This window comes from Perna viridis, chromosome 1 (assembly GCF_037379345.1).
Source record: "Perna viridis isolate PV_CMFRI_1.1 ecotype Kerala chromosome 1, ASM3737934v1, whole genome shotgun sequence".
Taxonomy (NCBI): domain Eukaryota; kingdom Metazoa; phylum Mollusca; class Bivalvia; order Mytilida; family Mytilidae; genus Perna; species Perna viridis.
The window spans coordinates 20,071,452-20,352,320 of NC_142445.1; the positions used below are offsets into that span (position 1 = coordinate 20,071,452).

General features: G+C 34.6%; 7 protein-coding genes, 1 long non-coding RNA gene and 2 pseudogenes across 12 annotated transcripts; 5 read left to right on the top strand and 5 right to left on the bottom strand.

The window, feature by feature from the left end:
* The first annotated feature begins 11,987 nt into the window (after positions 1-11,987).
* Positions 11,988-13,165, top strand: LOC148627678 (uncharacterized). The gene is made up of 2 exons (XM_088564676.1): positions 11,988-12,188; positions 12,622-13,165. Exons 1-2 carry the CDS (start codon positions 12,023-12,025, stop codon positions 12,822-12,824), a joined length of 369 nt encoding a protein of 122 aa, XP_088420802.1. The 5' UTR covers positions 11,988-12,022; the 3' UTR covers positions 12,825-13,165.
* An 849-nt stretch (positions 13,166-14,014) lies between these two features.
* Positions 14,015-25,513, bottom strand: LOC148627679 (paired box protein Pax-2-B-like). The gene is made up of 5 exons (XM_088564678.1): positions 25,143-25,513; positions 21,871-21,908; positions 20,420-20,640; positions 19,755-20,127; positions 14,015-14,589 (listed from the first exon to the last, which is right to left on the bottom strand). Exons 1-5 carry the CDS (start codon positions 25,166-25,168, stop codon positions 14,273-14,275), a joined length of 975 nt encoding a protein of 324 aa, XP_088420804.1. The 5' UTR covers positions 25,169-25,513; the 3' UTR covers positions 14,015-14,272.
* Positions 25,514-41,259: 15,746 nt separating this feature from the next.
* LOC148627680 (3-hydroxyacyl-CoA dehydrogenase type-2-like) lies at positions 41,260-53,584 on the bottom strand. Its single transcript, XM_088577013.1, has 5 exons — positions 53,504-53,584; positions 50,928-51,092; positions 47,771-47,935; positions 41,958-42,195; positions 41,260-41,505 (listed from the first exon to the last, which is right to left on the bottom strand). The coding sequence occupies exons 1-5, from the start codon at positions 53,525-53,527 to the stop codon at positions 41,315-41,317; spliced, it is 783 nt and encodes a 260-aa protein (XP_088433139.1). The 5' UTR covers positions 53,528-53,584; the 3' UTR covers positions 41,260-41,314.
* Positions 53,585-53,816: 232 nt separating this feature from the next.
* On the top strand, positions 53,817-90,448 carry LOC148627681 (ataxin-10-like). 2 transcript variants are annotated; one of them, XM_088577018.1, is made up of 9 exons: positions 53,817-53,962; positions 57,539-57,898; positions 59,963-60,130; positions 61,647-61,724; positions 63,454-63,595; positions 83,618-83,726; positions 84,519-84,694; positions 87,457-87,520; positions 90,148-90,448. In XM_088577018.1, the coding sequence occupies exons 1-9, from the start codon at positions 53,853-53,855 to the stop codon at positions 90,330-90,332; spliced, it is 1,392 nt and encodes a 463-aa protein (XP_088433144.1). In that variant the 5' UTR covers positions 53,817-53,852; the 3' UTR covers positions 90,333-90,448. The 2 variants fall into 2 exon arrangements, with proteins under 2 accessions (XP_088433144.1, XP_088433147.1); XM_088577021.1 differs by lacking the exons at positions 87,457-87,520; positions 90,148-90,448 and adding an exon at positions 87,157-87,246.
* A 16,361-nt stretch (positions 90,449-106,809) lies between these two features.
* On the bottom strand, positions 106,810-164,046 carry LOC148627682 (protein Wnt-7b-like). 3 transcript variants are annotated; one of them, XM_088577030.1, is made up of 5 exons: positions 127,322-127,595; positions 127,128-127,148; positions 124,719-124,948; positions 119,260-119,531; positions 106,810-108,049 (listed from the first exon to the last, which is right to left on the bottom strand). In XM_088577030.1, the coding sequence occupies exons 1-5, from the start codon at positions 127,393-127,395 to the stop codon at positions 107,567-107,569; spliced, it is 1,080 nt and encodes a 359-aa protein (XP_088433156.1). In that variant the 5' UTR covers positions 127,396-127,595; the 3' UTR covers positions 106,810-107,566. The 3 variants fall into 3 exon arrangements, with proteins under 3 accessions (XP_088433156.1, XP_088433162.1, XP_088433166.1); XM_088577036.1 differs by lacking the exons at positions 127,128-127,148; positions 127,322-127,595 and adding an exon at positions 163,645-164,046; XM_088577040.1 differs by lacking the exon at positions 127,128-127,148 and having other exon boundaries at positions 127,322-127,592.
* LOC148627683 (uncharacterized) lies at positions 120,266-124,948 on the top strand. The gene is made up of 3 exons (XR_015921347.1): positions 120,266-120,354; positions 121,638-121,718; positions 122,118-124,948. It is a non-coding gene; the product is annotated as an uncharacterized LOC148627683 (long non-coding RNA).
* A 17,871-nt stretch (positions 164,047-181,917) lies between the features above and the next one.
* LOC148627684 (uncharacterized) lies at positions 181,918-185,744 on the bottom strand. Of its 2 annotated transcripts, none has more exons than XM_088577048.1 (4): positions 185,625-185,744; positions 184,510-184,733; positions 182,571-182,896; positions 181,918-182,080 (listed from the first exon to the last, which is right to left on the bottom strand). In XM_088577048.1, exons 2-4 carry the CDS (start codon positions 184,660-184,662, stop codon positions 182,026-182,028), a joined length of 534 nt encoding a protein of 177 aa, XP_088433174.1. In that variant the 5' UTR covers positions 184,663-184,733; positions 185,625-185,744; the 3' UTR covers positions 181,918-182,025. The 2 variants fall into 2 exon arrangements, with proteins under 2 accessions (XP_088433174.1, XP_088433181.1); XM_088577055.1 differs by having other exon boundaries at positions 185,631-185,705.
* A 4,090-nt stretch (positions 185,745-189,834) lies between these two features.
* LOC148627685 (ras-related protein Rap-2a pseudogene) lies at positions 189,835-191,061 on the top strand (annotated as a pseudogene).
* A 42,146-nt stretch (positions 191,062-233,207) lies between these two features.
* LOC148627686 (uncharacterized) lies at positions 233,208-235,026 on the top strand (annotated as a pseudogene).
* A 5,530-nt stretch (positions 235,027-240,556) lies between these two features.
* LOC148627687 (ras-related protein Rap-1b-like) lies at positions 240,557-241,831 on the bottom strand. The gene has a single exon (XM_088584453.1). It carries the CDS (start codon positions 241,589-241,591, stop codon positions 240,557-240,559), a length of 1,035 nt encoding a protein of 344 aa, XP_088440579.1. The 5' UTR covers positions 241,592-241,831.
* Positions 241,832-280,869: the final 39,038 nt, after the last annotated feature.

Consider the following 280,869-nt stretch of genomic DNA (forward strand, 5'->3'; position numbering starts at 1 on the left):
ATACGGTTAGAACTAATTAAACATTGTTCTTATGTAAGCAAGCCTGACTACATTTTTTATTCTACACTATGATGTCATTGAGGCTGGCCTGATGTCCCCAGATTCGATACTTTTCTCTCAAGTGGATGAAAAGTGTCTGCTCCCAGCCACTAGTTCTGTAACCATGTGGTATCAAACAGAGGTGGATACTGCCCATGCATACAAAAAGATTACATTTCATGGAAACACACACACACACACACACACACACACATATATATATATATACCAAAAATTAGTTGCTAGCCGGAAAAAAAACAACATTTGAAACATATTTTAAGCATAGTGAAAATAATTAACAAAGTATATACCATCAATTTTGTATGAATAATTTTTTGAAATGTTTTAAAAGTGCAAAGAAAACTTTAAAAAATGCCTTTTACTATCAAAATAAAGCCATACGTTATCGATATTAATCAAATGATGTCAATGCAAGCATGCACAAGTAAACACATTTGTCTATCCCACGTACCTCATTAAATGCCTAAGAAGTCAAACAAAAACGACAATTGAGAAGTCTTAATAGAGATCAGAATATAAATACATATATAAAAAAACAGCTAAAAGCAAAAAAGAAAATATTTCAATGGTAAGACAACATATAGTAAACTCAAACATGAAAAGTTATGCTCATAGAAAATTAAAAAAAAAAATAATCATATGACTTTCAATTTTTATCAATATATAATATAAGTGATTTAAATCTCAGGTTCTATATCATGCGAATATAACAATAATTTTATAGGAAATGTTAACACAAAGGCTATTTAGACTCATTTAATAAAAAATGATAACATATAAGCAGTAAAAGTCATTGCATGGACATATTCGCGTAAGTAGGGAAAAAAACTGTTTTTGTAACCGCAGCGAAACAAATAGTCTTGCAAGTAATCTAACCTGCTGGTTAGAGGTCATGTCTTTTTTCACATAATTTTTAATTAAATTACCTTCCAACCAAACTTCATCTACGCACTTATGGCCGAGGTCATGCCCAAGTCTCTTTCATCCATCTGATAAAACTATGGGAACATGTTCCGTCATCACTTTCTCACGCCATTTCAATTTTCGGTACTTCACGATTGAAAAAGTGCCTAATTTGTAGTATATGTATCAAATAACTATTTTAATGAGGAAGAAGTCACCACTTTTTGTCTTTCTTATTATTATTATTATTATTATTATTATTATTGTTGTTGTTGTTGTTGTTGTTGTTGTTTTTTTTTTTTAATTTATTTATTTGATTTGGTGATTATTGTAATCACTAAAAGTAAAACTAACAAAAACTCAGGTCCCATATGTATCCCTAGTTTAGATAGGAAATATTTATGATCATATCTAAACTTGTGATCGAGGTCCTATTATAGAAATGTAATCATATTTGAACGAACAATTAACTTTTTTTAACAAATACATAGGAATACATTAACTAGATGTTATTTTTTTATTCCTGTTGATTTTGAATTTTGAGTTTATCCAACGATAAACCTTTGGTTTTAAAAATGTTCTGAAAAATCTATGTATGTTCGCAAGTTCCACAGACTTGCTAATAAGGCGTCAAGTTCAAAATTGTGTCACCTTTCGAACATCGAAACAACATCCAACCTTTTAGAAAGTCAATATATCATTAAGACTTGTATATTACGTTTTACAACAATAATAAATTGAGTTAAATCAGTTAAGTTGAATTCTACCGACAAATGTTTCCTTCAATTTTATTTCCAATACAGAAAACTATGTAACCAGTTATTTTCTCTACACTTTTCCTACCTCGTTTAAGCCCCGTGCAAGTCCGGGTGTTAAAAGAATAGGCCTGCAGCAGCGCTAAGCTTGTCGTAAAAGGCGACTAAATAGTGCTCAAAACCCAGGCCGGGGGCTAGGGCTCTCTGCCCACAGAGCAACTGAGATGTGTGCCCCAGGTGGTGGAATGGGGTACCCCTGGCGTGTTACATGCTGGGGTTATCAGGTTATAATACGGAAAACCTGACCGCAAACCATAGTTGTGCACCGTGTTGGGAAAGATGCCACGTTCCTCGCACGTTAAAGAACCCTACTGTGGTATTCTCCCGGAGTAGGAACCATAGGGCTCCGCCACAGGAGGCTAAATTGCCCGACCCTACCCACCTCTCCCTATTTCCAGTGGCAATCAAAATTTGTCGACCCCATTGTCCTTGTGTCCTATCCATTTTTCATTTCATCATCATTTCATGTTCATTTTATCACCAATTTCATGTTCATCGTCTGAATATAGCTGAAATATTGCTGCTCGGACGTTAACCCCCAAAAAACGAAACAAATCTACCTCTTTTATTACTTTTAATCGGTTTTAAAAAAAAGAGAGAAATACTGAATGTATATACTATTATAAAAGGTGACAGAATGTGGACTTAACAACCTCTTCATAAATACACAATACTCCTGCAAACATTCTTGAGAAAATAACATTCATAAACATTTACAATTCTTTTGGACTTGAGAACTGTGTTTGACTAAGTAATACATGTATCTGTTTTGAGATAAGTTTCTTCCATTTCTCACGAAATCCTTTTCAGTAAAACACCATTTTGCCAATGCCAAAGACAAGTTTAATTTCCTGACTGTACCGTTTGATTAAACAGTAAGCCAAAATGACTTTATGATGAGTAGGAAAACTCTGAATAGCAATTTTTATTCTTACGATATAGAAGCAAGTGAAATACCAAACAAATTATGAAAATTGTCGTATGTTTTGCAAGTTAAAGAATCACTGAAATGTTGTGGATTCGCCAAAAAAAAAAAAAAAACAAACAAACAAAAAAACAAAAAAAGAAAAAACGCGTTTGGTTCGGGATTTTATTTTCACGAATAAACTGCATTTTATTGTACCTCTAATTACGTTAACAGCTCAAATGTACGAAAATACAGAATCTCTTCATATTTCGAGAAAAATATTAATAATCTAAAGCGAAAAACAAAAAACAAAAAAGTACAAAAACAAAGAAAAAACCCCAAAACTATAAGTAAATATAGAAGAAGGTTTTTAAAAATGTTTATTTTTTCTCAAATATAAATACAATCGTTTTTTAACCATATAAACATATTTTTTTATTCTGTCCTTTTTGGTTAAAGATGATGTTTTATCGTCCAGTTTATAATTACTTGATATGCTTGATGAAAAGGGCATCACTGTTTCAACTAACTTTGTATCTAATCTCCACAATGCCAACTAGATAACAGTCGAAGAAACCCGTCTAAAAAGAATGTCTACTCTACACGGGCAAAAATCCTTCACGTGAAATTCAGGTGTATCGAGCTTCACATGAAATTCACGTGCGTTTCTTGTGAAATTCAGTTAACATAAACTTCATGTGAAAAATCGCGTGAATTTCACGTGAAGGTTCGATTAACCCGAATTTCATGTGATCTGTCACAAAGTTTATTTACTTAATTCAGGTGAAAATCGTGTGAAATTCGAGTGAACATTATATGAAATAATTTTCCCTGTTTATCGGTGCAAACGATTGTTTACTATTGAATTTTGATTATAGTTCTAATCGTAGCGTTAGTACATTTTGGTTTCTGTTAAAAGACATTTAAATGTTGAGATATTTGGAACTGAACAAAGAACAGGAGAAATGTTCACCCAATCATCCTAGGAAATAGTGATAATGCAAAAAGGAGAATAACAGATGTGTATTTAAAGAATATTTATACAAAGGGCAACAGAAAAAACTATTGCATTATTGCATTTTAATTCTTACTATCAGAAGTATCACGTGAAAAGGTTTTTAAATTCATTTTTTTCTGACGCAGTCGGTATAGTTTCGCTTTTTACCCTTTGACCTTAAAGACGCTCTTCTATGGAAACACAAGTCACCTGATTGCAATTCTGTTTCCCGATTGGCCGAATACTGATAACTTAGTGGCGTTCGAAAAAAGGTATAGAAAATTATGTGTCATGTGTCAATGTAGAAAAGAACAAAATTTTACTGCGTCGGCTACCTTTTTATAAAGATAGTGCTTGTTTTCTTTTGATATTAAATATATTAATGAACATACCACACTTAGAAAGGAAATTGTACCAATTACACATGCTGCCAATAATATAGGTAATTACATTGCTCTACAGTCAACAATACTAATATTTCCAAATATATAAATGCTAAAAAAGGTGTTTAAAAACTGAGTAAAACACCAAAAACAATTACCATACTGAAGATAAGATAAACAGATATTGGTGGAGAATGGCACACGCAGCATGACATTGATAGGCTAGCGTAAAAAGGACATATAAACATTGGTCACGTTTAAAAGCTTTTAGGAAGTAAGTTCATTCTTTATAACATTGAACTGTCTTGATGTGGACGCAAACTAATTGGTTTAATATTAACAAGTCGCGTTTGTTGACGCGTGTTTAAAAAGAGCTTTTACTAATCATCATCACAGAGTGAAGCATTTTGATCATGATGAAAGAGTGACGGGAAACAACCATCATCAAGACAACTATCAATTGAATTATTTCTAACATTGCTATCTGAAGTCGAACTATTTTACATTTTTCAAAATATTATTCGATGGACCAACGAATGAACGAACGAGCAGACAGACGGACGAACACCATCATTACTTAAGACCCCTACTTTTAAAGCAGTAGTCCATGGACCACATACACCGCAGGTGACCCTTCCCTTTTGCAGAATTTTGAGACCACATTTTTTTTACTTTTGTATTATCTGTAGAGAGAAGATTGACCTGTTTGCCAACTGGCAATTATTGCAAGGTATAACAAATTTCAATTCAAAATACACAACTGCCGTGAATTGAGATATTTTGGATTTTCTATCTTTAAACAACAATATTGAACTTACTAATCACAAAAATTACAGTTTGTTATCGTAAACTATCCTTTATCGTTTCTGTCTCACGTTGACTCCAACATTTTATTATAAGTGTTAAATTTTATACCTTAAAATTGTATAACTCGTAAAAGAAGCAGTAACTGTTCATACTGCCGGAGCACCATTTAACCCGTGGGTTATCGAAAGAGTCGTGTGCTATTCGTTTCTGTGTGTATTTTGATTTTTTTTTGTCATCGTTCTTTTTGTGTCAACATTCATATTTTTGCCACGGATTTCACCTTTTTATATAAGTGTTAATGATAAAATATCGTTTTACTTTGCTACAATTTAATTTGATGTTTAAAAAGTTTTCTGGTTGTTTGGCTATCTTTGAGCAAATCATGTAATTTTGTATAATCTGGTTTAGCACTATTAAGTCACAAACGTCGATTGGTTCGCTCTCCGCGATTCAAGTAATCCCAAACAAAATAACACTTTATTTGCGAACCAACTCTTAATATTTGATCTCTTCCACACAAGAAATTAAATTATAAATTTAGAATAGGTTATAATCCATAGCCTGATTTGGGCCAGTTTACTCTTTTTATAAACCACTTAGCTTTAACTTTTAGCGAGGGTAATATTCATAATGAATATGTCGTGTACAAGACGGGATTAAATTTTATACTAGTCTTTCTATTCCAAAATAATAGAACAAAAAAGTGAAACGAACAATATATTCCCCGTCGCCGCAAAATGTTGAAGTACAAAACTCTTGTAAAATTTTTCAAATAAAAAAATGAAAAATGGTGGAGCAACTTGGTCAACTGGATATGGTGAATAACAATCAGTTCAGCGGTTTTCGATGAGTTAAGTCCACAATGTAAAGTGTCACGGACGCATGTACGCATGGACACTTGTATTTATATGTCCCCTACCGCGTGGTGGGGAATATCCGTAAGAAACAAACAAAAGAGAAAGTGAAAAAAAAAGAATCAAATTAACAAACATACACAGAACTTTTCACTATAAGAAAATCATACCTCTGTAGGATAAAATCAGCCAATGCTATTTCAGTAATAGAACATAAAAGCACCAAAGCTGTGTACTATCAAAAACTCCAGTGTTATTTTTATTCTCTTTTGTAGTCTGTAACTACAATGTTGTTACCTCCCTTTGACAGGATATTCTGTCACACATGCAAGTTGGATTCATTAGTACTTTACATTGAAAATAGAATAGTATTGAATGGCTTCGTGATTTTTTTGGTGTTCTAGAAATACAAGACTGATACTTTTGGGAAATATTTTGATGGTAAAGCTTATTCTGAAGCCATTGTTTTGGAGAGTCCTATTGATATCCACATAAAATTATGAAATAAATTAAACTGATCAAGGTACGTTTATTCGACGTTAAGTGAACACAGTGCGATTTAATCATATAATTATTGCGATTGCTCACATATGTAGATAGCTGGACACTTGTGATATACAATTAGGCAAGAGACAATTTAAATCCTTTATTTAGTCATTCTTATTTTGACTGGCTCATACTGGGGTGTGATAATTCAGTATTACGTATACTCCTGCACAATAGTATAATATTTTTATTGCTTTGTAACGCGTGTATTATTACAACCCAATCCTTGTATGTAGCCCTCAAACAAGCTGCTTGACTAATATATTTGTTTTTTTTATTGTCAGACTTAATTTTGTTTTGTCTATATGTAGTCATTATACCTTTCTCACAGCAATTTTATGAAATTTAACCATGTAGAATGTTTGCCTGACTATAAGAATATTTGTGTTCCGTTCAGTTATTAGCCTTACATTGTGATTAGTACCTCTTACTAACTCACCAAATGGAAATTGGTTAGGGCAGAAAATGTACAATTCATAAAGCTGAAATTTGTGTTTCTTGTTTAGAATTTCACCAGATACATGAACAGGAAAAAAGATTTTTATTAAGTTTGAGACCAATGTTAATGATAATTATTTCATTTTGAACCGACTAATTTGTTTGTTAAACTTTGTTCCCACAATGACTTAATGTCTTGAATTATGAAACTTAATTATTACCTTAGCAATCTAATCATTCTTGCCACTACGTACTCGTAACATGATTCGAATGACCTGTATATACTATAAAGTCATATACAAACTGTAAAAAAATGTACTTATAGCTGGAAATTCCAAAATGATATGTGTGTCAATCCGTAATTGCTAGGAAATATCTGCAAACAATACCAAAGCGTCAATAATTGGCCAATTTAAATACGTCAAAATTTTAGTAAATAGCCTGAAAGAAAAAAAAGGGAACAAAGACCATCTATATACACAATGAAGTAAACCGACTAAAGTAAATACATATAAAACTGAAAATAAGTAAAACCAGACGTTAAGCAAAAATCTAAAATACTAGCAATATGAACTCTCAGAAAAAACCGGGGTGGATATAAGTTTCTCCGACAAGACAAGCTACTCCGCTAGCGTCATCCGTCATATTGAAAGTGAGTTTAATCCGGTATAAGTCTAGCAACATTAATGCAGCTCCTCCGACACGACTCACAAAAGGGTCCAATCAAAGCAATTCTTCCTTGGGTGATATCATTTTCGACAAAGTTTTATATAGAAAATAAAGAAAATAAGTCGGAAATGGTTGAAAGTAGGCATATTAACTCAAGATAATAAAAAATCTCCATGAAACATGGGACAGTGTATATATATATAAAACCTCGGAACAATTGTTTTAGCCCAGTAGTTGTCCTTGTAAAAATTCGGCTTCATACGAATGTAGAAACAGGTCTGCCAAGAACGGCGCACAGTTCGTTCTTAAAGGTATTTCTTCAAAAAAATTCTACAAAAAAATGTCGACCAGAAACTCCAAATTTTAATCAACATCGGATACTAAGTACTTTTTTTGTTAGAATCAGCCGTGAGGTCTTTAATTTTGAAACGAATGAAAGTTTTAAGTAGGTCAATGAGTTCCAAGGCTACATCAGTTTTCAAAGACCGCGATGTAGCAATAACATAGTCTACTATACATGACAAATATGCTGTCGTACCTGCAGACAAAGCCCAAAACAACATTGTTTTTGTCTGCAAAACGTTTTATATCCAATGTTTATTATCAGAGGTAGACGTAGAAAATAATAGCAGTAATAAGACCTATACTACTACCACTCTCTCCAAAGTAGAGATTGTGGAAAACCATAAATCTGTGCTATCCTCTTTTGGTCTCTCTACCAGGGACGATGATTGTGATTTACCGTCTATGTATTGAATTCCTAAACTTCACAAGAATCCATACAAACAACGTTTCATAGCTGGATCTGCAAAATGTACCACCAAACCTCTTTCAAAACTTTTAACTTCTATACTCACAACTGTCAAAGAGGGTCTACAGTCCTACCACAACACTTGTTACTCCCGTAGTGGTATTAATTCAATGTGGATCCTGAAAAATTCGAAAGATCTTTTGGAGACAATCAGTTCAAGACTATTATCTGAATATAATAGCATTAAAACCTTTCTTCAACACTGTTTACTTCTATTCCCCATACTCAATTAAAATCCCGACTTAAAAACATTATACATCGTTGTTTTTCCAACAAAGATGGTACACCTAGATAGAAATATGTAGTTCTTGGTGGAGATTCCTCATACTTTGTTAGAAATAATTCCAAATCATCTTCCAAATATACAGAGGAAGATGTTTACAAAATGCTGGAATTTTTAATCGACAACATATTTGTCCAGTGTGGTGGACGTGTTTTTCAACAAACAGTCGGCATTCCAATGGGATAAATTGTGATCCTTTGTGACCTATTCCTTCACTCTTATGAGGCTGACTTTATAGCTGATCTGATAAGAAAGAAAGAATATCGTTTGGCTAGATCCTTCAATCTCAGTTTCCGCTATATAGATGACGTATTATCTTTAAACAAGCCTAATTTTGGGGATTTGATACATAGCATCTACCCAAAAGAACTTGAGATAAAGGATACTGTGAAGTCAGCCTCATATCTTGACCTACACTTAGAAATCGATGATAAAGGAAAACTATTGACCAAACTTTACGACAAACGTGATGACTTTTCATTCAGGATTGTCAACTTTCCTTTCATCTGTGGCAACATCCCTTCGGCTCCTGCGTATGGAGTGTTCATATCACAACTCATACGTTATGCCAGAGCTTGCCGAAACTACGCAGTATCGCGCTAGAACTCTAACAAATAGGCTTCTGGAACAGGGTTATGTTGCGACAAGATTGAAGTCATCACTACAGAGGTTTTATGGTCGTCATCATGAACTTGTGGATCGTTATGGTGTATCCATCAGCACCATGAAAACTGATTTATTTAACGGGTTATAGTTTTCATTTCCTCATTTGTCTACCCCGGATGAGCAACTCGGCGGGTGTTTCTAGAAAAGCAGAGGACGCTTACCCTACCGGTGCACCTGGTCCATGCTCCCAGTTTTTACTGGAGACCGAGTTGCTCATTTGCTTTTGTTACTTTGTATGTATGATTTTAGTTACCATATGTTCTTTGTTGTGTATGTCTGTTTTCCCTGTCTGGTCTTTGTCCCTGGATTACATTCTTTTGATTACCGCTATAACATTGGTTCCCTTGATTACTCTTTTTAACAAAATAAACTTTTTCTCGACCTAATACTATATAAGCATATCTTTTAGTTCTCTGCCTTGTATAATAACATCGGGGAATAAAATCACGTAGAACTGACTTCTGTAATTTATTTTTATGACATATTAAAATAACTTGCATCTTACTACATGAATGATTATTTGTGTGAAATCACGAATTAAAACCAAATTTGACAAAAGCCTCTAAAAACCTAAGATATCTTCCACTGGAAAGTAGTCATGTCCTTTTACATAGTATTCAGTTTTTGTCTGATGCTTCAAACACTTTACGACAGATCAAATCTCATCCTTGTACTCGAGATAAGATCTGTCGTTCATCTTTGAGAACATGTTACTACATCATTCTCTCACACTATTTCAATTTTCAGTACTTTAACTACTGTAAAAACGTCCTTAGCAACCATTTGCTGTATTTTTTATAAGTTCAAATGCGATGTCATGCAGGTTATTCTTGCATATTCTTGCGATAAATGTTATTCTAACAAATTAAAAAAAATGTAACTTATTTTGCTTATAATAAATAAAAAGTGTAACGTAACAAACTTTTTATGCTTATAAGTATTGCTATGTAGAAAATAAAATAAAAAACAAGCTTTTAGTATTTTAGGAAAACTCTATGATTTTCGATACTACAAGCCTCGTGTGCTATTTTTGTGGTATGAAAACCAGTGATAGGATTAAAACATCAAATTAATACTATTTTTTCAGTGCACAGAGTATCAGAAAGTTTTTTTAAAATTTTTTGCTATATATACAGTCTTTTTAATTCTATGAATGTATCTAGCTGATCATGTAGCAGAATAACCCAAAATCTGGGTGAGCAGACCAAGTATTAGACTGGCTCTAGAATCAATACCTAACGTTCAATCTGAATAAATCTGTTTTTTTTATTCCATATACACAGAGCTTTCAAAATTAAACAAAAAAGAAAAACCACAAGACATACACAACTTAAAAAGACTCCTGCTTCAACATCAAGTTGACCCGGTCTAGTTTTGTAACACTTAAAATTATAAGTTGAAATTTGGTGGCTACAGTGATTAAATGTAGTTTTATACACAGACAGATGTAATACATGTGATGGTAAACAAGTGAAATGTAAATGAAGAAAGGCTGATTTTCCAAAAAAAAAAAAAAAAAAAATACACTTTTTGACTTTTATACTGATTCGGATCAAAATCTGTAATAGGAGGTGCACAATAGGATTATAATAATAAAGATTCTGTAAAAGTTTCATTCACTTCCATTCAATGGTATAGGAGGAGTAACGGACGGATCCGCCATGTCCCTAAACACACAATTGACAAAGTCGATATTGTGCTATGTGAAACACCAAACTTTACTCGATTCAAAATTTGAAATAGGAGGTACATAATGGGAAGATTTATCAAAGTTCCATTCAATTCCATTCAGTACAATAGGAGGAGTAACGGATAAGAGATGCCTCCCTGTGTAATATAAGGGAGGACGAACGGACGGGCAGACGGAGACCCCTAACACAATATACCACCCACTTTGCAAAGGGGGTATAATAAGCCTGATAAAAAAATGAAAAAAAAAAATAAATCTGCAGATAACAAAGGGAATAAAACACCTTTTGATTATCAAATGGTCTAAGTAAAACACTGTGGTTATAGTTTATCGAATGCCTTACTTATGTATTGTGGAATTTTGTCTCGCAAACACCATGAAACTGAACTTGCATGACGAAGGTGTGGGAGGGGTGGCTTCTTTGGCAACATCCCTTCAGCAACTACGTATGGAGTTTTTATATCACAACTCCTACGTTTTACCACAGATTGCCATAGCTATGCACACTTTTCGTACCGCACTTGACTTCTTAAATTTGGCTTCGGGGACAGAGTTATGTTGCTACTAGATTGAAGTCATTTCTACTGTAGTTTTATGGTCTACATCATGAACTCGTGGGTCGTTACGGTGTTTCCATCTGCACCATGACATTCGGTGGTCAACGTGTCATAGTTTTCCTTTCCTCTTTCGTCTACCCTGGACTTTTCTTTTTATGAGCCACTCGGCAGGATTTCCAGAAATGCAGAGGAAGCTTACCACAACGGTGCACCTGGTCAAAGCTCCAAGTTTTAGTGGAGTCCGAGTTGCTCATTTACTTTAATCACTTTGCGCGTATTATTTTTTTTTATGATCTTTGTTGTGTGTGTCTGTTTTCTCTGTCCGGTCTTTGTCCATTGATTGCGTTCTAATTGATTTCCACTAGAATCTTGGTTCCCTTCATTACCCTTTTTAACCTATAGCTTTTGAAAAGGAAGACAGCAATGATTATGAAGTTAAAGTTAATATTTTGTATATACCTCGATTTATATTTGGATGGATCCTTTGCTTATCATAATTTCTACTTATAAACCTCTTATAATTGTCACAATACTCTGTCAATCGCCCCAATATAAGAAGTACCTAGAGTTTCCTTTATAACGCTCCAATGAATGGTACAAACATTAGATTAGTAAACAAAGTATATATGGTAGATCATGAATACTGTACTTGTGTTAGTCGTATTTGGTATGGGTAATTCTATATCCATGAAAAAAAACTTGACCAGTATGGCAGACCTACAGGATAGAGTGGATAAACTGGGAACTTTGGTTGGTGCAATGGAAATATCTTTTGCAAACATCAGTAGTTATGTTAATAAAAGTAAGGTTGTGAATTTTTATAAGTTCTTTAAACAGTTAGGGCAAAAATGGTTTGTGTTTAACTAAGAAGAATATACAAAATTCAATTTGAATTCGAGATCACAAATTCAAATACTTACCACAAATTGAATAATTCGTTATAACAGATAAAATTCATGTGAACGAATTTTGTTGAATTCGTTTTAACAATTATGTAAATCGTTATGACAAATTGGGTTCGTGATAACGAAATGTGGATTGAAATTGTTTGTCTCGTTATTCGTAAAGATGATCAGAATGTTATCACGGATTATAACCGTTAAAACGAAATTCGTTTTCAATCAAATTTTAATCTGTGATATTACGAGTTCTCCAATTCGTGATCTCAAATTAAACTATATTATTTGACTGTCTTAAATGGACGTTTGTACTAATACCATGCTTTTTTACTGAAGGATTATTTGGTAAACAAGTAATGTTCTTTGCCTTTATCGGTGGAAGAGACTTTAATTTGAACGAGGATTCGACAATAGTGTTTGAAACAGTTATATCAAATGATAGTATATATTACAATAACTATGACGGAGCTCCCCTTGAAGCACATTTCGCTATGTCAGAACTATTTATCGAAAACACGGTAATATCTTCTACAGGATAGAAAAGTGTCGATTCTGGAGACAGAATGTCAGCTTCAATGACGGTTTTGTGTATAATGAAAAAAGACGATCATGCTTTTATCAGAACGACTGGGTACAGTAATCCTAACTACAGTTTTAGTCAAGACAATTAAATGAGGTCATCTTTCCTTGGCCTGCTGGTGCACGCATTATAAGTATTTTCGAATTGTTGGTGTTCGTTGTTTCTTTATTAGATCTGGATTTTATGAGCTTTGACATTTATGGAAATCTTAAAACAAATATCAATAAAATACAAAGGTGAGGATAAAAAGTATCGGACGTTTAACTTATGGTATGCATAATTGGAATGCCATTTACGGAACGGGAAACCTGACTACATGTTTTTTTTTTAAATAAATAAATTCAATAATATGCTGACAGGTCGTAGTATTCTTAAATCACTAGCATTTCCTATGGTTTGCTATGTTTTTGTTCAGTAATAATCGTCCGAAATATCTTAGTATAGCTCTTACAAAGAATAACAATAGGTTTAAACACGTGATAAAATTCGACATGAGGTCAATGTTAACTTTTTAAGCTGATGATAAAAGACCACATCATTTTTGTGTTTCTCTTATAGTTTTGAAGATATTCCTTTTAAATTGGTAACAATACCAATATGTTCAAACATTGACACTTGTGTTTGTGCTCATTTGGAATTTTAAGTCAATACATGAAAAAAAACACTTGCAATTTCTCATGTGTTTCTGTTGACAAGAATTGACGACAGAAGACGACGATATTCGTTTGAGAGTGATGGTAATAGCTTAGTTTAATGTTTGGTCCGGGTGATTTGAAAGTCATCTGACATAGAACATAAAACTTCCACACAGATACCAGTAGAACGAAGCTCACTAGAGTAGGTGTTGAACTCGGGTTTCCTGGAAAGTAGAGCTGTTATTGCCTCTAACTACACTTCCGTACTGACCATTGAAGGTAATACCAAATTGAAAGGAATAAGGTTTTGCGTAGCCTCAAAGCCCTATCTAGAAAGTTTGTGTGGTAACTGCAATTTTAAACAAAACGTTTGTTTTCTCAAAGTAAAACTTTCCTCGTTGGAGTTTTTTTTTCTAGATCGATTCATGGTTTATAGAAAAAAATTAGGCCGATTCCGATTGGATATTTTAACAGTTTAACAAAGGTTGCAACTGCATATCGACAACTCGGGTAGTTTATTACTAGTGTTTTTCTTTTAATGCTTGCTAAATATAAGTTATTGGTAATTAAAACTTCAACAGATTCTGTTACATTTATGAATAAATGAACATGTCTTCCGATGCTGACAAATACAAAGCATATTTTATTATCATTACACACAAACTACACCATGACTGCATCGTTAGTTCACATTCGCCCAAGATATTTCGGCAAGTTTTATTCCACAGCTATGCTGACATTTATGTCCAAAAGAATACCTTAAAATCTAAATTCAGCCTGTATGGAGACGCTGTAACAGTTCAATGTTTCTTCTCATACTGTCGTGTGAAGGATAGAGACCAGCCATGCCATGAACATCAGTTGGTATGCTAGACGGATGAGGAAAAGTTGGATATGAAAACATATTTGATCGCTTTGTCAAAGCATAAGACTCATAATCATACGGCATAATTTTACGTCTGTTTTCATGTGCTAGTTTCATTTTTGCTTCATTTTCACTTTTCACTCTGGCTAGACTTGGGAACCTGTCTTCTAATCTAAATTCGTCTTTAGAATCACCTGAATTGTGTGTTGCTTTAGAGTCCTCATCTAAAATTAAAATAACATAGATAACGCTATTTGTTTTGATTATAACTCTTTATTTCGCAAAATAATGCTTACTTGCTAGAAGACAGAAGATTGAAACGACAGAACTCTCAAGCATTCTTTAAGCGATAATAATAGTGATATATTACCACATTCTGTACAGTTTAATATTTGTATTCAAAACAATATAACAATAAAGTAAAGACAAATACAATTTTCGAAATACAAATAAAACAAAAGAAAAAAGTGAAAAAAAAATAGATAAATAAACAAACACAAAAAGGTCCCTCCTTTTAAAGAAAATCATACCCGCTGATATTAATCTGTTCTATTTGAATTTTAAAAGATGTACACGGCATTTTCTAACATTGTTGCTCAAGAATGAAGATCTGGTTTGAAGGTAAATTAATGATAACAATGAAATCAAACAATATTTGCAATTTTCTACCCATATTAAAATAGCTGCTTGGTTTCTACATGGACAGTCTCTTAAACGCTTATTATTTCAACGATCTCAGAGCAAAAATGTAGGAAAACAATTTACAGTCGCTATTTGGGTATCAATGTTAATATCTTAAAATAATTTTATGTTTAATTTTGATCGATGTTTTTACATTCCTTACAATTATCGAAAATAATTTCTTTGATTGCAATGGGTAATTTTGATTCATTGTAAAATTGTGAATAAAGATTACAAATGATTAAGAGCGTCATGCCTTGGCTGCTTAATTATAAAATGCTCTGTTCCCCTTTCAACTTTATATGGTTTTGCTTTTTATGTTTCAACTGTTTCATTCTTCATTAACGGGGAAAATAGCTAAAATGAGTATTTGTGAAATTAAGACATTTTCACAAACTCATTTAGATCTTGATTAAAATTTTACTTTTTAAAAGCAATAAATACATTGTACCACTTAGTTCAAAAGGGAACCTAATAAACGCCTAGGTTATAATTTATTTCACGGTTTCAATCCGCCACATGCATTGCTAAGTGATTTTTTTTTTCAACGTCTCGATTTTAAGTTTTGACCGAACACCCTTACCATTAAAACTAATGGGATCATTTTAAGGTTTCCATATTGATAAATTGTCGTAAAGTTTTATCAGTGTTGTAATTGGGTTGTTATCCAAACCAATACAGACACTACGGTCCGTACATCTAGAGCACTGTCACAAAATCTCGCTAATCTCGCATTAAAATATTATTCATATCTAATAAATGTCAATGCTTTCCCATAAATGCTTTCAAGGTAAATATTGACGTCTAATTGAAAAAAAAACACATACAAGTGAGTCATTTATTAACTATTCATATATTTTTTTAAGAAACAAATGATATCATAAAGTTTGAAATAATATCTGTATAAACACAAATATACAAAGTTTTCTACGTGATGATATGAGGAAACTCTCCAAAAATGTCAAGACAAACTAATTTAGTGTTCAAGTAATGGTCAAAATTTAAATGTTTCTTTGATGATAATCCGGCTAGGTGGGGCTAACAGGGAAAGCAAAACGTTGATACTGCAATTTGCAAATGATTAAGCTATCTTTTTACCTTAAACAAGATAAATGTTAAAATTTGTTTATGTCATCTGTGTCTTTGGGAAAAAAATAAACAAGACATTTTTTTACAAATAAAAGTCTATATTCGTGTTAAGGGAAATAACTCATAACTGCCATTTCGTAAAATAATTGCTCTACTTATCGAATTACCCCTTTGAGAATAGATCTATTTGATTTAAAGAAAATTACTGAAATACTAATTAAATTTGACTTTTTAAGGACGACACTTAATGAACAGTGTCACCTTCCTATTATTCTAAACATCAAATACACATACAATTACATACATTACGAATTAAAACTGCACTACGTTTTTAGCGTATCACAAGCGATGTCATAAGATTTATAAACAGAAAAAATCAAGAGAAGAAAACAATAAGAATTCATTAAGTAGACTTTGCTTGACTGATTTGTACATGGCGATCTTGTAATAGAAAATTCGAATGAATTTGTACTGTATTTCTATAGATATACATGTAACTACAAGAAGACTATTGTTGGTGCTTTGTAGCTGATAATATCATTTCTCTAAATGTAACCCTGTTTCAAAAGTAAAAATAAACATTTAAGTAGCACTCCACATAACAATCATGTGAAATGTGATTTATGGTTGGAAAGCATACATTTTATTATTTTTTGGATATCTTGTTTAAAATTTCATAGTTAACAGAAAGTAACATTTGCCCTTCCATATAATCCTTGTTCATAGGAGATAGAACTTATATAGAAGAATACTGTAGAATTCAACATTAAGAGAGATAATTCTGTTAAGGAAACTAAAATACAATAGAAACTGTCGGATTTTCCACGTGAATCATTTTCTGAGATCAGACAGATTGAAATGAATAACTATACATTCCATCATACAATATAGACCTATGAAGCAACCTAATAACAAAAAAATGTGTAGCCTTTTGGGGGTGCATCACATTTTACATAATTTGTAGGATTCTTACAAAGGCTGCTATTTAAAACGCTGCTTATAATGCCATTTAAATTTTAAAAATTTTAGGTGTGAAAATTTAAAAATGCACCTAAAGTATTTTACTTTACAGTAAATGCTCAAATGCATTTATTTCAATGCATTTCAACTATTAAAAATAAATCATATTTAACTATATCAACGTTCACCGTTTAATGACAACCACAGAGGTTAGTGTTTCTAATTTCGAAGGTTACAAATAACATTTCTTCTGATCGGCAGTGTGAAAACAGCACTATGGTCGCCTAAATGGAAAACATGTTATGCTTAATTATCATTGGTGCAATATTTATTGGTGATGTGTAAGGTGATCATTGCATTTGAATGACTTTCAAAAAGCGTTTACGATAGAATATGAATAAGATATTTTATGCTTGTGAATGTAAATGATGGCAATCGGTCTGGTATTTAAATGCAACACAAAATCAGCTAAGTAATGTCAATTAAAAACAAAACAAGCAATTAGTGCAGTTATTTTAAAGTAATAGCGTTTCGTTTTATGATCAAGTAAAACAAACATGATGTTGACGGCATATTTTTTTAAAATATCTTTTTAAGTAGTTTAAAAGAGAGATTAGAAAGGAAGTTAAAAAGTAACTTTAAAACATATCACAGCTAATAATTAAAGGGAAATCGTACTAAAAAAAGTAGTTCTTTAATATAAAATCAAAAGTTTATTTTGGTCATTTTTTAACAGAATTATATTTAAAATTGTATTTTTGTAGGTAATGATAACGGAATACCATTATCTACGTTTTACAGAAAAAAGATGACCTCAACTATGGATCAATGGGAACTTTTTTTCTGATTAATCATGCACATTTATTCCTTTTTCATATTGTTCACAATCTAGACATGGAGCAAAAATTGAACCACTTTATTGCAATGTTTCGCTATTGGTCGTAAATTGAGACCAGGCATTAACATCCGTCAATAAGGTCATGGGGCAAAATGTTTATATCTTTTGGATGGCATTAAAGGTGTATCTGGCATGACATTATAAATGCTTATAGGTTATCTGAGTATAGCGTATACGTTAATGCTTGTTACTATCGAAGCTTTTAATCTCAATGTGTGGCAAAACTGTAAACCAATATATATTTTATGAAATTGTCTTTGTGTCAGCAATGATATTTAAGAGAAAAAGAACATTTTAGTGAAGCTTGATACGATCTAATTTTATGCAAATTAGGTGATAAAAATAAAATAAAGCATCATCGTGCTATTTCACGCTGCTTTTTACAGTCAATTATTCCTCAATTTATTTCACTAATACGAAAAAAATGTATATGGAATGTATACCTCAGATTTTATACTCTACAATAAATCAATCTCGTTCGGCTTTTCCTTGTACATTTGTGGACCCAGACCCCAATATAGTGATAACTGTACGATTTCGGTTAGTATTAGTTAATACGGTATATCTCAATTTGACACATTTTCAATACTACCAGAGTTTACCTCAAAAGAAACTTTTACATTTATAACATTTGAAAATAGCCATTTTAAATAATTGTTTTCATACAATTTTTTAAACGGACAGATCATTTTTTACATTTACGAACTTGCAAATGAAGTTGTAATGTTGTTCACAGAGGACAAAACTATTGACTCATAATCAAAAATTGGGGAAGGAAATACAGAAAAGGAGTAAACACTGGAAAAATCAAGGGTAAATCGGAAAAATTGAATTCGTAAGTATGTTCCTTATTATGTACAGGCATTTCAAAGTTACACTTTGGAATAAGGTGAATAAGGTAACGACTTTCCATGTTTATCCTATTCCTTTATTGGCATTTTTAATATTTGCAGAGAAATATTTTACACATTTTTTCCTTTGATTTGTTTTTCACCTTATTTTATACTTTTCTTTAAATGAATTATCGAACTGATAAAAGCTAAGCAATACTCAAAAGGAAAGTCCGTATCATAAATGGTAATATCAGGGTTAAAACCGGGAAGTAGGATTCTTATTTGATACAAGCATTTCCGATAGGAATGGTGGGTTAAACCAGGTTCTATAGCGCGCAACCTTCCCCCGTTTCCATTGGGGATCATTATTTTCGGTGCATTTCAACACAGACCGACAACATCAAATGCCACCAGTCAAAATCGGTAAAATCAGTAGTGAAATTAGTACAAAAGATATGAATAATATATTAGTAAAATACAATAATTCATTGAAGTGTCTAAATTACAACTTTGCAAAAATGTTTCATCTTCCATCAAAACACTGAATACTAAATTGTATAAAAGAAACAGAAAGAAATATTTCATAAATAGCAAAACAATGACGGTACGTCATTTATATCATGATTAGAATTAGCTAATGCAGCACAAGGTTTTTGACTGTGAACACAATCCCATTTGATTTCTCAACTGCTCAAATTTGAAATAATTAAGTTTATATAATTTATTTGAAAATCCAATTTAACAAAATTTAAATTTCATTTCATAATGTTTTCGATATATATATTCAGTTCGTTTATTGTCAGTTTATCTTTCTCGATTTTATGCCAGACCAATTTTCTCAAAAAGGTTTAGAATCGCTAATTAATTATCAATAAATTCGTAAGTGTTTTAAATAATCATAGCGAATAATAGTAAATAACCTTATTACCTTCAGTTTTTTGTTTGTTCCTTCTTTCGTCATTGTCATCTATTGAATCTGTTTTATTATCTATCTGTTCTACAACTTTTGGATAAGACAGCCCTGGAATTGTAAATGGATATGTATCTGAACTGGAAGTAGCTGGTGACGTCATCATTGCGTATGGTAGTGACATAACAGGAACAGTATCTTGGAACGGATACAGCCCGGTAAAGTTTCCGGCATTTCTCAAAATTCTGTTAATGGAGCTAACGCTCGGTATAGTTTGCTCATCACATACATTCTGGGACAAAAGCTGGTCTCTGATTTCCCAAGCAAAACTGGAGGGGTTCTGTCTTTTCAACTCAAGTATCTTCTTAATGACAAAAGGTGTGGCAACTTGCTGGAAAGATTAAACAAAACTACATGTATGCTATTTTGCACAATCGAATGACATCGTAATCATTTACTTTAGTTAAGCATAGATAACCACGACGTAATGTATATTATACGCTCGAGTGGCATTGACGTAGAAAATACTCATACCAAATATTTTTTTCTTTAAATAGACAAAAATCTAGAAATCGCTTAAGACGTTTTGGAAATATTCAACACCCAACAAAGATATACACAAATATGTTCGTGCATTTATACCATATTTCATGTAAACCGGTCCTTAAATCAACATTCTATACCTTTGGTTTACTCCCACCAATAGAGCCAGGTTTAATGGAACCAGTTTCATAATATCGTGTCAGAATCTTGCTGACACAACCATGAGATACTAAAAGTTGTCGGGAAATGTCACACGGACGGACACCCATGTGAGCTAGTTCCACTATTCTTCTCCGGACATGGTCGGGCAATGGTCTGCCGTTTACAAATACTCCTCCAAGCTGGTTGACCCCAGTTTGTCCTGTCAAAGATGAAAATATTTAGTTTTACCTGCCTTAAATCCGCTTTGTCACATTTGTAGGTTGAAAAATAAAGCATAAAGGGAAATCTGTTTATGTTTGTTTACATGTATCTTGTAAAACTATTTTAAATGTGTGAAAGTATTCAGTTTTTAAAAAAAGGAAAAAAAATAAAAAATTAAAAAAAGAAAAAAAAGAAAAAAAAAAGAAAAAGAAAAAAAGAAGAACATACAAACAAACAAACAAACAGAATCCGAAGAGTTAACAATAAATGAAGAATTCAAAAATATTAAAATTTGTTTAAAAATGTTAAAATAAAAGACATTTACTTTAAATTGATAACCATAAAATAAGTTGTGTTATTTATCTTACGGCAAATAAATGTATAATTCAGCTTATGAAAACTACAAACTAAATTCAATTTTGGGCAATTTCTTCCTTCATATTTAATATCATGATAAAAACCTTGTTTTATTGTCAAGATGTGTGTCATTTTTAATACCATCAAAGGCTTGAAAAGTTTAAAATAAGTGCATATCTCTTTGATATAAGCCCTGAGAGGTAAATTTCCATTGCTGTAATCAAGAAAACGTTGTAAAAAGGGAACTCAAAATAATGGTGATTTTCGCCTTTTTGCCTCTTTGCCACCAACCTGTTTATGTGATAAAGGACTATTATTCTGTTTTAGATAATGACTTATATCATCGACAAAGAAAGTTTGAAACATTTTCAGAAAAAATATAACTTAATTGGAATGCATTACGGATAAGACATTAACTTCCATGGGGGAATTTTAATGGTTTATGGTCTAGTATTAGTCCATCTTTCCGCAATTATAAATCATTTTTACCTTTATGTTAAAAGATTTCAACAGACACTGACTGAATCAAAAGAGAAGGAGCTATTATGACGCAGAACTTGTTTGGAGCCTTTTTATTTAATTTTTGAACCTCAACGGCTTATTTCACAGTGATTAAGCGGTTTCCATAATTACACCAATTTCTTCTTCAATGAAGTTTGATATGAAGATGTTTCTAATTTGTATAAAATCACTTTCTTCACGAATTCTTAAAAATTAGAAATTATTTTTCAAAGGCTCTAATGTCTTATCATAACCAATTTAAAGAAATCAAAATATTCATGGTAAAGGATCACAGTACTTTAAAGTGATTTTTAAGTAAGAAAAAAGCGAAATTGGTCAAATTAACGATCACACATTATTCATACTTTACCTGTATGAGGCATTGTGGAAAAATCTGTGAAGAAACTTCTACAAAGAAAAGAAGAAAAGAAATAAAGATACAAATACTTTGATAATGATTAATAAAAAAAATCAGTTTAAGGGAATCACAGTCAAATTATTTCGTTATAATAAGCAGGGGAGTAGTGCAAGCGAATAAGTTTATAGTGATTTTCGTTCTGTAACTTTGTTAAACAGACTGAAAACTATAACTGAACTTTTGAAACGATTATTGGTAGACAGTGTGGGGAAACGAATAATATTGATAATCAAAACTTTAAAATACCAAATAGTTGTAGATAGAAGAGGCAAACAAATAAGAACTATATTATTATTCCAAGAAATAATATGAAAAGAGATGTCAATGGTAATGAAAGAAATATTGCTTTCAATACATTCATTCTTGTAAGTTCTTAAAATTTTGAGTGCGTACAAATCTCCTTTAAACCAAAGAGAATTGTAGTTTTATAAATTCATATCTAAGTTTTGATTAAATCTATCGGTCAATGACAAAATAACTATGAAGAAAACCCAAATAAACAAATATTAGCGACTCTGTATGTCTGTTAAGCGTAAAACATATTGAAAGACAACGTCAACCTGTTTAAAAAAATTATGTCTGTTGTATTTATTCCAACTTTTTATTCGTCATTAAGCGCAATTATTTGGGTACATCTACTTATTAACCATCGAAATGCAAGGTCTTGAAATTAAAATCTGTACTTAACAAATATATGTACCATATCAGCATTTCTGCCAAAGATACATCTTTTAAAAAGTGTTGAAACGGCTTCATTTTACTTTCTTAAATTGTCTGTATAAATCTTTTGAACATTTTGCCAGTCGTTTCACCGATTCTCTCGAGTACTATACACGTTTTTTGTTTTACAGAAACAAACATCCTCGACACGAAAACAACAATCAATTTTCAATGCTTTACATTTAGCATGCTCTTTAGCCTGTATTTTTGTAAAGTAATTTTACCATTAGAAAAATATATTGAGTTTGTTGCCTTAATGGCTTAATGGATAATATACCACTTTTCGGTGATACAAATGTTCTTGCGTTTGAATGACCATAAAACAATATGACCAAATAATTTTGATGAAAACTAAACAAGACAAAAAACAAAAAAAACAAAAAAACAAACAAAACAAACAAAACAAAACAACAAAAATCCGTATCTATGCATCATCGCGTCTGTTGCATCATTGTCATATTTTTATTAGGTTTTTTCAAATATTATATAATATTATATCCTTGTTTCATGCTTCACTTCTGCTTTGGCACGTTCATTGACTTAGAACTGGTTGTGGTAGTACCGTTACGGATATGAAATAGTCATGTCGAGTTATCAGATTGTGTTGCGTTTCTAACTACAAGCTAATTAGCCGTTTATACAAGCTTATTTATTATTTAGCTTATAGTCTGGCAAGAAAGTGGAACGGCGAAGCGACGATAATGTACATGCTCCTGTTCTAAACAATAAAAGATAGCAGGATTGGAGGTAAACATCAACTTTTCCAAGGATGATTTAGAATTGATTATTATCAAGAATTCGAATGATTAATATTGACACATATTCCAACGAATATTGTATATAAAGGGCAAAAACAAGATAAGTGCACTGTTGAATAAGGCACTGAAGAGGGGATGCAAAGGTTTATTATAACTGTACTATTTGATAGAAGATGTTCTCCGTTTTACTTATCACAAAAGCAAATGCTGTGGATGACATAAATTTTATTGTATTCTGATGTCGTTTTAACCCACCCCCTCCAAAAAAAGCGGGAGACATTTTATATGAAGATGACCTTAATGCACACTCTAATCCCTAGACATTTTCAAAGATATAGTGATTCGATGCGGAGATAGACATTGCTCGGTTGGTCTAAAAATCATGCTCAAAGAATGGAATGGATATGATGAGTTCTATGCTTCAACTGAACACCATCCAACTCATTTAAGTTTAAAACAAGGGGTAGAATATAAGGATTACACCTCTTGGAATGAAAAGAAAAACTTACAATAAACTACAATACAATAAACAATACAATACAACTGCATTAAAAAAATACCATATGAAAGTTACAAAACACCAAAAGTATTAATTAAGAAAAGGGTTCTTTCATTAAAAAGAAATAGATGAAATCATCAGCAGCATGTAAGAGAAATGCAGGGAACCAAGATTCTAGAGGAAATCAAAAGAACGGAAACCAGGGACAAAGGACAGACAGGAAAACAGACACACTCGACAAAGAACATAACATAACCAAAATGATGGTTTATGTAATTACTGAATTTTGCTGTTAGAATAAAAATTATGAAAAAAAAATCCATACATTTTGAAAAGGCAACGGGCAATAAGATATTTAACTGTTTAAAATGCAGCCACAAGAAAATGATTATTTAGTTGAAAATGCAAAATTTATTGAAAATACATGTTATCTTAGCAAGATGAATACATATGCGTATATTATTATATATACTTTACTGAGATCAATGATACTTGTATTTGGAGGTATTAATTTGGAATGTATTCCGTGGTTTTGATAAGAAAGTACAGCAGGAACACAAAATATAAGTAAACTTTTTGTTTTGCGACTTAAGTTGGGTATGATAAACTTTGTCGTAATAATAGATCATTGCCAAAATCTGCTTACAATAACAAACGTTTCCTTTCCTTTTTTTACCTTCAGAGGTAACGAATATGTGCCATTCAGTGTTATACCAGTATGTCATTATGAAAATAAGAAGCAGATAAAATTTAGTTAAGCGAGTAGAAAATTTAGTATAAAGAGTGAAATATAGATTTAAGATTTAAAGGAATTGACAAAAAGCAGCTATGACCAATAAACCATTAATGATGCAAGAGTTGCAATTTTCAGAAATGAAACTATTGTTATTAATTGAATAATAACAAAACTAATGCAACAAGTAAAGTGTGATATTGACATTTAATGGTTTCAAATACAAAAAAACTAGCCTTAAAATAAAAATCCAAAGCTTGTATTTCGTTTTTGAGATAAAATTCTTGATATAAGATATATAATATTATGTCTAAAATAATCTTTTGTATGTTAAAAATCCTCACAAGACAAAGTTCTTGAACTTTTTTTAAAGTAGTATTTAAAATTTTGTATGGCAAAATGAAAATTTTCAAATTTCCATCTACAACTATGAGCTATAATTTCATCAATAATCGTCCCAATAAGTAATGAATTTGAAAATAATAGTTTAATTTACAAAAGAAAGTGTTCTCACCTAGAATTTTCGTCCACTTCTACCATCCAATCAAAACAGACTGAGAAAATACTGTCACGGTCTCACTTTATCAAGTCAGCGGAACGATGCGCGTGAATTTGTCATTTGTTTCACCTGCGTCTTAGCCTCCAGCTTTTCAGCCAATCAAAACAAGCGTTTTTCTAATCAACTTTTATGTCTGTTGGATTTACTTTGACGATCTTACTTCATTAATTTTTCAACACTTTCTTCACGTTAATTTCAAACAAAATAGCGATAGGGTACTAAGGATTCATCGATTAACAATTTATAAGAACACTGCAGCTGTTTTCTTTAAATTGTACGATATATTTACAAATTTTTGTCTATAAAATGACCAATTCTTTCCGTGTATGCGGCAAAATGAAAGGCATGAAGAAGACAAATTTAGTATGTTTTGCTACTTCAAGCGGAAATAAAATAAAATTGCCGAAGGTGAGATTGACAGTTCTATGATGATGATATACCTGTTAAATTAACCGAAACTGTTTCGTGTTTAGTGTAAATTGTACTACTATTACCCATTTATAAAAATCATCAAAAAGATACGGAACGTTTAAAGTTTAATTTAATCTGAAAAAGAAGAACACGAAAGACATTATTTATACAATTTACAGAGCATCCATTCCTTCATGACATGAAAACAGTTAAAGAAATTGTCAATTTCATTGACACAGGCAATATCCGGATTTCCGATTAATTTCCGAAAATGTTGAAAATTGACCAAATCGGAACGTGATGAGGTTAAAACACAGGTATTATTCTGTTGCAATTTTAGTCAGAAAATAAGTTCTATTAATAATTCAACAAGAAGAAAATAATATAACCAGTACATTAAGGTATGATCAAATGAACAATTATCGGATGCACGATATGACAATTTATATTTTTCTATTGTAGGAAAAATACAATATGTACTTTCACTACTTGGATTCAATTGATTTAGACATGACTTTACCAATATATTAATTACAAAGAGGGCTGTTAAAATGATAATAAATTTAAATCAAAAACATTAATTTTATTGTTTTAGGTGGCATATAACACACTTCAAACTGAACGTTGATTGTCCTTTTTTGTAAAAGACGTTTCCTAATAAGTACATTTAGCTTGTTGTACACGTAAATGCTATGTTGTTAAATATTAAAACTGCCTGCGTAATTTTACATAAAAACAGGTCATTTTTCGTCATGATAAATAAATATTCAAAGATACTTTTTTAACGAAGTGAATGGGAGAGTAATCAACGGAACCAAGATTCTAGCGGAAATCAAGAGAATGTAATCCAGGGATAAAGGCCAGACATGGAAAACAGAAACACATAACAAAAAAAAATAAAATAACTAAAATGATACATAAAAAGTAACAAAAGTAGATGAGCAACTCAGACTCCATTGAAAACTGGATCATTGACCAGGTGCACCGGTAGGGTAGGAATTAACCATATTAAGTATTGAATTTGTAAAACAAGTGAATAAGTTAATTATATTTCTTTTTTCGATATTTTAGGCGCTTTTCAAACCAGAAACTCTAACTTTAAAAGTATTAATCAAAATGAAATGCGACCATACAACAGTCATTTACCGTTTTGTCATTTTGAAGGCGTCATTTTCTTTCTACATATTCTGTATGTCTTCTTTTTAATTATATACTATTCATTTGTCAACTAACAAAGCTTATAAGTCAACATGCGTCCTTAGGGCGGACAGTCAATGAGTGAAATCATTAAAGGAATCCAACAATAAAAGTGAATGTGAACGTGAATTTGAAAAAAAATATTTAAAGAAAAGCTAAATAATTTTTTTGTAAACTGTTTCTTTTAAAAGTAAATTGAAGAATCAAAGCAAACAATTTTTATAGGCTATTTTTTATAGGAATACGTAGTTATATCTTCATATCGTACTAGGGCAATACAGAGCATTTTAAAAAAAAAGAATGTTTTTTAAATGATTGGTATATTTGTTTTTGAATGTCAAATAAATAAATTGTTGAAACCTTGAAATTAATTACATTGAACTAAGCAATTTTCACTAAATATACAATATTCCTTTCAAATCGGGCTGGCATATGAATGTCATTCATAATAGTTTCTGAACGATCGAAATTTGTAAAGTTTTCTGTGTGCCTGTGTGTGATGCAGCATGTATATAAAATTAGCTATGTTTCTGTCTTTTACTTATTTGTTATCGCTTTGAATTATAAAACACAATAAAAGATACCCTATTTTTTTTAAAGTATTACTGAATTCACTTTAATGGGAACTCGAATAATTCTATTTTTTTAAAAATATTTTTACAGTTTCAAATCACTGTGATACAATCAATGAATGGGAATCTACATCAATACTCATGTTAGGATGACAAATTGATTTTTTGCTTGACGATCTAATGATAACAATTTGTACTTTTCATAAAGTCCTCATCATCAGATGTGTATTTCGTTGAGCCTTATCGGGTTACTACAGTGACCCTCTTTGCACCCCAAAATTTTTTGCTACCCTTCTATGCTATATACATACATTGCAAAAAAATAGTACTGATGATGCCTGTAGTCTATTTGTATATTTCGCAAAATTGTTTTTATGCGGAAAGCTGATTGAAAAAAAAACACTTTTAAAGACTCAAATGTTTTACTATTTGAAGTAAAATTTATATGTCTGTACACAGAGTTCAAAATTAACGCTTATTACCTGTTATGCAAATATAATTAAATAAGCAAATGCAAAATTATTTGTCAATTAAAACGATATTTATTTCTTTTATCAGATTTTTGTATTGACAGACGCAGTAATCAGAATGATAATTTAATGACGTAACAAAAAAGTTGTGAGCACGTGTAATTAGCTGAGATGATGTGATTAAAACGACGCTTGTACACACTGTGCAGTTATAGGAAGTTCAATTCATTTCCGCTACTTACAACCTAGGAAACATTTAAGAGAAAATGGAAGATAGTAGTCTATTTTAAAAGAAATACGAACGTGATTAAAGACAAATCAAAGAATACTTTAGAAAACTTCCCGTAGAATTATTGGTGATTGTTCCATTCCGGTTCAGTGACTGACGGGCGTGATAATATTAACCGACGCGGTCACTGCCTTCTGTGATAATTATTAATTTGAATCCATCTTTAATTTGGGTTGCCAATTTGAAGTAAGTTAGTAGTTAGTTCTTTAAATGTTTAAAAACAAATAATTACACAGTAAGAAAGAAAGATTCATGAGTATCGAAATATTTGAATAACTAGCGAGAGAGAAAGATTCATAAATATTGAACTATTGTCGCTCGCTGAATATTTATAACATAAAAAAATGAACAAATAAATAAATATCGCCCTTTTCAAAAAACCCAAATTAATTACAGCAATAATAGTAATGATGATTATAATAATAAAATAAATAAATTGAATACCAGTTGAAAGAAAAGAAAATAGATAAACAAAACAGATAGTTTTCAAATGAGATAAAATAGCGTCCCTTTCTCGATATGTGTTCATTATTTTTCAAGGCTGCATGAATACATTGCAAAACATGATAAAAAGAGAGGAAAAGTTCATGTTTTGTGACTATCTAAGAGTACATGAGATGAAAAAAAAGTGTATAAGCAAGCCATAAAATCCCTCAACAGTTATGTAAAATATCAACGAAAATGAATATATGTTAGCTTCATCACAATTTAAAACCATATTTGTTTTATCATGGGTTTTCGTTCATCTGACATGTTTTTATTTTATTTTAGGAGGTAGACCTAGGGTAAGGGACACAACTTTTACAAATCATTAGAACCTCTGTATTCACCACTTTACATCAACCTTGTGTCAGTATCAAAGTAACTTGGACTGATTTCATGAGATAGCTTGAAAGGCTTTGGTGAAATTGAATATGATACAGATATATCACTGATTCAAGAGTTAATTTGTAGCAAGTTTGGTAATATAAAGATTCGGTTGTTTTCACTTCATTTTTAAGTAGACTTTATAAAGCTATTTATTTTTTCTTTTTCTTCGAACAAGAACTGTGCACTTTTTATGGTAAACATAGAGACTAAAAAAAGTTCAGATATACCACTTTTGTGATTGCGAAATGGTACTTGATAAGTAAATAAGGACATGCGTCTTAACTTCTTGACCCTTGTTTAAGTAGCGGATTTGCCCGATGTGTATGCTGAAATGAGTAGGCAGTTATCTTAAATGATCTGGAAGACATAATCATTTTTTTTTTGTATTTTGACTTACCACTAAAAGGGGCTATCTTTTTTTTTTAAGTCTTTGGCTCAAATCACTTATTTGGTTTTTTTAAATATTTTACAGAAAGTTTTGTTAACGCAAGAAAACAATGTCTTACTACTTTTTACAAATTTTGGAAAAAAACAAATTTATATGATTGGCAATTGTATTGAAGCTAGACCAAGTGGTGCAAACTTAAATGTGACAGTCTACAGCTTTCGTTTCATCGGTACGATTTACCGCTAACTATACTTTCGCAATTTAAAAGTGTGAAGTCAAGAAAACAACTAAAAAAGTAACAAAATGGATAAAAAAAATACAAAAAAAACATAACAAAAAAATAAATTAAAAAAAAAGACCAACAAAAAATCCAACAAAAACAAACAAAAACATAACATAACAAAAAAAAAGGAAAAATGATCTACAAAAAAAAAAAAAAGAAAAAAGAACCAAATACAACATAACACATCTAAACAAAACGCACACGTTTCTTAATTCTACAGTAACTTTTTAAGCGGTCTCTGAATTTTAACATATATATTGAAAAGCTGCAGGAATATATTTGTTTTTCTTTGTAATGAGCATTGAACTTCCATCGCTAGTCCACATTTTATAACTCCCTCTATATTTGACGACAAAAGTTTGTGAGGACATATTTTTAAGACACCATTTCGAAGACATGCTCAGATAATTTCGTTTTTTCTTCAAACAAATTTGATATATCTTCATAAAAGAATGATAAAGATATTGAAAATGTCACTTACAAAGACCGTTTAGTACCTGTTTGGTGGCTTAATTAGTTATAACATTTGATACAAAGGGCAGCTTTATTGAATAACTTTTAAATGGGCATACAATAAATGTATTTTGCTATTAAAACATAATAAATTCACTGAAAAAGAAAGTGTTAAAACGCCATAAATTTATAATTGAAGGACATCCATACATACGAACACGTGTTAAAATGTTTTCCGCATGGACCTGATTTGGATCAGTGCAATTTTACCGGAAGAAAGCTTGTTACTTTCGCTATAAGATTTTGTAACTATTTCAAACTGTTGTCAAAGGATCGAAAAATAAAGAAAAAATACTGGATGGCTTTGGGTTTCTTTATAGTAGTTTAGATTACGTTACATGCCTGTCTGTGGTCGATACTTCTATGATGAAGCACATTAGAAATCCAGCTTACGCTGTTACATTCCGCCAAAGAAGACGGCTCTCGTCAAAAGATAAATAATCAAATATTTAAGAGGATGTCCATGCAAAAGCCAGGCGGTGGGTGGCACACGACAATTTTTTTCCAAATATTTTCCACCCATTTCATATCACAAATGCATGCTCCCAGTTTTTAGTGGAGTCCTTTAATGTGAGAAAAAATTTGTTGCTTTGTACAATAACTTTCAAATCACCTTCTGGGGCACCCATTGTTGAATCTAAACGAATTTTATACTTTTTGAAATACATATAGAATATACATTACATTTTAACAAAAAATCAGTGGGTTAAAAGTTGCCTTGTGTAACCCATATCATAGGATCTGCCTAGTTTTACATGGACAGCCTCTTAATTGTTGTAAAACTAAATGTTTAGCAGGTTTTGGTCTTTGTTTATTAACTCGTATCAAAATGTTGATATAGTATGATGCTTTTGTGTTCGAAATTTACTAGTTTTGACATTATTCGTTCAAATATTATAAAATTTGCAATATTTATAGTAAATTCCATTATTTATATTTGATTGGTTTTGTATTTATAGACATTTATAGAATAGATACTTTCGATCACTTCTAAACACTAACGGCATCACAGCCATGTGAACGTATTGAAAATACTTCAAACATGTGTAAATGGTGCAAATTAAAAAAAAAAGCAAAGCAAAACAAAACAAAATCTAACACAATATTGCAGATGTGTAAATAATCAATTCAATAGATACACTCTATGAACAAAACATTATTCGCCTTTTTTCTATATATTAGTACATCTGTATTTACATTTTTTTCAATATTGCTTTTTTTCATAACATTTCTGTAACATTTGTCCTCAAATATGTACAATCAGAACAAATTTGTTTGCATTTTCGCTTTTTATCATATAAAATAGACGAAACAAAGCCGGTGGCCTGCTGTAGACAGAAAATTGTCCACCCGAGGTCCACATTTGATACCCAATACCATTATTACCATGTACGTAGCAAGAAACATACACAATCATTTACACCTGTGAATCATCTTGCACCGAAAATCTCTCCTTTCTCCAACAAACGGAGATGTTTTTATTTCGTTTAAAACATCAAATTATACCGCTCGTTTTACTCTAATAAGTCGATCTCTGTTTAATTCGTAGTAATTATGTATGTAGCATCCACCATGATCATGCAAATTTATAATCAAATTGATACAAGTAGCGTATCAAGATCACCCAAATTGTGGGAAAGTTGCTCTTTTTAAGAACTGTTATTATCACGTTGATAGTTTAAAGTGAAAACTTTATTTCCTTTTATATCTTTTATATATGCCATCTGTTTTGTTAAAAGTAGTAAGAGTTTTTAAATTTGTATTTGATACCTAATAAAGTTTTACATCTTTTTCAACTATTGAAAAGGTTGAATTTGTTTGCGTAATTGTTTTAAAATGAATTTTTGTTTTGATATTATAACTTTACAACACTAACTATAATAAGGTTTTATTTTTATTAGGCTATTACGCATTGTTTTAGTCTAAGAAAAGAAAATCCTTGAGTATTTGTTTGTGTTGTAATTGGATTTTTTTTTAAACAAACTATTAATTGTAATTCGGAAACGCAAATATTCAGTTATCGTTTTATTGAATAGTTGCAACTTGCACTAAGGCTACGAAAATTGAAAAAAATATAAAACCATCGTAGAGTAATATTTCTTTTGTTATACAAATATTCATTTTCTTTAGTCAATATAAAAACAATAAAGCATTTGAAGCTTAATTCACATGAATTTGCCTGAGTAGTTGGCTAATAATGTATAGCATGACTTCTTTAAAAAATATTAAACTTGATTTCTTACATTTTAGATGAGAAACTATTAGAATGAATTCTGGACAGTGATACGTTTGTTTTATACCGTACGAAAAGTGTGGGATAGTGATAGGGTTATCCGTCTTTTACCCGTTACTCCTCCTATACCACCAAATGAAATTTTTTTTTTTTTTAATTTTAAAATTTTCATAACATATTCCAGTTTTGCATCTCCTACTGTAGATTTTGATCCAAAAAATTGTGGGGTCAAAAGGTGAATGCTATCGAAATAGGAGAGTGTGTGTTTCAATTAATTGTGCATTTCTAACTATTATTCTTATATTGCATTATAATTTTGATTTGTAAAAATATAATTCTAAAATACAATTGAAATTGATTTTATGATTTTAAAAAAAACAATAGATCAATATATAAAGGATTCAAATAAACCGGGATGCTTAAAGATGACATAAATTGACAAATTAGATCCAGAAAATAAAAAAAAAATGTGAACTAATGGCTATGTGTTTATATTATGAAAAAGGTCAAAGGTCATGGGAACAGAACATTTGATCAAAGAATCAGAATAAGAATAATAACTGCAATGTTTTATTCATTTAATATTAAAATTTCATGTGAATTATTTACATATTTTTATTTGGATATAAAAATAGTTCTTTATAATATATTTCTATTTTGTACCTTTACACCTACTCATGTTTGGATTATGAATTGTTTTCCTACGACTGTTTAAAAAAAGGTTATCGTTAGTTTTTTTTTTAAAGCGCAGCTCGGCATATAAACATAACACCAAATTCATACATAGTCATGACAATAAATATATTTATGTTTTATTTACCAACCAGCCTTTAGAGGCTTATGATGGACTATGGTAATAATGGTATTGGGTATCGATATAATATCATTTTGCAAGATTTTCTAATTATCGTTTTAATTCCGACATATAATCACTGCATTGATAAATGTACAAGATAGTTTCATTACGCTTCCACTTCCTGTCCGCCTCCGCCACTCCCCCAATCCCCATAAAATATAAACAAACAATAAAGGTTTAAATACTGTAGATTTGGCTTCAAACATACATCGTTTGTTATTCAGTAGAAACTTTTGAAGACAATGGTATAATAAAGAAATGAAACTGATATAGAATTTTCAAAATACTATTATATTGTATTTCTATTATTCAAGATCTTAGCTTAGCTCGTATATAGCACCAAGAGCTTAATTTATCCACACGTCAATGTTAAAACAAAATCCAAACGAAAGTATGTTATCGTTGTAAACTTCCTACATGGCATATTTCTTGCCTTCTGTTTTGTCTTACGACAGTCTTTTTTCACAAAAACTTAAAAGCAAAATAAATTGTTTCAATTGAATACTATAAAATTAAAATTCATAGCTTTGTCCTCTTTAAACCTGTTACAACTTCCTTAATTGAAAATCGAGCAAAAATGAACTGGTAATTAGAATAAATAACGAGAACAAACTAACGACTGACAAACTTAACTCCGATAACAAAACTCCGGAAATTTCTCATCATTTATCATTTTTACATTTCGTAAGTGCCATTATGTTTTCCTTAATACGGAGAATGGTCCAAGAAAACTGTCAACGACTTTGTAATTTTTGAATCATCGACCTCGCTCCTAGACAAAGGCCTCGCAATACGATAAATGAATCTCTATGAAAGTTTAATACACAAACAATTAAAGATAATTAGTTTCTTTGCATGCGACCGGACGTATGTCATTCTAGGAAGTCACTTTGATGACCAATTTGCTTCAGTAGGTGTTATGAAGTTGTCAATTATTATGGAGAACACCAATGATTATGATATTTGTTACAATTCGCGTGACTGCACGTGTTCTATTCCATGGGATGTAAATTTCTTTTCATATCTAAAAATGTGTCTTTAGAGAGCTTAATATAATAAAAACAAATTGAAAGTGGATAACTACATCATATTTGCAAGGTTGTTTTTTTAAATCTTTAAAAAGGAAGATATGGATCGTTTGAATTTTTCCTATTGGATACAAGCAACTAAACCGTGGGTGGCTTTAGACATGGGCTATAAGGCCTTTTTATGGCAGATGCCTTTTCTCATACGCCTTGGTTTTTCATGTTGACAGTTCATTTAAAGATAATTAATGCGTTTAATTTTTGTGTCAAAATTAAAAATATTTTATTTTTAAATTGTTATATTCGACTAAAGCAAATAAAACATGGAATTAGGCATAGATAAGAATGATTAGAGAATAATTTATTTGCTTTATCGAGTTTTAAGTTGACTTTTATTACCTTTTGTGGCTGCTTGTTAAGTTTTTGAAGATAAAATTAAAACTTTAAGCTTGGACAATGTCCGAGTTTAAAGAAAATATAACAGTAAGATCATTGGATGGAACCAAAGAAAACATCTCGATAAAGCAAACAATATTGCCTAGTGACAATATTGTATAGGTCGGTCTGAAAAATTCCCAACGATGTTAGAAATGTCAAATTTGCGATGCAAATGTTTGGTCGTTCCCTCCGCGGGACTCGAACTCGTACCGCTGTGACATCTATGGCAACACCGCCTGCACAAAGTCCAGCGCCCTAGACCACTCGGCGAGCTAGGCTATATAAAAATATAGCTTTCGCTGGCCGGGTCATTCCTCCTCGTAGGATTAATCTAGGGCTGTAACGCGGTACGGGTTCGAGTCCCGCGAAGGCAACGACCAAAAACTTGCTTTGGAAATTTGACAGTTCTAACATCGTTGGAAATTTATCATAGGTCGCCGAAGGTATTCGCATGCTTTGTTGTCAGACTGGCCGAACTGTATCATTGATTATTTACCTAAAATAACAAAATCTAAACCCACAAAACACTGAGGCTTCAATACTTGCATTACACACGGTAGAATGGTGAGGATTTGGCTTCAAACTTTGACATTTTTGGCTTCAAGTACTTCATGTATACAATCTTTTTTTTTAAATTTAGATCTTATATATTTAGTTCTAATGCTGGTGATGCATTACTCTAGATCTTGAAACACGAGTATAGCATATCGACATTGGTAATATCTGTAGGATTTGTATTTTTGAATTTATCTTACTGTGCTTTTTTGCATGAATGAAACATTTCGTGCACGCAGATTATTTTGAGGTCGTTTGAAACATACACGTACTAAATGCATGTTAACAGATACTAACACTATGCAAGCTGTCATACCATGAATAGATAGATGTCGTTCCTTTTAATTTAAAAAAATAAGAATAAATGAAATCTAAATACGTTATTTGACACTGGTGGTTGGTTCTTCGTTTAGCATTCGTTTGATAGCCAAAGCCACATTTAACGCCAATAAAAAAACTGGGTACGTCTTAACGTTGAGCAAATACCTCGGATACAGTTACAATACTTCAAGATTAAGATAAAATTAGATCTTGAGCTAGAAAAGTGGAATTAAAAAGTAAAAAAAAAAAATCCCCAAAATTCAATTCCTTTTAAAACCATAATTAGAGACGAAGACAAAGAGTTTCTTTGATCAGATGCGGTACAGATAGCAGACGATATCCACTCGTCGCGCGCTTTCAGAAGAAACTTCTCTTTTGCCTACACTTAAAAAGTCATAGACCAAATTATATTTAAGTTTAAATGATTTTTATAATTTCATCAAAATAATTTCGTTTTAAGAAGTATCGCGTAAAATTTGAAATTCAGCAATCGAAAAAGATTCTCCTTTAATAAAGATGATATCAGTATTAATTTGACTAATGTATGAAAGATCTCCGAAGTGGAACTGCTTAGTAATAAAATTACCAAATGATCGTAGAAGGATAGAAAGATGTATAAATCATTAGTATTTCTTGAAATGTAGCAGATTAAAAGGTATGAATAGTGAAGATGAATAAGACTTTGAAAATCAACATATGGCGGAATTAGCAAATGAGCCCAAAATTATCAAAGTGGCTTAGACCCATTTTTTTGTCGAACATTAAGAAAACAAGTATTTTATTGCAGTTTATACGACGTTTAATACGAGAAATAAAACGTGAAGGTCACATAATTTAAATAATGTTTAAATAAATTAATACTTCTTAACACTATGTATGGGAATAAACGACGTAACAGAAATGAACTAACATTAGAAAGCAACTATCAAATCATATAAATTACATTATGAGTTTAAGTTGAAATGTAAGAGATATTTTTGTTTAATGAGAAGACAATAAAACATATTAAAAGTGCTTGCTTAATAACATAAATGAAGAAAATGCCCATAAAAGACATTTTAAATACTCATTAAAGGCACTATATTTATCCAAAGTTGCTATCGGGTAATATGTCGTGTGCGGCTTAAGGCTGTTAAGCCCAACATATTTCAGTAAACATCCGTTTTAACATACTGCAAAATGCATCTGCATAGCACTTTGAAACTGATTTTCTAAATATGGTTGTTGGACATCATAAATCCAAAATCTCTCGACTGATCATCGGTTCTTATATCTCAGACAAATTAATGAGTAAAAAACAAATGCCGAAGTGGGACAATGAGATTTTTTTACAGTTGAATTAAATATTAATAAAAAACGATATGTATAGCTTAAAGCTGCAACGTATGGAAAATTGTAGTTCAAACAAGTTGGTCATATATTTTCCTTGCAATTAGTTAAACTATTCTAGACTAGCATAGGAGGAAAACTTCGCCTAATGGTTATATCTACATCCTATTTGCATATAAATTAATAGTTTATCAAAGTCAGTTGCTGTACTAATTAAATCGCAACTTTGTTACGATATCATGGGACCTTGCTTGTTATATTTGAATTAAAAACATGCATGAATTAAAGCCCTATAACTGTAGCCTAAACAATAGGTCACACATCCATCCCTGCAATTAACTGAATCATATATTTTGGAAATTATATGAGAAAAAAAATCGCCTAATAGTTATTTGTATTTTCTTTGCATTAACAGTAATAGTTTATCAAAAGTATTTTGCTTTAATTATTGAACCGCAACTGTGTTATGATAAGATATTGAAAATAATCAAACAACTTTAACTCACCATTCTGTTAATATAAAGTATTTGACGCATACCTCAATGCATTTCATAAGAGAAAAATCGTTTTTAAAAATCTCTACCGTACGCTTAGAGATTTGGAACTGATCATGAAGATAAAGAAAACTCAACAGAATGCATTCATTTCGATTAAGCACAAAATGATTGACTTTTGACACGTGTATTGTGCATCGTTATTACGTTGATCATCAAGTGATTATTTTTTACTTTCAATTTATTAATTCGTTTCGCAAGATAACTGTCAATGTATAACTAGGCAGTTACTCACGAGTTTTTTCTGAGATGAAATAATTTCAAATCGACACTTAAAGAATCTTTTCATAATTTATCTGAAGGGTTTTTGACTGTTTTTATTTTTTTTTAATTTGTTTTAGTTTTTTTTCTTATTGGCATTCAAGTTTGAGCAATAAGTTTCTTGGTTAAACATTTAGTACACTTTAAGGTCTTATGATCTTAGCTTATGTATTTCCTTATATTCAAAGTACGTCGTCTCAACATACTTGGTGACACAGGCACTAAGAATGGACAATAAATTAGGAATATATGTCAAACAATATCAGCCATGATGGCGAAATGTGTATCGTTTGACCATCTGTTGCAGAATTCACTAAACTATTGTTATGTCATGAACAATTTGCTGATGCGCATGCTTATTCGTCTTTAACAGGTTAACTTTTTGACATTATATAACGTAACGATTTTTTTATCAATGAAGAATTTTTAAGATAATTGATTAAGGCTAAAAACCACTAATTCCACTTTCCATAGGCTTCTATGCTAATTTCACAATATTCAATGGCTTCTCTGGACTTTACCTTAACTTTAACCTGCAGAGGACTATATATCAGCATGATTCTACATATGTCAGCTCACAATCCTCAGAATGGCATGTGGGGTTAGCAGACTTGCAGTGCAGTACTGGTCACCGGAAGTGAAGGGTCTATAAATAGCATGGGAAATCCCAGTGTTTTCACAAGATAGGGGTATATTTAAAAATCATTATGGAGATTAGGCTTCACATCACAAGAAGCAAAATGCACCTATAAAATGTACAGAAATGTTTTTCCTTTCAGAAACTGTTTAAATTTTTTAAATAAGATGAGAACTTTTTTTCACAGCACTATGAGGAACAGGGGTAATTTCTGCGTAGGACTATTTTTGCGTACGTTCCAAATGCTCATTGGTTGAATTGGTGGTCTGTAACCTAAAGGGTCACTTTTTGTCTTAGAAAAAATAAATAACTATACAAGTATCTTCCTACACACATACTGAATGCATTTGCAAAGTTTCAGTGAAATGTGACTAGCACTTTTTTAAATATTTGATTTTTAAATATAGGGTAACCAAGTTGTGCGAGCAAAAAAGTGACAATATTCTAACATACTTAAATGCATTAAATATTTGCAAAGAACTTTTTCTGACTTTTCAAATAAAAAATATCAATCACAATTTGTTTTTTAACAATATCAATGAAGACATAGTTTTAAAAGTAATCATTTTCTGAGAAATTGGTCTATTTTTAAAAATTTATTTCTGACATGCCTCCCCCTTTTTCTTGATCACATGTCAAAAATCCTAAATCTTTAAATTTTCACAAAAGGTGATATATTTGGCTTTAAATTTGTAAATACAGTGTTTTCACATTAAAACATGACCAGTAAAGGGCACCTAAAGCAAAAAAAGTACTCAATAATGGATTTTCCATGTTGCCATAGGGGAATGCTGATATGGCCTTAACCGCAGTAATGAAAGTGAGTTTTTCCTCATTTCTAACCTAATTTTTGCTCAAATCTACACAGAACTTGATTTCAAGTGCTTATTACCACCATATTTAGGTAAATATAGCCCTCAAAGTTTAATATTTGATATTTTTACTAAATTTTCTACACTTTTTACAAGATAGGACATAAAAATCAGCCAAAAAGACCAATTTTCCATAATTTGGACCTATAACTTAACAAAATGCATATTTTGAAGGATTTCTGTAGTATATTCCTCTCATGGCAAAGTTAACAAGATCTTCAAGTAGTTTAAAGCTATTTCAAGAAACTTTTCATTTTGCCATGGCTTCAACTTAAGGCTAAAAACCACTAATTCCACTTTCCATAGGCTTCTATGCCAATTTCACAATATTCAATGGCTTCTCTGGACTTTACCTTAACTTTAACCTGCAGAGGACTATATATCAGCATGATTCTACATATGTCAGCTCACAATCCTCAGAATGGCATGTGGGGTTAGCAGACTTGCAGTGCAGTACTGGTCACCGGAAGTGAAGGGTCTATAAATAGCATGGGAAATCCCAGTGTTTTCACAAGATAGGGGTATATTTAAAAATCATTATGGAGATTAGGCTTCACATCACAAGAAGCAAAATGCACCTATAAAATGTACAGAAATGTTTTTCCTTTCAGAAACTGTTTAAATTTTTTAAATAAGATGAGAACTTTTTTTCACAGCACTATGAGGAACAGGGGTAATTTCTGTGTAGGACTATTTTTGCGTACGTTCCAAATGCTCATTGGTTGAATTGGTGGTCTGTAACCTTAACTCCAATACGGGATTGATTATAACTTTTTCTCTAAGTGTACTATCACAGTGCTAGTACTTGTCTATGAAATTAATTATGCAAATTTGACTCTAAGAAATGAAAGATTTCCATGATTTAAAGTGCTGTTTAGCAAACGGGGCAATGGGATAACATAAATTTATATCGTAAATCATATTTTTACTGTCGACATTTCCACATTTTTACAATTGGCAGATGATGCAATTAGAAAAAAACGTGTATTTTGAAAACAATAAAAGTTGTTAAAACTTAATTAAATCTGTACCTTTCTCAAAGGTAAAACAGAATGGCATATTGTTTTCGAAGTATGGAATGAACGTTTCCTTATTGTCGTAAAGCGTCGAAAGTAACGGTCAGTTACTGTATAATTACTGACAATTTTTCAACTGAAAAATCTTGTTTGCATTTATTTTATGACTTTGGAAAAAGGTCCATTACTGATCTCAGCACAACAACGTTCCTTTCTGTTAAGCATTTGGTTGAAGACAGGTATATGCTTCATATTACTAACCAAGTTAGTCTTAACCAAACCCTCAAATTTGTTAATCTCTCCTTGCAGGCAACTAACATTAATTTTTCAGTAGGCAGTGGCTATTTTGTGGGCTCCAGCAAAATAACTTCCACGGGACCATTTTACTTGCTCTGGCAAAATAGCCAATCATCACAGCTTTCACTATTTTGAGGATTTTAATTATGATTCTTATTATGATTTTGTCTTGTTTTTATTAAGAATATGAAATAAATATATTTTAATAAATAATAATTTTATTTGATGTATACTGTCTTAGTTTCCCAGTAAAATCAAGTTGTTCACTTAACAAGAAGTAGATTAATTAGGAACCTGAAAAAGGAAGACATGGTACAAAGCATCATGATAAAGCAATATACCAAATATCTAAGTATTCCCACCAATAAAAGCTGACAAATCTTCAAACGGAAATTTCTATTATGCTTCACCTCAAAAAATTGCTTCATTGTATGGTAAATAGGAAGTAGATAAAGAAGGAACCTGGAAAGGGGATACACGGTACAAGTCATTATGGAAAAGCAATACACCAATGATCTAAACATTCCCTGATTGAAGAAGAGAAAACATAAAAGATGAACAACATATTGACTGAAGATAACTGGCAATAAAAAACTTCAAAATCTTGGATATCATTTCACTAAGAAATATCAAGGTCTTGATATTGTGACACAGGTATAAATAATTTGAAAATTAAGAAACAGAACTGATTAATGTAGTTTATATAAAAATGTCACATAAATATCACAATCAGTTCAAAATTATGCCATCATCCTTAGAGCTCCATCTAATCTTATAACCTCTCCATTCAATAGAGGGTTCTCTACAACACACTGTACCATGTGAGCATACTCATCAGGATCTCCCAAGCGTTTTGGGAAGGGTATTGTTGTTGATAAAAATTGTTTTATTTTTTCGGGTAGGCTGGCAAGCAAGGGTGTATCAAACAAACCTGAAATTAATAAGTAAAACATTTTTATTCGTGTTTTCAACATTTTTTATTACAGTTTATCAGTTAGCTGTATGTGCTGGATGCTTTTATCACCAATTAAAAGTACATAATATTATGGCAACAAAAACAAAAAAACAAAAAATCAAAAACAAAAAAAACACACACACAAAATAAAAACCAAAAAAAAACAAAAAAACAAAAAAACAAAACAACTGAATCAAGTTTATGGTCTGATAGATGGACAGTACTGCTTCATGAAGTACATAGCCTTGAAATTTTTATTCTTTTTTAGCATTTTAGGTTGTCAATTAAATTTTGTGGCCACTTAATTTCTTGACCAATGCTATCTCAAACATGTATTCCACAACAAATTAACTTATTTATTTATTCTTCCTTGCAAATTTGCTTGCAAAAAGTTGCTTTACAATATTTAAGCATAGTATTAAACCTACCTGGAGCTATAGTTACACATCGAATCCCCTGAGTAGACAAATCTCTAGCGATTGGTAAAGTCATGCCTACAATGGCCCCTTTACTAGCAGAGTATGCTGCTTGTCCCATCTGTCCATCATATGCTGCAACACTTGCTGTGTTGATGACTACACCTCTTTGTCCATCTTCATTTGGTGTATTTTTTCCAATAAGGCCGACTGACAAACGTATCACATTAAAAGAACCACAAGTATTTACCTGAAAAAAAAAAAGAAACAAAAAATTACATAAGTACCTGGTATTTTAATTAAAATAAACTTTGAGAAAGTTATATTTTAACTGGCACAGGAATTTTATTGCTAGAAAATGAAATAAACTAATATTTAGTGAGCACACTCATAATACAAAGTATCCCACCCACCCCCTTTTTCACTCTTAAAAAAAGTGGTCCCCCTTGACTGATTTTTATGAAGTTCAATCCCATCCAAATTTTTTGTATGCCTAACAATCTAAAAGGTTTGGAGAAAATCTATCAGAAAATGGAGGCACTTTCCAAGCCAAAATCCTAAATCAATGATAAGACAAATCTCTAGTGATTGCTCATAAATAAATAAGTTCCTCCACTAAAAAATTGTCCCCTCTTCAATTTTTGTGAAAATCATTCCATCTAAGATTTTATAACTATTAACCTTTCACCAAAGTTCGAAGAAAATTGATTAAAAATGAAGGCAGTATTCAGGCAACAACATGTTATGGCGGACAGCTGGATGGGTCAATAACATTATTACCTCCAAACTTGTTGCACAAGGTATGAATTACATGCCCTGAAGGGTGTCTGGAATAAAATTCATCAATTTGAGTATGTCCTTATCCTACAATTAATGGAATACTACAAAATGGTTGCTTGACTAAACTAGTATCTGACAAGAATGTCAATCAAACTTCAATTTCAAGCTTTTCAAAAAACAATAAGAAACTGTTAGCAAAGCATACTAAAGGATACCCTACCTCCTGGCCCTGACCAAAGGAACCATACTACCCTACCTCCTGACCCTGACCAAAGGAACCAAAGATACCCTACCTCCTAGCACTGACTAAAGGAACCAAGGATACCCTAACTCCTGGCCCTGACCAAAGGAACCATACTACCCTACCTCCTGGCCCTGACCAAAGGAACCATACAGTTAAAATATTAAAAAAAATATCAAACTGAAAGCTGATGTTGCTTGACTCTAATACTGAATTCCACAATATTGCACACATGTACCTATATAAAGCTTTCATAAATATCATGTGGCTGTGATAAGTCATTGCAGAGAAAACAAAAATGGTGTCGATCAACAGAAAAACGGACCATGATCACTATAAAACAACCACTCTTTATGGTATTAAAAAAGCCAGCTTTGATGTTCTGGTATGGATAAGTGGTCAATAACCAAGGCACCTATAACATGATCTTAATTTTTTCCTCATATTCAGGTAGGCCAATTGTGTTTTTACAACTAAGACATACAAGGTCCAATAAACTTGTGTTTTTTTGGGGAATTTCATTATCTTATTTTAAAGTTTCAGAGCTGCCTGGTCCAATCAAATCTTAGTTAGACATTCCACATGTTCTGCTGTGAGGTTAACTGGTCCACATGCAGCATTTCAAATAATCCATAACTAAACACTGTTTTGATTATTGATGTGACACCAGAATGTTGAAAGAGTATGAAAAAATTCACACATTGGGAACCTCCATTCTGCAGAATAATATTTCTGGCCACACTATATTGGATCCATATTTTTTTACCATTCTTTTCTAGTATTTAGCTCCATTTTAGCCACATTTATCTTAAAATGAAATTCACTTCTTGTAGGTAATATGAAGTCTTTTTATAGAACATCAACTAAATGCAGAGTCATCATGCTTTTCAAAATCATAAATTTATAATTTACGTTTACATGAAAATAATTGGTCATTTTCATTTTTAATTTGGTTGAGATATTTTAATAAAACTGGTTTACTCTTACGTCAGTTAACTACTCATTTTGGTGCAATTTTCATTTCATAATAATTTCAAAAAAGTCATTAAATTTCTTCAGGATGACAAAAAAACACTGCATATTATGACAATATCTTGATATGGTGGAAACAAGCATGAAATTCTTTTCCCATATTTTAACAGGTAACTTTCTTTTCATATGACCATAAAGTAATTTATACCATTACCAGTAATTGACATCTATATCAAAGTAACATTTTTTTTATATGAAATCAGAAGCAGAACATTGAGTTTTATATACTGATTTATATTTCGTGACAAAATTGTTTGTATGGGAACTGCCGTTTTCCCACTCAATTAATAGCTCATAACCATCTTTTTAATTTAAACTGTTGCAAAATTACATTATTTTAGCCTATTTTGACAAAATTTTCTAAATAAATACCATATGCTTGTTAAGTATCAGTAGAATAATACCTTTTAAATACCTTGAGAAAATATCTAATTCAATGCACATCTTTTCTTGTTAAGAGTTACAGACTCCTTCATCTTAACAGTTAAAAAAGACCTTTCAATACAGTAGCTATTTAAGGTAATGTTTTCATCAAGATGTCTTTCATTTTAGTCTTTGATCAGTCATTATTTCGATAACATTTGAGTCCAGAGTTTTATTAAAAATAGTTAAATATCAACAATAACAGGTTAGGCAGCATTAGGTAATTCCTCCTGTAACCATAATCCTTCTCTGAATGCAGCCAAATAGGCCTTCAAGAGTTCACACAATCATAGCTATTTCTATAACTGGGTTTTTTAAAAATTTGTTTGCAAAATTGGGCAAAAACCCTCCAAATGGATTCTTTAAACTAAGGAAAATTGAAATGATAAAAATTGCCTTGACAATGGTTGTTGGGACTCTGATAATGTTTACCTATCAGGGTTTGTATTTTTGTATACTAAGGCTTAAAGACAAATGGATTAATTGATTGTGGTATAGTGTTCTCTGGTCAATATTTCATGTATTTCAGGATGAAAACATTTTAATTAATTGAACAAATCCTGCTCTATCAGAGTTTAAAACTAAAATTTTCGTAGCCAATATGTAAATTTATTTTCAATGACAGCAGAAATTTAAGAAGCCCACATCAAATTTGAGGGGCCATTCACCTCATGGACAAGTGGACCCCTGCTAATTTCAAACCTTGCTTATACTAAACAGCCATTCTGAGTCTGCAGATAAGCAAGTCACACCATCTAGGACACATCAGTCTGATTCTGAGACAACCATACTTAAACTAACATGCATTGTAGTGCCTATTCTGATTCTGAGGCAACCATACTTAAACTAACATGAATTGTAGTGCCTATTCTGATTCTGAGGCAACAATACTTTAACTAACATGCATTGTAGTGCCTTTGAAGGATATTGAGTTCAATAATATTTGCATGCCTGTTCTTGAATTGTATACATTTCATTGCTGTACAGCAACTTATCTATGATACTACTGGAGATTATTACAGGTGCTACGGGTGAAAAGACAGATATGGTTGGTCACTTTTCCCTCACACAATGGTTCAAGATATTACACAACACGTTTAACTTTATACAATTAAATACAATATTCTGGTTCTTGGAAGATCATATATAGAATTCAAAAATCCCAAGCATATATGTTGCAAATTTTGATATGCTGTACACATGTTTCAAGCAGTAACCTCTCATCAGCGGCATTAGAATCAAGCAAATAGAAAGAACTAAATCTAAAAATTAATGGCAAACAAGAAGTACTCAAAACCAAAATTCAAACCTTGAGGGTTGGGTTCTACCATGTGCAATACAAGGAATGAAGCCTCAATGCCTTGGGCATTTTGAAATTTATAATACTACCAAATTTAATTAATATGACAAAATAAAATTTTAATAAAAACACATTAAGTCGACTGAACGAAATTTTGACAAAACATATTTGACTTTATCTATCAGCAAAAGCATTTGAGTTCATATACAGATTTCTACATAAAACAAAAGGCTCTCAGGAGCCTGAATCGCTCATCTAGTAATTTTTCACCATTCAAGGGCAATAACTCTTACAAGGAGTTGTCTGACAACTTTTATCCCTGAAGACCTTTTTAGGCCTTACAATAAGGATATTTCAGCAATTGAAAGAATTTGGCTAAACCTAAAGGTTTTGGAGATAAAATATGCGAAAAACTACTGTCTGACCCCTATGTTCTATTTTTAGTAATGGCAGTCATGTTTTTTCATGAATCAACAATCCCAACTGTCAATTTGTCTGGGATACCCTGAGGAACATATATGTCAACTTTCATTGAATTCTGTGCAATAGATTTTGAGAAGATTTTCACAGTTGCATATGCAAAAATCCAAAAAAAACTGTTCCAGGGGCAATAACTCCTACATCAAATGACCAATCATTTTGAAAAATTCGGCATAGGTTCATTTCATGATGCTGAACAGTATTATCCTACCAAAAATTTGCTAAAGGCAATGGTTTTTGAGTTATTTGCAAAAAACTGCCATCTGACCCCTATGTTTTATTGTTAGTAACGGCGGCCATGTTTTTTCATAAATCAACAATTCCAACAGTCATTTTGTGTGAAATACCCTAAGGAACATAAATGCCAACTTTCATTGAATTCTGCAATGGATTTTGAGATGAAGATTTTCAAAGTTGCAAATGCGAAAAATGCAAAAAAAAACTGTTTCAGGGGCCGTTACTCCTACATCAGTTGACCAATCATTTTGAAAATCTTGGCATAGGTCCATTTCATGATGCTGAACAATGTTACCCATGCCAGAAATTTGCTAAAGGCAACGGTTTTTGAGTTATTTGCAAAAAACTGCCATCTGACCCCTATGTTCTATTTTTAGTAACAGCCGCCATGTTTTTTCATGGATCAAAAATCCCAACACTCATTTTGTGCAGAACACCCTAGGGAACAATGATGCCAAATTTAAAACCTGTCAGTCAAGTACTTTCAGAGGAGAAGATTTTTAAAATTTGTCCACTACGGCGACGATGGACGCCAAGTGATGGCATAAGCTCACTTGGCCTTCGGCCAGGTGAGCTAAAAATGGCAAAAGACTTTGAAAAGGGTCATAATCCCAACATGGCTTAATGGATTAAAACCAAAATATGACCAGAGATAGATCTCATTATGCTAAACACATTTACCCGTGTCAAAATTTAGCTAAAACTTACGGTTTAGGAGATATATGTGAAAAACTACTGTCTGACCCCTTTGTTCTATTTTTAGTAAGGCGGCCATGTTTTTCGATGAATCAAAAATCCCCACATCAGTTCTATGCAGAATACCCCAAGGAACATTTATACCAAATTTGGTTCCAATTAGTCATGTAGTTTCAGACGAGAAGAGTTTTGTATAATTTATAACGATGACGACAACGGACCCCAAGTGATGGCAATAGCTAAAAACAGCACAGAACATACATGTGCATTTTTTTTTTTCAGAATTATCTCCCAATGGAAAATTCTGATACAGTTCATTTTATGGAATCTAAAAAAAAATGTGAAAATAAAACATTGCCAATTTTTTGTCTCAATTACTTCTATCATTGTTCTAAAATGGTCTGAAAAATGCAAAAACAAGAGACTTCAAAAACATTTTATAAAATGCAACTATCTACTAAATGGTACACATACAACTGAATTTACAAGTTCCTCTCTACATAATTAAAATATTGTCAAATGCAAACCAATACATAAGGTCTATGAATATTACAAATTTGTGTTAAATCTGTCTACCATAAGACATAAACACGTTAATTAATGAAGTCTAACTTATTAACCACACCTAATACTCACATTGATTACTCTAGCAAAGTCTTCTAATGTATGTGGATGGTCTTTGTTGAAGTTGTAAGTCTTAAATGCCACCCCCACTCCTGCACAATTGACTGCTACATCAAGTCGACCATACTTGTCTTGGGCTATCTCTAATGCTTTCTTCACATCAGCTTCAGAAGTAACCTGCACAAGTTTGAAGTAGCAGTCTTTATAAAAATTAGGCAGGAGCATGTCAAAAACCCATCAAATTCAATGTGATTTCTTGTTCAGAAATAGTTACTGATCACATAACAAGTTTTAGTATTTCATTTGGTTGTTGCCCTTTTGAGATAAGATTGTACAAGAAATTGACCTGTTTAATTTTAGTGGAAGATATATGTATGATTTTCTCTAAAGTGCAGGTCTGAATACAGAAATAATTATCACTATATGAAAATATAGCATATGTAGATTGGAAAAGCATTGTTTGTTTGGTGGGTTTTTCTAAACCATGAAACACTTAACCATTGGCACTGTCTGAAGTTTATATTGAGGGATTTTCATAAAGCTAAGTCAGCCTACTTTTACATACATATAGATTTACATGTAGTAACACACACAATAAACAGATGTTAAGAAATTTACATTGCCCAGAGGGTTTGACAGTGAAAGAGAATGTATTTCTTATTGACCCAATACAAAAGGTCAATCCATATTATAGCAATCAAAATGAATAAAGAGAAACAAGACAACAAAGCAAGTTGTATACATGTACAAGAAATAGGATTAGGGGGTCAGGCACTAGACCATGTACCATCTAACCAATTCCAGGTAAAATTGTCTCAATAAAAATCAATAAGTTGAAGAGATCTAAAATTAAATGCTTTTTAAAACGGCCCATTCTGAAAATTTCAATCTGAATGACTGATTGTTCTGTCCAACTGTACACCCTACACTAGATTATCCCTATTTTATCTCCAGTTCTTTACTAAATTGGCATCTATTACAGTTATTTATTCTGTACAGCGATAAGAAGGAACCAATTTAAGATACCATATTTTTCATGTACCCATTTGATGATAGTTAAAGAAAGATAACTGTATTTTAATTTCATTATTTGAGTATGGTTACAATGCCCCATTTTACTTGGAACTTTTTTAATCCATTATACATTTCGTAATTAGTACAATATCTGGGAGTCCTGATGGTTTTTTTTTAATTGTTTGAATTTTTTTCTATCAATAAAGCTTATCCATAATCATTTTAAAATTCTTATTTGTTAATGCTTGATTACTGAAGGGTTGAAAATATTAGTGAAATTCAAATGCAGTTCTTTCATTTTTTTTTTTCAATGTAGATTTTCTGCTGAATTTTCAAGCATTCATAACAACTTGAATATAAGTCAACTTTTGCCTTTTTTTAAAGAAAATTAAAATCTAATATCATTAGTGACAGAAACTGCAAACCATGTTTAAAAAAATGGATGTCAAGCTATATAGGTACCCAATGGAAAAAGCATTATAAATAATTGTGCTATTGTGTCTAAGTCTAACATGTATAGAAGATTTCGCCAATCTAATTAGTGAAGTCATATTCATATTCATTAATTTGCATATCATGTCAAAGATTGGCAAATAAACAATTGATTAGAATCCAAATTTTCAAAACTTTATAACTTTGTTATTTTATATTCAATTTTTTTTCTGCAAAATGTTTCATTTAGACAAAATAATTCATATTTTGTAAGTGCATTTACAGCTCTTCCTCTTGAAAAAAATAAATTTGAAATGAATTTTACATGTAAACTTCATTTTCATATAAAATTATTTTTAATTTTTTTATGCTCATAAAGTCTAAATACCGAATATATATTTAAAAATTCCATTGATGAAAAGTTTTATTGGCAGTGTAGGGAACCAAAATAATTTTTTAATTACCTTAAAAAATGAAAAAGTTATGATGATTTAAAATTGATGCCCCATGCCACTCAATGGATTTTTTGCCAACCAAAAGGAATTACAGGTAAGTGATGACATCACAAAGAACTCTCCTATTGCTGTAATCATTATGATGACAGCACAAGAAAGGTAACTCGTGTTAAAACTCATAATTGAAGTGTTATATACTGTATGTCATACATGTACATGTATACATTAAAGTTATTAATTTTGTAACAAAATTTTTTGTTAAAGTTGCCTTAATTCCTTTTTTTTTCATTTCTACAATTTTATTGCAAATATAAAGGTTTTAGGTAATCAATGTGCCAAGTAGAACGCAATATATAATCACCCTGGGTTGGGAGTGAAATATCAAGTTAAAGACATCTTATTACCATATGACATTAATACCCTTGAAATATATATTTTAATCTTTGTAAAACTATAGCAGACGTATTTAGTACTCTCTTATTCTTAATTATAGAGTTAAACCTTGGTTACTTTGAACTTTAAGGGACCATCTCAATATGTTCCAATCATTGGGACTTTGAGAAACAGGCCTTAAGGGATTTCAGGATATTTTTAATTTCCTCCCTCGAATTTGATATAATCTACAGCATGGTATTAATATTTCTATTATTAGTAAATAAAAATTATGCCTAGTCTTAATTAGAATTATGGTTCACTTTAAGTTGTTTTGCCTAGCTTCAAATGCAGTCTTAATTTGGTTGATTTATTAACCACTCACAAACTTCCTGATTCAAAAAAGGTGTTCACGGGCAAAACAAAACCCTACAACAAGGCAAATTATTAGTCTGGCTTAGTTCATTTTGCCTAGGTCGTATTATAAAAGGCTAGAGATTTGTGTTTTCAGGGCACCATGAAAGGAAGGGGTGGCAAATAATTACAAATGGGTTTGTGCTAAAATCAACCTTGATCTTTATTTTATGGAACTTAAAATTGTGCTTTGTTTGCAAATAAAAAAATTCCATTCTTTATTTTCAAGAGACCACCTATGGATGGATCAACAGGTAATAGGAAACAAGACATTCTTTTTCTTGGCCAATCTTGTGGGGGAATGAAAAGTTGGTACTTGAGTTTGGTCAAGTGAGTGAAGTTTGATTATGGACATTTTCTAATACACTATTTGTATGCTGTCATAAAACAATACTTAGTTAATGATAGAATATTGGTGAAATATTGTCCAGGGTGAGGTTTTTTTTTTCAAGAACCTGCAGATTTGCAATAATATAACTTACATCTGTGGGGCTAAACACACAATTATCCCCCAACTGTTCAGCAACCTCTTTTCCTTGTGATTGTTCGAGGTCACAGAGGACAACTCTGCCTCCCTGTCTTACAAACCTCTCTACAGTTGCTCTTCCAAGGCCTGACGCTCCACCAGTTACCAGTCCAACTAAACCCTAAAGAAGATAGCCATAAGTCAATATTTTAACGTGCTGTATATTAAAGTCATCGTGTGTTCTAAATTTTTTCTTGTATATAATAATAATAATTTTTTCATATGTACTTCACTACACAGTACATTCAACAATTACTTCATGATGATGAGGAGGATACAAGCTTAGTATTAAATATCCACTAATGCACTTAATGGACCTAATGTGACATTAAAATGCATACTACTGAAAGTAGCTAGAGTTGAGAAGTCCAAAAATGGAAAAATGATAATTCAGGATCTGTTATACTATTGCTCCAAAAATATTCAGCAGTATGGAGTAAAATGGGTATTCAGCAAATTAAATTTTACCCCTTGCTCATGAGAAGGCACTACTGAAGCAGAATGATTATGACATGATATCAACACATTCCTGCAATTTGCATGTATCCTGCTGTTTTAGACCAAGGTTTGATCATACATGTACCAAGGCATGTCCTACTATTCCTGGATTTGTCAATATTTCTTCAGAAGGGTTTCATGCAGCATGAACCAGGTTGAACCAGTCTCATTATTATAGCTAGTCATGAAGTTTTGATATTTTGTAATTGGAACAGTGTGTCAGCAACATCCAACATGTTTAGATGCTCTTGAAACATATATGGCTCAAAAACATTCTATTGTAAGTGACAAATTTCATTTATAACATATGCAAATAGGAAGTGATTGTTAAAACTTTTTACCTGGATGCACAGCATGTGTTATGCAGGAAGTAGTGCATGCGGAGATATCAATGATATAACATAGCAGTGCATTATCAACAAAGGAAAATGTTACCGGAGTATAAATAGCCCAAAAGCCTAAAAGCCACATGAAAATATCCATGTAAAAAGATAGACTTTTTTCATATTATCATATTTCACTTTAGTTTCGTTTTATTAGACTTTAAACAAAGGGGAGTAACTTCTACAAAACTGTCATCCCACAGACTGGTTTACTGTCAAACTGGAGAAATGGACAGCAGTAGACTTCAAATTAAAATATTCAATTTAATAGAGCCACTGTAAGTACTTGGACACTTTTAAATAACTTATTTCAAACCATTCATGTACTTACTTGCATTTATTTATTAGTGCAATAATTTGAGAAAATACATGCTTTACTCCTCCTATTTTCAATGAATTTCAAATAATGGATCTCCTATACTTGGTGATTGCAATACTGGTATACCAATATTGTTCACAATACTGGTATAAAAAAAATATTCCAGTATTGTGATTTTTTTTCAAAATTTTGTACAATACTGGTATAACAGTATTGTGTTAATTGGTATTGTAATTGTGTCTTTAATTGTTATGTAAACACTTCGTTCTCCACAACTGTACCAGCTCCACCAAGATCAATAGGCATGTTCACCAACTTAGTTTGCAGACATCACCACTGCTGTAACTTTGATCTATTGATTCCATACGTAGATGATGTATAACCATTTGTCTAATGTGACTCTGGACTTTTCAAATAATGAACCAGTGTGTATGGTTCGATAAGGTTGTCTCTTGGTACATCTCTGATTGGTACACCTCCAGCCAAAACCATCAGATGTAGTACTGCTTGGTCTGCTGACAAACTCCATGGTTTGGGTAAAAGACATACAATTACAAGCAATAATTGCAGTAGATTCTTTGCTAAAGATGACTTTTGGTGCTAGATCTGTGTAGAATTTTGCCATGTTTACTGAATGATGGCTACAGCAAATTTAATGGCCATTTGTGGTCAAGTTACTCATCATGGCCTGTATTTTATGAAACACTTATCTTTAAACATAACATCAAAGACATAATGAAGAACTTTAAAGAAAAAATAATGAAGATCAATGACATCAAAAAGGTTTAATTAGATACTGATAACTTAATTATCTAGATGATATAGAATTATTTAGAGCATCAAAGAACTTTGAAATTAAATGAATTAAAATAGTCAATTATAAATGATTAAAACAGAAAGTAAAATAAATGACTGTTTATTGTAATGATCATTTAATCATTGCAATATAAATTTCAACAATAACAAAATAATAACTTTATTTTGCAGACATACCCACATAAAAGTTTTCATTACAATTTAAAAAGAAATGTTTTTCTTCATCAATTTTGTAGCATATTTGATGTAGATGTTCTTCTCTAGAAATATTTCTTGTATCTTAAAATTTCTAATGGAAGATAAGAAGAGTTAATATTTTTATTCATATTATTTCATTTTGGTCTGGTCTGGTATTTTGCAATAATTTATTGTGCACATATACTGGTATACCAGTATTGCGACTGCCAAGTACAGAAGATCCCAAATAATTGAGTATGTTTGTAGTAGCAAATGACTCTGTCAGATGATCGTCGTCATTTTTTTCTACGTTATGTATGGTGACAATGAAAATCATACTTTTAAATTTCCTATTTTGGACATCGCACACTTGTTTCTCAGGTACTGCAAAGGTCGACTGTGGGTAAGTTAAAATTCATTGCTATAATTTGGCAATCGATTCCAAATAAAATTTCACTAATAATTACAAAACTTCAATCAAAGTTTTATTGAAGAAAGAAATACTAATGTATATTTTCTTTAAACATCCATACACTACACTCCCATTGCTTAAGTCAATCGACAAAAATGATTTATGCATTTAAATAAAACAACTATCGACACAGGATTGAAAGTAAAGTACAGGTTTTAGCACTTAACTGATACCTTTGAAAATCTGGTTACCAGTTTACTTTCTTTTTTAACTTGCATGATTATGGAGTTAACACGTTCGATTGATAGCATAATGAAGTCCGACTGGTCAGATCTACTCTCTTTGAGTGGAAACATAAAGGAACTGATGGCACGGGATTGTGAAAGGTATAAGTTGAAATAGTATAAATCCTATAAACATAAAGAGCTTTACAAATTAAAATGTATTCTTTATTACTTCAGCATATAATGATATTGTGCAACACTTTGAAATACTGCTTCGTTAGTCCAAATTATTATGCTGTCTTGAGTGGCTAATTATATGACCCCAAAAATTTATGGAATGACACTCTCATTGCCTTGATCCCTTTTGGGATTCAGTATACGGGGCTATTTTCTGATTTGGGCGGCCAAATCAGAAAATAGCTCCAGACACTGAATCCCAAAAGGGATTGTCATTGCCTGTGCTGTTGTCTATGTCATTGACATCAGTAGGCATAATCCCTTTTTGGGATTTGGCGCTGGAGATATTTTTTTAATATCTCCAGCGCCGAATCCCAAAAGGGATTACAGTAGGCATAGACACTAGTCCCACAATTAACATTCGAGGTTGGAATGTTTTCCATTTTTATGGTATGCAAGCCATTTTAGCACATTCATAACCGCAAACACCCGACAGCCTAATTTGCAGTCTCATTGGGGAAAGGGGAAACAGTAAATATTTTTGCTCAGTGGTGGTCACATTAAACTGTGTACTGCAAAGCAGTTTATTTTTATTAAGCTTGGGCACCTCCATGTGACATAAATGTCAGATTAAAAAAAACACTTCAGTGAACATTATAAATAACTGGACTACTGCTACTAAGGGGTAGAAATTAATTTTTGAGACTTGCCTTCCCCCATATATTTTTTTTCAATGATAATTAAGTCAGCCTAGATTTTTTTTTATCCCTTTAAAAAATAGTCGAGGTTTTTTTTCGTCATGGCAAGAGGTTAAGAATGCACAGGACATCACCATAACAATTTTCACAGAAATAATTTTAATATATGTTATTGATTAAGACCTGTTTACGCTATTGCAGAACCTCGAGATTGAGGACTTCAAGGCTAAACCACCTGACTGTTCTTGCAAAACCTCTCCATTCAAATATGGTCCTTCTGGTCACGTCGTTACGGGAGATTTAACCATTATCGAAAACGAATCTCTGCTTAATATCCTTTCTAAAGGTCCCAAGTACCGTGAACCACGCTCCATAAATTGGAATTATAACTTTAAAGTTCTTATGGATGCCGTCGAGGACTATGCAAGAAAATGGATAAAACGAGAACAAGAAGACATTGATTCTCTGTCAGAGTGGTTGAAGGCTGTGAGGTCTTTAATTTTGAAACGAATGAAAGTTTTAAGTAGGTCAATGAGTGCCAAGGCTACATCAGTTTTCAAAGACCCCGATGTAGCAAAAACATTGTCTACTATACATGACAAATGTGTTGTCGTACCAGCAGACAAAGCCCAAAACAACATTGTTTTTGTCTGCAAAACGTTTTATATCCAATGTATATTATCAGAGGTAGACGTAGAAAATAATAGCAGTGATAAGACCTACACTGCTACCACTCTTTCCAAAGAAGAGATTGTGGAAAACCATAAATCTGTGCTATCCTCTTTTGGTCTCTCTACCAAGGACGATGATTGTGATTTACCGTCTATGTACTGGATTCCTAAACTTCACAAGAATCCATACAAACAACGTTTCATAGCTGGATCTGCAAAATGTACCACCAAATCTCTTTCAAAACTTTTAACTTCTATACTCACAACTGTCAAAGAGGGTCTACAGTCCTACCACAACACTTGTTACTCCCGTAGTGGTATTAATTCAATGTGGATCCTGGAAAATTCAAAAGATCTTTTGGAGACAATCAGTTCAAGACTATTATCTGAATATAATAGCATAAAAACCTATGATTTTTCAACACTGTATACTTCTATTCCCCATACTCAGTTAAAATCCCGACTTAAAAACATTATACATCATTGTTTTTCCAAAAAAGATGGTACACCTAGATACAAATATATAGTTCTTGGTAGAGATTCCTCATACTTTGTAAGAAATAATTCCAAATCATCTCCCAAATATACAGAGGAAGATGTTTACAAAATGCTGGAATTTTTGATCGACAACATATTTGTCCAGTGTGGTGGACGTGTTTTTCAATAAACGGTCGGCATTCCAATGGGAACAAATTGTGCTCCTTTACTAGCTGACCTATTCCTTCACTCTTATGAGGCTGACTTTATAGCTGATCTGATCAGAAAGAAAGAATATTGTTTGGCTAGATCCTTCAATCTCAGTTTCCGTTATATAGATGACGTGTTATCTTTAAACAATCCTAATTTCGGGGATTTGATACATCGCATCTACCCAAAAGAACTTGAGATAAAAGATACTACAGACACTGTGAAGTCAGCCTCATATCTTGACATACACTTAGAAATCGATCATAAAGGAAAACTATTGACCAAACTTTACGACAAACGTGATGACTTTTCATTCAGAATTGTCAACTTTCCTTTCACCTGTGGCAACATCCCTTCGGCACCTGGGTATGGAGTGTTCTTATCACAACTCATACGTTATGCCAGAGCTTGCCGAAATTATGCAGACTTTTTGTATCGCACTAGAACTCTAACAAATAGGCTTCTGGAATAGGGTAATGTTGCTACAAGATTGAAGTCATCACTACATAAGTTTTATGGTCGTCATCATGAACTTGTGGATCGTTATGGTGTATCCATCAGCACCATTAAAACTGATTTATTCAACGGATCATGGTTTTCCTTTCCTCGTTTGTCTACCCCGGACTTGACTTTTTATGAGCAACTCGGCAGGTGTTTCTAGAAAAGCAGAGGACGCTTACCCTACTGGTGCACCTGGTCCATGCTCCCAGTTTTTAGTGGAGTCCGAGTTGCTCATTTACTTTTGTCACTTTGTATGTATGATTTTAGTTACTTTATGTTCTTTGTTGTGTATGTCTGTTTTCCATGTCTGGTCTTTGTCCTTGGGTTGCGCTCTTTTGATTACCGCGATAACCTTGGTTCCCTTGATTTCTCTTACATTGTATTTGATGACCTAATTGAAGAACAGAGTACCCTGTAGTTTTCTACTATTAATCAAAATTTATGAAATAATTCATTGAGGGGGTAGATTTGTACTCATTTTAACATGGGTGTGGCATTTATATACCGAGCAAAAGTGAGGTGTTAAATGAGAATATAAATGCCAAACCCATGTTAAAATGAGTACAAATCTGCCCCTTCCACGAATTATTTCTTTTCTGATATGACAAATATGGTAATTTTTGTGACAAAAATTTCCCTATTCATAGCCAAAAAGATTGCTGTTCCATTTCAACTCTCCGGTATGGAAGTTAGATTAAATTTGTATATTTATGTCATTGTATGTGTTAAATGTGTGTATTTATACAATTGATTTCAATTAGATAACCTCTCAGCCATTAAATCATTGCATAAATATTTTTAAATGAGTGTTTTGTCTTGAAGTGACTGTGAAAGAAAAGAGACAGTGTGCAGGTGCTAAAGGTGGGGTTGTACCGACATATACTGTTTAACGATATGAAGACATCAAATTAGAAAGTTCTTTAGTCTTTTCATATCTTTTTTTTCTTATCAAAGCTGTATGACTATATGTACAAGTGCAAACAAGTATGTTGAAATATTTTCAGGCATAAATTATCCCATGAAATAGTATCTATGATATCTGCCATGATACAGAGATGCTACAGTCATTGCACAGAGAATACTTTGCCAACAGAAGAAGTTACCACATGTATGACAGAGACTTACAGAGCTTTAAGAAATTCATGTGTCCAGTGTCAACAAAATCAGGAATTAATAAGAGAGAATCAAGACTTACTTTCCAACACAAAGCTGCTTATAGACAAAATCAGGCAAATGGTTCTAGTGAAAAGCTCAGAAAATTTTGTCATAACCCTCAGATGTGTGATGCAGTTCCTTGGTAACTTTAGCTCAGGGAACAAGGAAAATCAGCTTCTTATCTGTGATAATTTCTTAGATTGCATAAGGTATGAAAATAGAGAGTCTTTATTATATAGATAGAATGATTTGTTAAATATTCCCTGAGTGAAAAGAAAAAGATAATTCACACTGTGAAATAAAATTGCTAATTTCACTCTGACTTTCTCCCATCATAACATCACAACAAAAATATCAATCTGCTGATAAAACAAAATAAAAAAATTATGTTGAAAATAGCATTAAATTATGGGAAAATCTTTATGATAAATAAAATTATCAATTGGTGAACAACCAGAATCTAATTACTCATGCAAAGAGTACTTGAAGATTTTTAAAATACTTCTCTGTCTATGAATCAGGCCAAATGGGTATAAGGTGTGGCACATGAATAAAAAACCCAGAGATTTTTTGCATTATCGAAGTATTTATACCTCATAACCTCCAAAAATAACCATCAAAGAGTTTGTAAAGATTGCCTTTTAAAGATATTGATAATCCAAATTTAGTTGACATGCATGAAGGGAAAAAAGTGCTGAAAAACTTCCCACTCTGTATAGGCATTAAAAAAAGATATCTGTCACAGATGCTTCAGGATAAATTTAAATAGCTTTTGAGTTGTTTTTTTTTTAAATGTGTTGAATATACTGGAGGCAAAAAAAGATCATATTAAGAAAAAATAAAGTACCACCCACTGCCTGATTCTTACAGAGAATGATACTTTAACAAGTTTCACAGACTTGTTAAATCCAAGCCTTCTTTGGCACTCATGATCAAATTTTGGATTACTCTCTTTCCAATTAATTATTCTATTATTATGTCACAGGGTTTGACACCAGCAGTAGTCCAGTAGTCTTGTGCCTAACTAATTTGAGAAACGACTACCCTGAAATTTTAATTGGTAGTCTTTTGGGCTATCAAAATAATACTTCAAATTTTATTAATCCTGAGGAAAGGACCACAAAATACAAAATGTAATTTTGAGGACTTCCTTAATTATCTACAGTGGATTCCACTTAATAGCATACCTGTTAATTGCATATTCCTGTTGATTGCATAGAACCTCAAAGAACAAAAATGTTAACCTTCTTGTCCATATAAAAATTTCTCATATTTGCATAACATAAGACCAAAAATGAGACCATTCTTCTTTATTGCATAAGTATTTTTCAAAATTTATTGAAAAATGTACTTAAATGGATAAAACAACAATGCATTGTAGTGAAATACTTCAGTTTTCATAAGGACTTTGTTGACAACAATATTTTCTTTCTTTTGTCTAGACACTATAGCAGGAATCTAATAAGACATGATAAAAGAATATGTTCTACTTAAATATTGAAAATATTAGTTATTTTCCCTTGAAGTGACAATTTCTGATAAATGCATATTCCTGTTAAACACATATTTTTTTAAGACAAATAGGCGATGCCATTAACAGGAATCCACTGTATCAGAAAGTCCTGTAGGCTACCTAGCCACAATACTTATCCCAGTTTTGATGTAAGAAAACTTTCACTGTTATTGTTCAAAATAATTTAAACCTGATTTGATATTTAAAAAAATGTCCTAAACCCCCTACTCCTCCAAAAAAAAAAAAAACCCTCAAAAAAAGAATTTAAAAAATCATAATATGTACATCATGATGCAGCTTGAATGCAACTCAGTTTTTCATGTATGATTTTAGTTTCTCTATGTTCTTTGTTGTGTATGTCTGTTTTTCTTGTCTGGTCTTTGTCCCTGGATTACATTCTTTTGATTACCACTATAACCTTGGTTACCTTGATTACTCTTTCATAAAGACATTTGCTTTTTACTCTTTTAATCACTGAATATAATTGATAGTTTCTTTACTGAATTTGTGTATTTTGTTTGAGAGTTTAGTTTATATAGATCTATGCATCAAAAATTTACATTGTGTAACAGGGGAGATAATCCAGTTTTTTTATTTGAACACATAGTACCAAATTAGCAATTTGCTTTTACTGGCTTATTATCATGGATAACAATGCAGTACATTTTATGCTCTGCATTCATTTTCATTATTAAAACTATCAGGTTTTGAGAGACATATAGAGATTAAAAAAATGAAATAACATACATTTTAATTTTAGCAATCTTTTCTCTCTATCTGATGTGAAGCTGTCCAATTACACATGCATGTTATGTCATACATGTTTATCTGGGAATACAGAAAACCAGACAGTTTGGACCAATCAAAACACAATACAGATTTTAATCAATCTGATTGATTTTTGTATAGAACATGACTGTGAGTGGGGGTAAGTAACAAAATAATTTGCTTATTAGTACTAAATTAATAGGTTATAATTGTAACTGTTGCGATGAGCAGTGTTATGTTTATAGGATTAACATTCATGTAATGCAGACCCGTTGAAATATGCTGAACTGCCTGACCTGTCAGGTAAAAATTCAATCAGTCTGGTACAAATTTTTTAGTTGCCCATATAGGTGAAAAGTAGAAAAAGTACCAAATTCAGGATTTGTTCTAGCAAAGGCAAAATGTATTTCAATGGGTCGGGAATGGTATGGTGGTTTTGTAAGCATCATCTGTAAACATTTGTTTTTTGTTCAAATGCATGAATATTAGTTGTTTCAACTTTATAAAATTTTACAACCTGGCATTAAGCCACCAAAGGAAGGTTGGTATTTAGGGGTTTTGGCCCCAACGGTTTAAGAATTAGGGGCAAAAAAAGGGTCAAAAATAAAGTTAAACAACTTTAGTAAAATATTGGATGTCTATGATATTACTCCACAATATTTTATGCAGCCAAGGTCACAATGGGATTGATTTTGGAGGTTAAGACTTGATTTGTTTTGGAATGAGAGGCCAAAAAGGTGTCAGGAACAAGGATTTTCCTGATGTCCAGATAAAAACTCTTTGTGTAATTGAAACTATTTTTAATTTTATCATAAAATGCTATACTACTAAAGGAAGGCATGGATATTTTAAGAGGCTATGACTTAAAGAATTTAGGAGTAAGGGACCAAAAATGGGCCAGACTGACAATAACTAGAGTAAAAGTGAATGGAACTCTTTTAAATTGTACCACAATGTGTCATACCTCAAAAGAAGACTTGGATCGATTTTTGGGTTTGTGACTTGAATTAAGAATTAGGGGCACAATGGAGCAAGATAATTTTTTTCTGATTTCTGGGTGATAAATAGAGTAAAAAAGATTGAATCTCTGTGAAATTCTACCACAATGAACCATACTCTTAAAGGAAGTTTTGGATTGATTTTTGGAGGTTGTGACTGGAATCATTTAGGAGTTAGGGGTAAAAAAGGGTAGATTTTTATACTTTGTCAAAAGTCTTATCACAATAAAAATTAAAGCTGTTTCAAGTTTGAATGGTGTATCCATATTGCCCCAGCTGTTCAGGATTCAACATCTGCCATTGTATCAAGCTGTGCCCTGCTAATATAGAACAAGTAACACATCCCAAATAACTGAAAACTGCACACTAAAAAGAAAGACTATTAACCACCTAAAAATAGGGTTAAACTCAGATGCTCTGGAAGGGTAAATAGTTCCTGCTTCTTGCAGGGTACCCTTTGTGCTACTGTTCAAGGTCATGTCTAGTGAAAGAGGCATACAATCTATGACAGATGGAGGTTTTTATTGAAAACAGATATTACATATTGTTCTGTATTGTTCATCGAGATCTTGGTGACAATAAACCTTGATTTACATTTATACATTTTGTGTCTTTCAGTGTCACTGTTTCAGTTGTACATATTATATATATTTATGTATAAATTTTAATCTAATGTAGGTTGTTTGTGATAGAAAGTATATGTAAAGTAGACAAATGTTTTTTGTCAATTTTTCCATCCTTGAAAGACAATGGGAGGTAAGTCATGTTAAGGTGGGCAGTATTTACATTTCATAATTTATTCAGAAAGTTATTTCATTAATTTGTAAAACAAATATGATATTGGTTAAAAGATACATGTCAGTTTGTTGTAGACTAAGCTTATGAATGAAACTTTTACCTGAAAATGGAGTAAGCCATTGTTATCTACCCCATACAATGATATTACAATACCCTGAATTCATTGTTATCTACCCCATACAATGATATTACAATACCCTTAAGTCATTGTTATCTACCCCATACAATGATATTACAATACTCTTAAGTCATTGGGTTTTATTTAACCACAGCAATGCTTGGTCAGTGTTGCCTGCTTTATCCTTGTCATTGTTTACAATAATTTGGGTATTAGTATATGAATCTTATTGAATTCGATATCACATAGGAAAGGTCTTGGGAGTTATGACCCAAACTGTTAAGTTAAATGGGCTTTAAATGTGCACAATGAAATGACAATTTAATGCTCAATTCAGATGAGATTTGTCCACATAAAAGTTTGGATTGGAAGTTAAAGGTTACCTGCTCAACTATTAAATCCACAAACGCTTTCAGGGTTGTATTGCCATTGAGGCAATGGAGGCAACTGCCTCCCAGCTGAAAAGAACAATAATTGAATAATGTCAAAGGGTTTTTCCAAAAAAAAACAAAAAAAAACAATAACTTCTTTTTTAATACACTATTTCATTTTAAGAATTTACATTCTAAATATCCTGGAAAGGTAGTTTTTTATGTTTCAATGAATGGTCAATAGGTCACATTAAAGTATAAAAGGTTAAAGGTCTAGAACCCAAGTAAATATAATTTTTAAAGCTCCATGACAGAAATTAGTTCTGGAATTTGGAACCCCTGATTGAAATATATATGAATGTTCATAGTTTTCTGAAAATGATCTTGTTAAATAAACCAGAGGTTCCATAGGTGTGGACATTTTAGAAGTTTTGGATGATATTACAGATGAGCGAAGTTACACTACTGGTATCAGTAGAAAAAGGACCTTAAAGCAAGTCTAAGTTTGACCAGGAGTGGGTCTAGGTCAGGGCATAATGGGTATATGCCCCCTCTCTTTTCAAAGAAAAAAAAAACAAAACTGTTGTTATCTGCTAAATATTGTATTGAATATGACAATTTATCATATTCATTCATTAAAAATGTCATAATCTGATTGTGATTAATTACGTCTCCCTAAACCTGCCCCTGGATACTGACGTGATGTTTATAATGTTTTCATCTCAACCATATAGGGAATAGAGAAAAAAAATCAGCAAGTACATATGCTTTCAAACTTGTATGCCTTACTGATATTTAGTTATTCCCCTTTGCACTACATCATATTAAATTCTATGGAGTTGTATTGTTTTACTTAATAAATAATTCTAAATTGCTTTTTAAATATAAAGTAGAATTTAACTTAATTTCAGTATAGCATAAAAGTTTGAAAGCATAATCTGGCTTTGCTAATCATTCTTTTTGTTGTTATTTAAGTTTGTCAGTTTTGTTAATATTTCAGGACCTTGTATTTTATGTGGATTGTGTTGCATTAACAGAGCATTTCTGATATTTACAACAACAAAAAATGGAACTTAAATTACACTGACAGAGCAAGATCATTAAGTTTGACCTACATTGATAATTTACTGACAATTATAAAAATGGCGTGAGAACCTATTCATCAGTTTAGAATGTTTTTTTACTCTGTTTTTAATAGGTTATTAGTATTAGAGGTTCTTGTGGATCAGATACAGAAAACAGAACCAGAAACTGCTGTATCAAATCTTATCTATTTAGCTGAAGATGTCAAAACACAAGCTTATAAAATATTAACCCTGCTAGAAAAGCATGAAGATCAGGTAAGTCAGATTGAAATGTTTTGAATTGAATTGAATTTTTAGCTCATCTGGTCAAAGGCTATGTAAGTAACTGCCATCATTTGACATTGGCCATCATGGTCATTGTCAGTCATTGAAAAATATAATAGATGGAAGAAAACTTTCAACTGAAGAAATGATCCCTATGATAAAACCTACCATAGTCTTCTTGAGTCAAAATTGTAGGACAACTCCTGGTTATAGTTATTGTTTTTGAAATGGAAAAATTTAGCAAGTGAGCAATTCATGCTCCTGGAAGCCTCTTATTTTTTTTGAAGACTTAGTTCAATTTAAGATTTTGCCAATTAAGAAGAACTATATGTCATTAAATAGCATTTAATTTTTGTTTATATTAACTGCTGTTTTGTTATATTGCCAATGTCTAGATCAAGATACATATGCAAGACTTCCTATGACACACTCTGTGCGACTGAATTCATAGTTCAAACACTCAATTCCAAACAGCATACATAGTTTCTTTTGGTACTATAGTCAGTCAATCCATCAATCCATAGGTCAGTCAATCCATCAATCTATAGGTCAGTCAATCCATCAATCTATAGGTCAGTCAATCCATCAATCTATAGGTCTTTCAATAACTCAAAGATTCTCATAATTTTGATAATATTTGGTAGAATGTTTGTCTTTCCATTGCATTCCATTGATTTTCTAATTAAGAGTAATAAATTTTTTGTCTTAATTGTGCAGTAGTTTTTGGGCATGTCCAATATATACTGTTGCAAGGAAAAATCTTTTGTATTACGCAAAGCTGTACCATACATGCTCAATAACTTTTCAGCAATTAAGTCAGAAAGGTCTTAAAATGCAAAAAGGTGACTAATGTTTTATGTGTTTAAGTGTTCATTAAAGTAGTATGCTGTTTTTTATGTATCTTTTACAATTTTTGACAGAAATAATTTGATTTATACAAGAGTTACTGTCTTGGTGTTTTTTTTTCATTCTGATCATAACAATATATTTAGGTTTTAGAGTTTGGGCTTTGTTTGTTGGTTAAAATTGGGGTCCAAAATTATATTTGACTTAATATTTCATAGAAGAAATTAATACCTGTATTTCCATCAGCTGAATGTTTCTTTGAACCTAGACTTTAAATTTAAAATTACCATGTTTCTATATTTGTTCACACTGAATTTCAAAGAATGTTAACTTAGGCTTTGATATTGTTCAGACAAAATTGAAATCTTGGTGTTTTTTCTCCAATTTAGTGTATTTAATCCCTAATGTTGATATCAGAATAAAGACCATATTTTCAAATTTGCCCATATTGAGGTCCAAAATGGATCTCAAATATGATTTTGTTCGAATTAACAAAAAATAATTTCTTGGCACTATATTTTTATATGCTGAATTTTGACTTGTATGCACATTTTTTTATTTAAATTGTAATTTTTAAGTGATTTTAGTTTAATGACTACATTCATTTTATATCAAAAACCTGCTGTGCCAAATATTACTTCACAATTAGAATTCAGAGATGCAGCAAGCTTTAATGTTATGGTGAAATACTATCACATCAGATTGATTGTTAAATAACACTACAACAATGAAGTTGAAAAAGATAGCACTTTCTGTATATCAGTTACATCCTTCATTTCGTGCATTATAAAGCTAGAATGTCATTACTTCAAGGATATAATTCGACTGTCTTTGTGGATATAAACCATGCACTAAAATCCCCCCAAAAAATCTTTCGTGACACAGTGTTGGCCAATCATTTGCACGATATGAGTGATGCTGACTATCAGCTGACTGTTTCTATAAATACTTGGTTTAATTTTCATTTTCGTGCCAACATATATAGGTTACAGACCACCAATTCAACCAATGAGCATTTGGAACGTATGCAAAAATAGTCCTACACAGAAATTACCCCTGTTCCTCATAGTGCTGTGAAAAAAGTTCTCATCTTATTTAAAAAATTTAAACAGTTTCTGAAAGGAAAAATATTTCTGTACATTTTGTGTCTTGTGATGTGAAGGCTTATCTCCATAATGATTTCTAAATATACCCCTATCTTGTGAAACCACTGAGATTTCCCATGCTATTTATAGACCCTTCACTTCCGGTGACCAGTACTGCACTGCAAGTGTGCTAACCCCACATGCCATTCTGAGGATTGTGAGATGACATATATAGAATCATGCTGATATGTAGTCCTCTGCAGGTTAAAGTTAAGGTAAAGTCCAGAGAAGCCATCTAATATTATGAAATTATCATAGAAGCCTATGGGAAGTGGAGTTAGTGGTTTCTAGCCTTAAGCTGAAGCCATGGCAAAATGAAAAGTTTCTTGCAATAGCTTTAAAATACTTGAAGATCTGGTAAACTTTGCCATGAGAGGAATACTCTACAAAAATCCTTCAAAATATGCATTTTTTTAAGTTGTAGGTCCTAATTATGGAAAATTGGTCTTTTTGGCTGATTTTTATGTCCTATCTTATAAAAAAGTGTAGAAAATTTAGTAGAAATATCAAATATTAAACTTTGAGGGCTATATTTACCTAAATATGGTGGTAATCAGCACTTGAAATCAAGTTTTGTGTAAATTTGAGCAAAAATTTGGTTAGAAATGAGGAAAAACTCACTTTCATATCTGCGGTTAAGGACATGTAATCATTTCCTTATGGCAACATGGAAAATCCATTTTTGAGTACTTTTTTCGCTTTAGGTGCCCTTTACTGGTCATGTTTTAATGTGAAAACACTATTTACATATTTAAAGTCAAAGATATCACCTTTTGTGAAAATTTAAAGATTTAGGGTTTTTGACATGTGATCAAGAAAAAGGGGGAGGCATGTCAGACATAATTTTTTAAAAACAGACCAATTTTTCAGAACATGATTACTTTTAAAGGCTATCTCTTTATAAATATTGTCAAAAAAAACAAGTCGTGGTTGATTTTTTTTATTTGAAAAGTCAGAAAAAGTTCTTTGCAAATATTTAATGCATTTAAGTATGGTATAATATTGTCACTATTTTGCCCGCGCAACTTGGTTACCCTATATTTAAAAATCAAATATTAAAAAAATGCTTGTCACATTTCACTGAAACTTTGCAAATGCATTTAGTATGTTTATAGGAAGGTACTTGTATAGTTATTTATTTTTTCTAAGACAGAAAGTGACCCTTTAGGTTACAGACCACCAATTCAACCAATGAGCATTTGGAACGTATGCAAAAATAGTCCTACGCAGAAATTACCCCTGTTCCTCATAGTGCTGTGACAAAAGTTCTCATCTTAATTAAATAATTTAAACAATTTCTGAAAGGAAAAACATTTCTGTACATTTTATAGGTGCATTTTGCATCTTGTGATGTGAAGCCTAATCTCCATAATGATTTCTAAATATACCCCTATCTTATGAAACCACTGAGATTTCCCATGCTATTTATAGACCCTTCACTTCTGGTGACCAGTACTGCACTGCAAGTGTGCTAACCTCACATGCCATTCTGAGGATTGTGAGCTGACATATTGTAGAATCATGTTGATATATAGTCCTCTGCAGGTTAAAGTTAAGGTAAAGTCCAGAGAAGCCATTGAATATTGTGAAATTATCATAGAAGCCTATGGGAAGTGGAATTAGTGGTTTCTAGCCTATACTCAATACTGTTAGACCCGGTTTGCACTCATATGTGTAATACATGACGGACTGAGGGGTTTCTAAACGTCTTTGGCTATCGTTTGGGGGCTCTCACGGACGGTGTAAAGCATCAAAACGTTTACAAAGTCACCGGGCATAGTCAAACCCCTGAATGTGGGTCATTGTGTATTCGGGGAAATGAGTGACCATATTCATTCATTAAATTCATTAAAATTAATGCATTATTACGTGATTTAATGTCGATCCGTGACCTAATGATTGAATTTGTGATAAGCATGCAATATGCAGCATTGTATAGCCTACAAAATTTGCTGAATCTTTGACCCAGCAAAATACTTTTTTTCGGATAAAATTAACACTTTCCAGTGGATGTAAGACAGATATTAATGCATGCCGGGCAATTGATGAAAATTTCCAAGGCCGAAAAATAATGATATATGGTCAGTAGCTAGGTAGGGATTTATTTTCGTTTATTTTTTTTAAGTGAAATAATTCATAAAGATACAATGAAAACAAAATATGCAAAGACTAAACATGTAATAGACTTAGTCCACAGCCTAATAACTTTTGGGATTCAGTGCATAAGATATTTTTTTGTTTTGACGGAGGTCAAATGCCCAATCCTTATTTACACGACATAGCAAGTTCAACACATTTATTGATAATAGTAGATATTTAGTAACACATTTTAATAGATATTTATCAACATGTGTATAATTCAGTTATTGATTTCAGTAAGTAGAGGAGTTTTCTAGACGATGCAAACACGTTCACCCTGCCGATGCACCTGGTCCATGCTCCCAGTTTTAAGTGGAGTCCGAGTTTCTCATTTACTTTTGTTACTCTGTATGTATTATTTTAGTTACTTTATGTTCATTGTTGTGTTTGTCTTTTTTCCATGTCTGGTCTTTGTCTCTGGATTACATTCTTTTAATTTCCGCTATAATCTTGGTTTTATTGGTTTTTCTTTCAAGGCAAAACGTTTGTATGTTCAAATTCGCTGGTTGGGCAATGCCAGTCAGCGTCCATACTTGTCCCTCTGGCAGTACCAGTCTATGTCCACACTTGTATGAAGTAAAAAGAAACTTGAAGAACAAAAAAAAGATCTACAGTGTAAAATTTGCTATACCTGTTTATGCACCAATCTTTCTAGTTGCGTTTGAAAGGTATATTTCAAAGATTTTTCATGGTTTCCTGACATCAGTTTGACATCATCTCTGTCGGAGTGGTTAAAGGCCGAGAAGTCTTTAATTTTGAAACGAATGAAAGTTTAAGTAGGTCAATGAGTGCCAAGGCTACATCAGTTTTCAAAGACCCCGATGTAGCAAAAACATTGTCTACTATACATTACAAATATGTTGTCGTACCAGCAGACAAAGCCCAAAACAACATTGTTTTCGTCTGCAAAACGTTTTATATCCAATGTTTATTATCAGAGGTAGACGTAGAGAGCGGTAGCAGTGATAGGACCTATACTGCTACCACTGTCTCCAAAGAAGAGATTGTGGAAAGCCATAAATCTGTGCTATCCTCGTTTGGTCTCTCTACCAAGGACGATGATTGTGATTTACCGTCTATGTACTGGATTCCTAAACTCCACAAGAATCCATACAAACAACGTTTCATAGCTGGATCTGCAAAATGTACCACTAAACCTCTTTCAAAACTTTTAACTTCTATACTCACAACTGTCAAAGAGGGTCTGCAGTCCTACCACAACACTTGTTACTCTCGTAGTGGTATTAATTCAATGTGGATCCTGAAAAATTCAAAAGCTCTTTTGGAGACAATCAGTTCAAAAATATTATCAGAATATAATACCATTAAAACCTATGATTTTTCAACACTGTATACTTCTATTCCCCATACTCAGTTAAAATCCCGACTTAAAAACATTATACATCGTTGTTTTTCCAAAAAAGATGGTACACCTAGATACAAAATATATAGTTCTTGGTAGAGATTCTTCATACTTTGTGAGAAATAATTCCAAATCATCTTCCAAATATACAGAGGAAAATGTTTACAAAATGCTGGAATTTTTAATCGACAACATATTTGTCCAGTGTGGTTAACGTGTTTTTCAACAAACGGTCGGCATTCCAATGGGAAAAAATTATGCTCCTTTACTTGCTGACCTATTCCTTCACCCTAATGAGGCCGACTTTATAGCTGATCTGATAAGAAAGAAAGAATATCGTTTGGCTAGATCTTTCAATCTTAGTTTCCGCTATATAGATGACGTATTATCTTTAAACAATCCTAATTTCGGGGATTTGATACATCGCATCTACCCAAAAGAACTTGAAATAAAGGATACTACAGACACTGTGAAGTCAGCCTTATATCTTGACCTACACTTAGAAATCGATGATAAAGGAAAACTATTGACCAAACTTTACGACAAACGTGATGACTTTTCATTCAGAATTGTCAACTTTCCTTTCACCTGTGGCAACATCCCTTCGGCACCTGCGTATGGAGTGTTCATATCACAACTCGTACGTTATGCCAGAGCTTGCCGAAACTACGCAGACTTTTTGCATCGCGCTAGAACTCTAACAAATAGGCTTCTGGAACAGGGTTATGTTGCTACAAGATTGAAGTCATCACTACAGAAGTTTTATGGTCGTCATCATGAACTCGTGGATCGTTATGGTGTATCCATCAGCACCATGAAAAATGATTTATTCAACGGGTCATAGTTTTCCTTTCCTCGTTTGTCTACCCCGAACTTGACTTTTTATGAGCAACTCGGCGGGTGTTTCTAGAAAAGCAGAGGACGCTTACCCTACCGGTGCACCTGGTCCATGCTACCAGTTTTTAGTGGAGTCCGAGTTGCTCATTTGCTTTTGTTACTTTGTATGTATGATTTTAGTTACTTAATGTTCTTTTTGTGTATGTCTGTTTTCCATGTCTGGTCTTTGTTCCCGGATTACATTCTTTTGATTACCGCTATAACGTTGGTTCCCTTGATTACTCTATCAGTTATTGTAAGAACATACGAACAGTACATTGCCGTCTACAGGAGATGAATGCCTCTGATGTTTGAAAATTAACATTTATGCATCTCAAATAGCGACCTTGGCAACAAATTTGTCGTTTGAATAATTATCTAAATGTATCCTTGATACCAAATTAAAAACTTCTAAAGTATAAATATGTATGTATTTCCTGTGATGCTATGTCATACCAAGTTTGATTTTCTTTTTTATAACACAGTTGCATTGAAATGAACATAATTAGATACTGTTATTCCATTTACCTGTATAGCACGACCTTGTTGTCAATCATTATTTCAATTGCATAAGAAGATTTACTTTGTCTTTTGAAATGAGTGACATATACGAAATATTTTATCAATAAGCTTTTTCAAGTAGTTTAAATGATTTGCATGTATGAATTTGTTTAAAATATTTTTGACACCTTTTGTGAATGAATATTTGACCTATTGTATGAATGAATCAGGGATTTTATTGAAGAAGAGTAAAATTATAATAGATTTATTACATGTCTTTGAGAATAATTGTTCACATCCTTTGATGATTTTGTTTATGGTTCCTTTGTCTAGGTAAAATCATGAGGAAAATTCTTTGATCTTGGAAAATAAATTAGTTGATTGATCCCACATATGTGAGTCAAAGATAGGAAAATTATATAAAAATTAAAAAAAAATATTTAAATGCTTCCCACTCATGGTTCAAATGTACAATTTATTAATTTGAACTTGCAATCAATGAGCAAATCAGTTAATTGAAGAATTGGTTCTTGTCTCATATCTTGACCTACTCTTAGAAATCGATGGTAAAGGAAAACTATTGACCAAACTTTACGACAAACGTGATGACTTTTCATTCAGAATTGTCAAATTTCCTTTCACCTGTGGCAACATCCCTTCGGCACCTGCGTATGGAGTGTTCATATCACAACTCATACGTTATGCCAGAGCTTGCCGAAACTACGCAGACTTTTTGCATCGCGCTAGAACTCTAACAAATAGGCTTCTGGAACAGGGTTATGTTGCTACAAGATTGAAGTCATCATTACAGAAGTTTTATGGTCGTCATCATGAACTCTTGGATCGTTATGATGTATCCATCAGCACCATGAAAAATGATTTATTCAACGGGTCATAGTTTTCCTTTCCTCGTTTGTCTACCCCGAACTTGACTTTTTATGAGCAACTCGGCGGGTGTTTCTAGAAAAGCAGAGGACGCTTACCCTACCGGTGCACCTGGTCCATGCTCCCAGTTTGCTTTTGTTACTTTGTATGTACGATTTTAGTTACTTTATGTCCTTTGTTGTGTTTGTCTGTTTTTATGTCTGGTCTTTGTCCCCGGATTACATTCTTTTGATTACCGCTATAACCTTGGTTCCCTTGATTACTCTTTTACACACAATGCTGGCACATTGCACATAATTGTCAGCATTGTTTGTAAAAACCTCTATGTTGTTTTGTTCATCAGTACTTAAATTAATTTGTTTTACTCTGTTGTTATCCAGAACGGAATACAGTAGACTTTAGCATTATTAACAAAACACCATAATTGTACTTTTCATTCATGCTGTTACCAAAATTGAAAGTAACTGTGCTTGCAATGTGAAATCCTACCCGTCATGCTGCCATTTACTGTTCTTAAAGTTGTGTAGTAGGTTTTAGACAATGTCTGACCACTTTTCCGGCTGGGATTGATATTTAGGGGTTATCATCCAAAGAGTAATCAAGGGAACCAAGGTTTTAGCGGAAATCAAAAGAAAGTAATCTAGGAACAAAGCCGAGAAATAGGGAGATGTGGGTAGGATCGGGCAATTTAGCCTTCTGTGGCGGAACCCAATGGTTCCTACTCCGATAGAATACCACAGAATGGTTCTTTAACGTGCGAGGAACGTGGTATATTTCCCAATACGTTGCACCACTATGGTACTTAACGATCGACGAGTTCCGCTAGAATCTTGGTTCCTTTGATTACTCCTTTATGACGACGACCATAGAACTTCTGTAGTGATGACTTCAATCTTGTTGCAACATAACCCTGTTGCAGAAGCCTGATTGTAAAAGTCTAGCACGACACAAAAAGTGTGCGTAGTTACGACAAGCTCTGGCATAACTTATATGAAATGGAAGTTGACAATACGGAATGAAAATCATCACGTTTGTCTTATTGTTTGGTCTATAGTATAGTGTAGGTCAAGATATGAGGCTGACTTCTCTGAAAAATCTTTTTCGGTATATTTGGAAGATGATTGGAATTATTTTTTTTCAAAGTATGAGGAATCTCATATTTGTATCTAGGTGTACCATATTTTGGGAATAACAACGATTTTCTTTGAGTATGAGCAGTAGAAGTATAAATATCTTTCGAATTTTTCAGGATCCACATTGAATTAGTACCACTACGGGAGCCTGTTGTGTCGTTTATCTCAAGTTCTTTGGGGTAGATGCGATGTATTAAATCCCCTAAACTAGGATTGTTTAACGATAATACGTCATAAATATAACGGAAACTGAGATTAAAGGATCGATCTAGCTAAACGATGTTCCATCTCTTGGATCATTTCAGCTATAAAGTCAACCTCATAAAAGTGAATGAATAGGTAAGCAAGTAGAGGAGCACAATCTTTTTCGGTATATTTGGAATATGATTGGAATTACATTGAATTAATACCACTACGGGAGTAACAAGTGTCGTAATAGGACTGGAGACCCTCTTTAACAGTTTTGAGTATAGATGTTAAAAGTTTCGAAAGATGTTTGGTTATACACTTGCAGATCCAGCTATGTAGCTATGTTCATATTGATTCTTGTTGAGTTTAATAATCCAGTATATAGACGGTAGATCACAATCATTGTCTTTAGTAGAGAGACCAAAAGGAGATAACACAGATTAATGATTTTACATTATCTCTTCTTTGGAGAGTGTGGTAGCAGTTTAGGTTTTATTATTGCTATTGTTTTCAACGTCTACCTCTAATAAACGATGGATTTAATACGTGTTGTAGACAAAGACATGTTGTTTTGGGCTTTGTCTGCTGGAACGATAATATATTTCTCATGTATAATTGACAATGTTTTGCTACATTGTGGTCATTGAAAACTATGCAGCATTGGCACTCATTGACCTACTTTAAACTTTCATACGTTTTGGAATTAAAGACCTCACAGCCTTTATCCACTCTGACAGAGAATCAACGTAAACGTCTTCTAAATCTTGTTCTCGTTTTATCCATTTTCTTGCGTAGTCCCCTACGGCATCCATAAGAACTTTAAATTTACAATTTCCAATTTATGGAGTGTGCATCTAAACCTCTGTTTACAAACGGTAGTGGAAGAAATTATCGTTTTTCTTCATCTGGACATTTTTCACAAACTGGTTTAAAGAGTCTGTGGGAACCAATATCCGAAATGATGGCCTCAAGTTTGTATAATAATGAGGTAGGCTTAGAAACAGAGTATCAAGACTTATTTTGTAAAGGGAGTGCAGTAGAGTGGGCGGTATAGAATAGAGTTTAATTCGAATGAGATGAAGTCGAAGTGGTTTTTGTATGAAAGAAAGAAGACCATCTATGGAATCATTATGCATCTTAGGTGATGTATAGTTGGGATGGACATGACTGTGTTGGATTTTTGTGAAATAAATTCATCACATTTATTTTATTGGTATATTGGGTTGAAAGGTTTCCTATACTTTTATGTTGTCCATTGGACCAGTAAGGTATTGCAGTACCTAGTCTGCGTATCAAGTATTCCTCTCTTTCCGTACGAAAGTTTTTACTTAGGACAGGACTGTTTGTTGGATGGTATATATTTTTTTCAAGAATACGAACTTTTATATAGAGGATTGAATGATCCTTTTGATTCAGATGTTGATGAACTGTCGAGAATTTGGTGGTATTAATGCTCGAACGATGACGGCACATTCGTTTGTTTAATTGTTCTTGTGTTTCACCGACATATTCTAGACTGCGCAATTTGCATTATAATACATAAGTTTGTCGATATGCAAATTAAGTCATCATGATTTCTAATGTGAAAGGTTTTGTTCGTTAAGGTACTAGTGAAGAAAGAATCGGTTATTAGAATGTTGCTTGTTTTGCAATTCCACATTTTGATATAGTTCCATGTGGTTCGTCATCGTTTTAGTCTAATATATCATTAACGTATGATCGTGTACAATTTGTTGGAATTATCAGGGCATTATCCATACCAGATACGAGCGTGTTAGAATTCCCATCAGGGGAACAGTCTAACAAGACAACAGTGTGTGCGGTCTGTTGTCAGGTTTTGACTTTTTAGATTGAACAACGTCAAAGCCAGTTTTTCGTTCATTCCAATGTTAAAACCATAAATTATATTACTCGGCTGATGACACCCTCGGGGACAAAATCCATCAGCAGAGGGTCCATCAACCGACCCGTGTTGTGAAAGAAGCATAAAGGTTGTAAAACAAACATTTTCAGTTTTCGAAAAAAAATAACTTGGTGAAATATCATTGGTCTTAATGAAATTATAGCTTACGTATCTTACCACAAAAGAAAGCTAATTGATTTTCAGAGTTATTACTCTGTGTGGAATTAAGGGACCAAACTACAGAAACCACAGAATTATGAATTGTTTTTTCAGTTTCTGGACAGCAACATGAGTGAAATTATAGGGATCTCTGTAAGATTGTACCACATGATTCCATACTATGAAAAATATAAGTTGGGAGTTAGAGGCTTTCATGTTAAGGGTTTGGGAATTAAGAAAAAAAAAACGGAGCATTCTCTTTGGCTTTCACACAATAACCTGAATAAAAATGTTTAAAATTTAAACATAACAGACAAAAAGATTTATTAGGTACACGCCGTAGATAGATTAATTCTCCATGTAATTAAATTTTGAATATTCTGTCTTATTTGATACATGTCAATTACAAATTCTAAAGTTCCCTGATAACTTTCATTCCGGTGAGAATGTTGTGTACTGTAATCATACTTCAGATCTGTATCAAACTTGAATGTTGTGTCAATACTGACCTAGGATTCAACCTCTGTTCCTGTATCAGTCTGTCTGTCTGCATCTATTTTCTTAGTAGTTTGTAGCATTGTTATGAAACCATGTGGGATGTAATATAACTACATGGAGATGTGCATACTATTAGGAATTTAAATTTGAGCAACAATTGTAGAAATGATGGCCGATGGACTCACGCGTTTTTCAGCAATATTTGTTCTGATGCGTTGTCGGCAACGACCTGCAGGATATTTATAGTGGCGTGTTAAATTTCCAAATGGGCTTTGCATATCGTCTAGATTTTATGTTTGAGCAACCATTGTTGAAATGACGGCTGTTGGACTTCAACTCTTCCTCAATGACTTGTAGGATTGCTATAAAACTTGATAACATGTTAAATTGAAATATTGACATAGGCATATTGTCAGGGTTTTATGTTTGGGAAAATAATGTAGAAATGACGGCTGTCCGCGTTTTCGACTTGCTGGATTGTAATGAAACTCAATGGAGCGTTTGATTACCATGGAGATGTGTGTATATTGTCATGAATTTGTGTTTTAAGTAAATGTGCAGAGGAAAATTGCTGAATTCTGTTTGGAGTTGGGTTGTTTAGAATGGCAGCATAATTGGATGTCACAAGTGCTTAGTTTCACCCCAATAAAAATTGTGTCCAATATGAAGTGTGTGTGTCCACACTGGTCCCCAAAAGTACAGGGTTCAACTGGCTGCGGGGTATTAGACCCGTTAGGGGCAATGTTTAATTCGTTTTCATATTCAAAGCACTTGCATATCATCCTCTTTTATTAGTAACTTTTCGATCTTATGTGTCCTTGGAATTCCATACATTTGTACTTTCTTTCATTTTAAAAAATAAATGAAAGGCAAATATGCACGTATTTAATGGTAGGCCATGTCACTCATATAGCGCTTTGATCTGAACAGATTTACATTTCTTTTTGCATGAGTTTTATACGACAATGTTTTCCTGTTTGACTTTATTAACCTTATAACAGCAGAAGGTATTGTTATCTGTCAAGTCTATAAACATATACAATAACAAGGTGCGTTTTCTTTTATCTGAGTATTTCACATAGTATGTTGTATTTTATTTTGTCATACATATGTAATTGATTGATTTTGATTTATTTGTATGCATGAATTAATTTTTTCATCTTTTGCGAATAAATTAAGTCAACATTTTTTTTTCTCTCAATACAGTAAGTTAATTTTCTAGATTTATAACATGTCACTTAAAAGAGTAATTTCGCAAAATTGAAGACGTTTCTATTTCCTTTGTATTCATAATACTGTAAGAAGAAAGTCATTGATCTCATTGAATGAATTAATTGTTCATCAATTGGTAATTGAGTGTAATAATATCATAAAAAACCTTGAAAACTTTATTGAAAATATTATATTAAAGAAAAGTAATAATAAAGTAAAACAAAAATGGCTGCTGTGATGTTTTTTGGATCTTTCTTTTGGATTAAAGGGAGTAGGAACCCCAAAAGAGTTTTACTCTAATTTAATAGTACCTATGTAAACATGCATAAAAGAGTGTTTGTTTAATTTCAAAGCCTCGCTAATTAGCCTTAATTAACTGATAAACACTAACACAGGAGGCTGACATTTTTTCCCAGCATGCATCATGATTATGACGTGTCTGTGGCACTAATCTGATCAAGTAATACTTTATCCTAACATGTGGTCACACAAAAAAAAAAAACAAAATGTGTGTGAAGTAGAAAATATAATTCAAAATAATTGTATAATAAAAATATCAAAACTTGAAATTGTCTTTCTTTTGCATCAAATCAATATTAGATGTAAAAAAACATTTGATTGAATAACATGAATAGTGGATAAAACGATCGATTGGACATCTAGAGGAAATCTTAAAACACGATGTTTGTAATGAAAGTAATCGTCGAATTCAGTTTCTCATCAGCATGCTGTTAAAATGATAAAAGTTGATAGCCATTGTAACCAGCATTTCAGTTTCATTTGTGAAGAAACAAAATTGATGATAGATATCTAACATTGGTAATTTTACTTTAAGCTAGCTTATCTTGCATACACTATGTTTAGGAAGTTATATATTAATTATGAATGGAAGAACCAAAAATGATAAATTAGGTCAATTGACATGCCGCACTGCAAGTATCTGATTAACTTTTAGTTGCTGGAAAACATTATTGACTTAGAAGTACTCGAGTTTTCAAGATTGTTTCAGACGACCGTTCACCAACAGAAATAAGATTTAACTGAAAGGAAAGAGTTGATATACTGTGCTGCAATACCTTAAAATGAACTAAACAGTTACACAGATGGAACCCAGACAAGAATTTACTTTTCCTGCGAAATTTGAACAAAAGGAAAATGGGAGAATTCACATCGGAAATAAGAAGTTCCTGTTCATGAGAAAATTTGTTGTTTTGGGAAAAGTGGAAATATTTTAACTAACTCTGCATTGAAAACGTTTGTTACGAAATCATTAAATGTAATCAAGTGTTATCTAAACATTAAAAAACAAGAACAAGGCAACAAGCCACTTTTCAACGAAGAATTAGGAAGGCCAGAGCAAAATTTTGAAAGTTAAAAAGAAAAAAAGTACCAACTAAATCCGCGTAATATGAAAAGGTAACCGTCGAATCAGAAAAAAAACATACAAGAAACTTAGAGAAATTAGAGAAAAGATGGACACTCTTAAATGCAGCTATGCAAATGATGCTGGAAATTTTCAAAACGTAAAGAACAGAAAAACCAGAACGGGTATCGACTTCGGAGAACAAAACCATATTTTAAAAGATCTTAACAAAAGCGACTAACGACAATGCGGAGAATTCAATTTATTCACAGAATTTGACGAAACAATAAACAGAAGACACCCAAAAAGAGAAGAATGAAAAAGACGAGTGATGATGATAAAATCATTAAAAATACATAAAATCAACGTTTCACATTTCAGGGGATTTGTATGTTAAATCATTCAATTTAATTTTTGAATATTTGAATTAAGAATAAAGAAATATGAATTACAAAACTTTGGTTCAGGAAAAAAACGCCCTTGTATAAAACAATTGGATAAAACTGACATTAATATTACCGACCAATCACGATTGTTAGCTGTTACATTCGTACTAGAGAAACTCCGACCAAAAACCAAAGAAGACCATCATGAGTTTCGACTTTTTCCATATACATATAAATGTATATGGGGGTAAATGATATTTGAAAAATCGTCAATAGGAAAATGTCCCGGACTATATATGATATGTACCCCAAAAAAAAAAAATCGTGCTTAATATTTAAAGTTCATGGCAAACATCTGATTATTAACATCATATGTGAAGTAGTAATGAGATAGAGAGAAAACAATTCTCCCCTACCTTTTGCAATATATCTAAACGACTTTTAGATGGAGTAAAGGATAAAAAATAAACAAAAACAAAAACAAACAACATTTCGCAGACAAACTTGTTATCTACCTAAAATTTCTCCTTATCCTCAATGCAGACGACATTGTATTGATGTCGAAAAAATATGTAAATAAGGGTTTGTTTAAAGGGAAACGGATGACTAACCTTACATTAAAATAAGAAAGGTCGCTCAAAATAGTAGGCTCTTTCAATTACCTATGCATACTCTTTGCAAGAACTTCAAACAAGGCAAACCTAATCCTGCAAAGAAAGCAACAAACGTCATATTTATAAAGTATCACGTAATGGCCAAACACCCAATTTATCTGTCAAATAATTTGAATCTCTTCGATAAACTTGTGAAGCCTATTTATATAAAAGTAAGTGGAATCTGGAGTTATAAAATAATGATATAAAGAAGAGTTTGTATCTGAAAAAAAAAATTCTGCAATATGTTTTATGTTTTAAACGAATGCATTCATTTTGGATCAAGTATATGAGAAAGAATTTAATTTAGCGCGGAAATGCACATACTTCTATTGGGACGAAACTTTTTAATCAGAATGATTAGATAAAATTCACACTATGCTCAACCACTCTGTATTTCACTACATCATGAATTGTCTTGCGTTTGGAGACGACTGATGGTGCCAGTCTTCCATTGCGGGCGTACGTCAAAACATAGAGGCTAAAACAATATAATGCGTTTTCTTTTTGTCTATTTACAAACTAATGTTTTGTCAAAAGATATAAACAATAACTTATAAAATAGAGCAAACATAATATAAAAATGTTCCTCTGAAAAGGTTGTTTTGATGAGTGCAAAACGAGTGACAGTAGAGAAGATGGCTATTTATAGTTTAAGACTACTTTTCTGTCCGATCTTCTTGAACTCATCCTACTTTTATTCGGGAAATTAATTTTTCACATGTCCTTAAAATGCTATATATGTGAAAGTTTTACTGAATTTACTTACATATTAAAAAAAATCCTTAAGATATGCACTTTACTATTGAAGTCTATTGGAATACTAATGCAAGACTGAAACCAGATCACATTTATCTACATACATCTTCTCCTTAATTGCAACACGATGAATATTTCTTTCCGCAAAATTATAAACTCCAAGACAAAAGCTGAATTCAACTATCGCTTCATTGAATATACTTTTCAACAATGCTGTAACAGCACAATTTCTCCTATATTTTGGTACAGTGCTTCACGTTCAAATTATCTGTCATGTACATGTACATCCGTTTGTCTAGACGGAACGTATTATGGTATATACAGAATATTAGGCAATTGGTTTTTGATGCTGGCTTTATCACGAGACTCGATCTGAGATACCAGTGATAAAGCCATTATCAAAAACCATTTGCCTTATATTCTGCTTATCGGTAATTTATAGGTAACATTTTACTTTTTCGTTTTTTGTATGTTTGAAAAAAGAATACTTTCAATTTTCCTATTTTGTCGGGATGAACCAATGTCATTCAACTCCACTCTGAAGTTAAGATTTTCACGAATGCCTGGTTTTAAATTGACCTGTTATTTTTTGTATCAGGACCAGGACGCTGTTACAAGAATTATCGATCTGTGCACATAAAAGGAAAATGTCACAAATTACCGGTAAATCGGTGTCCGTCCATCTGTTTGTCCGTCGTTCACACTTCTCACAACAGCAAAAAAAAAATTCTGCCACAATTTTTTTGTGAAACTTCGGGGATTTTTTCTTTCTATTTTAGTGAGCTCTGTTTCGATTTTTATAAATTTCCGCTTTTAAACTCACCTGGTGGAAAGGCCATGTGAGCTATTGCCATCACTATGTGTCCATCGTCCGTTAACTTTTTCAAACATCTCCTCTAAAGTACTTCACAGATTGAAACAAAACTTTTCATGAATATTCCTTGTGGTTTTTGAACAATCTGTGCATGAACAGCTGGATGAATGGGTTTAGCTAAAATCTGGCTGGAATTAAAATCGTTCAGCATGATGAGTTGGACACATGCCGAAAAAAGTATGGGGCCTGAAATGGATTTCTTCTCGGAATTTTGCATTTCCAACTTTGAAAATAATCTCCTTTGAAACCAAATTTTGGCGGGGTTAAATTTCAGACAGACCTATGCTGAAAATTTTTAAAAAGGTCTGTTGATCGATGTCGGAGATATTGCCCTTGAAGTGTAAAAAGTAAAAAAAAATGACTAAAAGAGATTCATTTTATAATATGGAAACCGGATAGATAAGTAAGATGCCCTGTATTTTTTAAATTATTCTTGTGATAATAGAACAGTGAGGTCAAGAGTTCAGATTCGGAAAGCTAAAAGGACTATTTTTGACCAGGTAAGCGATTCAGACTCTGCAGAGCCTCTAGTTCGTTTTTGAGCTTGTTTTTACAAAAGTAGACGATTTTGGAATTTAACTCAAAGTCAATGGAAGTATTGGTGAATTGATTTTTTAGATTGATTTAAGATTTTGTAAATTTCCGATTTTTCGATTTATAGTTTATGGACTTAGTTCTTAAAAAAGGGAGATTTCACAGTGTTCTGACTCTAACTCAGTAGTAGTTGCACATTTCCATGAGTTATTGGGAAAAAAAAGGTTATGACTATTAGTGTTAACTTCACTTTCAGTTGTTATGAATGTCTGATCTTTTGGACTTTAAAAAGGGAGATTTCCCACAATTGCTCAATAACCTCAAAACGAACTCGGTTGAATGGTTTTATACGAAAGCAAACAATTGTGGTCGTATCTTGGTATGGCACAATCGTCATCGTTTATATTTGCCCGTCTGTTCAGGGTTCGAACTCAGCGGGCGTATCTAGCAGCGCTCCGCGATGCATTTTATTTTGTATACCATTGCATATTGATGGTTCTACAAATATCACACACACACATAAATATATATATATTATTTCTGAATGGAACTCTAAAACTAACGAAAATATATCTTTTATGGAAAAAAAACCGAAGGGAACTGAAAATCATTATCAGTTAATACAAAGTCAATAGTTGTAGAGAAGGAGGCCTTTGTGAATATATCTTTACTGACTTCTCATAAATTTCTATTTGTTTTTACTTTGTCGTTGATAGAATTTGACACAAATGGGGGCCAATGAAAGTGTTTTTTAAGTAGGCTATGAATACATCCTATATCGTAATTTGTATCAAACACATTTGCACTGTATTCTAAGTGCATAATAGTGTAATTATTCCATCTTTTTTGACTATATTAGATTGGTTCCATATAGCATAACATTATTGTCAATCACCATTACAAATGGGTTAACTTCGTTTCATCCTCGGGAGTATTTGGCATACCAATCAATACTGTCTATTGAAATTTTCATTTATGTTTTGTTAGAAATATTTTTGACATATTTTATGAATCAATATTAAACATAAAAACAAATCAGAACTTTTCATTTTTAATATAGTACTTCTCTGATGTAATTCACAAACTTTGAAGGTTTTATTTATGTTTCCTTCATGTTAGCGGAAGCACCGATTGAATTTCTTTGATCTTCGAATACATTCATTATTCTTCGAACATGTATCAGAGACGACAATGTAAATAATGGTACCAATATAACTTCGAAAGGTAACTCATGATGTCAAGCCTTAAAATATTTAGTCACGTTCTGTGTCATTAAAATTCACGATGAGGTCGAGGTTATCTCCCTTTTTCCTATGAATAAGTTGTTACTGAAACAGACGGGACGGGTCAAATTTCAGGTAGGAGACATACTCTGTATAAGCATACCTGAACTAAAATTCCAAATTCCCAATATACAAAAAGCGTTTTATTGCTGGATCTGAAAAGTATCTGACGATTTTGACGGGTGGTAAGTTGCTCGTTTGTGTTGATATACTGAAAACAATGACCCGTAAAGGCAGCAGGAGATTTTGCACTCTCTAAAACTTGGTATAACCCATCTTTACTAAAGAAAATGTTTGTACCAACTTAGGACCAATAGAATGGTTTCCAACTTTTCCTGTTTTTACCTTAATATTGCAGTTTGTTATACGGACTTCCCTTTTGACAATTGCGTAGATTTTGTGGGTTTGGTAATTTTTGTATTACCCCTCATTGGTCAACGTCTGTTTCCTTTTTATTTGGTCTTCCCGTGCAGGTCCGGGTGTTAAAAGAATAGGCCTGCAGCAGCGCTAAGCTTGTCGTAAAAGGCGACTAAATAGGGGTCAGAACCCTAGCCGGGGGCTAGGGCGCTCTGCCCATACAGCAACTAGGATGTGTGCCCCAGGTGGTGGAATGGGGTACCCCTGGCGTGTTACATGCTGGGATTGTCAGGCTATACTACGGAAAACCTGATCGCAAACCATAGTGGTGCACCGTGTTGGGAAAGATGCCACGTTCCTCGCACGTTAAGGAACCCTACTGTGGTATTCTCCCGGAGTAGGAACCATAGGGCTCCGCCACAGGAGGCTAAATTGCCCGACCCTACCCACCTCTCCCTATTTCCAGTGGCAATCAAAATTTGTCGACCCAATTGTCCTTGTGTCCCATCCCTTTTTCATTTCTTCATCATTTCATGTTCATTTTATCATCAATTTCATGTTCATCGTCTGAATATACTGAAATATTGCTGCTCGGACGTTAAACCCCAACAAACAAAACAAACAATGGTCTTCCTGGATTCGTTTTAATTTAGGATTTTCCATCATTAACACTTTCAGTATCTCTTTATTTTATTACCCTGTTCTAACTTCGCTAGTCACACTATTTAAAGTTCTCAATTTTGTTTTCCATTTTCATTTAATTCCCAAAACATTTATTTTTTTTGGATGCACCGTTTATTCGCCATTTTATGATAATGATTTTGAAATACGGGAAGTATAGTTGGAATATAAGTTTTTAATCATTCAATCACTTGTAATATGATTATTTGAGAGCAAGATTTATTAATGGTGTTTCTTTGTAATGTAGATGCTTAACTGTAAATATTGCTTATAGAACCCCGTTGTGACAGTTAAAGAGATAGAAGTACTGGGCTTTGCTACAACACACCATTCTTTATACCAAGATATAAACAGAGACAAAGATCTTCTATGCTGTATTGTATGTAAGTATGGTTACCTTTAAGCAGCTGTTTCGACAAGATGTAGATCACCGGTAGATTCTGCTAGGTATAGTAATACAAAAATACTAATCATATATATATATTGCAAATTTCGATATGCCGTACACATGTTTTAAGGAGTAACCTCTCATTAAGTTTTATGGCCGTCATCATGAATTCGTGGATCGTTACGATGTATCCATCTGCACCATAAAAACTTATTTGTTCAGCATGTCATAGGTTTCCTTTCCTCTTTCTACTGCCCCGGACTTGACTTTTTATGAGCAACCCTGCGGGTGTTTCTAAAAAAGCAGAGGACGCTTACCCTACCGGTGCACCTGGTCCATGCTCCCAGTTGTTAGTGGAGTCAGAGTTGCTCATTTACTTTTGTTACTTTGTATGTATGATTTTAGTTACTTTATGCTCTTTGTTGTGTTTGTCTTTTTTCCATGTCTGTTCTTTGTCCCATGATTACATTCTGATGATTTCTGTTAGAAACGTGGTTTCCTTGATTACTCTTTCTGATGTACTCACTTATTAGATTATTTCATTCATGGACATCTTGAAGCTGTGTTGTCTGTTCTATGTATCGAACAACAGTAAACGGCTTTGGTTTTGTCTTTTCATAAGTTTACTCTATGAAATATCTCTTATATAGATTAAGTTGTTTCTGGGAATAACTTTGTTTCCTTGGTTATTCTTTATAAATTTAAAGTGATGATTGGCTCAATATATATTCAAGCATTCACGACAAGTTCTTAACTTCTTTTTTGTGTCTATATGTTTTACTTTTAGCACTGCTTGATGCCATTCACAAGGTTGGAAAGGAAGGAGATAACTTATTCAGCAGAATTGACAAAATCACCAAGACAGGTCAGATAGACCAAGATCATGCTGGTTATTGTCTAAAGAGAGATTTGGTGAAAATTATTGGTAACATGGCATACAAATGCAAGCCTAATCAAGATCTGGTAAGATATGCATTGTTATTGTCGATTTCATATAATAATTTTAAGTGCATTGTCTTGTTGCTACTTGAAATCATTTCGTTGTCAAATTTAAGATTAAACATGATGCATTAAGTTAACATGCTAAAGTTTGAAGTTTTGGTTACCGTCACCTTCCTGCTTTGTTGGAAATTTCCATTTTTGCTGTACAAATTAACAGAATATTTTCGGTACACGAATCGATTTCAAATGTGATGCTTGGCCTCATATAGATGTTGAATAAGATATAAGCGTTTATTGTTGCTGTCTGATATCTTCCGATTTCCTTGAAGTTCTTTATGAGTGGGATTATACTTTTATAACAACTCGTGTTGCTTTTGTTCAGGCTCTCATTGGCCATTTTGATGACTTAATCAAAACAATGTTACTAATTATAAATGTCTGCCTATCCTTGCTGCCATAACATTTCTTGAACCTGAATTTTTTTGGGTTTTTTTGGTTGTTGCAATATTCTCTAATTTATGTACAAAGTATTTTGTATTTAAATTATGAAACTGTACTTTTCTATTTGTAATAGAAAATTGATTGAATAACTCAACAATGAAATGAGCAATCTACAAGCATTTAACATGTCTAGCGTATCAAGTGTTTACTTTCTGATTGATTGCTTATCCAAGTTGTAATAATTTGCATGTGATATTTCACACCCGAGTTATCAACAACATTACTTGTTATTTGCTATGAATTACAATGAAATAGATTTATTAGCACAAACATTCATTACGATGTCTTTTTCTTCACGTTTATATAAAATTTCGTCTTTTTTTATCTGGTTTCCCTCTTATTTATTGACTCCAAAATGTGCGTCAGTTAGTTTTTTTATTTATTGCAAAAATGTGTACTTTATTTCCCATTCAGAAACATGATTTATTGAAAATTACATTATACATGTTTTTGTAAATGACAGTGCGTATTTCCGATTGAGTTACTGCCCTTTGTTCAGAAAGATAAGACGTTGACGTGGTTGTTTTGATAAAAATATGACACAATTCATTATATGTAACAAATAAAACCAATGATTTATCATAAGTATCGAATTTCTGTGTTGTACCTAACACCTCTACAACTCAACAAGTGGTTGTCTTGCACTTAAAAGGATCATATTTAAGTCGAGATTGTCAAAAGCGGGTTTGTAACTTAACAATAACAATGATCATATTCTTTACTCCGCTCCGATAGAAATTAATATATTCCGTCAAAATAAATATGGTACGAAGTCAGAATAAAACTTAAACTGAATGGGATCGGATGAAAGAAGCATGACATGAATTCATTTATGTTATGGAATATCATATCAATTTACAATATTATAAGCTTAAAATGTGACAATTACATAACTGTTAAGGAAAAAAAGCTAAAATAATACCGCTTCTTTTTAATTTTAAGCACTTAGTAGATCGATCATACTATGGCAAGTGAAAGTGACAGATCGAATGGCGTAAAAATATGTATAAGTAGATAGCGGTGACATTTTCATGGATAACATATCATTATTTTATTATGTTATGCTTTTTCGGTGGCTAGACAAGGTCACTGTGCCTCCTCTTGTTATAACAGGATGAGGTCTTCTAAGAACATTTATAGACAAACCGTGATATGACCCTAACATATCACCACAAAAAAAGTGAGAATGGTTTGTATTTATAACCCCTAAATACATACAAAGTATTCTGACGATGTTCATTATGTATGCTATAATAAGTATAACCTAGCATCGACTTTTATACCTGTAATCTTAGACAAACCATTTTCTTATGGTTAAATTAAGAATAAAATTGGACTTCATTCTATAATAAATTAGATGAGATGTGTTGTGGAGTTTCATCGTGTTGATATCAAATTAAAACTCCAAATAAATACTAAAATACATCTAAACAATTTACTTACCCAAAACAGCTCATAGTTGTTGGCTTACACTCACCTAAAATTAGAATGAAACCATTCAAATTGAGGAAAAGAAACGATTGTGGCTTAGGATTTGGAGAGAAAAAACACTATTTGGTATTTGCTAAAAAAAATTGATAAATAAAAAAATGAAGAAAAAAAAAAGAAGTAATTTTGTTTAAAAAAAAAAGAGAGAGATGTTATAATATATGTAATGGTTTATGTCATACACAATAATTAAAGTACGAAGTATGATTATATGATTATTTTTTGTGGTCTAATTCTACTATATTTAGTACAGTCAATAAAAAATCTTCTCAGCCGTATTTTAACAGCTGTGTACTACTGCGTTCTCTACTTTTTAGTTTTTTATTCCTGGTCTTGCAGATTTGTTAAGTAAAAAATGGGCTATTGTCATTTTTTTTTCCTCATAAAAATATTTTAATTTTTATAATTTAATTTCTTGTTTAAACGGTTTTATAATATCATATAATACTTTTCAAAAGTGGTTGTCTACTTTTAATGACCTGGGTTGATTTAAGGACACGAAATTAGAGAATTTCACAAGGAACAGAAAAAGAATAAGTCAGGTAATTAATTTAGGGCACCTTTTGTAAGAAACTATGTCAAACAATTTTACGGACATCTTCCCTACTTTTTGAATTTAAGTTTCATTGAAAAGTTTCTTTCAGATTTTTGACAGTTTTCTGTTAATAATTGTGTAAATAAACACAGTGACAGAAATTCGATGTAGGTCTTTATTGAATATAAAAAGTTGAAAAGATCAAAGGATTATGGGCGGTAGGGTTGTCTTTTAACGTTGTTTCACGTCTTCTTTTTAGATCCGTGAGATGAATGGTATACCCTTAGTGCTAGACCAAACAAGTATTGACGGTAGGAATCCATGTATCCTTTATTGAACAGGCCTAGGCCTAACAATTAAATTCTTCTATTTTCCATGAGAACATTGAAAAAAAAATCTGTCTGCTATAGTTTGAGGGAACAACTTTTTCAATTTTTTCAACGTGCAATGTATTTTTTTTTATTCTAAATGATTTTTGTAACACTGATTTAAATATTTCATGATTTGATAAATAGAGAAACTATCATGTGAACAAAAGTACAGGTCTAAAAAAAACGATACTTTGTTAATGAACGATAGTTATATTTATTGACATCGTATAGTTTAACGAAGCTTATATGCAAAATAAAATAATGGGAAGTAACCAGTCTCTGCCCTGGTATAAAATCCCACCATCTTCCAGGTAGTAACAGGCTAAAATGTGAAATGTGACTATTTTTCTAAATCTTTTGTGCCACAGTTGTTAAAAGCTTTGTATCTAGGACATTGGCCTCAAATCATTTTCTTTTTGATTATATAAAATGGTTCGCCCATAGGTTTTGTGTGGTAGCCATACATTTTAATCTTAAAGACCTGTTTTATGTACATTTCCGATCAGCACACATCTTTTGTTTATGGTTTGGCATAGAAAAACCTCGTGTTCCTGTTATGTTTTTTTTTTTTGAGTTTTTTTGTAATCCCCTTTAGTGTAGCTCTGCATTTACTTCATGGCTGCTAGCAATAATGTGTTGCATTTGCCTTAATCCTAAATTGAAATATATTCTCACAAATTGTAAAAGGCTACAAATCTGTAATTTACACGTATGTGATAAATTTAATTTGTTGATATCATTATCGGTTGAATTGTGATATCGCCGAATTGGTGAAAATTTTATGAATGCGACATTTAAATCATTCCATTTCAAATTATTTCAAATACATTTAGCTACACTTTATATTAAGGGAGCTTTTATGAAAATATAATTGGTCTTTTGTGTCATGAACGGTCTCGATTTGAATGAGAAGTCTGGAGAACGGTGGTCTTGTTAACTATGGATGTTCCCTCAGTGACGCATGTTCAACATGTGATAAAAAGCATAACGTTGTCTTATAAAGACGATTCAATTTGAAAAGTATGAAATTGAAAATGGCTACACACACAATTGTGTCACATGAGGCTAAAAGTATATTGATTTCTGATATGTTGCTTTTTTGTTCTTAATATAACCAAATATATGTAAAATGTATGTTTTCCCTCTTTATATGACCATAAAATATTCGCAGTCGTAATGATACTTATGTATCGCACTGTCGTCGTCGTCGTCGTTCTTGGCGTCCGTTAACGTTCGTTGATAACTGTGTACGGTAACTTGAGTAAAACTTATAATAGAATCTTTTTTTTTAATTTAACATATTGTTCCTAGATATGTGGCAAAGGGTCCTATAGATATTTTAGATGTTTGCCTGATCCATTTTAAAAATAAGGCGACAAAAGGAGGGGAATTGGTGTTATAATTAAAAGTGATATGAATGTTTTATCTTTTTTTTTATCTTGGTGGTTCTGTTGTCAATGAACTCCTTTTGAAATTCTGTTTTATTTACAAAATATAGTTATATATATAACCATTTTGGTGTTATAGGCGAACAAAATTGCCAAATTAAAATCAACTTTTTAAATGTTTGTTCCGATTAAATTTCGTATGAGAATTATTGCCTTCAGATATCTCTAACTGTTTTCGAATTAAAGGCATCGAAGGCTAAAATCTGTTATGAACATCCTTCAAGCACAACTTTCGACTTTAATTCAGTTTCAAATTCTGTGCAATACTGATCCAGACCAGTTGTTAGGTCTGTAATGAAATACAAGTCCTTCAAAGTGTTAAAAAACTATTGTTGCGTGCACGTTTATTCGAAGTGAACATAGTTCAGTATGCTACTGTGATAACATGCTGCACTCTATTACTAACGTATTTTATTTAAGCCCCCTGTATGTCTACCGCCGATATTCGAAATAAGACATAGAGATGCCGGTTTCTGTATGTCCGTCCGTCTGTCACACTTGATTTTGTGGTCGCAACTCCCCAGAAACCGCTCAACGGATTTTATTCAAATTTTATAGGATTGTTAGTCACCATATGCAGTTAATCATATTGCGTCGCATTTTGATTCGACACATTTTATTGCGTTATGGAACTTTTACACTTTAACTTTTCTTTTACTGCGGAGTATTTGTGACTACACACATAACATTCTTGTTACATGAGAAGTGTTGCTTTTTCTACAACATAATTCTCTTCCTGTCTGTTCCTCACCAAGTATTGGCCCCTTTTTAATACGTCCAAAATATTTTCAATCGTTTAGTGTTATTATGATGTTACCCATGTCGACATTTATAGGCACTTAGTTTTCGCGAGATAACCTGAATAGCAGTCGGTTGGCCAGAAAAACGGACAAACGATTTTCTTGGATTCTGGAGTTTTCATGAAACTAACAGAAGGATGGTTTGGATCCATTGAATGGTAGCAGACACATTTTGAATCAATATATACATATTAGTTTTTGATATTATTGTAAAGATAATCAAAGCTCATATAGAACAAAACATAAATCGTTTTTTTTTTTTTTTTCAAATTTGTATTACATTGAGTAGTCATTCCAATTAACATTTTGGAATACCTTAACACTATACAAGATATTCAACAGTGGTCTATCTTGGCAATTCATAATATATGTGAAGGCAATAACGATAGCAAGTCAGTTTTATCCGGCTTGAAATTCAACGGTTTGGCAGAAGAAGCGGAAACACTAAAGAAGTACGGAATAAAAGCTGAAGTTAAGGATAAAAAAATAGTTGTGAGACCTCCAGATCCGCAATGAAATGAGGAAGATAGACTTAGAATCTTGCAGAAAATGATGCTGTCATTTAACAAAAAAACTCAAATGATAGCCCTAACTTTCTTGGTCTCTAATGACTAATAAAGATTGAAATATTAGGCACTTGTAATTTGATATATTCTGGAAAACTTCACACAATGCGATTGTTCTTTTTTAGGAAAGCATTGATTAAAATACTAACAAAAATCATCAATGGTACAAGACATTCTATATTGGTTAGAAAAGAAACGTTTAGTGTGTCATTCGTTATAGAGATAGGATGATTATAATTCAGTTTTTCAGTCCTTTAATGACTGTACAAATTTGATATTTTTATTATTTTTATTTTAATGGTAGAATTGTTGCAATGTATAACACTTTCATATTTCATAAAACAGCTACTAGTATATTGTAACAAATAGATTCCATATGATTGAAACCTTTTATTAGAAACAGTTTAGAAAAAAAGTAAGTGGTTATTTCCTCGTCACTATTTTCTGTCTTTGTGTCCAAGTCGTAAAATGTTTTAATGTTCTGTGACAAGGTAATGTAAAAAAAAAACACTTCACAGTGAAAAAAAAAACTGTTTTGAAAGGTTATTTTCATTCATTTACTGATATTTTTACATTTAATTTTCATTCATGGATATTTTATTGTACTTATGAGCGATATATATTTGGTGATTTACTGGTTTACAGCGGGTAATATAGTTAACTTCGGGAATAAAATGAGCTCTCCTTTGATTGAATGACCATTACCTCATCAAATTTCTTTGGTAATTAAGTGAAAATTAACAAAAAAAAATTTCATTTCCTATCATTTCTTAAGTGTTTAATATAAATTCGATAAATTTGTCAACCTGTCCACTCAACTGCCAAGCGAAATTGATAAGGTGGTTGTCATTTATTCAATGGATGACCAGATTTACTCCCTAAAGTAAACGATATATCTCGCTGTAAATAAATAAAGTCGGGTTTTGGTAGTCATTTGCTGACTGAAGTCTGAATGAACTTTAGTTTTTGAAAACTCATTATAACCAAGTCTACTCAATATCGATTACATTTGGTCAAATGTTTTAGAAGCTATTACCCTTGAAGCATTTACCTACTATCTTGAAAAGTAAATAAAATATGAGACGATAATAATTATTTTGACTATGATAATATGATGTGAAAATCTTAACTGTTTCAACATGACAATTATGGTAGTACATTGATACGGCACTAGTTGTCGTCCGTAGATACTTTGTTATCGGGCATTGAAGTTTTTCTAAGTGTTTCTTTTTAAGAAATTTTAACACAAAGTTCTATGCCGAATTTTGCCGAAAAAATGCAGAAATGGGCTAAAAAAGCATAGAATTCGTAAAAAAATATTGTTTCTTGATCAATTTCTACGGTATGTCATCTTGATATTCAGTTTATAAGGTCATTTTGTACTTTAATCTAAACGTGCACGTAGATATCTGATGACTTTATTCATTTTGTGTCAGAAACTTTTTTATAAACACAACATTGTACAATTTTACCACAAACATTGTGAAAATCCATTTAACACCAATCAGCCGAGTTAAATGCCTGTATATATATCTTTAATGGTTTAAGTTAAACCTTTGTTGTCGTATCAAGCTGCGCCTAAGTGGGGCAACGGTTTGCTTAATTTTTTTAATGTTGTATAGGGAATCCATACCGGACTGTATGTAATTGGTTGCGCAGCAATGAAGTAAAGTGCGTCCGTGATATCTACAAAATATAACAGATATCTTATTTAAACTAATATGAATATAACATCGATATTTTGCCAAAAAAAGGTATTTTTAGAACTACAGTAAAATTCAGTAACCTCCATTGCTTATGGACATAGACTGAAAAGAAACTACTTCAGAAAGCAATTGCCCCGTGCAGGTCCGGGTGTCAAATGAATAGGCCTGCAGCAGCGCTAAGCTTGTCGTAAAAGGCGATTAAATAGTGCTCAGAGCAACTGGGTTGTGTGCCTCAGGAGGTGGAATGGGGTAGCCCTGGCGTGTTACATGCTGGGGTTGTCAGGCTATAATACGGAAAACCTGACCGCAAATCATAGTGGTGCACCGTGTTGGGAAAGATGCCATTCCTCGCACGTGAAAGAATCCTACTGTGGTATTCTCCCGGAGTAGGAACCATAGGGCTCCGCCATAGGAGGCTAAATTGCCCGACCCTACCCACCTCTCCCTATTTCCAATGGCAATCAAAATTTGTCGACCCATTATCCTTGTGTCCCATCCCATTTTTCATTTCGTCATCATTTCAAGTTCATTTTATTATCCACTTCATGTTCATCGCCTGAATATAGCTGAAATATTGCTGCTTGGGCGTTAAACCTCATAATCAATCAATCAATCAATCAATCAGGAAGCAATTAAGTATACATGAACGGTGATTTTTGCCCTTACCTTGATTTAAAAAAAGAGACATACTTCATGTCTTCTGTATAACTCTGTTTGCGAGAAACGTATCATGAATGTATATGTGCATTGTTAAGAACATTATATACATGTAATGCCAAGATGTGAAACTAGACACATTCTTTACATTCAAACATTATAGTATTGACTCAGCAGTCGGTTGTTGATTTCAACACGTAGAATTTAATTATGTGTAATGTTGGATGACATTTATTTGACAACATTTTTATATGAAATAAGAACCATATTTAACCACGGTGTTACTTTGTCTGTAACTTAAGCTACCCTATATACCACACACATCATAAATGGGTAACAGCGTTTTACTATCGGTTGAAGTCACATTAAATCATTTAACCTGATCGTTTTCGTCTCCTTAGAATGAAAAGGTCTAGATACCTGAGTAAATTTTACAGAATAATAATGCAAAAGCAAAACAGTAAACCCTACACCCTATAAAACCAAGTTGATTCGAGAGGACCGATTTGTTTGATTGGACTGCTTTATCCTTCACGTTTACTGGATATGATATGATGAACGCAACAGGTAATTTTAAAGACGGATTTCGCTCACCCTACCGGTGCATCTAGTATAGGGGACTATTAGTATTTACAATGTATTTAGATTATAACTTAAAAAAACGTAGACAGTTCATTTAAAATAATCAATGACTTTCTATGACCGTTTCTGAAGTCCCAGCTACATTTTGAAATGGAAGGATATTATTTTTCATACGACCCCAGTGAATTTTAGGTAATAATGGCATGGTTGTCAGTAGACAATTTTGTTGTTAGACAATACATTGAGTAGAAGTGTATGGATCTTTATGAAACTATACCACGAGGTCTTATACCACAAAAAGATAGGCTGGGATTGAATTTGGGATTGTCACTTGAGGTCTGTCACTTGAACCATTTCTGAATTACCGGCCAAAAAAAAGTATTCTGTAATGTCTGGACAATCTGTCATGAACGCTTAATTCAGGTTTCCTTTTTGGTTTTTGATTTTTTTCATTTTATTCAGAAGCAGCTTATAAAATCTCAGTATATTTTCTAACTCGTATCGTAAGCTTCAAAGGTATGAAAAGCAATTTATGTCGAAGCAGATAATTAACGTATGTTCCCAAATTGTAATACTTTGTTAATTCTGAACAATGAGAAAATGGCATAAGACTTGAGTAAACATTTGACTAATGCAACATGCAAACCTCGTTGTTAACTGGAGCTGTTGGTTGGTTATATGAATTATATAAGTATATTGTATGTGAGAACTTGACCTCTTTCCGATTTTTTATGTGAAAATGAATAGTTTTAACGCTTATACGTCTGCCAAATATTTTGTTTATGTATAATAGGAGAATAAAATGATGTTGGCAAGTAAATTATGATATTTGTCGCTGAGAAGTCGAACTTTGAACATTAAATCAGGAAAATTATTGGGTTTTATTACGTATGACCAATAACCACACACATTGACGACATTACAAAATAAAGATTTTCTTTTTCTCTGTAAGGTACATGTTTTCTCCGACACTAATTGCACAGCTATGATTGTGATTTTTATATGTAAATTACTAAATTTATATCTTTAAGTGGTGCATATCCGTGTAGCTCTTTAAAAGTATTTTTTGGTAAGTTCATAGTTTGAAAAAATCAAATTGCTATAAATTTGTATTCTATGAATTCATATTATTTTGTTAATAATGCATCTAGGTATATGTTGTCTTCATTTAACCAGCAAAATTATTTTATTAAATAAAAAAAAGATAAATTAAAAAGCATAACTTCGTCAAATAGATACTACATTTCATATGTTTGTTAACAATTAGCAAATGAAATGTAAGGGTTACCGGGAAAAATGAAAATTCGGGAAAGGGTTCACCTTACTCGAAAGGGGGTTAGTGTAAATTGTGGATGAGTGTACATCATTTTCTAGTTTGAGAAGAGCATTTGAAAAGGTTCTCTTTATCTCACATTTCACTACGTGGAGCAAAAATGAGAACGCTGGTAGACTATCAAGATTTGTGGAGGTGGTGACATATTGTAACGATTGCTAGATAGTACTTGCATTATTTCCCCATACCATCAGCCAATTTTCCCGATTATAGATTCAATTCAATATGCCCCTTCGGAATATTTAACTGTATGTTTATAGTATTGAAATGTCAATAATATTCATTTTGATATAAGGAAATATTTCAAATATGTATATCATACACTTGTTGGTGGATGTATTGTCCACGTACAACTAACTTTCTAATGCTGCGACGTGATCCGAGTTCTAATTGACTACTAAAAGCTATAAATGTCAAACTATTTGAAATTGGCAACTACATTTTCAATTCATACCTGTTTTCATATTCACTAAAGCAAGAAAATTCCTTTTTAGTAATAGGCTTTAATAAACAGCAGTAATAAAATATTATAAAAGTTTGTACGACTAAAGAAGAGAATTAGTAAAAATCTTGTTTAACGGTAAAACAGGATTACTGCAATTGACAATCTCATCTCACCGGAGGTTCCATAGACCCATTCAATTATAATCTGCTAAAGTTGTCATATTAGACCAAAATGAAATTAACTTATCGATGACACTTCATGATAATTGTCGCTCATATTCAAATTGTATGTTTTAATCTTAAATTGGTTACACATGTCTTGAGAAATTTATACACATGCTAGCTCTCATAACCTTACATAATACTTTAGTTCGATTAGTTCGTTTGGTTTTATGTCAGTAGAATCCGCAATAATTTTATGATATTCGTCAAGGGTGGCCCAAGATGTATGCGCTTTCAGAAAGGCTTAAGGGCAGATTTGTCTCACCTGTTGTAATGGTCAACGGGTTGGAAATGGCATAGGTCAAATCTGAATCGATTTCCAAATGAATGCACATGGTGTATTCGTGACTGTTTTTTCATGAAACCGAATAAACATAATGCAACTATCATACAAATATGTAATAAGCGTTTTCGCAAAGTATTTTTTTTTCACAAAGTATGTCAACCGATTACTTAATACACACATAATTATTGGTTGATTAATTATATTTTAAAGTCAAATGGCGAACAGTAATATTTTATGCAGATCCGGACGAAAACATCTGACCAGTTGGACAGACTCTGTTTTGTACTAGTTTGGCTCTTTATTGTGCTAGCTACCGGAAGTAGCAGCAACCAGGTAGGCATACCACCCAACTCAAACACATTATTCTGACTCCGAGCCAACCATTCATCCCTGTATCCCATTAAGTACCATGTACGGAAAAGCAATAACAAACAGTTTTAAAGTTTTTGGTATGACTCGGCCAGGGATCGAACCCACGACTTAGTAGCACGTGTTTTGTGTATTACTCATTTTAACCGTTGGTGAAATTCTCTGGCTAGTTTTTCACATGCTGAAATAAGTTCTAATCCATCTTGTAGTCGCTAAATGTTTAACGCAATGCATATTTAATAGTCTAATGAAAAAAAAAGAGTCCATCAATAAGGCCATTACTGATATAGATGTCCGTACCTGACTTAACAATATTTGATGACTTTCAAAAGTTGTTTAAAAAATTCTTGAAATTGTTGGTGTTCAGATCAAAGAAATTCCTACAATCAACCCAACTCTGAATGTAACAACAGTTATAATGAGGTGATATAGCAGTAAAACGTCAGGACAAAATGTATTACCAACAAAACGTTACAGTTTAAATAGCTACCACCGGGAATCCTCTTAAACCAGACAGCTAAAGCCATCACCAAAAACTCCTTGTTATTTTTCTCTTTGTAGGGCTCTTTTTTATTCAGTTAGTTTTAAAGACTTCAAACATGAATAACAGTCACTTGTCACTTTTTTGCGTGAAAATAGTTGCAAGTTTGATAAGGAAATAATGACAAGAACAGCGGGAAGTTTGTTCTCAGACGCGCCAGTTGCACCTCCCCTTTAAGGCTGGAGAAGGGTATACAATACAATCAGGGTAATGGTGATATAAACCCCAGAAGGCATGCCATTGCCACTGCTTGTTTGTTCTTTGCTCATATGTTCCATTTCAAAAAAGTAGATAATAAAAACGTTAATAATTAATCCCATCTCATCATTCTGGCAAGGTTGTTAGAATCGTTGATTTTGAAGATGCTTTTACTTTGCTAGTATTATATTTTCATTCTGTACTATACCTGGTGAAGTAGGTGCTTTTAAAACTGTTACTGCCATTGAAAAAGTAAGGAAAGTGTTGTTGTAATTTACAGGTTTACTTATTTGATCGAGATGCATTGATGAGTGATGGATTGAAAACATTTTTATTTTATTTCTTGTAAATAGAAAATGTGAAATTCAATTGTTAGCAAAAAATCTTAAGATGCATGTGTGCATGATTCATTACAAGTTTATTGGAAATTAAACTGTGTACTTCTTTCTATTATGAAAAGAAGAAAAAATAACAGGATACGTTCTAAAATATATAAAACTATCAATGATACCTGCAAGCTCGTTGACCATATTGTCTGTATCAGAAGGTGTGAAACAGACAGGAAATTGGAGACAAACATAAGTCATAGCATTACATAAACCTCTTTAAATGGTTATGAAAGTCACCCTAAAACAACATCTCCGTATATGAAAGTTGACACTTATGACAGCAAAGAAACTGAAGGAATATCAGATTGACAGGAAAAGGTCTAAATTTAGAAGACAATCTTACCGGATGTTCGGCAATCCATCTCTGAAACAAATGACTATGTCAATAAATTTCACATATTACTGGCAGTTATAAGAGGTCGTCCTTTCATTTGTAACTATGCTAATGTATTCTACTAATAATCTAGGGAGCATTTTCTTAATGAAATTCATATTTTAATTAGTATACGATTTAATTGAAATTTAAGTTTTAAATCTTTTATGAACTTCTGAGATTGACAGCTATCTTGTTTAGTTGTCAAAAGGTGTGGGTGTTGAAAAGATCAAACATACTAATAAGGACTTTTCAAAATTAATACTCAATGCACTAAAGCATAAAGTTATTTAGGTGATAAAACCTAGACCTTCTCTTCTTCCTTTTAGACGTTAGGTAATGCTTACATGTTAAAAAAATACATGTTCATACCATTGGTAAAACTTTGAAAAACATGTCTGTAGTTGCAATAAATACCGCAGAGCATTCTTAACATCAACTTTTTCTCTAGGAGAGGAGTTATGGATCATTTAAATATCTTCAAACATAGAGGTTAAGAACAAAACAACCTTATACAACCGGGATTTATAAATATCCTCTTTTAGTTTTATGTATAAAGATAGGTACTAAGGATTTCAATACTGCACAGCTATACGAGATCAGAGGGCGTAAATGACTAGACATGTAATTTTTTTTTCAACTTTCCGTACTATATACTATAAAAGTACCTTTTTCGTGGATACCAATTTTGGTGGTTTAGGGAAACAAAACAGATCGTAGGTTCTTGAGTTCGTTGTTTGACAACTCTTTAACACAATTAAATGGGAAATTTCCATGTCTTTGTTTGCCAAAACCACGAAAATTGGTACCCTGCGAACAATAAAAATACTTCCAGAGTGAGTAAGTAATATTTTCTGTTAGGTGCTTACATCTATACCCTAATCATTTTTATTCTAATTTAATTTCTCTCATGAATCATACATAAAAGAATAAGTTTTATCTTAAGAAATGAGCTTTTTTTACCATTTGATTGTCAGTAAATTTTATTAACTCAATTATCTATTTTGATTGAACATTTTCGGGTAATTACATTCATGTTTATTTACACTGAAAACAAATCCTGACCGATTTAAAGATACTGCCTTTCAGCACTTAAGATATAATGTAATTGGTACCAAATAATTGGCTTCCTATTTACTACAACTTGATTTTTGTTGAGTATCGATATATGCGGTATGTTTTAAGTAAATGTACCATATATAAAGTGGAAAACTCTGAGTACTGAAATATCTTTTGCCGATATACGATTTTTTGGTATTTTAATCGGGAGTATTTACCTTAGATCCAGACAAAATATTAAAGCTGCCCTCAAATGAGCCAGACGTGTTTTTGTTGTCTAGTGCACTTGTCTAATAACTAGGCGCTACTTGTTGTGCCTATATATACATTGCATGACCAATCATCACGCCCCGTTGAATTATGTTCATTATTGGAAAAGACAACCGTAAAGTTTAAATGGTCTGACCAAAATGGATCATGTGAATTTAGATTTCAAATATTTAAGATTAAGTTATTTTGTCATTTTCTTTATAAGTTAATTTGGTTGACCAAATGACAAACGATTAAAATACATTTCTGTAAACTTTACGTACCAATTTTTATCGTCTGTCTGAAAGTCTACTACTTTGAAAATTGTAATATTCATTAACATTAAATTTTGATAGATTCGTAATTCAACTAGCCATTTATCACTCCAAAGCACGAATCCAGTCAAACGTTCATAAAAAGTAAAAGCGCAAGACTTTAAAAAGACAACTTTTCTTAAACCACCATCGTAATTACAAGTACTATTCAGTATATTTTCCCATAATTGTCCTTCCCGTTTCATCTTGAAATGAGAAAACTATTCAAAGTTGACTTCTTATTGCATTTTATTTGTGCCGGGTCTGTTAATTGATTGTAGTAAATTTCTGACAAACTATTTTTGTTTCAATTTATTACTTATGTTTCTACTCTTGACTTTTTAATTAGGTCTAACTATGGCCTCAAATTAATAAACTATTATCTAAGTTACTTTCACCAATTTTGTTGAACGAACAGTGGATGGCCGATGACGATCGTATTTGTCTGATTCCAACATTGTTATTATATATTAAATACTTTTTACTATTCACCAACTATTGATCCCTTCATTGACCAACTTGGGTAATACGGAAATCGTCTTGAAAAGTTGCCTATTACTAAAAATTTGTTTTGGACTTACCCGTTTTATAATTTTGGATTTAGATTGTATTTGGTTTGCCTATTTAATCCTTTGGTTTCTCTAAGAGAGTGCCAGACGTATTTTCAAAGAATAATCATAGAAAGAGTCTAGCGGGAATAAAAAATGTTATGGAGGGACTAAGGCTAGACAGGGAATCAGGCGCACACAACCAAGAAGATAAAACAGACATGATGGCGTACAAAGAAACAAACGTAAATGAGCTACTCGGACTCCACCAAAAACTGGGAACATGAACCAGATGCAACGGTAGGATGAGCGTCCTCTGCTTTTCTAGCATAATTGCTCATACAAAGTCAAGTCCAGGGTAGACGAAAGAGGAAAGGAAAACTATGAGATATTGAGCAATTAAAACATGTTAAAAATTGTTCCGTGATTCATTAAGAATGCAAAAACTAATTGAACAGAAAGCATTCATTGGTGGTAATCGCAATATAGAGACTGAAAGCTATTGCATATATAGTATGTAAAACTGTCAGATATTTGAATACCTGGATTGATGTAGGACGATCTGTTTTGAAACATGTTCAATTTTGACGTCTTTAAATGATATATTTGACCAAACGATGACGAACCACATTGTACTATATCAAAATGTGGTATTAAGAATTGCAAAACATGCAACACTCTTATAACCGACTCTTACTTCTCTAGTTCCCTTACAAACAAAGCCTTCCATACAAGAAGTCACGATGACTTAAGTTGCAAATCAACAAACTTAATATTTGGATTAGAATGCAACTTGTGCGGTCTAATATACGTTGGTGAAACACAAGAACTATTAAACAAAAGAATGTGCGGTCATCGTTTGGGAATAAATCCCACCAAATTCTCGACAGTTTATTAACATTTTAATCAACAAGATCATTCAACCCTTTCTATGAAAGTTCGTATTTTAGGGGAAAAAAATACCATCCTACGAGCAGTCCCGTTTTAAGTAAAAACTATCGTAGGAAAAAGAGGAGTACTGGATACGCAGACTAGGTACTGCAATACCTTACGGATGCAATGACTTCAAAAGTATAGGAAGCCTTTCAAGCCAAGATAACAAAAGCATAAATGTGATGAATTTATTTGACAAAAATCCAAGACGGGAAAGGAGTCATGGCGATCGCCACTATACATCACCAAAGTTACATGATGTCTCTATAGGTGGTCTCATTCCTTTCATACAAAAACCTCTTGGACTTCATCATATTAGAACCAAACTCTATTCTATACCTCTCACTCTATTACACTCCCTTTACCAAACAAGCCTTGACACTCCTGTTTCTGACCATGCCTCATCATTATACAGACTTGTGGCCATCATCTTGGATATTGGTTTCCACAGACTCTTTAACCAGTTTGTGTGAAAAGTCAAGACAAAGAAAAAAAAGCATTTCTTCCACTACCGTTTGTCAATATAGGTATAGAAGCAATTAATTTGGCTAATATCCCAAATCGCAAAAATGTTACCAACAAATTCCCCCATATTTCAAAGACAAATCCATACAAGTTATTTCATTTTCCTATACTTCACCCATTGCATCCAAAATTTTCAGTTATAAAAGGCTATTGCAGAATCTCGGGATTGAGGACTTCAGGGCTAAACCAGCTGACTGTTCTTGCAAAAACTCTCCATTCAAATATAGTCTTTCCGGTCACGTCGTTACGGGAGATTTGTCCATCATCGAACACGAATCTCTGCGTAATATCCTTTCTAAAGGTTCAAAGTACCGTGAAATTGGAATTTTAACTTTAAAGTTTTTATGGATGCCGTGGAGGACTTCTCGAAAAAATGGATAAAAAAGAACAAGAAGACATTGATTCTCTGTCAGAGTGGTTCAAGACCGTGAGGTCTTAAATTTTGAAACAAATGAAAAATTTAAGTAGGTCAATGAGTGCCAATGCTACATCAGTTTTCAAAGACCCCGATGTAGCAAAAACATTGTCTACTATACATGAAAAATATGTTGTCGTACCAACAGACAAAGCCCAAAACAACATTATTTTTGTCTGAAAAACATTTTACATCCAATGTTTAATACCAGAGGTAGATGTAGAAAATAATAGCAGTGATAAGACCTATACTGCAACCACACTCTCCAAAGAAGAGATTGTGGAAAACCTTAAATTTACTTTATATATCATAACACAATTTGTTTAATTTCAGTTATCAAATAAACAGTGAGAGGTCTCTAATTCTACCGGAAAAAGTTATGGTAGTTTGTCATGATGTAAAATTCTCTTTTAGCGGAACAAAACAAAACGTGCAAGGGCTGAGGTAACTTTGCTTATATTTTAGAGATATAGCTGTTAATGAATAAAGTATCCCGACCCGTTAATCGTTTGATTTTCCATGATTAACAAATCGAAATCTCATATTGAACGTTAACATGCTTTCCATATTTGACATGCGCACATAAATATTATCAACCTTCAGTAATGTACTTCAAAATTCATAATACAGCTTAGTGTACAATACAGAAAATATTATTACTACGCGTTTTCGGTGGATCGTCCAAAACGACTTTAATATAGTAAAACATCCTACAAACATTTCGTTTATTGAACACTAAACTGTATAGTAACTAATTTCATTCTTAGACAGCTGATATCATACTGATTGGATATGTTGAGACAGATGCAAAAATAAAAGGATCGCATAAGATTTCAGACATATTATATAATGTGGTCGTTGGTTTCGTTGTCCGAAGAAGCATTTTGTTTTCATTCAATAACTTGAATAAAAGTTAGTTGATCTAACCATGGAAAACAGACCTACACAACAAAGAACATCAAGTGACTAAAATAATACATACAAAGTAACAAAAGCAAATGAGCAACTCCGACTCCACTAAAAACTGGGAGGTAAAGGTAAAGGTCTTTCCTTTTTTCCGCCAAGTTGGTAATAAAATGTCACGTCCTGGGTAAAAGAAAGAGGAAAACTATGATACAGTGAACAAATCGGTTAGACGTGTAATTTACAATACAAACCCAATTTTAGCAAAATATATGAGTGATATGTGGTAGTGTTGAAATAATGGTCCGCTTGAAGAACATAAAACGAAACCAAGTATTGAATGCATCCTTTAGGTAACATCTTGATTGTATTTGTCATGATAGTATTAACAGATCTATGATTTCAATAGGAAGTTCGTTTTACAATTGTTTCTAGAGATTTAGGCCTGGATTTTTCTCCATATCTTACGTAATTATAGTGTGCTGTCATAATACATTGTACGTTCATGTGGTTTCTACTTAGTAGATAATGCCTTGTGTGGGCAAGGTAATTAATGAATTATGTCTTCAATTTTTACAAAAAAAAAAATGAAGTTCCTTTTAACTTTGTATGAATGGAAAATTGATAGTAAGAGAAATCTCGGTATCTATAGCTATTGATTCTGTCATGTCAAGTGTTATTAATTTTTAGGGAAACTTATACACTGATGCATTCCAAATTGAAAAGAAATGGTTTTAACGCATTTATTAGGAATTAATCTTTGACTACAACATTGTTTAAATACAAAGCTGAGGACCGTTTATGTATACCGAATTACACACGTTCTAAGGCCGAGGTTTTCCATGTTGTGATAATGGTTTGACTTTATGCTATACTTCGATCATGTATCAGTCGAGAAGCTCTGAAATAGACATGACACAAGTTAGTCTTGGTTTATTACTCTTAACACGCAAAGGTACATATTGTTAGCCTCTGTTAATACTGTAGATGATTATACAGGTGTCGACAGGTAAAAAGATACATACACGCGACCATACCATATACCGTTGTAAGCACATCAAAATGGCGGTATTATATACAATACTCAGTTATGATATGTTTATTGATGGCTTGAGCTTGTAAACAAGCCAATTATTTTTTTTCTGAACTTGATTTTGATAACAAATACAAATTCAAGTCGTGTACGATGTATCATTATGTAAACTATTTGCATGTGTACCTGTTTTTCATTCTCTCAAAAAGTCCACCAGTCAGATAAAACGGAAAAATGAACTTTGTCACAGTTGAACAGTTTCTGTTCTCCTAGTTCTTTTAAGGATTATTCTGGCGTTTACTATGTGATAACCGGTTGTTTGCTCAGAAGTTACGTTGCGTCTTTATCAAGTTGTTTAGATAGTTGTTTAGTTGACATTGCGTTGTCTTTTTCTGATTATTTTAGCTAATAGTATTGCCCCGTGCAGGTCCGGGTGTTAAAAGAATAGGCCTGCAGCAGCGCTAAGCTTGTCGTAAAAGGCGACTAAATAGTGCTTGGAACCCTAGCCAGGGGCTAGGGCGCTCTGCCCACAGAGCAACTGGGATGTGTGCCCCAGGTGGTGGAATGGGGTACCCCTGGCGTGTTACATGCAGGGGTTGTCAGGCTATAATACGAAAAACCTGACTGTAAACTATAGTGGTGCACCGTGTTGGGAAAGATGCCACGTTCCTCGCACGTTCACGTTACAAAACCCTACTGTGGTATTCTCCGGGAGTAGGAACCATAGCGCTCCGCCACAGGAGACTAAATTGCCCGACCCTACCCACCTCTCCCTATTCCCAGTGGCAATCAAAATTTGTCGACCCCATTGTCCTTGTGTCCCGTCCCATTTTTCATTTCATCATCATTTCATGTTCATTTTATCATCAATTTCATGTTCATCGCCTGCATATAGCTGAAATATTGGTGCTCGGACGTTAAACCCCAACAATCAATCAAGCAATTCTTTCGTCTATGGCAATATCCCTTCAGCACCTGCGTATGGATTTTTCATATATGTTATCCCCGTGCATGTCCGGGTGTCAAAATAATAGGCCTGCAGCAGCGCTAAGCTTGTCGTAAAAGGCGACTAAATAGTGCTCAGAAAATTAGCCGGGGGCTAGGCGCTCTGCCCACAGAGCAACTGTGATGTGTGCACCAGGTGGTGGAATGGGGTACCCCTGGCGTGTCACATGCTGAGGTTGTCAGGCTATAATACGGAAAACCTGACCGCAAACCATAGTGGTGCACCCTGTTGGGAAAGATGTCACGTTCCTCGCACGGTAAGGAACCCTGCTGTGGTATTTGATAGGAGTAGGAACCATAGGGCTCCGCCACAGGAGGCTAAATTGCCCGACCTTACCCACCTCTCCCTATTTCCAGTGGCAATCAAAACTTGTCGACCCTTGTGTCCCATCCTTTTTTTCATTTCATCATCATTTCATGTTCATTTTGTCATCCTTGTCATGTTCATCGTCTGAATATAGCTGAAATATTGCTGCTCGGACGTTAAACCCAAACAAACAAACGAAAGTATTGTACAAGATTTTCATCTTGTTTTTATATGATAGCAGTTATCCTAAAAAGTTGGATACCACCCCTTCTCTGTGTCTTTTAATATGTTTACGGAGACGTTTGTAAAATATCATTTTGTTGCATATTTTAGAACTCACTTACTAAAGTGACCAAGATCCCAGCGGAAATCAAATGAATGTAATCCAGATATGTAAAACAGATAATCACAACAAAGAACATAAAGTAACTAAAATAATAGATACAAAGTAGCGTAAAAAGTAAATGAGCAACTCAGACTCCACTAAAAACTGGGAGCTGTCAGCATGGACCAGGTGCACTGGTAGGGTAAGCGTCCCCTGCTTTTCTAAAAACACCCGCCGAGTTGCTCATACAAAGTCAAGCCCGGGGTAGACGAAGGGGACAGGAAGACTATGACACTTTGAACAAATCAGTTTTCATGGTGCAGATGGATACACTGTAACGATCTACGAGTTCATGATGACGACCATAAAACTTCTGTAATGAACTTTAGTTCCAACGAAACTGAATGTTTTTATTGTCAATATCTGGGGATATTAGCTATTTAGTGATTTTGAATTTCAATATCTCTCTACGGTATGATTACACAGCCACAAAGTGATTTTTCGTGCTTCAATTATAAAATGTAGTGATCGCCAAAAGATCCATGAGTTTGAACCCAGTCACCACCTATTTTCGCATTGACAGGATTCGATGCACTGACGAAGAAATAAAAATTTTCAGCTCTTGCACGGTCACTGAAATATACACCTTTATACTAAATTTCACATCAAACTTTGTCGAATTATTTAATTTAAAGATGAACATTTTCTTTCTTTTATTTCTAAATTGGATGTGCATTACATCACCGCCTTTTGGGCGGTAAAATGGAAGATATAATTAAATGTAGTCTTTTCTTTATTGACAAATATTTTGATTACTAGTGTATGGTGTTATTTGTGCAGATAGAACTTAGAATAATTACATCACGTTGGCTTTTGAAGTCAGTTTAATTATGTGTCAGCTTTGTAATTAGAAATTGGTGTTTTTCTGACCTTAGTGAAATGAAACATCTTAATTCTATCATTTCTGACTGGCTAATCCATGGAAATGACATAATTTATGTCACGATTAAATTCAAAAGTATGAGTAAAGAAAGCCAGGATGAAATAAAATATCCACAGAATTCAATACGCTAGTAATGTACAAATGTTCAAAGGTATTTTGCAATGACACAGGTATGCTTTGTTAACTTAACTGTCTCACTAGAGTTCAAAAGACACTTAATGATTTTTTCAAACACACGGTTATCACGTGGTATAGTAAGTACATTGTTCTTGGTACATTAGTCTGTAGTCTAGCAAAGTGAACAAAAATCAAGAAAACAAAATTTTAAAAAGTTCATTAACAAAAGTGGCATTAAGTCAAAACCTGTAGGCAGATGTCATAATGAAAGAAGCATACTGCTCACATTGTTAAAGTATAATGTGAACGGGTTTGGTACATTTTGTTTGGAAAATATCATCCTGTGTTTTGTTGAGCCCCTGTCTGAGCACTGAGGTATTTAATGTTTTCCTTATTAAGGGTGGTAAGTTAAATCTGTATCTGCTACTGACACATCAATACAAAATATTTTCAGTAGTTACCAATGCAAAGTAAGGATGGGTTTGAATTTGGTACAAGATTTAATTCTATTTACTGACAACATATGTAAGAAATACAGCAGCAACAAAGTGCAGGATCGATAGCTCTTGTATTATACAGACACCTACAAAGCAACACATGCGTACTCCTCCTGTATAAGTCAACTTTCAAAAATAATGGTGACAATTCAAGTAAAACATAAATATTTTATTTTACATGATATGTACATTATGAACAACAAAAATGTTTCTATTATGTATTTTGGCAAGTCTGGAAGTTTTTGCAAAGGGCCCTATTCACACAGGCAACATCTATATTTTTACATTCTTGAAATCATTACAAAAATGTTTATGAAAAAACGACATGAATTCTACAAATGCAAATTTATCAAATGTATATCGTGATAATTTAGAAAACATAGACATATTAAAAAATACATGCATGGTGATCATTTCCCAATATGTTAACATACAAGCAAAAGCATATTAAATGTTTATAAAATGGAATGATCTTAACGATATAAACATAAGTAAAATAAAAAAAAAACAACAAGCAAAATTTTAACCACATCGTGGAATAAGATTTACACAAACACTATACAGATATCACAGACATAATCACGATGATATGAATCATCAAACCTCTCGGTTCCTTCCCTCGAACAATTGGTAAAACATACAGATACGTGCAGACGTGTTTGTCAAATGCGTATTGCGTTTGCAGCCACACGCCGTCATTAGTGTATCAGTAAAGTATTTATTTCGGTGTTTCAGAAAACAGAATTCTGTCGGTCTGTTTTTGTCATGGGAGGGTCGGTTGTCGAACAATGTTTTCGAAAACAAATAAGCTAGCTTCCAATGTGAAAAAAACATTCAGAAGCAAGTACTAACTTTGCCCGCAAAGATGAACACGACACTGAGTAGTTTAAATCAAATCCTACGTCTAGGATTTATTTGCATGTATATTCCTCTGTCCGCTCACTACACTTATTACAGTTGACGTAACAACACCAGTGAAATTTACAATTGCACGTCCATGTTTTTGTGTATTGGTGGGTATTGTAACCACGCCCACAGCACATTAAATCACAACCGTCAGTTTCGGTTGATGTACGATTGCATGTTCTCCCGACAGTTCCTAGCGATCCTTTTATAGGATCGTAGTCGCAATAGTTTGGTGATTTTTCTAAATACACAAGATCTGATCGTCTTGGCTTTGTGTGTTTGTTTTTTGATCGCTTTACAATTAAATGGGAGGAGAGCTTATTTCTCTTAAACTTCAATGTAGTCACTAGTTTTGTTCTCCCATATTTTGTCATTATATAGTTTCCTATTTTCCTAAATGGTGGTAATGTTCTCCAGCATGTCTTTGTTGTACATGATCCTGAAACACCATGACACTTGCACACGGTCTCCATATTTTCTTTAACCGCCTGAAAAAAAAGTAAATTGGAGTGAACTTAAATATTGTGTAAATAATGATTAATTTGCACACTGCCATTAAGTTTAAGATCTGACGGATTGTCTGCTTGTTTTTGGGCTGGAATTGGGTATGTATCGTTTTCTCTAAGGTAAGACCCATCTGATTTTTAGGTGATTGATTTTTAAGTTATAAATTTCAGTTAGAAAGCACACGATGGTTTGTAAATCTCAAAATATATTCTAACAAGCCTAAAAGAATTGACGACTTTTGGAATCTGTTAGAACCATATAACTGTTATGTTAAACACATTTATATCTTTTGGTATTTGTATTATAGTTTAAAAAAGTAGTTAACAGAACTCTACATTTTTTGATACTGTTTTGTTTAAGCAAAATGCGCATGTTGATGGGTACTTTTTATCACTGATAGAGACTATTCACGCGAAACAAATTACAGTTCCAAGAGAAGGGAACCGTAGTGTATGTACATCTGCGTTCCTATAGTTTGCAAACGCATTAAATCATTCAATAATCAGCCGTCCAAACCTTCAGTATTGTAAATTAATCAATTAAATTCACAACAAATTTGATACTCTGACCAGGAATGATTCAAGTCTCCGATGTTATGATCAAAGAGCGTATTTCTTTGGCAATTTTCAGTATGTCTAATATACCATAATTAATTACCGGGATCGCGTATGATAATGTTTAACGTTTAATTAAATATAAGATAGTTTGATAAAGTCATCAACGGAAATATACAAAATCTTGATCTAAATACCCTTACTGAAATCAAGATCCTGGACAAGATAAGTCTATGTATTCAACATCAAAGGAACATGTTTGAAACCAGATCCTACCCCACCGCTATAAACTGTACTTAGTTTATGGTAATAGACATATTGAATTAATATGTTGGTTCCTTTACAGTATAAAAACTTTTGATTTGATTATTTTTTCCTTTAGGGTTCACCATGTTTGACCATGGAATTACCCATTAAACCCTCTTGCTGAAGTAAAATACGTGAATCCAGCAAAAGATAAAGTAAATAAATATTTCTTTCCCCGTAACCATACTAAAGTATCGTGATTCTGTTTAATTGGCGAAGCTTATCTGAAGCTATTCGATGACTGTATAAGTCGCAATTGTGCATTGCGAAGTAAATTTAGAGATGGTTTTTTTATGTTGTGCTTGTAGATAGTTTGATTTAAAAATGATCATGAAAAGACCATACTGATGTCTTATGGTAATGAATTAAAACCGGTACGAATTATGAACATTATGTAAGTTGTAGTGTTTCAGAGAAACATAAAAAGGTGAAAAAAAGTTGGACTTGAAATTCATTGATAAAAGTCTATTCATTATGTAGATTTATTTACGACTTAATTAATGTTAATTGATACAATTATGATTTTAATTATTGAAATTGTGACACGAGGCGTAGATACACCCTCAATTGTTATAGGTCAAAACTGGGATTCTCCAGTATATAGTTTTCAGATTTGCTTTAAGCATTCAAATCATTTGACAAGACAGATAATTGTTTTTGGTGATTTTATCTCTGCTTGTATGGATAGACTATTACGTATGTTTATTTATGTGCAACAGATTATTGGGAGATTATTGCGCTAGAGTCATAATTGTATCTTGTGTATAGACAGGTGTCATAAATACAATTAAAGGACGGGGTGACAATTTTGTCATTCTTAAGTCTCTTCAAAATTATATCTTTACTTCTATAACATTTTGTAGCAATTAAGGGAGTATTTTCAGTATTCCTGAAGTTTCAATAAAAAAAACTTCATCTATTCAAATTCATAACAATTCCAGTACGGGATGTATCCATAGGACAAGATCTACGATACAAGATAGTAATGGTGAACTATAAAAGTTGTTAACAATTTTGGTTTTAAAATTCACCCCTAAGAGACTCTTGTTCTAGTACTGTCGCTGCTAAGTTTACACTACTTAGTTATGAGCAGTTTTACGTGTCTTTGTAAACTAAGAAACAATCAAAAGTTTACGCTTTATTAAATCACCCGAAAGACAAGGAATTAAATATGTGCTAATTAAGCATTGATTTGTGAGGGCAAAGGTCACGTGTCATGGATTCACAAAAGATCACAAAGTTGTTTTATGGGTATCAGCTAGGTGCCCTCGGTGTTCAATTTCATTGTAGGGTTTAAATCTTGATAATTAAAACCTAAAAAGGACTAACAACTTGTTCTTAAATATCCTCTTAAGAAGTATTTTGCATAGCCCAAACTGTAAGTTGCATTCTGTTATCACAAATCAACATGAAATAAAAGATGATTCGACTTTTACATGTACATTGATGACAGAATGCATGTTATACATTTGTATGTATGTTTATGTTTATATTCACATTAATTGTGAGCGAAGAAACTGTCCATTTTAAGGACAGGAAATTTACACTTGTTTTGGCTCATGCCTTGTCTCGACATTTTCTTGTATATATACAAATAACTTTTGACTGACTTATTTTTAAAAGACGAAAAATATTTAATAATTTTAATTTCAATGATAAAAAATGTAACATTTTATTTTGTTCCTTTAACCACTCTAATACCTTTCATATTATATTTTCTTCAGCAATCTACTACGTGTAAGAGTGTTTCAAAAATGTTTTTTTTAACATTCAGCATCTTGATGATTTAGAAGATGCAGTGATTGATTTCTTCATCTTCTTGTCGACCGTCTCTCTAATTTTTATTAAAATTTATTTTTTAAATGTAATTTATCGAATAAAGCTTTATTTCAATCGCTCAAAATGACCATTTCTCTTGCAATCCATTTAAGATGGTAGTGTTTTTTTTTTTTTGTTGTTGACAATATCTCCTTAACACATTCTACACTAAAGCAATGCAAGAAACATATGAATAGCTTTGTATTGTATTATTTGGCCGAACACTTTTTAATGTATAAGAGACGGTAAAAGAAATTTATTTCTTTTCGGTACTAATTATGACAAGTATATTTGACTGAATTTACATAAATAATTTCAAAGCATTCGAGATCACTTATAAGAGGACACCCTAAAATTGAATCACAATGCTCGACGAGTACTTAGTTTTGACAACGAAATTTCTATAATGTACTCCAATTTGAATAAAAATAATGATAAGAATGATATGTTATAAATATGCAACATTAGATTTGTGCAAGGTAGAGATATCACTATATAAAGGGAGTTTAGGTCGCTTAAAGACAAATATCTTCAACATGAAATTTTCTTTCTAAGAGAAAAATGATGTCATCTTTCAAAAACAGGTCACCTCTGTCATGCGATAGGCCTATTTATCCCCATTGACAATAAATAAAACTGACACTTGCGAAGATATTCTCAGAACAAAGGCTATTCCGTCATAATTGGTGTCATGCCGTTGAATTATCATGGAACAAGTAATTTTTCGTGTTGGGTGACTTTAATTTTTGGTTATATGATACCTATTTTTATCTATTTAATTTCTATCCCATATGAGGTGCACCAGCTTACTCCTTAATGTACAATGGTAGAATTTATTAAGTGCTGCCAGTTGCACTATCGCGGACTTAAATCTTTGTCATTCATAAATAGAATTATGATATATGTCAGGTTAATAATTCCTTGCAAATTGTACATGAATGGATTACTCTAAGTCTAGTGGAACTTATTGGGCATTTTGCTCTCAAATTATGGTAAATAAACAGTAAAGCTGTTAAAAGCGCATTTATAAATTTAGGTATACCACTGAAGTACTGGAAAGACATACATTATAACATCCAAAATCAGCTGTTAAATAAAAAGGTCGCACTTTAAACCGTAGCTAGGCCATCAAAGGACAGATTTTCAATTAAGAAATTGAAGAAAGCAATTCATGAATAATCTACTGCAAAGGATGAAATATTTAATTTCGCTAAAGTTTTAATTATTATGATTACAACCAATCTTGGCTCTAAAAAAGGGAAATCAAGAGAACCAAGATTCGAACGGTAATCAAAAGAATGTTATCAGGATAAAGACTAGAAAGTGAAAATAGACAACAAAAACAATAATAAAAAAGGGAAAATAATGTAATGAACAAAATACGCAAATTAAGACGTACACAGAAACAAATTTAAATAAGCAACACAGACTCAACAAAAAACTGGGAGCATGGACTAGAAGCCCCCGTAGGGTATGAGTCCTTTGCTCTTCTAGGAACACCAATCGTGTTGCTCATAAAATGTCACGTGTTGGTGAAAAGGAATGAAAGTCAATGCAAAATCCACCCAATCTTGTTAGTTATGAATGATTATATTGATATACTCTTTAAGGTGGGATTTTCAATTAACTCCACTTGCATTTCAGAACATAATGAATCTCAACAGCATATTTTGAATCTGTTTAAAAGAACAATCTGTTTTGAAGCGTCAAAGAACGTAAAATATTCTTATTGAAGTAATTAATACGAGTAATGTAAAAACGAAGGTTGGTTATGTCATGATGACGGCTAAGCGTCACAAAAACAATTTTAAAATAGAACAAGAGGTCTATAATGAAGTATAGTATGTATATGTTAGCTTGAACAGGGCTATATAAACTAGTTAAGTGCGTGTAATATGTGTAGGAAAAAGAAATAAGAATTGTAGAACTTCTACTCAGTTATTCACCAAGATGACTTGCTTCTGCCTAACGGTATAGACCTATTCCGAATATCTAAATTAACTGTAAACGCAATTACGAAATTTCAAAATATCGTCTTTGGTACGATGGGGCGTGGGAGATTTAACTATTACCGGCCAATTTATTACTATATTTATGACTTACTCTAGTATAGTCTCAAGTTGGATTAAATGATCTGATATTGAAAATGTCCGTTTCAATGCAAATATTTAGATAAATTAAATTATTAAAAGAATTATTCTGACAGTTTTAAACGAATCAATAGTACCGATTTGCGATCTGCAAATAATATGTATCATTTTAAAAAGAAATCATTTATAATATCCGTTAATTACATCACTGTTACGAGGACGACTATTCACAATGAATGGAACTGTAATTCATCTTGATGAGAGCTTGGACCACCTTGGGTTGTATAGAAACAATATTTACAGAGAACGAACTACTTGTAATTTAAAATTAAATGTATATCATAGATTTACTGACAACCTAATCAAATAAAAGATTGATAGTCAAAAATGTTGACACAATCTTTGTTTAATATTTTTGTAAAGAGATGATACTCAAGAAAATATTTTAAAATAGAAAAATAAAATCAATTAAGAATTTGAACGGCGGTATTTGACAAGTCCCTCGCAGAGAATTACTCAGTGTTTCAGAATGTATTCCTCGTTTCTTTATAATGTGGTGCCCTCTTTGATCTCAAAGGAAATTGGAATGTGAATATTTCATGTTAGTTAAGAATGACACAGCGAGATTATACTAACGTTAATATGACGCTCGGTTTTATAATGTGACAAATTACGAATATAAATGGTTGTCTTTCTATAATTTAGATTCTTTTCAAGGAAAACATGCATCAATAGCAATTACAAGCAAAAATAACAAGTTAGTGTTATTTTTTATCGTAAAAAAGGAAATAATAAACGTTTATTACAAAATGTGAACTACGTGTAGTGGTTTTTTTTTTTATTTTTATTTTAGTTTGTATGCTAATTGAACAAAAATGGACCACAGAAGTCTTCAATACAAACAAATAACAAACGCGTTTAACCTTTGTTAATATAGCTGACTGTTTGTGATATGAATACAGATATGATCAGTCGCTACTTGAACACCAACGCTTTTTGCGTTGCATTTGTGATATCGAAAATGCAGACAGCACAAATAACGGGTTTCTTCATTAATTAAGGTTTACTTTTGTTATCATTAGACACAGGTGTGAATTGACAAGTAGTACAGGTTTAAAGATAGTTGACTATTGATACAGAGACAGTATCTTAACGATGTGTCATTTAAAAAAAAACTAAATTGTTGAAACTTAAATATTAGCAAGACATGTAACGTACTTCAATTAAACACACATAGAGTCAAAACTATTAATAAAGCATTTAAATGAATGTTCATTTTTTCCTTTTGATTTGAGGAATTTTTAATTACTCCATTTCTGAAATTTGAATACGATATCACAAATGGGTATATCAAAACGTTTTATTTATTTCCCATAACATTCTCATATAAGTTCTGGTATTTACAGTTTGAAAAAATGCTCCGTGGATAACCTTAAAACTAAGAAAGGGACCACCAAGAGCCCAGTTAAAATATTTGCCATAATTGAAAAAAGGCAGTCATTGAAAATATGACTATTTAAGAGTTGTTATTGTATAAAATTTCTTTTCTTGTCGAAGTGCACCGTAAGCAAAATCTTAATTAGCATATTATAAACAAATTAAATTATTAATGGACGCCTCCTATAAAGCTTTATGCATGGTGGTGCTTTGAACCGTACTTTTGGTCAGGGTTATTAATAAAAGCCAACGTATAATTTTACAACGCTTAATTATTTTTTTCTTATTATTAACAATTAAAATGGAATTTCTGTGCATGTCCCTTTTAAAAGAACGACAAAAACAAGAAACTTAATGAGAATATTTTATTACATATATATTAATACAACTTATAATTCACATATCTTCTTTGAAGCATTATGTCTACATTAATTAATTGAGACAGCATTTTGGAATTTGTTAATGCGACGAATTGCCTAGTATATCATTATTTGGGTCTAAAATTTAAAAATAACTCGTTTCGTCGTGTAATTTGAATTGAAATTATAGACATTTCTAAGAGTCAAGGTCATGAAAAGATAGACACTCTGTCAAGTCAAACGGCATGCGTTGGTATGACATAACGAAGAAGAAAAGGGGAAATTTCATGGTCATCTTGAGGATCCTGTAACAGCAGGAAACATTGTCTATTTTGTATTAAGGGGATATGCAATACATTATAGTCATAATCAAATATATGTACTTTCCATGCTTACAGAATGACCATATACATATAATGAATAATGTTAACATGAAGTTTGTTGATAATAATGTTAACATGAAGTTTGTTAATGAATAATGTTTGTTTGTTTGTTGGGGTTTACCGTCCGAGCAGCAATATTTCAGCTATATTCAGACAATGAATATGAAATTGATGATAAAATGAACATGAACAAATTTTGATTGCCACTGGAAAAAGGGGAGATGGGTAAGATCGGGCAATTAAGCCTCCTGTGGCGGAGCGCAAAGGTTCCTACTCCTATCGAATACCACAGCAGGGTTCTTTAACGTGCGAGGAACGTGGCATCTTTCCCAACACGGTGCACCACTATGGTTTGCGGTCAGGTTTTATAGCCTGACAACCCCAGCATGCAACACACCAGGGTACCCCATTCCACCACCTGGGGCACACATCCCAGTTGCTCTGTAGGCAGAGCGCCCTAACTTCCGGCTAGAGTTTTGAGCACTATTTAGTCCCCTTTTACGACAAGCTTAGCGCTGCTGCAGGCCTATTCTTTTAACACCCGGACCTGCACGGGGAGTTAATGAATAATGTCAACATGAAGTTTGTTAATGAAAAATATTAACATGAAGTTTGAATATATCTTCGAAACTGCAGGTCCTTGTGATTTTACGGATCATTTATTTGTAATGGACCTTTCTTTGCCATTAACCTATTCTTTTATTACCTCATGCACTTTTATTGCATACCTGTGCAAAAGTAATAAAAATGACACTAAGTGTTATGACAAGAACAGGTTTGTAATCTTCCATGAAAATTGAATGTTATGTTTATTTTATAGCTAAGAAATGTTCACATTTGCATCCTTTTGGAGTGCTTTTTTGTTATGACGAGAAACGGTAAATAGATGTTTAAGTCACTGACTCTGTCTTCAAAAGACATTTTTAAGGTGCAAAAAGGTTTCAGCGTTATTTCAAGTTTATTTGCATGCATCATTGTTTGATCATACCAGCATCACAATATCATAAATTGTACATACAAAACCAGAAAGTAAATCCAACACCTGACCTACTGAAATCCGGTGCTACTGTTTGGGGCCATACATTGAAGTATGCAGAAGCATTATGATTTTTCTAGGAATACCAGTTTTCAGTTAATAAATTTGTTCTTTTTAGTGGTGTTCCTTGTCTTTTATTATGTTTATACTTGTATATGATACTATTATCACGTACCTGTGTTTTTGTTTCTAGTTTTAACTTTAGTTTGTTATGAATGTATATTTTTTTTAAAAATAAATTGCTTAAATTTTTATTGCTAAATTGACCTGACTCTTTAACGACATATTTCTATTTATTCATTTACAAGGGATACAATTCTTACACAACTAATGCAAACCTACAATCTTTACAAGACATTACATGTATTATGTAATTATTTCCATATTTCACGTGATGCAGTGCTCAAAATAGTAGTAGTTGTAATGGAGCAATGTAAGTTATCAAAGAAAAAAATACTAAATCAGGTAATTTCAGGTCGTTTTATCTGTTAGAAATCACTTTACATAAACTGCTTAAATTTATGGCCTGTTTTTCATATTTGTCTATATACATATCTATTGTATACGGGATGACAAATGTATCCTATATGATGGTATGCTTCGCCTATTATTATGTAAATTTTAAGACAGACGGTGCAAAAATATAAGCCGTAAAACCTGCCAAAATCCAAGATGCAGACCCAGTCATGAAAAACCGGCATTAAATTAAAGTCATATAAAATGAACTTGAGATTCTACTTCTTATTAAATTTATACCACTGTCATACATAATACATATTACCCTAAGTTGGGAGTAGGCAAATATAAGGTTATGGTTGGAGTTAATTTACTGAAAACTCATATACGATATTTTATCTAATGTATTGAAAAGTTTAGAATTATTCACATTATAGGGACAGTAACATGTTTTATTTAAGGGTTTATTATGTTTCGCCAGGGAAAATATCCAGTAAACTTCCCATTAAAACCTCAATCGATTTATCAAATGTCTTCATCTTTCAAATATGATGAACACAGCACAATATGTTAGAAATAATTTAGGACTTCTTATCGTTGGTGATCTTGGATAGAATATTCATATATAAAACCGAACAAATTATGGTCTTTTAACACATCCATTTTTGTAGGAACACATGAGACTAAACATAATTGAATGACATTTCAAGAGCAGTTTTATGGGGCTTTGGACATTTTTGACATTAGAAAAGTAACACGCAGCTAACATTAATGCATTAGTAATAAATAAATTAGTAAATGAAATAAAAACAATTCAAATATCAGTAAAATAAGCAAGAGCGTCAAATATAGAAGGGCAATTCAGAGACATCAAAATTCAAGTACATGGCCTAAACGCGAAGGCAGAAAACAGTGACGATCTACATACACAAAACAGAAATGCAATTACAGACAAAAAGTGAAGATAAGTAACCAATTGGAGATAGAAAATCAATTACATATCCTGGTCTTCCTTTGGTAAATACTGTCCATCTTATCAACTGTCAACGCCGTTTTGTAGAAAATAATTAGTGAAACATAAAGCCAAAACAATTACGGATAAAATAAGGGTCAAATCCGGTTTACCTGTTTCAAAAGAAATGTTTGTCATTGTATACGCTTAAAACAGTATATAATGACAGTAAAACATAATCATTTGACAATGTACTAATTACTTATCATAAAGTGTCAGTTAATCTGTCAAAAAGGCGAAAAGAATGTAGGATTCTTCCTCCACAATTTAACCAAATACAAATAGTACTTCATGTAAAAATAATGTGATTACCTAAATATATAGTCTGCTTAAAGCTACGATTAACATACTTGAGAAATTATTGATATGTTTACAAATTATACAAATATAGAGGTCATAACAATCTAAATTATAATTCATTAAGTATACTTAAATGAAGTGTGAAGGAATTTGCTATTTAATACGATAAGCATTAATACGTACAATGTACATAAATGTATTTCTACCATGTTTAACGAAATTTTCTACTTTACATTTAAAACTACTACAAAAAAACACGTGTTTTCTTCATTATAGTTTACAGCGTGTTAAATTGGTAACTACATTTGGATTAAGTTTACAATGAATCTTATGTCAATGCCAGAAATTTTTCTATTTTTTTATCGAAATTTGCCGTAGTATAAACATAGACTCCAATTATGTAGCCTCCTTGGACATACTCTGATTAAACTTATTGGTGATGGATTTAGCTTCCTACTTAAATATGTTTTTGGTTTTGAGTACTTCTTGTATATAATTTACATTTCAATCTTGAACTTCCTACGTATTTGGCTCTTATACTGCTGGTGAGAGATTACTGCTTGAAACACGTGTACAACATACAGACATTTTGAATATTCATATGATTGGCACTTTTTGTATCTAGACCTGTAGACATAGATGTAATCGTCCACCCAATGAAACTTTTATATGGCCTAATGCCCTTCCCACTAAGTATATCTTAATGCCCCTTTTTTCACGTGACAATTATAAGCGTTGACAATCAACATAGTTATAACCGTTTGATTTTTAAAGCAGTAATGAAATTTAGGAAACGATTCGGTAATTAATTACCGTGAACAACGAGACAAGTGTGGTCACGCGATTACGTCCATGATAACTAAATTTAGAGAGGATCTGATTACTATCAGTTTTGGACTGAATTGGGTCAAAGTTGTCATAGCAGATCGAAAGTCATATTAAGTTGTTAAACAATCAAATTACTTGATGACTTCTTGTCATACATTCTAACATGTGTAGGACTTAGTTTATGTAATGTAGTAGTTCAATCTTTGTGTCATTTTAAGGAATAGCTTATTAAGAGAACGTGAAACTTATAAATGAACTTTTACGTATATGTTTTCAGTTGTGTTCTTTATAATGTAATCTCGATTGTTCTAAGTGACATGCTTTAAACAATCTCAGACTTGACCACCCTTATGTTTGTCCTTCAACCTTGTTATAATTCATGTTATACATTTTGTTTAAATAAATGCTATTTCCGTATTCACATATACGGCAAAGAGCAAACATAAAATTTCTTTTAAAGACTTTCACATTAGTTGCTTAATATTGCACCTGTGACACCGAAATCTACATATTCTTTTATGTCTGTTCTAATGTTGATTAGTAAAAATCCATTTTACAACTCCAAATACAAATTGTCGCTGATATGAAACAATAATATAATAGTACACTCACCTTTCTCCCGGCTCTGTTGTTATGCATATTCATCAGTGATCGAGCATTTTCTCTAATTTCACGTGCGTCTAAAAATTTCCGCGAAAATTTAAGTCCATGTTTAATATCTGCACTACAACCTCCCCATTTCCAACCATTTGCATGATAGTGTCCACTCTTTTTAGATCTATCACAACTACATCGTTTTAATCGTCCTAAACTACAAGCTTGTGTTACTTCATATGTTACGCCGGCAGAGTTTATAGCATATGAAAATGCAGCTTCTTTGCTCCCTGAAACAAAGTAAGAATGCATTTAATGATATCAAGCATATAACAACAAGAAAAATAAGTGAATTTACCAAGCAAATCCTGACTACGAGTTAGCATCTAGTGCTCTGATCAAATTCAATGATTTATGCCAAGTATTACAATGCATAGACCCTTACCAGAACTGAAACTTGCAGAAACATTTTCGGTTCTCCAAAAGCTTACCCACTAAGTCAATTTGTTTGTAGTATGAATATTTATAGTGATATTACATGAAAGTTTCTTGAAATTATGTTTTCTCATTTTAGTATGTTGTATATAAATACCATAAGAAAATTTCGTTCCAGTACATGAAAAAATAGGTTCCTCTTCGATGTATATTTTATCCACATACCATTTCTGGTAAGCTTAGAAACACAATCTTCATATGTTACTAGCAACTTAAATTATGTTATTATCGTAAAGTACACAGTTAGTGAATAGTTAGAAAAATAAGGACCCATGCAGTTCCCTTTTCTACTCACGATTTGTGTGGGGTTTTTTTAAACATCATACTTATTTTGGCATTTACGACCTTGATAATGGGGTTTTAGAAAATTTTATACACATTTTATGTTCACTGTTACGTCATTATTTTGTTGGTATTCTGTATTAAATTGATAAAGTTTTGATCTTTTCGTCATACAACAGTACAAAGAACCTTTCTATCCTGTTATTAGTCTTCCAGACCTACTTATGTCTGCATTCTATGTCGAGTAACCTCTTTGGCATGTGTCCTGTGTCGTGTGTAGTATTGAGTGAACCGGGACGATATTTTATCCAAAGCCGTATTATATAGTTTGCTTTAGTAAGTAAAGCTATAGATAATACTACTAAAGTGCTTGTCAGAAATTAATTATTTATTGCTAATGATTCAATTATCTTTTATTTTTGACAGTCGTTTATTATTTTATTTAATAGCGCCATGTGAGTAGTTAATTTATTCTTGGATGTATACAATCAGTCGTGTGAACATAACTACACATTGCACATGAAGAAAGTTGAATGAGCAACACATCTCATTACCTTTAATAATTGGTACGCTAGTTTACTTTTTGTATTGCATAAGTAAATACTTAAAAACCTGCAGCTGATATGGAAGGAAAATCAAGGAAAGAGTAATCAAAAGAATGCAATCCTGGGACAAAGACCAGACATGGAAAACAGACATACACAACAAAGAACATAAAGTAACTAAAATCATACATACAAAGTAACAAAAGCCAATGAGCAACTCGGACTCCACTAAAAACTGGGAGCATGGACCAAGAAATCAGGATTAGATCGTCAAAGAAAATGGATATACTAAACAAATAATATGTATTAACCATTATAACAAGCACATAGAAAACAAAAGTGACAATCTGGACTCCGATAGGGAAAGCGTCATCTGTTTTTCTAGACACACCCTCAGAGTTCCTCATAAAATATCACAGCAGGGTATAATAATGTTTGTTTGCATATATATGGGTAATAAGTGTAGTAGAACGTTAAGCCGCAAATAACTTAAATAGGACTCAAAAAAATGTAATAGTAGTTCATTAAACGTTTTGCTGCATTTAGTCATATCAAAACTAAAGAAAAACAGATGAATGGACAAAAAATGGACAAAAAAGTTCAATTTGGAAAAAATGTACAAGTGGTGTAGCCTGAAGGAAAGTGTTACGATTTTTTTAAACGTTTCAGCGAATGATTTGAAGGATCAACACACAAAGTTGAAAAAGCAACATCAAAATATACTATTTTATTAGCCTCATATGCGTCAATTTGAAGTTTTATCACTGGTATCACTATAGGTTGTCAGTCAAGTACTTGAAGTATTTGTCCAGTTAAACTCATATCAGTTTGGCCTTCAGCAGTTTTCAAATATAAACGTCACTTCTTCGCAGTTGGTGATCTAGTTAAGTAAATTCATACTACTCATGAATTATTTTCGCCAGTCAGACGTTGCTTCTCATATGGGTAATCATTGATTTATATTAGAAATTTAAATGTAAATTTTTATGTTAACTGGCCGTATTAGCCACCATGAGTGGCTTCGGGCAGTTGTCAGTTTTATAAATAATCAACTATAATTATGTCTGATTTTAGCGTTAAATTGACACTTTTAAACCTAATCGTTTAAAATCCTATCCCATGGGATGATTACAAGAATACACGCACTAACTAGAGGTTCGTTTATTAGATAAAGCAATCAGCAATTCAAGTACAAACTTATAAGATATCAAGCTTCAAATAACTAAACAGCGGTACCGTGTGGTTAACACGATTCCATTTCTATTGAAAGCAAAAGGAATGGATACCAATGTAGATATCATGCTTAGATGCAAACTTTCAGGAGGAAGGGTAAAAAAAAACATACACATGCTCACTGTCATTGTTATGTTAAAACATTATGATAATCAAGTAAATACGGCTGCGATTTTTCCTTTTATCATTATCTGTCTTCATAACAATACTATCTGGTTCCTGTCCTATTCAACATGTACTTTTAATCAGTTGATCAAGTATTTCTTCAGCACTCTTGTTAACTTTCGGTTGAAGTATACTCATGAAGGATCTAATTTTTAGACTCAAGGTCTACTGAGAATAATGAACCCAGAAATGATTTAGTCGACTTAAGGACAATGGGCCTCGAGGACGTGACGACAAACCATCATCGCAAGGAACAAGGTGACTTTTTCCAAAGCTTTTTATATCTATTTTTTATAAAAAAAGGGTACACACAAAAATGACGGACCTTCACATGTCAATCATAAAATTTAAGTATGTAATTTATCATCAATATCTGTCTCACTCTGACATCTGTTTCTATTTTGCAACGCGAGAAGGTGACAGATATGAAAATCAACATTAATGGCGTAAATATTAGCTTGATTTCGTGTGGCTTTTGTAATATCAAAAGTATTTAATGTTATGATCCCCTATTAGATTATTTTACACTTACTTAAAATTTCACACAATTTCAAAAGCTTTTCTTGTTGAAACTGAATTCTTTACACTATTTTAAACATTTAAGTTTTACTTGACAAGATGCCTTAATTAAGACGAACAGGGCGATACATAATGTCTACGAAAGATGACCAACATGCATAACTCTCTGGTAACAAGTTATACAAGCGTGGTAAGGAACAAAAACCAAATTTTATTTGAAATTTACGAATCATCTTTTTGTGATGAGAATAGTTTATAGTTCGACTACCCCGGACTTGACTCTTTATGGGCAACTCGGCGGGTGTTTCAAGAAAAGCAGAGGACGCTTACCGTACCGGTGCACCTGGTGCATGCTCATAGTTTTAAGTGGAGTCCGAGTTGCTCATTTGCTTTTGTTACTTTGTATGTCTGATTTTAGTTATTTTACGTTCTTTGTTGTGAATGTCTGTTTTCCATGTCTGGACTTTGTCCCTGGATGACATTCTTTTGATTACCGCTATAACCTTGGTTCCCTTGATTACTCTTATAATTGAAATACATATCACATAGTTGGTCAAAAGAGTAATCTAACTAGAAAACTTTCATTGCAATATTTTCATAACAAGTCAGATTAAGCAATTAATTATAATTATTAACTCCTGGAATCGGAACTGACACACACATTTTTTTTCCATTTTGCTCTATTTTTTCTTAGAAACCATCATTTTGGTATTGAAAAAACAATCCTACCAGAATGGTACAAACACATATCTCATCGACGGCACTTTCTCCTTACGTTATCTTATATTTTTCGTTTTAGATATAGTACCTTTATAACATAACATATAACTTTGGTTCCCTTGATTACTCTTTTACATTACAGGCTTGTATTAAAAAGGATACGTACGTTTTTTTTAATATAATTCTAAACAAGAGACACGTTTATATGAACATTGATATTTCTTTAGCTCCTTGGACGTATCTTATCTAAAACTTCATTTTACTGGACTTCATGTTAAAAGGTATGTCTGTAGATGATACCAATGTTAAACATGTAGAGATATTCCTTGCTCGATAATGTTGACATAATGAACGTATGATGACTGACCACTGCCATATTATGAATGACAACTACAAATAATTCTTGCTTCGTGAATCATAAAATTGTCATGGGCCAAATACAAATAATGCTTATGCTTACAATGGGATCGGTGTACTTATTTGCAAATAAAACAAAGCCAGGGGGAATACGTGTTTAAGCATAGTCATGTATAATATGTGGTCGAGATATTTTCTCAATTTAGCTTGAAGAGTAACATCACCGTTACTATATTTGTGATGGGATCGATGCAGAAGTCTAAAACAAATGTGCCTGCACGAGCAGATGACAAAAATAAACAAAGTTTATCTATTATGGCAAAGACTCTGGAATGAAAACATTTTATAGAAACTTATGAAGAGTATATTCTTATAAAGAGCCTAAATATATCATACCAAACACAGTGAAAACTATTCGAAATAAATAAGCCTCAATAAGTCTTATAAGACAGAAACGGAAAGAAGAGAGAAACACTGTAGGAAATTAGGTCACAATACATAAATATACCATCACAAGAAGAAATGCGGATGTTACAGAACCATGTTTCAATTAAAACTATATTATAGGAAGGACATTGGAGACATGGATAAGTGAGGATGTTATGAATGGAATAATGCACTGGTATTGTTTTAATAGCCCTATGACATTTCCTTTATATCTCATTCATTAGATGATGCCCATTGATAAGGTAAATAATGGGTATTTTGATACAACATCCGTCTTCCTTAGGAAGTTATCTTTAATTATTTTCTTAATGGAGAGTACACCCAGCGGATGTTTACTGGTTTTAATAAGAAATTCATTTTTATTGAAATGAACAGATTCTCTTAATTACTTTAAACCATAATGACTTTGATATGGAAAATATTTAATAAAAGAAGCATTGATTATTAAACTGAAATGTTAATAGAATCAAACTATGGAAGGTATTGGGAAGCTAAAATTGGATGGACACAATTATGAACAGTAGTGAAACAACACTAGCTAGTTAAAACATCTCGGGTACAAATCTTTAATTTAAGAGTATTCAATCCTTTAGTCGTGGTTAATTTCGTTATAATAGAGTAACTTTTTTTCCAAGACGACATACACAAGATCTTTTTGTGATGAATTCCATTTGATATTGAAAAAAACGTTTCTCTGCGAAATGTTGAACTTACCAACTGAATGCGTAATCCCAAACATTGTGTTCTGTTGTTCAATATTTGTACAATTCCAACGCATATTGCGGAACTGAAATCGACACTCTCGAAGTCCGAGTTTAACTCCGTCACCTATTGTCACTATTGCGTCTGGTCGTTTTCGACAGATAGATCGTTGCTTTGGTGTTAATCCTGGAATTTTGTTACAAATAATACTCGATGGTAAAGCAACTACTGATGAAAGCGATCTGAAAGCAACAAAACGACCAACATAAAGTCAAACGTATTAAAAAAATAAACATAAAACAATATTTTGATATAAAGTAGACAAAAAAATTCTTTGGATCAACTATTAAACAATCTAAATTTAAAAAAAGTTTCATACATTGTTAAAAGTATTTCACTTAGTATCACCAGCATGGTCTTTTGAAGTAATGCTTTCCTTTGAACAATGAGGAGCAATCAAGCAAATATGAAATTTAATCAATGAAATATACCATGATGCATATTTTTATACTTATTTTATTCAATGACTGCATGCATATCAAATGCTTAACCTAAAATACATCAAAACATTCTAGTTTGATTTATATTTCCGTTACTGTCAATCTTTCTAATGCATATTCAACTTCCCGTCCAAGCGTTGGCAGATATCATGCATAATTATTAATTTAAATTTCAGCATTTTTTTCCTCCTTGCAGGTCTTTAACGGAGGAAACGTCATAACACATGGACTATAAATTCCAGTGGAGTTAAGAAGATGTTTGTACGATAGAAATTCTTGAAGCGTCATAAAAGCGCCTTGGTGTTATGGATTCCTTTAGAGGTAAATTTGTCGACAAGTTTCTATGATTTATGGATAGGGGTCTTAATTTATATATCATAGTTTAGTAGACACCTATAAATGTTGTTAGATCGTTATCAAAATGGGAATTTGTATTTACAAGTCATGTATCATCTGATATCACCTCCATCTCGAAAACATTCGGCTGATAATAGATCTCATGTTCTCGAGTAATTTAGCGCAATATATAAAATTAAGTTGTGGTAATTTCTACCCGCATCATTAATAAATAAAATTGCACAAGCGACAAAAAATAAAAAAAGCAATAAATTCAGAAAACATAATGTACAAAATTTCAGCGAAGTTAAGGTATTAAGATTAATTGAGGGTAAACAAATTTTTAAGAAATAGACGTGAAAGTGAAGTAAAATTTTAATGTTAGGAATAAAATGACGCATAAATTGCTCGTCCGAGTCATATTTGAATACATTGATTTCTTACAACCAAACATTTTCCAGTAAACTTTGATGAACTGTATAAAAGCTTTGCCACTGTTAATGCAAGAACTGTATATTAATAGGGGAAGTAGTGTATGCATTGTAATCCTATACAAAGAATCATGATTGTTCTCAATGTTAATTATATAAACCGACACTTTGTTTTACTTTGTCCTATGACATAAAAGAGACAAACTGAATAACTGTGTGTGGATTCATTTTTTTGTATCTAGGTTATTAGTATTTAAAAGTTTAAAATCAAACCATAGTACTAAAATTTGAAACGATACAAAAAATATTTTCCTCACAATGTCAAGTACTTAAATTTAACAATCAAAATATTTTCGAACCTAAAATACCAAAAAAAAAATGAATCCATATTATTAAAGTTATTATAATAAATCTTTGAATACCGATTACATGAGTTAATACCACACTAGCTCTGCATATGTATATATGATGCTTGGCTTCCTCTTAAACTGACCTTGGGTTCCAATTACTCTTAGAAGGTCAGTGTGATGTAAGTACACTAAACAACCATTAGACTATTATAGTTATAATTATTATATAGACTTCATTCATCATCGTTAAAAGATATTTCATAATTAATTTGAAAATGTCGCCTTCCGATGTTGGTGATCTAAAGAGGCTTTATTTTTTAACATAATTAGATGAAAGAGTCTACAATTTAAATTGATATATGTATGAAATAAGGCTGACAATTTTTCTTATATTTCATTTTTGTATTGTTGTTCACTGTAAGAGCCAGTAATAGTAGAAGACTGGAAATGGTAGTAAACTATCTGCTTAACAATAGGACGTACAAAATGCATGTCTTTTTCACTATAATTATTTTCTGTATGAATGGTGTTTATTTCAACAGCCTAACCAAATATGTCAGCCTTTATTTTTTACTCGTTTAAATGTGTAATTCATAATGGGAATCACTTGAAAGATATTTTTGTGTCTAAGGGCTGACTTTACGCGGTTCGTGATGGGAACTGAGATTAAAAATTCGACCACCCTCAAGTAAAAAAGGCGAGCAAATTGCAAAGAAACGTTAAATCTCCTTGATATTTTAACATCTTTATTTATGGCTAATTATGAAGCAAGTTATAGATATTTTGAATATACATGTTACATACGAATCATTCGAACCAGAATGGCTGAAAAATACAATGTGTGACAAATATGAACTTCAATTTTACGTCAAATTTTAATGAAAGGTATAAGCATAATATATTAGTTATTGAAAAGACTATACACATGTGCATTTATACCTTAAGAAAGTACAAATTAAAAAAAAAGATCGAGTGACTTGTTTACTTCAGATACTCACAGAAAATTGCCGTATACGCAGTATGTAAAGTAAAGAAGTCCCAAATGAAACTTCGTATGGCGACTAGCTCCCATTCTCTCGGTCGCTATACATTCTCATTTCTTCTCTACCACGGGTACATCAATGGAAGACATAACACTTCATAACAGTGTACACAAATTGCTATATATCCACTTGACAAACAAGTCTATATTACTTTATTTCAATAGGTTATGTTAGAAGCTTCAATGCAACATCAGCTTATTGGTTCTTAATTTTTTAGACAGCTAAATGTCTTTGTCAGGTTTCTCAACTGTGGATAATTGTCATTGGTGGAAACGCTTCAGTTGACAAATTGCTCCACCCCTTTTACATTATAAACAGCATAAAGTTATTGACAATAGTATCGAAACACAAGGCTCATCTTTAAATATATGTATATATATCCATATCGTTACTGACAGTCATGCAGTGAAGCGTAACACCATAGTACCGTTACGTAGACCATATAAGGTGTAATAGATAATATGAAATACGTGTTTTAACAACGAGTCGGAGTAATATGAAATCAGTCCAAATTTTCTTCGTAACTCAATTAATTTAAGTTTTCTTTTCTTAATTTCAACGTGAATGGCTTACTTTCATGTAATCGAATTCGTTGCTAAATTAAACAACGCCACGGACCGCATAAATGATCTTAGATAGTTTTAAATACATACGTATAAATAATCACAAGCGTGCAAGAAAATATAACGAATTGACTAAACGAGGATAGTTTTTTAAGCAAAACGATTGTCTTATCAATTTAATATTTCATTGATTTATATGTATAATAAATATGCACGGAACTATGGTATTTATGAAAGGTAGTTGTGTGCATTGCATTTTTATGATGAAACTATTTATTCTATTAAGATTTAAATAAATATAATTTTAAATGTAGTACACAACAAAACCGACTCTAAACACTTTACTGATTTTCACATTGACAACAAATACTAGTACCATTTACAGTAATTCAGAAACAAAAGGCACAAAGTAAGGAAATTTCATTTTTACCCACCACATTTGGTCATTAGAATATTAAATAAAAGACAGTTATAAACATCATCCAAATGCACCTGAGCCCGTTGTTTAGATGAAAATCATTCTTAATATCTCGGAGAAACAGTTTAACATCGGGATACGTTTCGGGGTGAGAAATTCATTATCCTCCCTTCATAATTGAACTTTTAAAATAAATCATTCAATCAGAAACTAACAACATTAAAAGTATTCATTAAATGAGTTTTGAAAGGGATTTAAACCACATTTAACATTGTACAACATGAGATATTTATAACGTTCATAGATTTCTCAAGAAATAGCTATAGACCATTTTAACAAAAGCAACACTCCAAAAATGACTGTTTCTTCTGCTCCAAAACCTAATAACAATGATAAAAAGATGTCATCAGTTTTATTGAAAGAGATCAAAGTGGTTCGACGCCTTCAACAGTATACACTGGAAGTTCATTCCTTAAAAAGTGATAAAACTATTCTTAAAATCAAAATGCCAGTAAAATAAAGCACAGTAAAGATCCTAATTCACTATTAGATATTTTTCCGTGTTTGTTTTTCAATAGAGCGTTTTAGAAAATATGCTCATTATCATATAGGGATGATCGAATACGAAAAATGTATGAATTAAACTTTTAAAGGCACTGCATGATTTACTGGATTGATAAAGATAAATGTTACAGTGCCTGGGTTCATGGGCCCATTTTAAAGCCCGCTTTGTTACTTAATGACCGAAGAAGTGTCATAGAACCATAACAGTCCTTTAATTCATATGATTCTGTTTTCGGTTAATTGGCGGTTTTTTTTCCATAAGAGTTAAGGATAAGAACTATGTAATAGTTTCCAGTCAAATGATTTTTTTTTTAGTATTGTCACCCTTTTTGTCGAAAGCCAAATATTTAAAACATCGATTTCGGGTCTGGTTGCTGGCTAAAACACAAACGAATAGCAGACAATCATGCCTTTGGAAGGCAACAGGGTTGATTATCGTTAATTAATCTAATTGTAGTTCACACTATTTTTTTTTATCAGTCGGCCATATTTTTGAAACCCTTTACATTCATGTAAAGATATATTATAGGAGTTTTAGAAAATCTGTAAGTATGGGACATTTTGAATATCACATGGAGATAACACGAGATATGTGTACTTATTAAATTTTCCTACAAATAGCATAAGATTTCATAACCAAAGAATAGAAAATTGTCAACACTAAGTCCAAAAAAACAATGGCTCGGTTTGTATGCCAAATCTATTTCATAAATCGTATAATAAAAAGTTGGACAAAAACGTGCTTTAATAATCAGTGTGAACTAAAGATATATATTTATTTATTAATTTACATACTTATTTGTATATATGAATATGCACCGCCAAGCGTTTTGAGACCGTACAATACCAATTGCGAGGGGGCCATGCAAAGATTACAGAAAAGGCATCTTACTTTTCTAAGAAATTGAAGTCCCCTTTAATATGTAACATGCTGTCGTGTTTCGTTTAATTTTTTTACTAAACGTTGGTATAGTGCAATAAGAGTTTTTAGGCGGGCGACATTTCGTGCTTGCAACCCCTAATGGCTAAACAATTAAATTTCCTTTCAAGACTATGTCACTGTTCAATTGGCATTCTCGATTAAAATCATACACAAAGAATAACAACTACAACAGATAATTTTATAACAGGAAGAACGTATACGAGTTACTCATTTGAGAAGGCGACAAAATATGCATTATTTGAAATGATTTAGGAATGTTAATATTTTCATTGACGTTCGGTCACACATGTACATTTCAATCATTTGTATCTGCATTATCTATATTGCATCGAACTACCCACAGTTGGGAAGATCTTAAATGAGTACACAAATGTACCCACTGAAAAAAAATTATGGATTTGTACGAAAATTGTTCCTATTTTGGATGATTTATTAACCCTTAAAAGTCTCCAGGTGTTCAAAAAATAGCATAAATGATGATAAAATCTCTTTAGATAATGTATATAGACTCATTTAAGTAAAATGTTTTAAAAGTAAATTGTATGTCTTCCAGCTCATTATAATGTTATGCAAGAGAAAAATAATACAAATAGAAATCAAATAAATCATTCGGTTGTTTCAATTCTCACTTATTTTCATACATCAAAATTCATTTATCAAAACTGTTATGCAGTCAAACAGCAAAACACATTTTATGCAAATTAATTGCAAAAACATTAGGCGTGAAAATTGTAAAGATGTACAAAACACACATTTGTCCTGTCAAGCCCATCGAACAATATTAGTTAGAAAATTATTTTCTTTTTTTGAGGTTGTGAATAACTTTACATTTTAACTCGTTGTTTGCAAGAGCAGGTTAAGAAAAAAATGAATATTTTTCGTTGTGTAAAAGGTCTAAAAAATTGTTTGATGTCCACTATTGCTTAGTGTACGCAATCATCACTGACTGACGAACATGTTATGCTTCACGTGGAACTATACATGATTTTTTTAAACCCTCTTAATAAAATGTTGCAATGTATACCAAAATTAAACATTACAAGAAAATTTCATTTCAGATAGAAAAAGTTAAAAAAAGACTTTGCGAAATTGAGCGGAAGACGTATAATTGCAAGCAGGAAACGGGACTTAGAAAATTTACAGATTGTTTGTTTGTTTGTTGGGGTTTAACGCCCGAGCAGCAATATTGCAGCTATACTCAGGCGATGAACATGAAGTTGATGATAAAATGAACATGAAATAATGATGAAATGAAAAATGGGGTTATGGGGTCGACAAATTTTGATTGCAACTGTAAATAGGGAGAGGTGGGCAGGGTTGGGCAATTTAGCCTTCTCTGGCGGAGCCCTATGGTTCCTACTCCGGGAGAATACAACAGTCGGTTTTTTTATCGTGCGAGGAACGTGGCATCTTTCCCAACACGGTGCACCACTATGGTTTGCGGTCAGGTTTTCCGTATTATAGCCTAACAACCCTAGCATGTAACACACCAGCGGTACACAACCCAGTTGCTCTGTGGGCAGAGCGCCCTAGCCCCCAGCTAAGGTTCTGAGTACTATTTATCATTAACGACAAGCTTAGCGCTGCTGTAGGCCTATTCTTTTGACATCCGGACCTGCACGGGTGGAAAAGTTACAGAAAAGTTAATGTAACGTCGGTAAGTTCTTGAAGAACATACACTTATCACACAAGATATTTACCACATGCGAAAGAGTTGTTACGTTAGAAAAAAAAACCTCTATAACCTTTGCCGCAAACCTAAGTCATACGTATGGATAATGAATGACGTCCGCCTTGTTGTTCACGAGTTTGTCAAGATATAAGGAAATCTTAGCAGATTCCATCGATCCCATTGTCCTTTCTCTCATATCCTGACAAATGTGATAGAAATAATCACCGATTTTTGGATTGTTAATGATAAAACATTTTAATAACGGAAAATTGTATACAGTAACTAGGTGATTATCAAAATAATTCTAAAACAGGTCTTCAACAATAATGACAACAGCACGGGAACACAGTAAGTTCTCCTTACAAACGTAAATGCATGTTATTATGTGTAGTGTCACAGGAAATATCGAACACAATGACATCTTTAAAGTTTATTGTACATTGTAAATTGTATTTCTTTAATTAAGAAATATAAAAAGCATCTACTTATAGCTTTGTATTTTTTTCTTTTGAGGAGAAACAGATGTACTTAATGATGTAGACCTGGGGTATGGGACATAACTCTTGAAATCAGTGATATGTTTGCATCATATTTATTTTCATCAAAGCGTATCAAGCTTTCATTTACAATAGAATGAAATAAATCCGATTTCCTTTGATGCTTAGATGATGAGATTGATGAAAAATACTTTACATAAACGTTCCAATGATTTATCGAGATATGTGCCTTACCCTTGGTCTACCTCCTTAATCTCTTGTTTGTTTGTTTGTTGGGGTTTAACGTCCGAGCAGCAGTATTTCAGCTATATTCAGACGATGAACATGAATTTGATGATAAAATGAAAATAAAATGATGAAATGAAAAAGAGATGGGACACAAGGACACGGTGCACCACTATGGTTTGCGGTCAGGTTTTCCGTATTATAGCCTGACAATCCCAACATGTAACACGCCAGGGGTACCCCATTCCACCACCTGAGACACACAACCCAGTTGCCCCGTGCAGGTCCGGGTGTTAAAAGAATAGGCCTGCAGCAGCGCTAAGTTTGTCGTAAAAGGCGACTAAATAGTGCTCAGAAACCTAGCCGGGGGCTAGGCGCTCTGCCCACCGAGCAACTGGGATGTGTGCCCCAGGTGGTGGAATGGGGTACACCTGGCATGTTACATGCTGGGGTTGTCAGGCTATAAAACGGAAAACCTGACCGGAAACCATAGTGGTGCACCGTGTTGGGAAAGATGCCACGTTACTCGCACGTTAAAGAACCCTGCTGTGGTATTCGATAGGAGTAGGAACCTTTGCGCTCCGAAACAGGAGGCTAAATTGCCCGACCTTACCCATCCCCCCTTTTTCTAGTGGCAATCAAAATTTGTCGACCCTATTATCCTTGTGACCCATCCTTTTTTTCATCATTTGATGTTCATTTTATCATCCATTTCATGTTCATTGTCTGAATATAGCTGAAATATTGCTGCTCGGACGTTAAACCCCAACAAACAAACAAGCTCTGCGGGCAGAGCGCCCTAGCCCCGGCTAGGTTTCTGAGCACTATTTAGTCGCCTTTTACGACAAGCTTAGCGCTGCTGCAGGCCTATTCTTTTAACACCCGGACCTGCACGGGACTCCTTAATCTCAATCTACCGAGACAACACAAACATAAAATTAGTGAAAGACTTTCAAGTCATGATAATTCTAACGATTTGTTTCAAGCTTTTTGTAGTTTTTTTAAGTATTGATGCAAGTAATTTGGGAAGATGTCATTCTTATATAGCGTAGAGAATAATGACTTTTTAGCAAAGTCTCACCCTTCAAGTGCGTATTACCAGTCATTGAGAAAATAGGTCTTCCTATAAGACAGACATGGCAGACCATTTCCACATCTAAGGAGGTACAACCAAAACTACTGTGAAATATATATGTAACAGGTTCTTATGAAGGGTAATAATAGAATTACTGAACTAATAATATCAAAAGTAGTCTAAAGGAATAGTGAAAAGTAAAGTTCGTATAGCAGATATGAATATCAAGGAAAAAAACGGAAAGTTGGAAACCACCGCAATGGTCCTGACTTGGTACAGGCGTTTCTAAATGAAAGGTTGGTTAAGCCGATTTTTTAACGCTAACCCTCCCGCTTCCATTATGGTTCATTATTCCCGTTTTTTTTTAATAAATAAGCACCGAAAAATACCACCAATCAAAATCGGTAATATCAGTAATCAAATATTTCATAAAATAATGGATTAACAATGTCGTTAGATGCAGAAGGAAAACAAGAAGATCAGAGTTCAAACGGTTATCAAAGGAATATAACCCGAAGATAACGAACAGGGAAAATAGACATATACAATAAAGAACATGAAATAACCAAAGCAATACGTGCAAATAAACAAAATCAAATACGCCATCTGGACCCACGCCACAACTTTACTTTCTTTTTCTTTCTCTATAACTGAACAAAAACTGACAAACTGAATACTTATCATATATTGGTTTGTTCATGGAATACAAATGAAATGAAATGATAAGCTCTTCCCTCTGCAGATTTAACCTTGAATATGATTTTTGCATGTCATTATGGCAAAGTTCTCTAGTAGTACAAATGTGTGACTACACATTGTATTACTAAACGATGGAACTAAGATGAATCGAAATGTATGAATTACACGTTAAGAATGACATTCATAGACTATATTAGTATTGCACGACATATTTCCATTCATATTTTAGATTAATGAGTTACAAATATACGAGAAAATAAACTGCAAACAACAGTGTTTTGAGATGTTTTTGTGGTTGACTCATTCAAAAGCATTTTGATATTGACAGATAAGCAAACATTTTAAAGTCGACAAAAGGTTAAGACAAGTTAGGTTAACAACGAAAGGGTTACATTAACGAAAAGGTTGTAAAAAGCTTGCATAAAGTTGTAGAAAAAAACAAAACTTAAAATCAAGACTAGAAACTTACAAGGGTAAAACGTCATTGTTTTACCAGTAACATTCTTATCATTCAAGATTTTGAAAGCAAAGGTCATAATGACAATTATAATAAGTGAATCATAAACAAGGAATAAAAACATACTATGGTGTAAATTTACGAACAAGTCATAACGCTAAGTTCTAGTTATTGTTTATCATGTTCAGGGTTTCATATCTGCATGCAAGTCTTTCCAGGAAAGGTGTTTGTTGACTTTTCTATTCAGTGTGCAATGGTAACATTACGTCACAAACAGGAACAATGATTTTTCACACGCATTTCACCTGAATTGAGCAAATTAAATTCGTGATAGATTTCATGCGAAGTTACGGTGAATCGATCCTTCACGTGAAAATCACATGAGCTTTTCACATGAAGTTCATATTACGTACATTTAAGGTGACAATCACGTTAATTTCGTGTAAATACAATGTGAAGCTCGATTCACATGAAAATTCCTTGAACAATATTTGCCAGTGTATGAATTTTTACGATGATAACAGAATTTCACATCACGCCAATTTTGTTTCAAGGAAAAGGAAGAAGTATCGAGAGTGCAAACTAGAGGAAATCGATTGACCGAGCAATAACCGAAACATTAAAATCATCAAAATACGAAAAACGGAACGTAGACCACAAAAGGACCACCTAGACATTACCCCTAACGGACCTAATACCCCGCAGCCTGTTGAACTAATGTGGACACACGATTCATACTGAACCACAACCAGTACAGTTTTTGCTGTTAAGGACAACACAATGGCATAAAATGACTGCAAATTTACCTTAAACATAAATTCCTGATAGTATACACATCCTAATATGGTAATATAACACCCCAATAAGTTTCGTTAGAATCCTGCATGTCCTTTCGAATACCACAGCACGGTTCTTTCACGTGCGAGGAACGTGGCATCTTTCCCAACACGGTGCACCACTATGGTTTGCGGTCAGGTTTTCCGTATTATAGCCTGACAACCCCATCATGTAACATGCCAGGGGTACCCCATTCCACCACCTGGGGCACACGGTTAGGCTAGGTTTCTGAGCACTATTTAGTCGCCTTTTACAACAAGCTTAGCGCTGCTGCAGGCCTATTCTTTTGACACCCGGACCTCCACGGGGCCACTTTCACAATTAAGCCCGAACATAAATTCCTGACAATATGCACATCCCAATACGGTAATCTATCATCCCTTTAAGTATCATGAAAATCCTGCTAGTCGTTAAAGAATAGTTGCGAACAACGCATGAGACTAAGTTTTGCAGAAAACACGCCTTGGTTCAACAGCCGCCATTTCTAAATTTTTTATCCAAACATAAATTCCGACAATATGCACATCCCAATATAATAATCGTTCATCCCTAATTTTTATAACAATCCTGCAAGTCGTAAAAAAGGATTTGCGGACAACGCATGAGACTAACTTTTGCTGAAAACACACCTTAGTGCAACAGCCGTCAATTCTACATATCATTATTGTTCAAACATAAATTTTTAACTATATGCACATCCCACAAAGTTTCATTACATTGCTACAAGTTGCTAAGAAAAGACAGACAAGGTGAAACATATATATCCCCCAAACTTCGTTTGCGAGGGGGTTTAAAAAGTACACAAAAATGCCAACAGCACAAGACCCCTCAAAACCGTGGGTGAACTCAGGTACTCCAGAGGGACGGCGTTTCTTGCTACTTACAGGATACCATGCGTGCTATCCGTTGAAAGTCGGGTTCGGTGATGTGGATTGATCGCTGATCAATTTTATAAAAGACATTTCATATTGGCTACTCAGGTCATTGTGACGACTGAAGCATTATCAACATGTCGAATTAAAACTATGGGCCACATAACCTTGATCGTATTTTCCAGGCCTCCATTGAAATTTCTAGAAAGGCAAAATAAGTCTTCAAAACTGCTGTTTTAAGTCTTTCATTGCATAATTGGACATTTATTGACATCAAATCTAATAGTGTAATGGACCACATATGAATGTTCAGTGGCAAATACTATTTAATGTTTGAATTTCAGTTAGTGGTCACTCCATGACATTTTGTGTAAAAAGATTTATAATAAAATAAAAAGCAATCTAAGTAAGTAAATTATCATTGGTGTGAAACATTTCCGGTGGCACCTGGCAAAATTAACTCCCATGTCATTTTATCTACCACAAATGTGTATAAATAAAAAGTCTAAAGAATGTGGTATCACAAAAATCTTTTGAGTATGACATAGCTATTTTAACCATTTTTAAAATATAAACAGTTCTCCTATTTGTCAAGATATGTAATTGATTTCATCATTAACATTAAATCTAACAGACAATTCATAAAACTGACAAAACCATTACAAGTATATCTTTGATTTACATCAGACTTCGCATGACGTTTTCAACACATAGGCCATTTCCTTTGATACATATCGGGAAGACATTCCGATCGAATTGCACAAATTCCAAAGATAAAAGCAAATCTTTTGTCAGAAAAATCGACAAAAATGTCGAAACGGTCATGCATGTAACAGCCGATCAAGAATACGTAATTTTCACTTTAAAGAATGGTTGATAAGTATTGTTAAAGTAATCAATGTTAGAAAATGTGAATATTGAGAAGTGCAGGTAATTACTGATTGTAACCTACACCTGTAAACCAATACCTAGTAAACACTGCAATAATAAAATAGGAGTGACTTGATTGTAAATAAATATTTCTTTTAATGAAACCGTAGACATGTGCTTTCATTATTTATTCCACCCTCCAATGTTATGTGCAAGCGGTTTAGTATGTAATGTGACATCAGTATTATTTTAAAAGCTTACTTTTAAAATCTTGGATCTTTGTGTCTTGCAACATCAACCATAAGTGTTAAAGAGTAATCAAGAGAACCAAGGTTATAGCGGTAATCAAAAGAATGTAATCCATGGACAAAGACCAGACATGGAAAACAGACATACACAACAAAGAACATAAAGTAACTAAAAACATACATACAAAGTAACAAAAGTAAATGAGCAACTCGGATTGCAGAATTGATTCTAACAGTCATGATTTTGTTCATATGGCACCTGATATATCTATTCTACAAATCTGATTTTTAACTCCATCTTTGATTACACATTTCTTGTGAATTCTTGAAAATAAAATTTCAACACTTGTAAGGCTTATTTTCTAAGACTTTTACAGTAACGCTTCTGGAACAGGGTTATGTTGCTACAAGATTTAAGTCATCACCACAGAAGTTTTATGGTCGCCATCATGAACTCGTGGATCGTTTTAGTGTATCCATCTGCACCATGATAACTGATTTGTTAATCGTGTCATAGTTTTCCTTTCTTCGTTTGTCTACCCCGGACGTGACTTTTTATGAGCAACTCGGTGGGTGTTTCTAGAAAAGCAGAGGACGCTCACGCTACCGGTGCACCTGGTCCATGCTCCCAGTTTTTAGTGGAGTCCGAGTTGCTCATTTCCTTTTGTTTCTTTGTATGTATTATTTTAGTTACTTAATGTTCTTTGTTGTGTTTTCCATGTTTGGTTTTGTCCTTGAATTGCTTTCTTTTGATTTCCCTTCGAACATTGGTTCCCTTGATTACTCTTTCAAACTAAAACTTCTAAAGAGCCTACAGATATGAAATCATGTGACCATGCCACTTGGTTTATGTGAACAGGAAGTAAATCATTTTAAAATGTCCCTATACTTACATCAATCCTGCCGCTGAGCCACAATAAATGTTGATTGTTTAAGAGGGCATTACGGTTAACAACCCAATCATGATTCAGAACATTTGTTCTGTAGTTTCATAGAAATTGTTCTTTGAAACAATCGCCAATCCTTAGCTAAGATAGTCTCTGGTGGCCATCGTGGTTAAGTAAACGGAACCATATTACTGTATAGATTTTTTACTGAAATTGTGATCTCCATTATAGTTTTATTGGAAACTTTGAGCGACAGCAGCAACTCATTGTGCTCCTCGAACCACACAAAATGAATATAGTTTATACAGGGCCTTTGGGTCTGTTAACAGGTCAAATGCCATTGGCATTGGCACCTGTGGTTTCAGAGGAGTTGATCATAGATCCTTCATAAAAGCAATATTCGATAATCTGCATTTAACCTACATTAGTCAGGAGCACACTATGCCAAACGTTGTGGCCCTCATTTGAATCTAGGCAACTGATACCAATTAAAATGAGATTATACTTTTGACAAATTTCTAAATCAACTTTTTGTACGCAAATGTACCTTATTTCCTTATTGAGAAGTACATCTCTTATTCCTACAATCTAGTTGTTAACATGTAAATTGATGATTGTTTGAACATAAAATAATTTGTAATTTTACATGAAATAGTAATAAAATATTAATGACATATTCGTGACAATGTTGATTTGTAGAGTCTTGGACAAGTTTGTCAGATTTGAACGACACAAACTTGAAATACTCGACAGTAAATGAATGAATTTGGGAAGGGTTATAGCCAGAATTTGTTGATACTAAATATAATGTTGAAAATATTTCCATTGATTGATTGTTGTGGTTTAACGTCCGAGCAGCAATATTTCAGCTTTATTCAGACGATGAACATGAAATGGATGATAAAATGAACATGAAATGATGATGAAATGAAAAGTGGGATGGGACACAAGGATAGGGTCGGGCAATTTAGCCTCCTTTTAGCGCAAAGTTTCCTACTCCTATCGGATACCATAGCAGGGTTCTTTAACGTGCGAGGAACGTGGCATCTTTCCTAACACGGTGCACCATTTTAACACCCGAACCTGCACGGGGCGAAAAAGATATTTCCAATAAAAGACGATCGACTTGAAGAAAGAAAGGTAAAGTGGTATTTCTGGTTGGAAACCATATTGTGGAACACTAGTTTTTTTTTCGAACTAACGCAACAATTATATTCAAGGTTAAGCTAATACAATGTGTATTGCCGGAAAATATCAATTTTTTTTACCAGCTTTAGGAACAGTCAGATCGCGATGTTTCCCGAGCTGATCTGACTGTTTCGAAGCAAGTACAAGTAAATATATTAATATTTTCGGCCAAATTAAATTTGTCCAAAATATTTTATTTTTTCAGCAATCCGTAGAGCGCGGCGGTCGACAAGGGCACCTTTAAGCTTGTTACCTGTTTTCTATTTTTGAGCCCCGTGCAGGTCCGGGTGTTAAATGAATAGGCGTGCAGCAGCACTAAGCTTGTCGTAAAAGGCGACTAAATAGTGCTCAGAACCCTAGCCGGAGGCTAGGGCGCTCTGCCCACAGACCAACTGGGTTGTGTGCCCCAGGTGGTGGAATGGGGTACCCCTGGCGTGTTACATGTTAAGGTTGTCAGGCTATAATACGGAAAACCTGACCGCAACCCATAGTGGTGCACCGTGTTGGGAAAGATGCCACGTTCCTCGCACGTTAAAGAACCCTACTGTGGTATTCTCCCGGAGTAGGAACCATAGGGCTCCGCCACAGGAGGCTAAATTGCCGGACCCTACCCACCTCTCCCTATTTCCAGTGGCAATCAAAATTTGTCGACCTCATTGTCCTCGTGTCCCACCCCTTTCTCATTTCAGCATCACTTCATGTTCATTTTATCATCAATTTCATGTTCATCTTCTGAATATAGCTGAAATATTGGTGCTCGGACGTTAAACCCCAACAAACAAACAAACAAACAAACAAATCTATTTTTGACGTTGGTCATAACTGTAAAGGTAACCAGGAGACGATATTACGTAGTGGAGCAATAAGGATTTGTTTATTTGTATAGTAGAAAGCTTAGTTGCAGGATAAATGTATGCAATTGACGTTCCGAATAGTGTCTGATGGTACAATACCTTATGCGTTTGTGTAGTTGAAACATTAAAACATTGTTGTTTCGGAAACATGACATTTTTTTTTATTCTTACTTTATGACGAAATCGAAAATATTGCAATTTAAACAACGATCTAAGGGAGCCCATTCATATTTGTCATTGGAAATAAATGACTACAATATACAAATATATGTACAACTATGCTGTATTGAATACAACGGAAAACCATAGTTGAATTGTCATCCCGTGTCTAAGTAATATTCGTATTAATATTGTTACAACGACGACGTCATAAATATTCAGATAAATTAAGCACATGAACGTAAGTTATCATTCGTATATAATATTATTAACTGATGACTTAAAATACAATGTAAATTGCCCCTTTAATACAACAGGAGGTTTTAGCAACCATAATTTATACAGGGCAATTGCCCTGTATTAATTCTGGCCCTGTATAAAAGTTAAACGTGTCCGCCATTTTGTTTGAAACAGACTATTAATGGAGGAGTTATCAATTTAAACATTTTCTGTGCTGGTGGGAAAAGACCAAAATGTGCAGGTCCGGGTGTTAAAAGAATAGGCCTGCAGCAGCGCTAAGCTTGTCGTATAAGGCGACTATATAGTGCTCAGAAACCTAGCCGGGGGCTAGGCGCTCTGCCCACAGAGCAACTGGGATGTGTGCCCCAGGTGGTGGAATGGGGTACCCCTGGCGTGTTACATGCTGGGGTTGTCAGGCTACAATACGGAAAACCTGACCGCAAACCATAGTGGTGCACCGTGTTTGGAAAGATGCCACGTTCCTCGCACGTTAAAGAACCCTGCTGTGGTATTCGATAGGAGTAGGAACCTTTGCGCTCCGCCACAGGAGGCTGAATTGCCCGATGTTACCCATCCCACTTTTTTCCAGTGGCAATCAAAATTTGTCGACCATCTTTATATATATATATATATATATTCAATCACATAAGTAAGACAAAACTTTATCATGTCAGAGTAACAGCGTTAATGGCTCGCTCTGTAAGCGTTGCGACTTTGATTGCATTCTAATACAGATGCAAATTTAGATTTTAAATTTTAAAATTTTCAACAGTTGAAAACACGATTAAATGAAATTAGACAAGTGTTTCTTGGTACATTTTATTTTGCAGTGATAATGTCTATGCAAACCTACAGTAAAATAATGTAGATATTACACTTGATTACTGATACAGTTCAGATGATTAAATGCTAATGTATAAACATGTAATATGTCAACGGTTTAATGTAAACACATTTTACTCACAAAATTCTGCATATATGCATATGTTACTTTCAGTAGGGATGTAAATTGTGTTTGTTTCGACGATCTTTTGAATTAGCCCCGTGCATGTCCGGGTGTTAAAAGAATAGGCCTGCAGCAGCGCTAAGCTTGTCGTAAAAGGCGACTAGATAGTGATCAGAAACCTAGCCGGGGGCTAGGCGCTCTGCCCACAGAGCAACTGGGATGTGTGCCCCAGGTGGTGGAATGGGGTACCCCTGGCGTGTTACATGCTGGGGTTGTCAGGCTATAATACGGAAAACCTGACCGCAAACCATAGTGGTGCACCGTGTTGGGAAAGATGCCACGTTCCTCGCACGTTAAAGAACCCTGCTGTGGTATTCGATAGGAGTAGGAACCTTTGCACTCCGCCACAGGAGGCTAAATTGCCCGACCTTACCCATCCCCCTTTTTCCAGTGGCAATCAAAATTTGTCGACCCTATTATCCTTGTGACCCATCCTTTTTTTTCATTTCATGTTCATTTTATCATCCATTTCATGTTCATTGTCTGAATATAGCTGAAATATTGCTGCTCGGACGTTAAACCCCAACAAACAAACAAATCTTTTGAATTAATGTAATATATATTTAATGATTCAGATAGCAAAATGGACCTAGATGTAACATGTATTTACAGAGCAGCTAAATTAATGAATATTTGTTTAATTTTATAGCAATATAGAAAAAGAAACATTAAAATGATACAAATATACATATGCTCATTAAGACACATGTCACTAATATCGGTCAGCTGAATATATGTAAGTGTGACGTGTTTACTGATGCAGATCAGTGCGACGAGATATATGTATATGGGATCGATCATTTCATAGAGAATCATAGATATTCACTGCCACAGGTTAACTGGAAAGTTGAAAAAAAAAATTTGTCGTCTTCAACGTAAATGTAATGGTCGACGTAGACACGTGTTTATGAATACAGATAAGTACTATTGATTCTTATTTGGAAAACTTTTTAAAACAAGTTGAGTTTACAGGTCTTCGATGGCTATTTATTTTCAAATTATAGGGAAACAACTGTCATGACATGGTATGCGCAACCTTTGATAACACTAAGGTCAAATTTTACTACCACAGAATTATAGTAAATGAAGTGAAATCGATCAAAAACTATTTATCAGTGCTAGAATACTTCTATTTGGTAGATGTTAAAATATGCATTTTAACATTTTTGTAGAAAAGTAAACTCACCTAGACAAATTTGTAATATTTCAGTGTCAGATGCTGTGGCGAAAATTTACATACACTCTCACGGAAACACAAATATCTGAGACGAAGAGAATTTCGGGATCGTTTGACACGGACTTAGGTTGTCATCACGCCTTTTTTATTGAATAAATGCAGGGATTAAAATTAAGCAGCTACTTTTAGTTTATCAACTGTTTACTCACTTAATCAACACCTTTGAGCTTTGTGAAAGTCATTTTAGAAATAAATTGAGGTACACACAAGGGTTATTTTCATCTTATCATCTGTTTAATTTGTGAAAACACATGCTTTAAAATTAAAATACTATCGCTCCGCTTTCAAAGCATCTAATAATTTTATACCAAAGAGTAAGAGGCATTCTGATTAGTTGGAAAGTCAAGAAAATGCTGTAATCCCTAACTAAATGTATTTCATATTTAAGAACTGTAATGTGATTAAAAAAATGAAAATTCTAGCATTTGAAACGATACTGAAAAATGATTATGAAATATACGAAGTCAACCTAGTTAAAGAGGAAGTATTTTCCTGCAAGTGTTTTGGAACAATGTTCTATTTGGTAAAATGACGATACATTCAAGTATTGAATATTTAATCAGAAATATCTGAGAAATGTTTTGAAAAAATACATTCGTCTTTCTTAAAGTTTAAGGACAATCTAAAGAGTAGTATACTTCACTTAAATCAGTGTCATTGTAATCTTTACTGTTTGATTTCTAATTCAAATATGCTTTATGTGTGTACTATTGAATCTTTGTCTTGTACGAATATCCTCATTTTCTAGCCATGATAATCCCCCTTATTTACACTATATAGAATCGTGTTAAGAAGCAAGATAAAAAGGCTTAGTGTTGTATCTTTATTTGTCCATAGATAACCTATTCGTCTCCGGTTAGACAGTTTTTTCCGTGTCCTTTCGGTTCAACTTGGTGATTAATGACTTTCTTGTGATGAATGCTATTGAAATGCTCAATATTAAATTGAGCGATTCGTTTCATAAAGCATGGAGTTTAACATGAAAATATGCCTACGATAAAAACAAAACAAAAAACAAAACCAAACAAAACAAGCAATTTTTTAATAGTATAATAGCATCTCTTTCGTTCTAAAGATAAAACAATATCAGTGTTTTCAGAGATGTTAATAAAGAGAACCAAGATTCCAGCGGAAATCAAAAGAAGGTAATCCAGCGACACATGCAGACCAGACATGGAAAACAGACACGCACAACAAAGAACAGAAAATAACTAAAATAACACATACAAAGTAATAAAAGTAAATGAGCAACTTGGACCCAAAAAAAACTGAGAGTATGGACCAGGCGAACCGCTAGGGTAAGCGTCCTCTGTTTTTCTAGAAAAACCCGCCGAGATGCTCAAAAAAAGTCAAATCCAGGGTAGACGAAAGAAGAAAAGAAAATTATAACACGCTGAAAAAATAAGTTTTCATGGTGCTGATGAATTGAATGATTCTTGGGGTTTAACGCCCGAGCAGCAATATTTCAACTATATTCAGGCGATGAACATGAACTTGATGATAAAATGAACATGAAATGATGATGAAATGAAAAATGGGATGGGACACGAGGACAATGGGGTCGACAAATTTTGATTGCCACTGGAAATAGGGAGAGGTGGGTAGGATCGGACAATATAGCCTCCTGTGGCGGAGCCCTATGGTTCCTACTCCGGGAGAATACCACAGCAGGGTTCTTTAACGTGCGAGGAACGTGGCATCTTTCCCAACACGGTGCACCACTATGGTTTAAGGTTAGGTTTTCCGTATTATAGCCTGACAACCCCAGCATGCAACACGCCAGGGGTACCCCATTCCACCACCTGGGGCACACATCCCAGTTGCTCTGTGGGCAGAGCGCCTAGCCCCCGGCTAGCTTTCTGAGCACTATTTAGACGCCTTTTACGACAAGCTTAGCGCTGCTGCAGGCCTATTCTTTTAACACCCGGACCTGCACGGGGCTCCCGGAGTAGGAACCATAGGGAGGCTAAATTGCCCGACCCTACCCACTTCTCCCTATTTCCAGTGGCAATCAAAATTTGTCGACCCCAGTGTCCTTGTGTCCCATCCTGTTTCCATTTCATCATCAATTCATGTTCATTTTGTCATCCATTTCATGTTCATCGTCTGAATATAGCTGAAATTTGCTGCTCGGACGTTAAACCCCAATAAACAAACAAAAGTCTTTAGACTCCTTGTAAGAGTTATTGCCCTTGAAAAGGAAAAAAATGACTTTTTTTTAAATAGTTTTAAGTCAATATCTTGAAAACTATGATAGATTAAAAGAAACGTTCAAAGATCTTGTGATAGTCCTACCAAAGACTTCTTTAGTCAAAATTGTTGAACAACTTCTTGTTTAATTTATTGCCTTTGAAAGGCAAAATTCAAGGAGGTGAGCGATTCAGGCTCCTGGGAGCCTCTTGTTTCACGTGTTATCTTTGTATACTTGTCAATCTAAATATATTCACCAAATAATTTCAATGTGGACAGATACTTTAAGATAAATATGGTTTTAGTCATATTTGTCAGAAATGTGAATTCAAATCCTCCCATGTTTACAAGTACGACAAAAGAACATTACTAAATTAACCATAGATAACGTAAAAGTGCTCCAATGTGGATTTAGCTAGTGGTGAAATGGTAGACTAAGAACAGGCGCGCACTGTGTGTACCCTGCTGAGTGGTAATATTTCCTTTTTTTCTTATTTTGAAACAATATTTTTTATGATGTTAATAATGCTCCTGGGACTATCTTCTACAATTTTCGGACGCGTTCTCATATTCGAAAAATCCTGAATGATCACTCAACATGTATAAGGCAAATTAACTTTATTCTCCGTTTCTGTTAAGACGGGTCTAGATCTAATTTTACACAAAAGTGAAGGACATCTGTAAAACGTTTATTTAATGTGAATTATGCAGGTGTAAAAATTACACAAAACTGCACTTTGCCAACTTGAAAAAAAAATCTTCAAATGAAATTTACTCCAATTTACCTTCATAAATCTCCAAGTGAAAGTTTTATTACCCGGTAAAAATCATTATTATTCACAATTTAGAACGCTTAAATGGGTAAATATTTGTAGATGAGCGAATTTAAGGTACAGATGTGAAATTTGTTTCAGCCTTGCATTAGTAAATATACTTTATAAGTAGGTAACATTCCACCAAACTGACATTCTCATGATTTACTTAAAGATTTCAAATAAATAAGTTTAAAATTGTAATCTTTATGAGCTTAAAATTGTTGAAATTTTCTGTTTGAATCAGCATGGCTGATATAATTGCGAAATTTTATGGTATCTATAAATTCTTCTTTACATTTCAAGCCCTTGTGAATCCGCAATAATTGAGTATGGTATTGAAAATTGTCAAAATAGTGATTCAACAGGCCTATCGTCTATAGAGTGTCATCTACAATCAAAAGATTTCTCTTGAGTTATGAATTTGAACTTGGATATACTTTGGCCTCTTAACAAAGTATGAAGTAATGATTGCAGTTGCACTAAAACACAAACTTTTGCACAATGACGGAAGAGTGCAAAATATACTTGTTACTCTATATTCCAATTTACGTAGGTGGTTTTTAATTTATTACTGTTCTGATTAGGACAACGGATCAAATTGATACAGGGAAGATAATGTAAGCATAGAAGGGTCTGAAAAATTCCCAACGATGTTGGAACTCAAATTTGCGAAGCTAAGTTTTGGTCGTTTCCTTTTTAGAACTTACATACCGGAAGGTTAATTATTATAACAAACATAGAAATTCTAAACAAAATCCGAAAGTTAAAAAATGGAATCTTATATATTTAGTCCAACCTTAAACATTGTATTTTCTTGAAAATTAATTGTCGGGATGAAACATTTTAGCTAATGTATTCCAGCTAAAAAAATCACATTTTGTTTCTTCTAATATTCACCATTTTTAATCGGTCACAAAATGTACATTGTACATATCTTTACTGGACAGCCCTTTTCCAACGCAGTCGGTATAGTTTTTACCCTCTGACTTTACAGACGCTATTCCATGGAAACGCAAGTCACCTGATCGTAATTCTATTTCCTGATTGGCCAAATACTGATAACTTAGTTGCGTTCGAAAAAAAAACTGTATCGAAAATTCAAATCTCGTGCTTATGTGTTATTTCCTGAATGAAATATAGAAAATTATAAGTTAAAAAGAACACATTTTACTGCGTTGACTCTCTTTAAGTCGCTAATAGTGTTAGCGACTTCTTACACTCGCAATGTTTGTATTAATGTCTAGTAATACGCCACATAATCCAGCAGATCTTCGCCGTGTTAACTACCACAGCGTTACAGTTCTAAATTCATACGAGATTAAAATGTACCTTTTAATTATCATACACGTGTGTTCTACGTGTGTTTCTTGCTTGAATGAGAACGGGAAGTTTACATGAAATGATCACTTAGCTTTGAACATTACCCAATTTCCGATTCAGGCATTGAGGCTAGTCACAAGACTTTATAGGTCATACGCATTAGTACGCCCGATATTTATGAATATTCATTGCCAGCTGCTTAATCTGGTTCATTAACTGGTTCCCTGTCAATATCATAAGCGACCCAAAGATCGCTTCTACGTACCCTTTTTTTAAAAACATATCATACACATGTCTATGCGTGTTTGTTGCTTGTATTAGAACGGGAAGTTTACATTGAAAGATAAAATGATCGGTGAGCATTGAATTTTTGTAATATTACCCAGTTTCCGATTCAAACACAGGCGTTCGTTACAATTGATAATATAAAGGTCTTATATGTTATCAGTACACCGATATCTCTACGTAGTCATTTTGGTCATAAAAGTTACAAAAGAGTACGCAATAATATCAAGGAAACCAAAATTTTTTTAGAAGTCCCCTGATTTTAGAGCATATCGCATTTGTACCATTTCGGATGTTTAAAGTATGCCAAAATCAGTGACAGTGAATATTTTACGATTAGTGACTTTTAGTCTTTGATTTTTAAAGATAGTACTTGTTTTCTTTTGATTTTTTTCTTGCGTGAAGAAAGTCTGATTTGATAAAAAATAGTTTTAATACAAACTAAAATAATTTCCCCCCATTATTTCTCTACAAAATACTAGAATGGTTGGACATAGTCATTAAGGTCAGTAAATCGATCAAGTTGTATTTCCGTGAAAACATAGCAGTTAAGCTTATCAGTCACCTAAGTTATCTAATACCATAACTTAGAACGACCATTGTTATTAGGCATTAGCACAGAACGTTTTATTAAGTTTTTCCTGTAATTTCAATATTTGTTTAAGTAAATGTTCAATATTTATTTCAAAAAAATTAACAAAGCTGTTTCATGTCCTTAGATGTTTAAAGATGTTTCTAAGGTTGACGAAAATAATATGAAATAACTTGTAGTATCTTAAATGATGATTGTTTTAATTAAATGGTCTGACATGAGTGTTTGAAAGCATACAGTAAGCAAATTATTTTGATGTCATTAAATTCCACTTTCCAATTGGGTAAGCAATTTTGTCCATCATTTTGCAATGTGACTGTGACGTCATCAACTGTCTTAAATGATGTATTTGTTGAATTTTGATACTAAAATTAAAATATAAGGAATAGTTATAGTTTTCGGTCTATTTGAAATAACCTCAATGCCTGTGGTGCACTCTTGAAAATAACCTACTATCCACGATATTTAGCATGCATCATATGATTGAGATTATCTATTCATAGACCGAAAAAATGTGTCATTCCTTAAATGTAAAAGTTCTTTGAAAGTAAGTTATTCAACAGAAAAAAATACACAATAACTTCAAAATGAAAAACAACAATTGCCAACATTTCATATTAAATTCTCACTCTGATAGATATTAGGATTTTACAAGTGCATCAAACCGAACCCATCTTTTTAGGAAACAATTATTTAATTCGTAAGTATTTAAATGTTGATATCGATTTCGTTTTTTAAGGGCCCCGTGCAGGCCCGGGTGTTAAAAGAATATGCCTGCAGCAGCGCTAAGCTTGTCGTAAAAGGCGACTAAATAGTGCTCAGAAACCTAGCCGGGGGCTAGGCGCTCTGCCCACAGAGCAACTGGGATGTGTGCCCCAGGTGGTGGAATGGGGTACCCCTGGCGTATTGCATGCTGGGGTTGTCAGGCTATAATACGGAAAACCTGACCGCAAACCATAGTGGTGCACCGTGTTGGGAAAGATACCACGTTCCTCGCACGTTAAAGAACCTTGCTGTGGTATTCGATAGGAGTAGGAACCTTTGCGCTCCGCCACAGGAGGCTAAATTGCCCGACCTTATCCATCCCCCCTTTTCCTAGTGGCAATCAAAATTTGTCGACCCTGTTGTACTTGTGACCCATCCTTTTTTTATCATTTCATGTTCATTTTATCATCCATTTCATGTTCATTGTCTGAATATAGTTGAAATATTGCTGCTCGGACGTTAAACCCTAACAAACAAACAAACGTTTTTTAGGTGGTTTTACATCGTTTCATTACAAGAGGAAGCCTGCATCGATTCAAGCTTCATGATGATTAGAGATGCATCTAGTGTTCTCTTTGCAGTACCAGTTACATTTATTCAAATTTCAAGTCTTTTATGAAATCAATATTATAAACATTTTACGCGACTTCATTCAACGAACATCAAGACGCCCTTAAAGAGTAATAACAGTATTTGTTTCTTTTTGTCTAGACTATGTGTACATCATGAACAACTTAGCAATTTGGTATTCAAATAGCTTTATAGTTCTATAATTCTAAAAGTGCATTGCTTGTAGGTTTTATTTCACGTAGATCAGTGGTTCGTGCATACGTGAAACTTCATTTTAAGACTTTATGTTAGACTTCTTAATTATTGAAACAACCTTGAAGTAAATCTTTTTTACACTTTTAGAAATGCCAACAAATGATACAATTCTACGATAGCCAAGTAGTCGATTGTTGTAAACAATTTCCTTCCTTATTGAATGGAAGTCTTCTGATCCTTATCGGTTTGATGCAGAAATTGGAGAAAACGAATTGTTAAAAAAATTACTATGTATCACTACACCATTTGGAACATGGTATATTGAAACGTCAAATTTTGACATCTAATAGTATTAGTTAATACAGAGTAATTTACTTCAATATTCGATAGCTTGCATTTGGCAGTTAGTTATTTGTCTGGGTTCAGTTGACATATACACATTCAGCTCAATCTTCCATGTAAGTTTAAATGTGCACATGAGTATACGTAGAAGAGTAATAACCAAACAATACGTACAAAGCAACTTAAATAAATGAGCAAACTCACACTCCTCTAAATACTGGGAGCATGGACCAGGTGCACCGGTAGGGTAAGCGTCCTAAAACTCATTTGTCCTGAAATAAAAAAGTTACTTGAAAGAAATGAAAAAACTAAAATGTTCTCAAAATTTTCCTTCTTTTAACAGACCTTATTCAATTGTTTGCTTACGTTTGTCGTAAAAGGCGACTAAATAGTGCTCAGAAACCTAACCGGGGGCTAGGCGCTCTGCCCACAGAGCAACTGGGATGTGTGCCCAAGGTGGTGGAATGGGGTACCCCTGGCGTGTTACATGCTGGGGTTGTCAGGCTTTAATACGGAAAACCTGACCGCAAACCATAGTGGTGCATCGTGTTGGGAAAGATGCCACGTTCCTCGCACGTTAAAGAACCCTACTGTGGTATTCTCCCGGAGTAGGAACCATAGGGCTCCGCCACAGGAGGCTAAATTGCCCGACCCTACCCCCACCTCCCTTTTTCTAGTGGCAATAAAAATTTGTCGACCCAATTATCCTTGTGTCCGATCCCTTTTTTTTTTCATTTCATCATCGTTTTGTGTTCATTTTATCATCCATTCCATGTTCATCGTCCTTTATTTATTTATTTCAATCCTTTATTTTTACAACAAAAAATTTTTGAAATTAAAGCAAATTATCCAGATTTTTCGACGGCGTATACAGATGGCTCAAAAGATGGCGATAGCGTTGCATGTACTGCTGTCCATGGTGACAGAACTGTAACTGAACGGTTGCCATCAAGCGCTTCCATATTCACAGCTGAAGCTCGAGCCATATTGTTAGCACTTAAATTGATTACTCAATCTAATCTGTCACAGTTTATTATTTGTTCTGACTCTTTGAGCTGTATTTTGGCAATTAAGAATCACAAACTGAAAAACACTCTTATCTTACAAATTTTATATTTTATTCATCGACTTCGGGAATTTGATATAGAGATTGTTTTTCTCTGGGTACCCAGTCATGTTGGTATTCAGGGGAATTCAGTTGTAGACAGGGTTGCCAAGACGGCATTAAATGAAATAATAAAGGACGTTAGTTTGCCATACACCGATTTTAAACCTTTAATAAGGAAATATATTTTAAAGATGTTGCAGGACCGATGGGACGGTCTTGAACACAACAAACTCAATTCCATAAAACCCGATCTAGGCGTTCATCAACCCGGGTCGGGCAATCGCAAAGAGCAAGTGGTCATGACTTGATGCCGCATTGGACATTCTAGATTTACACATGGCCATTTGCTTGTTGGTGATCCTCCACCTGAGTGTATCCCATGTGATTGCCCTTTCTCTATCAAACATGTTCTTCTAGATTGTGTAGATTTTGCCAACACCAGGAAAAATTATTTTGACTGCGCCAATATGTTTGATTTGTTCAAGACCGTTTCATCTAAAACATTATCGATTTCTTGCGGGACATCGGTTTATTTAATAAAATCTAAATAAGATACCTTCCTTGATTTTTGAATAGTTTAAATGTTTTATCGAAGTTATGTTTCTATATGTATTTAATGTCTTAGGTTCACCTTTTATGTACCTGTTTATATGTAAATAGCTGCTTGTTTTAATTTCATTATTTTATGAAGAGACTTTGATCTTGCTTTTAATATTTCCACTTCATTCAATGTTCTTGCCGTGATATGGCCCTAGTCGCCGAAACGGCATTAAAAGATAACAATCAATCAATCATGTTCATCGTCTGAATATAGCTGAAATATTGCTGCTTGGACGTTAAACCCCAAAAATTATTCAACTGCATGCTCTAAGGTTTATTGTCAAGGCAGTCATACTAAGATTTTATATCAATCGCCCCGTGCAGGTCCGGGTGTTAAAAGAATAGGCCTGCAGCAGCGCTAAGCTTGTCGTAAAAGGCGACTAAATAGTGCTCAGTACCTTAGCCGGGGGCTAGGGCGCTCTGCCCAGAGCAACTGGGATGTGTGCCCCAGGTGGTGGAATGGGGTACCCCTGGCGTGTTACATGCTGGGGTTGTCAAATTATAATACGGAAAACCTGACCGCAAACCATAGTGGTGCACCGTGTTGGGAAAGATGCCACGTTCCTCGCACGTTAAAGAACCCTACTGTGGTATTCCCCCGGAGTAGGAATCATAGGGCTCCGCCACAGGAGGCTAAATTGACCGACCCTACCCACCTCTCCCTATTTCCAGGGGCAATCAAAATTTGTCGACCCCATTGTCCTTGTGTCCCATTCCTTTTTCATTTCTTCATCATTTCATGTTCATTTTATCATCAATTTCATGTTCATTGTCTGAATATAGCTGAAATATTGCTGCTCGGACGTTAAACCCCAACAAACAAACAAACAATTTTTTTATCAATCAAATATTTTTCAAATTTTAACTAGTTCATAAAAAACATAGTCAAGGGGTACCATGGAATGAAACAATAATCCATTTTTTTTTAAAACGAGTGTAAAGTATTGCAGCTAGATCGGATCGTGGAAGATTCTTGTGTTTTTTCTTCTCCATAATTTCAGCTAAACTAACGTTTACAATCAAATCAATTTCGAAAGTAAAAATGATTACAATTATCAACGGATACGAAAGTTGTGCGTAGGTAATGTTGATAACACTATTCGCCGAGCAGGGCATCCTTATTCTCCGAAGCGCTATTGTCAATCCCGGGGTTTTTTTTAGGGGGGAGGTTAAAAAGGCGGTTCACTTTACAAGTGCTTAAATTTTTTGTGTGACGTCTTGTTTCCATTGTCTTGAGTTTTTAGTGTATGTGTTATCTATTTTATGCGGTTCGCTGCATTGTGTATGTAGATTGTCTTTATTTAATGTGTTGACTGGAAGGCCCAAGTTTTTTTAGGATTTTGACATATTTGAATCATAGCACTGCTGACAAATTCGGTATTTGTTTGCCGATATGTAGATTTAAACCAATCCAAAATAAATAAGTAAATAAAATAAGAGAAATAGAAAGATAAGGTTACTAGGTTAAGAATAACTGCACCCGTGCAGGTCCGGGTGTTAAAAGAATAGGCCTGCAGCAGCGCTAAGCTTGTCGTAAAGGCGACTAAATAGTGCTCAGAAACCTAGCCGGGGGCTAGGTGCTCTGCCCACAGAGCAACTGGGATGTGTGCCCCAGGTGGTGGAATGGGGTACCCCTGGCGTGTTACATGCTGGGGTTGTCAGGCTATAATACGGGAAACCTGACCGCAAACCATAGTGGTGCACCGTGTTGGGAAAGATGCCACGTTCCTCGCACGTTAAAGAACTCTACTATGGTATTCGATAAGAGTAGGAACCATAGGGCTCCGCCACAGGAGGCTGAATTGCCCGACCATACCCACCTCTCCCTATTTCAAGAGCCCCGTGCAGGTCCGGGTGTTAAAAGAATAGGCCTGCAGCAGCGCTAAGCTTGTCGTATAAGGCGACTAAATAGTGCTCAGAAACCTAGCCGGGGGCTAGGCGCTCTGCCCACAGAGCAACTGGGATGTGTGCCCCAGGTGGTGGAATGGGGTACCCCTGGCGTGTTACATGCTGGGGTTGTCAGGCTATAATACGGAAAACCTGACCGCAAACCATAGTGGTGCACCGTGTTGGGAAAGATGCCACGTTCCTCGCACGTTAAACAACCCTGCTGTGGTATTCGATAGGAGTAGGAACCTTTGCGCTCCGCCACAGGAGGCTAAATTGCCCGACCTTACCCATCCCCCCTTTTTCCAGTGGCAATCAAAATTTGTCGACCCTATTATCCTTGTGACCCATCCTTTTTTTTCATTTCATGTTCATTTTATCATCCATTTCATGTTTATCGTCTGAATATAGCTGAAATATTGCTGCTCGGACGTAAAACCCCAACAAACAAACAAACAAACCCTATTTCAAGTGGCAATAAAAAATTTCTCGACCCCCATCCTTTTTCCATTTCATCATCATTTCATGTTCATTTTATCATCAATTTCATGTTCATCGTCTGAATATAGCTGAAATATTGCTGCTCGGACGTTAAACCCCCAACAAACAAACAAACATCTGCTTTTCTAGACACACCCGCCGAGTTGTTCATAAAAAGTCGTCCGGAGTAGACGAAAGAGGAAAGGAAGACTATGACACGTTGAACAAATCATTTTTCATGGCGCAAATGGATACACCGTAACGATCCACGAGTTTATGATGACGACCATAAAACTTTTGTAGTGATGACTTCAATCTTGTAGCAACATAAACCTGCTCTAGGAGCCTATTTTTAGAATTCTAGAAAGATACAAAAAGTCTGTAGTGTCGGCAAGCTCTGGCATAACGTATGAGTTGTGATATGAACACTCCATACGCAGGTGCTGAAGGGATGTTGCCATATATGAAAGAGAAATTGACAATTTTGAATGAAAAGTCATCACGCTTGTCGTAAAGTTTGGTCAATAGTTTTCCTTTACCATCGATTTCTGACTGTAGGTCACTGTGGTATTCTCCCGGAGTAGGAACCATAGGGCTCCGCCACAGGAGGCTAAATTGCCCGACCCTATCCACCTCTCCCTATTTCCAGTGGCAATCAAAATTTCGACCCCATTCTCCTTGTGTCCCATCCCCTTTTCATCTCATCATCATTTCATGTTATCATCAATTTCATGTTCATCTTCTGAATATAGCTTAAATATTGCTGCTCGGACGTTAAACCCTAACAAAGAAACAAAACAAATATCTAAGTGTAGGTAGAGATATGAGGCTGAATTCACATTGTCTGTAGTATCCTTCATCTCAAGTTCTCAAAAAGGAGATATGTGAACACTGACGTCATGTGATTACAAATTTTATGAAACTGTTGTCAAATTCTATATTCAGCGGTTTTAAAGAAGCAGCAGGTTAGAAGATATTTCACACTTAGTCGATTAATGACATAGCCCCTTTCTTAAATCAAGAAACCTCAAACGTCATTCAGGCCCCGTGCAGGTCCGGGTGTTAAAAGAATAGGCCTGCAGCAGCGCTAAGCTTGTCGTATAAGGCGACTAAATAGTGTTCAGAAACCTAGCCGGGGGCTAAGCGCTCTGCCCACAGAGCAACTGGGATGTGTGCCCCAGGTGGTGGAATGGGGTACCCCTGGCATGTTACATGCTGGGGTTGTCAGGCTATAATACGGAAAACCTGACCGCAAACCATAGTGGTGCACCGTGTTGGGAAAGATGCCACGTTCCTCGCACGTTAAAGAACCCTACTGTGGTATTCGATAAGAGTAGGAACCATAGGGCTCCGCCACAGGAGGCTAAATTGCCCGACCTCACACATCCCCCCTTTTTCCAGTGGCAATCAAAATTTGTCGACCCTATTATCCTTGTGACACATCCTTTTTTTTTTCATTTCATGTTCATTTTATCATCCATTTCATGTTCATTGTCTGAATATAGCTGAAATATTGCTGCTCGGACGTTAAACCCCAACAAACAAACAAACAAACAAAAGTCATTCAGATAGAAGAACAATGTAAGATGTGTATAAAGGCATCACGGCATAAAAAGTGCAGCAGTCATTCATTTATACAAAAAAGTCCATTACCACCACTTTGAGGAACAAAACTCAATAACTCAAATTGGCCTTAAACTATTAATAATAAGTTAGCACGTATACGTACAACTTCCTTATCAATGGAGGACTTGAAATGATGCACTAGTCTAAATTGTGGAAGCCATATCCATTGCGCAAAAATGCAGACTGGGTTTCATGAGCCATCTTAAGTGTGCATATTCTCAAATTCTTCAATTGTTAAATACATACATATGATTTGGTTGATTTGACCAAATACTAATAGGACCTACAACAAAACACCCAGTCGTTAACAAAGAACCTGCAGTACAAAAATAAAAATGATTTCGTTGTGCAGGCATTTTTTCTGGAAATACTTGTTTGTCCTTGTCATTAGTACTTCGTCAGTATCGTAACGTAGCAGCTGTATGATGATGGTGAGATATGACAAAAATGTAGATTTAAGGAATAACTTATTTTTTCTGTCTATGAAGTAATAACCTCAGTCAAGTGGTGTACACCTAAAAACATACGAGCAGGTTAAGTGTGTACCACGGGCATAGCATTTTTATTTCTACTCCGACTATAAAAAAAAACAGAACTTGTATATTATTAATTGTTCTATTCGATTTTCAATTTCAACAGATTTGTAGTAATCAATGGTGTCTTGCCTTATAGAAACATCACTTCTAACGAGTAATTCTCTCATGAATTGGGGACTTTAAATGATTTCCAAGCGATCAAAGCTTTAGTCAATATCTCTAGTAGATACTATGTTAAAGCCTTTAATCCACCCCTCAAGCCGGTAAGGGTTTCATTTATTACATAGAAGATCCGTTTAACAGAAATCCGTGTTGTTTTATCAGTCAGCAAAGGTCTTTAAATCAAAACTTTGTCTTTGTAATGACAAGTGATTATGATACTATACTCTAAGATCAATAGTACCCGCCTAACCTGGAGAGTAACCTCTGTGTACTTTTGATTGTGACGAGAGGGTATACTCAAAGCACTTCTCGCAGTGTTCGTTTATTATGGTAATTTATAACACCATGGGAAAATGGTGGCTACATCGCGATGTAAACAGAAAACTCATTGATCCCTCTGGGGGTAGCAGTATCTCAAACATTATAGACATATTTTGGTTTGATGTTGAGTTAAAGACAACAACTACTTTGTATAGTGCTGTATATAATTTAATTGTGCCCCCACTTCCACTTGTGCGTCCGTTCGTCCGAATTTTTCTTAACTCCATATAAATAGATCAATTCAAAATTTGGCATGTGCATTTATGTAGATAGGACATACGTTGTAAGCTATTTTAGTTCTTGTTCGATATATTAACTTCCTTTACGAGATAGTCTACACCTCGCGCACAACGCCTGCTTAGTGTCATCAAAGATTATTGCAAAATGCGAAACAATCTGCATTTGGATATATTTGTAAAAAATTTAAAAAAAAACACCATCTAATCCTTGACTTCAAAGATAAAGGTAAATACTTGTCTTGATAACGGACGATTCGTATATAACCTTTTTGTATTAATTTACTATAGAAAAAAAGAACGATTATAGTGAAAAGTAAAAAAAAATGCGCCAGCGTATAACCTAAATCCAAAATAGAAAACATTTGAATGAATGAAAAGGCAAAAGACGAAACTATTTTCTGCTAAAGTTATAAACTATATTTAGTATAGGAACAGCTGTCACTTTTTGAAATTGAAAAAAAAAAAACAATTATTAATTCAGATAAATATAATACGCATATGCTACAATTTAAAAAGAAATTATGCTTTCGTTGTTTCAAAATTTTTCACTCGATTGGAAAATTAAAGTTTTGTTTTACTTATTTTGTTTATAATTCAACAATATTTTTTACCTATTTAATTGAAACAATCTAGTAAAATAAAAAAAAAATAAAGTGCACACTTCGTCATGTTACGCGGTATGCAATCATTCCCTAGGAAGTGCCATCGCAGAACAAATATCTGAATCATCAGTTAAAAGATGGAAACCAATGTCAGTAAATAAAGAATGAATTAGCAATTATACACTGATATACAGTTATGTCACTTTATATAATGTACAAACCACTCAATTGAATTAAACTTACCAATAAAACGAGTGACTCATCTTGCTTTATCTTACAGGGAAAACAAAGAATAAAGAGCAGACATATTGATCAGACAAGATGGCCATATCGTGTAATAACGGTATAAGAAATATGTAACAATTACTTCGTCAACTGATTCAAAGAATCATACTACATCTCTCGAAAGACTATGAAAGTATTTCTAGACCTAGACGAAACGTTTATATTGGTAACAGATGGGCTTTAACAACTCCCATGTTTGTCTTTGGTCGGTGTAAAATATTTACACGTCGAATAATTAGTTACTTTTTGTTTTATGCGCAAAGAGTTATTTCTTTACCTTTCCTTTGATTCGGCGTTTTATTTGGTGTACTTAGTAAAGTGCTATTTGTATCTGTTTTTATATGTTTTTTCAGTGCATTTTCATGGCATCCAGTATGACTACGTCGAAGTCATAAAACGAAAACTAGCAATGCTATAACATAGCTTGGCACTCTTAGAATGACATATGGTCTCTGATTGTTAAAACATTGTAATATTTTATATAAGTAATCTGAACACCTCAAGGACAAATTTTAAATTTTATTTTTTTTTTATATTTTCCCTAACAAGATGCAGGTGGCTTACATCAATGTTTCATTTACTTGATTTATTTGTCGAAATCTATGACAAAACACCTGAATTTTATTATTTACTACAATTATTTTTAAGAGACCGTCCATGTAGAAACTAGGCAGATCCTATTAATAAGATGGCAAGGAGTAAAATTCATCTCACATTTTTTTTATTCGAATGTGAATGTTTAACTCAATATAAGGTAAGAGGGAAGTTCAACATGAATGTATCTGTGGAAAAAGTGGATGACTCAGTCCGAGAATATATGTTCAAAGTTCCCTAACACATCAACTAAATTATGAAGAGATCAAAGAATTATTCCCTTATTTATAAGTTTCTAGTTCTTTCTATGTAATTAGCTTCATTCACACTATCATATTAATTTGTAGCAAATTAGAAACTAACATTCATTTCTTTGGAAACATGAGTTTGTCTAAAGTTTGCCTTTGGCATGTGCCACCCATTGCATGGGTCTTCAATGGACATCCTCCTAAGATTTTCAAACTGTTTAGTTTTTTTTCTTTCTTTTTTGTCTATTCTCTACATAAATAAACCAAATCTATGAAGAAAGATTTCTGTGCATAAATAAAAAAAAAACACGGAGTTATACATTTCCAGTGCTTATCAAATACCGGTATGTAAGCTATTTCCGGTCCTTAAAATTAAATTTTAAAGATGCAGCATTTTCCCCATTCTGTGGTATATAGGATATGAGAACGGATGTGTAGAATGAGGAAAATCGATAAATTGGTTCACAATAGTTAGAAAATATTGAATTTAGTTACAAACACTATTTTAAATTTGAGAAACTTAAAATATCAAATTTAAGTTGATAATAATGTAATGTAATAAAAAGGCAATAAGATATTATGGTGTTTGCCCTTGCCCTTTTTGAATGTAGAAATTTCTAAAATGAAACAGCTTGTAAATGCAACACAACAGAAACTATCTAGCAGAATCTTATAAGTACTTAAAGACATCGAATTTACATTTATCACGCCTACCCTTAAAAGAAAGACTAGAAAAAAATCTGCAAAGACTGAAGTCTTCAAAGTCGCTAATCGTCAAATATTCTATTCCACTGATTTTGGCTTACTTTCAACATCCGAAATGGCACAATTGCGATGTGCTCTAAAATCGGGTGACTTCTGCTAGAATCTTGGTTCCCTTGATATGATTACTCTCCTAACCGTGATGATCCGGATGTTTTCAATCAAAAGAACTGGTTATAAGAAACCAGATTAAACAATTGGCAATATATTTATATATATATATATATCCTGTGTCTGAATCGGAAACTGGGTAATGTTCAATGATAGTCGATCATTTCATCTTTTTATGTAAAGTTCACGGTCTCATTCAAGCGAAAAACACAAGTAGAACACATTTATATGATATTTAAGAGGTACATTTTGATCTGGTATGAAGCTAAAACTACGAAGCTAAGAAGGTAAACACGGCACCGATCTGCAGCTTAATGTGGAGTAATAATATATAATTATGCAATCATATGCGAATGTAAAGTACTAAAATTATGAGTGTAAGAAGTAGCTAACACTATATTATTCAAGGCTGCCTTTTTACAGACGAATAGAATCGCAATTGTATGTACATTTCCATAAGGAACGGGCAATCTTGCCTTGTGAAAAGAACCAAATGTTATTTGTTGAGCTTTTTATTTTTATTGGGGTAGTAGAATTATCAACATAGAGTATAAATCCCAATGAAAACTAATTGTTCACCTCTTCCCACATTCAATTGAGGCAAAGGTCATTCAAAGCCGACTCCAGCAAAAGGGACGTAATATGGCATAGTCATTTAGTCTTTATTTCTTTTACATATATGTGATGTTTTATTGCTAACGAATCGTATATTATGACTTTCTTCTTATCTACCAAAAAGATCTTAGGATTACGGACACTACAGATACATTGAAGTCTGACTCTTATCTCGGCCATCTTCAATTTGACCAATGAAGAAAGGTTCCTACTAAATTTTAAAACACACGCTAAGACTTTCATTTCCTATGGACATTTATCCTTTCCTTTGTAGGGAGTATTTGTTTAGCAACTCATATGCTTTCCTTGAAATCGGGATCACTTTGCCGTAAGGAGAAAAAGAGAGAGCTCTACGATTTACAACACACAAAATATTATAGGACGAAGATGTGTTGCCCATAGCTTACAGTCGTTATTTCAAAGGTTCTACGTACGACCGTAACCGACAGATATAAAGTATCCGTATCAAACTGTCATAATACTTTCTGTATTCTTGATGGATTGGGTGATATCAAAATTTAAAAAAGCCTGTATGATCTCTACAGTTTTATTTGCAAGTTCAGAATCATTGATATGCATAGATAAAGCGTAACAGTCCTTCAAACTTTCAATACGTATTGCGATCTACGCTGAGACAACTGGAAAAAGGTTCACGGTCGTTACCATGTCCTTACTGACCAATGCAAAGTATTCAAACCGGGTCCCAAAAATGTGGGGCTTAGGTTATATGCACTGAAGTTCATTATAAATTAGAACGCCAAAAATAAAAAAAATAAGCCTGTAGATTATATACATACCATTCTACACCGTTAATCAATTATATTATGCTACGAACGTAACCAAATAAAAACGTTAGTTTTTTTTAACTAATACGTACAAACGTCCTCTCCAACATGCAGGAAAGTTGCTGTTCTAAATAATTTGAAACTTGGGTACTACAATGTAAAAGAGTAATCAAGGGAACCAATGTTATAGCGGTAATCAAAAGAATATAATCCAGGGACAAAGACCAGACATGGAAAACAGACACACAACAAAGAACATAAAGTAACTAAAATCATACATACAAAGTAACAAAAGTAAATGAGCAACTCGGACTCCACTAAAACCTGGGAGCATGGACCAGGTTCACCGGTTTTATTTCAGCTAAATATGCACAAAATACTTGAGGTTTTTTTTACAACCGCTTTGAAATACAGATACATCCTAAAAGACCGCATTATGTAGAATTGAACAGATACAAACAGACAAACAAACACATCAAAACAGTGAAACCATCATATCATCGGTTTGTGCATCGAATGAAATACGTATATATTTCAAAGTGAACATAAACGATGTAACGGTTTTTAAACTAAGTTTATTTCTATGATTCGCTAATTGTCCATTTGTTCACAGTTTAAATAAAGGCCTATTGGGTCAGTAATGAAACTGGCATTGTATACTTATATTGGATCAAGAAAAAGCTCCTCGCAATTATTTAAGGCCCCGTGCAGGTCCGGGTGTCAAAAGAATAGTCCTGTAAAAGGAGACTAAGTAGTGCTCAGAAACCTAGCCGGGGGCTTGGTGCTCTGTCCACAGAGCAACTGGGATGTGTGCCCCAGGTGGTGGAATGGGGTACCCCTGGCGTGTTACATGCTGGGGTTGTCAGGTTATAATACGGAAAACCTGACCGCAAACCATAGTAGTGCACCGTGTTGGGAAAGATGCCACGTTCCTCGCACGTTAAAGAACTCTACTGTGGTATTCTCCCGGAGTAGTAACCATAGGGCTCCGCCACAGGAGACTAAATTGCCCACATCCCCCTATTTCCAGTGGCAATCTAAATTTCTCGACCCCATTATCCTTGTGTCCCATCCGATTTTTCATTTCATCATTATTTCATGTTCATTTTATCATCCACTTCATGTTCATCGCCTGAATATAGCTGAAATATTGCTGCTCGGGCGTTAAACCCCAAAAAACAAACAAATCAATTATTTACGACCAAATTATAACAATCGTTTTTACCCTGGCTCAAAGATGCAAACTTCAGCCATTCTTCATGCTTAGTTGCTTAATTCGACGAGTATGGCTTATCATAAAAAGAGGGTGATGACGTCATAGTCACATTACAAAATTTGCTCCACGAGATGGCCATTTTTTTATCCAGTCAGAAAGCTTGTTACTTCTTGAATTAAATTATTTTCTAATGAGTTAAGTTCGAAGGGCAGTAAAACAAACCCCTGTAATAAGATAAAACGCGTGCTTTCTAATTATTATGTTTGGTTTCTCCCCCGAAATCAATGCACTACTTTTTTCGGTAAGAAAAAACTACAATTTTTTATTTGTATGGGTTGAAGTATAATTGTTGTCAAATTTTTAATGTTACTAAACAGTAAATATCACACAAAAATAGGGATGTAAGGCTTCAATGTAGTTGTTAAAACGTTACTAGATACTTAGCTTGCTTTATGTCATTACTACTCGTTCAGAAAAAATATATATATATTTTTGTTAAATTTTGTTTTTCTTCCAATAAATCTGAAAACTATATTTTCCACTGTGTTCGCTTGCCTTTTTCGTCTTAACAATGAATCAATATGAACTAACTATTATACCCCCGTTTTGTTCAAATGAAACTTTGAAGATAAAGATTTTAATAGGTCTTGTGAGGTTTATGCTTGTAGAAGCCTTTATTTCTCATTATGTCTAACTTCCCTTAATTACTCCTTATTGTGTGTGTATATATTGCCCCACGACCTTAAATTCGCTTGAATGCCCTCTCTTTCACAAAACAAGAACTAGCACTTGTATAATACTTTAGACAGATAAATCGTCAGAAAGTACATTTTCTAAAAGGGAATGTGTAATAATGTGTTTAAGATTGCATATTTCATCTATTCAGAATGCTTCTATGTTTCCAAAACAAAGCAAATAAAAAACGAAGTTCAAACAAACAGATGTTACTAGAGTCAAAGATGGTGTTTTATTGGAAAATACTTCGGTAATACAATAAAAGCAACTAAGAATCTGGAACTAAAAGCCATGAAAAAAAGTAGCATGGTACTTAAAAATCAGTTTGTAGTAAAAAGCATATTGAAGACAATTTGATGTTAAATACATATTGCCTGAAAACATGCATATTGTGATTGCGTTTGAAGAGTTGTACTGTTTAATTATAATTTATTTTTTCTACTAACTACTCTATGCAAAATGTATAATTAACAGAAAAACGCTTTTCCATTGTTAATCTATGAATCATGTTACATCTCATTTAAATGTCAGCTAAACCATGTCAAGTTAGAATTAACTTTAAAATGATTTACATTTATTTATCGAACTCTTAATTACAAGCGATACTCAAACTATTTACACAAGCGTAGTAATCTTTCAGATATAATGGGATGTTCTCTAACAACCAATTCTAAATTGGTGTTGGGCTTCTTAGTTATCCAAAATATGCAACTTATCCAATATGAAATGGATAGGTGAAATATATGTTCTCTTAAAGTATCGTAAATGTGTATTTACTTACGGTTTATGATAATGCCTTCTTCGTCCAAAATTACTAGAAAATGTCATCCATAAAATGAAAAATGTTAAAACAAGAGTCCGCATTATTTTTCTGACTCAGTCTGAGAATCGCGTCCATACTATGTGTCCATCACAATCTGACTATATCTTTGATTGCCATAACTTATTAATCTTTAAGTTGATAAATCCACGATGTAAGAGATAAAGTGAAAGTAGTCAATTGAGACTTCTACCTTCATCTGATTCTATTGGTCAAGTCTGGCTGATAGATACCACAAGCAGTTATATTTTGATTTATTAATAGATCGGTGGATTTGATTAATAATGGAATGATTTACAACATCACTAACAATCAGAGTAGGGTTTGAAGTCCAATGTCTTCAGTAGAAGAGAACTGATCGGTACTATGTTATACATAAATAATACAAGTGTGTGTGTTACGTACTGTGATGAGACACTTTCTCTTCTATCGACGTTTATATTTATTATTGGTACTTATATCTATAACACGATACAGTTGGTTCACAAGTACCTTGTAAAAACTAAGTAAAGTGCCATTTTGTTGAGTATCTTGTCGACTATTCGTAAAACAACACTACGAATTCTCGAGGTTTTATTATTATTTCTGTAGAGCAAAAAAAAATGGAAAAAAATAGAATGTTGACAATATGGCTGACGACAACAGCAATAGTACTATGGATAAATACATATACATGTATTATCTAACATCGATGGCTTCCAAAATTTAGTACAAAATAATAGTTTACAGGCTGAAAGAGTAATCAAGGGAACCAAGGTTATAGCGGTAATCAAAAGAATGTAATCCAGGGACAAAGACCAGACATGGAAAACAGACACACACAACAAAGAACATAAAGTAACTAAAATCCTACATACAAAGTAACAAAAGTAAATGAGCAACTCGGACTCCATTAAAAACTGGGAGCATGGACCAGGTGCACCGGTAGGGTAAGCGTTCTCTGCTTTTCTAGAAACACCCGCCGAGTTGCTCATAAAAAGTCAAGTTCGGGATAGACAAACGAAGAAAGGTAAACTATGACCCGTTGAATAAATCAGTTTTCATGGTGCTGATGGATACATCATAACGATCCACGAGTTCATGATGACGACCATAAAACATCAGTAGTGATGACTTCAATCTTGTTGCAACATAACCCTGTTAGACTTATAGCGCGATACGAACACATGAATGAAAAAAAAAACAAAAGAAAAATCCACGATAGTCCCTGCTTATCGTCATAATAATCGAACTGTGTCTAAATACGTCTAATTTTTTAAGCGATTCAAATATGGTATGTTTTTTTTTTCATTTTAGACACCAATATTGATCCCAGAGCTGCTCTTGTGAAAAAAAAAGTGTCTGAAATAAATGCACTATGAAGTATACGTATCCTAATACAATTTAGACAAATCACTGAAGTTGGTACATGTACCCACAAAATAAATGTTTTCAAGGCTTAAACAAAGTGACGAAATCTCGGCAAATTTCATAAGTTGATCCCTAAGAGTTCCTTCGCAGTACTGCTTTTGTCGCATTTATGGTATGTTTAAACCCTTGGTATGTATAATCATTTAGGTAAGAATGATTCAGTAAATCAGCTAAGATGCTTGATAACTTTTTGTGTATTTGACATTGTTTTAAGTGCATGTACATGTATATACTTAACTGGCAAATGTTTTGTTTACTTTACAATTTTCCGTGCCCTTCAACATGGCAATGACAAAACTTTAACCAGTACTTATTTATAGCTGTAAAATCAATAAAAGAAATTTACAAGTTTACATTTTAGGAAGGTGTGATGATATTAAAGGAATATTTATGGCATTACTGTGAAATATGTGATTCTTGCCTCACCAATTACAGTTTAGTTAATCATATGGGATCGATGGTAACAAGGTTATTCAATGTCGACATTATACTTAACTGTTTCCATTTCGATTTCTGCATCCGTTCTTTATTTTTATTAGTATTTTTATGTTTGGCAAACACGTCTTTTTAGTCAGCATCTTTATTTTTTTTAAATTTTATTTTCAATTTTTTTAAAAAGGCATTTTTGCCAAATAGATAGAAATCATAGAATCGGGTACCATCAAATTCTTTTATTTGTAAACTGCGTAAGGAGGACAGGATATAGATGGTTAATAACGGCAGTATTGTACTTACAAGTGCAATTAAAATGAAGATGATTTTTTACACTTGAAATAAAATAATTTTTCAAATAGTCGTGTAATTGATTGGCTGAGGTATGTCCTTTAAAGCAGGTATTCTCAAGAAAAATTGCTTTGCAAATAAACATTTGACAGTTGTCGTGTTTCTTGGGCATGGAGTACATTTCTAATTGTGTTTTCTCGTTACAAAGTGTTGTATTAAGTCATTACAGTGTCTCAGAAGCATACTTTAAAATACAAGTGTTTCTCTGGTATCTTACGGCTGTTTGACATGATATTTAATCTTTCACGTATTTATTTTAGATTTCAATTTAAATTAACACGAGTTGTCAATCACCTGTTTCAAATGTAAACAATGTCAATTCCGAGTTGTCTAAGGCCCAGTTGATATATACACTGTCATACTGCGAGCAGGGCATTCAAACATATGAAAAGCATGAAATTACTAAAGACTGTTGGTATTTTCACAGTCTGCTATAAATTCTCATTGTTTTTACATTCCTTACTATATAATTAATCATTTATTGTGCACTGTTTGAAAGCGTTTTCCAATTTAAGAACGCCTTTTACCAAAAGTGGAACTCATCATGACTTTGAATTATGTTGTTTTTGATTAGAAAAATATATTTTGTGGATAAAACACTAACAATAAAGTTTGAGTTTAGTTTGTTGGGGTTTAACGTCCGAGCAGCAATATTTCAGCTATATTCAGACGATGAACATGAAACTGATGATAGAATGAGCATGAAATGATGATGAAATGAAAAAGGGATGGGACACAAGGAAAATGGGGTCGACAAAATTTTGATTGCCACTGGAAACGGAGAGGTGGGCAGGGTCGGGCAATTCAGCCTCCTGTGGCGGAGCCCCATGGTTCCTACTCCAGGAGAATACCACAGTAGGTTTCTTTAACGTGCGAGGAACGTGGCATCTTTCCAAACACGGTGCACCACTATGGTTTGCGGTCAGGTTTTCCGTATTATAGCCTGACAATCCCAGCATGTAACACGCCAGGGGTACCCCATTCTACCACCTGGAGCACACATCCCAGTTGCTGTGTGGGCAGAGCGCCCTAGCCCGCGGCTAGGGTTCTGAGCACTATTTAGTCGCCTTTTACGACAAGCTTAGCGCTGCTGCAGGCCTATTCTTTTAACACCCGGACCTGCACGGGGCAACAATAAAGTATCCACCGTATTTATTGTGTGCCGTAGCACCCGGTTAAACCCGTTCCTTCCTGATATTATCGCAAATATGGTTGATAAACATTTTAAGATAAATCTGAGGTGAGTTAACAATAATGTTATATTCGATTAAATATGAAAAGTATGAATTATTTAACTGCATCATCTCTCATTTAAAGGGCAAAACTTCCAATAGTTTGATATATGCTGTAAGTTGATACGACACGTATTTTACCACTACTTATGAATTGGGTCAATGTACCTAGTATGGAATTTCATATATGTATATGAGTTATTTATGTAAAATAACAAATGCTTTTATAACTTGGACCTTTCAGGCAACTGTTGTGTTTTTACCCATAATTCTTGTTTTGCAAAAAAAAAAATACAAATAAAAGTACCATCACACTTCTTTCAAAGCAGCTTTCTTCAAAGTGGTCTTCGCAGAATAAGTTGACTCTGCTGTATACGTATGTTTAAGACCATGTTTACCAACCATTGCTCACACATGAAAACTTCTTACTTGGGTTTACGATGATAAAAGACTTTTACCAGATCCAACGACCGTTGAACAACCGTCCACCTTGCACCGCATATTGTAACTGACTTATTCGATTTTCTTGCGGTTATTAGACATATCGATGACAACGCCACCTATGACCAATCACGTGTCCTGAATAAAGTTTGAGTTGCTGATAATTCCGACGTTTTGTTGCACTTTCATGTACGATCATTGCACGTAATGTCAGACTGACGTTTTTGACAGGTTGAGTGTAGAAGGCAATACTGGTAAAAAGATAACGGAGGGTGTTTATAAGGAAATAGAAAATTTTCTTTTCTACACGATCGAGAACTTGTATATAGCGAAGATTGGAATCTCGCGCAATTTTACATAGTACGATTATAAATATGTTGCCTAGGGCGAAAGACAGCTATATTACCCATGATACATTTAGTTGATGCTGAGCGTGCCCTGTTAATGGCTGACGATTTCATCGCTTCAATATTTCATCAGATAAATGTAGGTATTCTGACCCATATTGCTTGAAAAAAATATATCCAACATCAAGTTGCTTCCAGACTTTTTCAGTGTTTTGTTCAATTCCTCGATTCAAAGCCTTAATCTCTTATCAAATTTTAAATTTGGTCCGCCCCGTGCAGGTCCGGGTGTTAAAAGAATAGGCCTGCAGCAGCGCTAAGCTTGTCGTAAAAGGCGACTAAATAGTGCTCAGAAACCTAGCCGGGGGCTAGGCGCTCTGCCCACAGAGCAACTGGGATGTGTGCCCCAGGTGGTGGAATGGGGTACCCCTGGCGTGTTACATGCTGGGGTTGTCAGGCTATAATACGGAAAACCTGACCGCAAACCATAGTGGTGCGCCGTGTTGGGAAAGATGCCACGTTCCTCGCACGTTAAAGAACCCTGCTGTGGTATTCGATAGGAGTAGGAACCTTTGCGCTCCGCCACTGGAGGCTAAATTGCCCGACCTTACCCATCCCCCTTTTTCTAGTGGCAATCAAAATTTGTCGACCCTATTATCCTTGTGACCCATCCTTTTTTTTTCATTTCATGTTCATTTTATCATCCATTTCATGTTCATTGTCTGAATATAGCTGAAATATTGCTGCTCGGACGTTAAACCCCAACAAACAAACAAACATAAATTTGGTCCCGTCTTCGAAGACGGTCTTCCCTCCTCATTTAAAAAATTTAAACCCAATCAATCGTCATAAAATTTGTTTGAAATTGATCTGAAATGGTATGAGGGTGTATATAAGGAAATTTATAGCTATAGCTTTCCCTGCTTTTGTGATATCAACGTTTTTATATGCCTAGTTTTTGACTCCTGAATGCGTAGCCCCGCCTTCCAGGGCAGTTTCCCTGCTCATTTGAAATTCAAACTCTTCAAAGCCCCAACTATCATCATAGAATATGTTTCAAATTGATCAGAGATGGTCCGAGGGTATATATAAGGAGTTTTATAACCGCAGCTTCCCTTTCCTTCCTGATATCAATGTTTATCTTTGACCTATTTTTGACTTTTAAAAAAAATGGCGACCGGAGTCACGCCCTCGAGGAAGTTTTTCCTTCCTAATTTAAAATTCAAACTCCTATATTGCCCGACCCTACCCACCTCTCCCTAATTTCCAGTGGCAATCAAAATTTGTCGACCCAATTGTCCTTGTGTTCCATCCCTTTTTCATTTCATCATCATTTCATGTTCATTTTATCATCCACTTCATGTTCATCGCCTGAATATAGCTGAAATATTGCTGCTCGGACGTTAAACCCCAACAAACAAACAAACAAACCTATTTCAAAACCCGAACGATCGTCATAAAATTTGTTTTAAAATGATCAAAATAGTCTGAGGGTGTATATAAGAAAATTTATACCTGTAGCCTCCCATTCTTTCGTGATGTCAACTTTTTTTATCTGACCAACTGTTGATATAAACATGGCGGCCGGAGTCACGCCCTCGAGAAAGGTATTCCCTCCTAAATTAATACTCTAGCTCCTTCTTCAAAACCCGAACGATCATCATAAAATTTGTTGAAAAAAAATGGTTTGAGGGTGTATATAAGAATGTTTATAGCTGTAGCTTCCTCCTCTGCTTTTGTGATATCAATGTTTTATAATATGATGAAGGTGAAACCTGTTAACGCTCCCGAAGAAACATTAATTAAAAACAAATAATATCTTTAAAAAAAGATAGCCGACGCAGTAGAATTTTGTTGTTCTTATTTGTAAGTTTCTACATTTCATTCAAGAAAATAACACATGGCACGCAGTTTAAGTTTTCGATACAGTTTTTTTTTCGAACGCCACTTAGTTATCAGTACATGGCCAATGAGGAAACAGAATTGCGATCAGGTGACTTGCGTTTCCGTAGAAGAGCGTCCTTAAGGTCAAAGGGTAAAAAGCGAAACTAAACCGACTGTGTCGGAACAATGATCATTTTTGTCAGCTCTTATCTGATATAATATTATACTTATAACCTTCAGATATTGTAAATTTTGTAATGATATATGTCCTAAAGCATTATACTAATTATCATGATCTGATATGTCTTTTGGCCGAAATGTCCGGCATTTATAAGGAATTATTGGTTGTCATGGTCTTTGGGTCGAATTGTCCGACACTGGTAAAATTATGGTTTATTCAATTTAGTTTCGCTTCATTCTGTTTCGATTTGTATCGTTTAATTATATTTTTATTACGAATTGATTCATTTTATCGATTTCTTTCTTTTCGAATTCTTTCTTTTATGGATTATTTTTGTTTCGTTTCGCATTTTTTATGACCCGAGAACTATGGATAATATTGATTACGTAATTTTCGTTATAATCTGGCCGCCATACTGCAGACTGTTATGGCCAACCATATCTTGGAAAAGCTATGATTCGATTTGTATTTAACCATCGAAACTAGCGAATATTTTCCAATACTGGTTTGGCTTTCATTCGCATATATACAAGTATACGCGAATGAAGCTGCCATTGCGCTGTTTTCAGCTCCGGAAAATGAAGATACAAACCGGATATTGATGGTTTTTCTTGCCATAAGTATACAGAACCAAGTTGATAATACAACCATAAACGCTCCCTTCTGGGGCTTATGACCTAATTTTGACTTGAATTGTTGAGAAAATATGGCGTTTGGAGTATTGACTGCTATTAGTAGTAATATACGCAGCAAGTAGCTGTGGCGAGTATACTGAAATCTCGCCACGCTAGATATCGCGAGAAATTACGAGATGCAAATCCTACATTTAACTTCTTGACACGAAGGAGGTACATTATGCAAATGTATATGCACTATTAACGTGTTTAGTTTAGGCATATAAAACATATACGTTTGTATTCAAACACTCAATGAACTTTGAATTTTGTGACTGTGTCATAGACCTGCAAAATTTCCCTGTAAGTCTGTTTGGTAATGAAATTTTCCATTTCAATCATTTAAAGCTGGCTTTCTGTAATTTATTTCACTATCTTTGTGTTAAGACGTGTAATGTTTAACTTTAATTTAGATGTCATTAGTCTTTTCATCACAATAGAAACATATAAAATTCATGTCTATCCTGCAAAATAATGTATTGACTTACGTTCAGAACCAAAACGATTTAGAAAAAGTAATATGCACCTTTAATTCATCTATAATTATGCAAATCATAGTAAATAAATAGTTGTCTGTGTGTCTTGCTAGATTTAAAGCATAGCCATAACTTTTCATTGTTATTCGTGTCGTAAAATAATAAAAATTAACCGCATTTACGACATTTTTGTGTTTTCAACCGCTTAGACTATCACATCAACCGTATTAAAAGCTACATATTCTCGGCCGAAGTGCTCTGATAAATCATGGTTGTTTATCTCAAAATTATTTTGATCTTGGAATTGGTAATGTATCCATGAGTTGTTTTTACAAAGAAGATATAAATGAAAATCATATTTGTGTTTAGACTTTACAATAAAAAAAAAATGTGTAAATTTCAGATGAAAAGGATTTTTTTTTACCTTCAACTGGAAATTCTCTCAATCTACAAGAATATAATATTCGAATCATTTGGTAATGAGAAAACCTTTAAACAAGGGAATGGTGTAGGCTTACTTAAAAAAAGCAGTCACCACTTTTCTTTAAGATTATATTTTTTACTCAATTTTCGTGAACTTGTTTACCAACCGCATTTGCGATAAGCACCGCATTGGAAGGAATTGGTTTACCCGGGTTGTAGTAAAACATTTGTTACATTCGGGGTAAATTCTTTATCAAAGGTCGTGTTAATTCCGTGCTTAAATTTAGTTGCACTAGTGTTTTTATATCTTTGGGAAGAGTGTCGACTTATACTACCAGGGTTATTTAGTTCGATTAGTAAATAATTATTCCGGCGAACCTTCCTTCATTTTATACTTTACCGTACATGTTCGAATTAGTAGTATTTATTGTTGTGTTATCAAAAGACCGAAAAATATTTTCACAGGTACAATTGTATGCAAAAACTATTGAATGTCTATGATAATTGTTATCGAAGTAAATGCAGACACATGACATCCCTCTTTATGATCCGAGAGCAAACCGCTAGACGTTTTGATTTAAACTAATTTTATCCATTAAATAAATGAAAAGGATTGGATAGAAGACAACAGGCCTATAAATACGCTCTCCCATATACAAGGCATGATGTCAAACAAATACATAAATCATATAGACAGTAAATACATATAAATCCCACATAGAAATATATTATACAAAAATGATTTTTATTACGGATTGGTATGGGGTTTTGTTTTACAGCAAACTACAAGTAAGTATTAAAGATTTTTTGAAAACACTTCATATTTTGTCCAAAAAATATTCAAAGAAATTTATGCAATTGATATTAAGCCGCATAAGATAAGAAAATAGCCATGTATATATCTTGATTGTCTGAAATTGCAATTATCAAATAATTTATCATTTTAACTTTTCAAGATATACAATAAGTACACCGAGTACATATTTAATGTAAATAAGATATGGAAATACAATAATCATAAAAGATCAATTTAAAAAAATGAATTCAAGGATCAAATTAAATAACAGTCATAGTTATTAAAACAACATAATATATGATTTCTATTAAATAAATCTTCTACAGTTCCTATTAAATGAGTGAAGTGCCGAGGTCAATTTTACATTATTTCGAAAATCTAACATTCTACAGACATTTTGTAGCACTGCCCTGCTATCAGTATAACGCGACAAGACATAATAGAATGCTCTTTGCATTATCTTCATCTATGTCCCCACTTCTGTGTACATCAAGGATTGTCAAGTAAAGTGATGACACCAAAAAACTAGCGTCATTCCTTAACTGACAGGTAATAATAATTTTCTTTTTGATTCGGAAGTTCAAATAATCAGGTGTCCGTCTATTGTTCGCATCTAATTTTCTCTTGAAAGCCCCAACAGATACACCAGATTTTGTGAGGCCGTTAGTGAATTCCAATCCATAAGACGTACAGTTGTAAAGTACTAGGTAAAAAAACTCTTGTTATATGTGACTGTATTACAAAAAAATGAAATACGAAAATTATTAGTAGATATAGATTGTTTCAAGTAGATATTCACTGAGTACGACTGTACCAGATCTAACAAATAGTTATGCTTCTCGCGCCTCTTATATAAAGGTTCCCAACCTAGGTCATTGTATAACTTTGTTCTAGATGAATCTAAGACCATGGATAATTGCATTTTCGATTAAAAAATACTTCTGCCTCAACTTCTAACGAAAATAAATGCGTGTACAATGTACGTTCTAGTATGAGCGGACAAGCTAAATGAGATTAGCAATGGCAACGTATCATATACTATTCTGGTGATTCGTTTCCCATCCAAAATGGAAGGAATTTCAAATCTCTTTAGATACATTGTATTGAATGCATAAGCTTGGTTTGTAATATATCCATATTAAATATATGGTACATGTACATGCAATCTCAAATTAATTAAGCAATGATCAACTCTTCGTTAAAAGTTATAAACCCTCTAATGACTCTGTTCTTGGAGTGGAGCCACACCTGTACCGTATATAATTCTGAAGTAACTGGTTTATCAACTTCCGTAATCTTATTGTGTAGAACTTGGCAGTTAGCTTCAGTATCAACAGTAAATAAAATTGTCCTATTCTGAACTTCTACTTAAAACATGCTTAAAATTGACTTGGTTTACACACATTGTATTTACAATTTATATTGTATGTCTTCACTGAGGTTTTGATTATGGTCATCTTTTAAGTGTCAGTCCCTCTAATAATCAGGCAGTAAGTGAAACATTATAAGAAAAACTCATCATTTTGATAGTGTAGTCTATTTGCACCATCAGAATACAGGAAAACAGACAAGAGTTTCCATATCATGCTGGACCTTTGAGTTACAATTTCATTGGAATGCAGTGAAAATTAACATTTCAAGGGCAGATAAGTCAGTCAAAAACTTCTTTTTTCTATGACTCTATTCAAAAATTTCTGAGCAAATCCAATGATGCAGAGATCAAATTTTTGATTGATTGATTGTTAGGGTTTAACGTCCGAGCAGCAATATTTCAGCTATATTCAGACGATGAACATGAAATGGATGATAAAATGAACATGAAATGATGATGAAATGAAAAAAAAGGATGGGACACAAGGATAATAGGGTCGACGAATTTTGATTGCCACTAGAAAAAGGGGGATGGGTAAGGTCGGGCAATTTAGCCTCCTGTGGCGGAGCGCAAAGGTTCCTACTCCTATCGAATACCACAGCAGAGTTCTTTAACGTGCGAGGAACGTGTCATCTTTCCCAACACGGTGCACCACTATGGTTTACGGTCAGATTTTATAGCCGGACAACCCCAGCATGTAACACGCCTGGGGTACCCCCTTACACCACCTTGGGCACACATCTCAGTTGTTCTGTGGGCAGAGCGCCTAGCCCCCGGCTAGGTTTCTGAGCACCATTTAGTCGCTTTTTACAAGCTTAGCTCTGCTGCAGGCCTATTATTTTAACACCCGGACCTGCACGGGGCAAATAAAGGTCATTTCAAATACAGAAAGCATCCTTGAATAAAATTTTATTGTCAGATCGGTGGAGTTTTGACAAGGATGTTTCTGATTTTTCAATCTTGCCTGATTCTTACAAACACTTACACTTAAAATGTAATAACTGGAAAGCTCTCTCTAAGTCATCTGCATTTTTCTTCAATTTCGTAAGACTGAAGTTTGTTCTATGTGTTACATTTGTACATCTTATTTTATTAGCATTTTCAATTTCGGTCCAAGAAATATTGAGTTTGAATGTTAAAATCATTGTGTTGATTTAATTAGAATTATTCGATGGTGATACTTGTGTTTATTTATTAGATTCATCATTTTGTCAAGTGATTGCTGAGCAGTAAAGAGCGATATATTCGATTTTATTTGAAAAAAAATGAGTTGAAGCGAAACTCCGCCAAATCTGGCTACACCCTATTTGTGGTCATATACTAGTGGGCTGAATATTTGATAGTGGGAGCAACCCCTGTGGGTTACCTTGATAACATTGTATAAGGTAATGTGTACTTTCTCCCGATCATGCACTCAACTAAATAACATCCTGCTTCATCTAACGACTATTCTGACCCGTTGTCTGTAGGTTTTACTTGTATATTATTATTATTTCATTTTGAACTTAACGCGTCTTCCACACAAAATTCAAGACTTATTTTGAAGCTCGTGTCTTGGATTTACTCATTTTTTTCTGGCTCTCACGCGCTCGACAACTGTAAGTTCGCTGTTCTCGCTATTATAGGGACGGAAAGTAAAAAACAATGTGCATGATGACCATTTACTCCTTTTCATTAAACGCTTCGAGGTACACGAAGAGAAATCAAAGTGCTGTGGCACTGAGTCAAGGAAGACCTCATGCATATTCATGTAACCAAATTGCAAGCTAAAAAACGTTAAAAAAAACTTAGTCATTTTAAAGAGAACTATCTGTTTTAATGAAATGCATATCAATACTGCTTGTTTATTAATACATTTATGGATCTTCTTTTCTTTTATTGTTTTTTGGTATTTCTGACTGTGTACGTTTATGTCTTCAAATTTCTTGACACTTTACACCTAAACCAGCATTTCTTCAAAAATATGATCTCCACTGTGAATCACTGACTATCAATATTATATGGATTTTCAAAGTAAGAAAAAATCCATACTTTGAAATTTCGGGTTGGAGATGCATGAAGGAGAAATGAATCCTCTGGACTAGGGGAGCTAGGTTGACTAAGGACCTAATCTAAAGGGAGAAATGAGCCTTTATACCTGTCTGCCTTCAATAATGTATGTGCATTTGTTTCATTGTTTTCTGCATGATTGTTTCACCAATATGTATTGTATTAAAGTACAAGTAACTCTTATGTTTTGCCAACAAATAAGTGCTACGAAATCAGACTTCATATTTGTAGTTTTTATTAAGAGATTTTGACATGTACCAGCACTTGAGAATCATGAACTTTCAATTGTTTCATGCCTAAATAGTGTCCCAGCACAAAAACAGTCCACTTTGCTTTTGCTTTCTTCTCGCTACATATAGTGAAACTTTAAAAAGGGATTACCGCTGAAAAGAAATCAAGGAAAAGATGATGACAGTGCCTTTGATAGTTGCAAAATGTTACAATATCACATGGAAGTACAGAAACCTCCTCTTGATGAGAAATATTCTTACATGTACATATAATTGTGTGCAAAATCAGGCAAAAATAGAGGTTGGGTGGTTATCATTGTCCCAGGTTTTTACTGGTTTTTAAGCCACCTAGTCAGTACTGTTTGATTGAAATTTTGCGAACAGTATTTCTGTAGCATTATAATTTCTGTCCTACATTATAAAAAAGTTAATACAATAAATATATATTATATTTTAGTGGTCTGAAATGTTATTCTTAAAATATCTCTATCAGCTGTCTTAATTGAGAAAAAATAAACACTTCTTTCTCTAAAATAATTCAAATTTATCTTAAATAAAACATAACAAACTTTACAAAAATGTAGTACAGTGTATTTCATGAGCACTTTTTTGTTTCAATAACTCTTAAGAACAGGTAACTTAAGTAAGAGTAGAATAGGTTACTTTTCACCTGACTGACAGGTGGTCATTGTTAAAACAACATCCCCTCATTACCAGGAAGATCATTCAAGTGGTTTGAAGTGGTGAGTTTAAAACAATAAATTTAAGCCGTTTCATGTACTAGACAAAACTTCTAAATAGAGAAACTGGAAAGTTTACTAATGATATTGCTTTAGGGCTTCTCCCATGTATGGTTTCTAATTACCTGATGATTTATAATGATGTCTGGACCCCCCATTTCAAAATATCTGGATCCATCCCTGTATGTTGATAATTTATGAGCAATTAATGTCACACTGTAAAGTAAATAACAAATTTGATACATGTATTATAAATTACAAATATCATAATTTCATGTATGAAATCTTTCATTAATACTGTACTGCATATGCCAGTAACCATAGTTAGAATACATGCACATGTATTTTTTGTAGTTTTCAGTATAAATTGCCTGTTCACCGACATACAAATGTGAACTGCTAATTTTGTTAAGACATATGCCAACTGTTCTACACTAGCAATGTTTACAGCAGACCTATCACCAGTTCTTAAAATTTTAAATCATTATGTACATTGGAAGTTTATGAACAAACTTACGTACATGTATACCTTCACTTACCTAATACATTGTACATGTATGAATGTCCCTGAAAATCAGCTCTCAGGAAAGGTCTACTTTTAGGTGCCCTGATATCCATCACATTTTCAATTCACTTTCATGAACATAGAATTTCTAACCTAATTGACTGTGTCCTTCATGTGTCATGAAAATCCTGTATCTAACTTTAAGATCTGCATTCTAAATGTATATCTTGACAATGCACTAAAAAAGAACCATATTGATAATCAATTATGACTTGCATGTATATGGATATAATACACATGTACATTCCATACTGAATATTACATGCCAAAATCTGTATCACATGCGGTATCAACACAAGACTCCCATGTCAACCCACTTCGAGCTATTGGTTGCGGGCGATATAGGTCGAAGATTGATACCCCATCAGATACAGATTTTGGCATGTCATGTTCATCAAAACATATTTTAATTATACTTTAAGTGTGTTCTGTGTAGGATGTGATATAAGGTATGCAATATAGGTCTAGGGGTGTGATATAGGTTATGCCATATATATGTAGGTCAAGGGGAGTGATATGCAGTATATGACGTGCATATTATGTATGACTAAGGATGCGATATAGTCCAGCGGTGTGACATGGGGTATGCGATATACATGTAGGTCCAATGGTGTGATATATAGTATGCCATATAGGTCTAGGGGTACGCGAAATAGGTCTAGGCTTGTGATTTGGGTATGCAATATAAGTCTAGGGGTGTGATATAGGGTATTTAAATCACAGGTCAGCCACAGTGATAATGATTGAAAATTTGAGAATGGGACAAAGTCTAATACAATAAAAATGTAATCAAATAGTTTTTAACGTATTTAGGAAAATTTTCAGCAGTAATGTCATAAGCGGGGACTCTTTATGCTTTAAAAGTTTGTTTGACTACATGTAAATACCTAATTTTTACTAGATATCCCTCTCTTTGATAGATCAAGATCAACTACTGAATGTGATAAATATGCCACATGGCTTCATTTCATCCCAATCTAATTCAGATTAGATTTTAATTGCTCCCCTTTTTTCCTTTGTCGCATGAATTCATGTGACACAGAAAAAAGGGGGAGCAATTAAGATCTAGTTTTAATTACATTGCCTGTCATTCTTACCTTTGAAACAGACATTGTTTATGTTTCTGCTTTCGAAATCATATTAATTTAACAATTCTATGATTCAAATGTTTATTTTCTAGTTTAAATACTTCATATCGTTTGCTACATGTACATTTGTATGTTTATTCATGTACATGTACACTGCTTGCATTTTAAATTCCAGGGATCAAATCAAACACACATATATATATATATATATATATAATTTACATGTATTTAACAGTACAATGTGTATAAAATATACATGTAGAACAACTTGAAAACCCTTAGCATAGGTAAAAATATTTACCAAAATTGTTCACAAAATACCTGTAATTTACAAACACTAGAACACTTTCTCAAACCTTCAGGACCCATCTGGCAGAGGCGGATCCACACACTTTGAAAATGAGGGGTGGCAGCTTGGATCCATCCCCCGTCCCCGCACCCTCACTGTAATCATAAACATTAATACTATACTTACGTTTTTTTGTACATCACAAAAAAACGTACATTGCAGCTCCAAAAATCCGTTATTAGAAGCTCCCGACATTCGCAATAGATTTTTACAGTCATGATAGTAGTCTATATTTAACTCCTTGGTAAGGTTGACAAACAATTAACACTTTCACACCTACAGGACCCATCTTCTAATGGTAGACATTAACAATATACTAACAACTCAAAGAGTGTACAAAAAATTCCGTCATTAAAAACTACCGACATCTTCTTGTGAATGTTTGACCGGGTTGCTCGAATAACCAAAAAACCTCGGTGTGAACCGAAAACCAGATTGAAAATCCGAAAACCTCAATAAAACACGTTTTTGGGTGGTATAATTGCTCAGTGCGTTATTTAAACACACTTACAAATAAGTTTTTTTTATTAGTATTCCAGCACTTTCTAGATACCTAACGAAAGTCTGTAATAATAAATATGGCGTCAGTACTTTGAAATTAATAATTGTCCTTCCCACGCCATATTGTTTTCGGTTATAGGAGGTACCGTGTTTGACCTGCGTCAAGTCAATTAGAAAAAAATAGCACTGCTCGCTAAGACAAAATTCAAATAGTTTAAGATAAGAACATAATCATAGAAATATTGCAATTTAAAAAATATTACAAAAGCTTTGATGTCATAATACTTCCATCTCATACGAAAATTAAAGCATCACATTTTGATCGGCGGCGGAGCGATATACTAACGTAAATTTGCAAGGTGGAAAAGGGGAGGGTAAAGAGAACAGACCGCGGAATATTTAGGCAATTCCATGTGGCAATATCCACTTCCGGTTGAATCCCACTTGCCGACGATCTCTAAGTCTATAAATAACCTTCCTTGAAAAAAAAGACCCAAAGTGGTTATATCGCTTAAAGTAGTCAAAAATGAAAATCAATCCTAAAATAAAATAATAAGTTTATTTTTGTATTAAATCGATAAATCAATTTATAAATAGTAACGTATCTTAACTTTGATTAAAAAACTTTTGTTTTTGCACAAAACATACAAACTATTGAGTTTTTAATTCCATACTTCTCCTAAGACCAGACATGGAAAACAGGCAAACACAACAAAGAACATGTACTAAATAAAATAATACATACAAAGTAACAAAAGTAAATGAGCAACTCGGACTCCACTAAAAATTGGGATCATGGACAAGATGCACCGGTAGGATAAGCGTCCTCTGCTTTTCTAGAAACACCCGCTAAGTTGCTCATAAAAAGTCAAGTCCGGGGTACACGAAAGAGGAAACGAAAAATATGACACGTTGAACAAATCAATGAAAACTGATCAGCTGGAGTAAGTATGAACATGCTATCCAAGCTTGATACAGCTTTGAATTTTGTTTGCAATTAGATATTTGACACAGGAAAATAATTGGAACAGAATAGAAGTGGCCCCTTATGTCTCAATAAGCACAACCCCGAAATCAATGCCAGACTTTTTTTTGAGGAGTATGGCACTTTCAAAGCGATCCATTTAATTTTACTATAATTATTATCTGAACATTAGGTAAATAATCGTTTCTGTCTCATTTTAGCAACCCTCTATTCCTTATCAGTTCAGGTCACGACCCTCAAAATCAATCCAAGCGATCTTTTTTTGGTATGGCACCTTGTAGTAAAGTTTCAGATATCCATTCACTTGTATTTAACTTATGTTCCGACATCTTAAAAACACTTTAATGTTTCTGGCCCTTTTATGGACTCTCATTTATGTTCATGTCACAACTCCCAAGTCACTTCCATTTGGTTGTATGCCACTTTGTAGAGTAATTTTTTACTTATAGTCAAGTTGATGTCTGGATATCAGGAAAATGCTTGTTTTTTTTTCCTTAATTCCTAATCGTTTCAAGTCACAACTATCAAAATTAATCCCCTGGCAGGCTACTTTGTACATGTGGGTGTCGTCAGGTCATAATGCGGTTGACCTGATCGCAAACCACAGTGATGCAACGTGTTGGGAAAGATGCCACGTTACTTGGATGTTAAAGAAGTCTGCTGTGGTATTCGATAAGAGTAGGAACCTTTGCGCTCCGCCACAGAAGCCTACCCACCTCTTCCTTTTTCCAGTGGCAAAAATTCAAAGTTCGTCGACCGTGTTATCCTTGTATCCCATCCCATTTTTCATTTCGTCATCATTTCATATCCATTTTATCATCCCTTTCATGTTCACAGTTGAAATATTGCTGCTTGGGCATTAAACACTGATCAATCAATCCCACCCATCTTTTTGTGGTACATGTATGACACCTTGTAGTACAATTTCAAATACTGGTAGATCAATTCACGTTTACTCAAGTTAATGTTTGGACATCGTAAAACTACTTGTTCCTGGCTCCTCTTTGGTCCCTTATTCCTGAACATTACAATAGTATAGGAATACACTTATTAATAACCTTTTGGTACATCATATATATGTTTGCGAGCAATGCAATTAATTGCAATCATTCTAGTAGTTTTAGGTTCCAAAAATATTGATACAAGGATGTGCTGCGCTAAGATCAATGTCGTCACCACGACCTGCTTGACATGGGTGTCAGTTTTATACAATAAGACAATATGCCATTGACATATACTCTTCCTCTTTCATATCACTAGAACATCTTGGTTTATCTTGAATTTTTATCGTGATCAGACATCAGCCACAGAGTGAAAATTTTACCAGAGTCTCGGACGAAGACCGTAAGGCCAACAATTCTTGCCACGTTTTCTGGGATTTTCTTTATATTTCAGTACTTAATTTAAATTTAGTTTCCTTTTACCTTTTGAATGTGGCTATGGATCCCTTATTAACATTTAATTGAGTCATTTTACAATTTATATATTATGTTTTGGTGGTATGACACCTTGTTTCACAACTTCAAAGCGATCTATTAACTTGAAGTCAAAATGTCTGGACATCAGAAAGATGCTTCTTCTGGTTCCTTTTTGACCCTCTCATTCCATGACAGTTTAAATCTCTACCCCCTAAATCAAACTCAATCTGACCTTTGTGGTATATGTCCCATGCAGATTTTGACTTACAAACGTGGAAAAGTACCTTTACACATTATGTGTTCATATATAAAAATGGTTTAATTAACAAATTTAACGATGAAAACAATAACATAAAAGTTATTTCTGTCTTGATCTGCCTCTGAAGGAACTTGCCTTTCTCTCATAAACCAGACAGTTCCAAGAGCCCATCACCACAAATCATTTTTGCGACATACCTAAAATGAAAAAAATAACACATGATAAATGCAATGAAGGTAGTAAAAATGACTTGTGATACCGTTTATAATTTGCATTTGATGTCAACTGAAAATGGAAGAGCTCTGTATACCCTTTTCAGATGTATATGCAGTCATATTTTTTCAGTACTAAACATCTTCGAAATAACAAAAATTCACCCATCCCGAAAAATCAAACAACGCAACAAAATAAAAATTAAAACAACAAAACAAACAAACGGAGAAAAGTATACCCTGTAATTTCAGAAATTTTGTGTGCTTTAAGAATTATGATTTAATCGTTAAATAAAAATGCGATGGTAACTTTTGTGCTTTGAGAAAAATCGCCTAAAAGTATAAAATATCGTTGACGAGAGTTTTAAATATTGCTATTGTAAGTCATATTAAGCGTATTTTTCACGACACAAGTAAAAACATTGCAATAATTTCTAAACTTACAACAGTATATAGGTTTATTTTATAAACATACCAATAATCATAACCTCTCCTTTTCTCCGTTGCTGCCGCTAACCGCCGAGCATATATGGAAACGCCATACGGCGTCCTGATAATTGCCTTCCATGGCGTTACCCAATCATAGGCACCCCCAGCTTCCAATGCCTCCAGTACAACATCACAACAGTTTTTTCGTATGAAGTGGTATTGATACTGTCCTTGAAATTTATTCCACCACTTTTCCATTTTGTCCGTATCAATTTTATTGCTATCTATATAATACTTTCTAGGCTGATCATAATTTTCTAAACTCAGATCATCTTTTAACTTGCCTATCACAAACTCTTTTTTATAGGCTACCTAAGAAGTAAAGAAAGGTAGAAAATGGAATATTAATCAGAAAAGCAACGATATATTTATAAAATGATACAGATTTGATTTACAACGGTCCCGGTGTCAAATGAATAGACACACATCAGCGCTAAGCTTGTAAAAAGCGACTTCATAGTGCTCAGAACTCTGGCCAGGGTTCGGGCGCTCTGCCAACAGAGCAACTGGGTTATGTGCCCCAGGTGGTGGAATGGGGTAACCCTGGCATGTTTTGTGCTAGGGTACTCAGGTCATAATACGGAAAACCTGACCGCAAACAATAGTGGTGCAACGTGTTGGGAAAAATGCCACGTTCATTGCACGTCGTTCAAGAACCCTTCTGTGGTATTATCGCGGAGTAGGAACCATAGGGCTCCGCCACAGGAGGATAAATTACCCGATCCTTCCCACCTCTCCCTGTTTCCAGTGGCAATCAAAATTTGTCGACCCCATTATCTTTGTGTCCCATCCTTTTTTTTTCATTTCATCATCATTTCATGTTCACCTTTTCATCCATTTCATGTTCATCGCCTGGATATAGCTGAAATATTGCTGCTCGGGTGTTAAACCCCAACAATCAATCAATTTCAACTTCACTTTAATTTACTTATTTGATTGTATCAAAGGAAATCAATGTAACCAGATTACGATCTGTAATTGAACAAAACAAAAATCAAAGGATAACCACTAGGCAAAAAAAATAAAAAACAAAAAACAACAACAACAATAAGAAATAAAAAGAGATCACACATAGAAACACAAGTAAATGAGTCATAGGCGGATCCAATGGGTAGATTTCAGCCTTGTGCCCCTTACATTTAAACAAAAGTTTGGTTTGTTATATTAGGATAAAATGGAAATCACTGGAGCAGCCTCCTGAGGTCAGTTCCCCAACCCTTTTGGTATTCTTGAATCCACCACTTCCACAGAGTATTGTTTTTAACAAATGTATATCCCTACACTTTTATCATTTATTATGGAATACGTATTTTCGGAACAATTTATCACTTGATTTCAAACTATTTATTACGTGTATCATTCGTACACAGTACTTAGTCTATTTAGAACTCCTGAATTTGTAATAGTGAATTGACCACCATACGGAACGCATGTTTAATCACAGTTTTAATTAATTGGACAGAAACTGCTACGTGGGATATTTTTCAATTAGATAAAATACAAAAAAAAAATAACAATCATATAATGACAAATTCATATACAAAACAAATATAACACAGCAGAATATAAAGAATAGATTTTTCTATGTTCATACAGAGCATTTAATCTGGTAAAAAAAGTAAATCTTTATTTATGTAATGTCTGTTTCTCCAATAAACCTTTTCGCAGGGCACAGCTTGATATGACCGCAGAGGTCAAGCACTGAATAGTTCGGACAAGTATGGACTCCACATAGCTCTTAATCTGGATCGTTGGAACGTGATTAAGATTAAATGTTTGATATATTGTGCGAAGTGTAAACGACGGACAGACTGACGAACACCGGTATACCATTATACGTCCCGTAGAAAAAGATGGGCGTATATAAACCACGTAAAACTATCGATATATAATAAGCTACGAAGTTGATAAAGCTTTATATATACCTGATTAAGAAAGAAGGTTTTACCAGTCACTTTTGATTTATTACTTTCTTTTGGCCAGAAGCTAATGTACACCCCAGAACTCAAAATTTCCAGTGACGCATGACCAGGTCTCTTGTGGCTAAGCCTAGATGGCCACACGTATACCATAGCCATAGTGATATCTAAGTTCCTGTACTAGGTTACTAGAATGCAGGGATCGCTTAATAGATGGTCATCACCTGAAACTGAAAAACAAATTAACTAATTGATGTTGAACCAACCTCCTCCGCAGACCTATAATCACTGCCAGAATTATTTGGAGGGTGTTACTAGAATATCAGAGGAGCCTTACCCTACCGTTTCTCCTTGTCCATGCTCCAAGATTTTAGTGGATTCATTTACTTTTGTTTCTATGTACGTGTAATTTTTGTTATCTCTTTATCCTGTCTAGTCGTTATCGTTGCATGGATTATACTCTTCTGCTACAGACGATGTGAAAAATTTCTCCAGGCATGAGCACTAGTCTACTCAATAAAATCATCGAAACTGTTGCATTGTATTATACTAAGTTGCATAAAGAGGTTGGGTTTAGTACTAAGTGTGGCAGAGATATTTAGAGAATGTGCGGGAGAATAGGCGGGAGAATGGTGATGTATAAATGTATAAAATATACATGTGGCAAGATATGTCTCCGAATCTCTCCTAAGCCCCCAAAAATGAAAAATGTCAAATCAGCATTCAAGAGGAGGAAATGCCTCCAGAATATTTTCTGAGGGGAGTGCCATTTGAGGTAGAGGAGAGATTTCTTTCTCTGTTATCTTCAAGATCAAAATATCTATTTTCAAAAAGTCTTAAGGCGTCAATTCCAATCCCCACTTTTCAAATGGTCGTCCCTGAAATGTTTTTATGTACAAAAAAAATTTAAAAGATGAAAGAGCACATGGAGTAAATGATAATATGAATATTTCAATATGGCTTCAACTGAAATATTTGTATCATTCTGTAAATAACTTCCTGTTTCATATTTGAATTGGCTAGTAATTCCTTCGGTTTTAGTTGGTTTGTTTTATACATGTTCTTCATATAATGCTGGACATTTTCCATCGACAGGTAAAAAGTGCCTAATTAATACTTACATGTACCTCTCAAATCTCGTTTGGCATTGGGTTTAGTAGATAAAATAACTATTTAAGGTCATTTAACGTGTCTTATGAAATACCTATATCTATAAATAGGAAGAAAGATTTCCCATTTAATTTCATCAATCGGAACTACTCAGACTTTATCGTTACACAAAAGACAATTCTCGGAGGTTTTATCCGGAATTTGACCGATCCGATTCTAAAAGAGTAATCAATGGAACCATGATTCTAGCGGAAATTAAAAGAACGTTATCCAGGAACAAAGACCAGACATGGAAAACAGGCGCACACAACAAAGAACATAAAATAACTAAAATAATACATATTAAGTAACAAAACTAAATGGGCAACTCGGAGTCCACTAAAAACTGTGACCATGGACCAAGTGCACCGGTAGGGTAAGCTTCCTCTCCTCTGTTTATCTAGACACACCCGCCGAGTAGCTCATTAAAAGTAAAGTCCAGGGTAGACGAAGGAGGAAAGCAAAACTGACACGTTGAACCAATCAGTTTTCATGGTGCAAATGGACACACTGTAACAATCCACGAGTTCATGATGACGACCATAAAACTTCTGTAGTGACGATTTTAATCTTGTAGCAACAAGAACCTAATCGTAAGTAGTCTAGTGTGATACAAAAAGTCTGCGTAGTTACGGCAAGCTCTAACATAACGTAGGAGTTGTGATTAATTATGAAAACTACATACGCTGTTGCTGAAGGGATGTTGTCACAGATGGAAGAAAAGTTGACAATACGAAATGAAAAGTCGTTGTGTTCTCGTCGTATAGATTGTCAATAGTTTTCCTTTACCATCGATCTCTAAGAGTAGTTCAAGATATTAGGCTAACTTCACAATGTCTGTAGTATCCTTTTTCAAGTTCTTAGAGGTAGATACGGTGTATCAAATCCCCAAAACTAGGATTGTTTAACGATAATCCGTCATCTATATAGCGGAAACTGAGGTTTAGATGACATAGCTAAACGATATTCCTTCTTTTGGATCAGATCAGCTATAAAGTCACACTCATAAGAGTGAAAGAATATGTCAGCAAGTAGAGAAGCACAATTTGTTTCCATCAGAACGCCGACCGTTTGTAGAAAACACGTCCGCCACACTGGACAAATGTGTTGTCGATCAAAAGTTCCAGCATTTTGAAAACAACTTTTCGGAATATGTGAAAGATGATTTGGAATTAGCTATAAAAAAAATAAAATAATTTGGAATTTTTTTTACATAGTACATGTATGAGGAATTTCTTCCAAAGTACTACTTGTACCTAGATGTACTGTCTTTTTGTAGTAGCAACGATATAATAATGTTTTTGAGTCGCGAATTTATTTGAGTATGGGGAATAAAAGTATAAAGAGTTGAAAAAATCATAGGTTATAATGCTATTGTATTATGATAATAATCATTAATTGAGGATTTCAAGATGATCTTTCGAATTTTTCAGGATCCATTAATACCACTATGGGAGTAATAAGTGTTGTGGTAGGGCTGGAAACCTTCTTTGACAGCTGAGTGTATAGAAGTTGAAAGTTTTGAAAGAGGTTTGGTGGTATATTTTGCAGATCCAGCTTTGTGGCGTTGATTGTATGGATTCTTGTGTAGTTTAGGAATCCAGTACATAGACGGTAGATGACAATCATCGTCTTCGTTAGAGAGAACAAAAGAGGGTAGAACAGATTTATGGTTTTCCACTCTCTCTTCTTTGAGAGTGTGGTAGCAGTGCAGGTCTTATTACTGCTATCATTTTCTACGTCTACCTCTGATAATAAATATTGGATGTAATACGTTGTGCAGACAAAAACAATATTGTTTTGGGATTTGTCTGCTGGAACGACAACATAATATATGCCTTGTATAGTAGACAATGATTCTGCAACATCAAGGTCTTTGAAAACTGATGCATCTTTGGCACTCATTGACCTCCTTAAAACTTTCATACGTTTCAAAATTAAAGACCTCACATCCTTTGCCCACTCTGACAGAATCAATGTATTCGTGTTCTCGTTTTCTGTATTTTCTTGCGTAGTCCTCAATGGCATTCATAAGATCTTTAAAATTATGATTCCAATTTATAGAGCGTGGTTCACGGTAATTGGGACATTTAAAAAGGAACTTATGAAGAGATTTGTTTTCGATGATGTTTAAATCTTTCGTAATGAGGTGATCGGAAGGATCATATATGAATGGAGAGATTTTGCAAGAACGAAGTTCTCTATCTCGAGGTCCTATAATAGCCTTGTTTATGCAATAGATGAAGTATAGGAATATGAAATAATCGGTATTGGTTTGCCTTTGAAATACAGGGGGAATTTGTTTGCGACGTTTTTGTGACGTAGTGTGTTAGCCGGATTAATTGCATCTATACCTTCGTTGATAAACGGCAGTGGAAGTTTTTCTTCATCTTGACCTTTTACACAAACTAGTTTAAAGAGTCTGTAGAAACAAATATCCAAATATAATGGCCACAAGTCTGTCAAATGATGAGGTAGCTTCAAAAACAGGAGTGTCAAGACTGGTTTTGTAAAGGGAGTGAAAGGTATAGAATAGAGATTAGTTCAAATGTGATAAAGTCCAAAAAGTTTATGTATGAAAGGTAGAAGTCCATCTATGGAGGCATCATGCAGCTTAGCTGATGTATAGTTGCGATGACCATGACTCCTTTTCCGTCTTGGAATTTTGTTAAAAAAATTCATCTCATTAATGTTATTGTTATATTGGCTTCAATAGTTATCTATACTTTTGATGTTCTCATTGCAATCGTAAGATGCTGCAGTACCTAGTCTGCGAATCATGTACTCCTCTCCTTCCCTACGATACCTTTTACTTAGAACAAGACTTTTCGTTGGAAGATATATTTTTTCAAGAATACTAACTTCCATTGAGTGGATTGAATGATCCTTTTGAATTAAAACTTTGATAAACTGTCGGGTATTTGGTGGTATTAATATATGAAAAATTACCGCACATTCGTTTAACGTGCAATTGGGTGCACTTTTTTTAATTGTAAGGGCAGTATCCATACCAGATACGAGCATGCTAGGATTCTCATCTGTGGCACCACAGTCTTACAAGACAACAATTTGTGTCTGTTGTCAGGTTCTGACCTTTTTAGACTGTTTGACGTCCGAGCCAGCAAAATTGTGGTTTAACTGCTTAGTTGTTTTACCATTACTTTTTAAGTCGCTAATATTGTATATTACTACACCATCTTATGCTGTAGATAAGTGCCATAGAACCGTTTTTAGCTTAATACGAGATCAAAATGTACCTACATGTGTTCTACGTGTGTTTTACTTGTATGAGAACGGGAGGTGTACATTAAAAGATGAAATGATCGGTTAGCTTTGAACTCCAATTTGCATAATCTGGTTCAAAATCTGGTTCCCTGGTCAATACCATTATATGTAGCGACCCAAAGATCGCTAAAAATTTGTGAGAATCTTGTGGAACGAAAACATTACTCGCACTCCCTGGTTACCAGTTGTTTTGATCTGGGTCATCACGGTTACGAAAGAGTAATCAAAGGAACCTACTAGTAGATTCTAGCAGAGGTCACCCGATTTTTTAGTTTGTGCTCTTTCGGATGTTGAAAGCAAGCTAAAATCAGTGGCATAGAATATTTGACGATAAGCAACTTTGAAGACTTCAGTCTTTGATTTTCTTAGCTCCTCACTTCCCGTCATTATAATAAAATTGTTCTTTACGCTTAAGCGAGGAGTAATTTAAACGATTTGAATAATCTGAAGATAAAAAAAGAACGTGCGTTTGAGTTCTTTTGTAACCTGTGTTCGTCTTCATACAAGGACGGACGGTATAACTCATGGTCAGATGACGTACAAGTATAAATATACGAAGATAAACGAGTGAACCATCTTATATATACCTATTTTTAGAGTAAGCAACGAGCACTTCATCAAATGATTCTTTTAATATATTTTCTAAACTGATAAAACAATTTAAGGATTTCTTAATTGTAAAGCAAAATTATTTCATTTCAAGATTTGGATTTCCTATAATAGGTATTACATGTGCTTGGTACCAATAATTTATAATATGATTGTATTTGATACTGAGATCCCATTGAAATTACATCAACATGTGTATTTATTATTTTAATATCTAAAATAACTTAAAATATAGTATTACATTTATTATTTTTTTTATATTTTTCTCGAAGAAGCGAAAGACAACATGACTTATTTAGCCGGACACGTGCTAGAACATTTGTCCATTCACACTGTAAGAATCCAGTTATAATAGGAAGACTAATATGGTGAATAGACGTAAGGTATAAATGTTAAATCTTCACGGGTGTATTGCTGCTAATTATACCAACAAAACTCAAGAACAATGTTGTCAACACAATAGCAATAATCAATAGATGCAAAACTGGGTGATAATTGGGAGAAACCACGTGTTAAAACCAATCCCCTCTTTCATAAAACTTTTCACAATTACACACAATGTCGGAACAGTGTGCACGATTTCAAGTTGTTTTACTTGGAAATGGGTCTGTTGGAAAAACCTCGATTCTAAAGCAATATATTTTTGGGACGTTTTCAGAAGTTTATAAGGAGACGGTTGAGGAAACATACATACAGGCCTATAATATTGACGGAGAACAGACTACGATCGATTTCATTGACACTGCTGGAAGTATTGCATTTCCGGCGATGAGGAATGTCTACATTAAAAATGCAAACGGGTTTATTCTTGTGTATTCTATAGATAACGCCGTTTCCTTTGAAGAGGTGAAAACATTATGGCGGACTATCAAACAAACAAGATCTAATGTTGAAAGTATACCATGTGTAATTGTAGGCAGCAAAGTAGATTTTGAGTCAAACAGACAAGTAGAGTCGTTCGACGCTTTGGAATGGGCCTATAGTGAAAACCTGGGTGGATGTTACGTCGAGGCTTCAAGTTTAGAGAACCATGGCGTCGAGGACATATTCGACATTCTTCTTGAACAGCTGGGCAATACAAGATCTAAACAGAATGGTCCGTTTCGTGTACGGTCAACTGATAAGCTTTTTGTGCCTCCATGTGCCCTAGACCGGAAGCTCTCAGATACATATTTAGAAACGGGAACAAGAAGAGCATCTAGATTTCAGGATCTTACATTTGACATTTTCAAAGAAAAATCGATTTCAAGGATTCAACGACATCAAAAAGTGAGCCGTTCATCAAGTATTTGCGATAGTTCCAAAAGAATTGTTCCAAATCTCAGGAGAAGAGCAAGCTTGCCATTGGACAGACTATGTGGTGTCGACCAAAGAAGGATGAAAGCTGATAAAAATGACAAAATCAACAGTCCCAAAAAGCAAGAAAATCCAGCAAAGGAACATTCGCGTTCAAAATTTTACAATATTACATGGATTTATCTTAAAATTAGACAGAAATTTCGAAAAACGAAGTGAATTTCTACACAAGAAGAAAACAGTAAATGTTTCTTAGGTGTTGTCAGTTATTTGCTACATATCTTGATTATAAGTTTGAGTTATGATTAACTTATGATTAACAAGATTGCTTGCTTAACAAAGTCATTATCAATGTTACTAAATGCTAATAGTCTTTTTCCGCCAAATATATTCCATTTAAAAGTATATGCTTACCCGATGTCAGATGGAATAATTGTATGCAATGTTTATACTGCTACTATTTTTTTACCCCGGGCCATAGAATTGTTCAATACAAACTAACCAATTGAAACTGACACCAAAATATTACAAAATATTATGCAATTTGCATTTTTTTTTGTTGATTCACAATATCATGAATTTATTCTTGTTTTGTCGAATTACACATGTTTCGCTGAACAAGTATTAAGAAACGGAGGACAGCTTCAAATGGGATATTTAAAGAGTACTTCAAAATACAGAAGCTACATGTATGACAGTAACGACCTGCAAAATATAAGATCTACTTCATCTTGCAAAAAATGTAAAGCTCCACGACTGTTCTTGAAATTAACACGATTAAAAAAAAACCCTGAAATTTCAACAGTTTTCCAACTAGCAAACTGTTCATTATATAACTGGTACATTCGGCAGTAACAAAGTATCGCAACCCCTTCATGATTTTGATCAATTTTCCACTATTCCCTAGCTAGGTTTTATTCCAGCTCTTCATGTCTGTCTTTTTTTTTATGCTGCATCTTCTTCACTTTTTGTGGCTTTGGTCTGATATTCCAATTGTCTATTGAAACGCCTATCTTAAAAAGTCGATAAAATATTACCGACCAGAAATTAAAGGTAAAATAAAAAAATTGGACCAAGAGAACTTCTAGTTAAAATCAATGAGGATTTTCGCAAAATAAGCCTGTTCTTAACCTAAATAAATACGAACAGGAAACGTTAACGTTTTAGCTGCTTTGACTCGTTGAATCAGGGACATATAACATGAATGAATCCAATACATCGCAGTATTCTTGTCAATAAATGGTTTTCAAATGCAAGGAAACATGAAACACACACAAAATATTGAACAGATTAATGAACAGATTCGCATTTTCCACACTTTAATGTGGGTTTCTGCTGGTGATTGTTCCTCGTTAGCCTTTTTCATCGATCATCGGTGAATTCGTTTTTCATTGAACTTCCACGAAAATTAGATTACGTTGAATTTAAAGACCCACCCATTCTTGAAGAAAACGCGAAATTTTCCTCGCAGGTAAAAAACACATATACGGTACTGGGTGAGCTCATCTTCCAGTCCCATGTTACAATGAAATTGGTGAATAAGATCTCTAGCTTATCATATGGAAGTGTGCTGTACAAGATAGAAAAATAAAGAGACTTTATACTGTTACAAAAGGTAAGGTTACAAGAAAAGAGAGACACACCTTCAAGTTTTTTGAATTTATTAATCCACCATCCACAATTAGCAGAAGTGGGTATCGAAATATTTTTTTTCCTCATTGGTAAAATCCATGTATGGCAATATTAGCTCTCAGAGTGAAATTAAATAGTGTTAGCCTTTCTGATGTTTTCACTCATGTGTTGATATATTCCAGGGGAAAAACCTTAGTTCTAATTCAATTAATGTATTCATTGATCACATTCATCATATAACGCAGCATTTGAATCCCATGTAACCCTGTCAAAGAGTAATCAAGGGAACCAATGTTCTAGCGGTAATCAAAAGAATGTATTCGAGGGACAAAGACCAGACATGGTAAACAGACATACACAACAAAGGACATAAAGTAACTAAAATAATACATAGGACTCCACTAAAAACTGGGAGCATGGACCAGATGCACTGGTAGGGTAAGCGTCCTCTGCTTTCTAGAAACACCCGCCGAGTTGTTCATAAAAAGTCAAGAGCGGTGTAGTCGAAAGAGGAAACGATGACACGATGAACAACTCAGTTTTCATGGCGCAGATGGATACGCCGTAACGATCCACGAGATCATGATGACGACCATAAAACTTCTCTAGTGATGACTTCAATCTTGTAGCTTGGATCTCTTGTTTAATGTATGCCGATGATATGTAGAGACAGCTGAGGGTTTAAAGAGATGTATGAATAATGCCAATGAATTATTTTTCTCATGGGGTAAAGATATAAATTATAATTAATACGGTTTCATCTAAATGTGGATGGCTACTATCTGTTAAGTTTTATATCAATTCTCAATGCATTGAATCAGTCAGAAACTATATAACTACAGTACCTTGGCGTCCAGCTTAGTTCTAACAGACCTGCACTCATCGACATTATTAATAGGGAACAAGAGGCATTTTTAAGCTTGTTAGTTTAAAAAAAAAACTTCCCCTGTAATGTTGAGAATTTTATGTATGTCTTCAATCACACAGTAAAACCAGTAGTTCTTTTTGCTTCAGAAGATCTGTGTATAAATATTTAATCGTGAGCAAGCGAACATTTGAACTGATAGAAACATTTTTGAAAAAGTCTTGGATTCCTTTACTATTGAAAAGATTGATATAAACATGTGTAAATATGTCCTTAATGGTAAAAAGAAGACATGCATGATAGCCTTATACATGTATATACATGTATGAGGAATTGGGTCATTATCCTCTTAATACATTGTATTGATACTGTGGTGTCAATGATTAAATACTGGTCTAGATTGCATGATAATAAACCCAAATATAATTGTGAGCAGATACTTTAAATAATAATAATAATATATGTTAAATGATGACCAACAATATTAGCCAAGTTGTATCAAAGTCATTTTTGAAAAATGTGAAATGTTTGGAAAATGTGGTTATGGGTATATTTTTAATGCCAACAGACCAATAAATGGCAAGATCTTGTATAATATCATATTAAATAGATTGCAAATAATGTTCCGCAATAGATTGCTTCAAAAATTAAAGTGAAAAAATGAGAACATATTGCAGGGGCGGGTCCAGGATTTTATAAAGGGTGGCCGTAATTACAAAAATCAGTATAAAAGAAAACCAGATTATGACACGTTTAATGAATGAATATGATAAATTGTAATATTCAATACAGTATTTATCAGATTACGATAGTATTTTGTTTTTTTTTCTTTGAAAAGGTGCGAGACGTACGCCCATTACACTCTCACCTTCGCCCGCCCGTATATTGATTATCAAAAATATGTCGGTTGTCTTCAAATTTGAAAAAAAAGAACATCTTTCATCAGTAAATATTGCCATAAGCTTAACATTGAAACTGGCAGGTATATTACCCCCAAAACTGATGCTGTTTCAATGTTGTTAAGATGAAAGTAATCAGCGTTGATATGGATTCGATAATTCACTTGGCTGACCAACCAATGAAATGCTTTTTGTATGGACATTAATGGAAACTAATTAGACATTATTATGGACATATAGATTATTCAAAAATGTCTTCAAAATTGAAAAGAATATTTTTCATCAGTAAACATTCACTTGTTTCAGATAGAGTCGGTATGTTCAGATTTCGAACTAGTAGCCATAAGCTTCACATTCAAACGGGCAGATATATTACCTCAACACTGATATTGAGGATAGAATTTGTAATAAATGCAAATTAAACCTCATTGAAGTTGAGATACATTTCCTTCTCAAGTGTACAAAATTTGATAATTCCAGAAAGGAACAAGTAGAAAAGTGATTTAATAAAAAATATAATTCTTGACACAGATATAGAATCAAAATTTCTATGGTTGCTCAGTAACGAAGACCCTTTGATGTGTAAGCTTATTGCAAATTTCATCAAAATATTAATCTTATTTTCTTGCAAGTTGTGCAAATTGATAATACCCGCGTCTTTTCCTGATCCAATAAGACATTTTAACTTTTGTTCATCTATATTTTTAAATTAAAATACTGATTTGTGGATTGCATTATAAGAAAATGGCCATAAATATAAATTAACGGATATTGGAGTTGTTCCCCTTGGAACACAATATGTGCTACTTATCAATTTCTTTTTGTATATTCTTCAATCTAGTCAATACTGTATTGATATTGTTCTGTATATTCTTTCTCAATGGTTATGCTCACTTATGATGGAGCTTTCTTAAAGTAAATTCTGAAGTCTTATTTACGCAATTACATCGTAGCCTTTACAGTATATCATAAGTCCATCATTCCTTCACTGCTGTGAGTAAAGCTTTAGACGTACACTTAGCAGTACGTTCCGAAATTATTTTTCCGACGCAGTCGGTACAGTTTTGTGTTTCACATTTGATCTTAAGGACGTCCTTCTATGTAAACGCAAGTCCCCTGATCGCAATTCTGTTTCCCGATTGGCCAAATACTGATAACTTAGTGGTGTTCGAAAAAAATGTATCGAAAATTTGTAATTGCGTTGCATGTGTTATTTTGCTGAAAGAAATGTAGAAACTTTAGTAATAAAAAGAAGAATATTTTACTGCGTCGGCTATCTTTAAGATATTACTTGTTTTAAATCACATCTCATTAATGCCACCTCTGGTATAGCAAGTATCTTTATAATTTTGAATGCAGTTTCACAGTTGTTCAGATGAACGTTATCAGCGTTGATATGGATTTGATAGTTTCACTTGGCTGACCCAACAATGGAATGCTTTTCATATGTACACTTATTACCTGGCACAAAAAAGGGATATCGAAATATCCGTATTAATTACTTTATAATATGAATTTATACTATGCCTATGAAGGATGGAACTACATGTACTTGTAATGAACCTGATGTTTATACAAGTTGAAAGACTAAAAGTCAGACATTCAAATATGACTGCTTCTCTAGATCTGTTGAATACATGTACATGTATTATAATATTTCAATGCATTTGTCAAAACAGTTGACCACATGTAATACTCATTCGCAGAACTTTGTTGATGTCAGATGGTTGGTGATCTAAACCAAAGGTGATTATTGTGTGTAATGCATCTGCCTTAATCTGACAATCACAAAAATTTCTGACAGAACAATTTTGAGCCACTTACGTTTCGCACCCCTTATGCACACACACACACAATCTTGCAATCGTAAACATTTCTGACAGAGCAAATTTGAGCCACAGACCCCTCACACACACACACACACACACGTGTATATATATCGAAATTATTGAGTAACAATATTAATTTTTTTAGAGACTTGTACAGTGGTGAAATCTTGTATTTTCAGGTAATTCATCAGGTACATTTGAGGGCAAAGCCTCCGTTATATATAAGGTTCCCTAAGATATTCAGCAAATTTTGAATATGACTTGTAGTAAGTTATCTTGTTGCATACCACCTCATAATGTACGATGTTTGTGTATAAAGAATGTCTTATGGTAACCAGGTTCACATGAGCTTTAACTGCTGTGACAGAAAGGAATAATTTCGAATAAACATCAGAGCACTTCTAAACACACATGATTTAAACAAATTATTACATGTGAAAATCAACAAACTTCTTAAAATGATATTAAATGAAATTATAAGCAGAAAACTTTATTTTCAAAAAACATTATCTGCAATTGTTGTAATTAGTATTGCTTTGTACATTAAAGATACAGAGCAATCAAGGGAACCAAGATTCTAGCAAAAATTAAAAGAATGTAACCCAAGGACGAAGATTAGACAGGGAAAACAGACAGTCACACACAAAAAAGAAATAGCCAAAATAACACGTCCGAAGCAGCAAAAGTGAATGAGCTCTACTAAAAACTGGAAGCATGGACCAGGTGCACCTCTAGCAAAAGCACCCTCTGCTTTCCTGGAAACACCCGCCGAGTTGTTCATTAAAATTCAAGTCAGGGGTAGACGAAAGAAGAGAGGAAAACTAAGACACTGTGAACGAATTCGTCTCATGGTGCAAATGGATACACCGTCACGACCCACGAGTTCACGATGACGACCATAAAACTTCTGTAGTGATAACTTCAATCTTGTTGCAACATAACCCAAAATCCTAATTATAAGAAGTGTAGCACGGAACGAAAGTCTGTGTATTCACGGCAAACTCTGGAATAACGTATGGGTGATAAGAAAATTCCAAAAGCAGGTGCTAAAGGGATGTTGCCAGAGATGAAAGGAAAGTTGACAATATTACACGGTACGAAAAGTCATCGCGTTTGGCTGATTCAGGTGTACTTGTAACTCATTTAAAAGTTCTCTGCTGACTGCTGTATAGAGAAGCATGTGATTTTATTGCCGAATAAATGAGATGAAATTGGAAAAGAAAGACTTCAGAAGTTGAAAAACACATGTAGTGGAAACCAAATCATCAAATATTTAGATGTGTAATGTCTTTCACGAGAAAAAAGATTTGAAGAAACTAGCTAGTTTCTGTAAAATCACACGCATTTTTGTATCAGTACATGTACATTTCTCCGTATTTATTTTCATAAAATTTTGTAATTTGAAAGTGCAGGTTTACTTTGCACTTCATGAGGTATATCCATCAAATCATTTTATTTCATAAATATATGAAATAACGAAGAAATTAAAGCTATCCTCAGTATCATATATATTCAAATCGGAATTTTTATCTTCAACTTGATTGATTGATTGATTGATTATTGGGGTTTAACGCCCGAACAGCAATATTTCAGCTATATTCAGGCGATGAACATAAAATGGATGATAAAATGAACATGAAATGATGATGAAAAGAAAAATGGGATTGGACACAAGGAAAATAGGGTCGACAAATTTTTATTGCCACTAGAAAAAGGGAAGGAATGGGTAAGGTCGGGCAATTTAGCCTCCGTGGCGGAGCGCAAAGGTTCCTACTCCTATCGAATACCACAACAGGGTTCTTTAACGTGCGAGGAACGTGGCATCTTTCCTAACACGGTGCACCACTATAGTTTGCGGTCAGGTTTTCCGTATTATAGCCTGAAAACCCCAGCATGTAACACGCCAGGGGTACCCCATTCCACCACCTGGGGCACACAACCCAGTTGCTCTGTGGGCAGAGCGCCTAGCCCCCGCCTAGGTTTCTGAGCAATCTTCAACTTGAGATTTTCAACTATAAAAATGGCGATTTGGGGATTTGCAAAAATTAGAGTAGCAAATTTAAATTAGAGAGAGTTATTGTTTTAAAACGTCATAACACGATAATAGAAAAAAAAGAATGGATATGGTGAAACGCAACAAATGCAACACCGTTACCCAAAATAAGACAGTAAACACCTCAGAGATCACCAAAAGGTCTTCAGCAAGTATAAACACATCTTGACACCGATTTCGTCATTCGGAATAGTTGTCACTGTTTTCCTTAGTTCCGAACGTGAGTTTATTTATCAAAAAATAATAATAATAATAAAAACAAATAAAATAAAGGATTCTTCGTTTTGTCCGTATAATGCTTACACTTTTACATGTACTCTCGTGCCACTTGAGGCGTTTTAAATTGATCATGACCTTTTAATTCCACAGAGAAAGGCAATATAGTACTATGTTATTCATTTTTAAAAAGACTTAGGAATAAGTGTGGTTTAGATTCTTATGAATATTCCTCTCATTCATATTGTTCGAGAGCGTGATACATGGGCTTTTCACTGTAAAGCTCCTTCTAAGTATGAGTTCATGGGTATTGGCGTAGTAACGCCTAAAAGATTGAATCAGAGTTTGGTTCACACAGAATATAATCTATTTCACAAGCTTTAGCCAGAAATATTCCGATTGGATTTTTCTTCATCTAATTTGCAGATAATGTATCAAGAAATAAGGATTCTACTTCCAAATATGTGAATAACATTAACTGGCTAGACTGTTAGAGTAATCAAGGGAGCCATGGTTCTAGCGGTAATCAAAAGAATGTAATCCAGGGACAAAGACAAGACATGGAAAACAGACATACACAACAAAGAACATAAAGTAACCAAAATAATACATACAAAGTAACAAAAGTAAATGAGCAACTCGGACTCCAATAAAAACTGGGAGCATGGACCAGGTGTACCGGTAGGGTAAGCGCCACTCTATATATCTGGCGCTAATATATATTTATATATATTATTATTTTGTCCCTGGATTGCATTCTTTTGATTACCGCTATAACCTTGGTTCCTTTGTTTACTCTTATAAAAGATATGAAAGCACTGCTGAGTAAATTATTACAGTTCAGTTATTGCAAGGTCGCACACCCCTTTTTATGAAATTGGGAATGGTTTATCAAGCAAATTGATTATTCAATATTACCGGAATAATAATTTAGTTGAATGTTAAAGTCTTTGCAATCTTAAAAAAAAAATATTTTTTTTTGGTAATTTTACCAAGACCCATAGATTTTTAGACTACAAACAGTTGTATATTGTAATAAAGAATTGTCGACCTTAACATTAAAAAGAAATATTTTATTTGTTGAAACTTACAAGCACTTTGTTCAACAACCATATGACCTATGTGTAAACGAATATATTTTTTTAAAGATAGATTTATTAAGTGTCAGTCTCTGTAAGAATCAGGCAGTCGGGGAAACATGGTATAACAAACCCACCGTTTTGAAAGTTGTTTGGCTATTTGCAACATCAGAATCAAGGAAAAAATATTTTCCATGTCACTTTGGTAAATTGAGCTGTAATTTCATTAAAATGTACTGAAACTGAATATTTCAAGGGGAGATAACTTTGTAAAAAAACTCATTTTTTTCTGGCAAGCATCTAATCGAAAATTGTCTGTGCAAATCCAGTGATACAGAGATATAAAATAACGGTCTTTTCAAAGAGAAAAGGCATCACCGAGTGGATCGGTTAGTTTGTAGGAAACCAGTATTTGTTATCTGTGTTATTAGAATCCAAGTGTTTATATTCTCAGATTACTGTATACTTTAGCTAATATCTACTATAGGAATCACCGACTACGGGTAAAGAATGACAACTCTACGCAAGAACTACGAGTGAACTGTTGTAAAAACCATGGGAATATATATAATATTTGTATATATATTTTTAGATAGAATGATCGTCTAGTTGTGTATAAATTGCATTCAATCTTGGTTTATGATCAATTCAATGTTCTTTTGTACGTTGTTTGAAACGTCAAGCAAATTAATGAATTGATGAAGACTGCACAAGCAATAAAACCAACCAACCGTCTAATGCAAATCAATCTATGAAAATCAATCTATAAAAATCAAGCAAGAGAGTAAGGAAAAAAACAGTTTAATTATTTTACCAAATGTTCTATTTACTCTTTACGTAGTGAAGTTGTTGTTATTGTAGAAGTTGTTTTGGATTGAAAATTAAAAGAACAATTTTTCTTTGCCCGCAACACATCTATTATACAAAACTGAAATTACTAGATCTAGTTGAAATGCTTGCCCTCTCTTAAATAACCCGAGGCTAACACAATAGATTAATTTATTGAAAGGGATGTCTTTGTTGCAATATTGTGCACAGTATCTAGGAGGCAGGTTAACCAATAATCTTGATTAAGTTTACTGCATAAGGAAACTGGACACTGGACCTAAGAATTTTACTTAAAATTCAGATTTTGAATATAGCTGTATTCTTAATTTAAAAAAAAAACAAGAATGTATAAGCTATGTTCTCAAGACTAGTGGATGACGGGCCGACGTTGATACAAACAGGGAAAGATAAAAAAGGACATATCATTATCGCTTAATTATCTATATAGTATTGCTGTCATGCAACAATGTGCGGATTTCATTTATTTCATCCAATATTTAACAATATTACTAAAAAACATAATCATTTATATGCGGATGATAAGATAACATAATCTATCTTCTTTTATTCCTTGTGTAGGTGCAAATATATGTTACAAAAAAAAAGAGAAAAAAAATATAATCAAAGCAATTAGTCTAATAAAAAAGCTTCTCCAGGAGCCTTTATTAAAATACTAAGCTGAAACGTGTCTTTTCTCATTTTCTTTTTATTTTGTGTAAAAAAACCAAATGATCAAAACAGAAAAAAAACTAAAAACAAATAAAAAATCTAACAATATACAAAAAATAACTGAATACGCAACACAAACACGTTTGACATGTACATGTAGCTTATCATAATCTATACTACTAAAAGAAGAGACCAATTTCTTGGAGCCGCAACTCCCCTGAAACCATACAAGGTCGAATGTATTTGTAATATGAAGAATAAATTGTATTGCTGTGTACTTCCTAAATTTATCTTTGAAACAATCTTTATTCTACGGAAAACGCGAATTATTTGGAAAATATCCCAATTCGGAGACCGTCATTGATCCGTGTGTTATAATACGCTTTCGCGCATGCCCAATCGACGTACTGTCTGGATTATGTGTACAAGTGTTACACGAGTATTGTACGTTCATTTTTTTTCTTAATTAAACTACATCCACTATTTTCTGAGGTGTAAAACTGGAAAGGCGAAGAACGTGTGGAAACAAATCTCCCCCTTCTATGTGTAAACATCTGCGCCCGAAGTCCGGACCCCTCCCCTAAATATGTGTAAACTGGCATGACTGGTAAATCCCCTACCCATAATTTTGTGTAAAATATTGAATTATTTAAAATTTAACAATTTGTTATGCATCTTTGAAACGGGTGAAGCAGAACTTTCAGAAAAATAATAGGTGTTAACCCCCCCCCCCCCCCAAATGGCAAAAAAAGTACCAGCTTATAGTATACCTGTAGTTGTCTTTCTTTTATTACATTGTATAATAAAAAGTTCTGTTCGAGCAAAATGCACAGTTCGGATAAAGTGTGAATGAAGCCTTGACGTTTTTATTATGCATAAAAATTCAGTTAAGTGTCCGTCTGTCTGCCCATTTGTCTCCTGGCTTTTCCATTTGATAAACAAAACTTTGTACAGTTCAGCAAAAAAATATATGCGAGTTTGATTTTGAGCTAGATACAAAAAATAGTTTTCGAATTAGCAAGAGACTACTTTGATAACCTACTTGATAACATTGTTGGGAGTAATTCTTCGATTACAAAAAATTTCGGAGAATAATATAAGAAAAAAAATTCTAGAAGTCCTCAAATACCTCAAAACTGTTGAATTTAGCAAAATTCTGATAATGAGTAACATTGTTCACCATCAGAAGACATACCTTTGCCGAAATTTTCAAAATGACGTGTTGCCTGTTTCATGAGTTATGACCCCTGAAACAGATTTTTTTTGTCATTTGTTCACGTGTACAACTCTCTGAAACCGATTGCATTAAAATTTAATAAAAGTTTGCATGATTTATTTCATGGTTTCCTCTACAAATTGATCATTTAGAATTTTTCATAAGTCAAAAACATGGCCGTCGTTACATAGAACATAGCGGTCAAAATGTTCTTTTTTGCGATATTTCCTCAACTAGAGAAGAATAATGATGATGAAAACTACCTTAAAGATGAACATGATATTCTGATATGGCTGGCAGTATTGAAATTATTTTTTTCAAAATGGCTGCCATTTACGACCATTTTCACCAGTTGCTCAGTTTCCTTCTGTAGGAAAACTATGTGTTTTAAGTTGAATTTTGATGACGAAAAAATCGTTCTGGGTGGCCATTTTCCTGCTATTTTTATACTTACTTTGAGTTTAACGATAACTGGTTTATATAGTAAACATGGTTTCCTGATATGAATGGTGATGATAAATAAAAATGTTAGATAGCCATGGTTTAACTTCATTTTATGTTCTTTTCAGCAAATGTATACTGGGATAATGCCCACCTCAGACCCGATGGAATAACAGGGCATAGGGGGACTTTGAAGGCAATTTTAACATTTTACAGTGCATTGGGTACTCTTTTGAACTTACATCATTCATCAATGTATGCTCTTTTCAGCAATGTTTTGTCAAACATGGTAACAAAGCATGACACCCTTACTTAGTTAATAGAGTATGGTTTGTCAAGTGAGCGATTCAGGCTTTTCGAGAGCCTCCTGTTTGTAAAGACATTGACACATGTACCGTTTTGGACCTGATACGTAAGCGGAGAGGCTTTGATTGATTGTTGGGTTTTAACGCCCGAGCAGCAATATTTCAGCTATATTCAGGCGATGAACATGAAGTGGATGATAAAATGAACATGAAATGATGATGAAATGGAAAATGGGATGGGACACACGGATAATGGGGTCGAAAAATTTTGATTGCCACTGGAAATAGGGAGAGGTGGGTAGGGTCGGACAATTTAGCCTCCTGTGGCGGAGCCCTATGGTTCCTACTCCGGGAGAATACCACAGTAGGATTTTTTTAACGTGCGAGGAACGTGGAATCTCTCTCAACACGGTGCACCACTATGGTTTGCGGTCAGGTTATCTGTATTATAGCCTGACAATCCCAGCATGTAACACACTGGGGTACTCCATTCCACCACCTGAGACACACAACCCAGTTGCTCTATGGGCAGAGCGCCCTAACCCCCGGCTAAGGTTCTGAGCATTATTTAGTCGCCTTTTCGACAAGTCTAGCGCTGCTGCAGGCCTTTTTTCTGACACCCGGACCTGCACTTGAAAAATATGTCAATTTAAGCGATTTTTCGGCGTTTAGGGGTATATTTTTTTCATTTTAACGCAAAACCTTAAGTGTTACCGCAACTTTCTTGGTACTATATATATATGTATATCAGTTTACTTCGTTCTGTAGAAAAAAGTTAGTAGAATAAACAAAACTTTAAAAAATTATTTTTGCCTCAACGAGGTATAAAAAGTATCCAAAAATACAAAAAAATGCTACATTTATTTTTTGGCGACAGGAAGATTCGTCAATGGGAGGTATAAGGGTACCTGAAAATTATATTTTGATATTGTTGTTGATGATTGGGGGGGGGGTGCACGAGGGTTTATCTTAACCCATATACTATAGACTATCATCTTTTGTCGACAGTAGCGTTTTATCCCCGAAGCGCATACACATCATTTTAAAAACATTTTGTTTACATTAATTGATTATAATTAGAAATATTGATGATACTCTAAAATGGCTATAGGGGGAACGAAAAGTATTTGGAAGCAGTTTTATATCTACAGGTAACTTTCATTTTGTAACTCATTAACCTATAATTTGCTCCATCATTTACGTCATCTACTCCTAGTTTAAATATTCAAATGGCAGATGCGTTCATAATCAAGTCAAAGTACTCAAAGTTCTGTCATTTTAATCGAACAAAATGAATGAACTTCGTACTTTGAAATCAAACCATGCTCTTGACTGCAACCCACTCATATCTTCTGGAGACTTCCTAGCAACAAGGAAGTTTCTATCTCATTATCAGATTACAAACACGACTAATAATACGTAAATGGAATATAATTGAATAAATAAGATAATTCCAAAAGGGCAAAATTAATACGAAAACACTTAACCACACCAGTCTAGGAAACATTAGCTAGCTTCGATGATTTAATACAAATCGAATCATAGCTATTTCCATGATAGAAATGGTCAAAGCATTGCACCCAAATGTATACGAAAATGACGTAATGCATCTTATTGAGTCCGGACAATTCGACCCAAAGACATATCGGACCATGACGACCCACAATTCCTTACCAAAGCCACAGACATTTTGGCCCATACATATATGTTTCAGGCCATCACAATAGGAAAATGCATGAGGACAATAAAAGCGTATAGTATAACACATTTTACCATTTTGGAAGTTAATAAAAGGGCTGACAAAAATTATGAAAAACACATAGGTGTTTGAATCCATAAGTTTCTTCGGGAGCGTTTCAGGTTTCGCCTTCCTCATATTAATCTCATATTGAAATGGTATTTAATATTCTTACATGTAACAAATTAGCCAGATTCTTGATACAAAGGTCTGGTATCATCATAATGAACAATGATGGAACAATGAAGGTAGAAAACATCGCGCGCCCCGTGCAGGTCCGGGTGTTAAAAGAATAGGCCTGCAGCAGCGCTAAGCTTGTCGTATAAGGCGACTAAATAGTGCTCAGAAATCTAGCCGGGGGCTAGGTGCTCTGCCAACAGAGCAACTGAGATGTGTGCCCCAGGTGGTGGAATGGGGTACCCCTGGCGTGTTGCATGCTGGGGTTGTCAGGCTATAATACGGAAAACCTGACCGCAAACCATAGTGGTGCACCGTGTTGGGAAAGATGCCACGTTCCTTGCACGTTAAAGAACCCTGCTGTGGTATTCGATAGGAGTAGGAACCTTTGCGCTCCGCCACAGGAGGCTAAATTGCCCGACCTTACCCATCCCCCCTTTTTCCAGTGGCAATCAAAATTTGTCAACCCTATTATCCTTGTGACCCATCCTTTTTTTTCATTTCATGTTCATGGTCTGAATATAGCTGAAATATTGCTGCTCGGACGTTAAACCCCAACAAACAAACAAACAAACAAGAAAACATCGCCGACCTTTATCATAATAATAGTGCAGCTTGTTGTATTCGTGTAAAAATTATATATATGTACCCTTCAGATGACAATTAAGTGTCTTTTTTATATGGCAACAAATAATTACAATGTATTTTAAATGTTTTTTATAGCCTATTATCTTGACCTACGCTTAGAAGTCGATGATAAAAGAAAACTATTGACCAAACTATATCACAGATAAACGTGATGCTTTTTCAATCCGTATTGTCATCTTTTCTTTCATCTATGGCAACATCCCTTCAGCACCTGCGTATGGAGTTTTCACGTCACACCTCGTATGTTATGCCAGGGCTTGACGTAACCAGGAAGACTGTTTGTATTGCTCTAGACTTCCTACAATAAGGCTTGTGGAACAGGGTTATGTTTCTACAAGATTGAAATCATCACTACAGAAGTTCTATGATCGTCATCATGAACTCATGGATGGTTATGGTGTATCCATCTGCACCACGCACAACTGATTTGTTGAACGTGTCATAGTTTTTCCTTCATCTTTCGTCTACCCTGGACTTGATGTTTTATGATTAACTCGGTGGGTGTTCGTAGAAATTAACAGAGGACGCATACCCTACTGGTGCACCTGGTCCATTTACTTTTGATACTTTGTATGTCATATTTTGGTTATTTTATGTTCTTTGCTGTGTGTTTTTGTTTTCCATGTCTGGTGTTTGTTTCTTGATTATTCTTTTGATTTCCGCCAGAATCTTTGTTCCCTTGATTACTTTTTAATTTTAACATATTGTATTTTATGTTTTCCAATGACATTTACCGCATTTGGTACTGTGAGTTAAGACACCAATGTCAGGTAAAATTCTAAAAAAAAAATGAATTTTTCTTACGGTCGTCATTAAAAAAAGATATCAATCCGTGGAATTTACGGCTTTATCGAGTCGAATTTATCGCAATCTGGTTAAAGAATCAAATAGGTTTAACTGTTGATTAATATGTAGTATAAAATTTCAAATCAACATTTTTGCATATGTTTTCAATCTGGATGGTTTTCCAACCACTCTTAAGATATAAGCTTGGTTTGTCCTTGATCTTTTTTAAAAGATAAATTTTAAAGTTTGAACAATATGGAAATTCACGACCCGTTTAGCACAAAAGTTAATACTATACCGCTTACCGTTGTGTTTGTACAATTTTGATAATTTGATCGAACGACAATTTAATGTCAAACTTAAAACGTGTAAGATTCGTCCCAAAATGCTTAAACAGGACAATTTTCAAACTACCTTTGAAGAAGCAGATATAGTTTTTGTTATATGCATGTACTTATGTACTAAATAAAAAAAAACCAGAAGTTTGTGTATTCCCTTAAAGTATACATTCATCTTCTTTGAAGTACCAACCACTACATTCATATATATGGTATAACCAAAATAGCACAGTACAAAGAAACAAAAGCTAATGAGCAACTCGGACTCTACAAAAAACAAAAACAAAAAAAACTGGGAGAATGGACCAGGTGCACTGGTAGGGTAAGCGTCTTCTGCTTCTATAGAAATATTCGCCGACATAAAGTTTCGATTAGAATAGAAATAATTGTAACCCATGAAAACACTAAGTGTAAACACGTAACTTTCTTATTTAAGTTTTAGAAGACATATATTTGATTTATGCTTACAATAACTGTCATTTGCTCAATGCATTTTTATATTCACAAGCAAGTAGCATTGATTGAATTAACGTTTATAGAAATTGTCAAATTGTTCTCTGGACATCTGAAATTAAAAGTTTCTTTCAGAAAAGACAGTAGCGATCCATAATTTCGTCCAAATAGATCACCACTGGTCCTCCAGGGATGAAGTAACCGTCATCGTGATCTCCAAACCGACAGAAATCTTTAATTAGTCACACCGATTTATGATTTCGTGACATCTTACAATAACGATGTATCAGTGTAATGACGATATATACAGACAATAAACGAATTCAGCCAAAAATGCACATTTTCTGCTTCGCATCGCAAAATTATCAGTTATACGGCAGACGGAAGTCAAAATACACTCCTGGAGACGTTTAGGTTTCCCGCACGCACGATACCCAAACGCACGCTAAACGCTCACCAAACGCTCCTATTGTGCGTTTAAACGTACGATAGACGAACGACGAAAAATGATAATATTGAAATATTATGAAGATAGAAAATAAAATTAATAAAATCATATAAATTAATAATAGCAAAAAATATGAAAACACAGTTAAATCAAGAAAATAATCAAAGTACAAAAATAAACGAACGCTCCTAACGTGCTTTTAAACGAACGATCCCAGCGTGCGTTTAAACGAACATTTCTATCGTGCGTTTAAACAAACGCTCCTTGCGTGCGTTTATACGAACGCCTCTATCGTGCGTTTAAACGAACGCAAAACAATGTGTAAACGCACGATAAACGATGCACGAACGCTAAAATGGGAAACGTGAACATCTCAAGGAGTGTAACACCACTGATTATTTTTAAGTAGCTGTCTTTGTAAGAATCATGCAAAATCTGAAAAATGTGATACACCCCAAAAAAGGCTACATATTTTTATTTTTGTATAAAGTTGTTTTATGGGTCTATACTATGAAATGTGTAATTATTCATTCAAATTTGCCTGCTCTTAGGAGATAATCCACATTGAAAATCCGGTAGATTCTATTGTATTTGAGCGCCATTTACAGAGTAATCTCCCTTAATTTTGAAATCTACAGTGCATTCTATATAATTTTTATCTCCTAAGAGCATGGGTTATATGAAAAACCACATGTTAATTTCTGTTTACTATGACATTTCAAACAAAATATCAAAAATAAAGGAAATTGCCTTGTGCACATTTGACTTTACGGGATTTATAACATTAAGTATGGACGTGTTTTTTTTTCTAAATAGAAAAACCTATTATCCTTAATTTTTTCAAGCATCCAATGAACTTTATTACTAAGAATTATTAACTGTTTTATAATTAAATTTGAAATCCATGCTTTATATTGATAATTTTAGTTATTTCCTTGTTTAAAAAGTGAAATAATATGTGTGACTTGTAACAAAGAATGTATTTTATTAATTTGGAAAAAAGTAATTTGCACTTTGAAGTTTTACCACCATCTTTATACACTCTCTCATTGTCCTAGTGTTGTTGTGAAATATCAATGCTTGTCTTTTCAAATTAAAACCATAATAGATTGAATCGATAGTCTTCTGAACTATATTGTTGTGAATCTACATTTATTACCAAATCGCATTTTTTTAAAAAAATTAATATTATTCATACTTTTCAATAAAATACAAACAAACATAAACAAAACAACTTGTAACTGTATATAACGATGTAGCATGCCCTGTGGTGTACAGGTTTCTCCGTTGTATATATATATATGATTTATAATGAACAACGACTTCTATATCAGATGTTTAAGTCTAATTTGCATACCAGGCTTACATTGTATTACTTCGTCTAAAATTTTAGGCTATTCGTTTACACATAATCGGTTTGTTTGTTTGTTTGTTGGGGTTTAACGTCCAAGCAGCAATATTTCAGCTATATTCAGACAATGAACATGAAATGGATGATAAAATGAACATGAAATGAAAAAAAAGGATGGGTCACAAGGATAATAGGGTCGACAAATTTTGATTGCCACTGGAAAAAGGGGGGATGGGTAAGGTCGGGCAATTTAGCCTCCAGTGGCGGAGCGCAAAGGTTCCTACTCCTATCGAATACCACAGCAGTCAGGTTTTCCGTATTATAGCCTGACAACCCCAGCATGTAACACACCAGGGGTACCCCATTCCACCACCTGGGGCACACATCCCAGTTGCTCTGTGGGCAGAGCGCCTAGCCCCCGGCTAGGTTTCTGAGCACTATTTAGTCGCCTTATACGACAAGCTTAGCGCTGCTGCAGGCCTATTCTTTTAACACCCGGACATGCACGGGGCGTGTTCAAGTTTTAAAAGTTTAGAACATACCAATCATATATATTGCCAAATTGCGATATGCTGTACATGTGTTTCAAGGAAAACCTCTCATCGACAGCATTATATTTAAAAATTTGTAGGAAAACCTAAATGCCCAAAAATGTAGATAAGTACTCAAAAACAAAACGTATCAAAGTAGGAAGCCAAATTCTTGACAGAGAGGTTCTACCATGCCATGTGCAATACAGGGAAGGAAGCCTCTGCTAATTTTGTTGCGGATGTTTTAAGTAGGTAGACCTAGAGTAAGGGATATTACTCTTGAAAACAGTGATATGTTTGTATCATATTCAATTTCAATAAAGCCTTTCAAGCTTTCCTTTGAATCCGCATGAAATCAGTCCATGTTACTTTGATGTTTACATGAGATTGATGTAAAAGTTTGAATACAAACGTTCCAATGATTTGTAATAGTTGTGTCCCTTACCCTAGGTCTACCTCCTTAAGTTTGTAATACTGCAAACATTTACAGATATTAAATCGAATCTGATATGATTTTGGGTAAGACAAGGCTGACTCCTGGATTTGTGAATAATGAAAATGTTGCTTAACACTCAGTAATTCAGTCAATATAGTACTTGATTTTATGCTAATTACAATAGAAAATATTTTAAGTTTAAATTGCTATAATATAATAATAATAAATCTCAGACAACCCCCTCCAAAGAAAAACACAAAAAACAATAATAAAAATCATGATTGGTCCTTGATTAAAAAAAACATTACAAAGTATAAGGTCCAATTAATTTTTCTATCACACCTATTCATTGTGAAAGCCTATAATTGTTTAGGGATACAGTGTTTTGGTAAAGTCAAAAAATCGAATTTAAAAATATCAAATCTAAGGTATGTTTATTTCTTTAACATTATGGCATTCTGACAAAAGAATGATGACAGACTAGTGTTTCGTGAACGATATATTTACTATTTTATTGTTATTCTAGCATTTTACCTAGATTTAATAAATCAGACATGATATTTCCTTCTTCTGCAACTTTATTGCTTTTAATCCCTATAACCGATTATTGCTTGAGTTAACTTTAATTATTCTTGATACAACAAATCAATTTTATTAGCTGCAATTTGCGCAACAAATGTTGCTAGGTTGACTAAACTAATGTTGAAAGCATTAATATCATTATGCAAAGAAATCATAGATCAAGTCCTTAACACTTATTTGGCATTGAAATGTCGATATAACAGACGACGTGTTAAGTAGCATACCATGTAAGAAACCTGCAAAAAGTGATTCATGGATGGAACGCCTAAATATTTCTATTTTTTAATATCTTGTTTAAAATGTTAAGTTACACGTGGCTCTTTGTATAACCTTTGTTCTTAGGAGAGAAAAAGTATACACTGTAATGTACAATTAAAAAATAAGGGAGCTAACTCTGTAAATCAGGATAACAGCAAGATTACTGAACACTGATCCAATCCATAATCAAGTCAAGTCTGACAAGTCAATTGACCTGACTTGGTACAGGCATTTCAAACGAAATGGAGGGTAAAGTTTGGTTTTATAAAGCGCCATACCTCCCTCTTCAGTATTTGGATAATGTATTATATATGAGCATAGGTCGATGCAACCGCTGGTGACCAACCCATTACATGTAGTCGTTCTTGTTTGACACCTAAATTTTTCAGTTTTTACATACTACATTTATCATAATTTGAAGTAAGTACATATTTCAAAATATCTAAAACCGCGAGGTTTCATTTTTTTTTCAATTGCACAAGGTAGAAACTCTCGATGATTGATTGATTGTTGAGGTTTAACGTCCGAGCAGCAATATTCAGACGATGAACATGAAATGCATGATACAATGAACATGAAAGGAAAAAAAAAGGATGAGGCACAAGGATAATAGGGTCGACAATTTTTTATTACCACAAGATAAAAGGAAGGGATGGGCACAGTCGAGCAATTTAGCCTCCTGTGGCGGAGCGCAAAGGTTCCTACTTCTATCGAATACCACAGCAGGGTTCTTTAACATGCGAGGGACGTGGCATCTTTCCCAACACGGTACACCACTATGGTTTGCGGTCAGGTTTTCTGTATTATAGCCTGACAACCCTAGCATTAACACGCCAGGGGTACCCCATTCCACCACCTGGGGCACACATCCCAGTTGCTCTGTGGGCAGAGCGCCTAGCCCCCGGCTAGGTTTCTGAGCACTATTTAGTCGCCTTATACGACAAGCTTAGCGCTGCTGTAGGCCTATTGCCCCGTGCAGGTCCGGGTGTTAAAAGAATAGGCCTGCAGAAGTGCTAAGCTTGCCGTACAAGGCGACTAAATAGTGCTCAGAAACCTAGCTGGGGGCTAGGCGCTCTGCCCACAGACCAACTGGGATGTGTGCCCCAGGTGGTGGAATGGGGTACCCCTGGCGTGTTACATGCTGGTGTTGCCCAACCTTACCCATCCCCCCTTTTTCCAGTGGCAATCAGAATTTGTTGACCCTATTATCCCTGTGACCCCACTTTTTTTTCTTCATTTCATGTTCATTATATCATACATTTCATGTTCATCGTCTGCATATAGTTGAAATATTGCTGCTCGGACGTTAAACCCCAACAAACAAACAAACAAGCTGTAGGCCTATTCTTTTAACACCCGGACCTGCACGGGGAAAACTCTCGGTGATGGATCTTGCTATTTCGATAATTTTTACATCTTGAATACTGTTAATTTTTTTTTCCAATACTTGATTCTAATGGTGCTAATGAGAAATTATGCTTTGAAACACGTGTACAGCATATCCAAATTTGCAATATATATATATATCATTGATACGTTTGCATTAAGTTCATCAGGGTTCATTTTAGCATTAACTATAAAAGCATAAAGCATTAACTATAAAAAAAGAATAATGCCTTAAATATAAAAAAGTGTAATGCATTAACTATAAAAGGTATAAAGCATTAACTAAAAAAAGTAAAAAGCAATAACTGATAAGTACAAAAGTGTCATCAGTTGTAATATAACGAGAATAGGTATGGTATATATGTCAGAGACAACAACCCCGCCGGGTTGAAAATTTTAACTGATCGCTACCCAAAAATATGACTTAACACATCTTTCATTAGTCAATGGGACTATTCAGGATTCAAAAGTACTTCGTTTACTGGTCCCTTTTCTATTAATAAAAAAAAATAAACACGAACACCGCATTTTTTTCTTAGAAAACACAGGCGTCGTATGATATAATTTGTAACGTCAATATGTATCAAATATTGCCAGCTTTTTTTCCTCATTGGACATATTCTCACCACTGATCTTCCTTGATCATTGGAAAACGGCTCTTCGCCTTTGTCTGAAAAAAGTTTGAACAAAAATTTAAAAGTAACATTCTTAGGCTAGTTCAACATCAAACGTTAATACAATATACCTAATCTATTGCAAATCTCTAGCACCTGGTGACGATTATACCATTTAACAATAACTTTTATTGACGAGCGATAAAAAAGTTTTCCCTATCGAAAACCAGTTTTTGAACACAAAGACACCATGCACAGAATACTCATAAACTTCGTTTGTTCCACCCTTCGAGATCAGACTTGATAGGTACGAGGAGTAGTGTTGCGCTGATGTGTGCGAGAAAAAATTTTAATTGTGTTCTTCCACAACATTGATGCTCATTTTTGTATGCTTTATTTTTGCTTGTTTTGTTCAGTGTGAAAAAAATTGCTTTCCAGCTAAATCAAAACACCAAATCCTTTGTATTGTTTGGTAATAAAGTCCAAAGTGTGCATCAAATGTTTTATTCAATTTCAAACATGATTTATGAACGTATTTTCTACTTAAAATTCAGATTTTGAATATAGCTGTATCCTTAATTAAAACAAGTACTCTCTCTAAAAATAAAGATAGACGACGCAGTAAAATTTGTTCCTTTTACTCATAATTTTCTACATTTCATTCAGGAAAATAACACATGGCACGCAATTTTAATTTTCGATACAGTTTTTTCGAACGCCACTAAGTTATCAGTATTTGGCCAATCAGGAAACAGAATTGCAATCAGGTGACTTGCGTTTCCATGGAAGAGCGTCTTTAAGGTCAACGGGTAAAAAGCAAACCTATACCGACTGCGTCGGAAAAAAAACAAGAATGCTTAAGCTTTGTTTTCAGACTAGTGGATAGCGGGTCGACGTTGATACACGCAGGGGAATATTGAAATGGACATATCATTATCGCTTAATTATCTATATAGTATTGCATCATGCAACAATGTGCGGATCTAGATTTCAATGATACTTTTATTTCATCTATTATTTAATAATATTACTGAAAAAAATTGTCATGTATGTGCGGAAGATTAAATAATATAATTGAGAAATCAATGTGCGGATCTTATTTGTTTCATCCAATGTTTAACAATATTACTAAAAAAAAAACATAATCATTAATATGCGGAAAATAAGATAATATAATCTATCTTTTTTATTCCTTGTGTATATGTAAATATATGTTACAAATAAGAGAAAGAATATAATCAAGGCAGTTAGTCTTATAAAAAGCAACTCCAGGAGCCTTTATTAGAATACTGAGATGACACGTGTCTTTTTCTCATTTTCTTTTTATTTTGTATAAAAAAAATCAGAACAGAAAAAAAACTTAAAAAAATCAAAAATCTAATAATATACAAAAAATACCTGCATTCGCATCACAAACACGTATGACATGTACATATAGCTTATCATAATAAAATTTAAAACAAAATCAAAATAATAAATAAAACGACGAAGAAAACAAATAAAACAATATCCGAAAAACTGAAAAACCACTGTCACACAGTTTTGGAAATTTAACGCCCTAGTTAGCTTTTATTTTCTTATAAGCAGATGTTTTCTTTTTTATAAACTGTGTATTAAATAAAACTGACGAAAATTAGAATTGACAAGTGCGTTCTTCGATATCGGGAGTTCGACGTCACAACTCTCAATTGTTGACGTCGTCGGTAACATCGCTAAATTAACATCGGCCGAAAATCGGCCCTCTGGCACTGAACGTAGTATATGTATGTGCAGATCGGCTCAAAATTGAAAATTAAAAAACAAAGAAGACTTCTCATTAGCACTTTCTACAATTGTTACTGCGACTATATCATCTATTTTGCCTCATTTGTTTTGCTGGAATTCCATTGCGCTTTCATATTTTTACTGGATATTGTTAACTCTTTTCTCCTAATCATAATCTGCTGTGGTATTCGATAGGAGTAGTAACCTTTGCGCTCCGCCACAGGAGGCTAAATTGCCCGACCTTACCCATCCCCCCTTTTTCCAGTGGCAATCAAAATTTAACCACCCTATTATCCTTGTGACCCATCCTTTTTTTTTCATTTCATGTTCATTTTATCATCCATTTCATGTTCATTGTCTGAATATAGCTGAAATATTGCTGCTCGGACGTTAAACCTCAACAAACAAACAAACATAATCATAATACAATGGGCGTTGCTGTGCTGGTATTTTATCATGAAAGTACGTTTTTCGTACTGTATACATATACTTGCAAAATTTCTTGCTTTGACCAAATGTATTATTGGTTCAAAAAACAGACGAGAAAAGTTAGCTGACCTTGACAGCATATACTTAATGTTCTTCATGATGATTCACATGCACTGTAATATAACCAGGCAACATTATAACTACAATGTGGTGCACGTGTTGGGAAAGATGCCACGTTCCTCGCACGTTAAAGAACCCTGCTAAGGTATTCGATAGGAGTAGGAACCTTTGCGCTTCGCCACAGGAGGCTAAATTGCCCGACCTTACCCACCCCCCCTTTTCCCAGTGGCAATCAAAATTAGTATAATCAACACAATAAAGAAAATGATCTTTACTAAACTTGGAATGGTATAAACTTTCCACTTACCCATCTAGAACCCCTTTTTTAAAATTTAATATAACAATATTTAGAAATATTCCTATGTAACAATTATAAATAACCTAATTTTAAGTTTTGAACGCACCGCTCATGACTATTATTGACGGCTACGTTCAATGCGGGCTGGTATTGACGGCTAGATTCACTTTAATAATGTACCATAGCCCCGTGCAGGTCCGGGTGTTAAAAGAATAGGCCTGCAGCAGCGCTAAGCTTGTCGTAAAAGGCGACTATATAGTGCTCAGAAACCTAGCCGGGGGGTTAGGGCGCTCTGCCCACAGAGCAACTGGGATGTGTGCACCAGGTGGTAGAATGGGGTACCCCTGGCGTGTTACATGCTGGGGTTGTCAGGCTATAATACGGAAAACCTGACCGCAAACCATAGTGGTGCACTGTGTTGCGAAAGATGCCACGTTCCTCACACGTTAAAGAACCCTACTGTGGTATTCTCCCGGAGTAGGAACCATAGGGCTCCGCCACAGGAGGCTAAATTGCCCGACCCTACCCATCTCTCCCTATTTCCAGTGGCAATCAAAATTTGTCGACCCCGTTATCCTTATGTCCCATCCCTTTTTCATTTCATCATCATTTCATGTTCATTTTATCATCAATTTCATATTCATCGTCTGAATATAGCTGAAATATTGCTGCTCGGACGTTAAACCCCAACAATCAATCAATCAATCAATGCATTTTCTTTTGTACTCCAACTTCAGTCCAGTCTTTTATAATGTAATAATTGACAAAAAAACAAGAAAATGCAATGGTATATTATTAAAGTGAATAATGAATAGTGAACTGTACTCCAACTTCAGTCCGGTTTATAAAAGTAAATTTTAAGGTATCTTAAATTATGATACTAAATACTTTAACTCATAGTTAAATAAGATTTGGTATGATATAAATACATATTGTAAGACCGATTCATCCCTTTCATAAACCCCGTTCTCTTTTACAAAATCCACATTTCCAACCTCTATATGCCATAGAATGGAAAGATTACCCCGTACAAGTACTATATTTTTTCCTGCCCTTAAACGACTTCTTGGACAAGTTAAGTAATGATAGAAACCATGGTATTTAAAGATAAACATATCAATTATAAAAAAAACGTCACTTAATATTACACCTTGTATCCCTTTTGTTCAAACATCAGTCAAACACCTGCTTTGTGTTTCATGTATGAACTTTCCCTTAGGAAGTTGGCAGAAAAAAAGAACTAGGTCGACAGAAATGAGAACAACATTGAATATTACTTTCATGAAAGAGAAATAAAATTTGTGTGTGATAAATATTCGTAAACTGAGAACTGGAAAATAGAACTGTGTCTCTTACAATTACACTTCTTTTGTATATGGATTTTTGTTTAATATATCTTCAATAAAGTATAATATATAACTAAATCAAACAAAAGTCTTTATCCTGAAAAATGTAGTTTTCTCCTGACGCTAAAAACCACAAATTACTTGCTTTTTTATAAATTCAAAGTTTATTCATTGAATAGGCATGAATTACCGGTTGTTACCATATAATAAATTTGGTAACAAATTTTTGTTCCATTCTAATGCTGTCCATTGATTCCATTTTATTAGCCTTTTCTCTCCTTTAGAAATAAACCATGCAACATACTTGGCTGATATATTTGTAAAAATAATAATTGTCAGACAGGACGAGAAATGAAATTTATACATCACATGTAGAAGTCAACTCAATCTCGCAAATTGTTATGTATAATTTAAGATACTAATAGAGTTACATGCAGTCCCGTGCAGGTCCGGGTGTTAAAAGAATAGGTCTGTAGCAGCGCTAAGCTTGTCGTAAAAGTCGAATAAATAGTGCTCAGAATTCTTATTCCACCTATACGTTTGCTCGTGGTACTTAAGATTTTACACGTATTTTGTTTTCTTCTTCATTTGTTCCTTTTTGTTGTGATTTATTTTCTGTTTTAGTATTTCACTGCATTGCAACTAAATCGTTTTTCATTGTGGATAAACTAAGCTAAGATGCCAAGAGAGTTACATTGTAAAAAAAGATACACACCAATTTCTATAAAAGATAAATTTTTAAAAATGGTAAAAAAAATATATGAAATTCTGTGTATTGAAATTCTTTTGCCAGGAATTTTTTGGTATTACTTGGTATTATTAAGAATCAGTGTCCCAGAAATGTTGAACCTTTTAAAAGTACTAACAAAAACCCAAGGGAAACCCAAATTTTTGGAAATCAAATACGAATAGAATGCAGTGGTACATACCAAGTCTGACTCAGAGTTACCGTTCGTTTGTCGTAACTTTTCAATATTCAACTTTCACTTCCTTAGCATAACCATTGTGGCGAATAAAAGATACAAAATCAGAACAAAATTGTTTGTTTCTCCATAAAACTTGATGACTTCGATTCGTTTGTTTGTTTGTTGGGGTTTAACGTCCGAGCAGCAATATTTCAGCTATATTCAGACAATGAACATGAAATGGATGATAAAATGAACATGAAATGAAAAAAAGAAAGGATGGGTCACAAGGATAATAGGGTCGACAAATTTTGATTGCCAGTGGAAAAAGGGGGAGATTGGTAAGGTCGGGCAATTTAGCCTCCTGTGGCGGAGCGCAAAGGTTCCTACTCCTATCGAATATCACAGCAGGGATCTTTAACGTGCGAGGAACGTGGCTTCTTTCCCAACACGGTGCACCACTATGGTTTGCGGTCAGGTTTTCCGTATTATAGCCTGACAACCCTAGCATGTAACACGCCAGGGGTACCCCATTCCACCACCTGGGGCACACATCCCAGTTGCTCTGTGGGCAGAGCGCCTAGCCCCCGGCTAGGTTTCTGAGCACTATTTTGAGCACTATTTAGTCGCCTTATACGACAAGCTTAGCGCTGCTGCAGGCCTATTCTTTTAACACCCGGACCTGCACGGGGCGATGACTTCGATTCAAGCCTAAACTTAATACTCATTAATCTATGCACTTTTATTTTATTTTATGACAAGATTAACAAAACAGGCAAAACAGGGAAGATCCTTTACCTAATAAAAATAAAAAAAAACAAAAGGCCACAAAGTTTTATCAACAAATTGTCCGGAGAAATAACTGGTGTGGAAAATTACATAAAAAACAATAAAAGACTACCTCCCACAAAGAAAAAAAAAATAAATAAATAAAATTAGAATTTAAAACAAAACAAAAAACACATACAAGTAACCTAATAAACATCTAGATTATCCTGCATGCATATCAATTATAATTAAGAAAATAACATCAAATTTTCTGGTGCATCTTTACAAAACAAAGTTTTAATTTTAAAAGTGACTGTGGTTTTGAACTACTCCCTAGTGAACATATACAGTTTTTTCTTAAGTATACAGTCAAGTCATAGGCTATTAGTTTAAACAAAAATTATATAATTTAACAATTATAATTTATACAGATTTACATCAGAAGGACGTGGAAACAAACAAATTTTAAACTTATGTTAATCAGTCTCCTATCTTTTGACAAATATTAGCACATGGAATCAGCACGCTCTAATATATTCGTGTTACACATAATGCATTAAGAAAAAAAATTACAAGTTTTCCTACTCATGGGTCAAAAATTATACGTAATGCCATAGCTTGCCGTAATTTTCGCAGACTTTTTGTATCTCTCTAGAATTAGGCTTGTAGAACAGGGTTATTTTGCTACAATATTGAAATCATCACTACAGAAGTTTTATGGTCGTCATCATGAACTCGTGGATGGTTATGGTGTATCCATTTGCACCATGACAACTGATTTGTTGAACGTGTCATGGTTTCCTCTTTCGTCCACCCTGGACTTGACTTTTTTGAAAAATTCGGCGGGTGTTTAAAAAAATCGCAGAGAACGCTTACCCTACTGGTGCACCTAGTCCAATCTCCCAGTTTTTAGTGGAGTCCGAGTTGCCAATTTACTTTTATTACTTTGTATGTCATATTTTTGTTATTTTATGTTCTTTGTTCTGCGTGTCTGTTTTCCATATCTGGTCTTTGTCCCTGGATTATATTCTTTTGATTCCCGCTAGAATCTTGGTTCCCTTGATTACTCTAATTTTTACATATTGTAAAGAATTTTTGGCAATGACATTTAACACAGTTGGTACTGTGAGTTAAGACACCACAGCCAATAATTTTACGTGGTACCAGTTGCAATAAAACAAGCATGGTCATTCGAATTTTACAAAATTAGAAAAAAAATTAAATATACTTTTAAAAAAAAATTGTATATAATCAACATTGAAATATATACGTCTTTTGTCAAACAAGTCTAATAGGAATATTTTGGATTTGTCAATGCAGGAAATGTTTCTTTTTAAATCAATGAAAAAATTTCCGTGGCCTCTAAATTTTGTTTACATTTATATTTATTTAAATCATGGTGCAAAATTTTTTTTTTCAAGGTTACCACTGACATACAGTAACAAAATAAACTGCATTAAGGGAATAATTGTATTTTTTGCAGTTTCTTATGTTTCTATTGATACGAATGAAATTTTCTGGTGACGCATTAGTGAAGCTAATAAATGTTCTTTTATATCATAATGTGCTAGTTTAATTCGCGTCAATGTCAGGTAAAATTCTAAAAAAAAAATTGCAATTACATTCGCGCTTCCGAAAAAAGGGTATCAAACCGTGGAATTAAAAGCTTTATTAAATCAAATTATTCGTAATCTAATATTGTTAAAGAATAAAATAAGTTTGGTAGAATAATTTGTACTTAAAGTGTCAAATCAACATTTTTGCATGATGTCTTTCAATCTGGATGGATGTTTTCCCAACCACTTTTAAGATATAAGCTAGGTTTGGCCTTTCAAGTAATCAAGGAAACAAAGGTTATAGCGGTAATCAAAAGAATGCAATCCATGGACAAAGACCAGACATGGAAAACAGACATATACAATAAAGATTCCTGTTTTGGAAATGTTTCCCATTTAAAATTCAATACGAGACTCTCACCACTGAATAACTACGCGTAGGCCTGACTGTAAGATATTCCTAATAAGAAAGAAATGACTTCAATATGGACTTTAAAAGTTAAAATTGAAAACAATAATTGAGTTTAGTTAAGGAATTGAACGTGAAATCAATTGTTACACGCAATACTAGAAAAAAAATTAATAAGATAAGTATTTTTTTTACTTTCAATTTTATTTACAAGATTACATCTTGCTCAAAACATTAAATTCGCTTGAACAACCCGTATTTTATTTTCGTATTTATATAAATATGTAAAATGGTTTAGTTTTCGATCTATGTAAGGGTTCATATTTATTATTAACAAATAAACACTGTTTAGAGGTAATAGTCAAATTTATCTCATAATATGCAGTTTTCCAAATGATACATTATGAACATAAAATAATAAATTTTTCAGGCTTCATTTTGAGACGGAGTCGTAAAGAACCACAGGTATAGAAATGTATTATCAAGTCGTTTTTGAATTAATTCTTCTGAAAGCAAAGACAATTTTTGTGAATTATTGCGTATTTGTTAGTATTTTAAAACATTTCATTTGAAAGAGTTACCTACTTTTTTCACACAAGGAAGAGTAGCATTTGACATATGATAAAATCATATACATATTGTCTTCCAATTACATGTTAAAATGTTGTTAAGTAATTGAATGTTGGAGTATTTAGTTAATTTGAAGAATAAGGTAGCTATGCAGTATCGATTTCTGAAAGGTATGAGCAATCCTCAACAATATGAATTCACCTACATATATTTTTCATCATTCAAAGGGACGTTTCTTACATCAAAATTTACATGTCCTTTAAATTTTGTTTAAATAAAAACCTTTTTTTCTGATGTCGCATTGTATTTGGGACCAAGTGATGAATTAACAAAACGGCTATACAAGGTAACTTTGCCACGGTAAGACACCGGTTTGCTCTATATTGCCACGGTAAAACACATGTTTGCTCTATCTAAACATAAGATATGTTTCAAATATTGCCAGTTGTATTTTCTTATTGGAACTTCAATGATCTTACTTAATAATAGGTATTAGTTTTTGACACTCTTCTCAGCAGTAAAAGTAACACACTGAATTCAACATCTTTAATTGTCGAACGGTATAAATAAGGGTAATAACAAAATGACAGAACACTAATCCGACCCAAAATCAAGTCTATTCCAAACTAAATCTGACAAAATGGATATCACGAACAGGAATAGTAGGCACTGCAATGATCCTGTCATTTTAAATGAAAAATAATTTTTGAACATAACGACACCATGCAGAGAATAGTCAGAAATGCCTGTCCATTTTTCGAAGTCTGGACTGATATGTATAAGGAGTAGTATTGAGTTGATGCATTATCTTAATTATGTTAGTGTTTGAGAAAAAATGAAATAAGTACTTCAACAGCAATTATACTAACCTTGTGACTGTTTGATTTTTTATCACTTTGTTGAAATATTGGGAAAAATGTAATAGGAAGGAAATATAGCAAAGAATATAAAAATCTTTGCACATTTATGCATATTATGTAGTAAAACAATCGTAGGCAGAGTATGTATTGATCGTTAAATTATTTGATTTTTCAAATGATTTGTAAAAATATTTTCTGCTTTTGTTTTGAATTCATTTAAAAAATATTTTGCTTTAAGATAACTTTTCGTTAAACAATTGTGACCGTTATCTCGTCTCATGAAAACCATCCTCATAACATTTTAAATTTAACATAAAAACAAAACAAATATAACATTGTGACAAATTTTATCTGCCTACGGATCTCGTTGTGGTTTAATGGAAAATATCAAGTTAACCAAATATGAATCATTTGTTATTTGTCTAGACATGAGAAATCAAGCAATAATAACATTTCTTGGATATAGTGCATACTAGAACAAGTTCCAAACAGCTTATGACTCCAGACGCTGAGGATGGCCCTCTCAGAAAAAAAACTGGCAATGCTGTATATAAGTGAATAATTTTAGACAACAAACAGCATTTAATTTGAAAAGTTTATATAGCCTACCCGCATCGATTTACCGAAATGAGATGTGAGGTAAGAAACGAACGTATATAATTGAGCTTGGATTTAAAATGGACACAAGAAGGGTTTGCACGGATAAGACAAATACTCGGTGATTTTCCTTATCTTTTGGCCCCGTGCAGCTCCGGGTGTTAAAAGAATAGGCCTGCAGCAGCGCTAAGCTTGTCGTAAAAGGCGACTAAATAGTGCTCAGAACTGTAGCCGGGGGCTAGGGCGCTCTGCCCACAAAGCAACTGGGATGTGTGCCCCAGGTGGTGGAATGGGGTACCCCTGGCGTGTTACATGCTGGGGTTGTCAGGTATAATACGGAAAACCTGACCGACACCCATAGAGGTCCACCGTGTTGGCAAAGTTGCCACGTTCCTCGCACGTTAAAAAAACCCTACTGTGGTATTCTCCCGGAGTAGGAACCATAGGGCTCCGCCACAGGAGGCTAAATTGCCCGACCCTACCAACCTCTCCCCATTTCCAGTGGCAATCAAAATTTGTCGACCCATTGTCCTCGTGTCCCATCTTTTTTTCATTTCATCATTTCATGTTCATTTTGTCATCAATTTCATGTTCATCGTCTGAATATAGCTGAAATATTGCTGCTCGGACGTTAAACCCCAACAAACAAACCTTATCTTTTGGCTGTTCCCTACCAGTTAAATTATTACCTTTCCTTCTTTTTCTTACGCATCACAAAATAAGCATACATAAGCAAAGCAAAATACCGAAATGGCAAGAAAAAGAGAGGAAATCCATGAGCAAATACTCGTTTGAGAAGTAGGACAAACCAAAAGAAATGTAATTAATCAGGGCAAGAAATTTATATTTCTAGTCCGTAACATTTATTTAAATGAAAATGACCTGCAAAATTCAACACAGGAGATGGTCTTCTATTGAAAGTATGCAATAAACACTGGAAATATAGTTATAAGGCCAATTTGATTAGACAAGATCCTACATATCGTTAGCAAGAAAGCATGATATTAAAGAGTTTGTTTTGTTTGGGGTTTAACGCCCGAGCAGCAATATTTCAGCTATATTCAGGCGATGAACATAAAGTGGATGATAAAATGAACATGAAATGATGATGAAATGAAAAATGGGATGGGACACAAGAATAATGGGGTCGACAAATTTTTGATTGCCACTTGAAATAGGGAGAGGTGGGAATGGTCGGGCAATTTAGCCTCCTGTGGTGGAGCCCTATGGTTCCTACTCCGGGAGAATACCACAGTAGGGTTCTTTAACGTGCGAGGAACGTGGCATCTTTCCCAACACGATGCACCAGTATGGTTTGCGGTAAGGTTTTCCGTATTATAGCCTGACAACCTAGATTACATTCTTTTGATTACCGCTATAACCTTGGTTCCCTTGATTACTCTTTCATCTCCGTTTCAAAGTTTGATACATATAATCCACAAAAAATCATTTTCAATGAAAAAAGCGACACTGTGTTTACACCTTCTTTTCACACCTTTATATTCTACCTCCGTATTTTTCAAGGTTGCAGCTTTATTGTTCAATTCTTCAATGATGGACTTAAAGTAAAAAGAAACCTGCTTTTACGTACGCATATGTGGTATTAAAATAAAATATAAGCATATACGCTTTCAAAAAAAATATGAAGTTTGTTTTATCTGTTGAATATCAAATAAACTGATTCCAATTGTAGTGCGTACGTCATGTAAAATTCTGTAATTAGCTTCATCAGGTACGCACGAGGTCAGAAGTTGTTGCGGATCTAAATAATAAACTGTTGACTAGCATTAAACCAAATAGAACCTTAGGAGGAATTCCGAAGCCGTCAATTTGACTGAGGGTGTTACAACATAAAGGAAACAAATATATACAGTTGCTCCAGTTACTGCGAATTTCTGTCACTAATAAAATCATTTGCCGTTACTGATACATTGTATTCTAGAAATATAAATTTCTTCTTGGAAACTAAATTGTGGTTAAATTTTTTGTTTGCTTTTTTTTTTATCTGTAACAAAACTCTCATTGGGCAATGCGTGAGAAATATTTGTAAGTACAAATTGCCTGTATTTTTTAACTTGCATTAAATTATATTGCCCTCTCCAAAATTATTTCTACTTCAAGTTTCCAAGAGAAACGCTAACTTTTGTATCTCTGGTGCTATCAGCAGGAGATCCACAGTATATAAGCGTCACCCAAGTTAATACTCTGTGGTGAGTGGGGAGCAGCAAGTGGGTTAACCCGATATTGACCTACTTAAAATGGCGCTCATATTCTTGCTAGGGACTGTCTTGATCATTTTTGAGGGAACCACTAAATATGTGGTTCTATTGTATTCAACGGTCCTTCTAAACATAGTAACTGCTAATCTAAAAAATGTTGACCTGGTTAGAAGAATATCAAGACCTATGGAAGAATATGTTAAAATTTTATTCTTGAAAAATACTTAATAAAGTATAATAAAACCACATATAATCCAGTCAAAATAAATTGCAACAAAAAATGTTTTGAATCAGATATATAGCATTTTTCCCTATAGATGGAAAAAAGTCTAAAATAAAAAGTTGCAGAAAAATGAAAATGCATTGACCTATTGAAATATAACCTTAGTAAACTAATTTAAAATGTATTAGATAGTATTCGCTGGAGAATTTATACATATATGTATTGACCATTTGGAATAAGATCTATTCGAACTCAATGTTTGCTAATTTAATCTTATTTGTATTTTTTTTTTTTTTTTATTAGCCCCGTGCAGGTCCGTGTGTTAAAAGAATAGGCCTGCAGCAGCGCTAAGCTTGTCGTATAAGGCGACTAAATAGTGCTCAGAAACCTAGCCGGGGGCTAGGCGCTCTGCCCACAGAGCAACTGGTATGTGTGCCCCAGGTGGTGGAATGGGGTACCCCTGGCGTGTTACATGCTGGGGTTGTCAGGCTATAATACGGAAAACTTGACCGCAAACCATAGTGGTGCACCGTGTTGGGAAAGATGCCACGTTCCTTGCACGTTAAAGAACCCTGCTGTGGTATTCGATAGGAGTAGGAACCTTTGCGCTCCGCCACAGGAGGCTAAATTGCCCGATCTTACCCATCCCCCCTTTTTCGAGTGGCAATCAAAATTTGTCGACCTTATTATCCTTGTGACCTATCCTTTTTTTTTTTCATTTCTTGTTCATTATATCATCCATTTCATGTTCATTGTCTGAATATAGCTGAAATATTGCTGCTCGGACGTTAAACCCCAACAAACAAACAAACAAATTTTTTTATTATGGACTTCTTGCACTATACAATTACATTTTGAATAGGCTTTGACGCGTAATGCTAGTCCTCAACCATATTGAGCCGATTGGAGACATTCTTTATTTTTCAATGCCTAAGCTTGTCGTATAAGGCGACTAAATAGTGCTCAGAATCCTAGCCGGGGGCTAGGCGCTCTGCCCACAGAGCAACTGGGATGTGTGCCCCAAGTGGTGGAATGGGGTACCCCTGGCGTGTTACATGCTGGGGTTGTCAGGCTATAATACGGAAAACCTGACCGCAAACCATAGTGGTGCACCGTGTTGGGAAAGATGCCACGTTCCTCGCACGTTAAAGAACCCTGCTGTGGTATTCGATAGGAGTAGGAACCTTTGCGCTCCGCCACAGGAGGATAAATTGCCCGACGTTACCCATCCCCCCTTTTTCCAGTGGCAATCAAAATGTGTCGACCCTATTATCCTTGTGACCCATTCTTTTTTTTTCATTTCATGTTCATTTTATCATCCATTTCATGTTCATTGTCTGAATATAGCTGAAATATTGTTGCTCGGACGTTAAACCCCAACAAACAAACAAACATACGACATTTTCTCTTATAAGATCATTCCCGAGGTGCCCCGTGCAGGTCCGGATTTTTAAAAGAAAAGGCCTGCAGCAGCGCTAAGCTTATCGTAAAAGGCGACTAAAAAGCCGGGGGCTTGGTGCTCTGCCCACAGAGCAACTGGGATGTGTGCCCCAGGTGGTGGAATGGGAAACCCCTGGCATGTTACATGCTGGGGTTGTCAGGCTATCATACGAAAAACCTGACCGCAAACCATAGTGGTGCACCGTGTTGGGAAAGATATCACGTTCCTCGCACGTTAAGGAACCCTGCTGTAGGAACCTTTGCGCTCCGCCACAGGAGGTTAAATTGCCCGACCTTACCCTTCCCCCTTTTCTAGTGGCAATCAAAATTTGTCGATCCTATTATCCTTGTGTCCCATCCTTTTTTTTTCATTTCATCATTATTACATGTTCATTTTATCATCCAATTCATGTTCATCGTCTGAATATAGCTGAAATATTGCTGCTCGGACGTTAAACCCCAACAAACAAAATCATTCCCGAGGTGGTTCACATTTCAGCAACAAATAAATAATTGTTTTCTCGGGGAAATTTACTTAAATTCGGATGGACGGAATGACGGACATACGGACAAGGTAATTCCAATATACCACCAAACACATCGAATGAGAATATAGTTAAAGTAATACCGACGGACTTTCATATATATACTTTTTAAATATCTTCAATATAACCTTTAAAGATTCCGTTTTGAAAGAATTCGGGAAATTAAATAATTCTGATAATATAAAATGCAACAACAGTGATCCAATCAGTGTCCATTATATGGCAAACCTAAAAATCAGATATTTTCGAAATTAGTATTTTTAGTATGTGCCACAAAAAAGAACCTTATTCAAATATTTAAAAGTAAAATTAGCCTTTTTGCTCTTTTATAACATCGTGAATTGCAAACTAACATCAGCCACGGGCTAATGTCAAATATTTGCCCATCGTCATCGGCAGTCATCGACATTAGTCCGTTCTCAATGATAACGTAATAGGTGGAAAGTAAAATTCTGATTGTAAATCAAATAACTCGTTTACAAAAAGAAACTGCAGCCAAATATGACGTTAAATAGTAAAATAATTATCCAAATGAGTGATAAAATAATAATAACATTGCACTGATCCATATCGTCGCTTAAATTGCATCAACCCTCGGACAGAGCTGTCGGAAGTTGATACACTGTCATGAAAAAAGTGATTTAATGATCTATCATGATTGTGTGTATATTTCTCAATAGTTAATTTTCTGTGGCACTATCTACTCGTCAATGTAAAGTTTATTTTTTTAACGGTTTGTGGAGCTTTTATCATGCGTCATGAATTTAAAAATAAAACAAGTCTATTGTGAATGTCATCAATTCCAACGAACTGTCAATTGATACGGTGCTGATCTCACACATGATAGTGTTAGCTAATAAAGAAATGGCAATGCTCAAACTGTTTTAATGATCAAACAAACCATCTTACTAACGTAGCCTAGTACATGTACAAATGATATACACTAGTGTAGAATGATAGAAGGGAATTTCAAAAAGTTTTCCTTTCGTGTACCCCGCACTTGATATTTTATCAGCACCTCGGCGGGTGCTTCTAGGAAAACAGGACGCTTACCCTATCGGTGCACCTGGTCCATGCTCCCAATATTTTTAGTGGAATTTGAGTTGCCCATTTACTTTTGTTACTTTGTATGTATTATTTTATGTCCTTTTTGTGTTTGTCTGTTTTCCATGTCTGGTCTTTGTCTCTGGATCACATTCTTTTGATTTTCGTTAGAATCTTGGTTCCCTCGATTACTCTTTCAAATATTGATAAAAGATTGTCTGTTTTCCATGTCTGGTCTTTGTCTCTGGATTACATTCTTTTGATTTTCGTTAGAATCTTGGTTCCTTCGATTACTCTTTCAAATATTGATAAAAGATAAACAAATATAAATAAGCAACAAAAACCAACCGAAAACAATATTTAATATCCATAAAGGGTCCTGAGTTGATGTTTCCTACTAGATATCCGCTAAACTTCTTGTTGTCAACTCAAGTTCATGTCAATTTTAAACAGGGAATAATCTACGCATGAAGGGGATTTTTCACAAAGATATGCTTGAAACCCTTTTAAATGTGATAACATTAAGATAGCACATCGTTTAAGTTGTTATTGAATACACATAATTACTTTCATTAAAGTCATCACGATAACATCACACCGAAAGAAAAAATGATTGATTGATTGTTGGGGTTTAACGTCCGAGCAGCAATATTTCAGCTATATTCAGACGATGAACATGAAATGATGATGAAATGAAAAATGGGATGGGACACAAATTTTGATTGCCACTAGAAAAAGGGAGGGATGGGTAAGGTCGGGCAATTTAGCCTCCTGTGGCGGAGCGCAGTGGTTCCTACTCCGAAAGAAAAAAAAATACTATGTTGTAAGAAAATATGTAAATGTAAATACACATGTTGTAAGAAAACATATAAATATAAATGCACATGTAAGAAAACACGTTAATTTTAATGCAAATGTAAGAAAACATGTAAATGTAAATGCATATATTCTAAGAAAATATGTAAATATAAAATGCAAATGTTGTTGGGATAAACATTAATATTGACTCATATAGACATACAGAGTGTATTTACACTTACATCAAAGTTTCTTGCTTTCATTACATAAGATCGTAAGCACTTGATAGGTTGAGTCTCCAAGTCTTCATCTGTCTGGCACAAAAAACGCTTCCACATATATCAAGACGCTTTTTCGATGGGACCTTATATAGATAAATGGTTTACTTCCAGGGTAACCGGTATTGAATATTTGTCAGGATTTCATGCATTCAAACAATGCTGAAGAAAGTTTTGTTTTTGTTTTTTTTGTTGGGGTTTAACGTCCGAGCAGCAGTATTTCAGCTTTATTAAGACGATGAACATGAAATTGATGATAAAATGAACATGAAATGATGATGAAATGAAAAAGGGATGGGACACAAGGACAACGGGTTGACAAATTTTGATTGCTACTGGAAATAGGGAGAGGTGGGTAGGGTCGGGCAATTTAGCCTCCTGTGGCGGAGCCCTATGGTTCCTTCTCCGGGAGAATACCACAGTAGGGTTCTTTAACGTGCGAGGAATGTGGCATCTTTCCCAACACGGTGCACCACTATGGTTTGCGGTCAGGTTTTCCGTATTATAGCCTGACAACCCCAGCATGTAACACGCCAGGGGTACCCCATTCAACCACCTGGGGCACACATCCCAGTTGCTCTGTGGGCAAAGGGTTCTGAGCACTATTTAGTCGCCTTTTACGACAAGCTTAGCGCTGCTGCAGACCTTTTCTTTTAACACCCGGACCTGCACGGGGCGAAGCAAGTTTTGAGACACAGCAAAAGTCTCATGAAAAAATTCTTTTTCTTCGCCCTTTTTGTAGGAATTGGATTAAACACTCGAGTCTGAATCGATGTTTGATTTTTTTAGCATAGACAACCATTTGTTTCATTTTCACTTGATAATCAATCCATCTTAATTAAACATATATATTACGCATCGGAGATTTGATACTAATCCTTATACTTTTGTGTGCGTTTGTTTTTGCTTGTTGGGGTTTAACGTCCGAGCAGCAATATTTCAGCTATATTCAGACAATGAACATGAAATGGATGATAAAATGAACATGAAATGAAAAAAAGAAAGGATGGGTCACAAGGATAATGGGGTCGACAAATTTTGATTGCCACTAGAAAAAGGGGGATGGGTAAGGTCGGGCAATTTAGCCTCCTGTGGCGGAGCGCAAAGGTTCCTACTCCTATCGAATACCACAGCAGTGTTCTTTTACGTGCGAGGAACGTGGCATCTTTCCCAACACGGTGCACCACTATGGTTTGCGGTCAGGTTTTCCGTATTATAGCCTGACAACCCCAGCATGTAACGCGCCAGGGGTACCCCATTCCACCACATGAGGCACACATCCCAGTTGCTCTGTGGGCAGAGCGCCTAGCCCACGGCTAGGTTTCTGAGCACTATTTCGTCGCCTTCTACGACAAGCTTAGCGCTGCTGCAGGCCTATTCTTTTGACACCCGGACCTGCACGGGACCTTTTGTGTGCGAGTATTTTTGACATTAATGAAATTAAAGTTGAAATATATATTATTATATATATGGTTTTGAAATTTCGGAAAATTTATGTTAAAGACCAAAAGGATTGCTTCTATTTCAAAGACATTTTCTTGCAACATGTTTCGTTCATACAAAGTAAGTGGAATACTATTTAATCTTTTTATTTTCTCATTTGGTATTTTCAGAAATAAACAGCTGAACATTGTTTATTACGATTTTCAACGTAATTCATCGCAGCCTTTTCATCTTCCAAATTCTCAGCAGGTTACAGAAATATGCATATATATCTAGCAGAATTGATGATTTTAATGAAACATAAGTAAAATGATCGATTAGGGAAATACAGCAAACCAATTGTTTAGCCTCATTGAGTAGAGGTTTAACGGAATTGAACTTCCAAAAGCTTTATTTTACCACGTTTGTCCCCAGACTGCCTAGCGTGAATAACATGTACTAAATGATTGCAATGCAAACAAAATGTATTAAATATGCATTATGACTACACCTTTTTTAGTGTTGATTAGTAGTTGACATCTGATTACTTACAATCATGCAATTTTAAGTATGACTGATTTCATGCATTTACTCAAAACCATGTAAACTTACACCAAATTAAGATTTCCCATCAAGATTCCCTTTGATACGATATATTATACACTGGCATTTCACACAATTCAACCAAGCTATGGTGCTAAGCGCAGAATTTTTGAAGCAGTGATTTTAGTCTGCATAAACAAGACTGCCAATTTACATAAAGCAAAAAATAGGTAAAATTATTAAACCAAGGACTTTTACTCATTTAGGGATGGATAATTGACTTACAAAATATGTCAAGATTGTCTTCTGGAACATTTTAACATGGTGCATGAACGAAAATATTTACTGCTATGAAGTCACAGACCCAGGAGACTTCATGAAAACATGTTTTAAATCCATCGTAATAATTTGATAACTTTAGTTTTATATAAGAAAATGATTAGTGAGAAACAAATAAGATGTTGTATTGCTGGCATTTTTAAAAGAAAAGTTGTGGTCTTTACTCTTGACCTTGCATATTTTATGACAATAACACCTTTCCGGACCTCTTGATTAAGTGAAATTCACGTTATAAGCAGCTTTCCAAGCGCCTTGTCTTATTGAAATTCACAGTAATAACATCTTTATGGGTTCTTTGGCTCAGTGAAATTCATAAAAATATCAAATTAAATGGCGCTTTTTGGATCTGTAAAGTTAATGTTAAAACATGACTATACCTTGTTTGTTTGTTTGTTGGGGTTTAACGTCCGAGCAGCAATATTTCAGCTATATTCAGACAATTAACATGAAATGGATGATAAAATGAACATGAAATGAAAAAAAAAGGATGGGTCACAAGGACAATAGGGTCGACAAATTTTGATTGCCACTGGAAAAAGGGGAATGGGTAAGGTCGGGCAATTTAGCCTCCTGTGGCGGAGCGCAAAGGTTCCTACTCCTATCGAATACCACAGCAGGGTTCTTTAACGTGCGAGGAACGTGGCATCTTTCCCAACACGGTGCACCACTATGGTTTGCGGTCAGGGTTTCCGTATTATAGCCTGACAACCCCAGCATGTAACACGCTAGGGGTACCCCATTCCACCACCTGGGGCACACATCTCAGTTGCTCTGTGGGCAGAGCGCCTAGCCCCCGGCTAGGTTTCTGAGCACTATTTAGTCGCCTTATACGACAGGCTTAGCGCTGCTGCAGGCCTATTCTTTTAACACCCGGACCTGCACGGGTTTGACTATACCTTGAAGATTGATACATATTTTAACCATTATATTTTTTTTCCTAAGTTACGAAATAACGGGCCTATGATGGAGTTATTAATTTTCATGAAAATTAGAATTAAAACATTATTGTAATACGTGCAGATGCTACATAAAGGATATATGTTTTTCCAATTATAAATTCCGAAAAATTAAAGAAAATGCATATGGTTGAGTTCAACATCTTATTCTGCCAAATTACATGTAAAATATATTATGCGTGACTATAAACACTCTCAAAAGTGTCACATTTCCGAAAGCCATATCATTTGCTTAAGATATGAAATGATTAAGTGTTAAATGTAACATTGTCAGCAGTTTTGCTTCAGTAAACCTTTCGAAAAAACCTGTTGTGTGTCACACGCAAAGCTTTCCAAAAGACAAAAATTAATAAAAAAAAATGGATTGATTAATTTTAAGGATGGGTTCTTATCCTAGCTTTTTAAAAGTCATAATAAAGATGACTATATATAGGTGGATTAGCAAATTGGCTGAATAGAAAATCATTTATGTGGTCTTATTAATATTTGAACATTGTTTAAAGATTGTAAATCAAGTGCATTTAATAGTTTCACGTTGGTTATTTCTTTACAGACGTTTTATCTAGGATTCGCATTGATTGGAGAAAAGAAATAAGAGGTTCTCGGGAGCCCAAATCACTCACCTGGTTTAATAGTTAAAAAAATGAATACATGGACAAATTAAAAAACGGTGGTCAAACATATTTATCCCAATTTTTTTTCTGAAATTTGCACGAAAATAGGTATTGAAATACATTAAATAAACATACATTAATCACTAATCTGCTTTCGTTTTCTATATTATAGGCAAAACGGACAAAAAGGCAAAAGGGTAATTTCTTCAAAATCGGTAAATCGATTATCTTGAAATTTACAGGGAAGATAAATCTCGTTCCGCCTAAAAAATCTCAGATTTCTTCTATCTGCTACGGTTGTTTGAAATATAAACAAAAATACACTGATTTGCCCATATTTTATTCTACTGAAATTCGACGACGACGGACGCCAAGTGATGACAAAATTTATGAAAAACAAAATGACAGATCGACAAAAATCGGAAATAAAATACCTTTTATTCTTTCATTGATTTTTGTTATTTTATAGGCTTATACCACTCTTTATAAGGAATAACTTGTAGCTGCACAAAATGTTTGGAGTAGTCATTCATGATATCAATGGTTTCTGGATGTCACATTTCCCAGATTGTAACACCATCGGATGAAAATTCGATAGAAGCCATAAAAGCCAGAATTGAAGTGCTGGTATTTATTTCAGCATAACGATAAGAAATAAGGAAAAATGGATTGAAGGTTGGAAGTGCAAAAGAAATGAAATCAAGGAGGATGAAGATGAAAATAATGTTGCCACAAAAAGAACTTACTCACCTTCAAGACCAACCATATTAAGATATGGAGCTGATGCAGCTTGGCAATTCATCAGCCATCTTCAGACTTGATCTTGATCTCACAGTCAGGGACTATAAAGTAGTAATAAAGGATGAAGCAGTACAGGATGCAAGAACCTTGGATAACTTGGTCAGGGGAATGACATCTATCCTTACCAAGCACTACCCCATTAATCAATCATTTCCAATCACTATTGAAAATCAACAGGTAGCGACCATAGTCAAAGTGGTGTCAAGAAAATTGATGATTGGAGAGGAGTGGATTAACGAAATAAGAACGAGAGACGAGTTATTTCCACTAAAAAGCCAAGAATGGTACCCATTCCTATATCTCCCATCAAGACTCCATCGACATCCGATATAGTATTGGAAGGAGATGAACTTACCAGGGAAGATGAAATAGAAAGTTGGGCTAAAGCACCACTTAGAGAAACGCAAAATGTGTCGAAGGCAAAGAACACCGGAAAGAAGGATAAAGTGGAAGAGAAAAGGAACGGACAAGAAGATCAGAATCAAGAGAAAGGAAAAGCTGAGAGGACAGAGAAAGAACTAAGAAGTAAGGAACTGGAGAAAGCTGAGAGGAAGGAAAGGGAACAGAGAAAGAAGGAACTTGAGGAGATTGAGAGGAAGAAAAAAGGAACAAAAGGCTCAACAGGAGAAGGAAAGACCTGGAGGAAACTAAGAGGAAAGAGAAAGAACTGAGGAGTAAGGAACTGGAGGAAGCTGAGAGGAAGGAAAGGGAACAGAGAAAGAAGAAACTTGAGGAGACCAAGAGGAAGAACAAGGAACAAGAGATTCAACAGGAGAAGAAAAGAGAACAAAGAAGGAAAAACCTGGAGGAGAATAAGAGGAAAGAGGAAGAACTAAGGAGTAAGGAACTGTAGGAAGCTGAGAAGAAGGAAAGGAAACAAAGAAAGAAGGAACTGGAGGAGATAGAGTGGAGAGAAAAAAACGCTGGAGGAGGATGAGAGGAAAGAAAAAGAAAGACAACAATGTGAACAACTGGCAGAGACTAAAAGGGAAAGCAGAAATGAACGAGACCATGAAGAAAGGATCACAAAACTTCAGGAAGGAAAAATCAACTTGACACCCAACAACAAACAGAGGGCCATTGAACTACTGAAGATTGGAGGCATGCCACTGTTTCCTGCAGGGCGAAGGGTTGGAAGGAAGATGAAGTTATCACATTAATCACCACTCCCACAACTATAAAATGGCCACCAAAGCAGTGGCAGGCAATGACATCAGAATAGAAGTACTTTCATTGGGAATTTGTCAGCATTGCCCTTGAGATACAATCAGGAAGGCAACTTCAAATGACAAAAGAGGAACTCTTACTAAAATACAACTTTTTGGCCTTACCCGATACAAAAATTATCACAGGAGAAAAGGAACATACCATGACCATAAAAGCAAGATTTTATAACTACCAGGCTTTAGTGGAAATCATAAAATATAAGAGGACAATTCAACCCATCAATTTCTATCTATGCTAGAAGCTGCAATTGAAGTAAGAGACCAACATTTAGATCACCTCTTGACCAAGATTGATGAAGCCGAAGTCCAGCTAAGACTAGGAGAAGACCTAGAATAGACAATTTATATAAACGTTTTGGGTAAATTCAGGAGAATTCAAATTCTTTAAGTTGGGGGAAGTGTAAGAAACAGTAGGAAACTTTTTTTTATTATTGGGAAATTAATCTTTTTTTAATGGAGGGATGGGGGTAAGAATTAATTATATTTGATATGCTTGTGGCACAAGGCAAGCAGTATTTGACATGTCACTACACATGCTATTTCATAGTAATTTCAATTTTTGTATGTTTGTCAAACCAGTGTTCACTATGGCAAGGTTGCACTTACCCACTTCCATTGATTTTTGTCATTTTATACGCTTATGCCACTCTTTATCAGGAGTAACTTGTAGCTGCACAGGATTTTTTGAGTAGTCATTCATGTTATATCACTTCTTGTTATGATTCAAGGCTATTATTCAACATTTTTTGTACTTTGTTCAGTGTCAACAAGTCGCCATTTTCGGGGATAGGAGTGAAATGTCAAATGAGCCCCGTGCAGGTCCGGGTGTTAAAAGAACAGGCCTGTGGCAGTGCTAAGCTTGTCGTAAAAGGCGACTAAATAGCGCTCTGCCACAGCTGGTGGAATGGGGTACCCCTGGCGTGTTACATGCTGGGGTTGTCAGTCTATAATACGGAAAATCTGACCGCAAACCATAGTGGTGCACCGTGTTGGGAAAGATGCCACGTTCCTCGCACATTAAAGAATCCTAATGTTGTATTCTCCCGGAGTAGGAACCATAGGGCTCCGCCACAGGAGGCTAAATTGCCCGACCCTACCAACCTCTCCCTATTTCCAGTGGCAATCAATATTTGTCGACCCTATTGTCCTTTTGTCCCATCCCTTTTTCATTTCATCATCATTTCATCTTCATTTTATCATCAATTTCATGTTCATCGTCTGAATATAGCTGAAATATTGCTGCTCGGACGTTAAATCCCAACAAACAAACAAACGACTGTTTTCCCTATTCGTGGAACGAATACTACATGGGAACATGTCACAATAAGCTAAGATCTACTCTTAGGTTTTCACATAAAAATTGGTTGGAAGAGTAATCAAGGGAACCAAGGTTAAAGCGGTTATCAAAAGAATGTAATCCAGGGACAGACAAAGACAGACCAGACACGGAAAAATTGATTTAAAAATACCGACTGTAATTTAGAGCAAAAATGTCAAATTTCCAAAAATAAAACAAAACAATAATTTCGTAAGTTCACTATCAGTGAGCCACTATTAGCTCGGTATCATTATGAACGACGATATGGATGTAGTAGGAAAGTCTGGTTTGCTTACATGTAATACCATGCAATTGCAAAATGTTATTCTAATACATTACTGGTGACCTTTGAAAAATTAAAGTTTTCTTTATAGTGATTTTATAATGTGTTGTTAGAACAATTTGATCTTTATAAGTTGTTCAAAAACACGTGAAGATATATATATATTAGCAAGTCTATGAGGGTTGAACTTATGACCCTTATTAATAAACATTTGTAAACATTTGTAAACAGATACTGTTTGTTTGTTAGGATTTAACGTCCGAGCAGCAATATATTTCACCTATATTCAGACGATGAACAAGAAAAGGATAAAATGAACATGAAAATTAATGATGATGAAGGATGGGACACAAGGATAATAGGGTCGACAAATTTTGATTGCCATTTGAAAAAGGGGGGATGGGCAAAGTCGGGTAATTAAGCCTCCTGTGGTGGAGCGCAGATTCTTACTCCTATCGAATACCACAGCAGGGTTCTTTAACGTGCGAGGAACGTGACATCGTTCCCTAGAAGGTGCACCACTATGGTGTGCGGTCAGGTTTTCCGTATTATAGCCTGACAACCCCACCATGTAACACGCCAGGGGTACCCATCCCAGTTGCTCTGTGGGCAGAGCACCTAGCCCCCAGCTAGGTTTCTGAGCACTATTTAGTTTCCTTTTACGACAAGCTTAGCCCTGCTGCAGGCCTATTCTTTTAACATCCGGACCTGCACGGGGCGTAAACCGATACAGGAATGATACAGTAGTGACGAAGTTCCTATGGCATGGTTTTACAAAAACAAAAAAAAACAAAAAACAAACACACACACACCACCCCCCAAAAAAATAATAAAATAAAATAGAAAAAAATAACAGGGTATGATTTGATAGTAATTAAATATGCTATCCACCAATTTGACATGGGGAAAATAAACAGCATTTAGTTAACTCAGCCTACGTAGAAAAGAGAATCTACATATATTGATAATGCAATTTTAAGACAAAATACAATTCCCAAGTCTGGTGGAAGAAATGACTTATAACCTTGGTAATACAAAACCAGTGCAATAATTAGCTCCACAAAATTTTATTAGGAAAATAAAATTATGAAACAATATAAGTTTTAAGATAAGAAACAATTTTGTTTAGATATCGTTAACAAACCTCTCCACTTGTCACAATAGGTTCGATAGACATGAAACGGTTGATATAATTTAAATGTGACTTTCATAAAACTATAATTTCATAAATACACTATCAGTGAGCCTCGGTATCATTATGAACGACAATATGCATGTAGTAGGAAAGTCTGCTGTAGTTTTATGTTTAGCGTAGGATAAGGCTGATTAGTTTATCTTTCTTTTTGCGTTTACTAATTAGATTCGTACCAAACACATTAAGATATTCTTATATACCCTATTTTTGCAATATTGATTTGTACAAATGACTCCAATATGTCATTTAAAAGAGAATTCTGTTGTTCAAACCTCGAATTATACAAGGTTGTAAAATATTACGAAAATTATTTAAAGAGTGTCTCAATATAATTGTTTTGCACTGTCAAAACCGAAGATAAACATGCGATCTATAATTTGTTCGATTTAGATATTTGGTTTCACTGTTCAAAATGTACAGTACATTGTAACTGTACAAACGCAATTGTTTGTTTGTTTGTTGGGGTTTAACGTCCGAGCAGCAATATTTCAGCTATATTCAGACGATGGATATGAAATGATGATGAAATGAAAAAAAGGATGGGACACAAGGATAATAGGTCGACAAATTTTGATTGCCACAAGAAAAAGGGAGGGATGGGTAAGGTCGGTTCTGACAGTTCACCTGAGAGTTTAGAACGGTTATAGAGCCGGCTCTTCTGACAGTTCCTCCGAGAGTTTAGAACGGTTCTAGAGCCGGCTCTTTTGACAGTTCCCCTGAGAGTTTAGAACGGTTCTAGAGCCGGCTCTTTTGACAGTTCACCTGAAATGTTAGAACTTATCTTACCTGTACATTTTAGTTAACAGGTTGAAAAATGATTGATTGATTGTTGGGGTTTAACGTCCGAGTATCAATATTTCAGCTAAATCCAGACGATGAACATGAAATGATGATGAAATGAAAAAAAAGGATGGAACACAAGGATAATAGGTCGACAAATTTTGATTGCCACAAGAAAAAGGGAGGGATGGGTAAGGTCGGGCAATTAAGCCTCCTGTGGCGGAGCGCAAAGGGTCTACTCCTATCGAATACCACAGCAGGGTTTTTTTAACGTGCGAGCAACGGGACATCTTTCCCAACACGGTGCACCACTACGGTTTGCAGTCAGGTTTTCCGTAATATAGCCTGACCACCCCAGCATATAACACGCCAGGGGTACCCCATTCCACCTCCTGGGGAACACATCCCAGTTGCAATATTTCATCTATATTCAGACGATGAACATGAAATGATGAAATGAAAAAGGGATGGGACACAAGGACAATGGGATCGAAAAATTTTGATTGCCACTGGAAATAGGGAGAGGTTGGTAGGGTCGGGCAATTTAGCCTTCTGTGGCGGACCCCTATGGTTCCTACTCCGGGAGAATACCACAGTAGGGTTCTTTAATGTGCGAGGAACGTGGCATCTTTCCCAACACGGTGTACCACTATGGTTTGCGGTCAGGTTTTCCGTATTATAGCCTGACAACCCCAGCATGTGACACGCCAGGGGTACCCCATTCCACCACCTGGGGCACACATCCCAGTTGCTCTGTGGGCACAGCGCCCGAGCCCCCGGCGAGGGTTCTGAGCACTATTTAGTCGCCTTTTACGACTAGCTTAGCGCTGCTGCAGGCCTATTCTTTTAACACCCGGACCTGCACGGGGACAGGTGCTCTGTGGGCAGAGCGGCTCGCCTAGCCGCCGGCTAGGTTTCTGAGCACTATTTAGTCGCTTTTTACGACAAGCCTAACGCTGCTGCAGGCCTATTTTGTGAACACCCGGACCTGCACGGGAATTGTTGAAAAAATGATTGGTTTTTCATGGCAGCATAAAATCATTTTTTGAACTTTGATATTATATACTGACTGAATGTGTTTTCATTTGGGAACACGAAAAATGGTAGAAAAAGCCTCGTATTTCCCCTTGCCCTATACTCATACAGGCTGGAACTGTAGACAATACCTTAATTTTGAATACCTGAGATTGCATAATTATGTAGAAAGGATTTTTTCCATGATGATATTTAATAATATATTTTCAGATAAATTTTATGTATTGTTAAAGTAATATTTTGTTACGCCACGGCATCATGCATGCGCAACCACGTTGTTTTCTACACGTTATTGATGACATTCAAAGGTTACATGCATAACATGTGACATTATGTTTTAACAGAAGAACGTGCGACCTGAATAATCCAGGCATTTTAAGTATCAGGAAGTGTTTCTAGACTGAAAAGTAATAATATGCTAGTCTAACTTCGATAAGTCTAGGCAGCACCTTCTTTTTGAACTTGGTTTTTTTATCAGAATTTAATTGCTGTCAAAAATGTATATCAATTTTTCCTGTGGCTTTTTTTCTTAGCTAATATTGTAACCTTTTTCTGCGACTTTTACTTGTGACTATTTCCTTCAAAAATTGTGTTTTTTTCTTGTGGCGTTTTTGCCTCCACTTGAAATCTCAGTTTTATCTCTACAAAAATGTGACGCTGTGTTGACGTAATATGTTTTGCCTAAATGTAATACCATGCACTTTCCAAATGTTATTCTAATACATTGCTGGTGAACTTTAAAAGATTAAAGGTTTCTTTACAGTGATTTTGATTGTGTTGTAAGAACAATTTGATTTTTATAAGTTGTGCAAAATTACGTGAATATATATATATATTAGCAAGTCTATGAGGGTTGAACTTATGACCTTTTTTAATAAACCGATATAGTAGTAACCGAGTTCCTATGGCATGGTCTTACAAAATAAATTAAATAACAAAAACAAAACCAAAACAAAACATAACAAAACGAACCCCCCCCCCCAAAAAAAAAGAAAAAGAAAAAAAAAAGATTTGATTGTAATAAAATATGCTATCAACCGATTCGGTGAAGAGATATGAAGAAAATAAACAGCATTTAGTCTACTCAGGCGATGTAGAAGAGATAATATATATAGTCATAATGCAATTTTAAGACAAAAACAATTCCAAAGTCTGGTGGAACAAATTACCTTTAACTTTGGAAATACGATACCAGTGCAATAATTAGCTCCACAAAATATCATTAGAACAAAAAACAATATTAAGTTTTATTTATGTTAATGCCGCTTTTTGTGCAAACTTTTACCAAATTTACAATAAGCTAAAACTAATGTTCCAAGGTTAAGTTTGGAGATTGTAGGTGAATTGTTGTCTTCCTGCTCTTCTATTGAGGCCTTTTGATGGGAACGAGATTTACTAAAAAGTCTCTTTATTATGTTTCTGTTTCCATTTGCATCCATATGTCCTTTATTTTTGATTTGGTCCTTTGCCGACAGACTTAGGTTTCGCCGCAAGACCTGATCAGGTTTGTCTCTTCCACATACGTAATTATCGGATTCACTAAAAGATCTAAAATACTTTCTTTGAGTTTGTTTTACTCTATAAATGTCACTTTCCTTAAAATCTGCAAAAACTGCATTTTGATAGTCTTTGTCAGAAAGTCTTAATCTTTCATAAAGGTTGTCTTGCTTAAAGTGTTTCTTTGATGATTGCACTATGTTCTGCTCTTCAGAAATCCTCCTTGAAAAGCTTGTCGATCGGATCCTAAATGATCCTGTTTGCTCAGCACGGGTGTTTCCAATTTGTTCTAGAAGGATGTTAAAAATTTCATTGATTCCATCAGTGTCTTTGATAGACGCCTCTACAAAACATGCACCTAAATTTTCACTATATGCCCATTCCATGGTATCAAAGGTTTCAACTTCCCGCACATTTTCAGTGTCTAATTTATTACCCACAACAACACATGGGATACTTAGCAGATTGGTACGTGATTTTTTAATTTGTTCCCATATTTTTTTAACTTCCTCGAACGATTGTGCGTCACTGATAGAGTAAACAAGAATAAACCCATGTGCTTTTGATACATAGAGCTGTCGCATTGCTGGAAACGATATACTTCCAGCAGTATCTATAAAGTCAATAAATTTTCGTTTCCCATCCATGTCGTACGGTTGTGCATATATTTCTTCTACTGTCTCTGTGTAGGTTTCCACAGAGCGTCCATACAAGTATTGTTGCAAAATTGTAGTCTTGCCGACATTCCCTGCACCAAGTAAAGCAAATTGAAGCCGTGAGCAAAGTTCTGCCATGATGGTAAACCAGATGAAGCTTACTACTTAATATGAGTATCAGTTCTCTTTATATATAAAGACAAGACTGTACTTTATCTTGACTTAACCAATGGCCTTTTCTGAAGGCGAATAGCAATCCTCCTGCTAATGAATTTTTATCACATTTTCGAACAACCAATAGCACGTAAGATGTGCAATCACACACTTCAAAGCTGATAACTTAATAAGGCAAACAAGTATTAATTGTCAGTATCTGTAAGAATCAGGCAGTGGGTGAAACATGGTATAAAAAAACACCATTTTGACTATTTGCACTATCAGAATAAAGGAAAACAGACAACATTTTCCATATCATGCAGCCCATTCAGTTACAATTTCATTGAAATGCGCTGAAAATGACCATGTCAAGGACAGATAACTCTGTCAAAAACCTCATTTTTCAAGCATTCTATTGAAAAATTCTGAGCAAAGCCAGCGATGCAGAGATTAAATAATTGTCTTTTCAAACAGAAGGTATCCTTGAGTGATATTTTATTGTCAGATCGGTGGGGTCTTAACATGCATGTTTCTGATTTTTCCCATTTTGCCTGATTCTTACAAACACTTATACTTAAGGACAAGTTAAAAACAAGGAATAACAAAACAAACTATACACCATAGAAATCAAATAAATTAACAGATAAAATTAATGGAAAAAGCAACGATGGAAGGAGAAAATAACGGGTTTTGTATATATATACACAGACATGTACAAGTAACAATTAAACATAAGATCGGTAGATGTTTATTACTATTGCGAGAAAAACGACAGTTTGGCTAGTATTGCCTTTCACGTATTCAACAGACTTGTGGGGAAGAATACCGATAATCAAAGCTGAAACATCGGTTAAACCCCCGGGGTAAGGTGGTTAGTTTGATTTCTGGGCTCATGTGCAGTGTCGACATCGTTTGACCCAACAAACAAACAAACAAACAAAGCAAACTGCTTACTGTATCATAGCATACAATACCTGACCTGATAAATGTCCCACTGTGATCGTCAAACCGATTTGTAAATCCGATTATCACTTTCGTTTCACACCACGTGACCATATAGTTTACGGTTGTTTGGTTCTCTTTCCATTTTCCCAAATTTTACTATGTGATATAGAATAAGACATTGAATTGAATATTTTTTTTTCTTTTATAGTTGCTTTGCTCTAACAATATATAATGCATAAAGTTTATTTTTCAAGTAATTCTACAATAACATTATATTATAATCTAAATACAGAAGTTAACATTAAATGATTATTTGATATTTTACAGAACACAAACACCATCAGATTGCTCATCGGTCATCCTCAGCAATCAGTCAGTAATCGGTCATTGATCCGTCAAAATGTTGCGCGGATCGGTTCGTAGGCTGATACGCCAAATAATATTATCTTTCCCAACACGGTGCACCACTATGGTTTGCGGTCAGGTTTTCCGTATTATAGTCTGACAACCCCAGCATGTAACACGCCAGGGGTACCCCATTCCACCATCTGGGGCACACATCCCAGTTGCCCTGTGGGCAGAGCGCCCTAGCCCCCGGCTAGGATTCTGAGCACTATTTAGTCACCTTTTACGACAAGCTTAGCCCTGCTGCAGGCCTATTCTTTTAACACTCGGACCTGCACGGGGCGGTCCGGGTGTCAAAAGAACAGGCCTGCAGCAGCACTAAGCTTGTCCTAAAAGGCACCCTACCCACCGAGCAACTCGGATGTGCGCCCCAGGTGGTGGAATTGGGTACCCCTGGCGTGTTACATGCTGGGGTTGTCGGGCTATAATACGGAAAACCTGACCGCAAACCATAGTGGTGCACCGTGTTGGGAAAGACGCCTAATTCCTCGCACGTTAAAGAACTCTGCTGTGGTATTCGATAGAAGTAGGAACCTTTTCGCTCCGCCACAGGAGGCTAAATTGCCCGACCCTACCCAACCCTCCCTTTATCTGGTGGCAATCTAACTTTGTCGACCCTATTATCCTTGTGACCCATCCTTTTTTTTTTCATTTCATGTTCATTTTATCATCCATTTCATGTTCATCGCCTGAATATAGCTGAAGTATTGCTGCTCGGGCGTTAAACCCCAACAATCAATCAATTAATCCTATGTAAATGAAGTAACTAGTAGTGTATTTGTGACAAAAGGCAACATGATATAAATTTACAACAATTTATAAATTTGTAATGTTATAATTTTCTGTAGCGAATCAGGTGACTTTGTCATGATCAGTTTCACAGGAAGATGACAGCATGAATTTAGAAAAAAAACTTTGCAAGTAAGCATGTAGCATTTCCTTTCGAATATTCAGATGCTCATTTAGTTTTATTTTACTGTTGGTTTCTGCATATCTCCCATGGGTTCGTGCATTAACTAAAATTGTTTACATCTATCGGTTTTTGCATTTAGGATTGCAAATTTAGAGGATTAACATATTTTGGTTTTGATGTTCAGCAGCTATCAATATTAAATTTGGAAACACCTTCCTTTCCATATTTGACAATGTTATAGCTCTGAAAGACTACGTAACGTAAACACTTCACACTTGACCACTATCTATATCGTTTAACCTTTAAGGAGTGACTTTGTAGTTCCCTGACTACCGACACATTACTGATTTCAATTGTCTGGCTATGACTTTATTTGGCTTCTTTTGTCTAATTTTTAAATCATAAATTGGATCACGACTACTCTAATTATAATCATGTTATATCTAAGTCTAGAGTACTGTGAATATATTGATGTTTGTTCGCTTGTTTGTTGGGGTTTAACGTCCGAGCAGCAATATTTCAGCTATATTCAGACGATGAACATGAAATGGATGATAAAATGAACATGAAATGAAAAAAAAAGGATGGGACACAAGGATAATAGGGTCGACAAATTTTGATTGCCATTGGAAAAAGGGGATGGGTAAGGTCGAGCAATTTAGCCTCCTATGGCGGAGCGCAAAGGTTCCTACTCCTATCGAATACCACAGCAGGGTTCTTTAACGTGCGAGGAACGTGGCATCTTTCCCAACACGGTGCACCACTATGGTTTGCGGTCAGGTTTTCCGTATTATAGCCTGACAACCCCAGCATGTAACACGCCAGGGGTACCCATCCCAGTTGCTCTGTGGGCAGAGCGCCTAGCCCCCGGCTAGGTTTCAGAGCACTATTTAGTCGCCTTATACGACAAGCTTAGCCCTGCTGCAGGCGTATTCTTTTAACATCCGGACCTGCACGGGGCGTGAATATATTGAAGGCAGATCATATTTACTATTTTTCTTATAGATTTGGGAAGATGTTTGATGAGTATGTTGCTGTCGATGTTATTGCTTTTTTAAACACACGTTATCGAACTTGACTTTTATGAACATTGAGCTTTTTCATATTTATTTTTTTTTAAAGATTTTATATCTACGTAAGTGTGAATTGTCTTATTCTAGCACAATAAAAATTCTACAGAAATTATTAAATATATACAAACAGAATATTTTCTTGCTATTCTTTCATTTTCATCAGAGAAATTTAAGGATCACCGATGTTTTTTTTGTAATTAATTTAGTTTCTTTTTCAAATTACATAACATGTCAATATAAGATTTTCTCCTTTAAAGAACCTTTTAAGAATGAATGTTTATAACTTCTACATATGCAGTTACATTTTGAAAACTTTGAAAATTATTCACGGTAGAATTTGAAACATAATTTCAAGCACGAAAAGCTCGTGTGATAAGAAAATTGCTCTGTGTAATAGATATGATCCGTCTTCAGAAACAATTCGAATGATGTATATATTTCATGTCCTATTTCAAGATTTGTATAGAAAGTGGGATTATTCAGTCGAAATATCATAGTAGAAAAATGAAGATTGATCATGTGTTGTGTCTTTGGCAATTCACACTGGAAGACAATTTTGTCTTCTGTTTTCTAAAAGTAATTTAAAGAACCTGTCTTCAAAAATTTCTGGGGCCATGGTTTAATCTCGTACAACAGCAAACTCTTTTCACCTTGAAGCAGCCAAACTTTTCTAACATTTTTTAAAAATTATATTTTAGGCACTATTTTCTCTTTATTTTGTGATCCAGCGCATCTTGTATACGACCTCAGGATAAAAGCTCTTTAATGACATTTTATAGTTTATTTCCATGTTTTTTATCGAATTATTGTTTGCTCCCATGTCGAAGTGGTTTTTCCTAATTTGTCCTTTAAACGATTGAAGGTTTTTATTCTATAATTTATACAAGACCTACAAAAATGTAAAAATATAGAAAAACTAAACCCTGTCGAATTTTAAAGATAGTTGGGGAAATTTACAAAATTGTTGCTTAGTAACAGAGTGCCTTGCTAAGCGTATATGTGGTATGTTGCTCCTGTGGCGGAGCGCAAAGGTTTCTACTCCTATCGAATACCACAGCAGGGTTCTTTAACGTGCGAGGAACGTGGCATTTTTTCCCAACACGGTGCACCACTATGGTTTGCTGTTTGTTGGGGTTTAACGTCCGAGCAGCAATATTTCAGCTATATTCAGACGATACGATGGTTTGCAGTTAGGTTTTCCGTATTATAGCCTGACAACCCCAGCATGTAACACACCAGGGGTACCCCCATTCCACCACCTGGGGCACACATCCCATTTCCTCTGGCGGCTTTCTGAGCACTATTAATTCGCCTTTTACGAGAAGCTTAGCGCTGCTGCAGGCCTATTATTTTGACACCCGGACCTGCACGGGGCATGTTGTTTAAGTATATATTCCTTAAATTCAGTCTGAAAATACACCTTACCCTTGATACTAGCTCATAAAATAATGCAATCCAAGAAAAACGAATACGGATTAAAAACAAATGATAATAAGATTTAAACTTCACAAGAATTAGAGTCAGTTAGTTATGTATACTATCGTTTCTTTTAAAACAATATTGATTATATTTTCATCATTGTCAACCATACATTTTGGGATTGACTTCCATCCATTTACTAGGTATGTATCAGAACTAGAAAGTTAAGAACCAACGGACAGAGCAGATTTTTTACATGAATGTTTAAGATTAATTTTAGTATGTTGACTGATTCTTATCAAACCTTATTTTTGCGATAGCACTTGAAATATTTGTTTATACTGCATGTTGAATCTGAGTTAAATCAATTACATGTAGATTGATATTATATTTCAAAATTATATGCCTAAATGATGCACGCTTTTAAAAAATTCCTTTAGACAAACCATCAAAATTGACGTTTTTCCAATTTCACTTACTGTTTATCTATAATCTCTATTCTCTAAAGCCCCGTGCAGGTCCGGGTGATAAAAGAATAGGGCTGCAGCAACGCTAAGCTTGTCGTAAAAGGCGACTAAATAGTGCTCAGAACCCTAGCCGGGGGCTAAGGCGCTCTGCCCACAGAGCAACTGGGATGTGTGCCCCAGGTGGTGCAATGGGCTACCCCTGGCGTGTTACATGCTGGGGTTGTCAGGCTATAATACGGAAAACCTGACCGCAAACCATAGTGGTGCACCGTGTTGGGAAAGATGCCACGTTCCTGGCACGTTAAAGAACCCTACTGTGGTATTCTCCCGGAGTAGAAACCATAGGGCTCCGCCACAGGAGGCTAAATTGCCCGACCCTACCAACCTCTCCGTATTTCCAGTGGCAATCAAAATTTTTCGACCCCATTGTCCTTGTGTCCCATCCCTTTTATCATCAATTTCATGTGCATCGTCTGCATATAGCTGAGATATTGCTGCTCGGACGTTAAACCCCAACAAACAAACAAAACTATTCTCTAAACACCAACATCTTTGGTACAGAGATAAAAATAAACAATACATATAATATTAAAAATACTAGGAATAATAATCAAACATATATACAAGTAACGTAATTATGAAGTGCACAAGAAAATTTCATTTAACATTATCACCCCGGAGTCTAATTTTTTGTTAATGATACGATTAAATTTGCACAAATTATAGACACAAGGAAGATGTTTAATGCTCATTAAATTTCATGATTTTGATCTGGTTCTAAACTGGGTATCAAGGAATAAATTTCTTTATCTACAAAAGTCGAACATGTAAATAAATAGTGAAATTCACTGGCTCTGACAGTTGCCACTAGCAGACTGGAACATTCTTAGCTTTGATGTATGATTGATTGATTGTTGGGGTTTAACGTCCGAGCAGCAATATTGCAGATGAAGAAAAACGATCATTTCTTCCACTACCGTTTGTCAACAAAGGTATAGATGCAATTAATTTGGCCAACATCCTCCATCACAAAAACGTTACCAACAAAATTCCCCCATATTTCAAAGACAAAAATCCATACCAATTATTTTATATTCCTATACTTCACCCGCCCCGTGTAGGTCCGGGTGTTAAAAGAATAGGCATGCAGCAGCGCTAAGCTTCTCGTAAAAGGCGACTAAGTAGTGCTCAGAACCCTAGCCGGGGGCTAGGGCGCCCTGCCCATAGAGCACCCAGGTGGTGGAATGGGGTACCCCTGGCGTGTTACATGCTGGGATTGTCAGGCTATAATACGGAAAACCTGACCGCAAACCATAGTGGTGCACCATGTTGGGAAAGATGCCACGTTCCTCGCACGTTAAAAAACCCTACTGTGGTATTCTCCCGGAGTAGGAACCGTAGGGCTCCGCCACAGGAGGCTAAATTGCCCGACCCTACCCACCTCTCCCTATTTCCAGTGACAATCAAAATTTGTCGACCCCATTGTCCTTGTGTCCCATCCCTTTTTCATTTCATCATCATTTCATCATCATTTCATGTTCATTTTATCATTAAATTCATGTTCATCGTCTGAATATAGCTAAAATATTGCTGCTCGGACGTTAAACCCCAACAAACAAACAAACAAACAAACTATACTTCACCCATCGCAACCAGAATTTTCAGTTATAAAAGGCTATTGCAGGAGATTTAACCATTATCGAAAACGAACCTCTGCGTAATATTCTTTTTAAAAGTCCCAAGTACCGTGAAACACGCTCCAAAAATTGGAATTATAATTTTAAAGTTCTTATGGATGCCGTCGAGGACTATGCAAGAAAATGGATACATCGAGAACAAGAAGACGTTGATTCTCTGTCAGAGTGGTTAAAGACCGTCAGGTCTCAAATTTTGAAACGAATGAAAGTTTTAAGTAGGTCAATGAGTGACAAGGCTACATCAGTTTTCAAAGACCCCGATGTAGCAAAAACATTGTCTATTATACATGACAAATATGTTGTCCCAGCAGACAAAGCCCAAAACAATATTGTTTATATATCTGCAAAACGTTTTATATCCAATGTTCATTATCAGAGGTAGACGTAGAAAATAATAGCAGTGATAAGACCTATACTGCTACCACTCTCTCCAAAGAAGAGATTGTGGAAAACCATAAATCTGTGCTATCCTCTTTTGGTTTCTCTACCAAGGACGATGATTGTGATTTACCGTCTATATGCTGGATTCCTAAACTTCAGAAGAATCCATACAAACAACGTTTCATAGGTGGATCTGCAAAATGTACCACCAAACCTCTTTCAAAACTTTTAACTTCGATACTCACAACTGTCAAAGAGGGTCTGCAGTCCTACCACAACACTTGTTACTCCTGTAGTGGTATTAATTCAATGTGGATCCCGAAAAATTCGAAAGATCTTTTGGAGACAATCAGTTCAAGACTATTATCTGAATGTAATAGCATTAAAACCTATGATTTTTCAACACTTTATACTTCTATTCCCCATACTCAGTTAAAATCTGGACCTAAAAACATTATACATCGTTGTTTTTCCAAAAAAGATGGTGCACCTAGTTACAAATATATGGTTCTTGGTAGAGATTCCTCATACTTTGTAAGAAATAATTCCACATTATCTTTATAGTAGCTGATCTGATCAGAAAGAAAGAGTATCGTTTGGCTAGATCCTTCAATCTCAGCCCCGTGCAGGTCCGGGTGTTAAAAGAATAGGCCTGCAGCAGCGCTAAGCTTGTCGTAAAAGGCGACTAAATAGTGCTCAGAAACCTAGCCGGGGGCTAGGCGCTCTGCCCACAGAGCAACTGCGATGTGTGCCCCAGGTGGTGGAATGGGGTACCCCTGGCTTGCTACATGGTCAGGCTATAATACGGAAAACCTGACCGCAAACCATAGTGGTGCACCGTCCTCGCACGTTAAAGAACCCTGCTGTGGTATTCGATAGGAGTAGGAACCTTTGCGCTCCACCACAGGAGGCTAAATTGCCCGACCTTACCCATCCCCCTTTTTCCAGTGTCGACCCTATTATCCTTGTGACCCATCTTTTTTTTTCATTTCATGTTCATTTTATCATCCATTTCATGTTCATTGTCTGAATATAGCTGAAATATTGCTGCTCGGACGTTAAACACCAACAAACAAACAAAGAAAGGAAAACTGCGACCCGTTGAATAAATCAGTTTTCATGGTGCAGATGGATACACCATAACGATCCACGAGTTCATGATGACGACCATAAAACATCTGTAGTGATGACTTCAATCTTGTAGCAACATAACCCTGTTCCAAAAGCCTATTTGTTAGAGTTCTAGCGCGATACAAAAAGTCTGCGTAGTTTCAGCAAGCTCTGGCATAACGTATGAGTTGTGATATGAACACTCCATACGCAGGAGCCGAAGGGATGTTGCCACAGATGAAAGGAAAGTTGACAATTCTGAATGAAAAGTCATCACGTTTGTCGTAAAGTTTGGTCAATAGTTTTCCTTTACCATCGATTTCTAAGTGTAGGTCAAGATATGAGGCTGACTTCACAGTGTCTGTAGTATCCTTTATCTCAAGTTCTTTTGGGTAGATGCGATGTATCAAATCCCCGAAATTAGGATCGTTTAAAGATAATACGTCATCTATATAGCGGAAACTGAGATTGAAGGATCTAGCCAAACGATACTCTTTCTTTCTGATCAAATCAGCTATAAAGTCAGCCTCAGAAGAGTGAAGAAATAGGTCAGCAAGTAAATGAGCACAATTTGTTCCCATTGGAATGCCGACCGCTTGTAGGAAAACACGTCCACCACACTGGACAAATATGTTGTATATTAAAAATTCCAGCATTTTGTAAACATTTTCCTCTGTATATTTGGAAGATGATTTGGAATTATTTCTTACAAAGTATGAGGAATCTCTACCAAGAACTATATATTTGTATCTAGGTGTACCATCTTCTTTGGAAAAAGAACAATGTATAATGTTTTTATGTTGGAATTTTAACTGAGTATGGGAAATAGAAGTATACAATGTTTTGTTTGTTTGTTGGGGTTTAAAGTCCGAGCAGCTATATTCAGACGATGAACATGAGATTGATGATAACATGAACATGAAATGATGATGAAATGAAAAAGGGATGGGACACACGGACGATGGGGGTCGACACATTTTGATTGTCACTGGAAATAGGGAGAGGTGGGTAAGGTCGGGCATATCAGCCTCCAGTGGCCTATGGTTCCTACTCCGGGGGAATACCACATTAGGGTTATTTAACGTGCGAGGAACGTTACATCTTTCCCAACACGGTGCACCACTATGGTTTGCGGTCAGCTTTTCCGTATTATAGCCTGACAACCCCTGCATGCAACACGCCAGGGGTACCCCATTCCACCACCTGGGGCACACATCCCAGATCCCAGTTGCTCTGTGGGCAGAGCGCCCTACCCCCCGGCTAAGGTTCTGAGCACTATTTAGTCGCCTTATACGACAAGCTTAGCGCTGCTGCAGGCCTATTCTTTTAACACCCGCACCTGCACGGGGCCCTGTTGTTTTGAATGGAAATCCCTTAGTAGGGCTCATTGGAACTATTCGACAATACAAACTTGGAAACTTGTGACAGAAGAGATATGAACACTAAAAATGTTTGTTTGGTTGTTTGTTTGTTGGGGTTTAACGTCCGAGCAGCAATATTTCAGCTATATTCAGACGATGAACATGAAATGGATGATAAAATGAACATGTTTGTTTTGTTTGTTTGTTGGGGTTTAACGTCCGAGCAGCAATATTTCAGCTATATTCAGACAATGAACATGAAATGATAAAAAAAGGATGGGTCACAAGGATAATAGGGTCGACAAATTTTGATTGCCACTAGAAAAAGATGGGATGGGTAAGGTCGGGCAATTTAGCCTCCTGCGGCGGAGCGCAAAGGTACCTACTCCTATCGAATACAACAGTAGGGTTCGTTAACGTGCGAGGAACGTGGCATCTTTCCCAACACGGTGCACCACTATGGTTTGCGGTCAGGTTTTCCGTATTATAACCTGACAACCCCAGCATGTTACATGCCAGGGGTACCCCATTCCACCACCTTGGGCACACATCCCAGTTGCTCTGTGAGCAGAGCGCCTAGCCCCGGCTAGGTTTCTGAGCACTATTTAGTTGCCTTTTACGACAAGCTTAACGCTGCTGCAGGCCTATTCTTTTGACACCCGGACCTGCACGGGGTAAAAAAATGAACATGAAATGAAAAACAAAAAGAATGGGTCACAAGGATAATAGGGTCGACAAATTTTGATTGGCACTGGAAAAAGGGGGGATGGGTAAGGTCGGGCAATTTAGCCTCCTGTGGCGGAGCGCAAAGGTTCCTACTACTATCGAATACCACAGCAGGGTTCTTTAACGTGCGAGGAACGTGGCATCTTTCCCAACACGGTGCACCACTATGGTTTGCGGTCAGCTTTTGCGCCTAGCCCCCGGCTAGGTTTCTAAATATAGCTGAAATATTGCTGCTCGGACGTTAAACCCCAACAAACAAACAAACAAACAAACAAAGCGTGCTTGTCTGTCCTCGACTGTTGAGGTGCAGACGATCATCAGTTGGAAAGAGGCTATCAATGGTCTTGCCAAACTGCCCACTGAGGTATCCACGAAAATAATGAAACCATCCAAAAAATGTTTAGAGGAAATTAAAAAGGCCAGAGCTAAGAAATCTCACCAATGTTCCCAGACTCAGTCATCCCAAAATTCCGGATCATCTTCAAAATCATCTCCATCATCACAACAGTCATCGTCTTCCAAATCTCAACAGAAGAATGTCCAACCCAAAAAAAGTTGGGGAATTTCCGTGTGGAGGACTTGGAGAAATCTAAGTCTAGGCGACAGATTGTGTCGCCTGTGGTGTCGGACTCGGATTCCGAGTCTGACATGGAAACAACAGATCATGGACTTTGTCCAGGTGAAAACTGGCAGGGTCCCGACCTTGATCAGATTGACCAAACAGATCCTGTTGCCATGAAAAAATACAAGGAGCAGCGCGTTCATTCAATTCGAATTGACCTTAGTGGTGGCACTCGTACTAGAAGGTCATCGAGTCGTGGTCGCGGATCCAAGTCAGAGAAAATATCCCCCATTCGTCACCCATAAAAATAGCCAAATTACTTCAATGGAATTGTCGAGGTTTAAAGGCTAATATTTTGGAATTAACTCTTCTTGTTCAGTCTATTTTACCAGTTGCATTATGTCTCCAGGAGACTCATTTAAAAGAAACGGATCAAATTTCCGTAAAAGGATATACAATGTATAGTACATTTGCTGAGGCAAATGAACGAGCTGCTGGTGGATCTACCATTTTTATTAGGGACAGATCCTTTAACTACCGATCTACAAGTAGTGGCCGTTTGGTTATCCATTGATAAAACCAGAACCGTTTGTTCCATTTACATTCCCCCAAATTCAATTTTGTGCAGAAATAAATTAGTTGATTTGGTTAAACAGTTGCCCAAACCATTTATTATTTTGGGTGACTTTAATGCTCATAATCCTTTATGGGGAAGTAATCATACGAATGATAAAGGTAAAAAAGTTGAGGAGCTCCTTCAGCAAGAAGATTTGTGCATATTTAATGACGGATCTTCAACGTTCCTTCATTCGGGCAATGGATCGTATTCTTCTATTGATTTAAGCATTTGTGATCCTCTCGTACTTTCAGAGTTTACATGGCGAGTTCTTGATGACTTGTGCGGGAGTGATCATTTTCCAATTATTTTGGAGCATTTATCCTCCAAAACGGAGGAACATCAACCTCGTTTTAAACTTGAGAAAGCAGATTGGGCTTCATTTGAAGCCCACTGTCTTGAAGAATTACGATTAGAAACGATGAAGGATGTTGAACATCCCATTTTATTATTTAATGAAAGACTGACATCAATTGCTAATAAAACAATACCTAAAACCTCGAAAGATCCAAAAAGGCCTAGTAAACCATGGTTTACTGATGAGTGCGACAAAGCGATCGAAGAACGCAACAAGGCCCATCGCCGGTTTGACAAAAATCCTACACCAGCAAATCTGTCAAACTTCCGAATATTTCGAGCAAAAGCTCGACGTACATGTAAACAAGCCAGACGAACCTCTTGGAAAAATTTTGTTTCTAGTATTAAATCTCACACTCCCCTCAATAAAGTATGGAATTTTATTAGAAAAGTGAAAAGAAAAAATTCGAATTCTTCAGTGAAACACCTTAAAGTTGGTGATGCCACTCTAGCCACCGAGGAAGATATCGCCAATATGCTAGCCGAAACGTTCGCTAAACATTCATCCTCAACTAACTACAAACCGGATTTTCAAAAAATTAAATCATCTGCAGAAAAGACAAAATTAAACTTCAAGTCAAATAATGCTGAGTCCTGCAACTCTCAATTTTCTATAGAGGAGCCGAGGTCGTCACTGGCTAAAGCCCACGATACAGCTAGTGGGCTGGATGATGTTCACTGTCGACTTTTGGGACATCTTCCTGGTCCATCTCTGCGTGCACTTCTTGCGTTGGTGAACGAGATATGGACTTCTGGTAACGTTCGGTCCATCTGGAGGACGGCTTCGGTTGTCTCTATTCCAGGGCCAGGAAAGGATCATACGGATCCTTCGGATTGTCGCCCGGTCGCGTTGGCAGGCTGCGTCTGCAAGACAATGGAACGAATGGTCAACGAAGCACAACTTACTCACTAATATTCAGTGTGGTTTTGGGCAAGGCAGAGGTGCTCTTGTTCATTTAGTCCGGTTTGAAACGCTCATCAGAAATGCATTTGCTAAAAATGAACGTTGTGTCCGTCTTTTTCGATTTAGAAAGAGCCTATGACACGACGTGGAAATATATTGTATTTTGAAAGATATATTTGATATGGGGTTGAAAAGAAGGCTTCCTCTGTTCTTGTCTAATTTTTTGTCAGATCGTCACTTTAATGTGAGGGTGGATTCGACTTTTTCTGAGGAGAAGGAACAGGAAATGGGAGTTCCTCAGGGAAGTATTCTTTCTGTCACTCTCTTCAGTATTAAAATTAATAGTTTAGCCCAAGTTTTGAAGGACAATATTGACGGTTCCTAGTATGTAGACGACTTTTGTTTGTTTGTTTGTTGGGGTTTAACGTCCGAGCAGCAACATTTCAGCTATATTCGGACAATGAACATGAAATGATAAAAAAGGATGGGTCACAAGGACAACAGGGTCGACAAATTTTGATTGCCACTAGAAAAAGGGGGGATGGGTAAGGTCGGGCAATTTAGCCTCCTGTGGCGGAGCGCAAAGGTTCCTACTTCTATCGAATACCACAGCAGGGTTCTTTAACGTGCGAGGAACGTGGCATCTTTCCCAACACGGTGCACCACTATGGTTTGCGGTCAGGTTTTCCGTATTATAGCCTGACAACCCCAGCATGTAACATGCCAGGGGTACCCCATTCCACCACCTGGGGCACACATCCCAGTTGCTCTGTGGGCAGAGCGCCTAGCCCCCGACTAGGTTTCCGAGCACTATATAGTCGCCTTTTACGACAAGCTTAGCACTGCTGCAGGCCTATTCTTTTAACACCCGGACCTGCATGGGGCTAGACGACTTTTTGATCTGCTACAGGGGACAAAATATGAGTAATATTGAAAGGCAGTTACAACTTTGCCTCAAAAGAATTGAGAAATGGGCTTTGGATTGGTTTAACTTTTCTACATCTAAAACTGTTGGTATGCACTTTTGTCGAAAGCGAAAGCTGCATCCGGACCCAGATCTCTTTCTTTATGGTAATAAAATCAAAATAGTAGAAGAAACAAAATTCCTTGGATTGCTTTTTGATAGTGAACTTTCTTTTCTTCCCCATATCAAATTACTTAAATCTAGGTGTCTTAAGGCACTAGATATTTTAAAAATGGTGTCCAGTACCGATTGGGGTGCTGATACCTCAATTTTATTAAATGTATATAGATCTTTGGTTAGGTCTATCCTTGATTATGGATCTATTGTTTATGGTTCCGCCATAAAATCTTACCTTAACATTTTAGACCCTGTTCACCACCAGGGGTTGCGGGGTTGCGACTTTGCCTTGGTGCCTTCAGAACCTCTCCTATTGAGAGTCTTTATGCCGAGGCAAATGAAACATCCCTTGGAGACAGACGTTTGAAATTAAGTCTTCAATATGTAAGTAAACTTATGGCCTACCCAGATAGCCCTGCCTACGACTGTGTCATTAATCCTATTTATGTCGACATTTATCGAAAACATGAAAGCAAAACCCCTCCTTTTGGAATTCGAATAAAACCTCATTTGGAAGCAATTCATCTGGAGACCAATGCAGTGACACCTGTTGTTACTTCGAAATGCCCTTCATAGGAGCTTCCACACCATTCTTTCATTTTTGATCTGCGTAAATAAAAAAAGTCCGATACCAATCCTTTATTTTTACAACAAAAATTTTCTGAAATTAAAGCAAATTATCCAGATTTTTCGACGGTGTATACAGATGGCTCAAAAGATGGCGATAGCGTTGCATGTGCTGCTGTCCATGGTGACAGAACTGTAACTGAACGGTTGCCATCAAGCGCTTCCATATTCACAGCTGAAGCTCGAGCCATATTGTTAGCACTTAAATTGATTACACAATCTAATCTGTCACAGTTTATTATTTGTTGTGACTCTTTGAGCTGTCTTTTGGCAATTAAGAATCACAAACTGAAAAACACTCTTATCTTACAAATTTTATATTTTATTCATTGACTTCGGGAATTCGATATAGAGATTGTTTTTCTCTGGGTACCCAGTCATGTTGGTATTCAGGGGAATTCAGTTGTAGACAGGGTTGCCAAGAAGGCATTAAATGAAATAATAAAGGACGTTAGTTTGCCATACACCGATTTTAAACCTTTAATAAGGAAATATATTTTAAAGATGTGGCAGGACCGATGGGACGGCCTTGAACACAACAAACTCAATTCCATAAAACCCGATCTAGGCGTTCATCAATCCGGGTTGGGCAATCGCAAAGAGCAAGTGGTCATGACTAGATGCCGCATTGGACATTCTAGATTTACACATGGCCATTTGCTTGTTGGTGATCCTCCACCTGAGTGTATCCCATGTGATTGCCCTTTCTCTATCAAACATGTTCTTCTAGATTGTGTGGATTTTGCCAACATCAGGCAAAATTATTTTGCCTGCGCCAATATGTTTGATTTGTTCAAGACCGTTTCATCTAAAAACATTATCGATTTCTTGCGGGACATCGGTTTATTTAATAAATTTAAATTGGATACCTTCTTTGATTTTTCAATATTTTAAATGTTTTATCGAAGTTATGTTTCTATATGTATTTTATGTCTTAGGTTCACCTTTTATGTACCTTTTTATATGTAAATAGCTGTTTGTTTTAATTTCATTATTTTATGAAGAGACTTTGATCTTGCTTTTAATATTTTCCTTGCATTAAATATTCTTGCCGTGATATGGCCCTGGTCGCCGAAACGGCAATAAACAACAATAATCAATCATGAAGTTGATGATAAAATGAACATGAAATGATGATGAAATGAAAAAGGGATGGGACACAAGGACAATGGGGTCGACAAATGTTTGATTGCCACTGGAAATAGGGAGAGGTGGGTAGGGTCGGGCAATTTAGCCTCCTGTGACGGAGCCCTATGGTTCCTACTCCGGGAGAATACCACAGTAGGGTTCTTTATAACGTGCGAAGAACGTGCCATCTTTCCTAACACGGTGTACCACTATGGTTTGCGGTCAGGTTTTCCGTATTATAGCCTGACAACTCCAGCATGTAACACGCCTGGGGTACCCCATTCAACCACCTGGGGCACACATCCCATTTGCTTTGTGGGCAGAGCGCCCTAGCCCCCGGCTAAGGTTCTGAGCACTATTTGTCGCCTTTTACGACAAGCTTAGCGCTGCTGCAGGCCTGTTCTTTTAACAGCCGGAGCTGCACGGGGCAATTGTTTATGGTATTGAAGGTACACAGACTAAGCATTACTGTTAATGCATTAGAAGTAACATTTACATGTAACAACCAAATTCGCAATATTAGTGTGGTCAACTCTTCGCAATCACCAAAAATGAATACCAAAAACACAAGAACGTGCTCCAAATGCAGCAGATGAGCTGCATAGTATTGTAACAGACATACACAACAAAGAACATAAAGTAACTAAAATCATACATACAAAGTAACAAAAGCAAATGAGCAACTCGGATCCACTAAAAACTGAGAGCATGAACCAGGTGCACCGGTAGGGTAAGCAGAGATGACGTTACTATAGTATTTGGGGCCGCCAGGCGGCCCCATTCCCCTCTTGGCGGCACCACTCCCCCAGCTGAAAAAATTCCCAAATGCCGGGTACGAAAAATTTTTAAATCCGGATTTTATCGTGTCCGTCCGTAATCCGTTTCCGCGTTCCAATACAACCACAATTTCCGGGAAGCGGTTGCGAAGTAAGAAAATTTTGTTTGTTTGTTTTGTTTGTTGGGGTTTAACGTCCGAGCAGCAATATTTCAGCTATATTCAGACAATGAACATGAAATGGATGATAAAATGAACATGAAATGAAAAAAAAAAGGATAGGTCACAAGGATAATAGGGTCGACAAATTTTGATTGCCACTGGAAAAAGGGGGGATGGGTAAGATCGGGCAATTTAGCCTCCTGTGGCGGAGCGCAAAGGTTCCTACTCCTATCGAATACCACAGCAGGGTTCTTTAACGTGCGAGGAACGTGGCATCTTTCCCAACACGGTGCACCACTATGGTTTGCGGTCAGGTTTTCCGTATTATAGCCTAACAACCCCAGCATGCAACACGCCAGGGGTACCCCATTCCACCACCTGGGGCACACATCCCAGTTGCTCTGTGGGCAGAGCGCCTAGCCCCCGGCTAGGTTTCTGAGCACTATTTAGTCGCCTTATACGACAAGCTTAGCGCTGCTGCAGGCCTATTCTTTTAACACCCGGACCTGCACGGGGCAGGAGATTTTGTGGACGTACTTATTAATGATAAAGGTAGTTGGATCTTTTGATGGATACGTTTGCAAATATAATTAAACTGTTTTATCAATGCTACCTTCGGGGCGGAATATGTAGCAGAGTCATTTGTTGTTGATAGACCTTTATTATGAGCTTGAGTTTGATCGAGTGTCTAGCCCCTAGAAATTTCGACAGTTTCAAAACATATACAAGCCTAATATTTGTGGAAGTTCTGTCAGAAGTGACCTTACAATAAATTGGTAAGGGATGGGGGTGAAGCTGTTGTTCCCATGATAAAAAAATCATCAGTATAACACTGATGTCTGTCAATTTTGTTAAAATAAAAGGGGGAGGGCTGGGTCAATGCCTGTGCGTTGGTGTTATGAAAGTGTCAGTGAATTGCACTTCTGTATAAAAGACTAGTTAGTTGACATGGGTTATGTATATTCTCTTTTCAACTTTACTTCACGAATAATGATTATTTTCTGGTGCTACACAAAAATAATGCATATTTCCTTTTTTCAGTGATTGTAAAAATGAGTCATAATTCCAAATATTACACTGGAAAAATTGGGAAACGAGATGCTGTGGGGAATATGAACATTACATCATTCATTCCAAAACCACAAGACAATACTAAAAATGTTCCTGAAGTGGTTAACAAAATTCAAACTGAAGGACAATCAAATAAAACCATGGACACAAATAATAATCAAAGCCCTAAAAAGTCAGTCGATGTAAAAGATAATGGTAGTCCCAAAAAGTCGGTCGATCATGTAGAATATACTGGTAATCCGAAAAAGTTAGTCGATGTAGAAAATGCTGGGAGTCCGAAAAAGTCGGACACAGTAGAACAAGATGTCATCTCCAGTTGCATCTCAACTGAAAGTCAAAATAAGCCTGATTCAATGTCCAGTCACTGTCAATCTATGTCAGAATCTGTCGCTCAGTCTGAAAGTTTGCTATCAGCATCTGGTAGTAAAACATCTCTTATGACTGTCACAATCAAATCAAAAACAATATTCCTGGTTGTACTTTAATTATACCAAAGATGGATAAATGTGTGAAATATGTGAGGTGTTTGCCTCACATACAAAACTCGGAAGATGATACATCATTTATTACCACGGGTGTCAAATGGAAAAGTCATGGAGGCCACCCAGGCAGAAAACTTCATAAACATGCAAAGAGCAATGCACACCAAACTGCAGTCACTAAACAAATTGCATATCTAGAAACACAGGAGAAGGTGGTCGGTTATAAAACAAATCAAAGATGGTGCAGAAAAAGTTCAGGAAGAAAAGGAAATGAAAAACAGAAATTACATCAAAACACTTTTGCAGATATTATATTTCATGGTAAAAAAAAAAGATGGGCCCATTCAGACAGGATTTAGTTAAATTCATAGCTATTGACTTGAACATGAATGATTGAAAGTGTCAAATTGAAAATGAAAATGAACCTTCATATCTCTTGGCCTATTCAACTGATCAATTACTGCATGCCATTAATGAATTTCTAGAGTCTAAAGCTTTGCACGATTTACGAAATCAGAATGGTTTGCTGTCATGGCCGACGAGTCAACTGACGAGGGCAATCATGCAATTTTTGCCAAATTTATGTCTGAGAGTGGTCAAAGTGAAAACTTATTAGGTTTAGTTAATGTAGAGCAGGCAAATGCATATAATCTAATGAATGCTTTGTCCACATTTTTAAGATCTAAAAATTAAAGGCATTTTTGTAGCATTTGACGGGTGCAACACAATGAGTGGACAAGTAAAGGGTGTCCAAAGAATGTTCAAACATCAGTCATTATTTTGTGAGTATGTGAATTGTAGAAATCACAAATAGATGTTTCGTCTCCTTAGCTTACTTATTTGAGAATAGTGCTCTCAGACAATCTATTTTAACAAGGGTTCTAGAGTTAAAAAATCAGAAAGTGCTGTTGCCAATTAAACCATCAGTTACAAGATGGCTCAGTCACAAAGATTGTTCTGTTAGGGTTTTTGAACGGTATGAATCTTTTATAGATGCCTTAGATCAAATCTATGAGAAAAAGAAAGAGCCAGAAGTTTTGGGTATCAGAATGGTTTTATTAAAACTGACTGTTGTTTCCATGATGTTAGCTCTATGTGACATACTAAATGAAACAAACAAATTGAGTTTAATATTGCAAAGAGATGACACACATTTTACTAAGTTACCCATGTATGCACAAAGCGCTGTTAATGCATTAACTGACATCAGTTAAAATGTTGCTAATTCTGAGCACATGGCACACTTTCAAAGTTTCTTGGGCATCATTCAGGACAGAACCCCATTAGCAAGAAGAATGTGCAGTGACGCACAGCTCACCCCTGATAAATTTCACCTTGAATCAATGATCAAAGAGACAATCAAACCACTGATAATGCCCTTGATAAATGAAATTCAAGAGGCTTTTGTACTCGCTGACATTCTTCTTCCTTTTGGGGTTCTAGATTTAAGAAATCTGCCTGAGGAACTTGGGAAAATACATAAATATGACATGGAATAAATCAATACCTTGGCCAATCATTATGGCAGTGGAAAGTCAGACAAATTCAAAGGAACAGAAACTAAAGCAGATCCAGTCTTGGATCCGCAAAAATTAAAAAATTAAAACTTGAGTTCACTAGTTTCAAACATAAATTGTATGTCAGTATACAATCACAGACCGATGGTAAAATTCAAACCACTAGAGATGTTTTTAAGATGATGTGTAGAGAAAACCTGACCGCAAACCATAGTGGTGCACCGTGTTGGGAAAAATGCCACGTTCCTCGCACGTTAAAGAACCCTACTGTGGTGTTCTCCCGGAGTAGGAACCATAGGGCTCCGCCACAGGAGGCTAAATTGCCCGACCATACCCACCTCTCCATATTTCCAGAGGCAATCAAAATTTTCCGATCCCATTGTCCTTGTGTCCCATCCCTTTTTCATTTCATCATCTTTTCATGTTCATTTTGTCATCAATTTCATGTTCATCGTCTGAATATAGCTGAAATATTGCTGCTCGGACGTTAAACCCCAACAAACAAACAAAAGAAACAGGCAAATAGGAAAAATCAGAAACATGCATGTCAAAAATCCCCTGATCCACTCAGTGATGCTTTTTCTCTTTGAAAAGACCATTATTTTATCTCTGCATCACTGGATTTGCAGAGACATTTTTCGATTAGATGCTTGCGAGAAAAAATTAGTTTTTTTATAAAGTTATCTCCCCTTGAAATATTCAGTTTCAGTACATTTTAATGAAAGTACAGCTCAATTTACCAAAGTGACATGGAAAATATTTTTCCTTGATTCTGATGTTGCAAATAGCCAAACAACTTTCAAAACGGTGGGTTTGTTATACCATGTTTCACCCACTGCCTGATTCTAACAAAGACTGACACTTAATTAATCTATCTTTAAAAATATTTTCTTTTACACATAGGTCATATAGTTGTTGAACGAAGTGCTTGTAAGTTTCAACAAATACAATATTTCTTTTTAATGTTAACGTCGACAATTCTTTATTACAATATATGACTGTTTGTAGTCTAAAAATCTATGGGTCTTGGTGAAATTACCAAAAAAAAAAATTTTTTTTAAGATTGCAATGTAGCCTTCTGTGGCGGAGCCTTATGGTTCCTACTCCGGGAGAATACCACAATATTCCCTGAATCCTGAAGGATGAATTTATATTTAAAAGAAATTGACCCCGAAATAAAATCCTTCAAATTACGAAAGAGATCTGAAATCAAGTCATGAATGTGAATCATGCAGATCGATAGCCATCTTGTTTTCACTTCATGAACTTTTCGAAAAGCTTACTTCCTCTTGAATCGATAAATGGATCTATACATTTTCAGTCAAGTTTCGGAATGATGAACAATGAGGGTTCACAAAATCATTGACCAGTATATCTGAATACTTCACGATATCAGAACCGTTTGGGAGTTCCATTGAACTCAACATTACGGTATTTTGTGCAGTTCTTGACATTAAGCGAGCGTACGACAGTTTAACATTGTATGCATATGGCATCAGGTACTGATACGCGGAACAAATTCCTTAAAATCAAAGGCCAACTGTTACGGATTATTAATCAATGCTATACAGATATTCAGAGCGCGGTTTTATTAAAAAAATATTAGAGAAACATAAAATAAAATTTCATAAAATTTCCAAATAAGGTCTTTATATCTGAAATTGAATTTGATTAAGCGGCATACTTGAGACGTATTTTATAACCAGATGATCTAATGTACAGACAGCAGCACAATAGACATACCGACCGTTTCAAACTACTCTCAACGAATAGCTATTTCAATACAGCAGTGCTAAAATTGACGTTCTAAAACTACGACGTAGGCGTAGGATCACCGATTGTTCATTAATTTTGAAAAAAAGGATCAGAGCAAATCCAATTATTAAAATAAATTGTGATAAAGATATTCCATACACCGATTGGTATGAGTAGCTTTATGCAGGACTTTCGTTTAATCCACTGTCTTAAGTTTAACAACAGAGTTGTTTTACCCTGAGCATTGTACAGTTACGAGCTAGGGAATAATTTGACTGCAAGTAGTATTACTTCCGTGCAAAAATTGCAACACTATTCATTAAAGCGAATACAGAATCGCCAGTTCACAACAATACCACTACATAATACAAAAAAAAGTAAAATGATTAATTGATTGTTGGGGTTTAACGCCCGAGAACCAATATCTCAGCAGTAAAAAACAAAAACAAGTACAACTATCTTGAAAGGTTTCTATGACGACAATATTGATAAAACTTAAGAAAAACTTTCGTTTTATATAATCAATTAGCACATTTCATATTTTAACGGTAACATTATATACAGGTGTCTTTGTTTTTTGGTTTACATTTCCAACTAATTTATCGCTAAAACTATTTTACCTTCAGAGGGCTAGGCGCTCTGCCCACAGAGCAACTGGGATGTGTGCCCCATGTGGTGAAATGGGGTACCCCTGGCGTGCTACATGCGTGGGGTTGTCAGGCTACAATATGGAAAACCTGACCGCAAACCGTAGTGGTGCACCGTGTTGGAAATGATGCCACGTTTCTCGCATGTTAAAGAACCCTGCTGTGGTATTCGATAGGAGTAGAAACCTTTCGCGCTCCGCCACAGGACGCTAAATTGCCCGACCCTACCCATCCTTCCCATTTCTTGGGGCAATCACAATTTGTCAACCTTAATATCCTTATGTCCCATTCCTTTTTTTCATTTCATCATCATTTTATGTTCATTTTATCATCCATTTCATGTTCATCGACTGAATATAGCTGAAATATTGTTGCTCGGTCGTTAAACCCCAACAATCAATCAATCAATCATTTTACCTTCAGAATTATGTAAAACAAGAAGTGCTGTGTAATCTTCTTATGTCAGTTTTTACCTTACTAAAGAAAGGGCTAGTGTCTGCTATAATCTTACCCTTTCTCAGTGATTTTTCTTTCCCCAAAATTACCACTGAAATGAGATTGTTACCCCTGATATTTGTTTGTTTGTTGGGGTTTAAAGTCCGAGCAGCAATATTTCAGCTACATTCAGACGATGAATATGAAATGATGAAATGAAAAAGGGATGGGACACAAGGACAATGGGGTCGACAAATTTTGATTGCCACTGGAAATAGGGAGAGATGGGTATGGTCGGGCAATTTAGCCTGTATATTTGAAGTGAAAAAATTGACATGTGATATATATTTTTTAAGAATGAATCTTACATAATTTTTATGATTCATCTGCAAGTAAAAACGTTACACATATTGTACATGAAGTGCTAACTATAACAATGAGAATTACGTTGTGGTAATATGTTTTACACATGTCTTCATATCTTTAATAACGAAACTTTTAAATTTGTTTTTTTCACATTTCATTTGAAATCTAGCCCCCCGGCTAGGTTTCTATGCACTATTAAGTCGCCTTTTACGACAAGCTTAGCGCGGCTGCAGGCCTATTCTTTTGACACCCGGACCTACACACGGCGACCCCAAACCATAGTGGAGCATAGTGTTAGGAAAGATGCTACGTTCCTCGGACGTTAAAGCCCCGTGCAGGTCCGGGTGGTAAAAGAATAGGCCTGTAGCAGCGCTAAGCTTGTCGTAAAAGGCGACTAAATAGTGCTCAGAACCCTAGCCGGGGGCTAGGGCGCTCTGCCCACAGAGCAACTGGGATGTGTGCCCCAGGTGGTGGAATGGGGTACCCCTGGCGTGTTACATGTTCCTCGCACCCTACTGTGGTATTCTCCCGGAGTAGGAACCATAGGGCTCCCCCACAGTATGGTAAATTTCCCGATCCTACCCACCTCTCCCTATTTCTAGTGGCAATCAAAATGTGTCCACCCCATTGTCCTTGTGTCCCATCCCTTTTTCATTTCATCATCCATTCAATGTTCATCGTCCGAATATAGCTGAAATATTGCTGCTCGGACGTTAAACCCCAACAAACAAACAAACAAACAAAAATGGGATGGGATACAATGATAATGGGGCCTGACAACCCCAGTAGGTAACACGCCAGGGGTACCACCTGGGGCACACAACCCAGTTGATCTGTGGGCAGAGCGCCCTAGCCCCCAGTCTAGGGTTATGAGCTCTATTTAGTCGCCTTTTACGACAAGCTTGGCGCTGCTGCAGGCCTATTCTTTTGACACCCGGACCTGCACGGATCCCGACTACACACTGCTTTACATAAGATGCTTTAATTAAATGTCGCAGAGGAGGCACAACACACCTAAGTGATTCGTGAATTGAAAATAGGTTAGACTTAAAAACAATCATTCGATATGAATAGCACATATTGTTGTAGGTGTATAATGTTTACCTCCTTGAAATGTATGATTTGAAATGGTAATTATTAGGTAAAACTGTCAAATTCCTTATATGGCAGGAATATTTTCCGTATTATAATAAAAGTAGCTCTTGAAAATTATTTAATTAACACAATAGCTGGAAATCAATGTAGCCAAATCCGTGTCAACGTAGGGAGTCTATCGCACGAACTCCCTTTTATTCGACGTTTCGTAGTATGCGGCGTATTACATTTAAACTTATAAAATACTAGAGGACTATAATTACTGCATCAAACTATTTGACAAACAAGAGTTTGTTTGTTTGTAATGAGCACTATTTAGTCGCCTTTTACGACAAGCTTGGCGCTGCTGCAGGCCTATTCTTTTGACACCCGAACCTGCACGGGGCTTTAAGCTGTAAGGATACTATTTAGTGACATTTTTGTAATGCCGTTTAAAGCTGGGTAATTTATTCACTTTATGTTTAAAAGATTATACAGCCCTATCAAACTTTGTACAATTTAATTAAATGATAAAAAAAAACAACTGTAGCAAAATAATACAAACAATGCATACAACAGTTATTGTGAGTATACTTGTGATTAACAATTATCATATCTGTATGCTGAATGACAGGAAAAACTGAAACAAATGTAACTCATTTTACATGTACTATGCTTAGAACTAAATGCATCACATGTAAATAACATAAATAAACCTTTATTATATCATTACTGGGTGTCGTCTTTCTTTACGACAATTATATGACAAATCTCAATTTTCTGACATTCTATAATGAAAGTAAATCTCTAACATATCCAGTGAATTGCTTATTTAAAACTTTCTTAGCTGACGGTACATTGCATCATATCTGTGAGTAGTCAGATTTTTATCGTTTTTATCTGATTCATACGAACAAAAATATATTTATTCTATTGTTTGTTGATATAAAAATGGGGGTTTTAGTACTTTTGATAGGAATAGGTATGTAATATGTATCACATGAATCATAAGACTATCAAGTAGCGTTGGTGGTTTAGCAATTGATAATAATTTTATAATTGAATGTAATGGCACAATCGTCTTCGTCTGTTGACACTTCGTTTCCGTGCAATAACTTAAGACCAATTGTTCTGAAAGTTCTGACAATTTTATATGATTTTATTAACCCCTAAAGGAACTTTTGCATTTAATTTGGATTTTGTGGCCCCTAAAGTCTTTGGAATGGGGTACCCCTGGCGTGTTACATGCTGGGGTTGTCCGGCTATAATATGGAAAACCTGACCGCAACCATGGTGGTGCACCGTGTTGGGAAAGATGCCACGTTCCTTGCACGTTAAAGAACCCTGCTGTGGTATTCGATAGAAGTAGGAACCTGCGGGCTCCGCCACAGGAGGCTACATTGCCCGACCATACCCATCCCCCTTTTTCTAGTGCCAATGAAAATTTGTCGACCCTATTATCCTTGTGTCCCGTCTTTGTTTTTCATTTCATCATTATTTCATGTTCCTTTTATCATCCATTTCATGTTCATCGTCTGAATATAGCTGAAATATTGCTGCTTGGACGTTCTGCACTTAATTCCAAAAACTTCCTATTTTGTTTGTTTTGTTGGGGTTTAACGTCCGAGCAGCAATATTACAGCTATATTCAGATGATGAAATGAAAAAGGGAATTTACATAAGTATAATGGGGTCGACATATTTTGATTGCCACTTGAAATAGGGAGAGGTGGGTAGGTCGGGCAATTTAGCCTCCTGTGGCGGAGCCTATGGTTCCTACTCCGGGAGAATACCGCAGTAGGGTTCTTTAATGTGCGAGGAACGTGGCATCTTTCCCAACACGGTGCACCACCATCGTTTGCGGTCAGGTTTTTCGTATTATAGCCTGACAACCCCAGCATGTAACACGCCAGGGGTACCCCATTCCACCACCTGGGGCACACATCCCAGTTGCTCTGTGCGCAGAGCACCCTAGCCTCCGGCTTGGGTTCTGAGCACTATTTAGTCGCCTTTTACGACAAGCTTTGCGCTGCTGCAGGCCTATTCTCTATTCTTTTGACACCCGGACCTGCACGGGGCCAAAAACTTCCTAAGTAGATTTTATAACAGAGTCTCAAGTGAACTACATGAAATGACTTCCCACATAAATACCATTCAAAGATATTCTGATGAGGCTAGTTACATATCTCATTCAACAATAAAGCATTTAAGAACACTGCAACACTGCATCTCATGAACTGAGAATTTACGAATAGGATAACACAACCTCGTGAAGTAGATAAAGTACCGTCTTGCAAATTGGCATATCTAAAGGCCAAATTCTACCTCCAGGTGAAAAATGTATATCCATATTTTGTCAAATCTAAATCACCAAAGCCGTTATAGTGAAAAACGGTTTTAAGTAAAGATTGTTTGAAAACTAGCTGACGACAAAGGACAAAATTTAACTTTCTCAATATTTTGTAACATACAATCGACTGACATCTCAATTTCAATAGTCAATTTGACACCTCGATTTTTGTCGATCATATACTTGTCCGATTTAGATACCCTTGGAAAGAAGTGGTTAAATTTGCAGGTCCGGGTGTTAAAAGAATAGGCCTGCAGCAGCGCTAAGCTTGTCGTATAAGCCGACTAAATAGTGCTCAGAAACCTAGCCGGGAGCTAGGCGCTCTGCCCACAGAGCAACTGGGATGTGTGCCCCAGGTGGTGGAATGGGGTACCCCTGGCGTGTTACATGCTGGGGTTGTCAGGCTATAATACGGAAAACCTGACCGCAAACCATAGTGGTGCACCGTGTTGGGAAAGATGCCACGTTCCTCGCACGTTAAAGAACCCTGCTGTGGTATTCGATAGGAGTAGGAACCTTTGCGCTCCGCCACAGGAGGCTAAATTGCCCGACCTTACCCATCCCCCCTTTTTCCAGTAGCAATCAAAATTTGTCGACCCTATTGTCCTTGTGTCCCATCCTTTTTTTTCATTTCATGTTCATTTTATCATCCATTTCATGTTCATCGTCTGAATATAGCTGAAATATTGCTGCTCGGACGTTAAACCCCAACAAACAAACAACAAACAAACAAAGAGAAAGCTAATGTAGTCAAGAAAAGTTTTATGAATTGATAAGGGAACTGAATTTATTATGAACATTCCATCTAATATAAAGGCAGTGGATGAATTACTGTGAGGAACCTGTAAAACAAAGGAATCTGGATACATCTTTTTAAAAGTTGATGTTCTCCAGGTTTTTTTACCTTTCTCATGTATACCATCACTATCACAGCTTGCCCTAGGCAACTGAAGAAACTGGTCTAGACCAGACACAGGTTGATTTGTAAACTTTGAAAATGAAATATTTTTTCTTAAGCAAGATGTAACTGTATTTCTATCTTTAATTTCCCTTTACTGGACACTGTAACTTTCTGCGTTGCAAATGTAACGAGATTTCTGCGTCGTCTGTTTTGGAACTTAAGTATTACATAAAAAGCAAAAAACACTTTATAAAATTCTGTAAATCTTCTTGTCCATACTGCATGTAATATAACATACTGTCCGTATCATTAATATTAAGAAAAATATGATGGAAAGGTGTCCTATCATCTTGTACAAACAGGGAAGATTGCTGCAATTGCACAAGATGTTCACTAATGGTATTTTCAACACATTTAATAAAAGGTACATCAATTTCAGACCTACTAGAGGCATCGTTTGTTAAGCTGTAAAACTGCTCTGAAATTATGGAGTGTTTCTGCTCTGTAGGGGAGGTAGTATGTCAGAGAAGTCAGGGAAGTGTCACTAAAACAATTTAGGGCATTCTTTGTTTTGAGATTAATTTGCATATTGTTTGTTTGTTTGTTGGGGTTTAACGTCAGAGAAGCAATATTTCAGCTATATTCAGACAGGAGTGTGTTTGATTTTTGTCCATGTTATCAAAACTTGCTACAGTAAATGAACTGGAATTCAAATATCTTCCATTTTCTTCTAATTCTTTTATTCTATTCGAAATAAACCTTTGTAATGAGTCCTTTGAAATACCTACTCCTAACTTAGGTTAATAGATAAATACAATGATGAGGCATGGGAAAATTTGTCTGCAATGTCCGTCAGTAGCAAGTGAAGTGGTTCTGCACACTGAATTTTGGGTGTTAAATAAACAACTATCTATCATAAGACGTGGAAAGGACCGGCTAGGATTTAAAGGGTCTTCAATATAATGGCTATCCCAAGCACTTAGTCTTCAACCAATCTTTGTCTTCTTTATCTGTGCTCCTTAGTACAGGGGGGATCTGATATATTTCATAGTAAGGGTCAAATTTATGTATATTTGGTAATGTACTGGCATGGGCCTTTTCTTATGTGTACTTTTTAATTAATGGTTTAATAATATTTAATGCACTAGTGAGTATTTCATGACTTGTAATTTTCTTCTGGTTTTCTTTTCTCAAAAGGCAATTTCTTTCCTGTAAAATAAGTATTTCTTGGTTTTTATATGTTATTATATCGGATTGCTCCACTGAAAGAGAATGACTCCATTTCATGTTCATTGTCTGAATATAGCTGAAATATTGCTGCTCGGACGTTAAACCCCAACTAACAAACATAACATAACAAGAATGACTCATACTAACTAAATCTGTGCCATTTCTATAGATAAGACCACCTACTTTTTTCTTTTTGATGAAAAGTATTACATGCCTTTATCAAGGTTTACTTTCAACATTTTTAATGTCCATTTAGTTGGTTTGTTTGTTGGGGTTTTACGTCCGAGCAGCTATATTCAGGCGATGAACATGAAGTGGATGATCAAATGAACATGAAATGATGATGAAATGAAAAATGGGATGGAACACAAGGATAATGAGGTCGACGAATTTTGATTGCCACTGGAAATAGGGAGAGGTGGGTAGGGTCGGGCAATATAGCCTCCTGTGGCGGAGCCCTATGATTCCTACTCCGGGAGAATATACCACAGTAGTGTTCTTTAACGTGCGAGGAACGTGGCATCTTTCCCAACACGGTGCACCACTATGGTTCGCGGTCAGGTTTTCCGTATTATAGCCTGACAACCCCAGCATGTAACACGCCAGGGGTACACAACCCAGTTGCTCTGTGGGCAGGGCGCCCTAGCCCCGGCTAGGTTTCTGAGCACTATTTAGTCGCCTTTTACGACAAGCTTAGCGCTGTTGCAGGCCTATTTTGTTGACACCCGGACCTGCACGGGGCCTGAATTAAATGAGTGTATCTAGATGACAGGTTACTGCCACATTTAGCACATGGACCTGGTTTCCTATCTGGGTTGATTTTTAGAAAAAGTTGACTTCATATTGAAATCATTTATGATTTTGGTATGGATTGAAAAGGATTTATGGGACATACATGTACATGTACCTGAAATTGGCTGAAAAAAATCCGAACATTTACCACTGGGATAAGATGAATTATCTGATGAAAAATCATAAATACTATGTTTCACCTGGAACTTACAACTGCAAGTTTTGTTTGTTTGTTTGTTGGGGTTTAACGTCCGAGCAGCAATATTTCAGCTATATTCAGACAATGAACATGAAATGGATGATAAAATGAACATGAAATGAAAAAAGAGGATGGGTCACAAGGATAATAGGGTCGACAAATTTTGATTGCCACTGGAAAAAGGGGGATGGGTAAGGTCGGGCAATTTAGCCTCCTGTGGCGGAGCGCAAAGGTTCCTACTCCTATCGAATACCACAGCAGGGTTCTTTAACGTGCGAGGAATGTGGCATTTTTCCCAACACGGTGCACCACTATGGTTTGCGGTCAGGTTTTCCGTATTATAGCCTGACAACCCCAGCATGTAACATGCCAGGGGTACCCCATTCCACCACCTGGGGCACACATCCCAGTTGCTCTGTGGGCAGAGCGCCTAGCCCCCGGCTAGGTTTCTGAGCACTATTTAGTCGCCTTTTACGACAAGCTTAGCGCTGCTGCAGGCCTATTCTTTTAACACCCGGACCTGCACGGGGCTACAACTGCAAGTAAATTTACATGTACAAATGTATGTACATGTACATAAGGAGATGCTATTTGAATCACATTGCAAAAATATATGATAAGCTTTTCCCAAGTCCTTAAGAAAATGGTAATAAATCTTACATGTAATGCTAATTGATAAGGCAATTTCAATGAAATATGACAAGAGTCAGCTGAACTGGCCCTTCATGGTTTCTCTGGAACAAAAATGGGCTTTTATGAGGAAAGAAAGAAGAAAATGGTATTTTTCAGTCTGATACCGGAGACATCGTGTTTTGCCAGAAACGAAAAAAAAATGGGTGGAAAGAGCAGTCACTTTGGAGCATCCATGCAATGCCCTTTTGGTGATTAGGACAATTAATCGAAAGAATATTTATTTTAATTGGTATTTTTAGTCATTTCTAATAAAAACAACCAATAGGATAAAAGTGTGTCAGTTATTTTTGACAGGGGGGGTTACCCGCCATATTTTATTTAGCTCGCGAAGAGAAACTGACTTTTAAGGCTTGTATGTACGGATAATGAAGCTAAATTAGCAAAGTCACGTGCAAAAATTACTTTGAAGGCTATTTGTAATCATCTTGAGTTTATTTAAATATGTTGTTAAAAGTATTGAAAATATATACATACCCGATGTAAACAAAGTTTCCAATGACATGCGACTGTGGCACAATCTAAACAATTTCCTGAGTAATCTTCCCTTGAATCTGGACATTAGACATATGGGCGGAGATTCAAAAGACGCGCATGGCTTTCCAACTGATATTCAGGCGATGAACATGAAAGGGATGACAAAATGAACATGAAATGATGATGATGAAATGATAAAAGGGTCGACAAATTTTGATTGCCACAAAATAAAAGGGAGGGATGGGTAGGGCCGGGCAATTTAGCCTCCTGTGAGCGCAAAGTTTCCTACTCCTATCGAAGACCACACCAGGGTTCTTTAACGTGCAAGGAACGTGACATCTTTCCCAGCACAGTGCACCACTATGGTTTGCGGTCAGGTTTTCCGTATTATAGCCTGACAACTCCAGCATGTAACACGTCAGGGGTACCCCATTCCACCACCTGGGGCACACATCCCAGTTGCTCTGTGGGCAGAGCGCCTAGCCCCAGGCTAGGTTTTTGAGCACAATTCAGTCGCCTTTTACGATAAGCTTAGCTCTGTTGCAGGCCTATTCTTTTAACATCCGGGCCTGCACGGGGCTTGTTACTAAAAATAGAACATATGAGTCAGACAGTAGTTTTTTTCGCATATATCTCCTAAACCGTTAGGTTTAGCCAAATTCTGACATGGGGTTAAAAGTGTTCTGCATGATGACATCTATATGTGGTCAAAATTTGGTGAAAATCTGTTGACCCATGTTGGAGTTATTGCCCTTTTTGGATTTGTTTTGCTGTTTTTAATGTTATTATTTTTAAAAAATCTTCTCAGAAACCACTTAACAGAATTTAATGAAAGTTGGAAGTTTTGTTTTAAAGGGTATCCTTAATAAAATGAATGTTTGGATTTTTGATCTGTTATAAAGCGTGGCCACTTTTACTAAAACTAGAACATAGGGGTCAGACAGCAGATTTTGCATATATGTATCTCCAAAACGGTTAGGTTTAACCAAAATACTGGTGTAAAATTATTCAGCATGAAGAGATCCATCTGTGGTCAAATTTTGGTAAAAATTTGTTGACCCATGTTGAAGTTATTGCCCTTTTTGAAATTTTTTTGCTGTTTTGATGTTATTACTTTAAAAAATCTGCTCCTCAGAAACTCTTCTGCAAAATTCAATGAAGTTGGCATTTTTGTTTTATAGGGTATCCTTAACGAAATGACCGATCTTTGATTGCTGCCGTTTCTAAAGATAGAACAATGGCGTCAGGCAGCACATTTTTGCATACATCTCCAAATCTGTTAGATTTGTCAATAGCTTTCAATTGCTGAAATGATCCTTATTAAAAGCTTACAAATGTGTCTAATGAATCAAATGGAGTCAAAATTGTCTGACAACTCCTTATAAGAGTTAATGCCCTTAAAAGGCAAACATTTAACAAGGTGAGCGATTCAGGCTCTTGGGAGCCTCTTGTTTATTGTAACATGCACTTTGATATTGAGGATTTATATTTTTTCCAATCCAGCTTAATATTTACTTACTGAATAATTAAACTCATTATTTTTTTGTCTGCCCGTGCAGTTCCGGGTGTTAAAAGAATAGGCCTGCAGCAGCGCTAAGCTTGTCGTATAAGGCGACTAAATATAGCTCAGAAACCTAGCCGGGGGCTAGGCGCTCTCCCCACAGAGCAACTGGGATGTATGCCCCAGGTGGTGGAATGGGGTACCCCTGGCGTGTTACATGCTGGGGTTGTCAGGCTATAATACGGAAAACCTGACCGCAAACCATAGTGGTGCACCGTGTTGGGAAAGATGCCACGTTCCTCGCACGTTAAAGAACCCTGCTGTGGTATTCGATAGGAGTAGGAACCTTTGCGCTCCGCCACAGAAGGCTAAATTGCCCGACCTTACCAATCCCCCCTTTTTCCAGTGGCAATCAAAATTTGTCGACCCTATTATCCTTGTGACCCATCCTTTTTTTCATTTCATGTTCATTTTATCATCCATTTCATGTTCATTGTCTGAATATAGCTGAAATATTGCTGCTCGGACGTTAAACCCAAACAAACAAACATATTTTTTGTCATATCATGGATTTTGCCGTAACATTTCCTTCGGATCAAATTAGTCCGTTGTTTAAATTTTGTTTTGATGACTACTATATTCATGTTTTAAATCATAATATTGTAAAAGTACTTTAATACGTGGATTCAAATTTTCGTTGATTCTTGAATTCGTGGTTTCGTGGTTTTCAGTATACACATCAATAGAAATCTCCTTTTCGTTCGGATCCAAATTGATTCATGCTGTCATTTTGTCAGTAGCAATACAACACTGCAACGAAAGCCTTGGATCAAACCTTTTTCCGAAGCAGTCAGTATTGAGTTTGCATTAACATCACGTGACATCCATTATGCTTTACCATGGCAAACTAACCGATGTAGCTTATAAACTCGCATTTGATTTGGCAACTGTGATAGCAACAGTGAAATTTACAATTTAAGGCTCCATTGGCCCATACAATGTAGGTGACCGGAATATTTTTGCTCAATTTTATATATTGAATAGTCTTTTGTAAATTTAATATTTAGAAATAATTATCAAAGTCAAAAATATGCGTCGGCTATATTGTTTTTAAAGGAAGCACTTGTTTAGATTTTTCAACACCTGGTATTAAATTAAAAATAATGGTAGAGGCTGAAACGGGATATTTCATTAATTTCCTTCACTACAAGGAGAGACAGTTCGATCGGGTTTCTTTTTTAGAGAAACAAGGTAGACCTGTTGTCTAAACATAAATGGGGTCAGCGGAACTCCTAGGTGAATGGAAATCATAGCTTTGTGACTATATATTTACGTCACTTCAGATTGCAATAGGCCTATAAAATTGAAGCACCTACCTAAACGAAACCATTTTATATTTACCAACGACGAGTGAACAAGCAAAGATTGGATATTGAATCGTTACCTGCGCTTTGCGCGGGAAGCAATTAAAAAAAACATTCCTCTCGTTACGCCCCGTGCAGGTCCGGGTGTTAAAAGAATAGGCCTGCAGCAGCGCTAAGCTTGTCGTAAAAGGCGACTAAATAGTGCTCAGAAACCTAGCCGGGGGCTAGGCGCGCTGCCCACAGAGCAACTGGGATGTGTGCCCCAGGGGGTGGAATTGGGTACCCCTGGCGTGTTACATGCTGGGGTTGTTAGGCTATAATACGGAAAACAGGACCACAGGTCATAGTGATGCATCGTGTTGTGAAAGATGCCTCGTTCCTCGCACGTTAAAGAACCCTGCTGTGGTATTCGATAGGAGTAGGAACCTTTGCACTCCGCCACAGGAGGCTAAATTGCCCGACCTTACCCATCCCCCTTTATCCAGTGGCAATCAAAATTTGTCGACCCTATTATCCTTGTGACCCATCCTTTTTTTTCATTTCATGTTCATTTTATCATCCATTTCATGTTCATTGTCTGAATATAGCTGAAATATTGCTGCTCGGACGTTAAACCCCAACAAACAAACAAACAACAAACCTCTCGTTACGACTTGACAATAACAATGAAAAGCGTTAAAATGCTTCCTTGTATAACAAGTTTATCAGAAGTGTTGATTTATACGACATGATGTAAGGAATTTAAAAAAAAAAACAAAGGAGTTATTATAAATATTCTCGAACGAACGCGGCTTAATGCTTATTTTTTATATAACCAGCAATATACCAGATGTGACTTCATCATTTTGGTAATAGAAAACCTCTATATCGTCAAAAATACTAAAACGGGAACAAAAGGACAATTTCAATACGTCAAATTACATCTACATGATGAGAACGTGAAAACAGGGAACAAAAACGATCTACATACCCAAAGTATCGAATCGAATGACATACATTGCATATATTAAATGAGGATAAGGAAAACAAGAGGAACATCAAAAACTAAAGCACTTGAAATATATCCTCCTACTAAAAACGCCCCGTGCAGGTCCGGGTGTCAAAAGAATAGGCCTGCAGCAGCGCTAAGCTTGTCGTAAAAGGCGGCTAAATAGTGCTCAGAAACCTGGCCGGGGGCTAGGCGCTCTGCCCACAGAGCAACTGGGATGTGTGCCCCAGGTGGTGGAATGGGATACCCCCGGCATGTTACATGCTGGGGTTGTCAGGCTATAATACGGAAAACCTGACCGCAAACCATAGTGGTACACCGTGCTGGGAAAGATGCCACGTTCCTCGCACGTTAAAGAACCTTGCTGTGGTATTCGATAGGAGTAGGAACCTTTGCGCTCCGCCACAGGAGGCTAAATTGCCCGACCTTACCCATCCCTCCCTTTTTCTAGTGGCAATCAAAATTCGTCGACCCTACTGTCCTTGTGTCCCATCCCGTTTTTCATTTCATCATCATTTCATGTTCATTTTATCATCCATTTTATGTTCATCGTCTGAATATAGCTGAAATATTGCTGCTCGGACGTTAAACCCCAACAATCAATCAATCAACCTACTAAAAACAGGGTGACATCAGGTTTAATGTGAGGGTAAGCATGTCATACTCGGCTGCGGTACCAGCCATATTTCAAGTGAGTGTAATTCAGTAATAGTCTAGTAACAATAATTCAAATCCCCGACGGTCCTATCAAAAACATATAAGGGCGATAACATTTAATTAAAGTTTTTTTTGTTTGTTTGTTGGGGTTTAACGTCCGAGCAGCAATATTTCAGCTATATTCAGACGATGAACATGAAATGGATGATGAAATGAAAAAGGGATGGGACACAAGGATAATGGGGTCGACTAATTTTGATTGCCACTGAAAATAGGGAGAGGTGGGTAGGGTCGGGCAATTTAGCCTCCTGTGGCGGAGCCCTATGGTTCCTACTCCGGGAGAATACCACAGTAGGGTTCTTTAACGTGCGAGGAACGTGGCATCTTTCCCAACACGGTGCACCATGGTTTGCGGTCAGGTTTTCTGTATTATAGCCTGACAACCCCAGCATGTAACACGCCACGGGTACCCCATTCCACCACCTGGGGGCAAACATCCCAGTTGCTCTGTGGGCAGAGCGCCCTAACCCCCGGCTAGGGTTTTGAGCACTATTTAGTCGCCTTTTACGACAAGCTGAGCGCTGCTGCAGGCCTATTCTTTAAACACCCGGACCTGCACGGGGCAATTCAACAAAGTATCATGGTATGAAATAGATAAGAATTTCGCGATTATACAAATAAAATTGAGATAATTAAAAATCACTATAAAACAATACCACTAATCTTACATATGTTAAAAAAAATAATTTTGAACTTGATTGAGAAAATACTGTAGTGAATCGAATGAATTAAAACGAAGCAGGAACAAATGAAAATGTTTTGAGACAAAACAGTCAATAAAACAGGATATCTCTAATAGAATGCGTGAAATGAATTGTTTATATTGTGTTCCGTTACAAATTGATGATTAGAGTAATCAAGACTAGCCGAAATCAAAAGAATTCAATCCAGGGACAAAAACCAGACATGGAAAGCAGACTAACACAACAAAGAACATGAAATAACCAAATAATACATACAAAGTAACGAAGGAAATGAGCAACTCGGACTTCACTATAAACTGGGAGAAAGGACTGTATGGAAGTGATAATATTCATACATGTATAAGACGACAATCGACCTAATCTATATAGTAAAACACAAAACGAATAACAAAGAACATAAAAAACGACAACCACTGGATTACAGGCTTCTAGATTGGGACAGTCACATAAAGTGTGTGGAGGGGTTAAACATGTTTGTGATAGCTCAACCCTCCACTTATCTCGGACAGTGGTGGGAAAAACAAAAAAAAACGAACTATAAAAATTTGTCGAATTTGTACTTAACTCTTGAGAGAGATACAGAATACAAATATCTTAATATTGGACAAAGGACAACAAGCTATACCAAACTCCAAAAAGTACTCCCCTTTCTGTAAGCTAATTCAAAATCCAAACACAACAGATATGCACTGCAGATTCACTTGAACAAATATATCAATAAAAAGGCGTCCAAAAGGGTTAGTGAAAATATAACTTAGTGTTAATTGGCCCAGGACCTTTGTTTTTCTTCATTATTCACATTGTGAATATATTTACAAATAAAGTACTTAGTCAATGTGTGGGTGTTTAAACTGTTTTAAATTCAGTACAATACAAATGTTTGGATGAAATAGCTATTCAAGAACGTTTCAGTGCTCCATGAAATCTTGTTAGAGCTATCTATTGATCGAAATTGCCAGATGTATGTAACATGATTGTCCTACCACACGATCATAAAGAGCATGAGCAAAATACCAGCATCGACCAAAATAAAAACCACTATTACTTAGGCAATTATTCCATACATAGATAAAATAGGGTCTACAGTTAACTACTAGTATTACATGTAGTAGATAAATTTAAGGTCTATAGCTAAAAACATTACAGATAAGAGAGGATTAGGTGTCTAGAATAGCTAATTTTTGTAATGATTATTTGATTTAAGTTCATGGTGACTTACATATAAAACAAAAAATGCCAATAAAACAACTGTCCGTTCAGTTTAATGATAACAAAACTAGAAGATAATTTAAAAAAAAATGCTAGTTACTGTTCTACTTTAAAAGCATAATTTTGTAAATAAAAGTTATATGAACATGAGTGTCATTTACTTTCAAATCTCCATACCGTAAATGGAAGAGTTTATCAGTGTTTACGTTAGTACACGTAACTATATTTTGTTTTGTGTGACATTTAACCAATGTTTAAAAATAAATAATCTAACATTGAACCTGCAAGTATTTCCTTCTAAGTGTCAATGTAAACGCCCATTGTTCTAGCAATAATTCAAAATAATTTCTCTTCCGACGAATTTGACTTGTATAGAAATATGCACGTATTTATGGTAACAAACGTTGTTGTTGATTGACAAAAGAAAGGCCTGCAGCAGCGCTAAGCTTGTCGTAAAAGGCGACTATATAATGCTCAGAACCCGGGGTGGGGGCTAGGGCGCTCTGCCTACAGAGCAACTGGGTTGTGTGCCCCAGATGGTGAAATAGGGTAACCCTGACATGTTACATACAGGGGTTGTCAGTTGAAAATATAGTTACGTGTACTAACGTAAACACTGATAAACTCTTCCATTTACGGTATGGAGATTTGAAAGTAAATGACACTCATGTTCATATAACTTTTATTTACAAAATTATGCTTTTAAAGTAGAACAGTAACTCGCATTTTTTTTAAATTATCTTCTAGTTTTGTTATCATTAAACTGAACGGACAGTTGTTTTATTGGCATTTTTTGTTTTATATGTAAGTCACCATGAACTTAAATCAAATAATCATTACAAAAATTAGCTATTCTAGACACCTAATCCTCTCTTACCTGGCCCCGTGCAGGTCCGGGTGTTAAAAGAATAGGCCTGCAGCAGCGCTAAGCTTGTCGTATAAGGCGACTAAATAGTGCTCAGAAACCTAGCCGGGGGCTAGGCGCTCTGCCCACAGAGCAACTGGGATGTGTGCCCCAGGTGGTGGAATGGGGTACCCCTGGCGTGTTACATGCTGGGGTTGTCAGGCTATAATACGGAAAACCTGACCGCAAACCATAGTGGTGCACCGTGTTGGGAAAGATGCCACGTTCCTCGCACGTTAAAGAACCCTGCTGTGGTATTCGATAGGAGTAGGAACCTTTGCGCTCCGCCACAGGAGGCTAAATTGCCCGACCTTACCCATCCCCCCCTTTTTCCAGTGGCAATCAAAATTTGTCGACCCTATTGTCCTTGTGTCCCATCCTTTTTTTTTCCATTTCATGTTCATTTTATCATCCATTTCATGTTCATCGTCTGAATATAGCTGAAATATTGCTGCTCGGACGTTAAACCCCAACAAACAAATTCTCTTATCTGTAATGTTTTTAGCTATAGACCTTAAATTTATCTACTACATGTAATACTAGTAGTTAACTGTAGACCCTATTTTATCTATGTATGGAATAATTGCCTAAGTAATAGTGGTTTTTATTTTGGTCGATGCTGGTATTTTGCTCATGCTCTTTATGATCGTGTGGTAGGACAATCATGTTACATACATCTGGCAATTTCGATCAATAGATAGCTCTAACAAGATTTCATGGAGCACTGAAACGTTCTTGAATAGCTATTTCATCCAAACATTTGTATTGTACTGAATTTAAAACAGTTTAAACACCCACACATTGACTAAGTACTTTATTTGTAAATATATTCACAATGTGAATAATGAAGAAAAACAAAGGTCCTGGGCCAATTAACACTTTAAGTTATATTTTCACTAACCCTTTTGGACGCCGTTTTATTGATATATTTGTTCATGTGAATCTGCAGTGCATATCTGTTGTGTTTGGATTTTGAATTAGCTTACAGAAAGGGGAGTACTTTTTGGAGTTTGGTATAGCTTGTTGTCCTTTGTCCAATATTAAGATATTTGTATTCTGTATCTCTCTCAAGAGTTAAGTACAAATTCGACAAATTTTTATAGTTCGTTTTTTTGTTTTTCCCACCACTGTCCGAGATAAGTGGAGGGTTGAGCTATCACAAACATGTTTAACCCCTC

Bases quoted from the DNA above. Each gene is read 5' to 3' on its own strand.
- LOC148627684 (XM_088577048.1), bottom strand. From the start codon at position 184,662: ATGGCTATGGTATACGTGTGGCCATCTAGGCTTAGCCACAAGAGACCT. The intron at 182,897-184,509 runs GTATATATAAAG...TTTACTTCTTAG, and splicing joins AAACCTTCTTTCTTAATCAG to GTAGCCTATAAAAAAGAGTT. The intron at 182,081-182,570 runs GTATGTTTATAA...TTTTCATTTTAG, and splicing joins AGGAGAGGTTATGATTATTG to GTATGTCGCAAAAATGATTT.
- LOC148627682 (XM_088577030.1), bottom strand. From the start codon at position 127,395: ATGGGAGCTAGTCGCCATACGAAGTTTCATTTGGGACTTCTTTACTTT. The intron at 119,532-124,718 runs GTAAGTTCAACA...ACTTTGTTTCAG, and splicing joins TGGGATTACGCATTCAGTTG to GGAGCAAAGAAGCTGCATTT. The intron at 108,050-119,259 runs GTGAGTGTACTA...CTTTTTTTTCAG, and splicing joins ACAACAGAGCCGGGAGAAAG to GCGGTTAAAGAAAATATGGA.
- LOC148627680 (XM_088577013.1), bottom strand. From the start codon at position 53,527: ATGTCCAAAATAGGAAATTTAAAA. The intron at 51,093-53,503 runs GTATGATTTTCA...TATCTTCTTTAG, and splicing joins CCAAAATAGGAAATTTAAAA to GGTTTAGTTGGACTGGTAAC. The intron at 42,196-47,770 runs GTGAGTATTAGG...TTTTTTTTTCAG, and splicing joins ACTTTGCTAGAGTAATCAAT to GTAAATACTTGTGGTTCTTT.
- LOC148627687 (XM_088584453.1), bottom strand. From the start codon at position 241,591: ATGGCAGAACTTTGCTCACGGCTTCAATTTGCTTTACTTGGTGCAGGG.
- LOC148627681 (XM_088577018.1), top strand. From the start codon at position 53,853: ATGATTATGGAGTTAACACGTTCGATTGATAGCATAATGAAGTCCGAC. The intron at 61,725-63,453 runs GTAAGTCATGTT...TGTTTTTAATAG, and splicing joins TCCTTGAAAGACAATGGGAG to GTTATTAGTATTAGAGGTTC. The intron at 84,695-87,456 runs GTAAGATATGCA...TCTTCTTTTTAG, and splicing joins GCAAGCCTAATCAAGATCTG to ATCCGTGAGATGAATGGTAT.
- LOC148627678 (XM_088564676.1), top strand. From the start codon at position 12,023: ATGAATACTGTACTTGTGTTAGTCGTATTTGGTATGGGTAATTCTATA. The intron at 12,189-12,621 runs GTAAGGTTGTGA...TTTTTACTGAAG, and splicing joins CAGTAGTTATGTTAATAAAA to GATTATTTGGTAAACAAGTA.
- LOC148627679 (XM_088564678.1), bottom strand. From the start codon at position 25,168: ATGGTAGAAGTGGACGAAAATTCTAG. The intron at 21,909-25,142 runs GTGAGAACACTT...TTTTCTTTGTAG, and splicing joins GAAGTGGACGAAAATTCTAG to AAGTTTCTTCACAGATTTTT. The intron at 14,590-19,754 runs GTAATAAGGTTA...TTTTAATTTTAG, and splicing joins GAACAAACAAAAAACTGAAG to ATGAGGACTCTAAAGCAACA.